The sequence below is a fragment of the Vanessa cardui genome, chromosome 13 (genome assembly GCF_905220365.1).
Source record: "Vanessa cardui chromosome 13, ilVanCard2.1, whole genome shotgun sequence".
NCBI lineage: Eukaryota > Metazoa > Arthropoda > Insecta > Lepidoptera > Nymphalidae > Vanessa > Vanessa cardui.
This window is the reverse complement of record NC_061135.1, coordinates 5,851,269-6,119,747: the sequence shown is the minus strand read 5'-3', so window position 1 is coordinate 6,119,747 and position 268,479 is coordinate 5,851,269. Positions and strand designations below refer to the sequence as shown.

General features: G+C 34.7%; 19 protein-coding genes and 1 long non-coding RNA gene across 33 annotated transcripts; 10 read left to right on the top strand and 10 right to left on the bottom strand.

The window, feature by feature from the left end:
* The first annotated feature begins 6,048 nt into the window (after window positions 1-6,048).
* On the top strand, window positions 6,049-6,823 carry LOC124534781. Its single transcript, XR_006966761.1, has 2 exons — window positions 6,049-6,299; window positions 6,563-6,823. It is a non-coding gene; the product is annotated as an uncharacterized LOC124534781 (long non-coding RNA).
* Window positions 6,824-11,277: 4,454 nt separating this feature from the next.
* Window positions 11,278-12,031, top strand: LOC124534576 (mitochondrial import inner membrane translocase subunit Tim29). The gene has a single exon (XM_047110492.1). The coding sequence runs from the start codon at window positions 11,416-11,418 to the stop codon at window positions 11,980-11,982; it is 567 nt and encodes a 188-aa protein (XP_046966448.1). The 5' UTR covers window positions 11,278-11,415; the 3' UTR covers window positions 11,983-12,031.
* A 1,124-nt stretch (window positions 12,032-13,155) lies between these two features.
* LOC124534574 lies at window positions 13,156-21,593 on the bottom strand. Of its 2 annotated transcripts, XM_047110490.1 has the most exons (14): window positions 21,352-21,593; window positions 21,158-21,270; window positions 20,448-20,593; window positions 19,354-19,523; window positions 19,081-19,148; window positions 18,853-19,009; window positions 18,004-18,194; window positions 17,749-17,835; window positions 17,173-17,677; window positions 16,892-17,097; window positions 16,425-16,559; window positions 14,529-14,588; window positions 14,209-14,371; window positions 13,156-13,908 (listed from the first exon to the last, which is right to left on the bottom strand). In XM_047110490.1, exons 1-14 carry the CDS (start codon window positions 21,419-21,421, stop codon window positions 13,826-13,828), a joined length of 2,154 nt encoding a protein of 717 aa, XP_046966446.1. In that variant the 5' UTR covers window positions 21,422-21,593; the 3' UTR covers window positions 13,156-13,825. The 2 variants fall into 2 exon arrangements, with proteins under 2 accessions (XP_046966446.1, XP_046966447.1); XM_047110491.1 differs by lacking the exon at window positions 14,529-14,588.
* Window positions 21,594-22,128: 535 nt separating this feature from the next.
* On the top strand, window positions 22,129-24,059 carry LOC124534812 (2-oxoglutarate and iron-dependent oxygenase domain-containing protein 3-like). Its single transcript, XM_047110831.1, has 4 exons — window positions 22,129-22,382; window positions 22,461-22,887; window positions 22,962-23,114; window positions 23,258-24,059. The coding sequence occupies exons 1-4, from the start codon at window positions 22,300-22,302 to the stop codon at window positions 23,528-23,530; spliced, it is 936 nt and encodes a 311-aa protein (XP_046966787.1). The 5' UTR covers window positions 22,129-22,299; the 3' UTR covers window positions 23,531-24,059.
* Window positions 24,060-24,610: 551 nt separating this feature from the next.
* On the top strand, window positions 24,611-28,885 carry LOC124534556 (uncharacterized protein MAL13P1.304-like). Of its 2 annotated transcripts, XM_047110460.1 has the most exons (3): window positions 24,611-24,757; window positions 24,836-24,964; window positions 25,776-28,885. In XM_047110460.1, the coding sequence occupies exons 2-3, from the start codon at window positions 24,846-24,848 to the stop codon at window positions 28,273-28,275; spliced, it is 2,619 nt and encodes an 872-aa protein (XP_046966416.1). In that variant the 5' UTR covers window positions 24,611-24,757; window positions 24,836-24,845; the 3' UTR covers window positions 28,276-28,885. The 2 variants fall into 2 exon arrangements, with proteins under 2 accessions (XP_046966416.1, XP_046966415.1); XM_047110459.1 differs by having other exon boundaries at window positions 24,611-24,964.
* Window positions 28,749-33,435, bottom strand: LOC124534557. Its single transcript, XM_047110462.1, has 8 exons — window positions 33,055-33,435; window positions 32,758-32,972; window positions 31,949-32,177; window positions 31,698-31,825; window positions 31,307-31,400; window positions 31,007-31,126; window positions 30,486-30,602; window positions 28,749-28,994 (listed from the first exon to the last, which is right to left on the bottom strand). Exons 1-8 carry the CDS (start codon window positions 33,212-33,214, stop codon window positions 28,939-28,941), a joined length of 1,119 nt encoding a protein of 372 aa, XP_046966418.1. The 5' UTR covers window positions 33,215-33,435; the 3' UTR covers window positions 28,749-28,938.
* A 789-nt stretch (window positions 33,436-34,224) lies between these two features.
* Window positions 34,225-35,523, bottom strand: LOC124534558 (cytochrome c oxidase assembly protein COX16 homolog, mitochondrial). The gene is made up of 2 exons (XM_047110463.1): window positions 35,221-35,523; window positions 34,225-34,529 (listed from the first exon to the last, which is right to left on the bottom strand). Exons 1-2 carry the CDS (start codon window positions 35,373-35,375, stop codon window positions 34,352-34,354), a joined length of 333 nt encoding a protein of 110 aa, XP_046966419.1. The 5' UTR covers window positions 35,376-35,523; the 3' UTR covers window positions 34,225-34,351.
* A 745-nt stretch (window positions 35,524-36,268) lies between these two features.
* LOC124534559 (tyrosine-protein kinase CSK) lies at window positions 36,269-63,145 on the top strand. Of its 4 annotated transcripts, none has more exons than XM_047110466.1 (16): window positions 36,269-36,414; window positions 47,398-47,488; window positions 49,635-49,751; window positions 51,000-51,080; window positions 51,596-51,677; window positions 53,300-53,393; window positions 55,273-55,419; window positions 55,825-55,915; window positions 56,007-56,126; window positions 56,953-57,073; window positions 57,380-57,545; window positions 58,013-58,180; window positions 58,900-59,116; window positions 59,331-59,417; window positions 59,530-59,712; window positions 60,733-63,145. In XM_047110466.1, exons 2-16 carry the CDS (start codon window positions 47,441-47,443, stop codon window positions 60,733-60,735), a joined length of 1,725 nt encoding a protein of 574 aa, XP_046966422.1. In that variant the 5' UTR covers window positions 36,269-36,414; window positions 47,398-47,440; the 3' UTR covers window positions 60,736-63,145. The 4 variants fall into 4 exon arrangements, with proteins under 4 accessions (XP_046966422.1, XP_046966420.1, XP_046966423.1 ...); XM_047110464.1 differs by having other exon boundaries at window positions 56,950-57,073; XM_047110465.1 differs by lacking the exon at window positions 36,269-36,414 and adding an exon at window positions 40,065-40,435 and having other exon boundaries at window positions 56,950-57,073.
* A 13-nt stretch (window positions 63,146-63,158) lies between these two features.
* LOC124534560 lies at window positions 63,159-74,997 on the bottom strand. The gene is made up of 4 exons (XM_047110468.1): window positions 74,496-74,997; window positions 74,182-74,374; window positions 64,240-64,360; window positions 63,159-63,767 (listed from the first exon to the last, which is right to left on the bottom strand). The coding sequence occupies exons 1-4, from the start codon at window positions 74,572-74,574 to the stop codon at window positions 63,159-63,161; spliced, it is 1,002 nt and encodes a 333-aa protein (XP_046966424.1). The 5' UTR covers window positions 74,575-74,997.
* Window positions 74,998-75,160: 163 nt separating this feature from the next.
* Window positions 75,161-78,856, bottom strand: LOC124534766 (DET1 homolog). The gene is made up of 5 exons (XM_047110777.1): window positions 78,328-78,856; window positions 77,852-77,977; window positions 76,530-76,753; window positions 75,540-76,442; window positions 75,161-75,464 (listed from the first exon to the last, which is right to left on the bottom strand). The coding sequence occupies exons 1-5, from the start codon at window positions 78,646-78,648 to the stop codon at window positions 75,272-75,274; spliced, it is 1,767 nt and encodes a 588-aa protein (XP_046966733.1). The 5' UTR covers window positions 78,649-78,856; the 3' UTR covers window positions 75,161-75,271.
* A 1,210-nt stretch (window positions 78,857-80,066) lies between these two features.
* Window positions 80,067-82,203, top strand: LOC124534811 (cyclin-dependent kinase 7). The gene is made up of 7 exons (XM_047110830.1): window positions 80,067-80,334; window positions 80,421-80,589; window positions 80,783-80,917; window positions 81,055-81,220; window positions 81,318-81,495; window positions 81,570-81,742; window positions 81,820-82,203. Exons 1-7 carry the CDS (start codon window positions 80,281-80,283, stop codon window positions 81,959-81,961), a joined length of 1,017 nt encoding a protein of 338 aa, XP_046966786.1. The 5' UTR covers window positions 80,067-80,280; the 3' UTR covers window positions 81,962-82,203.
* A 31-nt stretch (window positions 82,204-82,234) lies between these two features.
* Window positions 82,235-91,579, bottom strand: LOC124534810 (tubulin polyglutamylase TTLL13-like). The gene is made up of 17 exons (XM_047110829.1): window positions 91,322-91,579; window positions 91,153-91,252; window positions 90,493-90,661; window positions 90,099-90,299; window positions 89,933-90,025; window positions 89,702-89,843; window positions 88,542-88,657; window positions 87,945-88,073; window positions 87,280-87,433; window positions 87,091-87,162; window positions 86,629-86,795; window positions 86,437-86,532; window positions 85,317-85,443; window positions 84,659-84,862; window positions 84,141-84,296; window positions 82,597-82,906; window positions 82,235-82,457 (listed from the first exon to the last, which is right to left on the bottom strand). The coding sequence occupies exons 1-16, from the start codon at window positions 91,325-91,327 to the stop codon at window positions 82,760-82,762; spliced, it is 2,079 nt and encodes a 692-aa protein (XP_046966785.1). The 5' UTR covers window positions 91,328-91,579; the 3' UTR covers window positions 82,235-82,457; window positions 82,597-82,759.
* Window positions 91,580-92,206: 627 nt separating this feature from the next.
* LOC124534682 (ubiquilin-1) lies at window positions 92,207-100,502 on the top strand. The gene is made up of 11 exons (XM_047110662.1): window positions 92,207-92,427; window positions 92,548-92,734; window positions 92,920-93,017; window positions 93,134-93,277; window positions 93,771-93,909; window positions 94,006-94,113; window positions 94,461-94,720; window positions 95,208-95,321; window positions 97,900-98,100; window positions 98,695-98,827; window positions 99,332-100,502. Exons 1-11 carry the CDS (start codon window positions 92,326-92,328, stop codon window positions 99,406-99,408), a joined length of 1,563 nt encoding a protein of 520 aa, XP_046966618.1. The 5' UTR covers window positions 92,207-92,325; the 3' UTR covers window positions 99,409-100,502.
* A 662-nt stretch (window positions 100,503-101,164) lies between these two features.
* LOC124534610 (GPI mannosyltransferase 2) lies at window positions 101,165-103,901 on the top strand. Its single transcript, XM_047110543.1, has 2 exons — window positions 101,165-101,352; window positions 101,428-103,901. The coding sequence occupies exon 2, from the start codon at window positions 101,434-101,436 to the stop codon at window positions 103,030-103,032; it is 1,599 nt and encodes a 532-aa protein (XP_046966499.1). The 5' UTR covers window positions 101,165-101,352; window positions 101,428-101,433; the 3' UTR covers window positions 103,033-103,901.
* Window positions 103,902-103,998: 97 nt separating this feature from the next.
* Window positions 103,999-107,762, bottom strand: LOC124534611 (methyl-CpG-binding domain protein 3). Of its 2 annotated transcripts, XM_047110545.1 has the most exons (5): window positions 107,442-107,762; window positions 106,788-106,937; window positions 105,699-105,864; window positions 105,347-105,491; window positions 103,999-104,697 (listed from the first exon to the last, which is right to left on the bottom strand). In XM_047110545.1, the coding sequence occupies exons 1-5, from the start codon at window positions 107,561-107,563 to the stop codon at window positions 104,531-104,533; spliced, it is 750 nt and encodes a 249-aa protein (XP_046966501.1). In that variant the 5' UTR covers window positions 107,564-107,762; the 3' UTR covers window positions 103,999-104,530. The 2 variants fall into 2 exon arrangements, with proteins under 2 accessions (XP_046966501.1, XP_046966502.1); XM_047110546.1 differs by lacking the exon at window positions 106,788-106,937 and having other exon boundaries at window positions 104,000-104,697; window positions 107,442-107,761.
* Window positions 107,763-108,857: 1,095 nt separating this feature from the next.
* Window positions 108,858-164,009, top strand: LOC124534554 (probable phospholipid-transporting ATPase IM). 6 transcript variants are annotated; one of them, XM_047110455.1, is made up of 26 exons: window positions 108,858-109,030; window positions 115,925-115,994; window positions 131,396-131,681; window positions 144,980-145,038; window positions 145,312-145,524; window positions 147,780-147,985; window positions 150,001-150,131; window positions 153,061-153,260; window positions 153,542-153,760; window positions 153,846-153,954; window positions 154,265-154,404; window positions 155,160-155,300; window positions 156,142-156,321; window positions 157,299-157,409; window positions 157,490-157,666; window positions 158,482-158,653; window positions 158,765-158,869; window positions 159,014-159,166; window positions 159,235-159,388; window positions 160,284-160,415; window positions 160,571-160,722; window positions 160,812-161,035; window positions 161,828-162,053; window positions 162,157-162,260; window positions 162,345-162,518; window positions 162,595-164,009. In XM_047110455.1, the coding sequence occupies exons 3-26, from the start codon at window positions 131,624-131,626 to the stop codon at window positions 162,997-162,999; spliced, it is 3,945 nt and encodes a 1,314-aa protein (XP_046966411.1). In that variant the 5' UTR covers window positions 108,858-109,030; window positions 115,925-115,994; window positions 131,396-131,623; the 3' UTR covers window positions 163,000-164,009. The 6 variants fall into 6 exon arrangements, with proteins under 6 accessions (XP_046966411.1, XP_046966412.1, XP_046966413.1 ...); XM_047110456.1 differs by lacking the exon at window positions 115,925-115,994; XM_047110457.1 differs by lacking the exons at window positions 108,858-109,030; window positions 115,925-115,994 and adding an exon at window positions 122,777-122,939.
* A 1,084-nt stretch (window positions 164,010-165,093) lies between these two features.
* LOC124534723 lies at window positions 165,094-167,055 on the top strand. The gene is made up of 2 exons (XM_047110713.1): window positions 165,094-166,251; window positions 166,493-167,055. Exons 1-2 carry the CDS (start codon window positions 165,176-165,178, stop codon window positions 167,034-167,036), a joined length of 1,620 nt encoding a protein of 539 aa, XP_046966669.1. The 5' UTR covers window positions 165,094-165,175; the 3' UTR covers window positions 167,037-167,055.
* A 43-nt stretch (window positions 167,056-167,098) lies between these two features.
* On the bottom strand, window positions 167,099-194,339 carry LOC124534722 (unconventional myosin-IXAa-like). Of its 3 annotated transcripts, none has more exons than XM_047110711.1 (33): window positions 193,476-194,339; window positions 191,905-192,048; window positions 190,863-190,975; window positions 188,145-189,058; window positions 186,412-186,592; window positions 185,705-185,844; window positions 183,891-184,137; window positions 183,066-183,201; window positions 182,728-182,876; window positions 182,135-182,245; window positions 181,822-181,869; window positions 180,701-180,895; window positions 180,378-180,625; window positions 180,129-180,300; window positions 179,599-179,767; window positions 179,403-179,497; window positions 179,224-179,295; window positions 179,006-179,122; window positions 178,514-178,688; window positions 177,174-177,286; window positions 176,840-177,030; window positions 175,837-175,972; window positions 174,671-174,802; window positions 173,763-174,180; window positions 173,391-173,660; window positions 173,015-173,176; window positions 172,225-172,329; window positions 171,739-171,876; window positions 171,119-171,301; window positions 170,809-170,924; window positions 170,430-170,571; window positions 170,127-170,311; window positions 167,099-169,975 (listed from the first exon to the last, which is right to left on the bottom strand). In XM_047110711.1, exons 1-33 carry the CDS (start codon window positions 193,509-193,511, stop codon window positions 169,828-169,830), a joined length of 5,901 nt encoding a protein of 1,966 aa, XP_046966667.1. In that variant the 5' UTR covers window positions 193,512-194,339; the 3' UTR covers window positions 167,099-169,827. The 3 variants fall into 3 exon arrangements, with proteins under 3 accessions (XP_046966667.1, XP_046966666.1, XP_046966668.1); XM_047110710.1 differs by lacking the exon at window positions 181,822-181,869 and adding an exon at window positions 181,496-181,636; XM_047110712.1 differs by lacking the exon at window positions 181,822-181,869.
* A 2,597-nt stretch (window positions 194,340-196,936) lies between these two features.
* Window positions 196,937-199,180, bottom strand: LOC124534905 (Krueppel-like factor 17). Its single transcript, XM_047110948.1, has 2 exons — window positions 199,015-199,180; window positions 196,937-198,948 (listed from the first exon to the last, which is right to left on the bottom strand). Exon 2 carries the CDS (start codon window positions 198,939-198,941, stop codon window positions 198,090-198,092), a length of 852 nt encoding a protein of 283 aa, XP_046966904.1. The 5' UTR covers window positions 198,942-198,948; window positions 199,015-199,180; the 3' UTR covers window positions 196,937-198,089.
* Window positions 199,181-209,613: 10,433 nt separating this feature from the next.
* Window positions 209,614-259,079, bottom strand: LOC124534616 (protein groucho-like). Its single transcript, XM_047110554.1, has 16 exons — window positions 258,814-259,079; window positions 253,524-253,621; window positions 252,329-252,392; window positions 251,332-251,376; window positions 236,540-236,677; window positions 229,214-229,412; window positions 226,244-226,269; window positions 215,383-215,484; window positions 214,924-215,045; window positions 213,631-213,924; window positions 212,952-213,198; window positions 212,619-212,798; window positions 211,899-212,059; window positions 211,696-211,778; window positions 210,647-210,846; window positions 209,614-210,029 (listed from the first exon to the last, which is right to left on the bottom strand). Exons 1-16 carry the CDS (start codon window positions 258,880-258,882, stop codon window positions 209,922-209,924), a joined length of 2,136 nt encoding a protein of 711 aa, XP_046966510.1. The 5' UTR covers window positions 258,883-259,079; the 3' UTR covers window positions 209,614-209,921.
* Between the last annotated feature and the right edge of the window lie 9,400 nt (window positions 259,080-268,479).

The following is a 268,479-nucleotide window of genomic DNA, read 5'->3' as shown; positions in this document are numbered from 1 at the left end:
TTCGAAAAGAAAAGCTCGTATGGTAAAAACCATTTTAGCGGTGGGTTTGGCGTGTACGGTTTTTCAAAAATTCAAAAATGTTAAAAAAAAAACAATTACTTGGGCATTCTCGAGCGCGTCAGATATTCGTACTACGTGTTCCCCAAGTGCCTCTGATATTAACGGTATACTAATGCCAGTTTGCCTGGTGGGGTAGGCATATAAAGTAGTCAAAAATGCAAAAAAAATAATTTAGTCAAGCGCAGATTCAGTTTTTTGCGGATTTAACGATTTCGGCGTGACGATAAGTTACGATGAATTTTTGGAAATGCAAAAAAAACGTTTTTTTTAAATACTCGCGCTCGTCAGATTTTCATAGGGGAGATTTATCTCGGTATCCTGAAAGCTGTTGGTGGCTTCTCTTAATCTGACCAAAAAAGGCTTTTTGGTTTCGTTTTGCTTACGGTACGTCTAAAAAACAATTTGAGGATCAACAGGCTATTGAATAATATATATATATGAAACCGTACATGTTAATAATACTTTTGTATACAGATACGCCGTACGCGTTACTTTTCCCGAGTCCACGAAAATTGTCGAGAAGCTTAAGAAAAAAGAAAAATTTTAAGATATAATAAAAGTCACATAATTGAATCATCGTTATTTCATATCAATTTTTTTAACATTCTCAGTTTTCGAGATATACTCAAAAAACTGGGAGTTTGAGTTGAAACAAAAAACTGAAAAGTACGCTTAAAAATAAAAATATTGTTTTTATAATATTTATTATTGTATTATTTTCTAAATAACGTTCACTTATATATTTTTTTCTTATGGTTCAGTTCCTACCTTTCCCTAACTTGCAAATATATCTCCCGAATATAAGCCAATAGCAATAAAGTCTTGCCGATTTAGTCAAGACTACAAACGATTTACTATTCAAAAAATTAGAAAGCTTTTAGCTGAAGATACCATTGAAGAAAGTTCTCTGCCCTGGCGAGATCAGGTATTAAAAACAAGAAAGGAATATTATAAAAAAAATGATTCATAGAATGCCTATCACTAAATACCCATATTTACTAAAGAAAAATAATATAAATCTTCCGAAGCAGATGGAAATCTCTATCAATTTCAACGTATTCCCCTAGTAGTTATTAATGATGTTTCCGGCTTTCAAAAGAACATTGACTGGGAAGTAAAAGAAGAAAAACATAAAGACACATTGGCCTACTTACATGAAATTATTATCGGTGAGACATTAACCGAACACACTGAAAATTTATATTTTTTTTAGCGGCACCTAGAAAGCATATTTCAAGCAACGATAAATATTTTAAGATATATTTAAGACCGAGTTATAAGACCCGAAGGTGATCGCATTCGACCTCTGAAGTCTTTACCGCCCCCAAAAGATTTGCCATCCCAACATCGGATTGTTGGAAAGTTCGCCCATTAAAGTCTATGAATACCTCATTTTTCTGAAATAATTCATGCTATCTTTCACAATACAATATTTTTATTTTCTGAAGATTTCATTCATTAAAATCAGACACAATTAAGACGGCTGTTTATGCAATACATAACCTAATAGTGACTTGACCTAGCAGGTTTTTCTGCTATCTAAATGTTTTATCGTAGTCGTAGACAATATCTGCAATTGTCACCTCGATAGTCGTCGTCAAATTTAGGTGGATGTTAAACGTATATGTATTCATTGGGATTGCTGCCTTGCTATAAACACTTAATCGAGAAAAGAGCGTAATCCTTCCTTCAATCCCTCTAACATAAAAAATGCGTTTTTCGAATTAAATGGAAGTTGGGTTTGTCAAAGCAGACTCCAGATTCCTCTTTTCAGCTTAAAACCACTTTTATCTAAATTTTGTGTCAGAAGGTCCAGTTAAAAACCGTTTATTTGAAAACTTTGATGAAGTAGATCAACACATTGGCACAAAACATATGTCAGATAAGCATTTTTTCGAAGTATCGATAGTCCCTAGTTTGAAATTTTTACAAAAATGTATCTCATAGGTCGAAAAAAAAGCATAAGTATGAAAGCCAGTGAGGACAAGTATAATCAATGGGCCAGTGACAGACAGGACTGACGTCATACGAAATATAGATCCGTTTTCGCACGAAAATTAAAATTGACATTTTGGAAGAGCATTTTGTGCAATAAATTAGAGTGTTTTGGATTTTTCATATACTTGCGGTCTATCCTATATGGAGTTCTTTAAAATAAATACTAAAATAAAAGTATTGCATCTTCCCTATAGAATCTGATATACTTACCCTACCTTAATAGGCAACATTAATGTTTTATCCACTCGAAAACTCGAAATTCATGAGCACCTTTTTTTGAAATTAACCAACGATATAAGGTATACAACCACTACGTGTAAAATCAAGTTATGTTATAATTTCAGGTATAAGTCATATCTCTTATAAAAATAAATATACCAAAATGGAAAAATACAGTCCATCAAACCACATTTAAGACCATGAAAAAAAATGCGCAATTCCTTTTAATTTTCCGATTATGTTCATTTAGTTATATCACTTTTGCAAGTGGTAGTGCCACACTGCATACCTCTCGGTTGCAGTCGAATGGGCCGGCACGCCCGGGGAAGTACCACTCTCTCACTTAAAATCGGCGTGAAGTGGTAGCTATGCTACCGCGTTTCGTCCGGTAAGTGAGAGTTCCGGAGGCCCGATCCCTCTCCCCCCAAAACATGGTTGTGCAGAATTTGGTGACATTACCCCAGGAGGGTACCATCAGCGACTGCGATGGAGAATCCCTCTCTGGGCATCCATGCTCAGGACGTACACCGCCTGAGCAGGGATGCCCAGGCTGCCCTCCGAATTCTGGGGGGGGCAATTTTGCGCTCGCCACTGTTCGGGGCAAGCGGAGCAGGCATCATAAGGCAACCCCTACCACACTCGCTGTGGACTTCTGCAACATAAGGGGACTCAACTCCAACTTGAATGCCGTTCACTTTCACCTTGAGACGGCGAAGCCGGCCTTGCTCTTTCTTACCGAGACCCAGATATCTTCTCCTGCCGATACGTCTTTTCTCTCTTACCCCGGGTACAAATTGGAGCATACTTTTGTGCCACGAGCTGGGGTGTGCGTTTACGTCAGAGATGATATCTGCTCTCGACGCCTCGGCAGCCTTGAAGGGCAGGACCTATCAATTATCTGGCTGCGCGTAGACTGCGACGACCATCCGCGAATCTACGCGTGCCTTTATAGGTCCCATAGCGGTAATGCCGAAACCGACCGACTGGTTGAGCACGTCCAATTGGCTACAGATTCCGTGCTGCAGCAGACTCCATCCGCAGAGATCATTATTCTGGGCGATTTCAATGCTCATCATACAGAGTGGCTTGGATCACGCACCACTGATCATGCGGGTAGATCTGTTCTCGACTTCGCTTTGGCTTATGATTTGACACAACTGGTCACCTCGCCAACGCGAATACCGGACGTGGAGGATCATACACCTTCCCTGTTGGACCTTCTGCTGACTTCGCATCCGGACGGCTATAAGATTGTCGTCGATCCCCCTCTGGGCTCGTCGGACCACTGTCTCGTCCGGAGTACAGTGCCAGTTACACGATACTCACGACCTCGTTTCGCGGGCTGTCGTCGCGTGTGGCACTACAAGTCAGCAGATTGGGATGGGATGCGGTCCTTCTTTGCATCTTACCCATGGGGGCGAGTTTGTTTCTCGATGGATGATCCGAGCGTTGTTGCTGACTCTGTCGCCGATGTGGTGCTTCAGGGTATGGAACTTTTCATTCCATATTCTGCGGTGCCCATTGGTGGCAAGTCCCAGCCCTGGTTTGGTCGCCTCTGTAAGACGGCTTCACGCCGAAAATGGGAACGCTACCAAGACTGGGCTAACGCATCGGCGTCTCGTGATACAAACACCAGCACATTCAGAAAGGAATATAACTCTGCCTCCAGGTCCTTCAAAAACGTGATAGCTGAGGCGAAGTCGAAGTACATTGGCAGAATTGGCGAGAGACTGGTGCGCTTCCCATCAGGAACACGTGCGTTCTGGTCTCTCGCTAAGGCTGTCCTAGGGAATTTCTGTCAGCCTTCTTTTCCGTCTTTGCACAGGGACGGTGAGTCATTGGCCCATACCGCGAAGGAGAAGGCCGATCTTTTAGGGTCTCTCTTCGCGTCGAACTCGACTCTGGATGACCAAGGAAAGTCACCTCCATCAATCCCGCGATGTGATACGACGATGCCGGAGGTTAAACTTCGGCAAAGTGCAGTTCGGAAAGCACTTCTTTCCTTGGACATTCACAAGTCGAGTGGACCCGATGGCATCCCACCAATCGTGCTACGGACATGTGCTCCCGAGTTGGCACCGGTCTTAACGCGTCTTTTCCGGCAATCCTACGCATTAGGCGTCGTCCCGAACTCCTGGAAGACTGCTTTGGTGCATCCGATCCCTAAAAAAGGCAACCGCTCAGATCCGTCCAATTATAGGCCTATAGCCATCACCTCCTTGCTCTCCAAGATAATGGAGTCCCTTATTAACTGCCAGCTCCTGCGGTACCTAGAGGAGAATCAGCTGATTAGTGACCGCCAGTACGGTTTCCGTCGGGGTCGCTCAGCCGGTGATCTTCTAGTTTACCTTACTCACAGGTGGGCTGAAGCAGTTGAGAGCAAGGGGGAGGCACTAGCAGCCAGCTTGGACATAGCGAAGGCCTTCGATCGCGTATGGCACAAAGCGCTTCTTTCGAAGCTTCCTTCTTATGGGCTTCCCGGGAAATTATGCAATTGGATTACCAGCTTTTTGGCAGATCGGAGCATCAAGGTCGTTGTCGACGGTGCATGCTCTGACTTAAAATTCGTCAATGCTGGTGTTCCACAAGGCTGCGTCCTATCACCCACTCTGTTTCTTCTGCATATCAATGATTTGTTGCAAATCGGGAACATTCATTGCTATGCAGACGACAGTACCGTTGACACCTTATACACCGGCCGCGCTAATATTTCTCGGGAAAACATCGAAGAAAACCGGAACAAACTTGTGTCTGAAATCGAGTCTTCGTTAAACGAAGTCTCGAACTGGGGCCGGCTAAATTTAGTCCATTTCAACCCCAAAAAGACGCAAGTTTGCGCGTTAACCGCTAAAAAAACACCATTTGTCGTATCTCCACGATTTGAGAACATCCCGATAGCCGCTACAGGTAGTATCGGAATACTTGGCGTTGATATTTCGAGCCTCGTTCAGTTCCGCGGTCAATTGGAAGGCAAAGCCAAATTGGCTTCAAAGAAGCTCGGTGTGCTCAGCAAGGCGAGACAGTACTTCACGTCGGCCCATCGCCTTAAACTTTACAAGGCGCAAATTCGGCCTCACATGGAGTACTGCTCTCACCTCTGGGCGGGTGCTCCCCAGTACCAGCTCCTTCCATTTGACCGCATCCAACGTAGAGCGGCTCGAATTATCGACGATCAAGCCCTTTCCGATCTCCTTGATCCTTTGGCTTTGCGTAGAGATGTTGGATCACTCTGCATCTTCTACCGAATTTTTCACGGGGAATGTTCCGAGGAATTGTTCGGATTAATCCCGGCTGCTGAATTTCACCTTCGGACATCTCGTCAAAATTCTAAGTTTCACCCGCACCATCTTGATGTCCGAAAATCCACAACAGCGCGATTTCTTAGACATTTTCTGCCTCGCACAACCACTCTGTGGAACCAGCTGTCGCCGGCGGTTTTTCCGAACCGATACGACATGGGAACCTTCAAGAAAAGAGCCTACTCCTTTCTCAAAGGCCGGCAACGCACCTGCAAACCCCCTGGTGTTGCAGATGTCCATGGGCGGTGGTAGTCACTTTCCATCAGGTGAGCCTCCTGCTCGTTTGCCACCTATTCCATAAAAAAAAAAAAAAAAAAAAAAATTTATACCTAACATTAAAAGTAATCATTTACATTCAATTGAACCTGATAACATCAAGATGAGGCATTGGTTTCGAGCTTTTTAATGACGCAAGCGCTTTTATAAGTAGATCGTAATTAATTTTATCGAGTGTTTGACATTTTGATCTAAGTAATCTTGTCCATCACAGGAAATGAAGCATTGTTTACGAAATGTTTGCGTGCAGTTAAAGTCGCATACGACATATCTCATATAAAGATGGGTATGTTTAAAATTATGTCAATGTAACAGAGACCAGCAAATATGAAATACACGCATTTTTTAATGTTAGTTTTCATTTGCCTAGCTTCATGCTATGGCCAAAAAGTATTCTTTAAAAGTGTTATTGAAGATTCTCATGAAGACTTAAAACCTCTAAAGCGGGTAAGAATTTAGAAAATAATTTCTTGCCTATTTTAAAAACTTTAAGCATTGATGTTGAAATAAAATAACATAATAATATAAATTAGGTACTTATGTTTGTGCCCTATAAATAAAAAAAAATAGGTTTAAATAGGTTAGCTATAGCTACCAAATAAATTTCAAACAATTGATTCATTTATTATTCATAAACATAAATGAAATTTTATATTTTATTTGTTTTATGTGTTCGAAATAACAACTAAAAATGGTATAATTATTTTAAGGTTCCTAGACAAGAGATGCCCCAGTTTCCTGATATGCCTCAACCACCAGAAATGAAACCTCTTAGCGATGTGATGCTACAAATGAAAGACTTAGTCAAAGCACGTAAAAGAAGAGAAGCCAAAGGAGTCGGTGGTTCTTTACCGACACGGAAAGGTTAATCTTTTTAATCATTTTTCTCTTAGCCTGTCAAAAACAAAGACTAACAATTATTATATAACAAGGTACTGGAATTAAAATAAACATAAACTTTTTTTGCAGTATTTTAGCGTTTTATTAACAAATGTATTCAATATATACCTATATATATATACAATTAGTGGTGCAAGGGTGTGAGTTATTTACAATTTGTGTATATTTAAATCACACGAGAAATAGACAGTTAGAAGACAAATAAACAATATTTCTAATTATAATTCACGTAATATCATTGAAAAATATCTTATATTCATTAGGAACTTGCGAAAAAGTAACTGTGATTTTAAACATCGACGCATTTGGTATCGAAAATTTCGAAGTAAAATGAAGGTATATTTAAGTAGTTAAGTGGAATAGTGTAGCATCATAAATAAGGATATCATGATGAAGAAATATTTTTATTATACAATACATCAAAGCGAAATCTAAGGTTTATTTATTTACTCCTTTGTCGATTAAAAAAGGCTATATACATCTTTCTCGGACGATAAATTACCAATTATTCCCTTCCTACTGATATTAAACTTCCAATAGTCTTGAGTTATCTTTTATCAATGAAATTTACCATGTATTCTTACATAAATAAATGTTCCATGTACGTTTGTTGTCTCGCGTATAAGAATAATATATAATATCAATCATGGCCGTATGCAGAGGGGGGTTTTAGGGGTTCAAACCTCCCCGAAATATTTTTACTATGTCAAGAAAAGTTGCGGTTATCGTACTACCAATAAAATATTTTGCGCTAATTAAACAAACCTAAGTATTTATTGGTTTCCTCAAAAAATTTGGCCGTCTAGCCTTTAGTCTAGATACGACAATAAATCTAAACAAAATGACTTATTTTACGCAAGGACTAGAGGCAGTAATAAATAAAAATTTTAACTAAAAGAAAAACCGACTAAGAAAAACACTATTTTAAAACAAATGAATATGCACTAAAAAGTAATAAAAATAATTGCGTTTTCAACACATTTTTTAGAGTTCTCCTAAGTAAAATGAAATGAAAATATTAGACTACTTAAAAGTCGATTTACGATTACGTAATGTAGTTATAGTTATTGTTATACATGTTATTATTCAAACAAAAAAATTAAAAAAAATTATAAAAATCGGTCCACCCACTTAAAAGTTATGAGGTAACAAATATAAAAAAAATTCAGACTAATTGATAACCTCCTCCTTTTAGAAGTCGGGTGATAATCATTTACATTTTATTAAGATTCTATTTTTTGATGTCATAATGTCATGTTAGTAATTTTAGATACTGAAGAGGATAAACCTTTTACAGAGTGCCATTAATAAATACTTACAGATTGTAAATTTTGTGATGCATTCTGTATATATTTCATTGAGGATATATTTAAAGTTAGAAACCCGATAGTCGGCGCTCTTTGCCGAATAGTCGCCGACTATGAAAGCAGCTTCGGAGACTGCTTTGGTGCATCCGTTCCCTAAATGGGGCAAAGACCCCTCAAATTATAGGCCTATAGCTGTCACGTCCTTGTTCTCCAAGTGGAGTCAATTATAAACTAAAAGCTTTCGGTTTCGTCGGGTTTGTTCAGCCGGTGATCTTCTAGCTTACTTTACTCACAGATGGACGGAAGCAGTTGAGAGCAAGGGGCCTCCCCCTCATCCCCTCATCCTCCCCCATTGGCGGCCAGTTTGGAGTTAGCGAAGGCTTTCGATTGCGTATGGCACAAAGAACATATTTCGAAGCTCCCTTTCTACGGGATTCCCGGGAAATTATGCAATTAGATCACCAGCTTTTTGGCAGATCAGAGCATTACAGTCGTAATCTATGGTGCATGCTCTGATATAAAATTCTTCAATGCTGGTGCCTCTATTCTATCACCCACTATGTTTTTTCTGCATATCAATGATTTGTTGCAAATCTGTAAAATTCACTGCTCTGCAGATGAAAGCACCGTAAATACCTCATACACCGGCTGGGCTAATATTTTTCCGGAAAACGTCGAAGAAAACCGGAACAAATTGTGTCTGAAATCATGTCTTCATCATGACACAGACAGTCTCGGACTAAGGCCAGCTAAACTTAGTCCACTTCAACTCCAAAAAGACGCAAATTTGCGCGTTAAACACTAAAACATTACTTACTAATTTGATATTTCGAGCCTCGTTCAGTTCCGCAGTCAATGGAAACGCAAATTCAAATTAGCATAAAAAAGCTTGGTGTGCTCAGCAAGGCAAGACAGTATTTCACGTCGGCCCATCGCCTAAGACTATACAAGGCACAAATTCTGCCCCACATGGAATACTGCTCTCACCCTTGTGTGGGTGCTCCTCGGTACCAGCTTCTTCCATTTGACCCTTCTCATCAAGCCCTTTCCGACCTGCTTGATCCTTTCATTTTGCGTAGAGATGTTGTATCACTCTGCGTCTTCTACAGAATTTTCACGGGGACTGTTCGCATTAATCCCAGCTGCTGAATTTCACCTTCGGACATCTCTTCAAAATTCAAAGTGTCACTTGCACCGGCTTGATGTCCGAAAATCCACAACAGCGTGATTTTTTAAGACATTTTCTACCTCGCACAACCATTCTGACGAACCTTCGAATCTTTTTGCAGTTTTTCCGAACCAATACGACTTCAGAACCTTAAAAAAAGAGTGTTCCTTAAAGACCCGCAACGCACCTGCAAGCCTCCGGTGTTGAAGATGTCTATAGGCATGGTAATCACTTTCCATCAGGTGAGCCTCCTGCTCGTTTGCCCCCTATAAAATAAAAAAAATAAACCTGGTACTCTTTATTTCTGGAGCTAATAATTGTTGTAACAAAATATTAATGTTTTGTGGTACAACAATAGTGGATAGTATTCATATTTAAAATCGGTTTGGGATATAAAAGAGTTTTGTTTTAAGTGAATTACGCACTTCCGATTAGGTTCTTCTTAGGCTAAAACTTGAGAAAAAATATTTCTCCTATTGAGTAACTCAATTCTATATAATGTTGTCTTAAATTTTCGCGATTACACATTGAAATAAAACTAGTTATATCGGATTTGAATCGCGTATATTAATTATGGGATGCCAAAAATAATTAATATATGCGATTCAAAACCGTTATAACTAGTTTTATTTTAACTCAATTCTACTCGTTTTTTACAAAAAAAGTAATATTAAATTTAAATATAATAATAGGTTGGGGAAAAAGTTTCTTCGTATTTTATATGAAAATTCAAAAAGTTTTTTTTTATAGTTTATTTACATTTGACTAAAGTATGTAGGTGCCATTTTGTTCCATAACTTTTTGCCATCTTGTTGGTAGTGACATGATCCCATTGCTGTAAAAATTTTGGGGCTTCTGATCGAAAAACTGCGACAAGTGGTTTTGGCAGTCCTCTCGTGATGTTAACCTGACACTGCCTAAGAAATTCCGCAGAGACCGAAACAGATGAAAATCTGAAGGTGCAAGGTCAGGACTATACGGCGGATGCATTAATACCTTCCAGCCAAACTCTCGTAATTTTTGTTGAGTGGCTAAAGATGTGTGAGGTCTAGAGTTGTCATGGTGAAAAACCACACCCCTTCTGTTGATCAATTCTGGCCGCTTTCTCTCAATTTCTTGCTTCAATCTCATCAATTGTTCGCAATACAGTTCTGAATCGATGGTCCTGCCGGGCGGTAACAGCTCATAATGAATGATGCCCTTCCAATCCCACCATACACACAGCATTACCTTGTTGTTAATCCGGGTTTTGCCACAGTCTGTGAAGCTTGACCGGCCTTTGACCACGATCTTTTTCGCACGTTCTTGTCGTATGTGATCCACTTTTCATCACCAGTTATCAGCTTCTCAAAAATGGTTCGGTTTCATTACGTCGTAATAAAGAATCACAAATGAGTACACGGTTCATTAGGTTTCTTTCAGTGAGTTCATAAGGCACTCATATACAAAGATTCCATATATCGAGCTTTTTTGTGTACCCAGCTTTATTCAAATGAGTCAAAACCGTTTTGTGGTCAATTGCCAGTTCTTCAGCTACATCGTAACTACTAATATGCCGATCTTGCTCCACTTTTTCAAAAATGGCATCAATTTTGTCCGTAACAGGGCGACCAAAACGAGATGCATTTTTGATATCACAATTTCCGGCTTGAAAACGCTTAAACCAAACTTGCGCTACTCTCACAGATACTGCATTAGGTCCATAAACATCACAAATTTTTTTCGCGGCTTGAGTTGCATTTTTACCTTTTTTATAGTAAAATTTTAAAATGTATCGAATTTCTTCTTTAGATTCACTCATTTTAACAACAACAAAAACAAATGAAAATCACACAAATCCCTAATTTGAATTTCGAAGTGCCTTCTTTAAAATTAAAACTTTTTAATGATACTAAAACCATCCAGATACAAATGGTATAGCCAAAGAGATTTTATTACAAGTTCATACATACTATATGCGAAAAGACTTTTTCCCCAACCTAATAGCTATATAGCACTGTAATTTTATTCCTTGAAAAAAAGTATAAAATATATATTGTCAATGTCATATCATGTCATGTCAAGAACAACTGACAGGCGTCAATGTCTCGTGTCTTGAAAAGATATTTTATTTTCTGGTTATTACATTTCTGTAAACAATTTGATTACAATTAATTAATTATATCTTATATATTCACATTCATATAATATGCTGAAAGTCATAAGAAAAACTCCGACCTTCGTTATAAACGTACAATCAAAGATAAAGTTACCAGACAAGTTAAAAGGAACTATAGTTGAAAAATGGGCCAATTATTGGAAAAATCTAGTCATAGATTATCGTCAAATGTTTCAAGACTTACGTACGGATATCCAAGAAGATCCAAGGAAAGCCCTGCTGTGGACTACCGGAATAGCGACACTTTATGCACTAGCTGAAAATAACCCTAGCGAAATAGATTTCAAAGACAACTTGAGGAGGATCACAAACAATGTAATCTTAGTAAGTGAAGATTGTAGAAATCCAAAAGCTGTTGAACACATACATTACATACAAAGATGTTACAATGAAGATGTGATCCACTATGGAACACTTGGAATTGTATCTTTCATGTACACCTCAGAACTGAATGATTCCTGTGACTTGTACAAGGCTCACTGTTCCTACTTAAAACCCTCGTATTTTAGCATTTTTTCAAGGATAGTTGACGTAGGATTCATGGGAAAGTGGTGGAATACATATATAAAGACGACAAACTATGATGTGAATGTGTGAAACCGCATCATCATATAAATTAATTGAATTAAATCAATTTAGTAGTTGACATTATCTCTTTTAAATTAATATTTTGAAGAGAACATTATAACATTAAAATGTTCAAGTTTTATTCAGAAGTTACCATCACAATGTAAACAAATAAAACAAAAGATTTTTTTGTAAAATGTTTGTATTTTGCTCCTTTTTACTAATGATGTTTAAAACAATGAATGTATAAAAACTAAGAAGTCCTCACAAGTCATTCTCATGCATGAGGTCTATCCTAAAATGCAATCTAAAACATTAATCACTAAATGAATCATGAAAATATACTTCTATAAATATTTTACCATACAGCAGAACACTTCACTTTGTTAATTGTAATTTGAAACAAATAGAAATAAATTAAACCCTTCCAGCGGCTTACAAAATAATGAACATATTAACAAAGTAACAGAAAAAGCACAAAGCAAATTTTAACATAGGACTCATTCAAAAATCACAGTAACTTAAGTAACATTTTTAACTTAGGTTTTTGTTTAATATTCCTCATTTTAAATTTAAAAAAGCATTAGTTAATAAGAAAATAAATAAATATATTGAAAATAATAAAAACAAACATAAGCTAATAATTCTTGCTTCATGCTAATTCAAGGTTACGACATAATGCTATGATGAACCTTCAGAACTCACCTCAAAATTAGATGTTTTATTACCTCTATTTAAAACCGTTAAAAAATATAAATAGTTACTGATTTATCGAAAATGTATTGAAATAAAAATTGATACTTTGATAAAAAAATTAAATAAAAACCACTTTGTTGATTACAATGCATTGAGTTCATAAAATTGAAAAAAAATATAATAAAGATACAGTAATGTAATATAAAATTATGAAAAACTTTTAAAAATTGCTAATTTACTCCATGCACGTTATATTGCACCTAGTAAAAAAGAATATAAAAAGATCCATTTCAACAACTGCATAACAAACAACTGTCAGATTTACAAATGTGTGTAATATAATCTATATACATCTTACATAAATATATTGTGTCACAGCATGCTTATTACATGATCTCGAATGGCCTAGCCCTATTGTCATATTTACTATAAAACTAGCATTGCATAGATGTAGTAATTATATTCTCAAGCCAACCAACGGATATGACTCTTGAAGCTAGCAATCACTACAATTGGACCTACAGCTGAAGTAACTATAGCAACACTAAGAGGCAATGAACATCATTAAACAGTCTTTCAACTAAACCAACTTGTGCATCAAAACACATTCTGAACAGGCTATGCAATCTGTCAGTTTTTTGTACCTACAATTTTATTTTTTATTACAATTTATCATACAAAATAATACCAGTTATGAAAAAATAAACCATTAGGTACATGACAAATTTACATTCTATCACAATTTTTCAGACTTTGCTTATACTTATATTTTTATGTATATTAAAGTAACAATAAACACTAAAAAATCAGTTTGTTGTTATAAGTTGCAACACCAACATCACAGATAAATATATATTGAAAATATTACAGATAATCATTGGTTCTATGTAAACTGCTTTTATATCTTCTGGTGTTCCAAACAAATAAACACTTACACATTTAAAACAACTATAACCATAAGGAGAAAGTTCTTCTGTTTCATTGAATTTGAGAGACACTACTTATAAACAAATTAACTAAGATCTATTCCTCTAAAAAAATAATGTATGACATCAACAATCACATGAAACTAAAATATTTTAATTGAATACACAAAACTCAATATACATAATCCACAGTAGCTTTCTATAAAACTATATTAGATAATGGAGTTTTTTAATATAGTTGTTATACAATTTCAAAGCAATACTATATTGGGCCCATGAAATTCAAGAACATGTTCATCGTCTTCTAAACCATCGCCCAGGAACATTTCGTCATCTAAAAAAGAGAGTATTATTAATATTTTAATTATTTAAGTTGGTTGGTGTTTTGTTTATTTATTTATAGACAGGCAAACTGTCACGATTACCAAGTCACGATTGCCCTTAAACATTAAAATTGTAAGAAATATTGACTAGATTAGACATAGAAAGTAAAGTGTGCTTTGTGCCTGTACTTCAAGTATCTGTACTAAGTAAGATGTAAACAGTAGATATAAGTTTACAAAATTTCCTTTATATTGTATAAATTATGTTATTATTATATATCATAGTATTTTTCTCGAATGTTGCATAATACCTGACACAAGGAAATCGTTGAAATCATTGTCGTAGAGTATGTCATCGAAGGATCCCTCGGAATTCTCTTCGAAGATGCGGTCCACAAAGTCAGGCCGCAATTGTGGGTTGCTTCGATCTTCATACAGGTTTATTGTCAGCAGCTTATGACCCTCGTACTCTTGCTGTTTGTATAACAAGCAATACCGTTAAAAAAGTTATTACAATTTGACAATAATTCAAGAGTATTTGGGTATCCGCTTTTCAGTGATCGCTCTTTTTAGGGTAAATGGGATTAAAATGAGAAGAAACTTGTATTATAAATTATCATTAAAGACATACCTGCAAGCTCTTTAAGAAATTCTGAGTCCCACAATCCCTCCAACTCTTTGTGGGGGGTGCCTAGCGGTACGGAATTGGAAATATAGTAATGTTTACATTTCGTAATATTTAAATACAACAAAAATACTACAAAAAATAATTATCAGTTTGAGTAATTCGGCATTTCCAAAAAAATGTTTACCATTTTTGGTAATTCCTTGCACATAAAGTATATTAAATTAAAGCCTGTAAATGTCGACGGGGTTCCTATGCAAAGCATTCAAGGTTTCTCTTGATGAAAAATATTGGAGCTTTTATACTACAATTGAGGTTTTTGCATTACACATAATTCAAATATACTATATTAAAAAATAATTACGTAATTGAATTGATAATACCGGTTGTTGGATCACTGATCAATCTTTGTTATAAGATAAAAATTTAAATTATATGAGATATAGATTCTGGCCTAAAGTTTTTTTAGATTATAAATAGTAGTGTTACATTTCCGCAAACAGGACAGGTCTTGCATACTACATATATATTGGAATGATTGTAACTTTAAGCACTAAGTACGTACACTGGCGGACTAACAAACTGCATGAACATTCAAAACGCCTCTGTACTAAACATTTTAACCAGGTACTTTTAACCTCCTAGACTCTGATCCGTTCCGCATTGATCTGATCAGCGTTATTAAAAGGTTTAAATCATTCGTTGATTTATGTTTTTCGTGACGAAACTTTAGTTGATTTTAAAAGAATTGATTATTACAATACTATTGATAACTATAACTCAAATAGTAAATGAAAACAAAAATTCAAAGAATTAAATTAAAATCTTACTATAATAATACGAATTTGAGACTATGCATACATTTTATTTCTGGCTATAATTTTCTTTCACGGCAGTTCTATTCTGAATTTTTTTTTATGATAAATGGAAAACCTCGACAATTTCATTTAGATTATTATGAAGATTTTGCTTACTTATAAATCGAAATAATACAGAACTTTGATGCAGTTTATGAGTCTGTCAGTATGCGTACAAGAAAAGACGTGATACTATATAATATCATCTAATACACGATGTTGTCATACTCCCATGGCTGGGATTTGATGGCAAAAAAAAGTTTAGAGAAAGAGTTCGTATATATTATATGTATGATTAAGAACAATTATAGTTGTAAGCTTTTTATTTATATTAAGAGATATGCAAATGTTTGGACTCAAACTATCTATTGGAGACCGTTTCAGTATCCTATTGAGGATTTCTTAGCTTTTTAGTGATTTCTAGCAATCTTAAATAAGCCAACCAAAACCCATCACAATTCTTTTTATAAAATTTATTTGTTATATGGACCTGTAGTAAATAATATATGGGCATATATTTATTATGGATATATTACATTTAAGATTTAAATTTAAAGTTTTGCTTGTGGCAGATGCAGTATCAATGACAATAATAATTTGTGACATTAATTTTTGTGGAATGAGAGGGAACATCGATGCTATTTTACAAGAAAATACTCGTAATGTTTTGGAAACCGACTTGAGGTTAATGTTTATAATTAATATTTATCATTTCAAGATCAGTTTCTGCCAAAAAATCCAAGAACGATATACATTCAGAACTAAGTTCGCATTACAGATATTGCAATGTTTTGCAAATTCATATTGCCCCATGAATGGACAGCGAAATCAAATAGATTTAAAATGACAAAATAATAAAAAAAAAAAAAAAAAAAAAATGTTTAGTAATTAGTGTAAATATAAGCGACTTGGTGTAAATACTGTAATGCTTATATTTTCAAATAAAGATTATTATTATTAAAAAAAAAAAAATGTTGACTAAAGTTGCCAAGACGGTGAAAGAGGTGTAATGAGTTTCAGAAACAATCTGTACGAGATAAGGTACCTGAAGTCGATCGAGAATAGCGGCGGCGGTAGCGGCCAGGTGCAACACTAGCGGGCGGGGATTACTCCGCAACACATCCGCAGCCGTCGCTATCACCTCCTCCGACACGCCATTGCACCCACACGCGTCCAGCTCCTTCAACGAGAGCAATCAATCAGTCGCCCGCACAGAGCGCTGAGTAGCGCTGTATATTGACGACCTGCATGTTGACGACCTCCATGGTCGAGTGGTGTGTGCACCGGTTTTCATGGGTACGCCACTCTGAGCTCCCGGGTTCGATTCCCGGCCGAGTCGATGTAGATTACCATGTTTTCTATGTTGTCTTGGGTCTGGGTGTTTGTGGTACCGTCGTTACTTCTGATTGTCCATAACACAAGTGCTTCAGCTACTTACATTGGGATCAGAGTAATGTATGTGATGTTGTCTCATATTTATTATTATTTATTATTTATATGGGCGACACTCGCCTCCAGCAGGGGGCAGGCGCGCAGCACGGCGGACAGCGGCGCGGCGGACAGCGCGGGCATGCCGCGCGCCGTGAGCGAGCTGAGGCGCGGCAGCGACGCGGCCGCCGCCAGCCCCGCGTCGCTCAGCGCCACCAGGTACGACACGTCGAGTCGCGCCAGCGCCGGGCACGCGCCGCACACCGCGCCCACGCCCTCATCACCCACGCCTGCGGACCACAGACGGGTCAATGCGGCTGGCCGACGGGACACGTTAGCCGACTGTGGCCCCGACGGACACTTACCCGGGTAGGGAAAGCCCTTCCTGGAGTTGCAGCTAGATACGTTCAGCGATTCCAATTTAGGACAGGATTGCGCCACAGTTTTCAAAACTGCATCGGTGATGTAAATATTTCTGCTCAAATTCAATATCTTCAAATCGGTCAGGCCAGCTAAAGAATTACAAAATGCATCATTTCCGGGAGGGTTGAGAACCATTTCCACGGACGTGTATTCGCTGAGAGAGAGTTCTTCGAGTCTTGGCAGTTTGCTTATTATTAGAGGTATTATTTTCCACATTGTGACAGGACAGACGTCTAATTTGAGAGACGTTAAGCTCGGTAGGTTTTCTATAGCGGAACTGAGAACGGTGCCTTGAAGGCTATAGCAGTTGTAAAACGCTAAAGAAGATAGTTTCGAAGGATTGGACCCTGTGAGGAAAAAACCAGTCACATGTGTATTGTTGGCAACGGTCAGACTTTCAATGCATGAATCACCTTTGACTAAATTGACCAAACTCGAATCTGTGAGCTGAAAGAAATTGTTTCAATGTTAAATTTGCAACTTAATTTTATTAATTCAATTTTATAATAAGTACGTACCTTATTACACGACACAAAAGAGAGACTTTTAAGTTGTTTGCATCCATAAATTAATGGGTTCCAATTTTTCGTATGCATTCCGACCACCTGAAATTAACGCACATAATCGTTACGCACGGAATAGTTTAACCAACAATGTCTGAAGAATAACTTCAAAAAAAAATTTGTTGACAAGTTTTTGCCTATACAATTTAATTAATTTTGTCCCGCAAAAAAACCGTCAGTGATTTTGCTGACGCTACATGAAGTCGTCACCTTAAGCTCCTCGAGCATCGGACAGAACTTGCCCACGGTGTGCGCGGTGCGGTCGTTGAGCGCGGACCAGTGGTGGTCGATGTGCAAGCGCAGCAGCGACGCGCCCAGGCGCTGCAGCAGGCGCCGCAGCACCGCCGTCGTCAGCGTCACCGGCACGTGCTGCCACCACGACGTCTTGAACGTTCGTGTCCCTGCAATACACAATAGCCTATTTGACAATGCGAAAAATAAATTGTGAATTATTCTAATCACTGTATTATTATGAGTTTAAAAATGGTTATTTACTAACGAAACCTGAAAATAATACTTAATTTATTCAAAAATCAATAAATAAAAATGCATTTTTTTCAAACGTTTGTCACGTGACACAAAACGCTCCTGATTGGCCGGGCTTATTATGAAGTCACTTTCTTGTAAACCTTGCTTTTCTACTATATGTACCACAGATTAAATTACAGCAAAGTGACGTCACCGACCCAATTGCAGCGCCATATTGTCCAAGTAGCGTTTTCGCGCGTTATTTAAATATGGAATTTTTAATATGATATTTTTCGGCAAATATGCACTAGAAATTAAAAATTTAACTTTTGCTGGGTTCCTTAACCTCTACTAAATAATATTAAATGGATTTTAAAAACCAGTCAAATACCCTATTAAGGCTCACAACAACATCTCGACAAGCATATTTTTAAAAACACATTTCTGTTCGTCATTATCTAAAGATGTAGACCACTAACAGTTGCACCACATGGTAAACAAAATAATCTATAAATAAATAATATACAAAAAAGAAATAGTTTCATTTAAATTATGTCCTAGTAATATTTTTTAATATGATAAATTACTGACCTTGGAAATATTCCTGGACCATATTTTGCCATCCTTTACTAACTCTTTCGGATCTGATAAGATCTCTAATAGGAACATAGGATAAAATGTGTGACAAGCAATCTCTATTGAGTATATCCAATATGTTATAGGGTCTGTCATCTTCAGTCTCTTCATTCTGAAACAAAGCAAACTATCAGAAGACTCCTTCACAAAATTACATTTATTTATTTTTGATTCAATACATACAATTTCTTCGTTGCTACTTGTTTCAATATTCTCAGTTTCAATACTAACATTAGGATCAGCAGTATTACCTAAAACAAAAATTTTATAAGTTTACAGATCCTATAGTATCATTCTATCATTTATTTTAATGTCATTTAAAGTATACTGAATAAATATTTAACCCACAGCAGAAGGTGAATTATTATATTATTAAAAATTGTAAATATTAACTCAAAAATCTAAGATACCAACAGTTTCAAACAAGCAAGTATTATGTATTCTAGATATCGCTACCATTCGGTTGATCTCTCCCCCAATTGCTGTTAGGATCTTCCCTGCGGATGTTAGGCTTCCATTGTACTCTGCCATCTGAATCTTCGGATGGCTGATGCCAACTATCAGCTGGAGATATTCTGAGATTACGACCATCTAATGTCTTCTCGTGTACTGGGGCTTGTAGAGCTCTGTTTTTTTGTTCATTTTATATAAAATAGTTATTATATACACAATTGTTTTACATATACAAAGTAATTACGTAAAATACATCATTTTCAGTCTTTCAGCTTCTATAATTATAAAAGATTTTCTGTAAAAGAATTTAATGTGCAGAATGGAAATATGAGATAGTGTATTAAAATTTACAGACCCAAAAACCAGGAGCTTTTCATTTATTTTTGATAATATAAATGAAATACTATCATCTTTTGATGAAAACTGTTTTTTTTTTGGCTACGGAAAGAAATATTTACATATCCAAAAAATATTTTGCAGATCAGAACAATAGGTTGCAGAAAGGAATGGACTCATCAGCGGTGAGTACCATGTGCTCTAATACAGAACTTTCTAAATTGATGCTTTAGATTTATATGCCTTAACTACAATTTTGCCTAAGACGATTGCAAGTAAATTCCTTTTAAAATCAGTCTCCATTAACTATTACTTGCAGTACTGCAGTAACAATCCCTTTCAGGCTTGTGAGAACCGTCATTTTTCATGACTCTCATTGTCAGATGCCAATATGGTAACCCTCACCGTCACTTTCAAGCCTGAAAGCTGCTGGGTTACAAGAACATCATTTTTATTTATGCTAATCCCTTTATAGTATATTTGACACTTGTGTATTTACAAAGGGGGATACTCTTGGCTCTAGCTGTGAACATATTTTTTGATACACATACATAAAATTGATTCCAATTAAAAAAATGGTAAGTACCAATCTAATCAAACTCCTCCTTTGCACTGTCTCAAATTTCCACCTTATATGTTAAGTTCAGAATCAAACTCTCAGCATAACAAAAATCTCACAAATGAGAGTTTAAATTTAAATGTAGACAGAATAACAGACTCGAAAAGCAAATTTAGAATTATTTAACATTTAGTAAAATTACTTGTGGGCATCTGCTGGATTGCTGAAAGTGACAAATGCATAAGTTGGTACAGGTGTCCTGTTGGGCCCTCTGTCACCCATCCTCAACCAGCAGCTCTTAATAAAACCATATTGAGCAAAGACTCCAAATAAATCTGTTCTTGTGGTCTAAAAATAAAGAGAAAAGGGTTATTATTTTTTAAGATTCAAAATTTTATTTAATAAAATATTTGTAACTAAATCCTCAAACAAAACAAAACAATTACAATTTTAAGATAAATTTAATTTAATAAAAATACTCTTTATTATTTTTGATTCCCATTCAAATTCAATTATAAGTAAGACTAGGGAAGATATATAAAGGCAGTTTTTTTTTAAAAAGGGATTTGACAACCTGTGGATATAGGACTAGATTTTTTGATACCAGTTAAGAAGTTTCCATACAAGTACTACATGAAATAAATAATTATAAAATCTCTATGTAAATTTGTACATACATAATTAACTTATATGTAATGTCCACATTGTATACAGTAATAGTCATACATAAGAATTATAAGTTACAAACATACATATATAATTTGACACATTTTGCGAAATTTACATATTACAATAATATTATTGACACTAAAAATTTTGGAAATCTATAACATGTGTTTAAAACCATGTGACAATATTTTTTGTGTTATTGCCTTAACATGAAGAAAACGAAAATTCTTTATTTTTACTTACTGTTGGTGGTAAATTCGAGACATATAACTTCCTAATGGGTATACCATCTTCAGTATGTGTAGGAACACTTCTTAAGCCGTACGGCGTAACATCAAGATTTGATCCTATTTCAACTAAAACCAATATAACAAAAAATATTTTGATTCCATTAAATAATAACTACTTCCATCTATAAATAAAGAAAAACTGCATACATAGTTCTCCATGAACAATGTGAAATAAATCAGGATCGTATATTGCTTCATCTTCGTCGTCAAAAAACATGGCAAAGAGACGGTTTAGTTATGGCAGTGTTTAATTTAAACGATTACTTTACCTAAAATATAAACTTAATAATCTATAAATCACAAGAATTTAGAGTATATACTCAACAAAAAAAATGGTAATCGCTATATAATGCAATCAACATACAACGGTCGTGATTTTTATGTCAATGTTGCCAATGTATAGCTATGGTATAAAATTATCAAAATATTCTTTAGTGTCTATGTCATGACGTTACTTCATATAACATAACTTTAGTAAATAAATTGATACAAAAATAGTAATATTTACAAAATTATGAACACGAAGAGTATATAGCGGTACTTTTTTTTTGACTTAATAAATCATGCAGTCTAACTTAAGAAATGATTTTGCGAGTCATGCATATAGGGGATAAAATTATAGCAAATGATTATGCTTCTTACTTCCTAACAAGAAACATCGAATTGCCTAAAACCATGTATATTAACTCTGTACTAATGCACATTTGATTAAACTAATTAAAATATAATATCGTTACCTGGCCTACTAAAAAACATCTTGAGAAAGTAATACTATAACATAAAATTTAGCTATCGATAGCACTAAATTATTGACACTATCGATAGCTTTTATATTGTCACGTGACAATACTATCGATAGACTATCGATATTATCATCTATCGATGGTAAAGGTGTATGCGACACCTTTACTATCGATAGATTATCAATACGCAACACTATTATTGACACCCATATCCAAACGAGTACTTAACAGATAATATATTTTTCACAAAAACTTTAATCTCTATATAAATAAATTTAATAAAAACGGCTAGAAAATTAATCTTACCTTTTAATTCCTTTGGTTAAAATGATGTAGAAAAATTCTAGACAAAATGAGTGAGATTAAAAAAAGAAACAAAACCAATATCAAAACCGAAAATGTGAAAAAAGCCAATGAAGAATCGGCTGAAAAAGTGTAATTAGCAATTTTCTGTACTATTTATTTACTTGTATTTTTAAGTGTAATTATTAAAGTTCATCTTGTATTTTTCAGATCCCTGAATAAAGGTTTACCTCTTAGAATTCTCTCTCGATCAGTTGTAATTCTTTCCTTGCTTATTGTTGTTTATTATTCATCTAAAAACAATGTTCAGACATTTGCAAAACAAGCTGAATTATTACCAGGAAAAGGTCAAATTATTGAATGTTCCCCCGAATATATAAAAGATATAAACAAGTATGAAGGCTGTGCTCCTAAATACTGCAAAAGATTTGTTACTGATAAAGTAATTTCTGTAAGAGAAACTGAAGAGTTGTTGAAATTAGCCCAAAAAGGTTTGAAGTATGGAGGTTCTTTCGGTGGTGCATCTATATTAGATCTTCATAGTGGAGCATTATCCAAAGGCCAGCATTTTGTTAATATGTACAAAATGGATGAAATGAAAAATCTTTTCACACAAGATGACTTTAACATCTTTAAAGTAGGTTTCAAATCAAATTCAAAGACTTCAAATTCATCAGTCATGTTTTTCATAAATTCTGTTCTTGTTTCCAGGTTGTTAAAGATAAAATAAAGTACACTGTTGCACATCATTTTGGTGTGCAGCCTGACAAATTGTATTTAACCCATCCAACATTCTTCTCAGAAATAACATCTAAAACTGCTTTTACAGTCCATGATGAATACTGGCATCCGCATGTTGACAAAGTAATTATTTATTTTCTCATATTTTTATTTAAAGGGTGTCCTATTTTTGTGTTAACCTTTTTTAGTAAAGTTAATAAAAGATAAAAAGGCATTTAAAACTAAAGTAAACTTTATACCTAACATGATTTACTGTCTTTTTTTAGGAAACATATAAGTCCTTTCACTATACATCATTGCTTTATCTTGGAGATTATAACATTGACTTCAGAGGAGGTAGATTTGTCTTCATTGATGAAAAATTTAACAGTACAATAGAACCACGGAAAGGCAGACTTAGTATGTTTACCAGTGGAGGTGAAAACTTTCATTATGTCGAAAAGGTTACTTCAGGTGTGAGATACGCAATAACAATTTCATTTACATGTGATAAAAAATTTGCTATTAATGACCCTAGTCCAGACAATTACTATAATTAAGTTTTAATTTACATTCCAAAATTTTATGTTAATATTAAAATAAAAGAGATTAATTAACAAATATGCTTTCCCTTCTTATTTTTACTGTAATCACTCACTATGTATAACTCATACATGAATTAGCTTAATTTAATTTAAGTTTTTGCATTTACAAACTCTGCATTATCAATATGAATACCATGAAGTAATTTTACTAATATACTCTGTCTATTTGAGCATTCACTTTTTGACAGATGGAACTATTTTTTTGAGGAGCTCTTTGTTTATCAATTTCATTATGAGCTCTGATAATTGATATTAATTAGGCTTGTGTAGTTTACACATTAATAAATTTTTGATACTGAACTAGAATAAAAAGTTCATTTCATGTATATAAGGGATAAACAGATTATCTATATTTGCTGTATACACATTGTAATAAAACCTAGGGACTTAATTAATTCACTTTCAGTAACTCTTAATTCATATATGTATATATTAAGGCATTTAATGTTTTTAATTCTTATGTTAATAAATTATTTTTATTTTTGTTTGGTTGTTCAATTAACCCAAATGTAAAACCACTAGTTTCTAAGTAAAAAGATTTTTTCATTTAGATATATTATTAATATTTGGGTACATATAAAAGATTTTGATAATGATTTATATAATCTGTTAAAGATTCATTTTTTTATTCGGTTTATAAAATGGCGGAATTCAAATTTAAGAAGCCATCAATAAAAAAGGCACTTTTTATGTCATGCAAATGCAAAACTACTAAAATATTCCACGATATTCTCAGAATAGTTATAAGAAAAAGTTTCGTTATATTGCAACTCTAAAAGAGTCAAATAAATACTTTACAGTTAGAAGTAACAGAAAAACTTCGTAAATATGGTCTTTGGTAAAAAAAATATCAATATATTTGAAATATACAAACATTTTTAAAGCAAATATGATACTGTCACTAAAATTTTTAAATTTGAAATCATTACTTATGTTAAAGATTAGGCTGTATGTTGCTACACCTTTGCTTTTTTCTGCTTGTAATGAAATATTTAAAAAAATAAGACGTCAAATTTAAAAAACAAAAGTCAAAACACTAGAAATCGATTAATTGCGCAAGTGTGGCATATTGTTTACACAAAAAACAAAATACAAAAACATGTCTCACATTTTTAGTTTGGCTCTTTTCAAATTCTAGTGATACTGAAAAATACACCGTTTTAGTTCAAAATTAATCCAGTGGTATATTTACAGTAGTCTTTATATTTGCGTTTTATTTTTTTTGCGTCGTAAACCTATCGTAGATTACAATTTTTTTAGATAATTGAAAATGGACCGATCCGCTACAGAACATAGTGATTCTGACTCTGGAGATAGTTGGACTCTGATTGAGAATAGCTCTACGTACGCTGATGATGCGCTAGAAGTTCCTGATCATCCAACTGAAAGGTATAATAAATAAATGAAAGTTTTCAAAGTAATTAGCGTAATGAATAAATTTATGCGATTATGTTATTATCACTCAAATTTGTAAACGTTTGATTAAACCTTTAGATTATAGGAGTGAAGAATATAGCTTAAATATGACATTAATTGTATTGTTTTATTGCCAAGTAATAATAATAAAACAAAAAAGTAGATTTACGGTTTTAATAATGACTCGCACTTTTGGTAGTTCAAAGTTTGCTTAATAAAGAAAAGTCTCGAATTTATTTGGATGAGAGCCAAGTTAATATTCATTTTGCAACTCAAGGGATCCCATATTTACACTATTATTTGTCCATTAATTTGTTATTTCTGGATTACAATTATGTATGATCATAATTATATATTTTGTTGGCATCTCAAAGTATTTTGACAGAATTTATATAATGCATTTATATATACCAACAAGGTAGACCTTGTTGGTATATTTTTGAAAAATTCTTTGAGTTGAGAATAACCTCCATCCATTATGTTACTCTACTGTTATAGATCAAAAATTCATATTACTGTTGATTAGGGGATGAATGAACTAGTTGACTTACTGGCATTAGAAAGATATCATCTTAGTTTTAATTGTGTACGGTATATTTTGAACAAAGTTTTATAAATTCCCACAATGTCAAATTCAATAATTGAGTCTTTGTTTTTAAATTAAATTTTTAAAATAATATACATTTCATTAGGACCAAATTTTAAAAATATCTTCGAATGTTAGTAACAAATAAGCAGTGACAATTGTTTAGACATCAATTAATCAATATGTTCATTATTGCAGCACCACAGCAGAACACCATGACAGAGACGAAGACACTGATGGAATATCTATTATCACTGATAGTGAACCAGAGTCTTCTTCACCATGTGAAATGAATTATGAACATTACCTTCTAGAAGAAAATTTGGCACCGGAACATCATATTCCACAATTTATGACAGTAAATTCAGACTTGCATGATATTAAAAACCACAATGAATCTAAAAAGGAAGATGATGATTTTCTTGGGGACAGAGGGGAAAAGCATAAGACATATGTACATAGGCGAAATAAAAGATTGAGCACAGTACTTAACATAATAATGCTGGGTAGTGTGATTACAGCTGCAGGCGTGGCTATTGGACACATGTGGGGAGCTAAAACTGACTGTTCCATGCAAACTTCTCCTAATGTGAATAAAATTTTGTCTAATCTTTATAAACTACAAGAAGAAAATGCATATTTATGGAATAAAATAAAGGAGTTGACAGCTTTGAATAATTACCAAATGAATCAGCAAAAAACTACATTGAAACAAAATAAATGTAAGAAAATATTTGAAGAACCATTGATAAATAATGACAGTAAGAAAGTTACAAAATGTGTTGATGGTAAATTTATAAATGATGACAAATTACTGAGTAAAGACATGGATAAAGCTACTCATGAAAATAAATTTTTGTTAGATGGGAAAATTAAAAACACTTACCAGGAAAATAAAAAATGGTTAGATGATGAAATTTTGCAACAACCTAATCAAAAGAATTTAAAAAAATTGAAACCACAGCATATTTCTAAATCATTTAAAAATAAAAATCAAAATAAAGATTTGAATGAAATAATTGATGTTAATGAAAGTGATCAAAATGAAAAGAAAAAAGCTGAAGAATATCTGAATGAAACAGAAGACTTGAGCAATGCAGCAGATGTACTAAATTATAATGTCAATGTTAAAACTTTCAATAATAAAAAGGGTGAAGATTTCAAACCAGAATATAGGTATTTAAATGACAACAATAAGTTATTTAAACAACCATATGCTTTTGAAAAAGATTTTTCCTCCAATAATGAAGATAAAAATGAAAATAAAAAAGACCAGTTTCAAAAATATAAAAGAAATCAAGGAGAATATGGTTATGAGTATGATTTTTCAAACAAAGGAAAAAATATTAGAAATAATTTTAATACTTTAAATGAGGAATATAATTTGTTTAATGACTTCAAGCATCAAAGACATCAAAACATAAAGAAAAGAGAAAGTAATAGAACATTTAAAGTAGAAATGAAAGATATTAATTTAGATCACATATCAGAAGACAAACTTGGTTCTGAAGAGGAATTATTAAGGAACACAAAAGACAAAAAACAAAAGAAGAAAAATCTAAAAAATAAAAACAAAGTTTTAAAAAATATATGCCAAGATTGTGATAGGGCAAAAACAACTGAAGGTAAAGACCTTGTTAGAAATTATAATGAAAAAATCCAAAAAATTGTGAGTACAGATGATAGTAACAATGCATTTAAGACAGAGAATACTATTTTGAAGAAAAATAATACTCCACGCGACGAATACGATACTGAAAAAGACATTATAGGAAGCGCGAAAGATAGCAATATAAAAAAGGATCACAAAAGAGAAGATAACAAAACACTTCATAAGAAAAACAAAGGCAACACCAAATATGAAGTTCCAAAAGGAAAATACGACGCTGCAAAACAAAATATGAAAAGTCAAAATCGCGATGATGACCAAAACGAAGACCAGACATGTGAAATAAATACTAAAAGTTTATACACTGAAAATCTTCAGAGCGAATTGGATACTAAAAAAGAAACTTTAACCAGTATCAATGACAATAATATACAAGAGAACAGCGAGAAAAGTATTACGAAAAGTAAAGATTTTGATTGGAATGAAACACCAAAAAATGAAAATAATAGCAAAAAAAAGACTAAAAATAATGATTTAATTAACAACAAAAACGCAGACGAAGAAAAATATTATCGAGATGACATCAGCGATGAAGATTTTAAAAAGGATAATAGATATATTGGTCAAAAACCGAAAGAAGAAAGAAAAAAGTATGATCGTCAACAATCCCATAAAAGAGTCAAAAGAAGGAATAAGTATGAACAATGGGAAATGAAAGGTGGTTTATTCAAAGATTATGATGATATTTCAATGTCGTCATCCCAAGAAAATTTATATAATGATCCAAATTTAAAAGGCGACAACACCCGTACACGTCAACTGGGAGAAAATACTAATATTAACAATATCGCTAATACAGCAGATAACATAAATCATGACTTTAAAGGTAAGGATGAAAATGATGAAGTAAATTGGTTAGACAAAAGAGCGAAATTCCGTACAGACGCTAGACAGAGGCTTGATCAGGAGTCCCTTGTTAAGAATGGTGTCAACGCTGCTGGTTGGTATTTTCGAAGAATGCGTAAACGTGAGCAAAGTCGTGGAAAAGGCGATAACACCACCTATCGAAAAATATTAAAACGAAATTGAAATTGAAAATTTTAAATGTTATTATATTATAAGAAAATTCGTTGTATTACTAGATCATTAAGGTTCAATTAGATACAATGCTTTTATAAAAGCATTTAAAATGATACAAAATCTTAGTAACTAAAATTACTGTAATTTTTAGATACATATTTTTTTTACAGGGATACTAGGAGAGTGGATGTGATAAAAGATTATTATTTTTTTTAGTTGAGATTTAAAAATGAAATAATTATATGTTTGTTGTAAATTCAATATAAATTTTTCCAGCCTTTTTGGTGGTCAAGACCTAAGGCGTCATTTATGATATAATATATATTTTACTATAACTCATTTTTGAATTTCTTTCAATGCAAATAACATAACATAGATATTTTTATATAATTAAATATTAATGTGATAGAATAGAATTTAATAATTAATTAAAAAAAAGGTCTTCAAAAAAATAATAATTTGTGCTATTTAAAATACACTGCTGAGGTTATAGAAGTTTTATTCACAATGTATAGAAACTGTTAATACTTGCCCTATCGGATTTTAGTATCCAGTGATATTTTTAATTTAAGTTTACAAAATTTGTAAGTATTATTTATCAATAAATATAGTAATCATACACATAAACATTTTATTTATTTTTCTACAAATATTTGATGAAGTACTAAAAATTTAATCATCTTCAATAAGTCCATTGATAATTAAATTGATTGCAGCATTTGCGTCACCTGAAAATAAAAATTATAATAATTTTAATAATTGAATTGATCGACTGACCATAATATTAGGTTGGGGAAAAAGTCTTTTCGCATATAGTATGTATGAACGTGTAATAAAATCTCTTTGGCTGTACCATTTGTCTCTGGCTGGGTTTGGTATCATTAAAAAGTTTTAATTTTAAAGAAGGCACTAACAAATTCAAATCAGGAATTTGTGTGATTTGCATTTGTTTTTGTTGTTGTTGTTAAAATGAGTGAATCTAAAGAAGAAATTCGATACATTTTAAAATTTTACTATAAAAAAGGTAAAAATGCAACTCAAGCCGCGAAAAAAATTTGTGATGTTTATGGACCTAATGCAGTATCTGTGAGAGTAGCACAAGTTTGGTTTAAGCGTTTTCAAGCCGGAAATTTTGATATCAAAGATGCATCTCGCTCTGGTCGCCCTGTTACGGACAAAATTGATGCCATTTTTGAAAAAGTGGAGCAAGATCGGCATATTAGTAGTTACGATGTAGCTGAAGAATTGGCAATTGACCACAAAACAGTTTTGACTCATTTGAATAAAGCTGGGTGCACAAAAAAGCTCGATATATGGGTGCCTCATGAACTCACTGAAAGAAACCTAATGAACCGTGTACTCATTTGTGATTCTTTATTACGACGTAATGAAACCGAACCATTTTTGAAGAAGCTGATAACTGGTGATGAAAAGTGGATCACATACGACAAGAGCGTGCGAAAAAGATCGTGGTCAAAGGCCGGTCAAAGTTCAAAACAACAAGGAACAAAATGGCACCTACATACTTTAGTCAAATGTAAATAAACTTTAAAAAAAACTTTTTGAATTTTCATATAAAATACGAAGAAACTTTTTCCCCAACCTATTAGAATTACTCAAAAGCATTTTTAAGTCATCTAATAAAATTTTGAACATATAATATTTGAATTACTTCTGGATATCAAAATTTTCAAAACTTTTTTAATCAAACCACTAGTTTTTGTTATTGTTTTATTTAAAATAGCCCGCGTCCACAAGCATTGAAATTACATCGATTTCGTATGTCGACATATTTTACATGTATTTTATTTATTTGTGTACCGTACCAGTTGTCCCCCGTGTGTGGCTTTGCTTGTGTTTTAGGTCGGTCATTAGGTGTTAGACCGACATTCATAGTACTAGTTTAAACTATTACAATAAAATAATTGCATTCAACAGTGTAGACGAAAAATAAGTTTGAAATCACTTCTTCAACAATAAATATGGAAACACTTTTGTTTATAGCAAATTGAATATCACAAGTGTTCAAATGCCTTGCTAGGTTTAGTGTAATTATTTCGTGTTGATAATTATTTGTCAAAACGGAATATTCACGTTTCTTTTTTTAATTTCTCATTCATAACTTGTAATCGGTCTTTTTTTCGCAAGAACTAGTTTAGACAAATTAATATCCTTAAATTAATTAGTATACAATAACTTTAACAATAAAATTAAATTACCTTCATTAATGAGTAAGGCTCGAATGTTAAGCGCATCGTTCAGTAAGCCCATCTCGTGCATTCGTTGCAGTTGCGTCGTGAAATCTTCTTGTATGGAAGGGTTGAAGGAAGATGACGCTAAAATGCAAATATTAAAATTTAATTTTAATTAAGTTATTTAAATTCGTTTGTTTTTCTATTATTTTTGTAGAAATGGTATTAGTTAACATTAGGGATAAAATTCTAAGAACGGTGATAAAGAGAAAACTTCGGCTAGCGAAACATAAGATGTAGGTTAACGTTTTTCAAAATCAATGGGTTCGACTCCTAAAGTGAAGCTTGTATTTATCTTTGAAGATTTTATAAAATCAAAATCAACTTATGTAAACAGATCTCACTCGTCCTAATTCTTGCAGATTGGTCTATAAATGACCACTTACAAAATAAACCTGTAGATAACTTGTATAGACATAAAGCCCTATCCTCAAAGTAACTAAATGCTTATATAAAATATATTTGGATCCAAGTAGTCCGAATGTCACCTGGGGAATTAGCGGTCGAAGCTTCAGGCATGGAGCGAGTGAGCGCCTCGGAGATAGCCTCGCTGATCATCTCTGCGGTGATGTTGTTGTGATTCAAGATAGCGCTGCTCGTACCACCCCCTTTAAAATGATTTAATATTAAACTTTATTTTATTAAAATATTAAATAATAGGATACCATGTTAAAAAAAATTAATTGCTTCGTGGAGGTAAATGGACGACAAAATGCCCTTTCAAATACTCTTTTCCCATTATATTAGGACTGTAAATTAAAGTTTAAACATTATATTGATATAATTACCCGTGGTAGAGGGCGTGGCGGCCTGCAACAGGCCAAGTAGTCCGCTCGGTACGGCAGCGCCGCTGGCGGACGACAGCGTGGCCTCCGTCGCCGCCTGATAAAAAAAAAAAACAAAATGCATCCATGCTATTGTACACATTTGAAGCCCTTGAAAAAATAAATCAGATTTATAATATGCTCATTGCTTGTAGCTTAATATAATTATGCTGATGTAGTTATAAATAATAATCAGACACTTGCAAATACACCTGCCAAAACCATAATAGATACGCATTTTGTAGGATTAGGATATGATATGAGAACACAGACAGAAAAATCTGCATTAGCAAATATATGTTTAACAGATATGGCACAGTATATATAAATTTCAAAGTAATATAAATAAATAAACCTGTAATGCTGCAGTTAACTGTTCTTGGGTGATTGCGTTTCTATTCTCTACCTCCTCAGTCTCCTCTTCCTCCACATCTTCATCTTCAGAAAGTGCTTCCAAAGAATAAGCAAAGCCAGATGTTGGAGCTTAGGTAAAGAAATATAGAAAAATTATAAACAATGTAAAAAATCTATTATATATGTATATCATTCATTAGTAACTCCTTTTTTTTTAATCAATGTTAAATACAATTTTTAAAATTAAATTACCAGTGTCAGAAGTAGTTGCATTTGATCGAGAACGCACTAAGCGCATCAAGTGTCGTAATGCATTTGGTAGATCCGGGTGTGCTTCAGCACCACGTCTCATTGTTTGAATGTTTGCACCCAGAGCTGCGAGCAACTCTACCTCATGCAGAATTGATAGTGTCATACAGTCTTCAGCTAATGATGGAGCATGGTCTATTATTTCAGCCATTGCAGATTCGTCGTTCAATAACTGAAATTATATTTATCATATTATATAGCAAAGCAAATAAATAATCTACTCAATATAAACAAATCTACAACTCTTGGGTACAGAAGAAACTCATGAAATGCAAAAATATAGCTAGAATATAATCAGTATAAGTAAGGAAGAGAAATATGAAATATAGTAAAAGTCAAGCAAAGGTATATATTGTATAATTTAAAAAAAAAGTTAAGGTCTATAAGACCTACCTGAAAATAAGTTTTCAGGTAGACCTTGTAGAATTGCCCTATTCACTGTAATTATATCCTGAAGTAATTTTTGTGTGATAGTTTTGAAAGATCTTTCAATTTACTTTATTTATTTAATTACAATGATTTGAAAAATATAGCATGTTCATAGATTTCTCAATATTTTATTGTCTCAACATAACATGCTTATTAGATTATATTTAGTAAGAATATAGTTTATGTTCTTCCTAAATAATACCTAGTTTCTAAGGTAAAATCTTTAGAGCAGCATAAGCTGAGCTTCAGTATAACACTACTGAGATTGTAGTTAACCATAATATTGACGAATGTTTTATAATACATAAATTAATTAAATTAACCTGCATCGCTTTTGTCCAACCAGGAGCATTGGGTGTACACCCAAGTGTGCGTAATGAAGCAATAAGTTGAAGTAACTCTGCATCAGTGTATGTCGGCGGTGACGCTGGAGGTGCCTGGATTTTTTTCTTGAGTACATGAACCATCTCACCATTTTTAACACCACAATTTGATAGGGTTGCATTGTCATTCAATATTTTTCCATGATGAATTAGTTCTATAAAAGTTAGAGGGTTTAAATAATATTCATATTTTGATTGAACAATAAAATTTTAACTTGCAAATATTAAATATGTTACCTATAGAAGCGGAGGGTAAATTAGTCTTCTTTTCTGCCTCGCTTCTCAATCGATCCACAGTATTATCAAGAGTAAAATTTTCTATTTTATGGCGCTCCATTGGCCCAGGTTTAACTTTAATACCCAAAAAGACACATTGCTGATTTTCAATAGTTTCCATTGTAAAATAAAATCCTCTCCCTGGTTTTATTATTTAGATATGTGTTACAAATAAAACTTGTATTCTCAACGAAAAATATTTTATAGTAATAGTACTTAGGAGACCTTTCAGTAAAATCACAATTTCACCGTTCAACCTTTTATACAAAGACGAACTTGAGACGAACAACGCAAAATGCAATGAAATAACAAAAATACGAGTGACAACTGAGCTGACAATATTGTCAAATGTCGTTTTTTTAGTTAAACTAACTAGCATTATTAGAAAGGCAACAGATAGCAGTCATACAGCCATTATGTTCGGACGTATTATCGATTTGAAAGCTGGAGCTAGTAAATGTGTAATAAGTTTTAAATTAAATCGTTTCTCAATTCTGATGTACCATTTCTGTTTTGTGTGATCAGCCAAAAAACGTGGCGTTGACCACGAGACGCGAAATTCAAACTTATCTAAACGTGTAGACGAAAGAACTTATATTTTCCACTGCAAATATGAACCAGTTAATACTGACTCTTTTATATCCCGAAGATAAGATTTATGCGTAAGCAGTCCACCTTTGTAGAAAAGTTAGATTTCATACATTCCTCTCAGACTCTTAAGTGATCGAGAACAATTGTCTGCTCCATTACGGCTTCCGAATTGACTTGATGACCCAGCAACCTATTGTTCAATTTAAGAGTAAGATTTAAATATATAAAAGTGACCTTGGAATCAACAGTGGTTTTATATAAAATAGTACTACTAACCTTAGCATCTGCAATGGTAAAGGTATATTTCAGATGCTCAGAGTCAGAGTAGTTTTTGTTATTTTATCAGGAGCTGATGGATAAACAGCACAGATTTTCTATAATGATATTCCAATTATTATTATTTTGAAGTGAAAGGTTTTTTGCAAGCACTGTTCCAAATCATCATAATTTTAACATTTATTACATTCAATTTTGATTAGGGTCTAATTAAGTTTTGAATGACCAAGAATATTGTTTATGAAGATTTACTGACACTTGAAATAAATTAAATTTTTTATTTGAACTGGTTTTTAATTAGCTCTTATAACATACTAAATTACAAACTATGTGTGTTATTTACACAGAAGTAACAAATTATATAACATTTCATTTATTTATAAAAATCAATTCATTTTTGTGTTTCATTTTGTTCCCAAGGTCGTGGCCCTCTTTTATTTTCCCAATTGTCTATATCTAACTTTTGAATGTCTTCAAAAGCACTTTCCAAAGTAACATTTTTATCCTTATGAAGACCCATTTTTTCTGCTTCTTCTTTACTTATACCTTTAACTTTTGAAAATTGATACCTGCAATATGATTAGTTTACATAGGTATATATATTTTTTCAAAATAAAATTAGTTTTTAGTACATATAGAAAAGATGAACATTTCATAAATTACTAATATATAAAATATTTTCAAATCTAATAGGAGTTTGTCTTAAATGTACCTATTTAAAAATACTATTTAAAATAATTATTGTACAGAAAAATTATGAAGCAATTTAATTAATTTAGCGTTAAGTTAAGGATCAGAGATATATATCTATTGCATATTTAAATATTCTACCTTACTTATCATTTTTACTAGATCACAGTATTATGGTGTAAAATATGGAATTACTATAAATCATAGCTGCCCTTTAAATTCAAATTAGATAATTAGAATTCGTCACAAATATAGGTAAAATTGTAAGACTAATAAATAAATAAAATAAAATTTCATTGCAAACTTATTACTTAACATAACCAAAACATTAAATAAGAGCTGTAAATCAATTTGGTTAGATAATGTAAACAATGGTTGAGATGAAATGGCTTTATTTTAGTCTACCAGAAAGCGCTTTACCATACATGCAAAAGAGCAACTGATACATTATGCATATAAATGGTTTATTCATTTTGGATCTGTATTAATACATTAAAATATAATTGTTGGTGAGAATGCGATGAGTATGTTTATTTTTCATAATAGGACTTTATTATTCAATAGTCTAACCTTATTTGTGTCCATTCCCTTAACCCAAATGATCCTCCTATCATAAATATTATAAAAGGTAATCCGTATCTAAACGATTTCTTTCGACTGTATGTTTTCCAAATATTTCGTAGGTCTTCAAGACCATAACTCCTTTTTTCACCCTCTACGGACATTTTTCTAAAATGTATTAATAGAAAAACAAAAGTCCAACTTTTTTTTAAATGTACATGATTGCTGTATTCTGTTTTATTTTTACATAACTCTATTGTTATCTTCCGAAATTTTAAATACTCTTTAAATCTTATATATAAGCTGTCAAGTGTCAAAGAGTGTCAAAACTCAAATCTCAAATGTGATGTTATTTTTTTTTCACATTCCCATCGGTGTCTTTTAATGTACAGATTATTAACGACTATTCGTTTCAAAGAGTTCTAAAAGTTTAGTCTGTAATTCTAAATCAAAATACACTGATAGGCTTTTTAAGAACCATAAATTTAGAGAATTATTGTAAATGTAAAGCAACTACTGATTCGAAATTTAGATAATACTGAAAATAGTCGGCATGAACTTCTGTAGTTATTCTTTTCTAATATTTGGATATACATAGTTATGGTCAACCTAAATTTGAATTTAAGTATGAACTAATTAGATCAAGAGTTTCAACGTAATATTTTATCTTTATAAAAGGGGCATATTTTTATAAGTGCTATCTATATAATTCTGTAATTTTTCTCGTCGAAAATATGTTTAATAAGTAATAATTTCGCGTCTGCTTATGAAAAATACTTGGGCCTTTGTAGTAAAATAAACGTGAAGACAAATACTTAACTTAAAAGTTAAGAATGACTTCACCTTTTTATGTAATAAAGTCTCAGGCATTCACACGTATTATTCTATATATGTTTGAGTGATGAAAATAATAATGAATATGACTATATAAATACCTTTAAATTCCTTTTTATAGCGATTATTGGAATTCTTTTTTTATTAAGAAAACTACAAATGCAATTTAAAATGTTTTTTTTTTTATCTGTTCTCAAAAAAATATATACAAATACATTGACGTAAAAATAAATTTATAAAATGGCGGACATCTGCGAGTGACGTATAAGTTGTTTATGATTATCAATAATTTTCATCAGTGTTGTGACTAAGGATGAATTAAGAGTTTACAAATATAGTTATATTTAGTGCTATCTTCAAGTAATTTTGGTAAGTTTGCTATTTTTTACTTTCGTGTAACGTCGATTTCTAACTAGTTGACATGCTGCTGAGGCAAGTAGAAGAAATTGTAGGCGGACGACTTCATAACGATATGGGATATGGCAAAAAAGATTGAAATTATGGGTTTATTTAACTATGATCTATTATGCAACAAAGTTTAAAGTTGTAATTGATGGCCTTAAATGTTTTATCAAATACATACCAAAAATCGATCCTATAATAAAAGGAATAATATTTCTGCTTTACTTACATATTTGTAATATAAGTAAGGAATATGAAATTACAGATAAATCATTATAAGACAATGCTTCATTCTTGAGACTCCTGATTATTTTTTCTTCAAACTCCTCATCTTTTTCATTTGTACTTGTATCAAACAACTCAAATCTTCTTTAATGAAGAAATACATTTCAATAATTTTTGAATGAATTAATGTTATTAATTAATTTGCCTACTATGAAACAGTAGAATGCTTCAATTCACTGAGATTAAATAATCTCTTAATAATTAACTTACTATGATCATTTTTTATGTATTGTCTTCTATATTATGTATATATTTGTAAGCCATTAACTACATTATCTATTTGGCTCAAATGTTTTGGTGTCCTATATATGAGGTTTACATTGATCTTTAACTAAGGCTCTTAAGTTAGTATGTTTAAATTTTTTTAAATTTATCTTTGAAAAAAATGACCAGTGAACTAAAATTTTTGAGTAATAATTTTGGTAATTTAACCACAAAAATGAATGCTCACAATATTATTAGTTACGTAGAATTATATTTATGTAACAGTGGAGCTCCTCTCCAATCCAGCTGGATTAGTTAAGTAAGTAATTTGATTATTATTGTTTAAGTTATTTTTCATATAGCGTCATATTTAATGAGTCTTCCAATAATAAAATAAAATATCTGAAACAGTTGTTAAATGTTAATATTAAATATACATAGGTGCATGCATGTTTTAAATTTATAAAATATATTATAAATTGTAACATGTCGATGAACTTTAACGAAGAGCCATTAGCGTAATCCTGAGCTTTTTAGTTTTATGTGTAAAAAGACAAGCAGATGGGCACATTGGGCGCCCAATTGTAAGCAGACACTTCTGCCAATATATGATGGACTTCTGCAAAACTAAATCGACCTCCTATAACATCACCAACCTGTCACCACCATGGGAACTAAATACTTTGTGCATGGTTTTACACCGACTCATTTAACTTTAAAGCAGTACATAAACATGGTGAACTGCTGTTTGCTAGAATATGTTATGAATGGTTTACAAAAAGCCTTAATCATTAGCTGTAATTGAAATAAATATATTATTGTTTTTATTGATATAACTGAGTACTGTGATTTATTTACTATTTTAGATTTTTTCTGTTGTGGATTTGATGACATCATTAAAAAATGAAATTTTTCTCACAGTGCTTGCTAGTTGTATTTAATTTTTACAAAATATGAACACTGCACAATAATATCACAGTAGTAATAAACATCCTCATATTTTGCATACTTTAATATCAGTTTTCATGTTTTGTCTCATGGACTACTTAAATATGAAGTTATTGGACAGGGCTGAGTAAGCATCACAATAAATTTTAAAATCAGAATTATTAATTTCACCCTATAATCTACCTTCCTAGTAGTAGTTACTTATATGAAAAATCAAAATTATTATAATACTATTCTTCTAAATGTGACACAGTCAATTTCTGATCTTGAACTTTATCACATTTTTTTCTTTTATTAAGATGTGTCCTAATACCTCTTTCAAACAAATAAACAACATGGCCTTGAATTGCTGATCATTTCATTTTGAATAATCTATGATATTATTTATTTATTATGTTTGTTTATCCTTAATCATTTATACAATTTGTTTCTGTTTTGGCTAATAAGTATCGGTATGAATAACATGATTTCTTACCTTATATCTATTTTGAAGTTATCAATGCTTAAACGGTTTTGCAGAATTGGTTTTATTTGTTTACCTGCACGAAGTAAATATAATCTGTAGATGCTTGGCTCTAGGCTTCCTCTGCTTTTAAAGAGAAGGTAGTTAGATAATTTTTCAATTGTCATTTTGATCTGATTTTTTCCTGAAATGGTTCTGTTTTTGTTTAGTTGTAGTTGATCTGTTTGTTTTAAGGTATATTGATTTAGATTGTGTTTCTTCTTTGCTTTTTAATGTGGCTCGTAAAATGTTGTACTTCTATCGATCGATATCGATATTTTCATCTTTGAAAATGAAGCTACAATTTATTGCGTAAGATATTAAGAGGTGGTTGTCGCTATGCCCGATAAGACGCAATAATTTGTCATTGCTTGTGTTGTAAAACGGTGGAAAGCTATAAGTATATTTTAACTTATAAGCTGGTTAAATGAATTATTGATAAAATATTGCTACCTATTTTACGTAGATGGTGGTATAATTTTTCACTTGAAACCTTTATAAGACATACCCGTAGTAGCTTCGAAATGAAGTCTCTGCCCATACGTGTTGACGGATGTCGAAAAGACCGACGGCTGCGCGTACGATGACATCACCGTCCTAAGACACCGTGACTGTTTACACTCCTAATTAGATGAGCAGCACATTGGCTAGTAGTATAGTTGGCAGAATGTTGAATGAAATTTCTTATTTTATACCTCACTAGCTGTTCCCCTTTGACTCGATAAGATTTAAGATTAAATTAAATTTTCCTATAAATCGCGTGATTACATATCGAAATATGTATACAACGATATATTATTCCCAAGTTTTATACGAACTATAAAATTAATTACGATCGTTTAGTAATGAGTTAATAGGCAGACAAACTTACACACATTGAACATTTCCTTGAACCTACGACCAGAATCCGACTGGTTAAAAAATGACTTATCGTACTGTTACTTTGAATAAATAATTAACATACATATTTACGTATATTAATTAAAATCATTGATTTTTAAATCTTTAAAGTACTTAATACTCGTTAAATAATGTTATTTCATTAATGTGTATAATTATATGAGTACTTTTATACATAACAACAGTTAGCGAAGAGATTGTCTGCTTGTCTGTATGTTTGAATGGAGGGCATTTGTCAGTCAGCTTCGTGGACTCGGTCACGGGGCATTGTGACTGGAACACTACCGTACACCGGATTCCTCTCACGCTCCAGTTGTCACAAATAACACTAATTGTATTGCGTTTTTTCATCACACAGATGTACATATTGAATTAACACGAGTGCACTTTAAGACATTTCTTAAATCAACTGTAACTATTATTGAAGTTAAGAAAGGAAGAAACCTTTTGATCGACACGATAGTTATATTAATGATAACTAAAGATTGTTATGCATATACTGAAAGAGAAAATATATGAGATTTGTGTAACATATATATATGTAACACCGATAGCCAATGAAGATGGCTTTGAAGTTTGTATATATGAGTGTAATTAGACAATCAAGTTTGAGATTAGGCAAAGTGTGAATTTTAAAATCATTGAGTAAACATTTCTTAGTGATGATAAATAATTACAGAAGGAAATAATGTTTGCGTAACACGTTGACTAATTAGGAAATTTAACTGGACAAGTTGATCGTACGCCGGCTAACCCACAACGGCGACGGTCCCCTCCGAGTTCCGACAGTTTGTGATTGACGATCACCTCGGCCGCACGTTGTTGCGCCGAATCATGTTCGCCTAGCGAATCATTTGTATTTTCATGGTCTTTGCAGAAATTGCAAGACTGGTCTCTTTCCACGCTTTAGTCGCCTCGTTGTTGTAAATAAACAAAGGAGCCACCCGCGCGCGGTTGACTCACTTAGTAACATCGTCAATTGTGTAAACAACACAGAATCATTATTTTTTTTCTATATTAAACTATCGTAATAATTAAATTTATATCTTCTTGTCATGTGTACATTGATTGCGTGTTGTCGTGTTTGTGATATGGTGAAGGTGCCGATGAAGAAAAAGAACTGATTAATTGGATTATTGTAAAACTATGGTAGGTGTTAGGCAATTTTAAAAATAACTACTCGTATGCTTGTATATAATTAATACGTAGGTATCCTTAGCGAATGCGAATATTCTATTCTCGGAAAAAATCAATACTCCCGATTTAAAGTTAAAATGTTGCACGCCTCGTTGCTTAAAATAAACCATATGGCTATCCACCGAATAATGTTCCCTTTCTTGTCTAGCAATAATCTCGATGACAACTCAAAATTAAATATTAATTCCATTAAAACATTTATAGATATTGAACCTAATTGATCATACTGGTTTATTATGGACTTGAGAGAAGAGATAGAGAAGTGTGTGTGTCAAATCCAGACAAGCAAAACTTTAATAATGTATGCTCACTATTCATAATGTGGTTGGTACCCAAGAAAATGTCGATGTATCTGCCACGATGTATGGTACCACCATTGAGGAAACGCCTTGGGTAAACTAGGAATATTTTCATAATATTAATAAAATTATTTTATAAGTTTAGTATACTACCTAATATTTCTTCATAAAACAATATTTACTAGTATCATAAATTACTATAATTTTATACAACTTTTTACAATTTGCAACATTATATGAGGTCAATTCAAAACAGTTATCTTTCAAAAAGTTACAAACATTTTTAAATTTTGCAACAATACATATAACCATATTTTATAATTAATCATTTAATTAAACAGGTTTAAGAACTGTTTCTGAACCATTCATTACGATGTTTTTTAAGTTTTTATATTCTAATAATTAGGCTATTCATTTCATTGAGTGAAAAAAGAAAGAAAGTATAAACAGTTATAGCATAAATTACATAATAAAATATAGATAAATTAAAACTTAATACATATTAAAAGACCGTTTATATTATAACTTGCAAACAATACATAAATTAAATGAATACCAAAAATATCCTACTATTTAACGTGATGAACGAAATATTAAAAAGGTTGTATTATATTAAGTGTGGAATTCTGCTGATCTTGTATGTGTATATGTCGTCGCAATCGTACAAGGCCATGATATGACCGCCTTGTTTGTAAATTGTGATGTACGTAGGTTTTATGAGTCATCGACTCATCCTATTACCATCTCAAATTAGAGTACGAAACGATCAAAAGGGTATCAATGCACTTTAGTTAATAGCTTCAAACTCCACATGTGTTTTTGAATATGTAACTTTATGAACACAGACCCCTTAATGAATACATTTGAGAAATTACGTTGCTACGTTAGATTAGTAACTTAAGTAATCTTACCTTATTGAGACGAACGCATTTTTAAAGTGGCTATGTATTTAAGTAGAATTACTTACAAAGAGATATTCCATGTTTAAATGTACGTAGGAAGTACCGAGACTTGTATTTTCCTTTTATAAATATGACCGTGGATGGAAGGAAGCTGTTTTATTAAGGTCGGCTTAATTTACTTTATAATTTAGCGTTTTAATAAAATTAGTTTCAGCGGAAATTAAACGATTTGCTGATTATTTGCTTCTATTGCAATCGATATATTGTTATTTAATATTTTATCGAATAGATTTTTAATAATGTGGCTTGCAATGTTGAAAATATGGATCGGGAAATCGTTATTACCGTTAATATGCTTACAATAATACCCTATTTCCAACAAAACTATTTACAGTAATATCTACGATGTTTAATATCTTCGTTCATTGAGTTCCCGCCAGTGATCTCTACATCAATAAGTGAGTTTGAAATAATTCGGACATTTCCTTGTTATCGAACAATATCTGTCATGTTTTACTGGTCCATATAAAATAATACATAATCAACTACATTTGTTATTAATTAAAATAATTACAAAACACAAAAAAATAAAACGTTTCGAGAAAATGTCTTTATAAACTTTCCCCGAAATTTACACTAACCAATCGATACTATTTTGGTCACAATATAAGGTGCTGGTGTTAAATCTGTGTAGCTTAAATTTCATTCGTCTCATAAAAACAAATGCCTTATTCAGGAAATAACTGAAATAATTAGGTATTTTTAAGTTAACTTTATTATTATGTTGAACTTTTTTATGTGTTCTGTACGTTGAAAAACTAGTTCCCATACAGACCTTATCAGGAATTTCCTTCCACTATTTAAATACGTACTATCATCCGAAATAATTTCCGTACCAGTCGTTTCTGATACAACATTTTTAATTGTTTTAACATTTAAGGCGGAGCACCGGTTTCATACTGGATAAATATGAAATTCCTTCTGGTTCCGGATTGACTAGTAATAAAAAAGTAGATTATTTATTTTGTAAGGTTAACGCAAATAAACTTTGTATACTTTTATCTAACTAAATGCGTATTTTTAACGCTGACGCAGCCAACCTAAGCCTAGTACGGCTTAAATTCTAGTGTGGTTCAATTTTTTTTATTAGAACCCCGGATCATAAGCAGTGTTATATTCCTTTGCTTCGGATTGTACGTAAATCCGTTGGGCTCTAATTTTACCCTGGTTGTGTCGGGTTGCCGTCTCATCGGAGTACCCAAATGAGTGCTGCAGTTGCGCTTTTGTGCACAGTTTTGCCCCGTTATTAATCCTATGCATTTATTAAATTGGTTTAATATTCGACGAAAACGGGCGCTATGGCCGAAACTAATGAATAAACCTTAAATCTCATTTAATTTTTTTAAATCTTGTCACATTCATAGAATAAATAATAATATTTATATGTATTTGAATACTCGTAGCCGTGATTGCCCAATGGTTAAAACACGCGAATTGGTATTTTTCTATTGATACATGGTAATTTCGATTGCAAACTCAGCCAAAAGTTCCTGAATTTTACTTAATTTCGAAGCTGAGAAAAAATTTCCCGAGGAAAACTTGCATGTGCCGGATGAAAATCCGCCACGTATATCCAACTCGGATTAAACGCAAGTTCCGCTATGCAGCGTCCGTATCAAGCTTTCTCTTCAAAAGAAGAAAAAGTTTAGCCAAAGGGACACATGTTTATATGAATATGTATTTTTGAAATATTAACTGTAATAAAGTTACCTAAGTATAGTGAGTTAACTACGTCATTTTCATCGATTTTATAGAATAAAATGAAAATATTGTTTTAACGGATTTTATTACAATGTGAAACTGGAATTGAAATGACAAATGGAGGAGGAGGAAGTGAAAGAACGAACACATAATCAACTTCCGCTATTTAGAATAAAGGTGTTTTATTTAACGACAGCTTCGTTTCATATAAAAAAATATTTTCGTCATAAATGTTTCATTTTTTTAACATTGCATTATTTTACTTTCAAGGTGACTTGGATTAACCAAATTTATAATGTACTTACAACTACAGTTCCGCATGTGTGAATCAGTGCAAACACAACTCATCAAAGATGCCGTTGCTCGAGTAATCACCTAGTTTTTGTTATCATAGCTGAACTGGGTGTTTACTACTACCATAGCTAAATATTATTGATAAATACCTATTCAATAAAAATGTCTTATGAGTAGCAATATCGACGTATCGTCAAGATCAACACTATAAACAAACATTAGTAAAATTGGCACTCGACACACTAGGAGGCGTTCGTAATACGTATAGTGGATGAAATGAAAGTGAAACGTGCGCGTGGTGGAGTGGTCGTTCAACTCGGCACGCGCCTGCATCCCCGCGCGGTTTCTTTGCTCGTAGTTATGATTTCAATGCAACTTGTCGGTCTACTCTAGGGATGTCCAAAAGAGAAATTGTTTATTTAAATATTAACGTTCCGAATCTACGCGCAGTTGAAAGTATTTTTTTTTTAATTTAATGTCATTAGAAGATTAAATTTGAATAGTAACCAAATATATCAAGCCGATTGTAATCTTGGAGAATTTTCGTCTTTTAAAATTTATTTATTTATGAATAACTTATTGTACATTACCAACGAAAGATTACTTCATAGTTGCATATGACATACAGGTGTATATTATCTTTTCTATGATTTCCATTATTGTGACACGAAAACAATTAAGCGTAACTGATATAAAGATCGCTTTATCACTACAATAATGTCTGCATTTGACCATGAGGTGTCGTTTAATGGCGTGATAAAAACAAGTTATCGTTTTGGTATGTAGAAAACGTTGTATTGGCGTGCAAGCGGCGCCGACGCTAGCAGCCACGCATGCGGCAAAAACTGGCTAATCGCCGGCCCGTCGGCTTACGCAACGTCTTATAAACACACTCGAATTCGGGCTAGCTCATGTGAAAAGTTACATATTACCATATTCGCTCCTTTGTTATTATCTATTTGCATATTTAAACATCAGACGATCTAATTATATTTCTGTCCTTTACCGTAAACCTATTTCTAAAGAACTATTTAAACAGTCAATAAAAAGTTCTTTGCTAAAAGTAGACTTGACACCCCCGTAACATAAGCTCATTTTGCATACAATAAAAGCTTCGTAGATTTATATCACCTCGTTAGGAGTGAAAGTAGACAAAATGTAAATTTTCTACTTTTGTAAAGAAATGAATAAGATAAGATCTATAATATTATATGTGATCGAGGCTTTGTTGAATTAATTGCAGTTGGATTCGATTTTTTAAACTTATGCCGATTATTTAATTAGTGCGAGGTAGGCACCCGCTTATATAAATTCGAACGGGATGAAAGCGTCATGTCTCATTAATTTGACGACAGTATTATAGACACACGTTTTAAATAATCGCAATGTACTTGTTTATTTGCGCATTGCGGTGTGGTGTGGGAAGTTGGCAGTAAACTAATACGCGTTCCCGTCCACTCGACACGGTGTAGCGATATTGCGTTACAAATACGAGCGTATTAGTCTCTTCGTAGATAAACACTTTACCACGTCCACTCCTTAACTTTAATTTATTCAATTTTTGTTATTGTAATGTCTCGAGTCGTATCGCGAACAGCAACGTAAAACATTATCACATATAAATAAATCGCCAATCTTTGACTCTGGCGTTGTTTGTTTACATAAGTAGTAAAAACGATTTTCCTGTTATTGTAAACGTTTAAATAAATTACTTCACAGAAGCGTAATAGAAGTAGAATCACGATACTCGACACGCTCCGCCGGCTATATGTACATTCGCATGTTCTATATATTATCGGCGGGAGAATGAGAGTGATTCAGCGGGCCACTCCTACATAGCCCGTATAAATAATATTCGGCTTTGTTTCATTTGTCGCAGATTATGGTGACGTATGTTTGCAAATTAGACCTTGTCGGAAAAATATTTTAGTTAAATGATTCAGTGTCGTAACACGAGACAAGGGTAAAGTAAGGCGATATTATAAGTTTGTTAATACAACCAATCTACATTATATCGTAACCTTAGTGTTTCTTAAGAATTTTAAAATTGTTGAGTTTATATCAAAACTCGATTGCATAATGCTTAGTTTTAATTATACTTAACAGATTGTGGTTTTATTATATTATTCTACTTGATGATATCGCACATCAAGAGTTGGCTGTGAAATAAATGCCAGATTCAATCCAATTTAGTTATATTGGGATATTTTCATACCACCAAGCGTCCAAAATTAAACGCCTTTTAAGTAATATGTATATTAATTTTATATAAATTTAAAAAAAAGTAGTCAGTCAGTGGAAAATACAAACAATAAATCATATATTCTCGATGTTATTGTTAAAAATCTTATATATTTATGTGGTACTGTTATACAACTAAGTACCCGCTAAATTATGTTCCTAGTGGATGTTTTAAATATTTACCTTTTTATGTACTTGTTACATTACCCAATGAGAAACACATTGGTCTCAGACACTCGAGTTCGTGTACGTAACGCGATATCGTCTGGGTTTCAATATGCTTGCTTTCTATGTACAAAGTAATATTTAATTACAATTTTAGCACACATGTACAATGTATACAAATTTCTGTCAATATTGTTGCATTATTATATTCATCACGTTTTATTTTTGCAATTAATAAATCTTCACAGGAAACATAAAAAAATTGTACGAATCATTTAGTATTTTATTTTTTTATTATTACCATGACCATGGAACATTTTAGGTTTTTCCATATTTGGCGCCCCACTGAAAGAATAACGAATATTTCTTGTCAGTGAGGGTCAACAGTCACCTTACATGAAGTGCTTGTATTTACTGGTCTGCCTTCCAGTTATTAAACAGAAAAAGGCTTCCAGCCGCAACCTATACTTGTTTATTTGAATGTCAACAAAAATGCGTTTTCTTGCAGTACGGCTGATTTATTTCGGGATGATCCCGCCCACAGCATGACATAAGGAAATGAGGAATGAGGTTAAGAAAACTCAAACGATATTAAAACAAAAAATATATGAACCAAATTTGGATTCAAAGGCGTAATTTACGTTTTATTTTGTATTCATTATAAATTTTCTATTCATAATACCATCCGTCTCGGTTTTGGCCATATGGTGTTGACGGGTAGAATAAGTCTACATAAAATGTTTATTAAGCCCGTCTGGATACGTACCACCTAATATTTTACCGCCAAACAGTTACGCTTAGTATTTTTGTGTATCAGTTTGAAGGGTAAGTGAGTCAATGTAAGTACAGACATTAGGGGCATATCTTAGGTCCCAAGGTCGATGTTTAAAAGAATGGCTAATATTTCATACGGCGCCAGTGTCTACGGCGATGGGGATCAATTATTATCAGGTTGCCTATTTAAACGTTCGCCTTTTTTAGTAAAAAAAAAATGAATACAATATAATATATTTCTATATTTTAGGCAGTTTACACAACGACCTTAATTATACATCTAAACCTTTCTCATGAATCACTAATACATTGGTCAATACAGTCGGAAAATCTGTTGGCAGTTTTTCAGTTTATCACGTTCATTATGCTATCTCATTGCTAAAGAGGAAGCAACATTAAGGCTTAAAAATCCACCGGTTCAGAGAAAAATAAATATTATTTTGTTGTTTTATTTAAAGTTAACTGTTTTTGTTAACAGATAATGAGGTGCCCGTGAAGGGAGGTGCTAATCGTCTCCAGATATGAATTCGGACGTGCATCGCCACCAAGCTCATCCGCCGTTGGCGCAGGTACATTCCCTTTTTCGAATATTACTCGAAAGTTATATTTCGCTAATCTACCATTGTAAAAACGAAGTTATAATTTATGCGTATATAATATAATAATAGGTATATTAATCTTACCGTATTGCGTTATCGGAGTTTATAATAAGTTACGTGTTCAATCGGGTCGCTTGTATGGCAAACAAGAGAATGATTGTGTCGCATTCCTTCTCTGGTATCCCACAATGAGGCAATGTTATATATTAATGACGCTTGCCATTAAAAAATAACTCCTAAACATGTTCCTTTAATGGTCAATCTCCATGATTTTTAGGAATTGTTACGTGATGTAGAATCTACTTATATGATATAGATCCACTTAAAATATTGTAAAGGAAATCTTACATAATATTAAATTGTTTTAATAAGTATCTATTTGGCATATCATCTTTAGCATAATAGTTTACAAAATGTGTACACTTTTGGTGTGATGAATGTAAATTCAAATTATAATTGGAACAAAGGAACTGAATAAGATCTGTGAGAATTTAAATAATGAGAAAATGTTTGTAGACAGTAGTCGCCGACCATATTGCTTTGAGTGTTGAGTACTTGCATCGCAATAATCTGGCGTGCGGCCAAGTTCAGTTTTCAATGGATCGTTAACTTTGACGTGTCGTAGTAAACATTAAAAACCACATTAGTCTTTTATTATTGCTGTAATAACTATGAACAAAACATTGCTGTGCATAACTTTTAAAATTAATCCATATTTTTCACTCATTATAGTCAGATGGACGAAGCATATGTATTGCGTTCTCTCATTTTTTTGTACTTGTTGTCTTTTTCTTTTGATTTGAACAAGTGATTCTCACTCGGTGATGACTAAACTCTATAATGTATTGTGACTTTGTTATGATTATTATGTTGTCAAGTATTTTATTTAATAAATATTCAAGGTCTATTCAGTTTAAATATCATTAAAACACATACTTTTACTTTATCAAAATTGGACCTTAGATCCGACGAAGGTATCAAATCAGTGCGTGTTATGGATTGTAAATAACATAATTTTATAAAACAAAACACTTTTTAATATCATTAAAATATCATTGTGCAGTTCAGAATATTAACGTAACAACTATTAAAAAAAAAAAACCTTATTCTTTCCTTCATATTCGTCCGTAATGGTTCACTGTAAATCGTCATTTTTTTAATTTGATGACGAAGTCGTTAGAGGCTAAATTTATACTAAGTTGGTGAATAAGCAGTCGGCATCTGTAATTATATAGAGCTACAATTTCAACTTGACTCTTGTGAACTGGCGCGTTATCTTGCAAAAGCAACACAACTTTTGGACAATTTTCCTCGTCTTTTTCTTTGACGATTTTCAATTTCGTTATTATTAATGGCAGTTCTCTTCGGTAATTGTGGTGCCCTTCAAAAAAATTTCTCAGACGGATATGGAAACGTAACATTCTTATTTCTTTCTTGTATTTAATTGCAGTGACTCAGGCCTAAAGCAATGTCTCCTCTCTTATCGCAAGTCACAATCTGCTTCTAAATCAGTGGGGTAACATCACCACGCATTTCTGAAAGTACTTAGATGTATAAATTCGCTGTCGCTTTTCATGCGTCGTCAGCATTCGCAGTGCTTATATTACACTGACTTTATAATGTCACGATTATCGTGTACGGTCACCAGAATATAATACTATTATATTTCAATTGAATGATAATTTTAGGCAAACTTTGAATGCTCATTGATCCCATATTATATATCTGACTAGGTCAATAAATCGTCAGACAGGACGAGAGGGTAGATTGCAAATGGATAATGATCTATTTTTAAAAATCCATTCATACTCGGCAGTGCTACATTATGGTTTGGCCAAGGATAAGTATAACGACAGCTCGATATTCTATTTTTCCATTGGTGAAGTGTTTTTCTGAATCGACTATTTCGATAAATGATTACCTAAAAATTATTATAAGTATATATTTTTCTTTAATTCCCAATTACGTTGATATTAAGTAAGTAAATTCAACGAAAGTATATACACCATATTCCAAGTAAATGACGTATTTTTAAAATAAATGATGTAAAATTTTGTAATGTTGGGATCGAGTTGAAGCGTTTTCTACAAAATAGTCATTTGTACACGTGTTCCAGCACGGTGTGCACAGCACGCAGAGCGTCGGTCCGTGCGGGTGGTACTCCGCGTCCGCCACCCCGGCGCCCACCGCACCCGCGCGTCTCAAGCGGGCGCAGCCACCCCATCAGCTACCGGTAAATTCGCGTCATATGACGAATTTTATATCACTGACGTATGTATTGGTATGACTTAGACTGTTTATTTTATGTATCTGAAAGATGGTTATCGTTGACGCCATTACAAGACAATTTTCTAAATTTGCACTTATGACTATCCTTATCTTATGCTATATATATTTATAAACATAGTGTAGCAAAGTTTTAGATTTAGTATTTAACAAACTATCCATAATCAATTAATGGATTTAAATATACATGTCACATGCGCACAATGTGCGTCTCTGTTGCAACCTATGAGGTTGAAAATGAAAAATAGTCGTATACATAAATTACATACTACATTTGTTATTGTTACATAAGGAACTATGTCATTCGATCGGATGGTTCGTTTTGTTATGTTTTTAACCGACTCCAAAAATGTGATATTATATTTTTGACGCGTGTGATTATTAGGCTTTCAATTATTTAAGGATTTGTCATCGAGATAGTTTTTATTTCATGAGTACATACATACAGAATATATTTTAATTCACGCCCTACTTAAAGTAATTAAATAAAACAAAATAAGCTTAAATTAATCCTATTACAATATTAATATAATGTTATTCATTAATTGGACGTGAAAATGATGTCGATTTATTAAATATAATTTATCTCTGATCCCTAATTAATAGGTGATTAATAAAATTTGTATTTTTGTTGTTTACATTAGCGCAAGTATATTCCTCCATTATAAATCATATGTTTATCGACACGCGTAAATTCAATTTTCAAAGAAGTGATTACGTATGAAATCTGCAATCACGTTGTACGTAATATAAAACAGTAAACAACATTTGAATATAATAGAACAAATATTGAGTAAACATGTAACTATAATACGTCGTGGGCGGATAATTTTATAAATTTAATATTGCAAGGCAGAAAGCATATGGGCCACCTGTAAGTTACTAAACTATATTGGCAGTCTAATAAATATTAACTATGCCTGTTATTGGCTTACCGCTGAAGAGTAAACAAAGTACCTATGATTGTTTGGCAATGGTATAGCCGATGAGTGAGTTGTTTCTAGCGAACTGGCACAATGCCCTGCCAGTAAGTTTTACTTAGAAACTTAGTTATTATTTTGATTTATACATATTACATAAATATAGCTCTCCTTTGTATTATTGTAGTTAATTAGTACATAATAAAGTAAAATGTTGTTTAATAACACATACCTATTACTAGGTTATGAATCCATATTGTTTTCCTATGTTTAAGTCTGGAGGAGGAGTCAGCGGGAGCAATGGTCCTCACGTGCCGCTCTCGCCCACAGCGTTACAAAATTCAGTTCCACATAACGTAAGTTCATTTTCGATATCGTTTCGAGTTTAACTGAAACGAAATATATTTAAAACATACTTGGGTTAAGATACATCACACTTTAGTTGGCTGAGATGGCCCAGTGGTTAGAACGCGTGCATCTTAACCGATGATTGCGGGTTCAAACCCAGGCAAGCACCACTATATATATGTGCTTAATTTGTGTTTATAATTCATCTCGTGCTCGGCGGTGAAGGAAAACATCGTGAGGAAACCTGAATGTGTCTAATTTCATCGAAATTCTGCCACATGTGCATTCCACCAACCCGCATTGGAACCGCGTGGTGGAATATGTTCCAAACCCTCTCCTTAATGGCAGAGGAGGCCTTATCCCAGCAGTGGGAAATTTACAGGCTGTTACTTTACTTTTTTTACTTTACACTTTAGTTGTGATCATTTTCTGAGTAGTATATAGTATCAAGGTTAAGGAAATGATTACACTGTTGTTGAGTCACGCGACATGAGCCGAGTGTAGCGAGCGCCGTTGTCCGCAGAACGTGATGTCGTCGTCGGTGCGCGCGGCGGCGCCGGGCGCGCCCGCCCCCGCGCCCATGCACGCCTCGCAGACCAGCGCCGGTGAGACACGCGCCTTTTTATTCTGTTATATGTTTACTAACTCACTGTTGACACCAAGGTCTCAAGGTAGAGCAAACTGTTGGAATTCGGCACATAGGGGAAAAGCGCTACGCCCACTTCAGGCTATCTTTCTGTCTCGTTCTCTCTCACTCTGTCTCTTTCTATTATATACAGTATACATTATTAAGCTTTTTTGTTATTGTTTTTATTCTCACGCGATTTTTAATATTAATTGTTTTTGTCGTGGCGTTTTTATTAACGGTTGTTAATTTATTTTATAGTGTATTTGCTTAAAACATAATATGCGAAAGCCATTTTGTTCCAACCGAGTGTTACCCCGACATCTCTCTTTTAACATTAGGCTTAAATATTTACATATTACAATCAGAGCCGCTTTGAAATAGTGGTATGAATCCTAGCAGCATTTAGATTGATATCTAGTAACTAACTAGATATGAAAATAATATCAAAATTAGCATATCAAATAGAGTTACCTCTAAAATGACTATAATTTAAACATATAAGTTTATCCTTACCCTTTGTGAAGGGCTATAATATGATCAAACAATACACTATGATACACTTCACACGAGGTAAAACTCAACTATTTAAAAATTCTATCTCCGACTTGACGAAGGTAACAGAGAACAGCTGCCATAGAATAATGAAAATACTTCACATCTATCCATCTACAGATATTTATCTAGCTCTTTACCCGTGAGGCAACTACACTACAGAAAGGCTGATATGTTCAGATGTTAAACGTCTAGTATTATGCGTTATTCGAATGCATTTTAAATGGATTTTAAATGCATCACAAGCTTTACATAAATAATTCATGATGATCATTATACTGACTCGCTGAACACGTGATTAGCGACACTTCTAGAGCGTGTGTCGTCGCAGGATCACTTTATCTTTAACCTATTTAAAATAGGACGCTCTTTGTGTCCCCCGTATGTTATTATGATCGCGCTTTTCGAAGAAACTACACAACAGTTGCTTAGAATTGTTCAGCTGAATTGTTGAATGTTTGACTATATACAGTATTGAGATATCGTTCTTATGTAAGTAATGAGTATAGATTTATCGACGTGTAATATACTATAATTCTTTATTTTAATTTCAAGTAAAAAATTATAAAAAGAAAACATAAAACAGCCAGTCACGTTTTCTGACGTCTCTAGCTGACCATGCCCACCCAAACAATACGCATTTTTCAAGTTATCCTCAATAATTTAATTAAAACGAATTAACAATGACTATGATTACATAAAAGCCGTATTTAATTTGAATCATGCAAACTATAAGTGTGTCATCACAATGAGTTGTGTAATTCTAACATAAAAACAAACAAATGACTCGTGTTACCCGTGCGTAATTATAATTTCTATGCTCATTCATTACAAGTGTCTGAATGACGACCAAACGTTAACAGGCCTCTCGATATGAAACGGCAGCTAATTAGTGTTTAATGATGTTATCGCATCTCATGCCCCACTTCTATAGAATCGTTTATAAAAATCCTATTTATTTTTGCTATAAATATTAATAGGCATGTGTATTTTTTTTTATTGAATATAAATTGTTAATAATAATTGTGTTTGTTTTTTTATCCGCAGTAGTTCCTAAGGGACCGAGTGATGTGCTCGTAAACTCGTCGGGACAAAATCCTCCGCCCGCCGCCAACAGGCTCGTGAACATGACGCAGTGGCCGTAAGTTGAACATTTATTTTATTCAATTGGCTATTTGACAATGCGAAAAATATATTGTGAATTATTGTAATCAGTGTATATTATGAGTTTAAAAATGGTTATTTACTAACGAAACTTGAAAATAATACTTAATTTATTCAAAAATCAATAAATAAAAATCCATTTTTTCAAACGTTTGTCACGTGACACAAAACGCTCCCGATTGGCCGGGCTCATGATGAAGTCACTTTCTTGTAAACTTTGCTTTTCTACTATATGTACCACAGATTAAAATACAAGAAAGTGACGTCACCGACCCCATTGCAGCGCCATATTGTCCAAGTAGCGTTTTTACGCGCTATTTAAATATGGAATTTTTAATATGATATTAAATATGTACTAGAAATAAAAAACACAACATTTACTGGGTTCCTTAACTTCTACTAAATAATATAAATTGATTTTAAAAACCGGTCAAATAGCCTATTGTTACTGTTTTTTATAAGCAGGCAAACAGGCTAATGGGTTACCTCATGTTAATTGCCTGTTGTTACATTGGCTCACTCGTCCTTCAAATTTAACATAATAATACAAAATATCGATATTAGGCGGTAGTATAAAAACTACCAATACATTTACGACATTAGTAAGATAAATTGTATTAAATACGATTGTTTTGTACAAATAACTCTATTTACTTTTGTATCTGTACTGTTATCTATACAATCAGTTTATCACGATGTAATTATCGTATATCGATAAAAAATGTATGTACATATTTATTCAATTTTCGTTAATCAAAGTACTCGCGCCAAAGATGAGGGACGAAAAGTGTTTTACTCGCGATAAGATACCGCTTATCTCAGCCGTCGTCTCGTTAGCATAGTTCGATTCTGCGAGGCTATGGAGACTGACAGTGGCTGTGCGAAGACTAACTCGGAGTCCGGATCGCCGTTAATCGATTACGATGACTTTAAGTAATTATTACCTTATATTATGTTGTCATTTTCGTTCGCTTGTAACGTTTGTTTGGCAATCGTAGCAACTTTCCAGAGAAGTCGGTTTAGTAACGATAAGATTGTGTTGCGTCGTAACCGACGGTTGCGAAATAATATCATATGTTATAATCGAGTGTTTTCGAAATTTAAATTTTTTTAAACAACGCTTTGTATTTCATATCAACTTTGATAGCGCTTAATTATAAATTATTTCACAAACGAATGCAATTTTAAAATACATAAATAAATATTAATATAATCTGTTCCGGTTGAAACCATGAACTGACCTTGTCTAACTTTTTTTTTTTATGTTTATGTCGTTATTACCTTATTATTAATGGCGCCAAGTAAGATGGATTCTTAGCAATGAGGTTTAATTGACTATTATTATTAATGAATTGTGAAATCTCCTCATTATCATCATTACTTCTCGATTTCCAGTAATAATTCATAATAGACATAGAACAAGGTAATTTGTTTTGTAGTTTAATCATCGATCGAAATGAGAATATATCTTACAACTTCCAAACATGTGATACATTGAACAAGACGAAGTTTTTTAATCGTTACAACACAATAGTAAGTTGTTTCAATTACTGCTATGAGGTTATCCTAAAATCTTAAGATGTTATGTTCCTGATGCCTGTAATTTTATCGGCCTAGGAATCTACTCTTTAACATAACATAGCATACAAATTATGGCTGCTTTGGGATAGAATAATTGTTTAATGGACATGTCTCTGATCGACTGGTTTCGATCGAAGGTAATATGTATATTATTTTACAAGTCACTAGATTTATTTGATTGGGCTGACATAAACGTCGATAAATCAAAGAGATCTGAAGCAAGTGGCATTATAGCGTGAGGATAACACGACAGTAAGTTCCCCGTGTGTCGGCAGCTGGCACCACGGCGCCATATCGCGCGAGCGCGCCGAGGCGCTGCTGTCGGGCTCGCCGGACGGCGTGTTCCTCGTGCGCGAGAGCACCAACTTCCCGGGCGACCACACGCTGTGCGTGCGTTTCCGCGGCCGCGTCGAACACTACCGGTGCGGACGCTTTGCTAACTTATTGAATCTTTGGACTCAAATCTGTCTTGGATTTCTTATATGTGTATGAAATTGGATGCCCATTGGACAAATGGGACATTAGACTGTGGTAAATGGTCGCCGCTGATCATAGACATTGGCGCTATTAAGAATTTTAAGCATGTCATACATCCATGATGGGCCAGCAATTTTGACAGTTATGATGTCCCTTGTGCCTGCAAACGAAATAAAATAGTACAAATTATTGCTCCTTAGTGATAGAGTATATCATAAATGGGTTGTTCCATCCCAGAGGGGCTTGCATAGACCCCTGATGGAACTTAATTATAGAACTTTTTGTAGATAAATTCTATAGACATAAAAATACACTCGCACATAGGTAAATTAATATCCTTATTTTCAAAGAGTTAAATGGGCGACGGCGCCCGACAGTCAAAATCAACGCCTGACGATAGACGACGAAGAGTTCTTCGATAACATGCCAGATTTAATTCAGGTGAGTTGCATACCTATTGATCACTGAATTCGTTGTGTCTGTTATTTTTAAGTAATTTTAACTGAACTATTATATTTGTTAATTTTTACAGCATTATTTAAAAGATGCTGATGGGCTTTGTACAAAATTAGAGAGATGGCTTCCGAAATCATCTCCGAATGGTGCCAATAATAACAATGTTCTTCAGCCACCATTTTCCCCACTGCCACAGGTAAGTTTGTTTTTCATTCACATCTAATAACTGAAGTTTATACTATTTGCGCTGTAGCATGGTGCGGGTGACAGTTTCAGTAACGTTTCGTTTCACTCTTGAAAGTAGCCGCGATTTACAAATTATGATTTAGTATTTTAGCTGTACCACATTCGTAATAAATTAAATCATTAATTACTGAAGTAGTTTAAATTAAACCAAACCAGAATGTTCTAGTGTACAAATATAATCTAATGGAAAGAAAAGTTAAGAAAAGTATTATGCGTTTAACGTAATACCATAGACGTATTTAGTAATGGGATGTACTGCTATAATGGATAGTCGATGTTTTTTTTTATAATAAAAAAATATACATATATTGGCTGTAGTTCAATTATTATTGTAAAAAGTCTATAATTATATTAATGAAACAACAGATCTTATATAAAAATGATTTTATTCGTCTAAACTCATATCAGAATCAGGAACATCTGAATTGTCACTAAATTCATCATCATTCAGTCCATTATATTGTAAAGAATTGAATTGAATTGAGCAAAAATGTTGTTACGAAAAAAAATCATAAACCCGATTTTAATTATTTTATATAAGTACTATATTATTTATACTGCGAGTATCGTTAGTGATAAAAATGAATTACGCAACATCACTAGTCTTATGGTACTGACAGATATCAACGTCATATAGGCAAATGTCACCCGCACCAAGCTACAGCGCAAATAGTATAATTACTTACAAGAAATTGTCGAGTCAATGTTCTCAAAATCATCAAACCAAACTAAGGCGAAATGTTGTTAAATGTTGTGATTGTCGTGGTTCACAGCAGCCGCCGCCGTACCCGCCCACGCCGAGCGTGTCGAGCGCGCTGAGCTCGGGCCACTTCCAGCACGCCTTCGGCCACCTGTCCGCCGACCAACCCGACAGCGCGCAGAAGTTCGTTGACGCGCGTGAGTACCCTCTGATACAGCCATGGTGCCATTCTGACGCTGTGAACACCGTATCTGATATCTAACATATCGCCATGGAAAATCTAAAGTTCTGGTTCCATTTTAACACTTACACTAATTAATTGTAAAACAATGTAAACAAATATTTTTTTATGCGGTCGGTACATGTAAAAATTATAAGAGCATTTTATGTTTCATAAATATTGAAATAAAATAAGCAGTCTTATTAAGTTATTATGCCGTGACAGAAATATCGAAAATGTATTATTGAATTTGGATATTGATTTGTTTATTTCTCTTTTTCAGGTTGGATCATAGCCGAACGAGACTTGGAAATTCGGGAGAACATAGGCAAAGGCGAGTTCGGCGACGTGATGCTCGGTATTCTGAACGGCACACAAAAAGTGGCCGTGAAGATTTTAAAGGATCGAGAGGCAGCCAGCAAATTCCGTGCGGAGGCGAGCGTTATGGCGTAAGTTATTTATTATGTATAATAGTCGAATAGATTTCCATTAGTGCAGTGGCGTGGCTTGGTGAGGAAGGGCCCCGGTGCGGTGCATAGAAAATGTCTCGGGCCCTCTTCCCCATTTTCCCATCCCTCTTTAATTATTTTACCCTTTAAAATCATAGATACCAAATAAGACTTTTTTGCGCAGCGTCGTGATTTTCTATCTTGAAAAGCTTTAAAAGGTTTAGTTTAGAGGCCCCCCCCGAACTCCGGGGCTCTGGTGCACTGCACCACCTAGCCCTACGATAGCTACGCCACTGCATAAGTGTTGCGGTACTTAATATTTTAATGTTAATATTTCAAAATATGCGATAGATAACTTTTTATCAAAGCATCTGCAAAAAAAGTATCAATGTCTTAAATACCGCATTATTTTTTATATAACTCATGGTTACTGGCCAAATGTTTTGTAAGTTACTGCTTTCTTCCAGATCTCTGAAACACGAAAACCTGGTCCGACTGCTGGGCTGCGTGGTGTTCAGTATGAATGGTAGCACGTGCATAGTGACGGAGCACTGCGCGCAGGGCTCGCTGCTCGACTACCTGCGCTCGCGCGGCCGGCACTACGTCACGCAACTCAACCAGATCAACTTCGCCTAGTTAGTGGACATTCCTTATACTTGCAATGTTCCAATTGCCACTGGCGACAAAGATAGCTTCTATACTAATGTCACAGTAACTCCTTTGTGGTGCAAAATCAAAATCAAAATAAACTTTATTCAAGTAGGCTTTTATAAGCACTTTTGAATCGTCATTTTACAATTAAGTGAATCTACCACCGGTTCGGAAAGTAGATTCTACCGAGAAGAACCGGCAAGAAACTCAGTAGTTACTCTTTTTTAACATTTAAAAAATACAGCGTCATGTTAATTTAATACAATTATTTCAATTAATGTATCCTGCTTGGAAGTCAACAGGTTATGGTCAATGTATACGGTTTTACAACAGGATCCCAGAAAGCGTTCAAAATGCCTCTGTTGCCAAATTTAAAAAAATTATTAAGGAACGCTTGTGTGCAAAAGGTTACTATACAATTAATGAGTTTATGGTCGATAGCACACCTTGGGAATGAAACGATCGCATCCTGGCTATTTCATCTCATATTAAATTGTTTAAATAATATATGAGACAAATAAAAAAAAAAAAAAAAAAACCGGCTGAGTTTCTTTCGCCGGTTCTTCTCAGGTCAGGGTCTTTTCCGAACCGGTGGTAGTGTTTCAATTGACCATCAATAAGAATGTGTAGTGCTTCTATATTGAATAAAGTTGTTTGAGTTTGAGTCACAAAGCTGAATGTGAGTGTTCCGGTGTAATTGCAGCGACGCGTGCTGCGGCATGGAGTACCTGGAGCGGCAGCGCGTCGTGCACCGCGACCTGGCGGCGCGCAACGTGCTCATCTCGGCGGAGGGCACGGCCAAGGTGGCCGACTTCGGCCTCGCGCGCACCGACGCCACGCCCGACGACCCCGCCGACGCGCTGCGCGTGCAAGCCAAGCTGCCCATCAAGTGGACCGCGCCCGAGGCGCTCAAGTACAACGTGAGTGAAACCTCCGTCACCCCCTCACCTCACCCCACCTCACCTCCGTCACCACGGTGCGCGTCGATTCTATGCAGTAGATGGCACCACGGTGCGCGTCGATTCTATGTAGTAGATGGCACCACGGTGCGCGTCGATTCTATGTAGTAGATGGCACCACGGTGCGCGTCGATTCTATGTAGTAGATGATAATTATTTGTCCTATTTTTTTCAGAAATTTTCAAATAAGTCTGACATGTGGAGTTTCGGTATACTTCTCTGGGAGATATATTCATTCGGAAGAGTTCCGTATCCGAGAATTGTAAGTGAACGTTTTTTACTTAATAAGTGTCAGTTTTAATTAATATGAATGTGCATCGGTCGGGGCCATGCCGTTTCGATCCGACTTAGTGTAACGCTAACCGTGTGCGCAGCCGCTGGCGGACGTGGTGCGGCACGTGGAGCGCGGCTACCGCATGGAGGCGCCGGAGGGCTGCCCGGCGGGCCCGTACGACGTGATGCGCGCGGCGTGGCACGCCGACCCCGCGCAGCGCCCCACCTTCGCGCACACGCGCCTGCGCCTCGCCGCCATCCGCGACGCCGCGCACGCGCACCAGGTCAGCGCACGCTATTCGATATTTATTGTATTCCTTATCTGTGCTCCTCGCTTTGAGAGGAGAAGATTCTAGCTTAACAGTTTCTTTTAATATGATCAGACTATAGTTTGTTCGCGTTAAGAATGCAGTGAGTTGTTATTGTTTACCGGCCTGACTCCGCCCCCTTTGACCAATCAAATCTTTCCAGATTACAAAGTCAAGTTCACATTTAATTAATTATTAACTGATATTTTTATCATTTAAATTTTTTTTATATATTAATATTTAATTAATTCAAGCTGTACACGTATTAATTAATGTACCCTATAGCTACTACATGACGTTATGTCAAAATATGTAAATTTCTACATCGCGATGGTAAGTTCGCAAACGATTGTATATACCTAGTGTTAAGAATTTTGTTGAATACACACCCCGGTGACGCTGTAGAGGCTAAAAGGGCCAACAGCAGTACACAGTTCGAAAAAAAAAGATTAAATATGACTTTCAGTGGCAGCTATTGGTTTTACTATTAAACAGGAACCTTAGGATCGAGTGATATAAGTTGTACACAAGTAATTAGTTTTTTTAATTGATTATTGATTAAAATTTTTATTACTATTATTAACTGATATTTAAAAAAAAAGGAATACCTCATTAATTTGACCACGTCTTACAAGAAGAAATTGCTATGTGGGATTTAGATAATGTCATGGAACTCGCTGCATAAAATTATTTTATTATAAATACTAACGACAACACTAGTAATAGTAATTAAAATATTAATTACTTAATTTCGATGTTTTACTTTAATGTGTATTTTTTAAATTCATTATATAGTCTTTAAAACAAATATAATTTGTTGGAATTTTAACACAAAAATGCATACACCTTCACCCTGCTGTTAAAAAAGATTTGATTGGTCAGGGGGCGGAGTAAAGCCGGTAAACAATGGCAACTCACTGCATTCTTAACGCGAACAGACTATAGTTTCATTTTAAAAATTGAACTCATTTTTAAAATCGAAATGTTTTGTTTCAGTGATTGCAGTAGTAAAAACGGTGAAACCTTTGAGTTGAACTTTATTACACTAGTGGCCGCTGTGAAAATGCAAGCTGTATTTTTATTATACAAGGTTTTAATCTCTCGTGTAAGTACTAAATTATTTTGATAAAGTATAAAGACTTCTTCCTCGCTTGAGAAGTAACCATTATGCAGGATAGTTGAATTGGTGTGTTATAGAGGAGAATTTTATCTCATGTTGTGTATTTTTTCTCGCGGGGCTTTTAGTGGCCTCTCAATGGCGTGAAACATATTATTTAGTACTAGAATAAATCACTATGTCTCGCTTTCTATTGCAAATGATATTGTTCAAATTATGCACAAATTCTACAAAGCACAATAATCTTGGCCACGGACCATTATTTTAAAACCGACATATAAAATGATAACTTTTTATAATTTTCATATTAATAATAATAATAATTTAGGAAATATTTTCATGATGCATATTATAAACAGAAGGCAAAGTTGATAAAAATATTGTGATAACATTTTTTATTAAATTATTTTTAGTACGTATATTCCGAGTATTTAGTGAATTAACTACAACTTCTACCAATAATAGTCCACGGTAACCTAAATCTTACATTGCGCAATTTGATAAAGAATATAAGTATAATTTTTTATCGAAACTTTTAACTCAAAATTTATTGAATAAAAATTAATTGTTTAACTATTTCTAAAGCTAATGTTCCGATAGTAATGTTTTGAACCTACGAACTGTTTGATTACAGTCGGCACTAAAAGCCCTTTTATAATTTGTAAGGCCTAAGTAATATAATGTAAAATTCCTCAATGAAATAACGTGACCGTATGTCGGTACTATGGTACTGTCTAGTCAAATAACATTTGTAGTTTCCTTTGTATCATATTTTTTCCTCTATTTAAATATAAATATGGTGTCTGATCACACTGTAAACGTGAACATTTATGATGCACATAGAGAAATATATCGATAATTTATGAGTACCTACTGTAAGTTTTGCGCATTTCCTGTCCGCACGCTGGGAACTCGAAATGCTATTTTGTAATAATCTTTACCGATGTAACTTGAACACAAAACAATTCCATTATATTTTTATCGTTATGTGAAGAGACCACGTACATTAGTAATTCATTCCTTTACAATATTAGTGTTAAAGTCTGATATTACGATAACTCTTTGAATTCTTAGCTGAACTTCTTTGAAAGTTGTTTTCTTTAAGATTGGTATTAGCACTGTGTTGTAGAGTAATCATGTGTGCTTAGATAAAATAAGGAATAAAGTTGTTTAACCAACTTCCTGGTTGTGTGCTAAAACTTAGTGATTACCATTGGTAATTTAAAATCGTAATGTACGATTTAATATTGTTGTTAAAATAAAATGAGGTTGTACGGTATAAATATAAAAAATAAATTATCATGACAAATGGAGACAAAATGGAATCTCAGTTGGAGAAGTGTGATTGGTATTTCGATGTAATGTTGGTGGAACTCTTCTATGCTTGTCATTGTGAACTTTAAAATGATTTATAAACGACGAGGACATCGGACGTGTCATTCGAAATGTAAATATTTTTTGATTCTTTTGTTTATTGCAATAACAAGCATATAAAACACTACCCGATTATATTTTGAATAGTGATGATTTATTCAAAGGCTACACGATGGGAAAGTCCACTTATTTTCCTTATGCAATACTAGTTATAAGTGTTACATTGTTTTTTTACGATTAATTTATAAATTTCTTAAAAATTGGTTAGTAATCCGAGCCGAACACGGTCTATTAGCGCGTCGCAATGTATTCATACATTCTATCTCTTGCTACGATTTGTTTTTATCTAAAGTAATAGACGAATGTAGATAGATAAATTTCATGCTTAAAATTCATGTAAAACAATGATATGATATTAATTTGTTCCTTAAAATATAACTTATTTTTAATCGAATATGTAGTAATATTGTAATTTCCGAGCCATATATAGTATGAATGTTTCTTATGAAAAAAATAATAATGAGACTGTGCGTTATATAAATATAAATACATATTTCTTACCTACATAAAATGTCTACTTATACGTGTATACATTTCTGCGATCGCTAATAGATCCTTACGACTCCGCGCAAGAGTCATTTTTTACCAAAGTAATTTCTTCAAGTAGCAACCTTAATATTATTTGCAGTCTTCCTTGTTCGCTGAATTGTAATAACACACAACTTTAATATAAACGAATACTAGTCTAAAGTTTGTTAACTTAGGACGAAGAAGAGCGTATCCGAAGTGAATTTACCCTGTAATGTTTTAAAGGTAAAAAATGAAAATCTCGTTTTTGTTTTTGTTTATTATTGTACTATTTTCAAAATGTAAATACGTGTAACAATAAGGAATAAATGTATTATAAGAAACTATGAACATCGTGTTTTATTCATTGACTGTCAGTTTCCGTCATACTTGAGCACGCGCAGTCGTCCGACATCACAAAGCTATAACGGGGCTCCGGGGCGCTCGACGCCGACGTGGAGCTCGCTCGGGCGCTCCACCTGGCAGGGCTCCACACCTCGGCCGGGACATCGCTCCTCGCCCCCCGCGCCGTCTGCGTGTCGCGACCCTCGAGCGCCACGTGGCCGCTGGCCTGGTCCGCATAAGTCGTCACCAGTTTATCTGACGTTTGTTTAACATCATCGTTACATTTGCAAATATGACTTTGACGTTTGTTTTTTTTACATTTGCCTTTCCGTTTTGTACTTTTATGTATTTCTTTACTCTTAACGCTACGCTGACTCGACGTACTTTTGACGCTGTCGACGGACATGGAACTGACACTTCCTCGACACACACATCTTCGACTGATTTCTTTTTCTACTCTAAAACTTACTTTACATGGACACTTAGTTACTCCGTCGTACGATATTTCGTAGTTAGCTGGGGGTTTACTAGTTTGGACAAACGTACTATTTTGCGTAGGCCTCTTTGGGCGTAAACTGGGGTAAAAGTACATGATATCTGTTGTCGATGTTGCGCTATCGTTGTGGAACTGTAATAAAATATATTTTTTTGTTTAAGATGAAGAAATATTACCCGTTTTGATTAGGTGTTATGATTTATGTTGATTTAACAACGTTGTTGGGGAAAAGGCAATTATTTATGTCATATTAGTGTTGAATTAAATTAAAGCCACGAAAAGCAGATTCTACCGAGAAGAATCGACAAAAAACGGAAAGTTCAATAAAATGCATCATAGAAACCAATAAATACTATGTCCACGCATTTTTTATGTACTTTGCAAAGCCGGAAGCTAGTTCTAGATCTAGATGTTATTAGTTTACCCTTTCTCATCGTGTCTATACAATGATTGTCACTCATGATTGTTTATTTAGAAAAGTTCTATATTATTGTAGGTATACATAATATTACTGTAAACTTATTGTGAATAAGCTGCAAGTATACTCACTTTACTGTAAACATTCCCAAGGAAGTCTCTAGCTAAAAGATTATGTTAAACAAACCTTTTGATAATATTCAGCTTGGCTTATTGGAACGTTTGCACTATAATTAGGAAGAAACGGTTGTGTCGACAGATAATTTCCGTACAGATTTGGCGACTGATTGCTGAAACCTGTTGGTATCCTAAAAAATGTTTCACAACTGTTAATCGTTAAACCATCCTGTGTCTTAAATGATATTGTAGTTATGAATGCTCTTTCCATGTTTGATTATTCATAAAAAAACTCCTTATATTATCATAATGTTATAAAACATCGCCAGTCTGTAAAATTTTAAAATCATCTAAATAGTTAAAACTATTTCTGACACTATGGGCTATGTCGCATGTTTGATGATGTTGATTTTACTTTCATTCATAATCCAATAGGACGACAAAACTCCTACGACCGAAAATAGTGCAGGTGCATGACTAATATCTTTACGTGCATTCCGGGGAAACGGGAAACACGAACTTCTAAGGTCTTGGTGAAGATTGAAAAATTAAAACCTAAAATTATATTGGCTCATTGGATCCGGAATTGAACCCAGGATCTTGAGATATGTACTCCCATAAGTTATGACTGGATGAACCAGATGAATGAAAAAATATAAAGCGCTGTTTGGTAATTAGACGTATTCCCGTTAGGTGGCAATAGGGTAACTACTTGTGATAATTTTAACCCCTATGTGCATAACGCAAATGTCTAAATGCATACTTACACCTATATAATTATAATGCTTACAGTCCACAACAAATGCATAAGCGACTATAGTTATAATAAATACGGCTTTATTATAGTAGGAATACAGTTTAAAATAGATTAAGCGTTTTAAAATATTTAGAAAATATTGTATTAAAAATCTAGTAACCAATTAAACCTTGTTGAGTACACACGTCTATTACCTATAGAAAAATACTGCCATAGAAAAAACGACCTTACCGCTTCAAACACAAACGTGAACCATTTGAGTTATCGGGTTTATTAGTTATTTTTCAAAATACGCGAAAAATGCAACTTCAAAAATTTATTTAAAAATAGCTATAAATTAAAATCAATTCATTTTTTTCTGATTTATAAAAACGATTAAACACTGAAAAATTTTCAATATTTAAACAATAATTACACTTGTCAACAAAAAAACAATTTTTGCATGTAACATGAAAACTTTTGTCTAGTAATGTTTAGGAGAATGATAAGGATACTTGAAATAAAATTAAAATGTGTTAGCGACATCCGGTCACTGCAGTCCCAACATGAAGCATACAGCATAAATATAATTATTCTTGTGTTAAATATTAATTAAATAATTTAAGATACTTAAAGTGGGTAAATGTTTATTAAAATCAATCATAAAACTAATTAATGTTATTATATAGATTTTGTTTATCAAATATTGTGAGGGTAGTAGTAACTTATTCTCTGGGTGGGAGGATTATCAAAAGTTATATAAGTTATTACAAATTAGATGGAGTTGAGTTCAATTTGTTCATGGAGTGCTTACTAAGTAGAAACGCTGTAACTATAATTATAGTGTAATAAAAGTAATAGAAGTTTGTGTGGACTGTTTTATTGGAAAAAGTACTTAAAGTGAACAGTGAGAAGTGCCATTTCTTAACAAATGCTTCAAATACTAAGAGTTTTTTTGTAATACCATTTTATAACATTTTAGAAATTTTGAATTTTTATGAACAAAAAAAGTTATTTCGATTTATTGGTACATTAATATGAATTTAGTTTTATGATTTTCGTCTGTATTTTGCTAAAGGAATGTCGCGTTTTAATGTCCAACAGTAATCCGCTATATCGTTTTTCTATGGTAGAAATGTCTTGATGGGTCTTTCACCGTGTTCATGACTGCGGCGGCGCCCAAATTTGCAGGAAAGAAGTTTAAATGTCAATGTAAAAAATGTATTTTCAATGACATATTACAGCCTAAAGCCTTATACGTAGATAAAAGCTCCGCGATAACACATTTAATGTCACTTGATCGGCGGTTTTCTAGAAAATTGGATGTTACTTTCATGAAAGATTCCCAAGCTGATTTTTCTAAATGACTAAGCTTTTTTTTAAATATATAATCTTTTATTAATTGCCTAATTTGGGGGCTAACAAATATGCCCTCTTTAATTTTTGGTCCACACAGCTTAGGGTTTTTTCTTTAAAATATCAAAAGCTGTCGCCACTCTTAGCCATAGCTTTTACGAAGCTCTTCGTAAGCCCAAGCTTTATGTTGTAAGGGTGGTAAAAATGTAACACATGTAACACAACAGATGTGTGGAACCCACGACTTGTCTTGTCCGATGGCAAAACCAAAATACTGTTCATATAACTTAGTTACTAATGGTGTGAAATTCCTTCGCTGAGTTTTGAAAGTAATGTTACTACAAATGTAACAAAACTTGTCAGGAACATTTTTACACTTTCTTGACATTATTTAAGAATCACTCAACCAAAAAAACAGAAAAACATACTACGCTCTCCAAAGAAACAAATTCTCTGAATGCGAAATTAAAACCAATGGGAATGCTCGGACATACACCAAACGGACGCCCGTTCGGGAAAGGCGTCAGGTTTATCCCAAAGTCGGACCAGGAGTTCCGGTTAATCCAACGGTACTTGACCCAGCTGGAGAATACAGTCGGAATCTCCTGGTTCTGCTACTCGCTCCCGGCAGAGAGGAGCATCAAGGTAGCAATACGCGGCCTACCGGCAAACACCGAGCCAGCACTAGTCGAGGCAGAGCTCCGAGAGCTTGGTTATGTCCCGGAGTATGTGCGGACGATTCCTGCGCGACCTGGCAGACCAGGCTGCCTCCTGTTTGCGCAACTGCAACGGACACCAGACCTCATCCCGGGAATATACGAAGTGAATGAACTTCTATGCATGCCCGGGATCACCATCGAAGCATGGCGTGGCCGTAAGGGGCCCGCGCAATGCCACCGCTGTCAGCAGTTCCGGCATTCATCACATAACTGCCACAGACCTATTGCCTGTGTGCGCTGTGGAGAGAACCATGCGGCCAGGGACTGTCAGCGCCCCTTGGAGGAAACCCCGACATGCGCCAACTGTGGCGGCGCGCACACGGCAAATAACTCCTCCTGCCCAATATTCCATAAGGAAGCGAAGAACCGCCGAGTTGGAACCGTTGTACGTACCACAGCTGCGCGCGCTCCCTCAGCCCCTGTCCCCTCAGCCTCCACTCCTGCAGAGGTCAACGCGCCGGGTTCGCTCATGGCAGCAGCAAACCAGCCACAACAGCAACCGAGCCAAAAGCGCCGTCGTAAGCGCGCTAAGCGCACTCGACAAGATTCACGGCCTGAGGCCGTGCCTCCTCCAGCACCCCCAACCTCAAAAGAAACAGTGACGGCAACATCAGTGTCGCCTAACATACCGTCCAAGCGCACCGTGGTCGCTGCCCCTGTTACGGGGACGAAGGCGAAGCGGGTGGCTCCTATGGACCCAAGACTGACCAATATCATCGGCACCCTTAATCAGGTTCTGGTGGCCATCCAGGAGCAGCGTGATCCGATTCCGCTGATCCTAAAATGCATAATGGAGCTCTGTTATGGATGAGCTCCGTATTGCATTCTGGAATGCCGACGGGCTTTCATCACAAAAAGCCCAGCTCTTTAAAACTCTGCTTGCCCAGCGTCGAGTGGACATCGGCCTGATTAGCGAGAGTCACCTTAGACCAGTAGACAAGTTGAAGGTTTCCGGACACTACGTCTACCGGGAGGACCACGCCTCGCCGACCGGAACTGCTTATCGGGGTTTAGCAGTCTTGGTCCGTCGAAAAATCATTCACCAACTCCTGCCAGTACAACAACTGCAGTCGTCGTACGCCCTGGGCGTGGAGATATGCATCGATCGCCAGCCCTTCCGCGTGTTCGCCTTCTACAAGCCTCCGAATAACCGACTCGCAGTAGCTGACGTCCACACTCTGTTGAACTCGCCGCTGCCCACGGTAATTGCTGGAGACTTCAACGCGAAACACGCGGCGTGGAATTCAAGCACAGTGAGTCCGGATGGCAGACGCCTCCTGGATGATGCAGACCGCCACGGCTATTATGTGTTAGGACCAGAGGTACCGACGCGCTACCCGTACTGCGCAGCCCACATGCCAGACGTCATCGACATTGCGATCACCCGCGGATTGCCCGCCGCACCGTCGATCGATGTAATGGATGACCACCTCATTTCCGACCACCAAACAGTCCTCTTAACATTGAATACCACGCCGATGACAGCAAGACCACCTTCTCCAAAACATCGCCAGGACTGGCGACTCTTCGCCGAATACCTGACTAAGCACTCGCCGTCCTACAGAGTTGAGTCGCCAACGGACGAATCCAGAGTTGATGCTTCAACCTCATGTAGACAACCCCAGCTACCCCTACATCAGAGCGATGTTAGAGGAGAAAAGGAAGCTACGCAGGAACTGGCAAAACCAGCGATGTCCAGCGATGAAGACGCTACTCAATGCTCTGGCTCTCAGGATCTCGGAAGCACTGGAAACTGTTGCAAACGAGTCTTGGCAAATTACCATCGAACAAGCTGGCGAAGACTGGAACGGTATCCACCGCCTTTGCCGACGTCTCTCCAGGAAGCTACCCCCGATTAGGCCCCTAATGGCCAGTGACGGTACCCCTCGTTACCGTGCTGAGGACCGAGCTGAGATTTTTGCAGATTTCCTGGAGACGCAGTTCAAACCGAACCCGACCACAGATGTACAGCATGTTGAAGCCATCGAGCGACACGTAAAAGCATACCTCGAATCATCGATAGCACCAGTCGAAGACCCCGTCGTGTTTTCTCCTGGACAAATCCAACGGATGATTCGGCGAACAAAACTGCGTAAAGCGCCTGGCCCTGATCGAGTCACCAATGAAGCCCTGCGGCACTTACCCCCGCGAACAATAGCAACTCTAACGCGACTTATTAATAGCATCCTTCGCATCGGGCACTTTCCATCATCGTGGAAACTCGGTCGAGTTATCCTGGTTCCCAAGCAGGGGAAGAACATAATGCTTCCCGGGAGCTATCGTCCCATCACGCTGCTGTCATCGACTTCGAAAGTCTTCGAGAAACTACTTCTACTGCACATCACGCCCCACCTCCAACCACGCGACGAACAGTTCGGTTTCCGAGCCGAGCACTCCACCACGCTGCAAGTCTCAAGGGTTCTGCACCATCTCGCTGTCGCCTATAACAAACGAGAGCACTCCGTTGCAGTATTCCTGGATATGGAGAAAGCGTTCGACCGTGTCTGGCACTCCGGACTCATATACAAACTGTCCACATCTGCTACTCCCCGTCGAGTAGTTAAGACTGTGGCCAGCTTCCTCCAAGACAGGCGCTTTCAAGTGGCAGTTGAAGACGTACTGTCTACGGAACGTCCCATCCAAGCCGGAGTGCCCCAGGGAAGCTGCTTGTCACCCATCTGCTACAGCAGATACACGGATGACATTCCAGTTGCGGATGGTGCCATCTTAGCACTGTACGCTGACGACGCCGCATTTGTAACCACGTCGTTGAATGCCTCGCACGCGGCGACCAAAATGCAGCGAGCACTAGATGCACTTCCCCCCTGGATGGAGCGTTGGAGGCTTAAGGTCAACGTTGCAAAGACCCAGGCGCTACATATAGGGCGGTCACTAGCCCCGCGACTAATGGTGTCGCTCCAGGGAGAATCGGTCGAGTGGTCTCCGTCTGCAAAGTATCTAGGAGTGACCACCGACAAGAAGCTCTCAATGCGTCACCATGTTAAGAACGTGGTAACGCAGACGCGAGCGGCTAGAACCCCCTTCTGGCGTCTCACCTGCCGCTCCGTGTGAAGCTGTGCTTATATAAAGCGTACGTCCGCACGCGACTCACCTACGCGGCCCCAGCGTGGTTCGCACTGACCAGCGAAACAAGCCGCAAGTCTTTGCGGGCCCAACAGTTGCTAGCGCTGCGCACCATCACTGGAGCGCCCCGCTACGTGAGAAACGCAGTGATAGCCAGAGATCTGCATGTGGAGAGCCTAGATGACCACGTTCGCCGCCTCAGTTCTTGTATGTTCGCGAGGGCCGACGGAGCGCGATCCCAGCATCTCCAGGGTATTGCGCCATACCATCGGCGACCACCGGACCCAAGAGGATTACCACGCGACCTCACTCGACCATGACCGCTTCGTCGTCGCCGGCTGACGGGCGTTCGCCGGGATCCACCGACGAACTCGACCTCGCTGCGCGACGGGAGAAGCCATCACATGGACATACCACAGTGGGATCCGCCACAGGTTGCCGATTGCCAAGGCTTGATCGCCCTGTGGCGTGACCCCCCCCCGGATCGAACACCATGGATTGCAATCCACCCAGTGACCCGGCTGTAGTTGCAGTCGGCGTTGCCACCACTGTAGGGAGCCATCGCCCCGACCAGTTACCCCGGGGCCTATGCGGGCCTGCGTGGATATCTCACCGTTGAGGACACACATGAAGAGGAACGAGTAACGTCTTTATCTGCTTTATCACATACTGACAGCCAAATAATTTTAGATCAATTTTCTAGTTTAACAAGAATGTTGAGGGTTGTTTCTTATTGTAGAAGATTTCTAAATGTAAACTACCAAAAGGTGAACGTCAAATATATACTAAATTTATTACTAAAAAGGAAATTAATGAAACTTTAGAACAATTTGTGAAGCAAGTTCAAGGGATAGAATTTAAAGACGAGATAAAGCAAATAAAATCGCATGGCTGTGTTCTTAAAAGGAATAAACTTCGCAATCTTTGTCCCATTTTAGATCAAAATGGGATTTTAAGGGTCAGCGGACGTATCCAGTCAAAATTAAATTATGATACCAGACATCCTATAATATTGCCTGCTAAGAGTCATCTTAGCAAGTTAATAATTTTAGACGCTCATTATAAAACTATGCATGGAGGACCTCAAGTAGTGCTAAATTATTTGAGGTCAAAATATTGGATACTGCGAGCAAAAGATCAAGCAAAAAAGCTTTATCGAGAATGTGTCACCTGCATCAGATATTCAAAGAATAATACGACACAATTAATGGGTCAATTACCAAGTGTAAGAGTAAAACCCAGTAAACCTTTTAGATCAACTGGTGTAGACTATGCTGGACCCATTAATATTCGATTTTCACCAGGAAGAGGCTCAAAATCCTATAAGGGATACATCTGCCTGTTCATCTGCATGACAACTCGTGCAATCCATTTGGAAGCTGTCACAGATATGACAACCAAAGGGTTTATCGCCGCCTTTAGAAGATTTACTTCCAGAAGAGGCCATTGTCAAGATATATATAGTGACAATGGCACTAACTTCGTGGGAGCAGACAAACAACTCCGAGACATGTTCAATAGTGCGAAATCGAGCTTTGCAGGTGAGATCGCAGAGTTGCTAACGTTAGAACGTACTACCTGGCATTTCATACCTCCTCATGCACCTAACTTTGGGGGTTTGTGGGAGGCAGGAATCCGTTCTACAAAGAGACATCTTCAGAGGGTGATAAAGGATGTTACATTAACGTATGAAGAGCTAGCTACGGTGTTGACATGACAGTGCTTAGTGACGACCCCAATGATCCTCTCCCTCTGACACCTGGTCACTTCTTGGTTGGAGAACCGTTATTGAACCTAGCTGACGAGAATTACATGCAGGGTAATATTACTAGTCTGGATAGATGGAGGTTAACACAAAAAATGGTCAACGATTTCTGGAACAGATGGTCTAAAGAATATCTTGTAAATCACAATCAATGCTATAAATGGAATACAAAACACGTTGAACCAGAAATCGGTGATATTGTGATTTTGAGAGAAGATAATATTCCTCCTAGTAAATGGATATTAGGTAAAATAATACAAAAACATGTTGGTTCCGATGATATCGCACGTGTTGTATCGGTTAAATGTAAAACTGGCGTATATAAGAGGCCTGTGAGTAAAATTTGTATTTTGACGAAGCAAAATAGTGAGTCTTAATTTAATAATTGTATAAACGTAACATCATGAGAGAATTGTAAAATAAAAATAAATAAAGGATAACTATGTTCTTAAATATTAAGAAGTTACAATTTATTACTTTATTGTATAGAATTTATAAAAAACAAAAAAAATCGTAAAATATTATATAAAATATAGTTAGTTCTGCTCTCTTAGTTTCTTTTTTGTTTTAATTATTTTCTTAATGTTATATTTGATTTGTTTGTTTTTTTAAAAGACTGCGTCCTTTGGCTGGCGGAATGTCTAAATGCATACTTACACCTATATAATTATAATGCTTACAGTCCACAACAAATGCATAAGCGACTATAGTTATAATAAATACGGCTTTATTATAGTAGGAATACAGTTTAAAATAGATTAAGCGTTTTAAAATATTTAGAAAATATTGTATTAAAAATCTAGTAACCAATTAAACCTTGTTGAGTACACACGTCTTTTACTTATAGAAAAATACTGCCATAGAAAAAACGACCTTACCGCTTCAAACACAAACGTGAACCATTTGAGTTATCGGGTTGAAAATTTGAAACATGAAAACTTTTGTCTAGTAATGTTTAGGAGGTTAATGATAAGGATACTTGAAATAAAATTAAAATGCTTCAAATACGAAGAGTTTTTTTGTAATACCATTTTATAACATTTTAGAAATTTTGAATTTTTATGAACAAAAAAAGTTATTTCGATTTATTGGTACATTAATATGAATTTAGTTTTATGATTTTCGTCTGTATTTTGCTAAAGGAATGTCGCGTTTTAATGTCCAACAGTAATCCGCTATATCGTTTTTCTATGGTAGAAATGTCTTGATGGGTCTTTCACCGTGTTCATGACTGCGGCGGCGCCCAAATTTGCAGGAAAGAAGTTTAAATGTCAATGTAAAAAATGTATTTTCAATGACATATTACAGCCTAAAGCCTTATACGTAGATAAAAGCTCCGCGATAACACATTTAATGTCACTTGATCGGCGGTTTTCTAGAAAATTGGATGTTACTTTCATGAAAGATTCCCAAGCTGATTTTTCTAAATGACTAAGCTTTTTTTTAAATATATAATCTTTTATTAATTGCCTAATTTGGGGGCTAACAAATATGCCCTCTTTAATTTTTGGTCCACACAGCTTAGGGTTTTTTCTTTAAAATATCAAAAGCCGTCGCCACTCTTAGCCATAGCTTTTACGAAGCTCTTCGTAAGCCCAAGCTTTATGTGTAAGGGTGGTAAAAATGTAACACATGTAACACAACAGATGTGTGGAACCCACGACTTGTCTTGTCCGATGGCAAAACCAAAATACTGTTCATATAACTTAGTTACTAATGGTGTGAAATTCCTTCGCTGAGTTTTGAAAGTAATGTTCTATATATATAATTACTACAAATGTAACAAAACTTGTCAGGAACATTTTTACACTTTCTTGACATTATTTAAGAATCACTCAACCAAAAAAACAGAAAAACATACTACGCTCTCCAAAGAAACAAATTCTCTGAATGCGAAATTAAAACCAAAGCGGTTAAATTTTTATTTTGTGGATAGTAGCTGTAACACGAAAACTATATGTGATGGAATCAAAATAAATATGGTTATAAAATGAGAGCAAATTTCTTGTTACAAAATTTTTTTGACCAGTGTTATTGGTCAAGATTATAAAATGCGAGACGGAAAATGATATTATTTTAAACAATTTTCGTTCCTCAAAAATGACTCAAAGACAAAAAAAACCTTATGAAACTTGTTTTGCAGATTATTTTAAAACATAACCTATTTTTTATCTTTCCGAAAATGTATAAAAACTAGGAATTTATTTCAACAGAAATAAAATGATCAGAATGGACGCTCGAAGTAGCAATAACGCCAATGACCCTGTATAACTAAAGTCATACATAGATAAGTAAATACTATGGACTCGAATTAAATAAATAATATCGGCATAAGAAACAAATATCACTTACGGGAGAGAGACGCTTTTTACAAACCAATATTCAGGGTTTAAATTTTTGTGAAAATTATCAACATTCGGAATATTATATTGATGTGGTGTCCAACGATCGTATCTGATCGTAGGTATAAAGTACATCTGCGTGCTCCCATCTGGAATGTATATGGAGGTAACTTCACCCTCCCCTATCGCTCGAGATGGAAATGCTAAAAGAAATCACATAACATAAAGTTTTCAAATTTGTAATTTATGGTGACTGTTTGACGAATAGCACATATCTTCAAAGATTTTCTAACTATTTCAGTGAAAACGCACCCTGATACTTACTGGTTTGTTGATAGTAAACATTGTTAGGAATAGGAACGCTTTCAAACGCAACTTGTCCGAACGGCTGATTCCACTGCATTTTATTGTCTCAATTTAATAAGTTACCGTTTTTAGATGTCTGAATCATGATGTTAAATTTATTTATAATTTTTGTAACAATTTAAGTATGTTGATCCCATGATTTGTTTTTGTAACTGATGACAGACGTCAATACTTATATATATTCATTTTTAATTTAATTAAGAAACTTAGTTATGTAAACTCTTTGAACACTGTAGTGTTAAGATTAAAGATTATAACAAAACTAAGCTATGTAACCCGAATCACATTTTACGCTAGTATGATTGGTATATTATTTTAGAATTATATTAGGCGTACAATATTTAATTGTTTCGATACCCGTTGTTTGTTAATATAAGACATCACATAATAAACTTCTAAAATTATCAGTGTTACTTTACTATATTGGCCAAGTATTGTATACAAACCTTCCACTCGAATAACTCTATCTAGTAAAAAAACTGCATCAAAATCCGTTGCATAATTGTAAAGATATAATTATACATAGGGACAGACAGTAGTAAGCGACTTAGTTTTATATCATGTAATGATTAATCCTATCAGATAATGCATCCATAAAATAAAGAATAAATAAATGAGAAAACTTGTATTTATAAAATTGTATAATTTAATATTTATGCATATAAAAATTAACGCTTTCGATTATACATCAGTAGTTTTTTTAGTAGTACAACAGCTTGTAAATATCACGGTAGTCAGCTAAAGACTGCATTTCTGATGTGAAAATTGACAATATATTCAGAATTGGTACGTTGAACGCTTATGGCGAATGGGTCCGTGGGGTGAAAAGTAAACGCTACAAGCCGCCGCGCACTCGCCGGTACCGACTGACCCAAAACTCCTGCGTAAATCTTAAACTTCAAAAGTCCAGAATCTCGAGCATAAAAGCTGAAAAAAAAACACAATTGAGAAACGAATACTTTACTGATATAGTACTGATCACGATGACACTAAAACACGTACCGTATCGGATACTCTCCATAAGCCTTGGGTCTCTCCATAACTGACACCCATTTGTCGTCGTAACTAAAGAGACCCAAGTCTAAATATGGCGATCCGCTATAGGACTGAGCACTAATAGGCAGCTGCGCCAGGATTCGTTTCGTGGCCTCGGTGCGGCCGCCATAGATCGCCCGCACTATTGTCTGCTTGAATCTTTGTTGCGTCAGCCGAGCGTACAAGTTATTGGAGGGAGAACAAGTGAACTGCGAGTCTGCGCATAGTCTAGCATTTCTGAAGCAGTCGCAATAATTTTCAAATAACTGCAGCAATCCCTCTGATGTATTTTCATACACCTCTAATATTTTACTCTCACTTATATTATATATTACGAAAAAAGACGATTGACTATTCGGTTCTGCGACCCTCAATGTCACTACCTCTTCGCTTGCATATTTAATAAAAAGATGATCTTCATCTAACAATTGCATTTTCCACATTCTTAAACTTTTAAACATATCAAAATATTTATAAAACTTTCTCAATTCCAAAGGATCTTTTGTTTCATCACTTATGGACTTTGCCCTTTTAAAAAGAAATACAAGGAGTCTGTGCTTCAAACTATTTATAGTTTCTTCGTAAAATGGCCTTTCATTAGTCATTGGTGCAAATACAGAGCTAACAGTATATGGATCGTCGTCGTAGCAGAAACGTCCTATTTTTCTGATCTCAACAAGCATTCCATCGACGATGTGGAACAGGTGTATTGTCTGGTGCTGAACAGACAATACGGCTAAAACTTCCTTGTATAAATAAATGCCTTGATTGTGTGAGAGATAGATTTTGTCAGTTCTAAAATGTTTCGTATCACAGAGCTTGCCGTGATGTAAGTCAACTAAATGTAGTGAATAATCTTCAAGTGCAGATCTGGGAAGCAACGTTTAAATTTAAAAAAAAAACGAACAAAATAATACAAATTTATAACCAAAAACAATGATATTGATCATTATATACCTAATAGTAGGAGTAACCGCTTCATTATTGCTGTGTATATTATAAAAGTGTGGCCGTAGGTCATCGGGAATGTGCGCTGCGGAGCCAACAATGACATATCTTCCATCTTCAGTAAATAGACTACATTCTCTGTTTAGCTGTTGCTCCATGAAAGGAAGTTGACCGGAATTTCGTTCTGCTCTAGAAACTAGTCTTTGCTGGCAAACATTAACAGTGAATTTTGGCTGAAAGATAATATATACAACATAAAATAAATCAATCACATACTTTTTTTTTTCATCCGAACATTATAATGCTTTATAGGTAACAAATTTAAAATGTCTAACCTATAGACTTTGACAACGTTACTACTTTATGAATTATCATTTCAGGAATAGTAGTCAGACAGACAAGAAATACTTCTAGATTTTAAAAAAGTAAATTAAATTATACTATGTCAGTTTCAATTACGACACATAATAGGTTATTTTTCTCGCTGTAAAAACGATCAACGCGTATCCCCAAAGTGAACGTGTGAGCGTATGTTTCGCCGGTGCGCTCCTGCCAGTGTGGTATACCTACTAATAAACCAGCGGTACCTTCTCCGTCTATCAGGGGGCGCCACAGGATGGGTTTTGCATGTTACTGTGACACCCTGACAAACATACCTGAAGGGTATGTGTTATCAGTACCCCATAAACTAATCAAGAATTAAGTGAGATACTATATCTAACCATATAACCCCATGTCTTTAATCTTAAGACTAAACTTCAATCAACAAAGTGGAAAGTAACTCACAGATAAACTCAAAAAAGTAGGTTTGTGAAAGATTTAAGGTACCTAATTGATATAATAGAGTGCATACAAAAGGCTCTTACTATAAAGGCCAAATTAAGAGATTATGATTTGTACCACTATTTCACTTCCTAGTGAAATAAAGCAGTACTCAGAGTCAGTAATGGCTTCCATCCAAAAAAATTTTTTTTTCATTCATCATTAATTAATCTTTTCTCACCAGAATTGGCTTCCAAACTAAGCAGAACTCAGGAACAAGATATTAGCAAAGACAGTAGCAACATTGCAGTAGCACCAATTAGAGACACAATAGATAGATATTTTTATAAAAGGAATTTCATGTATAACAGTGTAGTAAGTACAAGTGTTAGTGGATAAATTACTTAGTTGTTAGATCCTTACAAAGAAAAAAATAATTAAATAATTAGGGAACAAAAAGAAGCATTATTTATTTTAGAAAGTAAAGTTTTTGTTACGATTATAATCAAAATATATGTAAATATATAAATTAACAATTATAATGCAAAAATATTTGATCCTAAGCATACCTTAAAAAATCTATAGAATATATGAGTTCTTATTCTATGATGAGCATCAGCATCAGCATTTAACAAATCTGATGGGTATCCCGCCACAAGATCTCCAGCAGCTGATGCTCCCCTGTATTCATAAATCTGTAATGGAAGTTGAGTTTGGTGTTTATCATCATTTTAAAAAGTTCAAGAGCTACTTCAGTAATAATCATGTATGAACTAAATAAGATTATCATTCACATTCATCATTCCTTTACATTTTTTTTTTTTGTGTAAACAATATTTTAGTATTGCAATATAATGGATTTGGCTCTTGTCGCCGGCCTGGCAAAACTATGAAAATAAGGCACCATATTTATGCTAAATAAATTCATAAGCTTAAATTGGCAATGTACCTTTGCAGAAACATTTGAATAATCATAAAAAAATTGCTACAACTTCTAAAGTTACTTAAAATGCTTGTATTAGTCAAAAGTTTATGACATATTTACCTCTAGTGATGTTTGATCAGCCGAAAATGCTATGAAATGTTTTCCATCAGGGCTAAACTTTCTCAAAAAACATGGTGGTTTTTCTACGTTCACTATAGTCAAATTAGGAAAAACATTTTGATAAAATTCTCGAACTACATGAAAATGAGATCCAGGTTTGCGAGACCCATAAATTTCTCGATCCATAAGTCTAATAACAATATTCTGCGGTTTAATTTTTCTAGGCACGATCTTTTCAGTACAAAAAAATTCTTCATTGTCGAGAGTGCCCGGGGGTATATCTTCGTAAAAAACATTTTCAACGTTACTGCTTGTGTTCATTTTAAAGTATTTTAGAGCTATATTTAATTTCAATATGTTTAAGACATTACATTCTTAAAATTCGAATCAAGTCACATCAAACAATAATAAGTTACTTGTAAAATAACTTAATAAAGAGGTACTTTTAATACATCCATCGGTATATATATTATTAAATATTATTAAATTACGAAAACAAAAATAAGAATCTCTAGCACTATCATTAAATATCTTCAACTTTGACAAATGACAATAATGACATTGACAACAAGACACTTAAAATTTATAATTAATACAGAATCATAATTTTTCCCACGATAGTATATTAGTAGTATCTAAAGTTCTGTATATATCTTAAGTTTTTAAAGTTAAGGTATTTTTTGTTACTTTATATAGTAAGTAATAGGTACTTTATAAAATAACTACTTTAGTTTTTGCCTCGTCGTTCATCATGAAAAAACAAACTTAAAAATTTAATCATTTCAACCAGATATACTTTGATCAAGAAAATATATAGTGTATTTTCTTATGGTATATTATATCTTTGTTCATATCGTAAATATATAAATAAGTCTTGATTATGTTATAAATACACATATAATAAAAACTAACGTCTCTATATCATCAAATTTATTTGAAACATGTAACTTAGAAGTTAATTTATTTAGTCTTCGATAATTACTATACAGAGTATTTGAATTCTATATAGAGAAAATACTATTAGGATAACATCCTGTACAATTATATCTCAAAACTAGGTATGTTCATGTTAAAAACATCGATATTTTTTCGGTATAATATACAATAGTATAGTATGGATATTTTGCCTTATATCGTACGTAGTTTGATTATATTTAACTAATTTTACAATAATAAATACAATACCTTTAAAAATATCTAAACATGATACAAATGTATGTTTTGTATAAAGTATCTGAAAAATATCTCTAAATGTGTTAAATGTCGGTTAATTACCATACTCAGTGTTTGAGGTATATAATATATACGTCATTCAAAATTTCTAAATATATATTTTTATTAAATCTTCGCTAAGTTCAAATTTGGTAATTTATCTAAAAGTATATTATCACTATATCTCATTTAAATACTGAGAAAGAAGCGACAACCGACAAGTGAACGAACACAGATAGAGATCTTTTTTGTATAACATTAATATTTTGTGTCATAGCGTTCCAAGTTAACAAATGGTGCTTTTTTAATAATTCGGGATTTTACGTTTTATTTTTAGTCAAGTAAATAAACGAATTATTATGAATAAGAAATTAAATGTGCTTTTAATTTCTGACGATACACATCCTTTGGTATATTACGTATTGATGCCAAGATAACTCCATAATATCGTATTGAATATATCGATTTTTATTATGATATTATCGATATTGATATAGAATATCGATTTATATCGTCCTACAAAACTATTCAACAGTCAACAATAACCAATTACGTTAAACGTCAAATTTGAATTTCATGTGGCTGGATAAGGATAACTAACATAGTGGCAATTTTAATAAAGTGAATTATTAATATAATTTATACAATATGCGAGCTGTTTCTGTTAAATTAGTATTAATATGACATGGCATTACTAAAATACAATTAAATATACAAACGAGAATTAATTACAAGGGAGCAATGGAAGAGCAAACAACACGTTATGAGAAGATAGATTTCTTGGGAGAGGGTCAGGTACTTATTGACATTTTTATCTGTTATTAAATATAAATATTGTTAAGTTCTTAAACATGATTCGTTACAATAATCATTTATTTTAGTTTGCTACTGTATACAAAGCAAGAGATGTAAAAACTGACAAAATAGTTGCTGTAAAGAAAATTAAAATTGGCTCAAGACTAGAGGCTCAAGATGGTATTAACAGAACTGCTCTCAGAGAAATCAAATTGTTACAAGAGTTACAACATATTAACCTCATTGGACTTCTAGGTAAAATAAATGAAATTGCTTTTTCAATTTATGGTTCTGATTAAATTTGTAAACAACAAATTTAAAAAATGTATTGATGTATGTATTGATTTCTTGTACTGTAAGTTCAGTTATTTCTTCATAAAAATAAATTGTATATCATTATGGAACAATCCTGACTTGTTATAATAAAACATATTATGTTTATTTGTAGATGTATTTGGACAAAAATCAAATGTTTCATTGGTGTTTGACTTCATGGACACTGATTTAGAAATAATTGTTAAAGATAACAATATTGTACTTACTCCAGCCAATGTAAAAGCCTATATGATTATGACATTAAAAGGTAAGTAATTAAAACATTTGAATATTTTATTGTGACTAGTACATTAATGAGGTTCACTAATTATAAAAAAAAAAAAAAAATTCATTGGAGATCAATATATTTAATTTTTATTGAATACATTTTATTTAATCTTGTAGGTTTAGAATACTTGCATCAAAATTGGATTTTACACAGAGATTTGAAACCTAATAACCTTCTTATTAACAGAGAAGGAATTTTAAAAATAGGTGATTTTGGTCTGGCAAAAGCTTTTGGATCACCCACCAGAATAAATACACATCAGGTGGTCACAAGATGGTATAGGTAAAAGTATATTAATAACAAATATTAATATGATTGATTGTGTGTGTATATTTTTTTTCGTACTCATTATACATCAGGATAACATTTTTCTGTGTAGATCACCAGAACTGTTATTTGGAGCAAGGCAATATGGTACAGGTGTGGACATGTGGGCAGTGGGCTGTATACTAGCTGAATTATTGCTTAGAGTGCCATTCTTACCTGGAGAGTCTGACCTTGATCAGCTGTCTCGTATTTTTCAAGTATTTGGTACACCCACAGAAGAGACATGGCCTGTTAGTACTAATATAATTTGATTTATCTGTTATGATTTTTATACATTTAAACATAAAATTTTATTAATGTGTAGGGCATGAAGACTTTGACTGATTATGTTCAGTACAAACAGTTTCCCGCACAGCAATTGCGCCACATATTTAGTGCTGCATCAGATGATCTTATACAATTGCTGGAAAGCTTACTTGCATTGTATCCACCTCGCCGATGTGACTGTACGCAGGCATTACAAATGTCATACTTTAGGTAAATACTAGATATTAATAAGCCTGCATTAGTATTATTATTTTTGACAGGAAATTAATGTGATTTATTTATTTCAGTAATAAGCCAGCACCATCATTTGGACCAAAACTACCGATGCCTTCAAACATAACAAAGATAGAAACAGAAAAGCCATCACTTAAAAGGAAATTACTTGATAATATTGACGGAGGCTTACTTGCAAAAAAACTTCAATTTTAATATTTATCTTAACTAAATTTGTAATTAATGTAGGTATACCAAAATCATTAATTTCACACTAATAATGTTGGCATAATGACACTGCCAAGAATGCATAAGACAAAAGTGCAATTATAACAGAGTTATTGTTAATGAATTTTATAAATGGGACTGTGTTTTTGTGCATATATTTTAATGGGTGAGTACATAAAGCCGGACTTTGAACATCCAGCTGACTTTCATATGTTAAGATTTATTGTAGGACAAATGATATGGAATTATATATTTGATAATAAAAAAAGCTTTTTTATTTTGGTTTAAAGACTCTATTTATAAAAATAATATATTCTTACAGATTTATTTATCTCTTTACACAAGGATTTAAAATTGACAAAGTTCATAATTTTTAACATCATCATCACCTTGGGACAAATTTTAAGTATTATATGTTAGGATACAAACCCTATAAGTACTTTACTCATTTAAATCTTGCCACATATTTTTCGTCAGTAACTATCTGGAAGTGAGGGTTTTAAAGATTATTTCCTGTAATGGTATATTAAAGTACGAAAATAATAAATTTTAGTTATTTTACTTTTTTATTTATTTCGATTATGTTCTTTTGTGTTAATTTAAATAAATATTGTAAAACTTACCATGCAGATTGTCTATCTCTTATGATTCTTCCTAGAAAGTTCTTTATTTTTACACGAAAATTTTCTTTATTCTTTACGTATCCATGGTCTTTTTTATTACATAATATTAAATTTTCAGTATGACATTATAATTTCTGTAGAACAAAAAGGTTATACATGCAACTTACGGTTGCTTATCCTTTGAAACGAATATAAAAATTTGCGAGAATACCTTTGTTGAATTAGACACAACAGAGAGGCGCCCATAAACTCCATACTTTCTTTCGTCTTCAGGCCTCAAAGTTCCCATTTTCTTCATTACCAAATAAATCTAGGAGGAATAAAAAAAGTGGATGATAGAACTGTCAATGAAGATAGGGTCATTATGCATTCAGATTTTGTACAAGCAAAATATTATGACTTTACTCCATCATGCAATATATGTATGCATTTACGATAGATTCAAGCTATTTAACAGCTTTTGTGCCAATTGATTATCCTCCATGAAGCAAGCCATGAGATTATCCTATCCTGGATTTGTAGGCAGCACAGAGCCACTACAATTTTTGCGCAAATCTTTCAATAAGAGATTTTCAAATTATCTCAATAATTCATACACCGATGTTGCACGCTGGTGATTTTGAAATATTAAATATTTTTTGTTGGAACTGTATTTTCGTATCCGATTAAGATATGATTAGTCATTACTTAAAGAAGTACAGAGTACAATATTGCTGCTTAAATAGATTGAAGTCAGAATCAAGAAAATTTAGAATGTTATATCCTAAACTAGATCGTGCGTTAACTGAAAAAACTATCGATGATTGATGCTCCACATCATCCACATGATCTGTGTGTATCTTGTTTTTGTTGTTCTTGGTACGTGTGTAATACAACTACTAACAAGTCATTATAAATAGTAGTAGTGACCATAGTATTTTGTGCAGATGAACTAGTCCTTATGTATAATTTCGACCCCCGAGAACAATCAGAAATTTATCTAGAAAGATTAATAGAGATTTTTGGTGACGTCTTCACCACTTCTTTGTAGTAGAATGGTATTATTTGCAAGCTATAGCAACTAGGACTGCCAGATGTTTCATTTTTATCTTATTATAATACTATCGAATATAAATCGCTGTATCGTCCTCTTGATTGAGCCGTCTTGAGGTTTCCGTCTTGGTCACCTTTTTTAAATGACAAACAGACCGCCCGAGTAGAACCAGCTATGTTGCAAACAATCCATTACAAAATACTTATCAGTATTGTGTAATCCGCCTTTCTTTTCAATAGATCTAAACGGTTAAGAGACACTTAAACAGTTTAGGCTGTTCATTACTATCCTTTATACCGAATATTATTCGCATCCATATTAAGATAGCGTTAGTTTTTATTAGTACATTATAATGTCCTTGTCTTGTATGTACAATATTTTGTGGGGAGGCTTTAATCGTGTCTTCTAGAATGTACGATTCAAATCTATTTCGCACATTAAAATTGCATATTGCATGAATGCAAAGAAATAATATTTAAATAATTTTTAGTTAATTCGAATAAGTTCGTACCTGTTCCAACATGCCGTAACTCCGGATGAGGAAGTCTCGCTGTGCTAGCAGGTTCACGCGTTCCCGTTCCTCTTTCTCCACAATGGGATCGGGCTCGTATGAACATAGCACGTATGGAGGTTTCAATTCTTTTTCTTTTTCTTCAATTGTGGTTACCTGTGTAGGAGATATATCCTATTCAGCGTCATAGCTATTGTAGGGCCAGGTAGTGCAATGTACCAGGGGCCTGGAGTTCAGGGGGCCCTCTAAATTAAACCTTAAGCTTCTGAAGCTAGAAAATCACGACTGCACACAAGATGGAATCTAGAATTTATTTAATAAAGGTAATTATTATTAGTTTAAGAGGGATGGCAAAGATGGGGTGAGGGCCAATTTTTTTTTTCACCGGGGCCCTTCCTCACCTAGCTACGTTACAGATCATATTAATCTATTTTTTAACATATAAATAAATAAAAAAGACTGAATACATGTATTTTAATTTTAAACTTATTTTAAATATATATTTAGTTATTTGTTACCGATTGTTGCGCTAGAGATGGCTTCGCTACAAGCTTTCCCTTCTCCTCTTTACTGCGTTTGGTATCCTTCGGTCGCGGTTTCATTTTGTCTCCGGTACCGTTACCGCTTACACTGGCGCCCTCCCCCTCCTTCTCTTTCTTCTCAATCTCCTTTGGCTTCGGTTGCGATGGCTTTTTCAAAGCCTCCGCCTTCGCTTTCGTTTGCTAAAATTACTTAACATTTTTACTACATTTTCAGAGTCGAGATGGCCCAGTGGTTAGAACGCGTGCATCTTAACCGATGATTGCGAGTTCAAACCCAGGCAAGCACCGCTGATTCATGTGCTTAATTTGTCTTTATAATTCATCTCGTGCTCAGCGGTGAAGGAAAACATCGCGAGGAAACCTGCATGTGACAAATTTCATGGAAATTCTGCCACATGTGTATTCCACCAACCCGCATTGGAACAGCGTGGTGGAATATGTTCCAAACCTTCTCCTCAAAGGGAGAGGAGGCCTTTAGCCCAGCAGTGGGAATTTACAGGCTGTTGTTGTTGTTGTTGTTGTTTTACTACATCATATATCCAAACACATGCCTAACAATTAAAATCGATTTTTTATAAATCGATGTGAATGTGTAAGAGGCGTCGTTACGCGCTGTACGTCTGTTTACTGGTACCTGGAAGTCGTCGCGCTGCAGGCGCACGCAGTCGCCGCGCGCGCGCGAGGCGGCCGTGCCCGCGTACAGCGAGCCCGCCGGCTGCTGGAACAGCGCCGCGTACTGCGACCCCGACGGGTACACCCGTCTGCGGACATCTCGACGCGCTCATAATCCGACGGGACGGCCAATCCGAAAGAGTTCGTGCTCACAACCAACGGATTTACGTCACACTCAGGTGAACCGATCCGAAAGAATTTGTGGTCGGAACCAACGGATTTACGTCATACTCAGGTGAAACTTTGTAGAGTTTACTAACTATGCCAAACTGATAGAGACTTAACTGTATAACACTATGAAGTAAACAATTCAATAATGATAATTAAACAGTCGATAAGAAAATATTGTCTTATAAGATTATATATTAACTGTTTATATATTTATAATTACTTTAGAGTTTTTCGGAATAGGTCATTTAAAATGGCCTTCTGACCTACTGTCAAATATTATACATACTAAATAATCAAGTACACCCGTCTGCGGACATCACGACGCGCTCATAATCCAATCCGAAAGAGTTCGTGCTTACGTCATACTCAGGTGAAACTTTGTAGAGTTTGCTAACTATGTCAAATTCTGATAGGGACTTAACTGTATAACACTATGAAGTGAAGAACTCAATAATGATAATTTATTAGTTTATAAGAAAATATTGTCTTATAAGATTAACTGTTTATATATTTATAATTATTTCAGAGTTTCTCGGAATCCTTTAAAATGGCCTTCTGACCTACTGTCAAATATTATACACACTAAAATAATCAAGAGAGAACTTGAGGACATTATTATCGTAACGACAACGACGTATAATTTGAACTTAAATAAATAATTTATTGTGTTTAATGGACCTACTAAAATTTTAATTTAAATTTCAAAATCCCCATAATAGTTTTATCGACGTTCAAAACGCCATTTTTTCGCATTTCCATAGTGAATATCATATACTAATCAAGCTCTCAATCAATAATATCACGACAATTTGCGGTCAAATGTTATTTATTTGGCTTCTTTTTCTGTTATGGTTGAAATAGAGCATAATAGGTACAGAATGGCTATGTACGCTGTTTACCATTACACTTACCTAAAATTTCCCAAGTGGGTCTCTTCCCACTGAATTTGCGTTTGCCAGGGACTTCTTTCCGACTCTTTCTCTTCTATTGGCGTGTACTCTGCAAATCTACAAAAAGTATTACCTTTGAACATCTCATGTCTATTTTAGTGACATTATTTACTTTATTATCGTTTCTTCGCATTGCAATCGATGTTCACTAACTTGTTAGTCTGAAGTAATCGATCCCTTATTCTTTTACGATCTTCCTCTAGAACTCGCTTCTTGTCGCACTGCCAGATGTTAAGCATAGTTAACGTGTCAGTTAGCAGGCTTTCCTTCACTTCTCGATCGAGTTGGGTATCCGTGTGGAAACTTGGCGAGTGGTTCACCTGAGGACCGAGAATCATTGGTAGAATTAGTGTCGTAATATCGATTCTTACAATTAATTCATCATTCGAATTCACTGACTTATATTAATATTGTAAATAAAGCCACAGCACAAATGCTAAATAATCGAATGAATATTGTAGATCATGATAATGGTGCCTATCATTATGTATGTTTTGTCAATCTGTTGTGTATTATAAAAAAATCTATGTAGATTTTGCGTATTAGCGTGGTTTAGATAAATAAAATCTCAATTACTGATCTTTGTAAAGCAATATACAGCGTAACGTAACGTACTTCTAAAATATAAGGATGAAGCTTGTGATCCAGAAGTATATCAAAGCCCAGTATTTCGAAACATGCATGAACCTGTTAATTAAATGTTATTAATTTAGTTCATAGAAAATTCATTCACACAAAAAATAGAAAAACCATCATCAAACTCCTTAATACATATTTGTTAAATAATTAAACTGAAGAAATAACCATATCGTGCGAAGGAAAGCACGCGTGGTAGCTGTGTTTGAGAATGGGCCAGGCGGATATTATCGTCTTCACGATCACTTGGTCTATTGAATGCCACAGCCGGTCGAGGTCCACTCCTTGCGACAACAGGACCTTGTTCAACGTCGATATTTTACTGATAATCGAAAACATTTTTCATGTATACATTGTACAACGAGCATTTAGATTTCAATAGAATAAATCGTAGTGACAACTTGCAAACTATCGAACTAGTTAGTAATTAGAGACAAAACACGTTTGAAATTTTATCTTTAATATTAGTAGGATTTTAAAGTTCCAAATCAAAGCAAAATATACTTGAAGTTTTCTTTTATTCCTTCTAATAGTCCTTGGTCTTATATCAAAATTTCCGAACACCAAAGGTTTCGTTAAAATTACAATTATTATCTTAGATCCTCGCTCAGAATAGAACGATATCGAAATAATCGTAAAAAAAATGAATTTGAAAATATAAAAAAGCTTAAAAAATGAGAGATCAGTAAATACATTGCGCGTGACGCTAAACTTACATCATTGCTTCGTAATTGTAAAGATTAATAACAATGAACAAAAGTGACCAAAATTGGGACATTAGTTCTTCTTCTTCCTAATAATTAAATACAAAAGATATAAATATATCAACAGACCGCTTGCTCCCCGCTTCCGAGTCGTAGACATACGTGCGACTGTGCTTGTTCAGCGCGTAGTTGGTAAGGTGCATGAAAACGTTCGTCGTGTTGTTCGCATTCGGGTCCGCGTAACGGCTCGTGGCAAACCTATAAAAATCCCAGCTTCAACTATAAATTAACAGGTATCCAACTATTGATATGTGCGTATGTATAATAAATATGCTAGGATACTATGCTTTTCTATGTAAAATATTTAAAAACGATTGAATCGCAAGCAGCAAAGTCTAACGGAACAGAAACGCCCATAGTAGTACAAGCACCGTTTTAGCGATCTCTCATCTCCAACGAGGAGAATTAATAGGAACATCTTGTGTCTTGCCTATGGTCCAAGAATTGACAATATCGTTGAGGCTACCCAACCCCAAGAAATGCGGGACTCGGTTTTATGCACGCTCCGCAACCCTAATTTTAGTAAAGATGGAAAAATATGGTATGATATTAACAACGCTTTCAAATAATGATATTTATAAATTTTTCAATTTTATAACCTACTAAATCTAAATCAACGTAATAAACATGATTAAATGCTTCGTTTGTCGGGATAGCATCGTTTACCTGACAAGGCCTTCATTATATACAAAAATCCTTAAAGGATCGCATGACGTAATAAGGGTATACACTCTTATATCAAATTTATATCCATCCACGAGATAGGGTTTCGATAAATAAACCTACAACAAGAGAAATTAATTATATTTTAATATTTTTCTCTTTATAATAAATAAGTATGATATGTGGCATAATTGTCTAGGACACCATCAGAATTGCTGAAAAAAAGAAAAATTACACGAAAAACTAATATAAATACGAGGGTAGAAGTAAAAAAATTATATATGTTGAGGTATCCGTAATTTAATAAGAGGCGTCGAAGGCACGTTATCCAGGTTTTTCATAGATAAATACATGCATATAAATATTTTTTTCTTCTTAATATTCTCCTTTCATTCAATCTATTTGGAATAACACATTTTAAACTTTCGTACTCTTTCCGTAAAAGAACTAGTAAAAATTACTTATCGGGGCTAAATTAGAAGAATACGGTGATTGGTTAAGAATATCACTAATCTGGCGAAGTGGATTGCGTTGACCACCATTACTGGTTGATGAGAATTCCTAAGCGTTATCATGAAACGAACTTCCAAATTTAGAGAAAAGATAAACTCGAAATATGGTCGTTTAGTTTTCGTTGTTGCTTTAGTTTCGAGACCGAATCAAGGGCAATACGACAGCAAAAGCAAAAGTACAAACTATGCTAGAATATTAAAAATAACCGACCAAACCGTCCGTTATATTTTGTTAAAATTCTTGAATCGATTAAAATGGATTGAATGCTACTACAACAAATCACATCTTTTTGCTTGTTTTAAAACAGTTTTCTCATTATTTTTTCCCATGTGTGGTAATGAAATTTCTATGTATGCTTAACTCTTAACATAAAATTATTACTTTTATGATTAATATGTTCTTAATGATATATGCGAATTATATAAAAAATTAAATATCAATACGAACTTGACAATATTAGGATAATATAAATCTGTTCCTGCGTAAAACTTTCATGTATTAATAACAAGTACAATCCCAACTTTCGTACTGAGAAAGTGCCACAATCGATGTATTTATAAGCATTAATATTTACAATCGACTTAAAAAATATGAGAACAGTTCAGATACTGTTACTTCTCTACATGTTTAAACAAAAACCATTAGAATACCTGGCAAATAAGTTTGTCTGTAGGCTTGATGTCTTTCAAGGACTTAGTAAGATAAATGCCTCGACCCTGACTCCCACACTCCGGCTTTATTATAAACGTCTTATTCTTGCGCGACTTGCTATAAGTCAAAACTTCCCCAAAACTACAAATAATTATGGTGATATTTGAGAACTAATTGCCTTCATGTGTATAATAATCAATCAGGCAATTGATTTTTCTTTTAAAACTTACTCGGCGGGCAAACACCAAGTTTTTGGGAAGAAATTATATTCCTTCGGATAGATCTTTTGCATTCTATTTAAGTTTCTCGCCAACAAATCTTTTCTGTAAAGGACAAATCAGATATAGGGCGAAAAAATAATAACTTAGCAATATTCTTTATATTTAAGGCATGTACCTGCATATTTCAAGCATTCCTGGAAAGTGGTTGATACGTTGAAATCTCTTCATCTCTTTGGCCCTTTCCACAGACACGCTCATATCGGTCCAGTAGAAATTCCAGGCTTCTTCTTCAGAAACTTCACGCATACCAAACGCACTAGCTACTTTTCGTATAGATTCGTAACGACAGTTGGTAAGACAAATTGATATTTGAGATCTATAATATTAAAAACACTTTTCATCTAAAAATTATTTATGAATATTGAGAAACAAAAAAGGCAAATAGTTCAAAAAGTCTTTCAATAAATAATAAAATTGGTAAGTTATTTTCTACTCATCCGGTATTATTGATATCTCTATCACTATATAATACAATGTTTTGTACTTCAGCTTTTAGGAGGAGCAGTTACCTCTTTCTTTTCTTTTTCTTGCGTGTGGTCTCAATAGGTATTATTGGTGCTGAACAAGAGGTTGGCTGGGACGTATCGTCTTCGTCATACAGCTTGCTGTCATAATTCGGCAAAAGTATTGATGTTATGTTATCTGCTACTTCTTCTTTATCAAGTTGTTCGGCCATTACTATAACAATATTAAACGCTTCACACTTTTCGAAACTCGATCAATATCGCGACCGTTTGCGTAGCAGCCAGTTACAGTGCAGTACATCAATGCGACAAACAGCCTCTTAATTCATGTTTTTATCATTTATAAACAATTTATGAAATAGGGAAATAGGAGCTTCTATTAAAAAAGTAGGGTCAGAGACATAGTAGTTTTCAATAATAATCGATCGAATAGGAACCCATTATTGAATAAAAGTAAGGATTGTATGAAATTTGAAAAAAAAGTATGATCACATTTACTCTATCCATTTAACTTATTAATTCAAGTGATAAAATTTATAATATCGTGTGAATAACAAGAAAATAAAAACCCAATGAAAGTAAAAATATAGTTTGTAGTATTTTTTAAAGTAGGTATATATTTAATATTATTATATCTTAAATAAAATTCTTAATTTAATATTCAATATTGATTCATAAAATTAAATGTAAATGAATGTAGCTAACCTGCAACTTTATCGCTTTTTCGTGTAGGCACATTGTACGTTTTCTTAGAGCTACCCAATGAACGTTGATCCTCTCCGTGTGAAAAAGGTTCAAAGCCCAGCTATAAAATTAACTCTCATAAGATATTCATTTTTAATTTTTATACAACAGAAATAAGTACAAAACTAACCTCCATTTACTATATAGTATATATTTTATATTATAAGCCTACGATTAAATTATAAAAATATTTGCGCAAGGCATTCTCTTCGCTGAAATGACAAAGTTCGAAGTTCCGAAAACAGTAACAAGTCCTAAACAGGATTGAGTTGTGCTAGAAATAAAATGATTTAATAAAACAATTTTATTTTTATATTACAGGATCAATCATAATTAAATAATACCAATAATAGGTACCAAACTTTGTATGGACGATTTCATTAAAATTTTGTTAGTAAAATTGCATTCTGGTACACTGTTTTTTGTTTTGTCAACTGTCGTCCAACGATTATAGAACCACAACGTTCTACGTTTTTCTGCGAATTGTCGTTAGTCATGCTATCGAAACTAATAATTTACCATTACATATTTTGATTTTTTTTGTATGTCTATGTTTATTGAATTATTATATTTATTTGTTTATTTGGTTTATTTTTAAGTACAAAATAATTTGTTTCATAACTTTACAGAGATGTATTCAAAAGATTTTGAATTAAGACATTTAGCGCTCATATTTTCACATTTGTTAATATCAAAGAAATGACATTTAGAATTAAAGTTCAAATTTCAACAAAAACATAAAATGAGCACTGCTAAAAACTAATTATTCATTAAAAATTATAACATAAGTATTGTGTTTTGGTGGATTCATTTTTTTCTAATATTATGTTGTTTGTAGATATAGTAATAACATTTTATCGAAAAGGTTATTCACCCGATTTACACTTTATTTAAATATTACATTAATTGTACTGTTAAAAAAATAAAGAAAATAACAAATAATATATTATAATTATTTACTTAAAATTAATAACAAATAATATTAATAAATAAGCTGTCAAGTAAAAAATCTTTCAGAACATCGGTTTTAGAACGCAATTTTGTGTATTATCTGCTTTTAATCGCATAGTCGTCAAATTCTAGTGCTACTATTTGCTATTCCGCCAAAGTACAGAGTCATCTAGAATTGATAAAATGGCAGAAGGCCAGGACGAACCCAAAAAGATCACAATTACTGTAAAAACCCCAAAAGAAAAGCAGCAAGTAGAAATCGAAGAAGATGCTGATATTAAAAAAGTAAGTACTGAGACGCTATGCTACTTTTTCATGGCGTAATAACATAGATATTGCATACGCAATCAGTGATGACATTTCCCCAATTATTCGGCAAGAAACTAAATTAATTTATTATTTTAGCTCAAAGAAGTACTGTCTCCTAAATTCAACGCTGAACCGGAGCAGCTATGTCTCATCTTCGCTGGAAAAATAATGAATGACTCCGACACTCTTAAACAGCACAACATTAAGGATGGGTTGACAGTTCATCTTGTTATCAAGACGCCTCCTAGACCAGAGCCTGAAGGAGGAACTCGCCGTCCTCCAGGTAAAATCAAGGAAACATGAAATAAATTGTGTGTGATAAAATATTGTGAAAACTAATGGTGTCATCAAAGTGAAAATTTTGTTTTCAAAAGTTTATATGCCTTTTTTAAAATTTGAAAATAATTGCTTCCGATCTATTAATTTAACTATGAAATAAGTGATACAAGTTTAATGTATTACTTTTAGCTGATATTGGTGCAACACCATTTGGACTTAACTCACTTGGAGGGCTCGCTGGACTGGAAAGTTTGGGTCTTGGTCAAAGCACCTTTATGGATTTACAGGTAAATTAATAACTAACAAAGAATTAAAATTTTTTTTCACTAAAGTTACTTTATTATTAAAAATTGCAAACAGCATCATGAGTAAATAATTATTTTTTTAAACTTGTATGTTTAAGGCTCGCATGCAACAAGAACTTTTATCCAACCCAGAAATGTTGCGACAAGTCTTGGATAATCCTTTAGTACAACAGATGATGAATGATCCGGAAAACATGCGTTCCCTCATTACATCTAATCCACAGATGCAGGACTTGATGGCTGTAAGTAAATATTTCATTTATCAAAAAATAATAATGTTGAAATAATTTAAAAGATGATGTTTTCAAACCTATTAAATACTATTTCTAAAAATTATTGATAAACATAAATGTCTATAAAGGTATAATTATAAGTGATTATATGTAATAACTGTTTTGCTATTCTATTAAATTTATATATGTGTATATAAACTATTTTTTATCATTAGTATTGATGTTAGTTTTAAGTGAAGAAAGTGCTTGTAAGCAATAAACATTACAGTAAATTGATTAAACAATTAAATATAAATAAATACATAAATAAATCATTATGTTGACATTGATTATTACTAGATAAGATTTAATTATAACAGTATTAAAACCTTAGGTATGTCAAAGGTAAAAATATAATGGTAAAATAGAATTATTTATAAATAATAATGTTTTACTGTAGAAAATGTATAAATTTATTTGATAAATACTATTAAACTAAATTGTTTTTTTCTTTAAATCATAGAGAAACCCGGAAATAAGCCATATGTTAAATAATCCTGAATTGTTGCGCCAAACAATGGAATTGGCACGTAATCCAGCAATGCTGCAAGAGCTGATGAGGTCTCATGATAGAGCATTGTCCAACTTGGAGAGTATACCTGGTAATGATACAAATAAACATTGCTTAAAAACTGGATATATTTAAATATGTAAATAATGGATGAGTCACATTTACTTTACACATTTATTTTTTTTAGGTGGATACAATGCATTGCAGCGTATGTATCGCGACATCCAAGAGCCTATGCTTAATGTAGCCAGCAGCATGGCAGGAAATCCATTCTCTGGGCTTGTCGATAATTCAGGTGATTATTTTTCATACAATGATTAAGCATATAATAAGAATGACTTAACTAATTAAGATTTAGTTGAAATTGTAAATTAACATTAATTGACAAAAGCCTCTATAACATGGCTCATTTTTAATTTGGTTGTTTCAATTTGTAACTGCAATAAATGACTCTTTATAAACTTGGACTAAGTATATGTACAATGACCACATATTGCATCAGTTGAATCAATAAGTAATAGTAGAGTGATATTTGTACATTAAGTATTTTATGATTAAGTAATGGTCTAACATTCATTAATGGGCTTTTCTGGTGAATAATGAAAAGAGACACTTGTTGAAATCCAAAAATTTTATTTTTAGATGGAACAAATCCACAGCAGGGTGCAGAGAATAGACAGCCATTGCCAAATCCTTGGCAGCGTGGTGGTTCCAACACCGCACCCAGTACTGGTGGTGGAACTGGCCCAGGTCTCATCAACACTCCGGGCATGCAGTCTCTGTTGCAGCAGATGTCAGAAAATCCTCGGCTCGTACAGTCAATGCTTTCTGCTCCATACACCAACAGCATGCTACAGGCACTATCTGCTGACCCTGAAATGGCTTCACAGCTTATTAACCAGGTAATTAAAACAACCAGTATAGTAAATAGTTTGTAGGCTATGAAGTATTTACAAAAAAAAACCAAATATATCTACATAAAAAAGTATAGTATCAGCCTGTAAATTTCCCACTGCTGAGATAAGGCCTCCTCTTCCATTAAGAAGAGGGCTTGGAACATATTCCACCACGCTGTTCCAATGCGGGTTGGTAGAATGCACACGTGGCAGAATTTCGATGAAATTAGACACATGCAGTTTTCCTCATGATGTTTTCCTTCAGCGTCGAACACGAGATGAATTATAACACAAATTAAGCACATATATAAAGTGGTGCCTGTCTGGGTTCTAACTACTGGGCCATCTCAGCTCACATAAAACAGTAATCATGTGAAATTGTATTATAGTACACTGTACACACACTCATACACAGTAATAGTAGAATATTTTAAATTTTATTTTAAATACTTAAACACAGTTAATAATACATATTTATTTAATACCATTTCAGAACCCAATGTTTGCAAACAACCCCCAACTCCAGGAACAGATCCGCACTATGATGCCACAGATGCTTGCTCAGCTACAAAACCCTGAAATGCAACAGATGATGTCAAATCCACAAGTAAGTTTATTTTTAATTATCTCTTAGGAAGTGATTATATAATTACTACTTAGTTGTTGGTGTTGCTAGTACATGTAAATTTTAAACAAAAATTGCTGGTTAAAAGGCAGGCAGGTACCTAGTAAGTTTTCATAGTAGTCATTTGTGTTTTGGCTAATAAAATTGTAATTGTGAGAAAACCTGCACGAGTCAGGAGTATCCTTAGTGGATACTCCTCATATCATATTGCAGCAGCTTGATGATATTATGAGCTCTAAGCCATAAGAGGTGTGCTGGATTTTGGTGTTTATGTGTGTACTGCCCTATTACATTTAGAGCCTGCAATATGATTATATATTATTTTAAAAACCTTTTTCCTCTAATTTAGTTTACTAAAATTTACATAAATAAAACATGATTTGTTTTATTTATTTATAAATGAGAACTTTCTTTACATGTTCTTAAACGGTATTTGACATTTTAAACTAAGCATTGGTTCACGTCAGTTGTAATTTATTATTATTCATTTAAAAAAGTTATTGTAGTTAATGATAAACTATGGAGGTCAAAAAGTTCTCAGGATTGAATTTAATATATATAATGTTATGGATAATATCAATAAAAGTCCTTGGCCTGAATACACAATTAAGTTACATTAATTAGCTTATAATTATAAAAAGTACGAATATAATATTATGTACCTGATCTGATAATATAATGGACCCTATATGAATGTATTACAAGTTTCTGTCACTTATCAGTGTAATGCTGTGATTGTGTCCTGTCTGCGATAATGAATTTATTATCTATTTACATTCATTTAATTTTAAAACTGTTGCTGTTTTACTACCTGTCAATAACGCTTTAGATATCTTTATTGACAGATGTTTCAGCATTTTGAGAGTGTGAACATTTTTTTTTTCATATAAAATTAAATAAATGCGTATATAAGGATAAGAATTTGTTATACAACTTTTTTAAAGTTTTAAATACATAAATTTACTTATTTTAATTTTCATCATGACACATCATGTATTGAAATTTACCATGTGGAAAATTTCGTTGTTTAATAATTTGCAAGCATTTAAAGCCGACGAAGCTGTTATCGGAACTTTTAGAAGTAAAATTTGTAATTTTACTTACTACAACAACAACAACTATATACATTATAAAATATACTTTATTTTAGTAGGCTCTTACAAGAACTTTGAATCATAATGTCACGTGAATCGTCAATGGCGATTGAAACATGTATGTAATAAATAATAATATGAATCACCTGCAGATGAAATGAAACGTCACATGACCCATTTAATCATTACGAAATCCAAACTCAATAACACTTTAGTGTATCAAGTGATATCACTCTTACTTTTGTGATCCAACCAAGGCAGATTGCTTATCCCATTTCATACTATTACCAGTGGCGTAGCTAGGTGAGGAAGGGCCCCGTTGCATAGAAAAATAATCGGGCCCTCACTCCCTCTCTTCCACCCTTCTTTAAATAATAATTACCCTTTAAAATTATAGACTAAATAAGAAATCTTGTGCGCAGGGTCGAGTTTTTCTAGCTTCAGAAGCTTAAGGTTTAGTTTAGAGGGCCCCCTGAACTCCGTGCACTGCACCACCTGGCCCTACGATAGCTACGCCATTGATTATTACACTCACTTTAGACAAAATTAGTTAATAAATTAATATAATGCATAAATAATTTTGCTCGTAGCATACCAAGGCGATAGTAACAGATATCACTTAGAACGCTTATTTTAGTTGCAGCTTCTTATTTTCTGTTATTTTAAGCTTGTGTTAGTGCTACTGCGTTTGTGTAACCTAACTTTAATAGCCTAGCCTAACCCTAAGTTTAACAGTTTACTCTCGACGATGATGAATTAGTTAATCAGGACATGTTATTTTATAAGTATTAAAAGCAATTGTCATTCATAAGAATTCTCTTTAAGAATAAATGTCTACTTCATTATGAGTTCATAAACAAATATGGTACATGTAATGAAAGAACAAGTTTTTTTTTTAAATTCAATGAAGTTAATAATAGACTTATATAACTTCTTCTGAACAAACAATAATAAAAAAAAACGAATGAAACCTCCTTTTTTGAAGTCGGTTAAGTTTGTTTACAGCTTGAAAACTATATAAATTAAAATAAACACTTCAGATCAAAATGTTTTTTAAGAAAAGTTTGTCAAATGGTAGTTTCTAAGTCACAGAAAGCGTTTTTGTTACGTAACGAACGTAACGACAGCCTGTAAATTCCCACTGCTGGGCTAAAGGCCTTTTCCCCCTGGGAGAAGGTTTGGAACATATTCCACTACGCTGTTCCAATGCGGGTTGGTGGAATACACATGTGGCAGAATTTCTATGAAATTTGTCACATGCAGGTTTCCTCACGATGTTTTCCTTCACCGCCGAGTACGAGATGAATTATAAAGACAAATTAAGCACATGAATCAGCGGTGCTTGCCTGGGTTTGAACCCGCAATCATCGGTTAAGATGCACGCGTTCTAACCACTGGGCCATCTCGTTTTTGTTAATATTGTTATAAATATATTATAAATTTTATTTGGGATAATTTATTTTCAGGCATTGAACGCACTACTGCAGATACAGCAGGGCATGGAGCAACTACGGTCAGCCGCACCCAGCCTCGTCAACAACCTGGGCTTCGGGCCCGCCGCCGCCGCCGCGCAGCCGCCTCCCGCCCCCGCCGCGCCCGCCGCGCCCGCCGCGCCCGCCGCCACCCCGCCCGGCCGCCAGGCACAGAACTCCGAGCTCTTCACACAGGTGGCCCCACTGTTACCTCATTTTAAATCACCTATATTACGACACAACTTAGATGTAGCATCGGCAAATGCAATAAAACCTTAAATTACTGCCGAATTATATAACCAATACAAATAGTTCCCTACCGCGTCATTCGACGCTATTCGTCGCTGTAGATTCTCGCATCAGTGACGTGTCAAATTGACGAATATATTGTCATATGACATTACAAGTTATGACGTTTGCGTAAAGATCATATTCACATAAGAAATAAATATTGATTTAATTCGAATGTGATTGGTTTTACAACTTTTGCCAAGGCTATTGCTTGTGTGCTTACAGTCTTATTCCAATCTAAAAAGGATATAATAATAATTAAGATAAAAATAACCAACTTTAATGAATATAATATTAATACCAGATCATTCCAGTGATTGCTTATATATACCCACTTTAATATAACTTTCAAAGTTTTGATAACAACTTCATTGAGATTTAAAACACAATTTTGATAATAATTTTGGGCCATTTTGGCTTTTGCTCTCGTGCTGGCAATTATTGCTTATTGTAAAATATTCACTGAGTTTTTCATGTGATATACAATTTCTATTTCAGTTTATGCAAAGAATGGTATCAGCAATGGCCAACAATCAGACTAACACACAGCAACCGCCGGAACAACGCTATTCTCAGCAACTAGAACAGCTTACCGCCATGGGTTTCCTTAACCGTGATGCTAATTTGCAAGGTACGATCTTTATTGAATATAAATATAATTGATTAACGAGAATAGTTTCCCATCAACAGTGTACTCTGGAATGAGTAAGATCATCTTACAAGTGATTAAGTTTTGTGGAAAACCACTCCCTTATCTATGTACTATCGCAAAGCACATGATCCTATGTAATTAAAAGAGATATAAAATCTAAAATGGTCGGTAGTGTATATAAGTGACAGTATAAAGTGTAATTCATATTTATTATGATGATTATTTTTATGAGCAATTTATAAGATTATTTACTATGAGGTTCGTTGGCTTATAGGCCTTCGTAGATGATTATAATAGCATATTTTATTAACAAACAGCAATATTACGGTTACGAAGAAGTGAGTTGGTATGAATATTGGGTAACCAATGATATTCAAGAAACTTTAACATTTCTTTAGCAGTAGGAAGTATGAGGGTCAGTTTATCTACGATTCACTAATTGTGTTTGCCAGAAATGAATTAATATGAATAATTGCATTTCAGCTCTTATTGCAACATTCGGGGATGTAAATGCAGCGGTGGAAAGGCTACTGGCACTTGGACAATTATCTATGAGCTAACATTCGCGCGGGTGCCCCATCGTAACCTGTAATCACTTGTACCCCTGTACTGCAAACTTGGATTGATCACGGATTTTTAATTCAGTTATATAACTATCAACTTTTTACATGTGGTATTAATTTTATACATTCTGTCTATAATTTTTTTTTGACTAGATTATTAAAAGCGATAATAAAAATATGTTTATTGCGACGTGTGGTGCAAGTGTGTTATAAATAAAACGATAGAAAATCGTCACGGTATAGACTCATTTTCAGTTAAAAATATATCTATCTAAATGTCTATTATTTTTAACAGATTGTTTCTTAAATTAAATAATTTAAATTCATTCCTTCTTATTTTAGGTGTATTAGTTTTATTTCAACTTTGAAATAAAACTAATCTTAAATTTTGGACTAAGATTATATTAAACATTTGATTGACTTGTTTAGTATATTTAAACTAATATATTTTTATTAATTAAACATTTTTCCTGTTTCCACAAGCTATAAAGATACATACATAGTTTTAGTTCTCGTAAAGTTAGATAAATGATGTAGGGTTATGTAAATAGTTTTGCTTTAAAACGAGTGATGAAGGCAGTCCTGGCAAAGCATATAAAATTAATTTGTGCTATTATTATATACAGTATCTTTAAATTGAAATTTGTTAATATTTTTAATTGCTAATTCTTAAAATGTATAATTTGTATAAAATGCAAAAGGGGTTAAAATAAAAAAGAATTAAGTTTTTTGAAGAATAAAAGTATAATTTATTTGCACTGAGTAACTTTAAAATTATAAAACAGGATTGGCATAAATAAATCGCTTTTGTGTGTCTCTTTGTTATATGGGTTAGGAGCATATTAAACTTCTCTGAGTGGGTATTAATTAAATCCATAATGGCGTTGATGATTGTACAGTTATTTTTGTATTTTTTGTGAGGTGGTAAAGTACTGGAATTAAGCTTTTGCTTTCTTCTATTTGATGTGTAGCAAATTTTAATTTGTAAAACATACATGCTCACTTTTGTTGGGATTTTGTTAAATTTCCAAGAATTATATAGAATTATATTAATACAAAAATATGTATCAATAAAGTTTGAAAACGCTAAAGAGCCTTTTTCTACCCATAATTTTGTGTCCTTGTTTGTATATATAAAAAAAAGAAAAGTGTTGCAGTCAAGCTGTCAAAGGCAAATCAGATTTAAACTCAGATTTGAGTGCACAAATAGGTTTTGATTTAGTGTTTTATTATTTAATATTGCATTATTGAAAATGTGACTTTTAATTAGCAACATTAGTAAATCCTTGTTCATTAGTTGCTATTTAGGGGTTGGTCATCAGGCGTCGATATAAATGTCAAATCAAATTTAATTCAGCGGTTTGACTGTAAAAATGAAATAGACAAACTTTCGCATTCATAATGTTAGTATAAATGAGCAGGGCTGCTATATCATACCATATCGTTCAATCTTATATGTCCACTGCCTCCCATAATTTAATAGAAAAGAAAATGAAAATTGAAACAAAAGGTTGAACTGAAGTTTCTAGACTGATTGCTTGAAATATATAACAATTTTCAAATAATATCTAGGTTGAAGTTGGATATCTGAATATAATTATACAATTTCAGAAAAAAGGTCATCAACTCTTTCCGTTTGTATAAATTTAATAAATTGATTCAATACTTATTCAATTTTAGTAACCCAGCGATATAATATAAGTGGGCTGTATGGCAGCCCTGCTATTAAGTCATGTTATGTTATGACATTGACATATCTTGACTTTCATTGATCTAAGTCAAATATTAATAGGTAATTTGTCTTGTAAAATATAAGAAATATTTTGTATAAACTTATAATAAATTATATTTGATACTAGTTCAATGGATACTGTTTCATAATATTTTAATAAATGCCCCATACATGCGGGTTAAATTCGCTAGTTTTATGATTTTACATAGGTTAGTTCAAAATCAATAATTATTGAAGTATAGTTTTAACGAACTATCTTGAACTTTATTTCGAACACATTCCAGAAAATAATGTATACTCCGAGACAGAAAATATTATGGTTCGCATTCAGTACCAGAGTTTTCATAATTTTTCTTCAAGCTGTAGCAAATGTGATAATACCAGACCACGACGCCAATGTATTTAAAAGTCCTGAAGATGCAGCATTGCGTAAAAGCAAAGGGGATATGGTTGTTGATATACTACTAGGCGGCTTTAAAAGGTGGGATGCCCAGTATTTTATTCACATTGCACAATATGGATACACATATGAAAATTGTTTAGCATTTTCTCCATTATTTCCATTAATAACAAGGTATGTCGCCTTCATTCTGAATAGTATATTAGGCTCCTTTCTAAACTTCCATAGTACTTTATTGATTTCAGCTACTCTTGTTAATTTATTAATATTTATCAAATCAGCTGATGTATTACATCGGTTAAGTGTAAGAATATTGAGAAGTGAATGCAGAGCATACAAGTCAGTTATTTTGTACTGTGTAAATCCAGCTAGTATATTTTTTTCAGCACCTTACTCTGAGTCATTATTTGCATTGATGTCTTTTTATACAATGTATAAATGTACAGAAAATGAAACATTAAGGTTTGCCAATATAGATATAACATCTGCATTACCAGCTGGATTCTCTATGATAAGTCGATCAAATGGCATTATAAATTTAGGGTTTATATTATATGCTAGTTTCAAAAATGTAATAGAAAGGACTTTACCAGAAATTCTGTACAAATATAAAACTTTAAGGCACAGATTAATTTTACCATTTTTACTTTTACCATTATTCACATCATGTGTAGCATTATTTTTAACTGTAGTTGTTGCAATAATTCCCTATGTATTGGTACAAATTTACAATTACTTTAAATTTTGTGTTTATAGTGATCATAATTTACCAGAATTCTTGACTAACACAGAATTTATTTTACCAGGGACTGCTGAAAGTCCTTGGTGTAATAGTTCAGTACCTGTTTCTTATACTTACATTCAAAGTCATTATTGGGATGTTGGTTTTTTAAAGTATTATAAAATAAAACAAATTCCTAACTTCATTCTTGCTGCACCCATTATTCTTATAACATTATACCACTGTTTGTCATACATCAAAAATAATTTTAAATTATGTTTACGCCTAGGATTAAAAGAAATTGTATTTAATTTTGGATATTCAAGTAAAATAAATAAACAAAAGCAACATCCCAAAGGTTTTGGGGCCAATGATCCTAATTTCTTTGTATATGTAATACATGTATTATTTTTAAGTATATTTTGCCTCATATATGTACATATTCAAGTTTCAACAAGACTCCTAGCTTCTGCTAGTCCAGTTTTGTATTGGATATGTTCCAATAAAATGAATGTTGGTCCTACACCAACATCGGACCAAAATACAATAAATGAACATTTTCGTCGTATTGGTATAGGTAAGAGAATACCCTCTCACCATTTATCGATAGCTAATTTAGAAGGTGTTGACAATATGTATAGTAAGTGGAAAACATTTATAATATCAAGGAGAATGCCAGATTTTCAGTCTAGACTGATACAGTGTTATTTTCTGGGGTATCTTTTAATGGGTACAATTTTGTTTTGTAATTACTATCCATGGACTTAAATGTCTAATTCACATTCTACATTGATCTCACTACATATCATTATAATTCAATAATTATTCAATTATTGTAAGATTTCTTACATATCATTACACATTTTTATTTAATTTTTAGATTAAGAATTGAGGAGTGATGATTACATACTGTAGTAATTTTAATGATAGTAGTACAATTGTTAAAAATCTCTTTGCTTGGAGTTTAATAATGCATGGGGCCTTTTCAAATGAGTCCATTTTACATTTTGACCTGAGGTTGTTACTTATATAAAAATTGCTTAGTAAAGTTTTATAGATAGATAAAGGGAATATTGGCTTTATTAGCTAATTTTTTATAATAGATTAAGTATAAAATTCTAGTCATATTTTGCTCCAGTAATAGGATGTGTAAAATGAAGTGATAAATCAAAATCATGTTGAAGAAATATTTTAAGCATGTTAATTAAAGCACAAAGCCATAATTATGTAATACTAGTGTAAAATGTAATTTTTCTCTGTAAATCTTCTTTCAAGCATATCTTATTAAATACCTGCCAGTTCTTCAAATATGTTCATCATAATAAGACTTTTTCTTAATTATATTTATTAGACTACTTCATAGCTATGTAAAGTAAGTTGTAATCTTTTCTTATATATTTAATCATTTTAATTATGTATATGAATTACCTGTTTTCTAAATTACGGTTGTGATAACAATTTTAAATCTAATGCACTATTTCACAAATTTAGCTTCAAAAAAATTACTGCATCATTAAAACAATGAATAAAACGCAATTATTTTGATCAAACACATTTTATTTTTATTTCTCACTTGTAATTATGTACACAAAATACATGAATACAAATTCGAGTTTGTATCCTAAGATTAGTACTTTTTTTGTTTACTCACACTTATATATTACAAATTAGTTGAAATATTGAATGAAAACCAATACCTTATATTTGAATGTTCACCAGTCTTATATTCAACTTATTAAATTTTCAAGTTGAGGTAATAATTCAATAACCAAGGCTACACTGTTGTCTCTTACGCCTATTCGTTTTAAGTATAAATCTGTGTTCCAATTCTGAAAATGTAATATCTAATCAAGGTACAAAATGGGAACAATTTAGCCTGGTGACCTGTCTTGGTTTCCTGCAGATGACTTCTGAGCGAATCCTCTTCATATAACTTGCCTCAATATAAAAATGAGCAGAACTTTATAGTGGTCCAAGGTGTACTGTTTATGTGGAAAGTTTGATACTCAAAAAGACGGGTAAATGGTAGTACAATATAAATTACAGCTAAATACTACAGTATTTTTTTATTGCTAAACCTTAATGTTAAACATCTAGCATTTATAAGCTTATAATCTAAAGATGCTTAGCTGGTACTGTCGACGATACAATCGGAATTGGAAGGTTTAGGCGAGTCTGCGGTGGAATCTGGCAGCATCAGTTCGACGGGGTCAGCGTCCTGCGAGTCGGCGGCGGAGGTCAGGGCTACCCCGTCGCCGGCGTGCCCCTATGCAGCCACGAGAGCCTCTTGCAGCCTCAGGCGAGCACGCTTTACCCGTTCTTCTTGACGCCGGAGGTCATCTTTTGTTATTGTAACTGCTGCTATCAAAGGTTGATCAGGGTTTAAAAAAACACCTGGATTCTCCATTATTGTTTGCTTTGAACCAGACTGACCTGTAAAACGTTATAATAGAATATTATTTTATCATATAACTTTGGCAATAAAATAAAAAATAAACCGTAGCAATTCGCCCACTAATTAATAAATACAATTATTTCGTACGTACTAATAGCAGTACAACCAATATAATATACAACTTAGAATTATTTGAATAATATTTTTTAAATTAAATATTTGTTTTATGAATCCATAAATATTTATAATTATAGATATAACGTTATACGCGCTCCGTCTGCATCTTGTTTTATATTCTAAATTGTATATTTTGACATAGAGAAACATTAGATCTGAAATAGCAAAGGTTACTTTTTTTACAAAACAAGGTTTGGAAATGATTTTTATTCTCTTCTATTTATCCTCGAAAAATACAGTTAGGATAAAATAAGGTTTGTAATCGATTAAGATACGACTGATCATTTTAACCAGAAAACGTGTTTTTTGTAGCTATGTTATTTGAAATTTTGATAATATTAAATCTTAGGCTGAAATAAGGGTATTTGTAAAACAAGTCGGAAGAAAAAGAGCCACCAAGCAACTTTATCGGCGGAAGTGGCTAAGTGGTCCGTGACACATAATTATTATGTATTAATAAATTATTCTTGAAATCTAAAAAGAGTTCGCGATTTCTTTATAAATATTTACCTGTAATTGGTTGTGATGAAACATGTAAAGCTGTAGCTAGTGATTGTATGGTTGTAGCATCAGATGTGTATGGCCCCAAGGGCTTTATATACTTAGGCAAGGATGTTGTGCCAATGACTCCATTTGCATCACATGCAGTCAATCCCTAAAAGATATTTTATTTATCAAACAATTTAATTTGACCATTTTTGACTGAGATATATTTGAACAGTTGAACTCCATTTTACAGCTAATCTAATCTGAGCAATTATTTTAATAGTTTTTGATTGCTTGTTAGTTGTGATTTAAGATTGAAGACAAAATTTATATATATTTTGAATACAAATTAATATTTAAAATATAAATATATTACTTCTAAACGCTTTTCCCAAAAAAGTTGTTTTGGTTTTTCCTGTGTACCATGTTTCAGATCAGTTTTGACTTTACTCTCCTGAGTCTTGTAAACAGTCACCGGCTGTTTAAATATAGATGCTGTTTGACGTATAGGAGGCACAAGTGAAGCATCCGATCGAACACCCCTGTGTATAAATTAACAATTGATTACTAAATAGGTTTACATATGAGATCTCATATTGTAGTAAATAAAAAAACAACAAAAATATTACTTCTCTAAATAAAACATTTTACTTTAAAAAAGATGTTTTTTTTTAGTTAATCAAGTATTTACATATAAATTGATATAATTTACTAAAAGTAAAACAAGTCACACAGGGTAATAATACAGACTGTGCCTACTTCACAAATGAATTTATTAATTCACACATGCAGTATTAGTCATGCTAAATGATAACTAGGCACTTGTTATGTACAGTGAGGGATGAAGGTGATCAATTTGGCCAACTGTGATAATGTTTCAAATTAATTAGTACAAAATACCTGAAGCCTTAAGCTAACTTCTATTTCAATGACAATATTATGTTTCTCTATATTTACAAATACTGCCTGAAATAAATATTTTCATTTGTTCTAAAATAGCAAAATTTTAACCATTACTATAGTGATATTTAGAAATATGGGTCTCATTTGTTTTTATAATTTTTTTTATTATAGACATTTTTTGTACATTGAAAATACTCCTATGCTTTTGGAAAAATGGATATTTCGCACATAGTCACAATATTTTTTATAAAAACCAAAAAAGATTCATGAAAAGCTTGCATAAAGGGAAGCAATGTGCAATATAGTTGAAAAGTAACAAAATGGTGGTTATACTTTTAAAAATAAAGCTAGCATTTAAGGGGTGTATCAAAAAACTACAGAACTTCATAACATCAGTGTGAAGCTTAAACCTATAGTATAGTTCACTAGAAATAGGTTTAATCTAATTCTAAGGTACACAGACAAAAGCTATTGGATAAAGAGCATGTACAAATGTAACACAAAGCGGGACTGCACTAATGAACACAACACAAGTGAGAGAAGGTATGACACATATGGGAACCTGTAGTCAAACTGCGCTCGAGCTTTCTTGACCTTGCACAGGAGCATTGTGTTTATTTGACCTTGTTGAAAGTCGAAACACGATAAGTCCACACTATCACCCAGATAACGAACTAGCTCGGGTTTACTGCGAAACTTTTTACCTGTTGGGCTGCAGAAAATTCATTGTCACCACAGACCGGTCAGCTATAACAGCTGTGATACTGTTAGTCATGTTAATTATTAATAGCAATGAATGTTGTGGATGTTCAGGTAAATATTTGGCTAGAATGGAAATTTGTTTATGATTTTTTACATTATATTAATTGCATGAAAACCTTTAAATGAAATCATAATTCATCCTAATTACTAAGTGACATTTGTTATTATAAACTTGACAAAAGTATATGTACTTTTTATCAATGTGCAATAATAATTCGTGCATCACTCAATTGTACATGTATAAAGTTTATAACTTAATTTTTTGTAGCATAAGTAGCAATTATTGAATAAACAGACAAGTTTTAACTTAAATACTTTTCATTCGGTTAAAAAAACTAATTGTATAAAATATAAACTTATATATAACATTTAGCATCACTTAGATTTTTTGTTTATTTTAACTTACAATAATTACGAGACTTGGTGTTTTTTGCTAATAAAAGACACTTATTACCTATAATAGTATACATCGACTTTTCCTGCTGAAAGCCCTGTTTTTCTTATGACTTCTTCTCTTTGCCATCCTTTTGGCAGTGCTGCACAATCGGATCTTTTCTTTTCTATTGAGATATTCATTATAAAAATAAGAAACCTTTATATGTAGAAAATAAATGCTAAACAACGTAAGTTTTTCAAGTTTCACGCTTTAGCATTTTTTTTTCACGACAAATAACCAAATGCTATCCTAAATCACTTCTGCAGAAAATTTAATAGACATCAGCGTCAAGGATTTAGGATAATCAAACTTTGGAAGAACTGTCACTTGTGCACTGTGACAGTAGTTGTAAGACAATTTTATTTTATTGTCTATGCTTAAGAGATCCTTCGTATAGACTAGTTTCGAATCCAGGAAATAGAAAAAAACAACTGTTTTGTTTCTGTTTCGTGGGTGAATCTGTGTTAATTTAGATTTTTTTATTATCGCATATTAATAATCCCAAAGTCAAGGAGAAAATTTTGAAGTCTATATTATTATCCCATTATTAAACCACTCAATTTTCCGAGACATCAGCAACTTGGATTTTGTGCTGGGCAATCATCACACTTGTTTTCTACCTAGATACTACGGAGTTATTAAAGTCTGCTGACTATGGACTTGTTCACGCCAACATGTACTCAAATGAACTAAAATGAAAATAAAAATTTAAAGATCCTTATGCACCGTTACAATGAGACAAAGATCCCCAATAAATATGCAGTCAGCCAGTGGTATCGCTTCGGTTTCCGATTAACAAAACCAAATAAGAGTGTGTAAATATGAGAATAGAGATCTCATATAAAAGTTTATGTTTGACACAAAAATGGAGGTGTCATTTAATAAATAAAAATATATTGAATAACTCCATGAAAATAATTAATAAAGGAATTTTCTTTTGTTTCATCTACAGGTTTTATTTATTAAATAATAGTTTCTTCTAGTTTAGCTGAAATGACTATCGGCACAATAGTTCTGTTGGATGTCCCACATGTCGACAACCTCGTGAGCTAAGTCAAGATACAAAAAAATGAATTTTCTTTTGTTTCATCTACAGATTTTATTTTTTAAATAATAGTCTCTTTGAGATGCAAAATTTGTGATCTCCAAATCCTATCATATTGTTTCTTTTCAGCAGAACGGCGAATATTGATTTTTTTTTATGAAATATTTGCTTTTATTTTACAAAACGGTCTATTTATAATCTAGCTCATGTGACTAGCCACTTCCTTCGAGATATGTATTTTTAAGTAAGTAGTATGGATTTTACATATCAAATCGTTCATGAGTTGTGCTGTAGTCTGTAAGTGGCTGTTATTTTTTTCAGAATTTTCATTGTGTCAGTTAGCAGTAGATAATGCATGTGTAATAACAAATAATCTCTGCAGTCTGATCTCTACTCTCTATGGCTTGCTTACTTCACACTTGTCATTATATGTCAGTCAGTTTGTGCAAATTGTGGATTTGTGATTGTGGATTTGTACGTTTGTTATAAGTGAATATAAGAATATTTTCATACAAGAAAAAAGAACTATCACGAAAGTGTTTATGGCGTGAAAGTCAAAACAGTACGTATCTTTGATTGGAATATAATGTCGCTAAAATTAAATTGTTTTCAATAAACACAGGTGTCAACTTTTGCCTCTACTTTCACTTTTAAAATATACGAAATCACTATACACTATATGTGGTATACGTAATCATATTATTTTGTAAACCTCACATATTAGCTGAAAGTTTACATTTAACTCAATATGACGGTACAATATGTCTATTTTTAGGTCGCCAAAATATAGCAACCAACCTGTTGTAACCGGGTGTTCGCTAGAATTTGCAGCTTATAAACACTCGTTAATTAAAAAAATAAATCTAATTTTTGGCTATAAACATTACCTTTCATTTTGTGTTGTAGTTGCCTTATACAAATATACATGTACAAGTTCACAAGACATGACAATTATAATGAAAAAAAAAAATAAACAAAAACTTTATTATTCCCAAATGATTAACAATTTTTAAATTGTTTGCTTTAAATAATTCAATATTAATTACAATGAATACTCTGAAGTATTAACTATTTTTAGGAACAACTCTAGAATTGAATGTTCACATAATTCGGAATCTACATTAAATTTCCCTATTAGGACCTAACAGGAAGACTGCATATGCACTTATAAAACTTAAACTATTAAATGCGAACAACATTCACAGTGTCATGACTTACAGTATCTTAGTTTGTGGTAATACTACAAATATTGCACTCCATTCTAATTATTATATATACTCTTAGAGCTTACATTTTCTTTCTCAATATTCTTCCTTTGTTAATACATAATACAACTGTAAACAATATGTTTACAGTAATATCATGACTAGCTATGAACACAGACAATTTTGTTATAAGCATTGACGTATAACTTATAATATGAGATAGTAGTCTCTGCAAAATCTATAACACTTTGGCAAGGTAACTAACGACTTTATTGTCAATTGCATTATCAATAGAACTCAATTCCTGAAACTGTGGTAATTATATTCAATTTAAACCTGTAACATGATGATTTGAATTCCTTAATTATTTGTATAAAATGTTGATATTTAAATTAAACAAAAATGCCATTCCTTTGCTCACACCATAAGGAATTTAGCTGCTTAGGAATGACATTACTCTACCAAATTAGAGAAAATTGATCAGAGAAAATTGTCTCAATACAAAAATATAGCTTCTATATATGTATGAAGTTAAATATTGAATATAACATCAAGAGAAGACAAGGCAGAAAAATATAATTTGTTAAGATATGGCAAGAGTTAAGTTTGAAGAAATCTGTCCAAAAAATACTTACCATACAATTACATAAAACACAAACAAAAACAATCTCTATAAAGTGACTTAATGTCTAAATATAACTGTAGTTTATTGTAATATACGGATGTATTGAGAATCTTTATAGAGAAGAGTTCTAGGCCAAGTAAGAGGTTGTTAAGTATTAAAAAATCTAACTTAGGCCAATAAGTATTTCTTGATTAACTCTTATGATAATAATTATTGGTACTTTTTAGTATTTTTTAACATTGTTAATTCCTAAAATGTATTTTTTCTTTATTGGCCTGACATGTATTGTGCCAGAATCAGAGCCTCTTGTTTTGTTCTTCAATCTATTAGTATTGAAGACATATTTACTAAATATGACAAATCAAGGAAGTAGAAGGATTTTGAATAGATTTAATTTTGAAATTAATTAATTTTGAATGTCTATGGACCTTGCAAGCCATTTCTTCATATAATTACAAAAAATATATAAACATGGTTATAAAAATAATGCTGTTGTCAACTTTGGTTCTGGCTGGCATTCAAATTCTAATACACAAAAAAAAAATCCCAAATAGCTCTTTTCTATAGCTTTCGATGTGTGTTAGGCAAACTTATCCTATTAGCCCATTTTCTATAGCTTTCGATGTAAGTGTGTTAGGCAAACCTAACTGTCAATTGTGGTTAATAATTACTATTCTAACACAACTACCATATCCTGCCTTATAAGTGCAATATCCTGCCTTCTTACCAAGGAAAAAGATTTGCACTTTAATACACCATGTTTCATCAGAGAATATTCTGACATTTGCGGTTTTGTCAAAGATGCCTTTTATCACCTCTTTATAGAACAGTCATTGGTTTTATGTCTTCAAATATATTTCTAAAATTGCTTGAATTATATTAGCATAAACTATAAAAAGTTATTTTTCTCGTTTATATTATTAGGTGCGTGTCCTTTGACAAGGTATGATAAGTTAAAGAGAGAGAGAAAGATACTCTATAGATATTTTTAACTTTATGTACAGTTTACTGATGTATAAGTCTGTTTCATTTAAAGACAACAAAGTCTATTATCATAATTTAAGAAAAACAACTGAAATGGTGAAGAATATCCTTAATAAAATAATAAAAAGGTATGATGCCATTTACTCATTTTAACAACATCTTATATTTTAAAGTCTTCGTCGTCTCTGAAAGATTGAAACTAATTTATTTTATTAAAGTTTAACTTTCACTATAAATTAATTCTTATAATTTTTTATTTGCTGTTATCATAGACATCTTTTACCTTTTCGTTCAAAATCTGCGAAGTAGTGTTCTTTATAATGATTGAGTAATTTCTGTTTGCTTAGTATGTAACTTTGAACTTAGACTTGATATAATATCAGCCGCGTTACAGGTGCAAGTACTCTCACGCGTTTAAATCAATTAGATTGTTGAATAATTTAGTGAGATTGTAGAGCCAATGTCATCTACGAACCTTGAACTTTATTTTCGCCGAATGTTGTATTGTTTAATGTCGCAACGAATAATTATTACCACTTATGAATCAATAGGATTACAGATCACATGTATAGAAGACTAAAGAAAATTATGGTGACAAAGAACAATACAAAACGTCTTTGAAATCATTTTAAAAAAAAAGACGCGGCGCGTCCGTCTTGATGTATTACAGCTCACGAACAGTCTTGTTTGAAAAAAATTGATTAAAATTTAAATGATATTATTAAATTTAGAGATCTTGTCGAGTGTAATTAATACTATTTTATCAAAAAATATGTGATCTATCTAGTACATTATACATACATATTTAATCATATATATTTAATGTTAGTTCTCTCAGTTAGTCTGTATAAAAGTCTCTAGGGCTTACACAAGATTAAACTGTTAATATGGTAATATATAAAATAATAAATATTTAAATAGTGATTTCGAAAAATACATCTTTATGGGTAAACAAAATTAACTTATACAAAAATACAATAACGCATACAATAAAAAATGTTATTTAAAATGGATAAAAAACATAATGATATATGATAAAAAATATAAAACCTATTAAAATACAAAATAAAAAATAAAATAAAGTACCTTTACACCCAAAACCGATGATTTCAATCAGAAGATCAACAAGGATTAAAATTTGTCATAATCGGGTTCCTTTTAAAAATGCTATTTCTCCTTTGTTCTTCTTACAATTTTGGTACGAAACATGTATGTATGTGTACGAAAGTGCAGGGTGTTATTAAGTTAAGAAATATTAGAAATGCTGTCTTTTACTTTAGGCGTTTTTGAAAATCCTTGCACTGAGAGCAAGAACTAGGGGACGATAGTTTTTAACACGTGTATTAGCAAATTTAGCAATGTGAATAATCTGTGGTACATTCAGTATTCATGTGTTTATGGAAAATAATTCTCGGCCATGACGTAAAATAAAGGGCAGAGAGGCTTGGTTACGCAAAACCTAACATTTAAGTAATGTCGGATGTTTCCGAACATAACCTCCTTGGAAAAACCTCTGTAAATCATCTAATTAAGATTACATAGTCTAGTTCTGAATCATCTAGAGATCGTGTTATTCCTCCATTGAATATAGGGCAACGAATCACTGTTATCTTCAGCAGTACGTCGTGAGCGTTATCCTCGTTTTCTGTATTACCAATAATTAGAAATGTATGGTAAAGTAGTCTCAATTATCACACGTGTATTTAAAAAAAAAAAACTTTTTAATTCTACTCGCAGCAGTTGTTAAAATACGGAAATAGATTAACGTGAGCTGACAGTCATAACATAAATTTGCAATGTATTTAAATACGCCGTTGCGGCACTGGTTTTTTTTTCCATTTGAATTTATAACTATGATTTTAATACAAATACAAAAAACAAGTGATCAGCAAAAATGCAATATTCTCGTGTATGCTTTTTGGGAGATTGAAATGTTTTCGAAACAAACTTTCTGACGACCTTCCTATGTATGTCGTGAAGTAATTTCTATAAGTATTTCAGGCACTTAAAACGGTAAGAGGGCAGCTTGTAATTAAGTGACTTGTTACAAATACAGTTCATTTCACACGTTATATTGGAAGGTAAATATTTTAGATTTTAAATAATACCGTAATATTCTATAATTTCCTTTTAGAAGATATTGATTAATTAATTTTTTGCTTCCTTAATTAAATCGCTTAAATAATTTTTCCAATTATTATTGTGAAACTACAGTTACAGCATCATAATATTTGTAAGACCACGTTATACGCACAGTTTAAATAGTTCTCTGTTTTAAATGTTTGTTGTATAATGAAATGTTTTTGTAACCTGGATGGGTTACGATAAAAAAATTCTGCGCAATAGCAAAAGGCCCAATATTCTTAAGCTTATTCCTCCAATGCGATTTGGTAAACTGACATGTGGCAGAATTTAATCCGTCACAAGGTTTCCTCACAATGTTTTCCCTCACCTCGCAGTACAAGACGAAATTTAAAAAAAAAATAAAGAACATTAAAACTCAGTATTACTTAAGTGTTGACCCGAGTTTCAATTCATAATCTTCAGATTAGTTATAACATCATTGTTATTGTGTTTAGAAATTTTTCCATCACATGTGTAATTTAAATTTTAAGTTATTATTATTAGCTCAAATTCTTTTTTTATTAAGTATATAGTAATCTTTTTAAAGAGTTTAAATATAAATGTTGTAAATATATAATATTATTCATGGACATCAGTTTAGTCTAAAGTATAAAAGCGCGAGCAGTCTGCGTGTCGTACGTGTCTGAATCCCTATTGCTTACTATATAATATAAACATATTTATGTGACTAAGTAAAACCCTTTCTGTTATATAGCATTACGTAAGTAATATACGCATTGCGTAAGTAGCATTAAAATTATGCAAGTACTAGCTTCCGTCCGCGGCTTAGCCCCCGTCAGAGAGTTCAGATGCAAGACCAACGTTTCCAATATCCTGACTCCGTGCTACCACTGACAATTTTTTGACAGGAAAACCCAATAACCTTTTATCGGTCGCATCTGGAGTTTGAATCCAATCCTACAATCCTTGAGACCTACAAACGAATATTTAAACTACTAGACCAAATAAACGTAAAGTCGATTTGTTTAAACATTTTTCCTGACATCTAAAGTTGTTGAATATTATAGTAAGCATTTCTCATTGATTAAGTTTATTGTTATTAATGATGTAGATTACGATTCACGCAAAAAGATGACATAGAGACGATGTGGAAAGGCAATTTAACATTTATGGTACAACGCGCTAACGTAGTGACCATCGGTCATTAAACCTGATTAAGACGTTTATTACCTACGAAAACTTATCGGCATATGTAAAAATACACTGTGAGTACATTTTTTGTATTCAACGAAATGTTTCGACACAATTTCAGAACTACTAAGGTTTGTAAATGCCAAGGTAAAATAGGACGGCCAAAACGCGATGGTGCGCGGTCGTGTGCAAATAAAGCAAAGAGCCTGAAGTTATTAAGGTTTTTCAGTTATCAGTAGTGAGGGAAGGTAGGGCTGCTTTTGTTGCTTTAGTCGAAATGTCAGGAGTGGCCCGTGACGTCATCGTGCGGTAAAATGGCGCGACATTTCACGGTACCGACACGCCCTAGTCCACCCTAATCTCTGTCATGACAGGGTTGCCCAAATCTACCCCCAAAGCACCCGCTGAGGAACGACCTAATTCTTTTATGTTTGCCATTAATCTGGATTTAACGATTTCACTGCCGCTAAATGGCGCATCCATCGGTGCTCATTGATTTGTCATACATATGTCTTTTGAATTTGTTTCTTTAGCACAATAAGAAAAGTTTTAAGACATCTTAAAGAACAAATTTTATTTACAAATCTATTTACGAGTTATGATGCGTTTGTAGTATGAAACAGGTCGTAATAGTTGGAGTAAAATATAATGTATTAGATATATTTAAAAGTTAAGTTGAATGAATAACATGGTGACGACATTGATAGGAAAATTAGTCTAGGGTTTTAGGCGATTTGATGGCACGATACTGCAACTATTACGTGATTAATTGGAGTTTAATTTATTTGGTACTCTAAGCTCGGCTATAATTAAGCTCGGTGGCATCATTTCCTTCGGCCGGTTTTAAATACTATATTTATATTATATAATGTTTAAGACCAAAATCATAACGTTACTAAAATGATATATATGTTGCTCATAGAATATATCAAATTAGTTCTCTGAGGGTGAAAGAATTATTTAAATGCAGTAGTTTCTTTATCAAAAACTTTATCAGAAAACAAATAAATATCTCCTCTTTATACTGTCCCATAGTTCCGCTCATTTTGCCAGTATAAAAAGCAGCCCCCTGACTAGGAATTCATATAAAAAATCATGTAATCAAGCAGTACAAGATATCGTCTTGTTCTACTTGATTAAATTATATTTTGATTATTCCATTAATATAAAGTTCCCTATTGATATTTTTTGTTGTTATACAAGAAAGTGTGAAATTAAATAGTAAATTATAAATATTGAATTTAACCTTTAAATATCGACGAAGATTTGTTTAAATGTTACTTAGAAAAAACGAAATTGCTGCCTTTAATCGGAATAAGATTAAAAAAATATATGTCAACTTACATTCTTAATATTTTTTTTTAAGATAATCGCAATGGACCCTATTTGCCAGACCACAGACATCGCGGATCATTCATCTCGCATAGCAATGTCAGGTCAGTGTGATGATTTTATCGCATACGATGTTTTAATGATACCGGCTCGTGATTTAAATCTTAAGTTTTAAATAACTTATTTGTTTTAAGTTCTCTTATCATATGCAGTGTGGAATACTCTTAAAGGTTAATTTCATACACGCGTTTCATCATAAGGATTGAAGAATAGTACAAAATTAGTAAACTTGGTTGAATTCGATCCAATAGCAAAACCTTTTTTTAAAAATTGTAGATCTCAAGGAGTAAATATAATAGTAGATTTAGAAACGCTCATTAGGAAGTGACGTTAGCGTGTTCGATTTTTAAAATTTAAAGATTCAAAGGGTTTGTTTAATTCGTGTCAAAAAAAAAAATCGAATGAAAGTATGTGCTTTTGTCTCTATACAAGAATAATTTAACGATAACCTTTTCCAAGCACAAGAGAAGTAAAGACACATAAACAACATCGACATTGCATTGACGCGATATCATTGATCGAGATCTTGAATAATCTATGATACTCATTATGAACTCGCGAAATAATGCAGTTACGATCGTCAGGGAATTTGTGATCGGAACATTGGGAGATAAATTCAAGCAGGAACACGTGAATAGTATTGTGTTGTGAATAAAAATATTTAAATCAATAAATGTTTTCAGTTCGTAATCATCTGCTCTAGGTATTATAAACTGTAGAGACATCAAATGCGATTGCTAACTGCGAAATGCAGGTTACTGAAATTTATTTAACTTTACTCCTTCTTATATTTTTAAATACAAAACAAACTTTAAACAATTTTTATGATCTTATTTATGACTGTTAAGTTTTCATAATATTCCATTGTCATTTTATAATAAAAAAAATGACTTCCTAGTTTCTCTCGCTTTGGCTATCGAATGAAGATGTTTAATCTGAATGATAAGATTCTGCTAGAAAGGTATAATTGTAGAATTAAAAAAAAAATCGTGTACAGATAACACGAAGGGGATATGGTAAATGATCACTTTGTTCTGTGCATAATTGATGAAAATACTTAAAAGCTAATATACTTATATTATATACTTACACGTCGATTGAATACTCATATCGATAAGCGAACACTACGTATATATAACTTATAAAATTAATGGTTTTATCTACGGTATCATCATGAGACCTGTTATTAGTTTATATATTAGGTATGTACATTATAAAACAAGGCAACATGTCATCGCACGGGTAAAATTAGGTTTTTCATTTAGGACTACATGAGTCCTTACTACATGAGTTTTTAATTATTGTGATATTCTTTTGGTTCAGATTGAGCCCACGCAGCGACCATACAATATTACCTATATTGGGTACGTATAATATCATTAACTATAATTGGAAATCATTTTACAAAGTGCTTGAATGAACGAACATACCGTAAGTCCCATCTAGAAATTATAAGCTATCAATGAAAATATTATGTCAAGGCTTAACAGTTTTACGTGAGTCCAAATAAATTATGTATATGATACTTTCTCGTTTATAACATTCGGCGGTAGCTACTAATTTGTTTTTTTTTTATTCAACACTTTAATATTAGGTATCTTTGAGGAATAAAATAGATAATTGTAAAGACAAATTTCAAAATAAAACTAGGTATAAAGGGGAATGGTTATCTTTGAAATATATTTATTTAATCACAATAAGGAAAAAAACAAAATATAATGTTAGACACGTATAATTATGTATAATCTAAATTACAATATGTAATAAGAAAATTATATGTAAGTATATATTAGGTCAGGTATACAGCTTTATAATATATACAAATACGAACGCAAATACTATAAATTACACAATAAAAATTAACGAACAGATATATAGACAGTTTTTTCTTTAAATCAATATTATAAAAAGGGGTTTTAGGCGTTAATGGCACAGAACATTAACATGACAGCACGAATTTACTCGCATCTATTGATCCAAAACAAAGAATACGGGCGGTATTCATAAATAAATTTCACGTCATGTATTGACAGGCAGGAAACCTGATGGGCTGTTAAAGTAGACGACTCTAGCGAGGGCTATTGGTCTATCAGTGTGCCGTATTTCTGATTTTGTTATCGGTATAGCCGCATTATCGTCGAAATGACCGCATCGTCGCAACGGTACCGCGCCTTATACAATCACGTATAGCAGGGAATACGCATCTAATGGCGCTGAAAGTAGAACGAAAATGTGTGTCATACTTTTTCTGATTTCTACCCACGTAATATGCGATTGATTATTTTTAATACAAAATAAACTTTTTGATCAGTTATTATACTGAATAGATTCGTAAAAAAAATTTTAGAAATTATGTGTGAATTTGGCAATTTTAAATATGTTTAATGTAATTATTTTAGGGGTGGATCTCTCTCTTAAGAGGATAATATAACTCTAGATAAAAAGATAGACAGAATCCACAAACCTCATATATGTAAATGAAATAAGAGGACACGAAATACGATTATGGTACCTTTTTAGGTAGTTTCTATTATTAGTTTAAAACTATCAGATTTTCGTAACAACCTAATTTTAACTTTTAATAACGTAAGCACAATTAAAATGGTACATTTTTATTAAACCTTATTTGATATTCAAATCACGTTGAAGGTCGACAATAAAGATAGATCAGAGTGAATTTGTCCTTTAACTGGTGACTATGTTCACCTACATAGATTATGTACTTAATAGTTTATTGCATTCTATTTCGTGATCGTAGTGTTAAGTTTATAATTCGCAATAGAGAACAGTCTTATATCCGTGGGTTTTCACTTACAAAGCAAAAAAGGTATATGTGTTTGTAACTGCTAAAAATTCTGCAGACAGTCACTGATATAATTGTATTTTGTATTAATTATTGTTCTCAGTTTAATGTTATTACGGTTACTTTTGTTATCTATTTATTATTTATTTAGTTACTCTTTATTGTTACTAAATAATGTTCTCTTAATTTCGCGTAGACTTACGATTGAGTGATCGCTATATCTCAGTTTTAAATTGTGGTAAAGCAATCAAATAAAAAACAACTTTAGTGTTTTAGCTTAAATAGTTCTACACGTTTTTAACACTTACGTAGATATATAACTAATAATGAACATGTGAATATGATAGTGAGTCATCCATATGTATAAAAATCGCTTACATTCGCGTCGTGGGTTTTTGGCAAAACGACAAATTTTGTAATGTGAGCTTCAATTGTACGTTGCTACGTATACGATACGCATACATCGTAAAACTGTTAATCATCTAAAAGTGCTCAGATTGTTGTTCGGGGCATACGGTCCGGGAATGAAGTCATGGCCATCGCGTTGTTTATAATATATTATGAGACTTGTGTGAATTTAAAACAGAGTCAGGAAGGCGAGCTAGTGAGATATTTATATTGTCGATTTCCATAAACATTTTTTTACGTGCAGACTTATCACAAAACAGAGTTTTTCAAGAAGTTCATTTAATCAAACAGTAATCGCTTTAAAAATGGCTTTGTTCGTTTACAAACTTAATTATAACGTAGAAGAACTTAGATTTATTGTTTGTGTTATACTTTTATAAAAATAAATGGAATATTATGCAGCGATTAACTAAATAATGAAGATATATTAATAGTTTAAAGCGAAATATATGCATTGGTTTCAAGTACACATTCTAAGCTACACTTGGCACGTATGAGCAGTCGAACCATCTAACTAAGCATTAAACAATGTTAAATATGTTAATGATGCAAGCCTTTCCGTGACAATTATGCATTATCTTATTCATTTTTTTATAGAATATTAATATAATTAAAAATACTCATTAATTTTTGCAATACGTACATAAGTTTTTTAATATTTTTAAACAATAATGAAATTAGGGATGGACTTATTACGTACTCATTATACTGCATATCCGAATAGCGAGCTTTATACAGCAAATATAGTAGTTTGACGATAAATTTATTAATCCATCTAAATTCTTGCCATATAATACGTCACTTTGTGATACTGGTCGATCGTATAGCTTTATTATCCTAGACTTTGTCTAGACTCGCAGTTACATATATTTTTTCCAAAATTACATGTAAATATATGCCAAATTATTTAGAATGAACATAAAACCATAAAACTAAAATACAAGATGTTAAGTTTATCATTAACCACTTGCAATGGCACTGGAACAGATTCATTCGGCTCAGCATGAGTAACTCAACAATTTCCTAGAATGTCGAGTACTGAGTAAAAAAACCGAATACTTGATCCAGCACAAAACAATCAGATCTATTAGATATGGTACTGGACTTTTTTAATTATATTATGTAACAACAACAGCCTGTAAATTTCCCACTGCTGGGCTAAGGCCTCCTCTCCGTCTGTTCCAATGCGGGTTGGTGAAATACACATGTGGCAGAATTTTTATGAAATTATACACATGCAGGTATCCTCACGATGTTTTTCTTCATCGCCGATCACGAGATTAATTATAAACACAAATTAAGTACATGACTATTCGGTGGTGCTTTCCTGGGTTTAAACCTGTAATCATCGGTTAAGATGCACGCGTTCTAATCACGGGACCATCTCGGCGCTATTGAGTAAATTAGAATTAAAATATAAAAATTGTCATTTATGGTTGAGGAACCCTTACTTAACCGTCCGTCTGGTACACGTTATCAACTTCAGAGAACAAAAGACTGGTTCTATGCGGTGTTTGCAGGTGCACATATATTTAAATACTTTTGCTGAATGACCCACATGTATTGTAGTGTATATCGTGTTTAGATACGAAACATTCAGCTAAACATAAAGGTCTAATTCTATAGCGATAGGGCTTTTTTAAGATTTAGGGTTATCATTCTGTTAAACTTGGAGATTTTATTCCAATTATATTATGTGTAGATAACAACAACAACAACAACAGCCTGTAAATTCCCACTGCTGGGCTAAAGGCCTCCTCTCCCTTTAAGGAGAAGGTTTGGAACTTATTCCACCATGCTGTTCCAATGCGGGTTGGTGGAATACACATGTGGCAGAATTTCAAAGAAATTTGTCACATGCAGGTTTCCTCACGATGTTTTCCTTCACCGCTGAGCACGAGATGAATTATAAAGACAAATTAAGCACATGAATTAGCGGTGCTTGCCTGGGCTTGAACCCGCAATCATCGGTTAAGTTGCATGTTCTAACCACTGGGCCATGGGCTCTGCTCAACACTGGGCCATCTCTGCTCACCACTGGGCCATCTCTGCTCACCACTGGGCCATCTCTGCTCATGTGTAGATAAATGTTTCAAAATTTAAACAATTATGTTTGAGTTAATACATTTTAATTGATGAATATGTCCTGATTGTGTGTAAACCTTTTGATGCGGTTTAAATCTGAGTATACGTATCTGTATCGAATGACATCGCTGAATTTGCCAAGTACTCGATACGACGGAAATAAACCAACTATAGATTGATCTGACTAATTAACTAACGATTCGTTTATTTATATTAGGTATATATGTTCCATAATATTGCTATATGTTATATAGAACATTTAAACTTTAAATTCCTTACGTTGCAACAGTTTTAAATTGTTGTAGTAAAATTTAATCATCTGTTTTGCCTGTTGTGAGTTATGACTGTTACTTTGTCGGTGTACAATTTGCGCAAGAGTCAGACATTCCGCGTACTCTTAGTACGAGTGTACGCGACTTGCACTCGGCGTACTGTCATCGTCGATGCGGACGTTGATTCTGAGTTGTAGCTAACTTCACTGCGTCAAGTTGTACGGCGTGTTGTTGTAAGTGGTTTGTTGTTTTACTTGTCATTGGATCGATTTGAAATTGAGGTTTTATATTTTATATTGTTGAGAATATAAAAATCTAACTAAACTTAATTACTCACTAGACGTTAATAAATAATAAACGTTAACGGTAATTAATACGAGGAAGGTCATTTCGTGTTAAATTTCGATTGTATGATTGTATTCATATGTAATTTACTACAATTAAAATATAAGAAATTTAATGAACTAATATTGACTTAAAATATTAGTAACAATTTTCTTTAATATTTACGTACGTAAACCGGTCGTTTAACAGAATAGAATTTTAATAGGAATTATGACCTGTTAGCAAGTCATAATTCTTATTAAAAATTTTCAAAATTTTTCTCTGAGAGAATTTTTCAAGGTTTTTCTCCAACGACACAGGTGATGGAAGTATGTATGGAAATCTGTCATTTTTTATGTTAGATAAATGAAAATATGGTTTAAGGCTTATGCCAATGAGTTAAAGATAGATGTTAAAGTTTTTTGAAAATTATACCCAAAGGGTAAAATTTAGGATGACAGTTTGTTCCATACAAAGTTCGTAGAAACACGAAAATAGGCTGTAGGTGTTTAGGCTTCTTTAACCAACGTCACAGTGTTTTTAATTGTATATCCCATACACGGTGCACGGGTACACAGCATAAGAATGATTTAAAAAATAAATTTACATAATATATGTAAAAATTGTTGACTAGATATTGGGAACAAATTAAAAATGACTGATAATTTAGGCTAATTTATACTATGCAAAAATTTGCAAAATGTACGTAATGTACTTAAATATATATTACTACTACTATTTATTACATTGATAACGGAATTTTAAAATAAATTGCTAGAAAAGAATATAATTGTCTGGCATGAGAATCTATGAAACATAATAATAGAAAAAAGGAAGGAAACTTAAGGAAAAGAGGTATAAGTCTGTATAGAACTCCTACTCACCTTGGGGCTTGCTGTGTTACGTACGCAAAATACATACTATACGCTACGCTATCAAAACAGTTTGTCTGCCGCAGCGTCGCGAGTCGCACGCCCGCAGCCCACGCGCTGCGGACTTTGTTAATTTAAGCGAAAATTCATATCAAACCGAAACGATATTAGTGCCTTTGACGTGATTTTATTTATAACTCCACAGAATATATCTATAATTTAAAGGTAAAAGTGCTAAATGCTACCTCGTTTGAGGTCATAATATCTCTTGATGTGACTTGTCATTTAATTTAGGTTAACCTTAATACTTATTATTTTTTGACGACAATTAAATGGTATGTGGCAAACGCGGTTACCAGTTAATTTATTTTATCACAAGTTTCAAATATGAGTATTCACAATGTTGTCTTCGACAACATAATTTTTGTAAATTGCAATGAACCCAAATTTAGTTTTGAAAGTGTAACTGTTGAGTAAATTTAAATTATCATGTTTTTCACGATATATATTTTTTTCTTAAATAATTGTTCCGTATATATTTGTAGCACAGGCCAAAGGCATGTCAATCTATTCTAAATAAGTACGAAAAACACCTATAAAATATTTCAGAAAAAAAAGTCTTAAATTATTTAACGTATAAAAAATCCTGAAGGATTTTTATGGATACGTTAACGATAGTCATATACAGCTAATAGTTGAATATCTAAAAAATATGGTTGTTTTATATGTGATTCGATTGTTTTGTACTGAACAATATAAACATAACTATAGTATACGTAGTAGGCAAACATTTTTTTCTGTAAATCCTTTTACCGCCGTCATCGTATGTTTAGGTAGAGGTTAGCCTTGACCGACAAACATTAAAATACTTTTTATATTTGCCAATTCTCAACAAAACTAGTAATATAATTATGTATAAATCTATTAATTTTCTGTTTAATCATTAAAAACGAGATTGTATTTACATATTTCTAAATATCTTGTATCTTCATGAGTAACTACCAGTGGCACGCGATTTTGCAGGCGTTTGATTCTAATATCAAATAAAACAATGGCTAAATCTAACAATATAAATTAAAGAGAAACAACGATACCTATTCCTCTTAAAAAGAGGGACTTTCGCAAGAATGCATAAAATAGCGAACTTCAAGATGTTATTACATTTTTAAATATATTTTAATAAATTTATAATAATAAATAACTAAACTGCACGTTTGATTGTTCTCTATAATTAAACATTTGTTTTAAATATTTGTAATTCAACCCGTTTTGAAGTAGTAGTTACAATTTAGCTGTTTTGGTTTTGATAACTTACGTATATACTTTAGAATGGCAGTTATTTTTAAAACACAACATATTATATTTTGTATTGTATTAATATGTATAGATTAAGAAACTCGTTTCGTGTCAGCGCGCATCTCGCAAAACAATTGCTCTATTCAAGATGCCGGTTATAATATTTGCCTTAAGTTAATCCAGTGATAATTATAATCTGTCGTATAAAATGTGTATAAGTATAAACATACAACAACATAAATGTATATTTGTTGTTTATAAGCTAGGTTAGGCGGTTGAGCGTGTTTCTATAATATTGCTAACAAGTAACACGCGGACGAGGTCAAGCCTGCTAACTAGTAAGAAATCAAATTAAATATTTAGTTTACTTATTCCCAAATCATCAAATAGTAGACTAGAAGTAAGTGTGAGTAATACTTTATGTAAATAGGCAAAACTAAGCACATGTTTACAGTCTAGACGCAACTTATTACGTTTCATTTAATTGTTTATTTCATATCATGTTTTCATTTACGGCTAATATTTTGATAGGATTATTTACTAACATTGTTTAGTACTTTGAAGAAATCATTTTACATATTATACCCAAAGATCTTCATCATTTAAGATTCCGTCTTTAACTTATCCTAATAAAAGACAAAATAAGAATTAACGGATTATTCGTTAGATAAGAGTTTACAAATTTGTAAGTTACATTAGTGGTGAGTTATTGCTATCTATTGGTGGAGGTCTAAATGTTGACAAATGTTATTGGTGTGTTATTGTTTATTCTGAAATTTTCAACATTTATTGACATTAAATCAGCTATATCCGCCGCGTAGCGACATAGCGCAATGAGGAGCATGTTAAGGTTTCATTAAGTTCAAGTCGCCTTACTTTCTATAAAAAAAAACACAAAAGTAGATGAATATCGTCTTTAATATCTAAACATAAATAGGAAGTTAATAGTTGGGGTCGATCGATTGGTAACCAACATGACGAGCAAAAGAGTCACCCCCTTTTCGTGGGCACTTCTGCCTATACATATATCATTTATTTTTGACATCGTCAATGCCACCCATAGAAATCGTGCTGTTTTCTCCCTTTTGCCATTGCAATCTTAAAGTAGACACGTTCAAGTTCAAAGCATTCAATATATCTGTTTCCTCAAGGTAATTCGATGGGGCGGGAAATTGTTCAGACGCAGCATGTGCGTTTTGAGTATGTTGGGACTACTAAATTCCGAACATGGGGCTTCTTCTGGGAATTTTCGTAGGAACATCAAAATAACTTTTACTAGACCTCGAGTTGTTCAGCATTAAGCTAGTCGATATATCAACGAGACCCGTTACCCCGTAACCGTATGACGGTAATCTTATTACATTTTGGGGAACTACAGTGGATCTATCCTAACCGTGTCGACTCAATCCTTACAACTAGCTTTGTGTTACAGATGCTATTTAAATAAAACTTCTAATATTGTTTCAACTACTTTTAGGCTCAAGTTCATGTATATTATTATATATGTACATAATTAATTTAGCCAATCTTGCAAAGCAACTGCAAAAGTAATTGGACGAAGAGTAATAAATTGATTAGATATTACTATTTATCAAATTTTCTACAAGCGCCGAAGCAGCTCCAGTCAATAAACAAGCCAACACGATTAAGACTTGCATAATGTAATATTTTCAACGTTGGAAATTGGAACTCGTAATCAAGTTTGAATGAAAAGCTCGTTCAAAAATGTATGGTCACATCGAAACTAGGGGTTCAAATTAAAGCTTTTCAAATTTCCCGGTGCCTGGATCAGATAAGAACTCTTTTGATCAAGAAAATGTTAACATTATATATTTATATTATATAAGGAAAATAATGATATAGTAATCTCGATAGACTAATTATTGTTGTTGCAATGATATTACGAAGAAGATAAAGATTGCAGTTAATCTTTACATTTCTATTGTATTACTACAAACCGTACCACTCGATAGATAAAATAGGTATAACGTTGATATGTCATCGTATTGGCGTGTAAATATTTATGTTTTTAATTTATTAATTTTAAAACTTACTTGTCCATGGAGTTATTGTAAATTATAATAAATTTAAATTATAGTAGATTATATACGTAATCTAATCGCGGTTGTAAAAAACGATAAAATCTATAAGAACCATTCTTAAAATTCTTGTCGTTTCATTTGATAACTATATGTAGCTTGTAATTACACTAAAATCGAACAATGAATGAACATATTTTTCAAGTAAAATTATTTCAATTTGTTTTACGTATTTGTTTTAACACTGTCTGGGTATTTACAGGAACAAGGGACATAACTTGGTTCCCAAGGTTGGTGACGCATAGGCAATGTAAAATATGGTGAACATTTCTTACGGCGCCAATGTCTATTGGGGTTGGCGATCAGGATTTCCATTTGCAATTTCGCTGTTTAAAAATAATAATAGCAAAAATAGTGGTTGGGTTATCTTACATTGACAATCATTGTATAAATACAATGCATATTATGAGTTATTGAAGAGTTATTGGACACTTACCTCATTATCCCTAAAAGCAAAAAAATGCCGGTATATCATTATCAAGGTTGGACTACGTCGGATGTTAATACATGACGTCATGTTAGTTAACTAGGATTCAAAAAAATTCTGTATGTTCCGAATAAATTTGACAAACGAGGATCGTATCGATGGTATAATTAAAAAAAAATCCTCAATTTAAATTTAATACATTTTTATTATGATAGTCAAACATGCAAACATTTAACAAACGAATCGATGTACGCTCCTATCGATTGTATTAATATTTAATTTTACCGTTTTATAATTTATCCTCAAATAATTATTGTACAATACGGTAAATAATTTTATTTACTTACCTTTTTTGTTTTATTATTTTATCTCTATTATTCTTTTATCGATGTTACAGAGTTTTTATGGATTTTTTGTTATGTAGGTATATAGCCCGTTCGTTGAGAAATAGGGCTATATAGCTTTACGCGCAGCAGTAACCATTAATATAAAACATTTTGGCAGACTGTAGGCAAGTACTTATCAGTCCTCATCTGTATGAAACGGGCTTGTATAATATGAATTTGAAGCTGGTGCAACAGCGGGCACGGCTGCGCCAGTTGAAATATAAAATTCTAGTTGTAACGATCATCTTTCAGCAATGAACATTCGTATGACATCGACTCGTTATTGAAAATATGTCATGCGAATGTATTCAATTCTGTTTAAGTATTGAGAATCGGTTCATTCTATGTATATTAAATGAGTTGTTATCAACGGAACATTTAATAATTAATTTACATGTAAATGTATTTTATAAGTGGGTCTCGATATACATCTTATCTATGCATGAACAGGCAAAGACAGAACATCAGTTCATTACCTTTTTCTACTACACGTTTCTCTACTTATTGTCAACTGTTTTTATTTTTTATAGTTTCATTTCATGGATGAGCTTAAACAGGCTTCAACAAGACTAGCTCAATCAAAAAAATGTAGCGTTAGATATATTGTTCAAATTTGTATGTTTTCTTTAAATTTTCATTAATGATTATTGCCAAATTTCAACTACGGAACGGACACTACTAAAATAAATGTTTGTTTGTCATTTGAGCTCCTTAAGCATTCATTCGATTACGTTAAAGCTTTGTTTATCTGATCTTCATAGATGTGATGGTTTCTGGTAGGTTTTTGAAAACTTAGCAAAATAAATTAATAGTAATTGTAACGCATGCCGTTCTAATCCTAGTACTAAATATATACCATGACAGTTTAATTACGTTAGTATAATTTAATTTTGCTCTAATCTCATTTATGGTTTTAAAGTTATCACAACAATTGCACGGTAATGGTAAGCCATCGGCTAGAACCAGGATGATAGGTTTATAATTTTAATTGTTTATGTTGGGTTGCGGTTTACAATGATAAATCCAATGGCGTGTTTACTTATTGAGTTGGTGGTTCTGCAATGATTATTTCATACAATAGACACAATAAACAAGGACTCGTATGTTGCAAGGTCAAGCCGCTACTCGTTAACACATGTCGATAAAATATCTTCTGAAGAACTTACTAATAATATTGAAATTACACGTTCCCCACGTAAATATCTTATGTCATTAAAATACCATAAAAATAATTTATGACTGCAGACTCTTTTGACACTTGAGGAATAATGAAGTAGATCACATTTTAACTAATAAAACTTGTCAAAAACTTTCATTGAAGTTTTTAATAGCATCGCGAACTAGAAACAGATTGCAGTTCAAGGTTCGAGCCTCGATATATGATGTCACTGTGAAATATAGAGGATCCTTGTTCCGCATCAATTAGGCTAATTTGTGATACTGAAGTACGTTATGATATAAATGAGATCAATTATTTTAATGATGCAAAATATTCTTATTTGTTGATTGATTAAATATCTCGACATTTAAATGAATAATCAATATATTGTATGCGCTTAGTTTCACTAGCCTTCTAACTAATTAATTAATTTATGCACCACAACCATCAATCTTTGACAATCAATAATAATCTAAAAATACATAAAGTTATTTAGATGGATCGTATGAATGCTTTGTCTATTTAATATAATAATTATTATATTAATATTTCATTTTGGTTACATATTTTGGGTTACATTGAGGATGTCAAATTTTTACGAGAAATACCTTTCACTTTACAAGAAATATTAGACGTTTTTTTTTCAAATATGAAAGAATATTCTTACTTGAATGTTGTATTAATATTAAAAGAGTAAAGTAAAGCCGAAGGTATGTGTTTCTGAAATATATTTATACGTACTTTAATGAGAACTTTTGAAGAACTCACAATGTGTGACACACAAAACAAATGTTTCACATAAATTTATAATAATTTGTATTGATTTTTATATTTTTAATCTGATATCGTTTATCTCGATCGGTGTAAAGTCTTATAAGTCTGTTTGATGTATCCCGTGATTCGACGTTATATGAGCTAGTTAAATCACGATGGATTAAACCCTCTGATTACATTGAAGCTGTAAAGACACGCATAAAAGACGTCACCTGTGTGCACATACATAAAACCTAACCAGGCGTTAAGTGTTATCACTAATGTAATAGATTTAATTATGTTTCCATATTTAGGAAATGTTTATTACGGTTTAAAATATATTTTAGAATGCTTTTGAATTTATTTATGTAAATCTATTCTATAATTAAAAATAAAAAATTGAAAGTTATTCATCATTTAAATGTAATGTTAAATCTTTAGTCTTTCCCTATTCAAACCCATGGTTTAAATTAAGGCATTTGTAGTGCTGCTTGTCATTAAAACATTTTTATGTAATAGTTTAAACAGCCATGCAACACTAATTCAAGGACAAGTTCAAGTTTATTGTGATCTGTCCAGTCAGATCTTAGAGTCGCTATTACGGATTCTCTACCATGACATAATCAATGTCAAATAAAAACTCCATGATTGTTCTACCTTCTAATTTACCTTGACGCCTACTTTAGGCCTAATAATATATAAAAAAAAAAAAACATTCAGTTGTAGTTGCTTCTGTCTCAATAGACTTAACGACACTTTAAATAATAATTCAATAATCGTATCTCGAGTAATTCTAGATAATTAAAAAATATAGTTCGTTTGTTTGAACGCGCTTATCACAGTTTCTAGCTGTCCAATTTTCTTCAAAACCTCGCGATTTCCACCCCATCGATGCTTAACACAGGTGAAACCACATACTTCAGATAGTATTCTTACGTCCTTCAATCATCACAAAGCTATGGGAGCGTCTACGTCGTAATTTTATGAAGAGCACTTATAGGACGTGCGATTGTGACAATATCGAGCAGCGCATCTCAATTCTCTCAATCAAGTTTAATTGTCTCATTAGGAACTGGTTGACGTTCTCTGTCGCTAGGCCTCGACCACATTACCGCCTATTTACCTACGTCGAATTCATTTTATTTTCCTTATATATTGTTCAATTGGGTTGTACGGGTCTTCGTTTAATTTCCAGTACTGGATAAAACATCAGTCCTGTTTCAACTTTTAAGCCATTTTCGTCAAATACATTTCTCATTTAAATTATTATTATTATTAGTTTTCGTCCGTGACTTGGATTGCGTGTTAGGTGTTGGGCGTAAGGGGTAGTAGATTTAGGGGACAAAAAGGTAGCATATCCTTCCTGGGGATTCAACATTGTTTCATAAATTTCATCCAATTTCACCCAATTCGATATTGAGGTTTTAGCCGTTAAAATGTAACAGCTGGTTCACTTTCGCATCTATAACATTAGTATAGGTAATTATCCGTGTATGATAACAGGTTCCGAATTAATAAGGTATTTGTGTGAAATGAATATTTAACGTCAATTAATTAATTCATATATAAAGTAACTAGACAATTAGAAGATCTGAATGGAATAAGCACATCTTCTCTTTCCTTTTATGTGCTTTTTTTTACAAATTTCGAAAGAGATTTATTTAGTAACGAAGGCGCGTCATTCCATATTAAATCGTTATCGGCTCGCCTTTATATTGAGTGAGTGAGCCTCGTGTTTTCAAGATGTCTTAGTGAGTAGATTTAAAACAGCAAAACATAAATATAAATAAATATTGGTTAAGTTTATTCAATTATGAACTAGTCGTCCACTTGTGTTTAAAAGGTGGCAATAGGTGGCCCAAACAGACTATGTTCGTCCTTAGTGCTCGAACGAGTTTCGTCAAATTTGGTTCAGTAATTGGCCATGCAAAAATTACAAACAGACAGATAGACAGGGAGACTAAGTAGTATTTATAATATCATCATAGATATAAGTGTAGATTAATTAATTTGCTGTGGAGACGCACGCCTTATTAAGTTAAAAGATATACTGTACACTTAAGTTCCAATTGATTTAAATAATTTGTTGTTATTAAGGTAGGAGTTCTTCTTGTATATATAAATAGAGAAATAGTTCAGTACCTTTTTTACTTTTCTCTGTGTCCAACGATTTTGTTTTCTTTTGTTGCTATCACTTGAAAAAAACATTTACGGCAAAAATAGGGTTGGAAATGGAAAATCTATTTTCGAACATTAAAAATCAAATAATTTTCTTAAATTTTTAATAAGAGCTCTGTAATTAATATGCGCTATCACTAATATTAATAAATGAATGCGAAGAAAAATTAAGTTTTATCAATAAGTTTTATTACTTAAAGTCAAAAACAATGGTTAATATTTATGTATTACCAAGTCATTTAAAATGTAGAGTTATTGAGCGTCAAACGAACAAAAGCGTTTTTTTTTGTTTTTGCAAATAATAATTTTCAAAAAATTATTGTCAATCATCTATTGTATATTTCATTACATGTTTTAAATGTTTATTATTTCTTTGATTGCAGGAAATTGAAGTGCAAGATTGGTTCGCAGGATGCCGATCGCACCGCGTGGCCCTCCGCACGTATTGATACCACCCTACCGCCTGCGACTCCATAGGAGACCTATCTCAACCCTCAAGTGGCCTTAGATTATATAAAGTGTAACTTTTGTACGCCTCTTTTACACCGACCTAATAAGTTTAAGTAGATACACAGTGTTTAGTGTTAAGTGTCGCGTGAGTGTAAGTTTATATGTGTGTCGATGGTGCGGCCGACATGGGAAAGTCCTCGGCGAGAACACATGGCCAAGGTGAGTGTGTTGCCCAATACCTATTCCTAACTGTACACCTGGCCTGTCTGAGGTCGTTATTATAAGTAGCTAATATAATAGCTATGATGGCCTAGAGGTTAAACAAGTGAAACTGAAACGAAAATTACGGATTCAAATCAAGTATCACTGTTTTTCTCCCAATTTTTATGTGCTTAATTTGTGTTCACTGTTGCGTTATGGGGGATGTCATTGTGAGAAAACCTACATCAAATTATTTTTGCTACGTGCTTCTATAGCTTATATCAATGGAAGAAAGAAAGAAAGGATATTTAGAAATCAAATGCGAAATACACTAAAAACAGCTCTTGATTAATGTTTATACACATTTATAATACACCACTATTACTATTAATTATAAATTAATGATGCTTCCAAGTAGGCCTCCTCTCCCATTAAGAAGAGCATTCCACGACGCTGTTCCAATGTGGGTTGTTGGACTACACATGTGGCAGAATTTCAGTAAAATTTGACACATATACCATAAAACTAAAATACAAGATGTTAAGTTTGCCATTAACCACTGGCAATGGCACTAGAACCGATTCATTCGGCTCAGCATGACTAACTCAACAATTTTCTAGAATGTCGAATACTCGAAAAAATAAATAAACCGAATACTTGATCCGGCACAAAACAATCAGATCTATTAGATACGGTACTGGACTTTTTTAATTATATTATGTAACAACAACAGCCTGTAAATTTCCCACTGCTGGGCTAAGGCCTCCTCTCCGTCTGTTCCACTGCGGGTTAGTGAAATATACATGTAACAGAATTTCTATGAAATTATACACATGCAGGTTTCCTCACGATGTTTTCCTTCACCGCCAGGCACGAGATGAATTATAAATACAAATTAAGCACATATATATATTGGTGCTTTCCTGGGTTTGAACCTGAAATCATCGGTTAAGATGCACGCGATCTTACCACCATCTCAGCTCAATGCTTCCAAAATTACAACTGCGAATTTGCTAATATTCCCAAAGTACCTAACGTTTATGGTACTGAGTTGTTTTTAAGCGACTTCAAAAAAAAGAGTGTTCTCAATTCGACCGGTATATATTTTATTATTATTATTTTAATTATTTTTATTAAATTTTAAATATTTATTATTTTTACTTTTTAAATGTTAAAAAAGAGTAACTACTGAGTTTCTTGCCGGTTCTTCTCGGTAGAATCTACTTTCCGAACCGGTGGTAGCTTCACTTAATTGTAAAATGACGATTCAAAAGTACTTGAATAAAGTTTATTTTGATTTTTGATTAGTCGGACGATTTTGAGTGAAAAACAAAATGTAGAAGTATTTTACATACGATCGGCCGATTTCAATAATACGTGTCTAAATTAAATTATTTTATTACTTTTTTAGTGATCACTTTGAAGTCGGTGTTATTTTTAAAAAAAATATTTTATATAAATCAACATTCACAGAAAATAAATCTGGTTTGTCAGTTGTGTTTATGACAGGTTTACATGATAAATACTACAATCTCGTAAACGAGTTCTTATTCATCTTGCTCTCTTAACATCCCGTCGCAGTTTACAGTAATCAGAAAACATTATCTAGCATAATATATGCAATAAGCAAAACCTGACAAACGTAGTTCTGTGTATCTGTAGTATGTGCGGTGTATCTCAATCTACATAGCGGTCGGCTTAACTGTAAGAAGAAAAATGGATCACGTGCTGCTCTGTCATATGTTGTTTATTCCAATTGAAGAAGAAATAATGATAAACAAACCTTAGGGTGTTGTATTCCACACCATTATCAATGTGTATATTTATTTTATACTGAAATTTCAAGTAAAATTCTTAAATAGAGGTAGTCTAAGTTACTCTTTATTACATCAGCTATCAGCCAATGAAAACCCTGTCGAAATCGGCCCAGGCGTACCAGATATAATCTGGAATAAACAGACAGACATAAATTTCAATTCCATTTAACCACTTATATTAACTTCAATTTTACTTCCAAAATTCCGATAATAGTTTTGTCGATTTTTAAAACGCCATTTTGTAATCATTATGTCATGGATTATTTAAGCTCTCCACCAATGATATTGCGTCAATTCGCTGTCAAATGTTGTTTATTTAGCTTTTGTGCTTTTAGGGTTGAAATAAAATATGGTAAAATATGGGCGTGTCACAAATTGTATTGTGTAAAACCTACACAGAACCTTCTCTATAAAAATGCATAATCTCTACATACATTGCGTTAACTTTCATGAAAATTATTAAAAAAATATCAAAGTGCATTTCTGAACCTTATTTACCTTAGATTAATATGGCAAAATATACGAAATTTATGAATTATTGACATTTTCTGCTTAGCAAAATTCCAAAATTCCTAACAGCGCATAAGCCAGTGGGTCTAACAAGATGAAATTTTGCATCAAAATTAGTTATGGAACGTAAAGTGTACACTGAAATTCATCTCATAAGGAGGTTAAACAGGGGATGAAAGTCGGTAATATGAAATCGTTAACAGGACTCTCATTAAAAGAAGCCTTGTGAGTTGACGACAGTGTTCAAACTTCATATTTACTTCTCATCTAGGATCGTAAAATTTTGCATAAAAGTTTCTATGGCAGCTAATTTTCTTTATAGTTAAATCTCAAGTGTCTGTCTGTTTGAGCTTCTGATTTTGAGTAAAAGACATATGTTATAGTGATTTTTAATCGTCTAAAAAGGTAGAATTGAATATGTAAGCTTGTATGGAAGTGTATTGGTATTTGAAGTAAGAAATATGAAAACATTGCGTCTGTCTATGAAAATAAGTTAAAGTTTTTTAAAATTTACAAAATTTATCCCCTGGGGAAAATACTCTTATAGATTGCATTTTCATCATTCATCTGCCAAAAGATTATTTTACGCAAGATGTGAGCACATGATTTAATACCGTTTTTTTTAAAACTTTCAAGTGCAGTCGAAATAAAAAGCAGCAATTTTCAAACATTGGAGCCTCATCCTTAATGCTATCGATATGAAAATGAAGCAAACCGAACACTCAGATCCCTAATTATAATGCCGCTGCGCTCGCGAAGCTTTAGAGAGATATGTACACGTTTACTTGAAAATGTTTATTTTTTCCAGAGATACATTGTGACAAAGATAAATTATTGAGATGTTCGACGTAAGTGCGTAATCACGTTCGTGCTAGTAAGGATCATGTGTATATGCGTGTTTGTTCGGTAGCAGCTTAGGATTTCATTTTTAAATTCCGTTAATTGTTCCTTAAAAAAGCCTAAACTGCTGTTTACTGCTAGTGTAGGTGACATTATCTGAGCCTCAGATACATGAGGTACATAGGAAAATAAAGCGTTTGTTTTATCCTACTGTCATGCCTCGTAAAGAACGTATTGATTACGAGATCCTGCACCATCATTCATGCAGTTTATCGTCCCATCGACCTATGAGAGTAAGATTTTAGCTGTGATTTACACTTTATATTTTCATATCTCGTTCGCAGTTGCAGTGTATTTCATTTAAGGTTAGAAAGCGTCCGTCTTAACTTGTGACTGCAAACTGACCCTGACAAGTAGGTACTGCTGAATTTACATATGCTTATTTCAGTCAGGCTTCAGTCGTATTATATAAATGGGATTGATGTAAAAAATTAGTATATTAAAACACGTTTGAAAATATTCGTAAATTATAATAATATCAAAATATTATAAGTTAGTAAATTACCGAAATGAATTTAAAATAATTATTTTTCGTTAGTTATTCGTTTAAATTATATATTAGAAATTTAGCTTTAAATTTTCGTAGGATATTTTCTTCTTTTGCTGTTAACACTGTATTACTGAAGGCAACACCACTTGGAATTGTGCATGCGCGCGCCGCCGCGAGGGCGCTAGTGTATTTCGAAGAGGAGTATTGGTTCCGCGGCGAGTCGAAGCGCGCGTGTAAAGTCCGTCACGACTCGTGTGGCGCGTGGCGCGTCCGTGTATCTCGCTCGGTGAGCCGGCGGGGTGGCCGCGCGGAGTGGAGCGCGGCATGGCGCGGCGGTAGCGGCGCGGATGTGCGCGCGCTCGGAGGCGGTCGAGCTGGAGGTGCTGGGCGCGGAGGGTGGCGAGGCTCGTGTGCCACCGCGCCCACTGCGCCTCTCACTCCTCGAACTGCTCGGCAAGTTGGTACGCCGTGACCAGCCCACCGCGCCGCGCCGCCGCACCAGGCACAACCATCGTTTTCGCACCTTCGTATCCTGTGGTCCGTATTTATAGTTTCAATGCTCTTTCGATTCGTAGCATCAAACAAAGAATCAATTTACCGCATAACATTTGATTTAGTATCATTATACTTTCGACTAGGTCAATGCGGCAAAGGAACATGTATTGGTTTTGCACTCCTTTGAGATACCGTAGCAATGTATAAATGTAGTGGTGAACTTGTTATGGAAGTAAAAAGATAATTTCCTGCAAAAGATTGCACAATGAGCAAGGTCGGAGTCGGCGCGCCCCCGCGCACGGTCAACGGCCGAGGCGGCGGCGCCGTAGCACTTCGCGTATGACCTAGCGTGCTCTCTTGTTATTGATTAACTGTCAATATTTAGCTTTTTAACCGAAAATATTGTTTTAATTATGATAATATCCACACAAGAATAACATGCAGTCGTTGAGTAAAATTATCAAAAAAACTAAGTAAAGTTAGAATAATTAACTTGGTCTAATGTGGATTGTCAGTTTTGTATCCCTTAAAACTGACGGTTTCAACAAAATGGATGTGGATATGAGGTTATTTTCCTCGTTGGCTAACTAGTCGAGTGCAGTTTTATCCGGAATGGATAACGATAAAGATTAACGTTCAAAGAAGCCCTATAAAGTACGTAATATGTCTGCGAGTATATGCTTTTTGTGGGAATACTTTGTAGATATATGCCTATATTCGAACTCTGTGTTTAACTCTAAAAAAACTAAAATATGGCAGGTCTCAAGGAATAGTTTTATTAAATTTGTACAAAGAGCAAACATTGCAGCTAAGACATTTTACATTTACAATTATTAAAAAAAATATATATAGTAAACTCAGACGTAAAGCACTTACATTTACTTACACATTGGTTTTAATTGAATTATTTTATAGAAAAATATATTTAATTATATTGAATCAATGGTAAGCAATAAAAGCTTATCGTGGCAGTCGATATTCGGATCACGGAGTTATTTATATTACGTAATGTTAAAAATGAATGAAATCCGCATAACATTTCTGCATAGTAGCATTCAATGAATGAACCATAGGCGTGGGAGCGCCGAGTGTATTTCGTTCCACCAATCATTTTGCACGGCGCTGCTAAATTTAACAAACAGTTGACGTTTATTATCACCGTCTGCTATATTCGATTAGCGAGATGTTCCTGATCGATGGGATGAAGATTGAGCGAAAAATTTTATGCGTAACCTATATCTTTATTTTAAGAATTCTATTTCCGTTTGTCGTGATTAAGTATGAAACGTGTCTTGTACGCATACTTCACGTATGAAGAATGTGTATTAGACATATTTCAGCATAGACATGTTTTAGTATAAAGTTCACACTGATTAGAAGAAAAATTTACTTTTTTGAATCGTCATTTAGATGAAATTTTATATAAAGAAAAAAACTATATAAAGTATATATAGATTCTGCTTAGAACTAAATAGTAACAATTTTTTGAACAATTAACCATATATTTTTTTATTATATTAATAATGTATTTATATAGAAAGAATGAGTTATTGTAAATGGTCATTGTATATTTATAAGAAGGCGTTTATGTCATATGATTATAGCATATTGGATACTTCATTTAATTATATAAATAAAAAGCTGTAAACTGCTAGTTATAGAGTTACAACTCGTTTCAGTTCTATGACCGGTTCCGCCGTTAACATAATCACATCAAAACGAATAAACACAATTAAATGCTGTCGGAACAGGTGATCAATAAAAAAAAAACTGCAACAAAACACGCGAAATAAAACATTTAAAATTAAACCATTTTTTATTGAAGTAGTAACCGTTACGTTTAACACAAGCCGCAGGTTATTATCCCTTGAACTTTTAAGTTTGACCCAAAAGCTTAAAAATAATACAAGGCCGTAATTTACACGTAAAAATACGATATGTGGCGTGAGATTTAGCGTTTTTTCACTAACTGTCGACGTTAGGACCACTTGGCGCCCGATAACTTTGAACGATTAGAGTATTTTGATAATTAAAAAAATATACGTATTTTAAAATATCTAATTAGGCTGAATAATGCATAATTGGGTCGTTAACATCATTTAATAAATGTAACAGTTAATTTAGATGGTTTTTTATTATTAATACGTTAAAATTCTCTCGTTTATTTTATTACTTCTGAAAAAACGTTGTCTCAAAGGTATCTTTAATATCGTATTGATGTAGAAAATTTAAATAATATGAACGTTGTCATTTGATGAACCAAGCAACGTTGTTTGGCTTGTTTAATTACATAGGATACAAGATAAAAATGTATATTGTATACGGTAATTAAATAATAAAAAACGTAATTAGTCCAATTGTATGTAAAGGCGACGTGCGACTGTGTCACACATTCTGTTTATTTTCGAGAGATAATAAGTTACTTTTAGTTTTGCTCCGCGTTTGACGTAATTCTTTACGCAGTATGAGTTTGCATAGACTCTGATTATAATGGCCTTCGTAGTTATGCCATATCCGTTCTTAATGACGTGTCTTTACACCAGTTTTGTTTCATGTATAATATGAAATCATGTTGCTGTAACAGTCAATTAAATTTCTGTAACGGTCTGTAAATGTTTTTGTACCAAGCTAAGGCACTCTTTTCTATTGCTTCATTAAACAATAGGAGAAGTCTTAGAAGACGAGGAAATTTAGAGTTTGTAAAGTAAGATTCTGTATATGTCTCAAAATAAGGCCCTCTCCTATTGTTTCACTAAATAGAAGAGGATGCATTAAAGTAGGAGATGGTGAGAGCTAGTTCCATGATATTGATCGAATCTGAATTGGGTTTTTTGATTTTATCCGACTCATGTAGTCGAGAATTTTTTTACAAAGTCAGATCACATCTTTGATCAAAAATTAAAATTCACGGGTTGTAACTACTTGGCTATCTCGGCTCAGTGCAGTAAAGTAAAGCAGGATTATTATGGAAAGTGAAATGTCCCTGAGAGTGTCATTAACCATAAACGAGAGCAGATCGATCGTCGTCTCCTCGGCGCCCGCCCCGCCTAGACACTCTAATAGCTTCCATCATAATAGTAAACACTTAAAATCGACCCTTAAATACCCTTTCTGTTCTAACTACTGAAGTGGAAGTTCAAGTAGTAACTTTAGCATATCGTTTGTATCAAACAACTCATAGAACTACTTCAAAAATAACATTCAGGAGCCGATAGTTCGGCTCTGGTTTTATGGAACGAAAGAGTGGTTCTCTAAGGCGGTACGACCTGCCTACATGAGCTCAAATCTTACGTAAGGCGCTTGTGTCTAGACTACTATGAGTTGCAAGTTTTTCTACTTTAGAAGATATATTTGCATGTACTGACACAAAATGGAACATAATCATAAATCGACCAATTCTATTTTCAACTAATAAAGTAATAACTCATGGTGCACTTATAATTTAATTATGAACTTTTCATAAATGTAAATAATTTTGAAACATTACATCCAACATCACAACCTTTCTTTGAAAACAATTTGCTAAGAAAGGGTTATTTTTTTTATATAAAGCACAAAAATGATAAATGAAAACAAAAGTCAAAACCGGGATTAAACATTAAGACGTGTGTAGGTGAACAATATATAATCCTCCTCATGACAGGATTGAAATGGAGAGTCCCTGGTCTCGAGGAAATTGAAAAATTAGAGCGTTATTACTGTATTTGCATAAATAAAATGCTTTTGTGTGCCTTTATTAAGATAATGGACAGCTGTTTAGTGTATCCGTCTTACGCTTAAGGAGTAATGTCTTCGTTAATCTCGTCCATTCACTGATGGACACGTTTGATCGTTATTTTTATTATTTTAAAACTCTTATGCTATCCGGTTTGAATGCGTTCAACGTGTAAGAAACTGCATGAATGCGCTTATAATGTTGAATATACATATATGAATTACTCTATTTATATATTACTTTTGAACGTCTTTTTATAGGTTGAATAAGTGCAATATATAGTGGACAAAAGTGTAAGGAGTTTTGATAACAATATATGCATATTAAGAGATTAATATACCTAACTCTGAGAATTCGAAATATGTATACTAAAAACACAATAATGTTAGCCAGAAAAGCAATAAATTATTAAAGTTAGCTGATTCATACCGACTCTGTATCAGACAGTAAAGAATCGCCAAATATATTTTCTACTAGCTTAGTTTAAAATGCGTCACTTCTTCTTTCTTCTGGGATTTTGCCGTTTTCCTAATTTGCTTACTATTTAATTCATTTATTTTACGTCACTTTATAACAACAATTTAACGTTTCCTAACGTAAAGTGTAACGGACCAAAATTAGCTTATATTTGATACACATTGTAATAATTTAATGTTCAATGTAGCCGTGACAGCTCTACTTTGTAAAAGAACAAGATTAAATATTTAATAGTTACCTAAAGAAATATGCCAAAATACATAATAGTATGTGATAAAAATAACCAAAATAAACTAGATGAGCTGAATCAATATCAGTTAGTTGTTTAATTTTTCAAAACGCGTAAGTTGCGGAGCCGAGTTTTTAAGAACGATTAATGAGATTCAATCTGTATCAATCGCGTACTCTTGTGGCAGAAATGAATGCGTTACAGCTTCAGGGTTTCTGGTTTTATTGCACCCTGGATTGAAATATTCGATCATTGAAATCGTGATCGTGTGCTATCCACAGTGATGTGATTATGATTACACGCCACGCGATCGTTACGTGTCGATTTATATATATACTACCTGAACAATAAATAGCACACAACCGTCACCCCCATTTTACACCCTGAGGAGTGAATTAAAAAAGTAACCTATAACCTTTTCACGGTACTCAGCGTATCTGCATATCAAATTTCATTTAAATCGGTTCAGTGGTTTAAGCGTGGAGGGGTAACAGAATTACTTTCGCATTTAGAATATTTATGTATATCTAACCATAATGTGTAGTTCAGACTTGATAATTTTGGTTACTAATGATGAGTCAATCGGTATGTCTCCTTGTTGCGTCATCAAGTATAATATTTAAGAGTGTCTTTACACATGTCCTGTAGTGTAAAGACATGTAAATTGTGTAAGTATAATTCTTATGACGTGTTTATTAACACGGATTTTATACATTGCTTACTCGTTATGAGATAAGCGTTACTAAAAGCCTGGAATGTTAAATTATTAAAGTGTTAAAAATTAATGATCACGCAGACAACAAAATTAAGCATTTCACGATGAATCTCAAAAAAGACGTATTTTAGTGTTATTAGGAAAGTTAAATTACCGACTTAGTGAGAATATCATGAGCCGAGATGGCCCAGTGGTTAGAACGCATCTTAAGCGATGAATGTGGGTTCAAATCCAGGCAAGCACCACTGAATATTCATGTCCTTCATTTGTGTTTATAATTCACCTCGTGCTCGGCTGTGAAGGAAAACATCATGAGAAAACCTGCATGTGTCTAATTTCATTGAAATTCTGCCACTTGTGTATTTCACCAACCCGCATTGAAAGGTTCCGACGCAAAGATTTCGCAGCGTGGTGGAATATCCTCCAAACCTTCTCCTCAAAGACCTCCTGGCTTTAGTCCAGCAATGGGAAATTTACAGGCTGTTGTTGTTGAGAAAATCATATAATAATTCTTTTACCTTTACTGTAAATAGTATAGTTATAAATTTGCGCTAATCATCACTTTTTTTAGATCCATGATAATGTCGAAACCTTGATTAGTGAATAGTCTTAAAAACTAACTGTGTTGACAAACCTCTGACCTAACTAACCTCCTGAAATGAAATCAAATATACATAATACTTGTATTAAATAAACTTTAAAGAATAAAAATAAATAGTACTTAAAATATATAGACTTGTTATTTTATTAAAAGAAAATATACCCAATCAAATTCATGTGCGCTCCTGCACTTTTAGTTGATTCTGAACTTTTGTTACTTTATTACATTTAGTTAATAGTTTCAATTCTTTATTTTATTAATTCTAACCGTAATGTTAAAAGTCAAGTTCTCAGGAATAATATCAAGACAGTAGTTGTCACGGTGTTATTGAATGAATTCAAGGAAGTAAATAAGTGTTCTTTTAGACAAATGTTGTCGTACATAAAAATATCTTCTTTGTTGATGCTGATATGCTGATAGTGGGAGGTACTATAGTTATAAAATAGTTTGGGTTCGCCTTTACTAACTTCTGGCGGTGATTCGGTCCTTATTGGTACAATTATAGACTACGCACCTCCTCGAGCTCTTGAATGAAGCTGTTTCGTAACTGTTGTCAGTTTTCTGACAGTAAAACCTAGGTGAACTAATTTTGCCAAGAGAACACCTGTTTATTGTTACTTTTCTGGTTCTAGCCACATAATGTGAAGGCTACCTCCTTTTTTCACGGTTTTTCAAGGATCACTCAATTTTTTTTATATTGGATTATTGTTGCTATAACTAAGTAAATTCCCGCGTCTTGGAACATTACAGGTGATGATAGAATTATGATCTCGATGCGAGCTTGTGCTATTATGAAACATTCTGAATTTAAAAATGAATAATCAGTAATTACGCTTAAATAGACATCGTTGCTTTAATGCATATATAACACCAGTCGAAATAATACCTATAAGGAAATATTTTAATTGGTAGGTAGGCTACCACAATAAAACAATATCACCACTTTTAATGAACCACTTTATTTTTATTCGTTACATTTAACATTTAATTAAAGTCAGTACACAAAGAATATTTCCTTAACAAAAGAATAAACAGTTTTAAAGTAACTATCAAGCCAATTATAGATAAACATATGTACATGACTATATCGTTACTTAATGTATGTCATTCCTATTCTTTTATTTAAAGAAGTTTTTATACTTAATTTTAACAATTTAATATTATACTTGATTCGAAATTCTTAATTCCAAAATAATTTCTAAGTTTGTCGGAGGTATCTGTAACACTGTTAATAAGGCTTACTATTCGTAACATATAAATATCATAAGGGATTAATTTTAAAATAGAAATTATGACTAAAAATGAGTCATTCTTTTTATTGCAAAGGCGTCTATGAGAGCTCAATATATCTGTCTGAAGCCAGTTAACCTTTTTTTGTGTACAATTTCATTACGCAACTGTGGCAAGACATCTCACTGCATTAAAAAACATGTATTATATACTTAATTATAATTATGTTAAATGTAAAGTATATTTTAAAGCATTCATCCAATTCAATTATGCCACTTTTAACACGTGTATCGGCGAAATTACGAAGTTTAAAAATAAATTATATTTTAAGAAATCGTTAAATTGAATATGTAACTAATGTTAATAATAATAAATTTTCTGTGTCAAATAATTTGAACTGTGGGAGAGTGGGCGCACGTCAGTAAATGAAAGATAATGTAAGTGTCTGGACTATGTAGCAAAGAAGTTACTGAATGGACTTCGAATTAAAAATCGTTGATTTTGCCTACTGGACAAAAGCCTTCTCTCCTTTTTAATAAAATGGTTTGAAGCTAATTCCAAGAAGCTTGAAGTATCGGATTTTAGGAGAATTTCATCGGACACATAAATTGATTCACGAAGTTTCCTTCGCCGAGCACAAGATGAATTATAAACTCAAATTTAAGCATATAATAATTCAGAGAAGTTCGCGTGCGGGCTTGAAGCCCATTCTCGTTTAAAATTCAAATATTTCATCCATTGGCCCAATTTAAATAATCTGAATTAGATATCAAATATTGGTTAGCCAATGAAAAACAATAAAAGTACACACATTTATGTGAGTCTTAATAAACGTGGTCTATCCCGATTTTATAAATATAGGTACACCTTTTACGTATAGAGCTATATCATATCGGTTACTAGAACGTATATTATATAATACCTTTTTTCAAGTCAGTTGCAAATACGTTGTTTCTTATATTTATAGTGTTTTATATAAGCCCCGTGTCGGAAGCCTTTAGATCGTGAGATAAACTTATTCTATAATTATAATAATATAACTGCCGCTAAGCTACTTAGTTATAGCCTATTCCAACAGCAGAAGTAGGTACTAACCATATTTAAACTGCTTATACATACTTACGAGTAAGTATACCTTTAATTGACATGACATCTTAAGTCGAGCTCTGAAATAAACTATGCATGCCATTTAGGAATTTCGGCGAAGGTTTTTATGGATCAAAGTCAAATAAAAATTTAAAGTATTGTAATATAACATTATAATTACTATATATTAATTAATAATTATTTGTAATGCATAATATATCTATTACAAAATCGCAAGGAACAGGCTAAATTTAAATTAAATACCTCATATATATATATAAATAATAAATATACCTAGACTATCTGACAATTTATGAATGCTTTAAACAAATTCGAATTTTCAAAATTGGCTTGTTTTAATAAAATTATCCATAGCTTTATTTTTGAATGCCGTTATTTCATACATCGCAATCGGTCCAGTGAAGTAGAACATAATGCATGTTATGTCTCGCTGTCAAGTGTGGAACTTGAGGAAGCCGTGTAACTACGTTTACGTTGTGAGCACGCTTCAATTGAATGCATTGTATTTTAATGTGCCTCACTTCTAAATGAATTATATTTTATTTACGTGACTCGAGCGAGCTTTGTATTAACATTCTGACTGTGACTTATTTTAAAGTTAGGTCCGCGAATGTTATACAATCGATTTGCTTGCAGTGCAATATACATTCAGTGATATTTATAGTACTATACCTACACATAAGTAAATTGATTTAAAGGGTATGTTATTGTGCTAATGTATTGAACTTTATATTATTTACATTTCTAATTTGCTATACGTAATTGTAGAACTGTAGACTTATGACTAGGTCATGTGCACTTCGTCACGATTTTCCGAGTTCAAATTTAAATAGAAATATTATATGTATACAGTAAACAATTAGATAAGTCAATAAAATTATATACAGATTTCTGGTTTTCGTTGATGTTTATAAATTTTAATGCATTTTACCGAACCCATTACGTAAAACGGTTTCTTTGGTCTGAATTTATTAAAGTACTATTTGTATAAAGTAACAATCGCTTGAATCGCTCGCGTTCTTTGTTGCAGAGAATGAACGGAGAATCAAAGCCAACAACCGAGAGTACAACGCGCAGTTCCGCTACGCTGTAAGTTAATGATTTTTGTATTGCTATTAAATTTTAGTGTCGTTTTTATATTAAACGCCAAAAAGAGGTTTTAGTGCTAAATGTTGTCAATATAAGTTATCGTTATGTCCCCGCAGAGTATATTATATGCAGTAGCTTGGCAAAAACTCTGTTTATACATAAATCGTATTGGGGTTTACTCAATGAAGTAATGAAATGTAATTTGAAATAAGTTTTCGTTAAAATACAATAATATGTTAAAGTTTACATTATTTATATACTGTTTTATTTCAGAATAACTATATCAAGACCTCGAAGTATTCGATTATCACGTTCCTGCCATTGAATTTGTTGGAGCAATTCCAGCGACTGGCCAATTTCTACTTCCTTTGTCTGCTAGTGCTGCAGCTCATACCGGCTATATCCTCGCTGACACCCATCACTACTGCAATACCCCTCATCGGTGTGCTCGCTCTAACTGCCGTTAAAGACGCGTACGACGATTTCGTAAGTAAATTGAATTCCTTTGTTTCATTATTTTAAAATATTTAATTCATAAAAATGTATAATATTTAATCACTTATATTATTCATTAGAAAATACCAACGTATAAAGATTTAAAATGGGCCGAAATGACACATCGCGTGAGTCCGTCAGGCAGTACGTCCGTGTGTCACAGTTGATTACCTCAGCTATTGTTATAAATATTACTTGTGGAATTATTTCGTTCGAAAAAAATTAGATATCTCTGAAGTTTAATGGCCACCGAATCCGAATAAATAACCGATGACATAATTATGTATGATTTGTCATTGTGATCACGATATAGAATTTGAGTGTCTGGCGGCGAGGTAACACACAGTGAATAGTATAAAATACTCCATTCATAAATACATAATACATATGTTTGCCAATTTTCATAATTACCAGTCAACAAAGTCGTAGACTATTTCTCTCAAACAGTTACACCAATACACATTATACGTATAATATATAAATCTAAACTGAATATATTTTAATAAAAGAGGCTTATCGTGCAATTTTCAATACCACATGTAATCTCAATATTGTATGAACACCACGCCGCGTGAGGCTGACTCATTCGCTTATCTAAGAGATCATGGATTTCGCAGCTTTCGAAGGCAATTTCAAATAAGCGTTACAAGAAGAAGATGTTTATTTTACTCATCCGTTTAATTATCGAAATATAACCGTTCAAAAGTAAAACAATCTACATATGTATCGATCAATCCGTCATATCAATAACATACTAATGAGTGACGTGTGACTCACGTTCGTATCATCCATGTGTACCGACATTGAACTTATCAAGGCCTCTTAATAAACTAATGGTAATATTCTGTTAGTTGTACGAAGAAAGCAAACACTCTGTTATTACTATGAATTATTAAAAAGTTGTTCTGTGCTTACAAATACTGTGGCTTGACTTAGCAGAAGTGATTTATTTTTTATATTAGCTTGTTTCTTTATATAAGGATTACGTTTTTAACTGTCATCTAAATAATATATGGCAAAGATCTTAATAATGCACTTCTTAAGACCGCAAGAAAATATCTTCAGTAGTTTAAGAGCTAGCTAGTGTACACGTAGAAATAAAATATTAAAAAAAAACTATTACTCTTTTTTGTATCTCCTACACTCATCTCTTTTATAAATTTATAACAAATATCGTCACACGGTCTGTCTCTACAGAAAAGAATGCCATTTTTATAAATAATAAAATAAATGAAAATATTTAGTTGATGCCTTGTTTCTCCTACAAGTTACTTTCAAACTTAAAAAAAAACAGATAAAGTAAATATTTGTGTTGTTACTTAAATCACGATAGAACGTATCTTCAGAAATATTTTAAATTGCTCACTACAAGGACCAAGTGCTGCGAACAGCACAAAGATATCACATGTAATTAGAGATGAATATTAGCGCCGCTATTTCGCTTCAGCATATTTCGCCGTAGCTTGTCTCAAATAATATCAAATATAAGGAGTGTCTCCTTTTCCTGGGAACCAGCTATGTCTGGTTATGTAACGGTTTATTCCATTGGGCACAATAAAAGCAGAAAGATATAGCCTATATTATTGTTATCTTTAAAGATACATTCTTACAGAGTTTTTGGACAAAAAAGATCGTGAAATCAAAAAGAGTCCACCTCCTTTCGACATGGATATCTGCGTTCGAAGCAGAGCATTGTTCCGGCGAGAGGCCTATTGTTGCGTGAAAATATTCATGGTCTCGAAAGTGTCCCAAGAATTTTAGAGTATATTGCATCTAACCAGTGACCTGACTCTTTATGTATATTAAAAATATTCTATTGTTGGCTTGCGTAAGAAATCTCCGAATAGTATATTTACTATTCTATTCATTCCGTCATAGTGGTACATATTTGTACGGATACGAGTAACGTAAGATAACGGATGATATTACACGTTTAGTGAGAAAAAATAGTACCACATACTTGCATAGTATTACGACGTTAGTCTCCTAGTTAGCCAAACTGTATAACAAAATATCATATGTGTTGTATGCTATGATTTATGAAAATCATATACAGGTGTAGTTATCTGTGCAACAATATATTTTCTGCTACTTAAGTGCTAATATCAGAAATTGTTTTTTAAGTATCATAAATACACAATAACAATATCTGAAATCAAAACGTTGCAATAAAATGTCTGCCTCATTAAGAGTAAGGTATTCTTGAGACATTTAGTTCGTATTTTAACGAGACGTGTTAATTACAGCAACGTCATCAGAACGACTCTCAAGTGAATCACAGGCGGGCGAAGACATTGCGTAATGGCAAGCTTGTGGAGGAGAAGTGGGCGTCTGTTCAGGTGGGAGACGTCATCCGGCTGGAGAACGACCAGTTCGTCGCGGCTGATATTCTACTGCTCAGCAGTTCGGAGCCTAACGGGCTCTGCTACATAGAGACTGCAGAACTGGACGGGTATGTTAATCAACATTCATTAATTGCTTCTCGTCTTTGTTATGATCAATCATTTTTACCTTAATCGTTCTGTGTATTTATATATTATGTCACAACCTTAAATATTTACAAGTAATAATAATAAATGTGGTGTCACTTATTTCTTGGAAAATCCTTGTTGTTATAAATTAATGTCGTTTCATATCACTACAAATATAAAAATGCTCATGGTTCGAATGCAAATAGGTTTTTAGTATTTCAAATATACTTCCATTAAGAAAATATTGTGTTTACTGGTAAGAGATCTGAGTTTATTATTTTATGCAGTTAGCAGTTACCTATTTTGATATTAGTATTTACGATTGAATCAAACACATCACGGCAGATGGCGTAAAGTAAATGTTGCGGTTGCCAAAGACGTCGTCATCAGAAGGGATATAAATAACTTAATTTTTTTGCGCGGAATTCGAACGTTAATGTCGCTGGCGTCATAGGCCGTCGTATTGGCAACCTTTATCTACGACGAAATTTTCGTCATTTCGTCACACCTCTTGATATAGACATTCAATTAAATGTCACACCTTCGCAATTTATTATAGTATCTGATCATACAGTGCCCCTTATCGGATTAATCTAGCTTATGGCTGTTTGTTCGCATAGCACGGTTATTTTCGGTTTTCCTTAAGCTAATTGGGAAAAAAAACGCCCAGCTCGTACTAAATAATCCAATCACTGGCGTTAAACAAGCCCATATCTGATTTTGAAGAATTATTTTAGGGGTTAACTTAGCTAATAGCTTAGGAGAGAAATATTTTCGATTGGATGGATCGTAGTTTCACTTTTTTCGTCGTATATTCATGACGGAAAAAGTGTCTTTAAAACAATCTTCAACGTTTGTATAAACCGGGGTAAGATATAAATACGAGGTCGATTAAAAGACGCACCTGAACTGCGATCAATTAAGATAATCATTAATATACTTTTTATGAACTTTTGACTTATGATTTCATATCATATCATTAGTAGCTTTGCTTATCATTGGGTCAAATTATACGTAATTTCCCACCTCGATTAATTCAATCAACATTTTAGTTATAAATTAAAGTCATCCGTTCAAGCATAACGTATAGTCCAGGTAATATAGCACTGAATGTGGGCTCAATAAGAACTACCATAAGTTAGTCCAAGGCCGCATTGCGAAATTACACCTCGCGATTTATGGTTTGCGCCTTAAAGCTGCACCTCACATTGTCAAATTCGTAGCGGCCTAGCCCATAGCTATAATCCGCATTGCGAAAAAAACGTATGGCACTTTTTCCTATTCTCTATTACTTGTTTCCACATGAACTTACATGTAGTCGCATGTAATTAGAAGTGAGATACGATTAATTTACAATTTAAAAAAAAATATATACATACATGGCAACGTTATTAACAAAGTAAACATTACTTAATCTAAACTAAAAACAAGGTCTGCAATCATATTATAATATCTAAGTGCAGTGCAGTGCGGTGCTGTACTTTCCATTATTTATATATTATGTTTCTCAACCGAGAACAGAAAAGAATGGACAACAATTACGTACACTAAATTTAAACCGCAAAAACAAAAATGGCTCGTTTGAATTCGCAGTGCGACTCCAGTCAATAATCGATTTATCAATTACAATAATATCTTAGAATACATAGCTCCATACAAATCGCAGATTTCGTATTCAGAGTGTTCTGATTGAGGAATCATTGAAAAATTAGTCCGATTTATTTCTATATATATGTAGGTCCGTAGATTTTTCTATTGTGGCGTTAACACTTTTAAAACAAAGAACAGCCATGAATTTGTTACTTCTGTTAGTCGATTACACAGGGCTTTAATTTCAATAGTTATGTGTTTCAGTGATAACAGTATTCAAAAAACAATTTACCTATTGTCAACAATAATACAATCCCACTTTCGTCGATTATTCATAGGACCTTAGTCCTAAAGATCTTAATAAATAATTATTTTCAAATTAATCATGGAAATTATCGGTTTTTAGGGAGACAAATTTAAAATGTCGTCAGTGCCTTCTGGAGACGGCCGCGATGGGCCAGGACGACGCACAACTCGGCGCCTTCGACGGCGAGATCGTCTGTGAAACGCCAAACAATCTACTTAATAAGTTCGACGGTATGTTTAACAATCTTTATTAATATTTTGATTTTTTAGATACATTTTATTATTACTATGTAAAGTACAAAGTAAAGAGAAATAGTACACATTCATATAAAGAATTAAAAAATATATATTCACATGGCTTTGTGCAAGCCCGTCTGGATAGGTACCACCCACTCGTCAGATGATCTACCACCATTTTTATGTTCCGGTTTGAAGGGTCAGTGAGCCACTGTAACTATTGGCACTAGGGACATACCATCTAAGGTTGGTGGCGCATTGATGATGTAAGGATTTTTTAATATAACTGCGCCATTGTCTATGGGCGGTGGTGACCACTTACCATCAGGTGGCTCATATGCTAGTCCGCAAATCTGTAAAATATATATAAAAAATATATGAATTTAAAATCTGTCCTTCATACATGGCAGATCATAAAGACTGATTATTTCCTAATGTTCTTTTAATATATTCATACTTTATGTGCTTTTCTATAGAAACTAATAATATAACGTAACGCTTGAAACAATATCGACCTTATTTATAAACGTTTAGCGAGTGTTTGCTTAAACACTCAATTCACTCTTTCCGTCATCATTGATTTTTCATTTGTTATTGTAAAGAAAAGATAACAACAAGGTAATAAGTGAGTTAAATATTAAATAAAGTAAAATACAGTAAAAGTTGATTTTTGAAGTGACAACTTCTTATAGGAGAATAAAATGCTTCGTTACGTAACGCGTTACGGCGCCCGTCTGTTTGGCTCCCTATCTCTTTTGCATACGGTAGCTACTGCTACCGTATGCGAAAGTGAGAAAGTGAGAAAGGAATAGTCTAGAACACTCTAACCCACAGCGCTAGACGTATTCCAGACAGCTTCAGTGGGCGTGTTGGGCGTCCCGAGACATACTTTTTTTCAAATTGGAACTTATCTTGTACATATGACCTTTTACATTATCAGAAAAATCTAGTAAATAAATAATGTTTGATATCTATAACTGATATGAAAACAATTTATTAGCATTAATCGTAAATGCCGCTAGAGAGTCTTCGTGTTATGTTATAGATAGGTACACACAATCCAGGGCCGTATTTAGGGGAGGGCAACCGGGGCAACTGCCCTGGGGCCTCCACATGAGAGGGGCCACAGTTTTTAGCAAGTTAACAAATACTGAGATATAGTCAAATTATAATAATGTTAGTATTTAATATTTTTAAAGTTACCGATACAAATACGAAACAAATCGTAGCTTACTGATTGAAATAAAAAAAAAACTAATTAATTCATAATAATATAATTATTAGGGTGTTCACACTTCTGTTTGTCTAGGGCCCTCACTTCTTTGTGGCCCCGGGGCCTCCAGACCTTTAAATCCGACTCTGACACAATCATGTTACAGAACACCGCGCGCTGCAATCTGTGGTTTCGTAACTAAACGATGATTTTGCTGCAAAATTAGATAGTAATTGACGGATGAAATTGCTTTTTCCCTTGTTGACTGAAATTGCCTTCCTCTGTTTGTATGCTAACACTACATTGTTTACACAAATTTATGTTATATTTCACGTTTATTATTTTAATACAGGTTTGTATACAAAATAGTTCCCCTAAATACAAATGTATTGTATGTCTAGTTTATAAAATATGTATATAATATATAGATAGAAATGAAAAGATCGCTGTCAAGGCATGTTAAATATAAATAGGCAAAAATAAAAGAAGGAAAAGTCCTGCTGAGTTTCTATCGCCGATTCTTCTCAGATCTGAGGTTCCAAACCTTTGTAACTTTTCTATCTTGATAATAAACAAGTGTGTAATGCTTCCGATTGAATATTTTTTAGTTTGAATATGTTTTGTCATATTTCTATTGATATAAACGTTTGAATGGTAACGACCATTTGTCTGTCCGCTTATTTATACCATTAAAAACCCTTAGTACACGTGTAAGCATTATTTTTCTTCCATTTTATGATGGAGATAATTCTGGTTACCAGCCTAAAATAAAAATATTATTAGCTATTGAATGTCTTTGGCTTTGGTTAGTTGTAAACGTGAACAACCATCGAATGGTTTTAATCGTTAGTTTACGACTGCCGCTGTAAAATTACTTTAATCTTATCAAAGTTTTATTTCAAGTGCTAAAATTGATATTTCTAAATAGAAATGTGCAACAATGATACAAGTGTATCCACAATGTAAACTCTATTAAGAGTCCGAGTCGCTATTATCTTACAAAGTTGAAACATCCTTAAAATGTCTCTTGCAGAATAATTAATCTAGTATTCATTTTGTTTTTTTTTTTCGCTTAGTTGTCAATCGCCCGTAATAGTAAAAGTAAATATTTGATCAAAACATATTTTATGAATTTTCATGTATCGGAAAATGTTTTCTATTTTTGTAACATGTAATAAATAAATATAATATCACCAACCAAAGGTAAAAAAACCTCGATAAAGTTGCCAATTGTATAAGGTATTACTTCTATTTGCTTCTTCAATTAAATTAAAAGTGGGAATGACAATAGCCTAAGGGGACAATCATGTCCCCAGGTTCCATCAGGAACCTACCACATTTTATATCACCAGACGGTTCGTATTGCGCAACTGTTGTTCCTCTTACTAGTAGAAAAAAAACTAAATAACAAAATACAATTAGGTTTAGATTAGTTGTCCTAATTTTCAAAATACAATGGGTTGATGAATCAGACGCCGAGTGCCGCGTAACCAAAAACGAGATAAACTAATACGTCGCACCGACGTCTTGTTGCTAGATTTCCAGATCATACAGGTTTTAATGTAGAACTGAATTAATACAAATTATTGAGAATTTTCGTTGGGAAAATCTCAACAAACAACTGATTTCCGTCGACGACAACAGTCACTCCGTTTATAATTTTATATATTTACGTGAACGCCTTGACAAAAATAAAATAATGTATTGTAGGTACGCTGAGCTGGCGCGACCAGCACTTCTCGCTGGATAACGATAAGATACTGCTGCGCGGCTGCGTGCTGCGGAACACGTCGTGGTGCTACGGCGTGGTGGTGTTCGCCGGGAAGGACACCAAACTCATGCAGAACTCCGGCAAGACTAAGTTCAAGCGCACCAGCATAGATAGATTACTTAATTTTCTTATTATAGGGGTAAGTGTCGCTTGCTTTGTAATTGTGTTCTAGATTAGTTTTCTGCGAATCTTGTAATGCTTATTGTCCTCCGAGTATTAAGAGTATTCTTGTAATGAAATACTTTACTATTTACTTTTACTGTACTGAATATAGTTTCATTCAGTTACAATCAAACAACAAAGACAAAAAATAAATAAATAAAGAGTTGCAAATAGTTCAAGTTATTGATATTCCGAATTTGGAACCTGAATTCGCTGAACGAAAGCGTCGGTGCGATGAGACGTGCGCTGGCCCCCCAGATAGTGCTGTTCTTGCTGTCGATGTGCGTGTTCTGCACGGTGGCGTGCGGCGTGTGGGAGTGGCTGGTGGGGCGCTACTTCCAGGCCTACCTGCCGTGGGACACGCTGGTGCCGGCCGAGCCCGCGTCGGGCGCCATCGTGATCGCGCTACTCGTCTTCTTTTCCTACGCGATCGTCATGAACACCGTCGTGCCCATCTCACTTTACGTCTCCGTCGAGGTATGGTTTTTATGATTCGTCAGATCTCCTACGGATCGTAGCTTGTAAATAAATTGATTACTTTGAAACGTTTGTATTTTTGTAGGTCATAAGATTTGCGCAGAGTTTTTTAATAAATTGGGATGAAAAAATGTATTACGAAAAGACTGGAACTGCGGCTAAGGCGCGAACAACAACGTTGAACGAGGAGCTGGGTAAATAAATATTGAAGTATAAAAATGAATGATTAAATAAATAAAAATGAAATTTAAAAACGTCCGCCGAGGCCTCTTCTTTCTCAGGAGAAAGTTCGGTGTTTATCCCACCACGTTTCAATGAGTTTCCTCGCCATGTTTTTCTTCACGGTATAAATAAATTGTAAAAAAAAGCACATGAAAATTCTGTGCCTGGATTGAACATTTAAATGTCGACTACGATTTTCGTATTCTAGCCATTAGACCATCTTATCTAGACCCAGTTTATTATTAAAATTTTTCGTACAGACTTGGCATCTTTTTTTTTCAGGACAAATCCAATACGTATTCTCAGATAAGACCGGCACCCTTACCCAAAACATAATGACATTCAACAAGTGCTCGATAGGCGGCCTGTGCTACGGCGACATCGTCGACGAGAACACGGGCGAGACGATCGAGCTCACCGACGTAAGTTGCGCGACTTCTGAGACGACAGTTCAACTCATACTTTTCACGAGTAGCCAGGCACTGAGTTATTTAGAAGACACGGCGTAATTGCATGTAGGCTGTTCCTAACATGATCAGCACTATGAGTTGAACATGCGAATAGTTTTCTACAGATTGAAAATAGCACGTAACAGATTGGATTTATTTGCATGTTTTCAATTTTTTGCGGTTTTCATTGAATTTTAAGTGGTGACAAGAATATGTCCCCGTCAAATCAGCTTGTATCGGACATGTTATTTTTGGTCCGTCTAATGTGATTCACTGACAGACGTATTTGTTTGTTTGTTTTGTCATCTCGCTCTTAACTAAAATATAAACACGTGTTTGTACCTGTTTTTCATGCATTTACCATCACTCGACCAGTCGGACCTCGTTTTCGACCCATTGACATCAAACGTCTGTAAAAACCGATATGTGCGTCACTGTGTTTTATAAATTTTCTCGCAAGAATTTATCTCACACGGGACTACCACCCATTTAAATCGATTTGTTAGCATATAGAGATTTTTTGCGCAATAGCTTGCATGCACAATATCGCAACGCAAACGATTCAAGGTAAAACTTGGCGTAAGTTTTAGAGCAAAGTAACAAGTAAGACAATGGACACTAACTCACCCCATTGATCGTAACGAGTAACGACCGACCCGTGAGCGATGAGTAGAGCGGTAGGGCGCGGTAGGGCGCGGTAGGGCCGACAGTGACGCGAGTGTGCGCAGCGCGGGCGGCGGCGCGCGGGCGGCGCGGGCGGCGCGGGGGGCGCGGCGGCGGGCGCGGGCGGCGCGCGCGCGCGGCTGCTGGAGCTGGAGCACGAGCAGGGCCGCAGCACGCCCGGCGCCGGCCCGCACGCGCACGCGCACGTACGCCCAGCCCTCTACGCAGCGCCACGACTCGTGCGAACCGTACTCGCGTGCGCACGTGCACTCTTTGTAAATTGCGATCGAAACGGTTCGTACGAGTCGAGGTTATATGCAATCTAGCTTGGTCTCTTCGTAGTACGATGTGTCGGAGCCGCAATATGAAATTTCTTTTGCTAACGCTAATAACATTTATTGAATTAGTTTAACCTTTCGATGAATTAGCTATATATGTTAAAAAAATTTAAAAAAATAATTTCCTTCTGTAATAGACTAATAATAATTAAACACTGTAAAACATGCTATCTTGTAAAACTTTATATTCCTCGTGGTATTTAGCGGTTAAGTAAATGATGAGTCGATTATACCTCTATAAAATACACACAAACTAACCTTCCAATTTAAAATATACTTTCAATTAACTTAGTGCTAACAATTGATGTGACTGATTCTGCACATATTCGTTTTCTTTGTACACAAATAATTAATCATTAACATACTTCACAGAGCTGCATGGTGTTTGTGACTCGCATATTGTTGTATTGCATGATTTTGCATGAGAATATATTGTGTCTAGTTGTGGTCTTGTTTTAAATCAATTGTATTCTGTGTAAGTAATGATCGTTCTTTGTAAGATGATAAATTGTTCACAATATTTGCCAATATGATAAAAATAACAGTCTTCATTTAAATTTCGAGTAATTTGGGAATAATGGCATGTAATTATTATTAACAAAAAAAGATGTGAATCGTCAAAATGTTAGACCAAAAATATATTTCACCGAGTTTTCACAAAAGAAATCGAAGGACGTACCGATGACATAAAAATATAAATCTCGCGCAGAGCACGGAACCGCTCGACTTCTCCGACAACCCTGAGTATGAGCCGGAGTTCAAGTTCTTCGATGCGAAGCTGCAGAAGGCGGTCCGTCGCGGCGACCGGAACGTGTACGACTTCTTCCGGTTGCTGGCTCTCTGCCACACCGTCATGCCCGAGCAGAAGAATGGCCGCCTGGAGTACCAGGTATAGGACTTGCATCTCTTTAATTTACAAGGGTTCTACTTTTTTATAAAGCTTTGTGTGTGTGTTGATTCAGAAAAAAATTTCTTCCAAAATTGTACCCAATAATTTCTAAGAAATTTAATTAAACTCTGTCAAAAATATTAATTACACGACGACGACGACAATGATGATAAAGTCATTAATCTGTACCCCGAGCCATACTCGTTACATCAATGTCGCACATGTATTCCTTCACACAGTCTTTTTTCGGTCTTATTGCTACCAAGTTAAGTTTTACCATAGCTAAAGGAAGGCTAAATATTATATAAATTAATAAATTTTACATAGGTAAAATTACCCCTAAGCGAGTGTATGACAGCTTAGGTTCGCTACAATCGTTACGTTCGTCCATGATTGACTTTTTTAAACGTCTACTTAATACGCTATCGTATTATAGTCGACCAAATGCCAACCAACGTTATTTCATTCAATTTTAATATCTAAGTAATTTACTATTTATCCCTACCATCATTCAAAGAGGGAGAACAGTAAGGGTACTGTTCTCCCTCTTTCATACTTATTCCATATTTATCCGATCGCGCTAGTCCACACTTCACACTGATAGATTAATGTGGAAAAGCAAACAAAATGTAACGATGTCAAAGGATTTTATTGTCGTACTAACTTATTCGAGACTATTCTAGAATACAAGTAAACTCGTTTACGTTTAAACACAAACGAAAAAGAACAAAAAACTATATAGCCAGTAAACATTATTAAAGACCTATTTATCGATAAGTCACTTTGTAAGACCCAATGCCTTATGACATCGTTTATATTAGACAGCTCTAATACACACAATCATCTCAAAATGTTGTATCTTATACTTATTAATCTTATACCTTCTACGTCTGAAGCCGGACTGGGTAGCTAGTATTCTATAAGACTAGACAAATTTGTTAAGATCATAGATAATATGTAGGTGTACCCCATTGCAGGCGCAATCGCCGGACGAATCGGCGCTCGTGTCGGCGGCGAGAAACTTTGGTTTCGTGTTCCGAGAGCGCTCGCCCAACACCATCACTATAGAGGTTATGGGTAAAACAGAGGTGAGATACTACCCTTACCTATTATCATTAATATTCGTATGAATTAAACTTTTCTATAACAGATGTGAATTTTGTTTCAGGTGTATGAGTTGTTATGTATATTAGATTTTAATAATGTTAGAAAAAGAATGTCCGTGATATTGAAGAAGGATGGTGAAATTAGGTTATATACTAAAGGTGCTGATAATGTTATATACGACAGATTAAAACGTAGCCATCAAGAGGAAGTGAGGTCAAAGACACAGGAGCATTTAAACGTGAGTTATAACAACATATTTTATAGTTATCATTATATAACTTAATTGAGTTCACAATAGCACTTTTGCGATACAATACTTAGATATGAATTAGTTACTGTAGTTAAATATAAATTATTAGAACGTTATTATTATCATATAAATCAAAATAAACTTTTTTCAAGTGGGCTTTTTTTACAAGCACTTTTGTCTCGTCATTTAACAATTAAGTGAAGCTACCACCGGTTCGGAAAGTAGATTCTACCGAGAAGATTTTTAAGATTTTTTATGTTTACTCTTTTTCAACATTTAAAAAATACATGCCTGGAAGTCAACAGGTATTAATTCCAAGCTTTTTTATCATCTACAAAATCTTGTATCGAATAATATGCCTTTTCTAACAATGTATTTTGTATAAACGATTTGAATTTACGAAACGGCAAAGTTAAAAATGTCTGCGGAATTTTATTATAGAAACGGGTTATCTTAGAAAAATTCAAAGTTTCCAAACACGATCGATATTCTGCTAGTCAGTGAGGTGATCCATCCATCGACTACCTTATCATCATATTAGTTCGATGTTATTCTTGTCAGACACTATGTTTCGTGTTTGATAAGAAATTAATTACCAAATTTTGATATATCAGAGTGTAATTAGAGTATATATGGGCAGAGAACTAATACACTCAGTTGATAGTTTAGGTGACTTTTACTTATATGGTGTATTTGTTACCTTTGCGTAGAAATTCGCGGGTGAAGGGCTGCGACATAGCACACTCAGCTCATAGTTTTGGTGACTTTTTTACTTATATGGTGTATTTGTCACCTTTGCGCAGAAATTCGCGGGTGAAGGTCTGCGCACGCTGGCGCTGGCGTGGCGGCCGCTGGAGGAGCGCGGCTTCGCGGAGTGGAAGCGCCGCCACCAGGCCGCCGCGCTGGCGCTGCGCGACCGCGACGAGCGCCTCGACGCCATCTACGAGGAGATCGAGACCGACCTCATCCTCATTGGTCAGCACCTTATTCTCACTCGTTGTTCTGAGATTTGATAAAAGTGTCTACTTATATTATATACCTAGGGGCGGCATATATTGGTACTTAATGTCTCCATTTTTGTTGCAGGCGTTACGGCGATCGAGGACAAATTACAAGATGGAGTACCAGAAACGATAGCGAATCTTAGCATGGCGGGTATCAAAATATGGGTTCTGACGGGAGATAAACAAGGTAACGACAATGTTTAGTTTGTCAAACCACCAGCGAACAATAATTAAATAATCACTGTTGTTTATATTTCAGTAGCTATACGACGACAACGTTGCGAGAAATCGGTGCAATGGCGATGACTTAAGCTCTCGTTTGCGTTCGCAGAGACTGCGATAAACATCGGCTACTCGTGCCAGCTGCTGACGGACGACATGGCGGAGGTGTTCGTCATCAACGGCGTCGCCCACGACGACGTGGACCGCCAGCTCGCCAAGTGCAGGGACTCCATCCGCGTCGTCAACACGTTCCTGCCGCACGGTAGGCGCGCCCCGTGCCGCGCGGACGGTGAGTGGGCCGAGGCGAGCACTAACGCGGCGACTGCGCAGGCGCGGCGGAGGCGAAGGGCTCGCGCTCGGAGACGGCCAACGGCGGCGCGGCGGCGCGGCCGTCGCCGGGCCGGGCCGCCAACGTCAAGCTCAACGCGCCCGCCGTCTCCGTCGTCACATTTAGGTGGGAACATAACACACTCGCACACGACAGGTAGACACCGACCACTTACTCGCTGCCTGCGCCTCGCCCGCTGCCCGCCCGCTACCCGCCCGCTGTCCGCCCGCTACCCGCCCGCTCGCCTCCTGTCCGTACTGTTCGTAGCTGTGTGTTAGTGACGTTGCTGACCTCGAACTCGTTTCCGTGCCCTTGCTTTGATCAAATTTTCGCCTAATTATCCTTGTGATACGTACGTAAGTACGTAGGCCTTATAACAGAATTTGATCTGTTTTGTAACGCCATCCAAAATTTGTAGATGGGCGGCTTATTTATAAGATTATTTAAATCAGTCCTAATCAGACGAGATGATTATTGAGGCCAAAAAGCCGCCTTAAATGTTTCAATAAATAAGTTATATTATTTTCATCCTCAAGCTTATACCTAAGAAAAATATTTTCTAATCAAATATCCATATTTTGTAACAGATCATTATTCTACTCCTAACATTGACTGCGTTTCTTACCTACTTGCACTGAACCTTAAGTTTTCTTTTATCAGTAATTTTCCAATAAAACCAGACGACACGACCTATCACACTATTTAATAAAACCTCACATTACACAGATATTATTAATACCCTCTGTAGTTTAGTTACTTCACGGTTTGCTCGCAAACGGGAAAAAGTCATTAAAAACATTATACGATTTTTTTTTACTCTGTGGACTTGCTACTGCTGTATTGCCATAAATGTTTGTGTGCGAGTTTTATGGGATTTTTTTTTAAGTTGAAAGAAATGTCAAATTTAATTGATAATTATGTTTACTGGCAACAATTGAATATTCTAAAATATATTTCTTCTTAACGTAATCATGAAATACACGACAATTGCATTGCCCTGTAATGCGCCCGCGAGGCCGCGGCGCGCGTGCTCACGCGAGGTGTGTTGCAGCAACGAGTACGCGTCGGGCGGCGCCGCGCACGCTCCGGACTCGCACGAGCACGGCGACGACTCCAACGGGTTCGCCATCGTCGTCAACGGCCACTCGCTCGTGCACTGCTTGCACCCCAAGCTGGAAGAGAAGTTCGTTCATTTGTCGGCACTTTTGTAGTTTCAGGTTAAATTTAAACTTGGAACTGACAATTTCAAATCATTAATCGATTTTGCGTACTAGGCTGTTCACTTGTAATTTTTAATTATTTTGTTGAAGTTGCAATATTGTTTGTTACTGTTTTCAGATTTCTCGATGTAGTTCTTCATTGTCGATCTGTGATATGCTGTAGGGTGACGCCATTACAGAAGGCAATGGTCGTTGAGCTCATTAAAAAAAGTAGAAAAGCGGTCACGCTTGCTATTGGCGATGGAGCCAACGATGTTTCGATGATAAAAGGTACGCCAAATATTTAAAAAAAAAACAACTGTATTTATTGCTGCTTAAGTTTCCTCTTTTTACTGTATTAACTATTATATATATTCCAGCGGCTCACATAGGCGTCGGCATATCGGGCCAAGAGGGCATGCAGGCGGTGCTGGCTTCCGACTACTCGATAGCGCAATTCCGGTTCCTGCAGCGCTTGTTGCTCGTGCACGGCCGGTGGTCGTACTATCGAATGTGCAAGTTTCTACGATACTTCTTCTACAAAAACTTCGCATTCACCGTTTGCCACTTTTGGTTCGCGTTTTTCTGTGGATTCAGTGCACAGGTAAGTCTATTAAATATTCTTCTTCGTACAAACGGCGCTCGAATTCTTCTTTTAATAATTTCTAAGTAACCCGTAGCTAGGAGCTTGGCCTCGAAAATCGATAACGTGACATATTCGGTTTGCACTCTCCGCTCGTGGCGGCGCATGACATTGAGAATAAGAGTTCGCACTTATATCTGCGCTTGTATACATGTGATGCAATATCATATATCCTGAGCAGTTAATTGCCGTTAAGATGGCCGCCCTGGCAAGAATCGGAGGACATCATAATTTTTAACATTGTTATTTTTTTAAAGTTATTTCTGTACCAAGATATATGGGAAATAAACCATACAAATTTCCTTAAATTAAAAACCTCTTACGTGGCACATTAGTAGTCAGCAATAGTATCGTTTCGTCGTGTTCGACACGCATCCAATATAAGCCACCTACACTACGGGATTACATTCAGTAAAACGACCGTTGCAAGGTGAACCGACTTTATTCACACTTGATAGAAAAGAAAAAGTACTTATATGTAAACAGGGCGACCCTTATGTACTTTCCCGCGAACACAACGCTTGCGCGATTCAGAAATGAGCTGCCGTTGGTTACCGCCTATGACATATATGAAGATTCAGTTGACAACTTCACTAGCGCGATTCAGGATGAATCGTGACATGTTTTAGTGACATACTATTTTATTGCATACATTTTATATTCTTATTTTATATTATATTTTATTTTAAACTTATTTATTATTTTATTAATACTTACATAAAAATGTGAGGCTTTAACACGTCGTTTCCGCAGACCGTGTTCGACGAGATGTTCATCTCGGTGTACAACCTGTTCTACACGTCGCTGCCGGTGCTGGCGCTGGGCGTGTTCGAGCAGGACGTGTCGGACGCCACGTCGCTGCAGTTCCCCAAGCTGTACGCGCCCGGACACACCAGCCAGCTCTTCAACAAGACCGAGTTCATCAAGTCCACGCTGCACGGCTGCTTCACTTCGCTCGTCTTGTTCCTCATTCCATACGGTGAGCTATACCACATAACACTCAAGATATTTTGATTTTGCTTCTCTAAATGTATAATATTTAACTGCATTATAACGATTGTGGCACTTTTAAATCTGCTCAGGTACTTACAAAGATGGACTGGCGCCCGATGGCAAGATATTATCAGATCATATGCTTTTAGGGAGCGTAGTCGCGACAATATTGATCATTGACAATACGACGCAAGTGAGTATCGTTCTACCGGCTAATCTAATCACTACACATATTCTTCATTTAATGCAAAATTTCTAATCGCACCAAACGTTTTAGATCGCATTAGACACGACATACTGGACAGTGTTTAACCATATCACTATTTGGGGTTCGCTGGTGTCGTACTTCGTGCTGGATTACTTCTACAACTACGTCATCCGCGGCCCCTACGTGGGGTCGCTGACGGTCGCGCTCACGCAGGCCACCTTCTGGTTCACGGCCGTGCTCACGGTGAGTCCCTCGTAGCGGTCAGTCCTCGCGCCGGCTCCCGGCCCGTGCGACCCGTGCCAATCGCCACTCTGCGCAGATGATGATCCTGATGGTGCCGGTGGTGTCGTGGCGGCTGGCGTGGTCGCGGCGCCGGCCCACGCTGGCCGAGCGGCTGCGCGCGCGCACGCGCTGGCGCCGCGCCGCCGCCGCGCCCGCGCCGCGCACGCCGTCCGCCCGCCGCGCGCGCCGCTCCGTGCGCTCGGGGTACGCCTTCGCGCACCAGGAGGGCTTCGGCCGCCTCATCACGTCCGGCAAGATCATGCGCCGCATCCCGCACGCGGACGCCGCGCTGTCGGCGCTGGCGTCGCTGCCGGGCAAGTTCCACCCGCGCGCCTCGACGCCGCCGCCGTCGCCGCCCTCCGCCTCGCCCTCCGCCTCGCACTCCGCCTCGCCGCCCTCGCCGCGCGCCCCGAAGCAGGATCTCGATTCCGTCGATTTATGAGCTCCCGTGTGGCGCGGCTCGAGCGAGCGCGGTCGGACTGAGTGAGAGTGCGGGACTCGTGGGTCGCCGCGTCGGGCCCACCGGCGCCGGCCCGGCGCCCGTCCGGCGGCAACCCGGCGCCCGGCCCGGCGGCCGTCGCCTTCCTCGTTGCAGGTGTTCATGTCAGAAAAGACGAGACGTGTACGATATAAGAATGAGAGTAATGTTTGTAAATAATAAAGTGGTTACAAACGAACCATAATTTTTTATTAGACGGCATAATGTCGTCGCAACTCGTATTGTGATAATGTTAATAGATTTAAAAATTCGTATTATATATATTATTGCCTATATTAAATTATATTTGTTGATCGAGAGTATATATTGATAGATATTTATTATCGTACGTAATAAGATTACTCTTTTATATCGGAAAAGCGTAGTTTTCTCCTAATGTTCCTTTGTATGTGTAAATTATATAGTTCCGGTTACTGCGAGCACGACCCATCGATTGTATTCTTTAGCTCATTGTCGCCGTAAACGTAAACTTGGCAAAATTAAATCAAAAGAACTTGTTACCGAGATTTGTATTTTTTGTTCTTATGACATAGAATTGTATTAGAAATTTCCTCCTTTCCAACTAGTATTTTATTTGTTACTTTATTTATGAAAGAAATGTTTTTTTATATGCTTTTTAATGTCGTCAGTGTCGGAGACCTTAGTAAAATTTGCATTTAAATTTATGTCAATATGGTAAGCAGTTAAAATAGACACGAATTGAAATAGATAAGTTGCATACAAATTATTAATATAATGTCTTAAGTCTTGACATTGTTTATATCATGATAATTTAAAAAATAGTTTAAATCATCCCTTTACTATTGTGTAAATCTTTTGATAGTTATTAAAAAATATGTTGAAATATTTAATAGAAGGATACTAAAACAAACAAAACTGATATTCGGTGTTTTAACTGCATACAATATACATTTGCTTTGGTATCAGATTTTTAATAAAAAAATACTCTCTTATATCTATTTTTATTTTATGCCTTTACTAGTAGAAACAGTAGCCACTGTTTCTAATACTTAAATTAACTTCATTTTAGCTTTTATATACACAAGTTTGAAACAGTATGTTGTATAAAAGGTATTGTATATTTAATTAAACGTACAAGATATTGCAAATCAATTTTACCCTGTACAGTCTACATGTAATAAATATATAAGCTTAAAAATATCGTTCTCTTTTCACTCATTATCTGTGGGATATTAATGCATGGGAGTAGGACGCCGCATACAATGCGAAGTGCATAAGACCGTTTAAATATCCAATATATTTAAACGTTTGAGTAGTTACGTTTGTCTGGTCTCTTTGTATCGAACCATGCGAAATTTATTACAGGTGCACTATATTTAGAACAACACAGAAATTTTAAGAAAAATGTTATTTACACAATACTTAATCGATAAAATTATTAGACGCGAAACTTGAAGAAACGTCCCAACTGAGGAAAAATAGGTTTCATATAGCTTTAGGATACATTGATGAAAGGCGAATCGCATATGCGATAAGGAACCTTAGCTCGTAAAGGTTGTTTTGTTACCCTGTGGGCTTACATATCGAATAGTAGTAAAATATAATATGTTATCCTTCTATCTGCGCTAAAGGTTGCAATACAGTTCCAATTTAAAAATTGGAGAATTTATATAAACAGTAAACCATGTAAACAATAGAGATAAAAATATGATTATATTCCTTGCCGTAGAATACACATTTTACATAGGTACCACAGGTTTTTAATAAATTAACTATTCAAATATTGATTTAATACTTTCTATAGAAACAATACAGGACGAATATATTGAGAGAAGATAGTATGATGATAATGTCGTTTATTAATTTGGAAATTATTTAAGGAAGTAACTTTTAAAAAACAGCTATCCTAAGAATTACATGTAGGTATTTCCCGTTTTCATGTATAGATAGTTATCGTTTGCCAAATACTAAATTGCTACAGATTGAAGCTTGGTGTATTAGTGCTTGGGTAGTAGTAGTCTAATATATTTTTCTTATGGCAACAAAAACCGTTATTGTCAAATCTATATAGGGATGTCAATAACATGCCTTTGAGAAACTGTGACAGTTTATTTTTATTGTAACTGACTCTTGACGGAATAGGTTATAAAAATCGAAAATGATTCCTGGGTTTCAGGTAGTTCCATGGTATAATATTCAAGAGTGGCAGGAAGTTTATGAAAAAATATACGCACTAACGTCGACGCTTTCTTCAAAACAGAAAGCACTAGATCATTTATTAATTTGGAAAGCCAGATGTCCTTCTTTACCTTCTGGCATTGAATCAACACTGACTTTGCTTGAAGTTCACGTCCAAGATTTAAATAAAAGCAATGAAATATGTAGTGACCATCTAATACGCTTAGCATATTCATCAGCGTTAATGCGGTTTGTAAACCATATGCTTGATAAAGAAACAGCGAAAGGTCTCACTTTATATCAAGCAGCCAAAAATTCAAGCATCCCAGATTGGATTATAGAATTACGGCACGACACTGCACACAGTGATAGACTTCCTCCTCTGGATTTGTTAAGAGAGGCGACTCTTACAAGTATACAGTGGCTGCAACACAATTATTGGGATAAGCATAAGCAATGTATTGATAATTTGGTAATTGGGAAATTACAGGATGGTGGTTACTTACAGGATAAAATATCTGTTCTTATAAATTTTTGTATTTCTTTAAGCATATGTTCTCATTCAAAATGCGACATAAAATTCATATCTGAAATTAAAGATGCTACAATCCGAGAGTCATTAATAAATGATGCTAAAGATTTGTTTGATGAAAGTATAGATTTTACCAATTTAAAGTTCATTTCTATACAATTTCTTGTTGAAACTATGAATTCAAAAACTAAAAAACTCCTAAATAATGATTTAGTTTCAAATTATGTCAACAGAATACTGATGGCTGATGATTCTTTGTTTTTATCTTTGGAACTTCACAGTTTATTAGATAATTACAATCTTGACTGTTCAAAACCACTCTGTAAACAATATGTGCAATGTTTTGAAGGATTGCTAAATTTTCTTCACACAAATGATTTAATACAAGACTTTGTATTAGAGTTAATTAAATATACAAACTCAGATGAAACCAATAATCGAAGACGCAAACTCGCATCACAATGGGTATCAGTTATATTAAAAGCTTTGAAGAAAAATCAACTATTTATAGAAAAAATATATGAGTAAGTAGACTGTATATATAGTAAAGTTTTACATTAATATAAAAAAATCTGCATAAATTTTGAAAATTACAAATATATAGTGTATACACAATAAATAAAACAAACTACATACACCATTTTGATACTTATGTTTATTTGTGTTTTGCAATATGCTTCCGAAAATTAAATATATCACATACTTCCTCTATACTTAGTATTATTCTGTGTATAACTGTTTAATAAAAAGTATCTTCTATTTCAGGACAGAAACTAAACATGTGGCCTTAAAGGATAAGAAGGAAATAAATTCATTATTCTATCACTGGTTTCCAAATAAAAAAAAATCTTTACTTTTGGATTTGCGCAAACCCGTACCTAAAAACTTAATGAACATTACTTTTATTCAGCCAATAATTTCAACATATAATCCTAATCTTACATATTTCATTAGAGACTTGCTCTATTTAGTACAACCCAGTCTACCTGTTTCTATCATACGCAAAATATGCAAACTGGCTGAGGTAGTTGCTATGCCAGACAATTTCTCAGCAGTGCCTCCAAAGATCTACACAGCAGAAGATATTAAGGTTACAGATGATGCAGATGTATCAACTATTATTATTAATGACGATGAAATGTTAGATGTAAATACTACAAATGAAAATTGCTTAGAAGAAGAATGTTGTCAGAAATATGGCATTTGGCAAACTGCTTCTAAAAATTATTCATGGTCTACATGCGCTATAGGACAGTTGCCATGGCAAGTAAATCAGCCAGAAGAGGTATTAGAAATTGCTAGTAAATAAAATTATTAAATTATCCACAGCAATTGTTTATTTTTTTTATCATATTTTGTATACACTTTAATATTTTGGTTACATTTTATTAAAATCATGATATTGACATATTACAGGACCCTTAAAACAAATTGATTAATATACATATTATTAATATATTACAAATTATTACCATATTAGATTCAAGGAAATATCTTTGCAGTCTATAGAGATGTAAAAAAAAACATAGGAAAGCATATTGGTCCTTAAAAGACAAAAGTTAATATATAATTTACTATATTCAATCACTGCCACATTTAATTATTTTAAACAAATTATAAAATATCAAATTAATATCTTATCAAAATTTTGTTTCATGTGAGTGTGATCTCAGACTCCTAAAAACTTCAAGACAAAAAATTTACTGTAATTAGTTGTCGTATATTTTAAAATTCACCTATAAATTGTCAATTTAAAAAGTGTTTGTTTAACAAATCAATTTAGGCACCAATTCCAATTTTAAAACACCATGAATCATAAAATACTCTAAGTGTTAATCAACTTAAAATAAATTTGTATAATATGTATAATAATATAGTAATAACTAAATTGTTAGGCTAATAATTATTTACAAAAACTTTACAAGGATTTTTTTTTATCTACATGGACTTGTAATTTAATTATTCTAAAATGGAGCCATAATGCACAATTATCAAAAATCTACAACATACCACATAAGCAATAAGTTTTTATGGATCCAGAGTAAAATATTTCAAAGGTATATTATATATAAAATATTGTTGTAGATATTTAAGCAGTAAGTGGTTAACCAATACTTAAATCTAAAATTCTGTAATATACATAATATGATAGGATAGTTAACATTTAGTAAATACAACATTATCTAAACGCTTATAGACATGAACTGCTGCTTGCTGAAAGCAAAGAAGTTGAAGGCACAGAAAGTACAGTAAAGTACTGTGACACAACCTCCAATAAAAAATTTATATATATACTTTTAAAGATTAAAGAAAATTGTTCGGCACCTTTGCAACATAATTCAAATTAAGTAGCATTATTGATGATTTGTTTGTTTACCGGATAAAATGTACAAAGGTTTAATTGTGAGATTCAAATAATACAAGTATAAAAATGACTAATACGATAACCTATATGTTTTGTTGTGAGTTTTTAAATTACACAATATCTTGATATAAACTTAATGCTACAAGTATGCTTTAGTAGATAAAGTTACATTTCACAGAGATATTCGTTGTTTGAATAGTAAATATAAATATAGTAACTAATTAAAAGCAGATAAAACTTTTGTGACTTAACAATAAATTCAATAGCTTAACAATAGACAGTCTTTTAGATTATGAAACAAATAAAATATAAGCAAGGTACAATCGATAACACTAACAGATATACCATGCATAAAATTAATATTAAATGTTCCTAACATTTAATTTTATAGAAAAAACTGTACATACACTAGTTTTTATGGAATACTTTTTGATGTCTTTCAAAAAATAGTATTTTCTTTATCATAGCTTGTGATCTTATTTTAATTGCAACTTTAAAGTTGGTAGACATTCTCTTAAGCCTCTACTAGTAAATTATGTGTGTAAAATATGTTAAGTAAGTAATCTAAGCTGTTCTTTTTTATTATTAATTTCTAAAAAAATCATTTTGTTTATCACAATACCTTTACCTTGATATAATCTGATTGAACGTGTCATCATGAAAACAACCAGAAAGTTTTAAAATATTTAAAATGCACCATAGAGAATTTATTTAGTTATTTTATAAATATTTTTTTTGTAAAACTCTACAAACATGCTTGCAATACATCTGCACGAACAAAGCCCGCCTTAATAAGTGGTCTATAACATGTCCAGAAATTTTGAAGTTAACAACAACACATACCAAGTGATGACATTTAATATGAACATTATTTAACATTCAATAACAATAAATGTATGATTTATCTATAATTAATTGTATAGGTAATTTTTAAATACAATACAATTTTGAAGTAAGATATTTTTGTAACCATTTTTTCCATTTTTTTTGTACATGAAATCATATTTGAATCAAAAATTCAAATTTTACATAGTAATTGAAAATTTTATTTTAAACTCAACTCACTCTCAACAGGCTTTAAAACTTAACTTCAATATTTGACTAAAAATTCTTGAATTGTTATCATTAAAATTAAATGCTTAAAAGTGTTTTTAGAAGTAAAATTTTTGTTGGTTGATAAAATAGGAATATTAAATATTCATTTATTAAAATATAATACTATACACAAAATAAACGCTGAACGAGGAATGATTATTGTTTGAATGCATGTTTCGTTTCTCCCTTTAGATTATTTTCGTGTTTCTCATAAATGATATCGAAAATGTATTTTCGTCATTATATGAAATGTAAAGCGATTAGGTACTAATTATTATTCATTTATCTAGTTTTAATGTTGCTACGAATCTAATATATTGAGTAACAAATGTAACATTATTAGGTTTACAAAAAGGTATTTTATCTACGTATTTGATATTTTTCCAAACTATTTTTGTAACATTTTAAAAAATACACAGTAATTTATTTACGAGTTATATATAGTAAATTCTGTTAACATTATGTATCATGGCAAGATATAAATACTATAAATTTAAAAGTGTCGTTTTTGGTTTGCACACGAAGGCCTGACTGTAGTTACTGGTTATTGATCACGGCTAGTAAAACACACCAACAACAATCTTTAAAAGTTTAACGATTAATGAGTTGTAAGTATCTTTTGGTGTTTAGGGAATATCGTCTACACCATGATGGGGTCGTCTGAAGAGAGCTGACGATGCAGGAGTCTTTGTGAGCGCAACGAGGAGGCGCCCGTGCTGACGTCATCGGTGCTGCCGAACTCGCCGTCGTGGTCTGTGGTTGATAGCAAATCGTCGTCTGATGTCGCCCTGAATTGGTTAAATATCGAACAGTGTAGAGCCTCATTGTGGTATTTTTATTTACACCAAATCACTTAAAGAAACTTTAATATAAATTACATATTGCTTGTGTTATTTACTTAAAATTACTATAATATAATAAATGAATGTCGCCTCTTACCTAATAAGTGTAGGCAGGTTGAAGGTAAGGTTCCTCTTCTCCTTTTCGATTTCGTGTATGTGTCCCTCGAGGATTTGCTCCTCCTGTCGCGGAGCGAGACTTCGCGCGCGGATTATGGTCAGTCGATTAGACGCCGTCTCACATGCTTTGTCCAAAGTCGCTATATCCTCCAGCGTGCCGCGCGTCTTGAGCAAAAGTATATAATTGTTAATATTTAAATATAAAAAAAGTTAACATAAATAGTCCAATTTATTTTTCTTTGTCAAAAAGAAAGCTTTATTAATTAAATGAAGTTGAATTTACATTGCTTATTTTGTCGATGAGAATGGCTTCGAGGCAGGCGGTCTGTCGGGCGATGTCGTGTAGCGAGTCCTGCGCGGGTTGTACTTTATGCGTGCGCAGGATGCACGGGGCGAATACGATAGCTAGAGCGTTGGGACCCATTCTGCAATTACACGCAACGTTTAACTTATATGGCTTTCAAATTGTACCGTCGTTACTACTTATTTCCATAACACAAGTGCTTCAGCTACTTACACACTACATTGGGATCAGAGTAATGTATGTGATGTTGTCTCATATTTATTATTTATTTATTTATGGCTTTCAAATAATTTAAATTTATTTTTTTTAATTATTTTTATTGGAATAATAATTTATGCCCAAGTATAATATTACTTACCTATTGTGATTTTCTCCTAATGCTACCCTTGCCAGATGAAATATTAATCTTTCAACTAAATCATAATTTGGCTTAGGTAGCTTTTTTAATATTGTAAAAATACTGGACACTCGTTCCTGGAAATAAATTTAGTTATATAAATGGCATGCTTTAAAGATTAAGTGATTAGATTGAAATTACCCACACAAAGATTTTTGCATCTGTATTTCATGTTTGTTAAACTTTTTATTATTATTTTAGAGTTTGGAGTTTTTTAAAGAAATATGAATACTAGAGTCTTACTATGTAGAAATATACATTTTTAAAGTACCTGCGGGTCAGATATTTCTGCGGCAAGAATAAAATCGTCGTAGAGGTCGAATGTGAGCAAGGGTTCTGGCAATTCGCGGAAGAATGTTTTCAGCACGGAGGCACGCACGTGTACGGCGTATGCGTCTAGTCGTTCCACGCCCTCTTCCGGCCGCTCGTCAAGCAGGCGTCGCAGTTCACGCACCTGAATACACGAAACCAAACAATCCATTATATTTCTTCAACACCATGCTAACAAAGATATAAAAATATCTTCGAGTCGAGATGGCCCAGTGGTTAGAACGCGTGCATTTTAACCGATGATTGCGGGTTCAAACCCAGGCAAGCACCGCTGATTCATGTGCTTAATTTATCTTTATAATTCATCTCGTGCTCGGCGGTGAAGGAAAACATCGTGAGGAAACCTGCATGTGACAAATTTCATAGAAATTCTGCCACATGTGTATTCCACCAACCCGCATTGGAACAGCGTGGTGGAATGTGTTCCGAACCTTCTCCTCAAAGGGAGAGGAGGCCTTTAGCCCAGCAGTGGGAATTTACAGGCTGTTGTTGTCTGTATAGTTATAATTATTTTACTCATAATTATTTCTCATAAGTTAGTAGGATACGTATTTGATGTACCTTAGAACTAAGCCCACTCTTTCTGTAGAGACCTTCAGTGTACAATCCAGTCATTTCAATAGTAGTAATGAGTCTGTCAACAACGATGGGTATGTTTCCTTCCCCAGTAGGCAGCTCGCTTAAAGGAATGCCGAAGACCTGAAATATATTGAATATAGCTAATAAATAATGTAATTGCAGGTCATTAATTATTAATCTTTGACGACCTCCATGGTCGAGTGGTGTGTAAACCGGTTTTCATGGGTACGTCACTCCGAGGTCCAGGGTTCGATTCGATTAGTTTTCTATGTTGTCTTGGGTCTGGGTGTTTGTGGTACCGTCGTCACTTCTGATTTCCATAACACAAGTACTTCAGCTACTTACATTGAGGTCAGAGTAATGTATGTGATGTTGTCTCATATTTATTTATTTATTATTTAAACTGTCTGTAAGAAGAAGCTGGTAGAAAGCAGTAACAGAATGAGTGAACCGTTGAACAATTTTCACCTTTCCACGTTTGAGCACGCCGAACTGTTCGCGGCCGCCCGCGTCGACGGCGCCGACGATGGAGGCCGACGGCGCGCCAGAATCCTTGCGGCATTGCGTCGACACCTGCGTCACATGTACCCTCCATTTTGATTTCTCGATGATAAATTATTAAGTAACAAAGGTTTTATATGTTATATATTGCTTTCTTCTCACTACTAATTCTTTGCGTTGGTGGGCTACTCAATATTTAAAAAAAAAGTTGGTAATGTCGGTACTGACTTTAAATACTTGAAAATTAACTACTTTATTTTTCAACCGACTTCAAAAAGGAGGAGGTTATCAATAGGCTATTTGACTGGATTTTAAAAACATTTCATATTATTTAGTAGAAGTTAAGGAACCCAGTACAAGTTGTATTTTTTATTTCTAGTACATATTTGTCAAAAAATATCACATTAAAAATTCCATATTTAAATAGCGCGCAAAAACGCTACTCGGACAATATGGCGCTGCAATGGAGTCGGTGACGTCACTTTCCTGTATTTTGATCTGTGGTACATATGGTAGAAAAGCAAAGTTTACAAGAAAGTGACTTCATCATAAGCTCGGCCAATCAGGAGCGTTTTGTGTCACGTGACAAACGTTTGAAAAAATGCATTTTTATTGATGGATTTTTGAATAAATTAAGTATTATTTTCAACTTTCGTTAGTAAATAACCATTTATAAACTCATAATATACAATGATTACAATAATTCACAATTTTTTTTTCGCAATGTCTAATAGCCTATTCGTCTGTATTTTTTTACCTTCATATAGCACTTTTTATGTGAAGCGAGTTTGCAGGTCTGGCAAATCAGGGAGCGCTCTATGGGCCACATGAAGAACGTTTTACAGATCTCGCATTCCGTGGGAATGTTAATCATCGATAAGATGAATGTGTGCCCCTTGTACTGTATCGGATCGTCCACCTGAAACCGAAGAGACAACTAACCAAACGAATAAGTTTTGCATGCACTAATTTACTAGTATTAGTTTTAACCTACATTAAACACTACTTTTTATTAATAGTTAAGTTTCATTATTGACATCGATAGGATTCGGGTCTTATGAAAGGTGTCTAGGAGATTAACAAAAAATTGTTAATAAAAAAAATAATATTGATAGATTACAAAGCTAACTTACCTTTCTTTTCTTATCCTTTTTTCTCTTCGTCCTAGCCTTATCTGTTTCGTGTTGGCTCATAAACTCGTCCATGAAACCCCTAAAGGCGTTCACTCCCATCGTTATGGACAGCGTGGAACCTTCTCTAGCACAAACCGTTTCCATCACGTGAAGGAAATTACCTATTAAATCTTTGTACTTCAGTGCTGAGCCTCTTGTTTCTACAACGCTGTAAGTTGCCACTAAATTGTCTTTGAACTCCCTTAAGGCATGTTTAAATACCCTGTCCACCTATTGTAAAAAAAAAAAAAACCAAGAAAAGTATCGTTTAATAACATATAACCATTATTATATACAGTGAAGAATAAATTGTATGAGAATAGTTTTACTTACTTCCGACTGTTTTTCATTTTCTGATGACTCCATAAGATATATCTTCTTTGTGATGAAATTTTGCATTGCCTGTAATTCCGTGGCGTCTGATATGATTTTATCTGTTCTATCCATAAACTCGGATGTTCCGGTCAAATTGAAATTCGAGCTAACGGGACCCTTGGAGTGGTCCGTCGTTAAGCTGTATGGGGAGTCTTTGTTTAGCATGATCCTCTTTCTGTTTTTATGTCGTCCTCTGGACGCTACGGTAACGGGGCTGGGGCAGGGCATTGTGATCACTCCCTTATTCTGAATACACTTTGTGTGATAAAGCTGTTTGCAGTCGATACATCGTTGTCCTTGAGTAATGAACGCATCGATCGCTTGATGACAGTACACACATTTATCGCCCTTAGCGAATCTCGTACCTTTACGAAACCTGGAAAAATATATTTAACATTTTTTTTGTATTGAGTTCTATTTAAGACCACATTTTTTTGAACAGTGGTTTTCTCGCTCACTGTGACACTAGATGTTATGATCGAGTTATAAGTAACAGCCTGTAAATTCCCACTGCTGGGTTTAGCCCAGCCTCTCCCTTAGAGGAGAAGGCTTGGAACATATTCCACCACGCTGTTCCAATGCGGGTTGGTGGAATACACATGTGGCAGAATTTCTATGAAATTTGTCACATGCAGGTTTCCTCACGATGTTTTCCTTCACCGCCGAGCACGAGATGAATTACAAAGACAAATTAAGCACATGAATCAGCGGTGCTCGCCTGGGTTTGAACCCGCAATCATCGGTTAAGATGCACGCGTTCTAACCACTGGGCCATCTCGACTCGCATATAAAACATTTCATCGAAATTATATTTAAAAACGTGTTCACGAGAACATGTGTTTTTATATGGAAATCAATTTAGTAACCTGTGGCCGGCGATGCCGAAGAGCCCGTTGCCGGTGTGGCCGATGTAGTCGGGCGCCGGCGCGCGCGGCTCGGGCGCCGGGTCGGAGTTCCGGCGCCGCAGCGCCTCGCCGCCCGCCGCCTCCGACGCGCAGCTGCAAGGGACACGCCAAACGTTAGCCTACCCTATAGTCCTCCGAGACATATTTACAATTTACGTTTGCTTCGTATCTTAGTTATTCTAACAATGTAGTTAATTACCATAAATTTTTTTTTTTCTTTATTATATTATTATATCATATTTAAAATTTTTTTTATTAACATAAGAATTAACAACATTAAATGCTTAAATATATATATATACAAATATGAACTAAAACTAGTTACTGTATAAATCTTGACCGCGTGGAATGGTGGCAAGAATGCTAGCAGCATTTCCCCGTTGAATCGCAATTCCGATCCTCTGGGCAAAAAACGAACCAGCCCTCCTGTCACCAGTGGAGGCAATGAGGCGAGGTGTTATACTTTTGATGAAGCTTTTTGCACCACTACTCCAAGGGCCAAGCATTTCGATTTCCATAAAAATTAAATATCATCATTGACACTTCCTTGGTTGTAATGATTTCATTATTTTATAATCGTAACACAGTTCATACCGAAGATGCTTATTTATTTATTTAAATACTTTATTGTACACCACAAATTAAACAGATTAGCTTTATAGTAGGTATACAGAAAAAAAAGATGGTACAACCGGAGGTCTTATCGCTTTAAAGCGATTTTTTCCAGACAACCGAGGTGATATGGAGTAGTAGCCAACAGAGAGATGGTAAGTGGTGTAAAATAGACTACATATATAGATACAAATAATATAATACATACATAAACTACTACATACATATAGCTAGGTACATAAATACATTTATACATACATATATACATAAAGCCATACATATTTAAATAAAACTAATTATAACGGATGAATCGCGTATATTAATTATTTTTAAAAATCCCGACGTTTCGAGCACTTTGCAGTGTTCGTGGTCACGAATAATTAGTTTTATTTAAATGTGTAATAATCGCGAAAATTTAAGACAACATTGAGCCATACATAAATACATACAAATGTACAGATATATACAAATAACAAATATCTGCTCAGTGATCGAGTAAGAGTGGAGATGTATACCGCTTAATGTCCAAGTGGTCGGCGGGCAGCGCGGGCAGCGCGGCGCGCGGCGCGGCGTCGGGCGGCAGGCGGCGCGGCGAGCGGCGGGCGGCGCGCGCGGGCGGCGCGGGCGGGCCCTCGGCGCGCACAGGGCTCGCTGCGGGCACACGCACTGTGTTACAAGCTAGGACGGTAGACCGGCGTTGTTTAAAAAAAAAAAAAAGTAACAGCCTGTAAATTCCCACTGCTGGGCTAAAGGCCTCCTCTCCCTTTAAGGAGAAGGTTTGGAACATATTCCACCACGCTGTTCCAATGCGGGTTGGTGGAATACACATGTGGCAGAATTTGTATGAAATTTGTCACATGCAGGTTTCCTCACGATGTTTTCACGCACACATGCACGCGTTCTAACCACTGGGCCATCTCTGCTCTTTTGCGTTGTTTGTTCTTTTCTATTACATTTTCTTTTAACTCACCAAAGTAATACAACGCTAGTGGTAGTAGCACATTGTGGTAGCTCCACACTAAAAACCACACCGTTGAACCTAGGCAGCTTAAAATATTCTCAAATTTCTCCTCCAACTCATAGTTATGGCTACTTATTTCAGCGAATATTACTGAAAACGAGCACATCCTTTCGGTACCAGTTGCTATTAACAAATGGCAGTCACGAGTATTGAGACATGTACGACCTTTGCGTGTAATAGTAATTAACGCGATATAAACAACACCGTTTACGAATATACACCATATTATTAGCGAAAAAAATATTGATTCAAGTGTCACGGAGACTGAGGCATCAATGACATTAATACTTGTATACCATAATTACTCCTAACGATCGTTAATTCCATATTTAGACAAACATAACAATCATTAGTTAATTAATAAATGTCAATAACAATGTGATGTTAGCCATATTCAAAATAAAAAACAATAATCATAAACATCAAAATAAAGACCAATTAGTATAGTTAAAGTATTGATGTCCTTGGACGTCAACGCTGATCGATAAGACACATACCCGGTTCGGTGCTATTTTCGGTTCGAATAGCGGGAACTGAGTCCCGGTGGTCCCGCGAGTCCCGGTGGTCCCGCGAGTCCCGCGGGTCGCGCGGGTCCCGGCGCACGGGTGGCAGGCTGTGCAGCGTGCGCACGGGCGGCTCCAGCGTCGTGCTCGACAAGCTGCGCTGATACACTTGTGGTGATGTTCGTCTGACCATGCAATATGATACAGTACGACAAAATTATTACAAAGATTATATACAAAATGTGTTTGTTATATTATAAGTGTACTTTTGTGTATGTCTATTGTGATATATAATGTGTAAAGCCAGTGATGATGTTTATTAACGAACCTCGATCCGCTCTTGGTAGTGTCAGAACTTTCAGCTGGACTCCAGTCGCCAACCTGCCGAAGGTACTCCTCACTACTGCTAGCTATCGACTCGGCCAACTCACGTTCACGTATCTGCGAACGTAAATGATATTCATTTTATTTCATTTTTATTTTTTTTATTTTTTATTTATTTTATTTATTTATTTAAGGACCACTAGTAGCTTCTACATGTTTTAATGACAAATGTAAAACAACTATGCGAAAACAGCCAACATGTGAAGCTTTTTAAAGTAGCCACAACAATTACAATATCTGTTTCAAAAATAAATTAACACACAATTACAACAACATGAGTAGAAAGATTAAGAAAAAAAAAAAATAATGTCAATATTGATAAAAATTAAAGAGCATAAAAAATAAACAAACACTTAATAAAATTAAAATTAAAAAAACACAAATAATTTGAATTGATATAGGCACAAACTAAAATTAAATAATTCATTAAATTCATGCAAAGTTTACGTTACAAAAATCACTAAAAATATAATAATTAATACAAAATAAAATTAAGATAACATTATTTATTTATTTATTATTTGCATCTCTCAACAATTCTAGCGCCCGTTTACGATAAATCATGGCAGAGTCATTAAAAATATCTAGATCTTGACTAAAACCATTGTACAACCGAGATTATCTAGGTATTGGTGCATTACATCCTAATTTCGTTTTTGATATTCTGACATCAAAAGTACTCAGAAAACTACGAGCATTGCGCCTTGGAATACGATAGTGTATATTTTCAAGTAAGTAAGTACAGTCGATCTCGTTACGAATTATCTTAAATAGGAAAGAGAGATCTAATAATTGTCTGCGTACAGAGAGACTATCCATATGAAAATCTTTCAAGAGATTGCTGTAATTTTCATTAAGTGGAAATACTTCTATAAGTTAAACAACATTGCAGGTCCATTGAAGTGAGAGTCGAGATGGCCCAGTGGTTAGAACGCGTGCATCTTAACCGATGATTGCGAGTTCAAACCCAGGCAAGCACCGCTGATTCGTGTGCTTAATTTGTCTTTATAATTCATCTCGTGCTCAGCGGTGAAGGAAAACATCGTGAGGAAACCTGCATGTGACAAATTTCATAGAAATTCTGCCACATGTGAATTCCACCAACCCGCATTGGAACAGCGTGATGGAATATGTTCCAAACCTTCTCTTCAAAGGGAGAGGAGGCCTTTGGCCCAGCAGTGGGAATTTACAGGCCGTTGTTGTTGTTTGAAGTGTTGCTTAACCAGGTTTTATAACCACTGTATTATAAAATGAGGATAAAATATTTTGACAAGTGTTACATACCTTGTTCTTTTCAGCCATTAGATAGTTCTGATCTATCCTGAGCCAGAGCAGCTCGTTGGCGAGGTCTTCTGCTGTAATCTTGTTTGGCCAGGCGACTATGCCTTGTGGATACTTGTTGGAGTTTACATTCCAGCTGTCATCTGGTGACGACTCGTTTGTTTCTTGACTAATTAAACTGAAATCATTATACTTAAATAAGATCGTTTTCACCTCAAATTGTGGTCATTGTTTTTATAGATTTATTTAAAAAAAATTATCATCAACTTTGTGTAATATAAAATGGTAACAGTTGTGTTTACTCCCAAAATAAAAACATGAATGTTATCACTGATCTAAATAAGATCAGTTTTGTTAGATATTACCTACTATTCATATTTACTTTTACGAGGTTCATTATTATTCATTTCATCAGTTAAAAACTAAGTATAGATGAACTAGGTATTTTAACTAGGAAGGTATTTTCAAATATATTAGTTTAATTTGACTTCAAACCTCGGATTAGATTGTTTAAGCGGCAGTTCTGTTATATTCTGTGTTTTGGAAACTCTTCTTTTGTTGTACGTCTGCGCGCTGGAGCTCTCCAATATATTATCTCGTTTTTTCTCTAAACTGTAAATGACAATAATTTACGGTTAATTGTGAAATGCAATAAAATATATATTGTATGAAAACATATACTTTTAACACACAACATTGTTAATTAACTCTACCTCGCTAATGGCAGTGACTGGGTAGCTCGCAGCTGTCTCGTTTTTTCCGCTTCCTCCTGTATAAGCATGTTCCTGTAAAAATATTCACTAACGTTACACAGCGTGCCGGTATGTCATATGAACAGATGCGTACTACATTCTATTTACACGAGGACAAGCACAACATAAGGGGCACTCACAACTGTATGTCAATAATATTCTTCAATTGCTCAATACTGGGCGGCCGCTTCTTGAAGACGCCAGTTTCCGGCACGAGCGCCGCTTTAGTCTCATGCTGTCAACACAAATAGCAACCACGACTCGTAAATACAGATGTGCTCCACAACACTTTGCCTGCGCACACACACACACGTTAGTGGGGGGGGGGGGGGGTACCGTGGGCAGCCGGCGGGCGGGCAGCGAGCGGCGCAGCAGCCAGCCGCGCGCCGCCGCCTGGAACAGCACGGCCGCGGCGCGCAGGCGCACGAACCAGCGCCGCACGCGCCGCCCGCGCAGCCACGCCTGCACGCGCAGCGCCGCCTCCTGGCGCTGCTGCAGCCACTGCCTGCAACACGCACTGCCTTTTACTTGGTGGTAGGGCTTTGTGCAAGCCCGCCTGGGTAGGTACCACCCACTCATCAGTTATTCTACTACCAACTAACTAAATTTTGTGTTCCGGTTTGAACGGTGAGTGAGCCAGTGTACAGTATACAGGCACAAGGGACGTAACATCTTAGTTCCCAAGGTTGGTGGCACATTGACGATGTATAGTTAATATTTCTTACAGCGTCATTGTCTATGGGTGATGGTGACCACTTACCACCAGGTGACCCATATGCTCGTCTGCCAACCTATACCATAAAAAAAAAAACGCGGCGCGTTGGTGGGCGCCGGGCGGGCCGGCGGCGCGGCGCCCCGGGCCGTACCTGCAGTATCCCTGGATCACGACGGAGGCGCGCCGCAGCGCGAGGAAGCGCCGCCGCTCAAGCACGGCCCGGAACCAGCGCTGGATCGTGATGATCGAGGCCATAATCTGCTGATGTAGCCGGTACTCCAGCTTTGTCTGCTCGCTCTCGCGCATGAAGATCTTCGTCGCGCCTGAAACGTCCACATTTTTGCATGTATTTCGATGTTTTGCTCTATAAATGAGTAAACAATAAAAAACAACAGTTTACCTAGTTGATAATTATCCCTATCCAAATTTAACGTAGCCAGGAAGTGTCGGACGTCCGTCTGCGAGCTCAGCAGCCCCTTGGGCAAAAGTATCCTGTACAGCTGAATGAACTCCTCGTACGTGAGCCGCACATTGTAGCCCGCCTGCCTGATCCGAACCGTCTCCAGCATGCCGGTGTACCGCAGCTGGCGCTGGACCGTCTCCTCGTCGAATACATTTGGCACTTTGTCGCTGTTCGATTTTATACACCTACATCATAAAAACAGGACTTAGAATTCGTTAGTTCGCCGGGACGCATTCAGTGCGGGGCGTGTCTCGAGTTACCTGATGAAGAAGGGGTTGGCTTGGTTGAGCGTCTCCATGAGCGCGGCGAGCGAGTGCTGGAACTGCGCGGCCACGGTGAGCGGCTGCTTGCGCTTGCCGGCGGGCGCGGCCGTGCGGCCGGCCAGCGTCTTCACGCTCTGCAGGTTCTTGAGGCCCTTCTTGGCGCGCTCCCGCGGCCGAAACGATTTGTTCTTCCTGTCGATCGACAGACTTTCAGAATTTTTAACGATACGGCGGCGGACTCCCTTTACCGAAAATAAAACATTCATGCGGCTATAACCCTGCTTAATAATAAAAGCTATTAGTCGGATAATAAAAAATTGCTCATACATAATTACGTATATACATCTTACAAAAAATATAAATATTAAATCGTCCCCTGTAAAACCAATCATTAAAAAGGTGCAAAGAAAGTTACAAACAAAAAGACCATCACCGTACCTGATCAACCCAACATTTTTTCCAAAATTCATCAAACATAATCATTTAATAATTAAAAAAAAAACCAAAAGTATTATTTCTTACGATAGGACTAAGATAAGCTACTCGAATACACTAAGTAACTATTAAACATGCACCACATATGAATGAATGATTTAATGTGCTCAATGAAAAAAAGAAAACAAATCCACGCAAAAGTTAAAAACGTTTTCTTTCTTCGAACAACTCCGTCCCATCTCCGAGATTTGTTTGATGAACGTAAGAGCGAGCGGGAAAGGGAGAGAGAGCGGAGAGAGCGGAGAGAGAGAGCGGAGAGTAGGTCGGCGCGGGCAAGCGGCAAGCGTGCGCACGTACATGACGATGAGGCTGGCGCGCTGCAGCACGTCGGCGTCGTCGAAGCGCTCGTCGCGCTCGAGGCGGCGCGCGCGCGTCTCGGCCAGCCTGTAAGGTTTGCCCGCGCCGCGCTGCTTGCTATCGGCCCGCGCCCGGCCCGCCCTGACGCGGGGACAGAACAGTCAGGCCGTGCCTAGATGCCGCCCGCCCCCGCTGGGGCACATCTAGGCACGGCCTCGCGCGCGTGACGTTGACGATGATACGAGTCGACAGAAAATAAACATAACATCAATATCCATGCGTAAAGTGCACATAGAACTGAAAGCATGCCATAAACGGTGACTTACGCAATGCGGTTGATTGCAAGATTGATTGACGATACTGTCACCAGTTGGCTGAGCAACAAGACATTTCATTACGTCACATTACAGTATTAGCAAAGCTTATATGTAACATAGTAGTATGTAATTCGAGGTACAATTAAACGATTTGGGAGTATCGATATATAGAACATTTTCATGCCTCGTTCATGTTAATGGAACATATTTTTGCACTTAATTCTGTTAACTGGAGACAAGCAATTTCATTTTACTATTGATGCAAGTTTGAAACGATCACGTAAGACATAGACTTTAGTTTGACATGGACTGCGCGTCTTACCTGATAATGCTGTCATTCGGGGCATGTATCGACGCTCGCTGCACCCTAGACGCCCCTTCGACCCTGTTTACCCGATGTCGTCTACCAGCTTCTAAGAAGGCAAAGTACCCCCTGCAATAAATAGAACGCAATCAATTAGTAAAGTAAAGTAAAGTAGTAAAGTAACAGCCTGTAAATTTCCCACTGCTGAGATAAGGCCTCCTCTTCCATTAAGGAGAGGGTTTGGAACATATTCCACCACGCTGTTCCAATGCGGGTTGGTGGAATGCACATGTGGCAGAATTTCGATGAAATTAGACACATGCAGGTTTCCTCACGATGTTTTCCTTCACCGCCGAGCACGAGATGAATTATAAACACAATTAAGCACATATATATAGTGGTGCTTGCCTGGATTTGAACCCACAATCATCGGTTAAGATGTACGCGTTCTAACCACTGGGCCATCTCAGCTCGCAATCAATTACATTTTTTTTTTTTTTTTAATTAAGAATTAGTACAATGCAATCAATTACATTGTACTAATTCTTAATTAAAAAATAAAGTAACAAAGAAAATTTGTGTAAGTACCATTTGACAAAATATTGATTTACCTAAAGAAAGCTCGTACAATAGCCCATCGGAAGACAGCGACTGGATCTACACCCACTAATTCCCTCACAAATGCCAGAGAAGAATTCTTTAGAACGCTCACTATGTCTTGCCGCATTAAGTCCAAGTTCTTCTCGCGCATCGCTGTCACCTGAAAAATTTAAATATATATATTTATAAATGAGTTACTCTAATCACAAAAGGCGTTTTAGTTTTAAACCGAATAAGTACTAAAATTTCTCAAGAGAAGTTGCATTACTTCGTTCCACTGTGGAAGATTTACTGATATTTTAGGAATGAGTATAAGATATAATGTGTAAGGGTTTCAGACGAAGTCTACCTGATATTTAACCCTCCCTGCGTAATGTCGCACTACGAATGCGGGCTCTCGTCGCTGTGGTTTCTCATAGAAGGGATTGTCTTCGTGGACAGAATTGAATTTTTGCAGGAGCGTCTCGTTTGTCGCCCACGGGAAACTGTAATAAAGAAACATATTCAACTTTAGCACTCGCATTTAATCCAATTTTGTTTATTTATTTTGCGACCTCTTTGGTCGAGTAGTGCGTACACCGGTTTTCATGGGTACGCCACTTCGAAGTCCATGGTTCGATTCATGGCCGAGTCGATGTAGAAAAAGTTAATTCGTTTTCTGTTGTCTTGGGTCTAGGTTTTTTGGTACCGTTATTACTTCTGAATTTCCGTAACACAAGTGCTTTAACTACTCACATTGTTATTATATAGGTCAAAGTAATGTCCAATATTTAAAAAATATATATATTTATTTTCTATTAGATAATAAGGAGATTCGAGATGGCCCAGTGGTTAGAACGCGTGCATCTTAACCGATGATTGCGGGTTCAAACCCAGGCAAGCACCGCTGATTCATGTGCTTAATTTGTCTTTAAAATTCATCTCGTGCTCGGCGGTGAAGGAAAACATCGTGAGGAAACCTGCATGTGACAAATTTTATAGAAATTCTGCCATATGTGTATTCCACCAACCCGCATTGGAACAGCGTGGTGTTATGTTCTAAACCTTCTCCTCAAAGGGAGAGGAGGCCTTTAGCCCAGCAGTGGGAATTTACAGGCTGTTGTTGTTGTTGTAGGTAATAATATTCGGCCACTTCAGTCAATCTTGAAGGGCATCAAAGCGCAGATGATCTCACTTGCACTGGTCGTCCAGCAGACACAGCAGGCCGCCCGGCTTGCCTTCGATGAGCTGCAGGCAGCCAGTGTTGTCGGAGAAACCGATGTCGGTCCAGCGGATGCCCTCGCGCCGGTACTCCTCTTGCTCGTACTTGAACACGTGCTGGTTGAAGTAGTACTGCAGGTGCTCGTTCGCGTAGTTGATGCACAGCTGCTCGAAGCTGTTGCTGGGACCGAAGTCCTCGAAGCCGAATATGTCGAGGACGCCTGGAATGTTACCATTTCGAAATTCATTATATAATATGAATGACCTCCGTGGTCGAGTGGTGTGTACACCGGTTTTCATGGTACGCCACTTTGAGGTCCCGGGTTCGATTCCCGGCCGAGTCGATGTAGATTACCATTAGTTTTCTATGTTGTCTTGGGTCTGGATGTTTGTGGTACCGTCGTTACTTCTGATTTCCATAACACAAGTGCTTCAGCTACTTACATTGGGATCAGAGTAATGTATGTGATGTTGTCTCATATAATATACTAGCGGTCGCCCGCGTAGATAACGGTTCATAATCAGTCTTCTAATATCCCTACTGCTGAGGCACGGTCACATTTGAAGAATTACTGCAACCGGCGCTTGGATCTATTGTGATAAACCTCAAATTCGTGATCACAACACTTCAGCCAGACCAACATCAGCCACGAATCTGATGAGGTTCTTAGGGTCGGAGGCCATTATGCCCTCTAAGGACCGGAGTTAGAACATTTTATAGTTCTATCATTTATAGTTTAGGCATCATACGCAAAAAATCAACTTTTTTGGTAGATTTTTTCCTTTTTTGTCCGAAAAACCCAAAATATCTTACGGAACCCTATTTTTTTTTTCAAAATAAAATTTAGCCTATGTTATGCGGGATTAATTTAGCTTTCGAATGGTGAAATTTTTAAAATCGGTCCAGTAGTTTTTGAGCCTATTCATTACAACCAAACAAACAAAGTTTTCCTCTTTATAATATTAGTGTAGATTATGGACAGTGTCGAGCATCAAAGACTACTAAAGTTTCGTCTACAGCGCCTCAATGAAAGATTATCCTGCCCTTTTATACTTGTTAACTATTATTATATTATATTATCCGTGTGGTCCCGGATTAGAATAGGACCTCCCCAACTCTTCCCGTGGGTGTCGTAAGAGGCGACTAAGGGTACATAGTAGGGCCCAGTGCATATCACCTGCACTTTGGGCTACCCGCAAAAAAACTTCATGGCGGGTACAACACCACGAATATTCCCAAGGAGGGTTAAAAATAAAAATCAAGCCACAACCTTTAGCCTTGAGCATGGATGTGGACGGATATAGAAGTAGAAGACGACCATGGAAACGATGGATGGATTGTGTGAAAGACGATATGGTTAGAAAGAATGTTACTTGTGAGATGACGTCTGACAGAGAAGTATGGAAGGAGAAGACATGCTGCGCCGACCCCAAATAATATTGGGATAAGGGCAGGAGTATGATTATAATCTTAATTTATTATTTAAATTCAACTATACATTTTACCATCGGTATGCCCATGATTGCGGGTTCAAACCTTTCGAAACCACAGAATTTTCATGTGCTTGCAGCTCGCAAATGAAGGATATCGTCATCAGGAACATGTGATTAATTTCAATGCAAATTCTGCTTCAGATGTAACAACCGAACTGCATTAGATCAGCGGGGTGTAATGAACTCCAAAACTTATCCTCGGAGGAGAGGGAACTCATCATCAGTGGGAAGTTAAAAGCTGTTACATTATTTTGTCTTTTCTTTTAAATTTTGAATAGAGTACTGAAATATTACCTATACTATGTCCTTGGTGTTCTCTGAGCGTATCTTTTTTTGAGAGCAGCGCATGATTGACCTGCATCACTATCCAGTCGAACAGAGCTCCGTACAGACATTTCGCCATCGCATCTCTCGTCGCTATCGCTTCGGGCAACCTGGAACGTTATTAATAATTTGTCAATATTTGTATTTTGCTGTTGCTTATACATAAATTACAAATTATTGAGATCATCAGGCAAGCATGTTGTATTACTTCAAAAATATTTGAAGTTAAAATCTCAAGGTTTAACATGTATCTTACAGCTGTTAAGGTTTGAGAACTGAGCCATAAGTTAGAGGTACAAGCTACGACGGTATTAGTTATAGTTTCTGACCCAAGGGCGATCCATACCGTTGTTCTGTCGAGTTCTCAACAAAAACATCTACATAGTTTTATTAATAATAACGACAAACATCATCATTCATCAATAAGAACAACCGCGGTAAAGTCATACAGTCAATCAGAAGCCTTTAAACGTAGACAGATATCATGGTACTGCTGTTATATTGTTGCTTATACATATAAGCTAGAGAGTATCACTTCGCCATGGACACTAAAAAAGCAACTATATTCATATTTTATGACCTAAACTAAACATTGAACCAGGTTACAGCAGCTTGATAGAATAACAGGACAATAAATCTTTTGTCAGAAGTAAGACGTTTACAGGCTCCGTACTTACCTATAATTAATGACAAGTGTCTCCCCAGACGCTCTGGCTCGTTTGGATGTGAGCGCCGCCAGTAAAGTCTCCTGTTTAACTCGCAATAGTGATGATATAAGTGATACCACTTCCGGGTTCCGCACACCCACTGCTTCGTCGTGATGGTAGGACTTCCTTTGTGGTTGAAACTCCACATTGCCTGTTTAATAAAAGAAAATTATTAGAATATTGTGTTCCCATTTCTTTGAATTCAGTTACACAGGGCGTCAATGGCTATTAAGTATTGAAAAAGCAATCTCTATATTACCTGATTTTAAATTTATATTGCCCAGTATAATTTAGTAATACAACCATAAAAAATATTTTACATTACTTCTATAAATATTGTCAATCAGGAAAGTTTTCAATTACATTAATTATAAATAAATTTAATGAAACTAAAAACAATACATTACTTTAATTCATAATATTTTTATTAAATATTAAGAAGACAAAAACATACCCAAAGCACTAACTTATCCTAATTAGCCATTTTTACTAATGTTTCCCAAAAAATTGCATATAGAGTTATTTTTGCACAAAATATATGTGAAAAAACAACACTGCAAGGATAAATACAATGAATAAACAACAAATAGAAGCAACGAGAAACAAAAAAACCAATGCATGCATATATTACCTAACACTGTAATTAAATTTATTGAGAAAAATTGTATGAAATGAAAAATATCTCGAAAGTATTTCGATTTTTGAAAAAGTTCAGCAGTATATAGATTGGTATTACATTTACAAATTGTTAATTGTATTAAAATATTATAAAATATTTTTGTTTTTAAGCTTCTCACATAATTATTACAAAAATAAGTTATTGAATTGTTTATGTGAGTATAATTACATAATATTTACATTGTCTATAGTCCTTGACTTGACCGTACCTGTTATATATGATACACTATTTTAAATAAGAAAATTAGTTTTGGTGCTTCATACTTAGTTTGAATGGGCAGGACCCTTCTTGTTTCTTTCTCTTATAAGTTTGGACAAATTATGGCATTTTAAGATGAATCTGCTTTCATTTCCAATACATAAAATCAAACTACTCAATATTTTCTTAATTTATAATAGTATGAATGGTAAAGAAGTATAATTTTCTGCAAATTGTTTTAAAACATTTTTTATTTCTTTCTTTAGTCTAATGGAAAATAATATTAACATGACAGTTAATCTAAAAATAGCTGTATTTATCAAAAAATGAAATTGTTTTGCTAGTTAAAACTCTTACTACATATTTGTAGCAATTATTTGAATATATCGGTGATTTCATTGACATTATTATTTTATAACCTTTTTTTATAGACATAAAATTATCAGTAAGGGGTCAATTAACTGTCTGATAATACAGTTTATATCTTATCATAATGTTATAATAACTTTGGATTAGCAATTCGAAAACTTTCACAAGAACTTATCATGCATTTGATGATAAAATTATATCATTTATTTGATAATAATTTACATAAATAAAATTGAAATTATATTTTTATATATTATATTTCACAATACAATATTGTTAATATGAACATATAATTACAATAATCAAAGTATACTAGATATAATTGATAGATTTTTAATTTTACCCATGTATCGATTCTTAATCATTATTTTTCAAATATCATAGTGAGAAATCAGTTTTGAAATAATCATTCCATAGACAAGTGATATAAGTAAGGCCAATAAGGTTTAACACTTACCTAAAAGGAGTACCGCAGAGAGGACGGCAAACAACCGCCGCTGCTTATCCAGAGTGAAACCGACCATGTCCATGGATTGTTTCAGACGTGAGAACTCATACTGTTCATCGACACCGGGCACTACACTACAACCAGTTTTTGATAAATAATTGTATTTGTCCACACTGAGGAGGTGCAACTGTTCCTTCTCTTGTTCAGAAGCCCCCGCCAAGAGATAGTAAAACACATGATAGTTCCTCTCGTTTCGACCTTGACTACATATTCGGGATTTCTCCAGGAGATATTTCTGTACAACAGCACCGTGAACCATACCATTTTCCTTATAATTCACTTGTATAAATTTACCGAACCGACTGGAGTTATTGTTGTGGGCGGTTTTCGCGTTACCGAAAGCCTCTAGCACTGGTCCTGCACTTAATATAGTTTGTTCCACGCCGCTGCCGTGAGATCCTTTCTGACTGAGCGCGGTGAGGTGGTGGAGAAGAAAATTTGTACTCTCTGTTTTCCCTGAACCGCTTTCGCCACTTATCACAATACACTGATTGGTTCGCTCTCGCAGCATACAGTGGTACGCCGCGTCGGCCACTGCGAAGATGTGAGGGGGAAGGCTCGACCCTATTCTCTTATTTTGATACAGCTTAACATATTTTGGGTTGTAAATAGGATAGAACTTGAAGGGGTTGAGGGCTATTAATATAGAGCCCACGTATGTGTAGATATATCCTGCGGCGAATCGAGCCCTCAAGTTATCCAGGAGCGTCTGTTCGTTTAACTCTGGTAGCTGGCAGAGGTCGGGGTACTCCCGATCCTTCGGCTGATAAAGAAACCGCTGGAAGTAGTCCTTTATGAGTTGCGGGTCCACTGAGAAGTTTTCCATCCATGGTTCGTCAGGAATCTTTTCTCGCAGATAGAACCTGCACAAACAACATTGACATGAACTATTCACACACATACAGAAACAAAATACAGACGTGAGTTTTCACATTTGTGTTATTTCAAAAAGTCGAATATTATAAATTTACCAAAAGGCACTTTCAGAGTTCATGTTTACTGCGAGAGGCAAAAATTTCAGTTTAAATTTGATTGGCAGGATGGCTGTTATCACGCCGCGGCGGCGGCAGGAAGAGTGACTCACGCGCACCAACAATATCCCTAACCACTGTCGTAATACGGCCCTTCATTAAATCAAGTTTATTTCAAATACGATATTTAGTAAACGCACTAGTTTTTAGTAGCTGATACTACGGAATAATGAAAATAACCACTATCAAACAGAATTGCTATGCATACACATTTTAAATGAATATTGAGGATAAGGGAACAAAATTACAATAATTAAAATAGACGCAAATAATTATATATGAATCACTGTATGTACAATTATTATAAAGAGCATTGTAGTCTACAAATAGCTTCTCAGTGACAGGATAATTTAATGAAGCAGAAAATATTATGGCAAGATTATATACAGCGTTTGAGTGAACATCGAAAATTGTCGTGTATTTAGTCATTATCGTACTGGAAGTAGTTTTATGCCGGAGATTTGAAAGCTGTTTTTTAATTTGACCAAAAAATGCCGGTCTTAAGGACTAGTGACTGTAAATGTGATAAGTACGATACAGATTTATGGTACTGGCACCCTATATTTTTTGTAAAAACAACTTCATTTTAGTACAATAGTGAATATGTTGTCGTTTATGAGATATAAAATATTAATAAATTAAGAATATTTGTGTTGGAAACCTTATATAACTATTATGATAATATAATGAAAGAAGCCGGAAGGCGAGTGATACATAAGCGAGATATGTGTGATGATAAAAGAAAAAGACTTCAGAAATGTCTGGAATTTATGAAAACATTTGTAAATTGTATACGTATATATTCAAAAATAACATGATTAATACGACGCGATAGCGCGCTAACATAAATAAATAATACGGTAAAAAAGACGTTTAATTTAAAAATAATCATTGAATTTTTCCTTTTAACGACAATTCCTACTCGCGATGATATAATTATTCAACGCCAGATACATGTACAAACAAAGCGAATGAGAAAACCTAAGTCCATATCGCGTTCGAGTCTATTATAGGTAAAGATACCATTCACATATTGAATGTAAATAAATATGTTAGCAAGGTTATACCTGTAACGCTGTACTTCGATAATTACACAGCGGACCGGCTACTATGCATTGTTGCTAATTAAGTCGTAGAGGAAAATATTTATGATAGGATACATTTATTGCATTCCGAACGTTTGTAATTTTATTTTGCAATATTTTAACAGCAACATTATACGTCTTCTACGTTCGATGACTAACGTTTTTTTCGGAAGGAAGTATGAAAGGCGAACTGATAAAGTATCGACTAGCAGTCTACCGTATTCGATGCGTGCTGATCCAGAGGACACGTAATCGAAAATTCCAAATAAATAGAATATAACAAACGTGAATAATCTTTCCTTTGACATTTTCGCGATTAAAAATATTAGTCAGTTCTCTGTGAGGTATGTCAGTCATCGTCGCTGGGGCGATGTTTGTTTTCAAAGCATTACTGGAAATAAATGCCAACGTGCCGGCAGATGCTCTAGTTATAGAACGTGGAATATTTTCACGCCAACAATATTTATATAAAACTTCATGAAAGACGTCTTTATAAATATTTCTAATTTTCTAAAGCTTCTAGAATATGGGTGGGATGGCATTATGTGTACCTGTAGTATTGGCCGGAGTTGTTGTTGGGCCATAACATCATGACTGCGACCGGCGACTCGTTGGGTCCCAGTCGCCTTTCCTTACATTCTCCGCTGACCATGTCTCCCACCACCTAATTTATTGGACAATAATTTATATAAAAAAGATCGTATAATACATGTAAGATAATATCATAAGAATTTTTAAATAAAAATGCTACATAATTATTACCATTGATTCTTAAAAAATGGATGCTAAAATAATTTGGTATTAAAAATTAACTGGTATAAAAAATTAAAATAATAAAATGCTCATGAAATAAAGATAATAATATATTATTATTTCAGCATATAGTTGCAGACAGAAATATGTGCAATTATTGAAAAATAATGCGGTTTCTTAACACCAATAACTTAATTTAATTTAGAAATCCATTACTTGTTAAATATTTACAGTGAAATAAAACACTTTATCACAACATCTGTTAGGAAGTTATGTTAGTGTGGAATTCACACAAGTAGCTTCCAGTAATGCAGCAAAAAATTAATTGATGGTATTTATCATCAGTGACTAATCTTGTCTTAGGCAGAGATTGGATTACTATTGTTTCTAGTAAAACATTAATAGTCTTGTTTGGGTATGACGAAGGTCACATTTCGAATTAAATTATATATGTTGCATTGTTCTTTCTGCTTTTGATAAGAGAAGAATATTATTTTGAGAAACATTTTCAGAAGACTTTAATAAATAAATTTGTTATTAAGTAAAATTTCTGAATAAACTTACAGGAAAATTACTTCTGCCTTTTCAAAAACACATTGATTAGTTTCTTCATCAGCAGTCTTACCATACATATTCTACATAAATCCAAAATACCCATAATTTTGGATAACAAATAATCTGAATATTAAAGAAAAGTTTGCGAAATAATACCTATATGGTCATAAGTCCTTTTTGTGTAAAATTTAAGAAAAGCTTCTTTTTAAGAGTTGGATGGAATAGTCTGAAATAATCACCATAGGTACCTCATCACGGTAAACTAAAAAAGGAATGTGTACATACCTCTGCCAACTCATAAGGACCTCCCGACCCATCATTTAAGCTGAGTTTATCAGCAATGCAGCAAACTATCTCCTCAGAGCTGGTTTGCTTTGAGGCTTCTACCGACAAGGCTTCATATTGTGCAGAAAGTGCTCCTACAAATACCTAGAACAATATATATTGAACTATAAAACGATATAGAGCATTGACCTTTGCATGCTTTCAATTTTTATTGTATTTGTAATTGGTTTTGTGTGTATACATTTGGTAAAATTATGTCTGAAGAATGCTTTCCTTACATGCTATATTCCAAACAAGATAAATTACTACTGCACTGTCTAACTGCAGTCTATCACATGAGGCGAATTACTGTATAATTCGCCTCAACACATTTTAATGCACAAGCTCTCTATTTTCCCTTACTCTTGGATGTAAGTCACTTAGATTGACTGATCATTAGATCAGTATCAGATCAGATCTATTTGTATTAACAAATAGAAAGAATTCAGGCAAAGGACCATTGGCTTATATGCATTCTGAGCATACATGTAAGCCATTTGTCCATGTTGTCCAATTGGATGAAAAAAATTTCATCATCCAGACTCACGGTAGTTACTAAAAAATTATGCTATTATTTAACAGTCACTTGAATAACTAGGCAATCAACATATACAAACATAAATTAAACACAACATTTAACCATACATTATGGGTTCTGAACCACATTACCTATACTCTACATAATGGGCTAGGCCATTGTTTTATATGTTTCATTATTAAAAGAAAAATAATAAAGCACTACTTTTTCTAATTGGTTGATTAAAATTGACCTACTACATAATAACAATTATATTTAAAATTTGGAGTATGCTGTATTTTATTCTAGAAACTTAGTATTTTTATGAATTGTTTTTAGTGTATCAATGTATAAAATAAGCTAATAATGATTATTATTAAAAAACATATATGGTTAACATTTAGTGTTTGATAATATTGGGACAAAATATAAGTACATACATAATTCAGCTTTCAGTGAGAAGAGCCATCTATTTACCTTAATATTATGTACTTTACTTAATTAAAAAAATCTATATTTAATTTGCAAAAACAATTATGTTTCATTTGTAATGTGTTTTTTGATATCTAGTTTTAGTTTAATATTGTTTTTAAACATTTACTATATATTTTTCAATACATTACATCACAACTTCACTTTTTTCTATATATTTTATTATTCTGTGTAGTGATTACAATATTATGTGTTGAGTAATAGTGATTTGACTTTTATATAAAATAAAAAGCACTTTATTATATTCCATTGTTTATATGTTAACTCATTTCAAAGTAGTGATAAAAATATGAACAAAGGTCAATTTAAAAGTGTACTATCAGTAAAAGTCAGCCAAATAGGACACCAATTCACAATAATATTATAATGTTACTTAATTAAATTATTTTTAAAAAGTGGCTGCAGGAAAGATTTTTATAAATGTATAGTACTATTTATAATATTTACAACGAAATCCAAATGTATGCCAGACATAAGACTGCTAGGTAAATAGTAATTTAAAAAAAAAGTATATTAAACTGACCTGCACAATGTATCTATGATTTTCAGCATGAGCCATCCTGCTTCATTCTACACACTCTTGATACATTAGTAAATAATTTAATTTCATTTTGATACACCACACACTTCTTTGAATGTTTTTTAAACTTCACTTAGTTTTATTAATAACATTTGTGGATAATTTATTTAATATTTTATAATAATCCGATGTTTTAAGATAACACGAGTAATCGTCGTCGAGTTGAACGATGTTTTCAAAAATCCTGGTTTGTGAAAACGACCCCCCGAGAGCTGCACAGGTTGTAGTCAACCGTGACAAGATCACAAAATGTCATGACTGATATTCATGTATTTTCTTCTGTACGACTTTATGGTGAATTCTTGACTTTAGCCGGTCTGATGTGGTTTTAAATGAATTGATAATTTAGTTTGAAAACAATATACAAGGAAGAGAAATCTCAGATGTGGGTCACATGCTGATTAAATTGAAGTTGCCCAGCTTGTTGCTCTTTTAACATATTGACATTTTCACTCAACTCGATGAATATATAAAAATGTAGCTTTCTTCACTTCCTTTTGTAAGTCTTTAGTAGTAGTTGAAACGAACAATGTAACTATACAAAATCGCAACGAAGTCGGTGTATTCAACAACCTGTTATTTGTCATACACAACTCTCGCTTACGCACCACGTAATCGCACCAGATGCACAATTACTATATAACTATCTTCAAAATCATGTACAACTTATGTTAGGCTCTTTAAGGTTTTATAACTTAATTCAATTTACTAAATATTCTATAGAAATTGAACCACCATTTTTATTTGTATGTAGAGTTGAATTGAATCGTGTATCTATTACCAACTTAGCCATGGCAAGAATTTGTATTTTTCATAGTAAATGCATGCAAACTGCTTACCACTTCTTTTGGTCGCATTATATACAACCATAGACTAATCTATTACTTTATCGTAGACATTATTTTTTTTATAATTTCTAAAATGACAATGATACTCATTTATACAGCCACGAATTGTTTTTTTTTATAAGATATTATATATTTTCTAATTTATTATTTATATTAGAATGTTAATTACTCCTAAAATATAAATATAAATTAAAGTTCTATTTTGCTTATATTATTTTTCATCTAACAAACAACAGTATAATGATGTATCATGATTAAGTTGATATATATTTTTTTACAATTATACATGTATTAAATTTGACCTTGGGAAAGGAGAAAGGAAAAAAATAACTTTTATGAACCATTTTTAATAAAACAAATTATCGTCAATAATTGTCAATAGAATAATTTCAACAAATAAATCGGTAAGATTAAATTACATACTAACATCCTACGTTTTATTTAGACTTAAGGTAGTGTTACAAATGTTATAGAATTATTTTACCTATAATTTTATATGTATTAATAGATAATGAAACTGCCACTATAAAAGAAACTTAATAAAATAAATTGAGTCGTAATGCAAAACATAGCTGCTTTTTATGATAAAATTATTCAAGTTTTTTGAATTATTTAACCGCTCTTTTATAACATATACTTCATTTTAAAGACTCTTCTTTTGCCCAGTGGTCGAAATTCAAACAAAAGAATAAAATAGATATGGAATTCCGTTTTTACATGTAAATTATCAACATTTATTTATGTAATTTATGTTTAAACACATATTAATATTTTTATCAATACTCAACTTATCGAAATAAAATGATTCTAAGTTTAATCAATATGTAAAAAAAAAATTGTAACCTGTAAGGTATAAGGTATTATGTCTGCAAAAGCAAGTAAGTGCAAAAGTTCTCACCTCAAACATTAAACCAAAATTAATAAAATTTGGTATGAAGCAAGGTTAAAAGCCTAAAAAATGGAATATACTTTTCTATAAAAGCTTCTACTGCATTGTGAAATGTCATATAAACCGCAGGCGAAAACTTAATTTATAGTTTCAGAAAAGACATAGACTATTGTATATACTATAATGATATATTGCATACTTTAACGAGAGCCGAGATTAACATAATTTATAATGTCGTTTAATTAATTTTAATGGGTAATTCAACTATCGGAAAAAAATAACTACTTTTTTAGTTTATTTTCTTTTCTTCACCGTTCCAATCCGGCGTCATATGTAAATTAACCTTATAATTAATGATTAGAATCTGCTTCAAAGAGTTTACTTGAATAAATTACCCTTTGACGTACCATTTTGTTCTAGTCGGAGACAAATAAATCGGCTTGAGCCGCTTCCAGAAGCAAAATATTTTTTCAGCATCATATATGACTCTTTGCTTATTTATTGTGATTTAGTTGACTAAACTTGCCTTTGCAAATCACTGCTTTCAAATTGAATCCCTGTCAGTTTAAAAGGCTATTTAAAATCAGCCTTCAGTTTTAACTGTTATGGATAAATCCAATGATGTTGTAGTAAACAGATATGTTATTAACGCGTAAAAAGTGAAGACTAGAAAACGTCCTAATTGGGACGTTTGCCTTTAGTTGTTTTACGTGGTAATACGTCATAATACATCATAATTACGTAGTAATACGTTTTGCGTAATTAAAACATCTAGTTATCCCTTTTACTTATTGTTTTTATCAAGCTATCCTTCTTACTTTTAACGAAATGTAAAACTAAACTAATGTAAACGGTCCCCGGCCCGGTACACTTTTTTCTGTTGTTTAGTATGGATATAACATATCTGTTTATTAGAATATCATTGGATAAATCAAATAATTAAAAAGTATGTTAATTGTCTATGTCTAAATATAGTTGTTTTTGATTAGTTGTTGAATACTATAATTACTTATATTGTGAATAAGTAGTAAAACGAGACTAAACTGTTATAATAATACAGACCCCACAGAAAGTGAGGGCAGAACCCTGATTTGGCAGAACAACACCCGGGGCCCTCATCCACCCGGTTAAGTCAATGGTGACAGTATTATTTATCTAATATCTTTTATAAAGATGTCCATTGTCCAGCAGTTTTATGCGGTGAGAAACGCAAATACACATTAATAGATGCTTAGAAAACGAAGAAAAAGTTGTGCCATTCAAAATGACGGGCTAAAACGTTGCGTAGTGCAATAGCTACTGATTACATTATAGTAATTTAGTTTATATTAAAATATGTGTTAACATAGTTATATATTTATAATCATACGAAGTTAGGTAGGTGTCTAGATTCTTTTAATTTAGCTTGATTTTAATACAAACGATTGACTATTAACAAAACTTTTTTTCAATATACTTTAACTAACGACCCGCCCCGACTTCGCACAGGTGCAATACTGATTACTGATACTAAATATATTACAGAGTTTGTTTATTTACGACATCATATTAGGAACTTCTAAAATAATCAGTGTTTCATTATTATATTGTTCATGTATTATATACAAAAATTTCGCACTTGACTATACTTATCTACCCAAATTTTGAAGGAGTTAAGGAAAATAAACTTTAAATTTATTTCTAAGATTTATTAATAACCCATTCTATATTATACAAACAGTACGAACAGCTATTGATTAATATGTCTTTTTTTTTGATAAAACACTACCCCGTCAACTACTTATATGCACTCTAAATTTACTTCCAAAGTTTCGATAACAACTACATCAAAATTCAAAGCATTTTTTTCGCGAACCTTTTATACTGATACCATTCTACCATTGATTATTCAGATTTCGATGTCGCGTCAATTAATTCGATGTCAACGTTGCTTAAATGTCTATTTGTACTTTTTTTAGAATAGGTTGTAGGTACTTTATTTAATTATCAAAAAGATATTATCTAGCATATTTTTTACAATATTACTGCAGTCTATAATTAAATAAGTACATTTCAAACTGAACTAGATATGAACCCTTTCGAAGACGTTTGGAGCTTACTGCAACACGCTACTCTAACTGGTGAATCATTAAATTTTCCAATCAATATGTGATAAGAATACTAAAAGTCTTTAAATATAACTTATGTTTTAATTTAAAGTTCGTGTGGTTTGTGACAACAAATATGTCGTTTATAAAGACCTCTTAAAAAGTAGCCACATTGTAGAGTAGGTAAATTATTATTTTATTATTCTAGCTTATCTTAAGACTAAGTAACACAACAGTAAATTCTTGTTATTATATTCATGTATACATAGTACAAGATATTACGCCGAGAATAAAGTTAAAAAGTACATCTAACTAGCTTGTCTACTACTCATGCGAGATTTCATAAATTATGCTTAGCGCAGGTCGAGATTCATACGGTCAACGTATATTAAGAGTGGCTTCATTATTTTAAATATAAATTACCTTAGTAAAAATTCATTCAACGATTACTTCACTATTATAATCTAGCTTAAATAAAAACTTTCCATTTAGTTAAACAAATTCGTAACAATAACACAAAATACATATAAATGTTATAAAAATATATTAGAGTTAATATTACTCAGTATCAAATAAAATATCGGTTTTTAACTACAACAATTTTTAAGTTTTTATTTCCACATATTTTTTTGTATATTGTATGTATCCTTATTTGTACTTAATCAATAAACCCAAACGCGCCAGCGCGATTACAGTCTCATCACACACTTCCATAGATTACATAAATCACATTTCACATCAGTCTTCTGGTTTTATAAGAGTGGTTCGAAGCTCGTTTGGCGGCCGCGGCGGCTGCGGCGGCGCGGCGAGCGTGGACACGGCCATGTTTGGCAAGATGGTCCGAACGTGCAAATCTCTTGCCGCACTCGCTGCACCGATAGGGCTTATCGCCTGAATGGCTTCGACGGTGGCGCGCCAGCTCATCTGACCGCGCGAAACGCCAACTGCAGCTACCCCATGTGCATCGGTAGGGCTTCTCACCACTGTGACGACGCAAATGCGCGCGAACATGTGACGCTTTTGCGTATAGTTTACCACAGTCGTCCACCGGGCATCGGAACGCTCCGAGTTCCGGGCAGAACGTCGGCTCTCCCCATGTTTGTATTTTAGTTTCTGGTATAAAATTTCGCACTCTATCACTATTTTTATTTATATCGTTAGACGGGTACTGAATGTCTTGCACATAGGTTGATTCCAGATCTATTCCGAGGACAGAGAGTCTACCGAGCGCTGTGTCACTGTCAACGTCTGTAGAATTTGGACTTGATTGTAGCACATCGTTGGATTTATCACTTGTTAACGCTTCTAGGAGATAATCGTCTAAATCTATGTTTTTATCCAAATCGTCGAAATCAAAAAGTATATTTGAACCATCTTCGAAGATAGAGTTTTCTCTGTTAGAGTCATTCAATCCGTGAACAAATGCATCACAATGAAAATCTAAATCATTCAGTTGCCAATCGTTGAATTCAGAATTCAAGCTTGAAGGTAACTCGAAATTGATGAGGCTCTCTGCCGGTGAATACTCGAACATGAGCTGGTCGCTTAGAGCTTCATTTAGCAATCCGCAATTTTCGCGGTACATTTTGAATCTATAAGGTAAAAAAAATTAGATAAATTCTTAAAAAAAAAGTATTTACAAAAAAATAAGTACTTACATGTATTCTAAATAAGCCACGAGCTTTATTTATCACATAAATATAGTATCGAATTTTGGAAGTAGTGATAGAACAATATTGAGAATGCACGTACAGGCGCATTCGGCGCGTCCTGTGACTAGAGTGAGTGATCGCAGCCACTCCGGACAGCGCCGCGGACGCGCGATAACAGCGATCGGCGATTATCGGCCGGTCTGCCAGCGGGAGGACTATTGCTGGTGGTTACTGCACATAACACGCGCTAAACTTTTCACTCTATGATAGCAATGTTAATCTCTATTATATTAATAAACCACAATGTTGCATATTTGTTTGCGCATCGAGTTATATTTGTTACATATAAACGTTGTTGTAGTGAAATCATGCATATTATTGAAATTAAAAAGTTGTTTATTGAACATGATGATATGCGGATCATTCACTTTTATTCTTATCTTTTGTTTACCCGACCTACCCGACAGTTCTTTTACCTATGATAATAATTAATAGATATACATATACATATGTAACTGAAAATGTTTTTAAACTCAATTTAAATAATATGTCATGTGATTTTTTCTGTTTTAGATTTTAGTAATTAAATATTTTAATAATTTCAATGATGCATACTTCGTACACCCTTTAAAATTTACGCTTAATTTTCCTCTTTAAATGAATAAAAATGTTTCTTGAAGAATTTATAACTAAAAATTTATTTTTAAGTAATTAATTCTTAAAGTGCGCGGCTTAAGTTTGAACTCATCAAATAAAATCACAACGGAAATTCCGATTGGAGCGGAATAGATAGTATTTTTGCAATGCTTACATCCCCTGATAACTAGTGATAACATTCCTCGGAAGTGATGCTGAACAATCGACAACAACAACTAACCCAGCCGTAATAAATAACGGAAACAATCGCATGATTTTAAGGACAAGGCTGAAATTATTGTCAATGATTTTGTAGGTATTCATTAAATATATGACATTTTTCGCAGAAGTCATTGTAACATGATTAAGCTCTTACGGTTTTGGGGGTTTGAATGTAAGGTCAGTTAGTACCTACTTACAAACAGCGAAGGACATTTTCATTTATACTTCCCTGGTGTTATGTTTATGGGATGTATTTTGATGTAGGATTTATTTGTGAGCGTTGTTAAATGTGATGATGTGTAGCATGCAAAAAAAAAAAACATTTTTTTGGTTAAAATGTCGAAACCAAAACTATATGATAACCTTGACGGTTCGTTTATATGACATTGTTGTTCTTATATATTAACTTTTATAATACGTTATTAAATTAATTCTTAGCGTCATTTACAAAAAATATATGTTCTTACATTTTAAAGTTGAACGTGATATTTGTAAAACATTATTTTAAATATGATTACAAACAATTAGTTTGGATGTAGGTCAAACTGTTTGGTTTATCCCAATTAACCAAATAGTCCTGCGTGTCTGGCCTGAGCGCGTGGAGTTGTCGACGGGCGCGGCGCGGCTCCGCTATCACGTCGGTGGCTGGTACCGCCGGCATCTGGTGCGTGCGCGCCTCTACTCGTGTTACAAGGCAGACGTTGACAACTACGCACGTATATACCAGTACGCTTTATCTAAAAAAAAAACTTCAAATTACGTATTCGAGTTTTTCATCAAACCGTTACTTTAACGACAGTTAAAGTCGGAGTCGAGATGGCCCAGTGGTTAGAACGCGTGCATCTTAACCGATGATTGCGGGTTCAAATCCAGGCAAGCACCGCTGATTCATGTGCTTAATTTGTCTTTATAATTCATCTCGTGCTCAACGGTGAAGGAAAACATCATGAGGAAACCTGCATGTGACAAATTTCATCGAAATTCTGCCACATATGTATTCCACCAACCCGCATTGGAACAGCGTGCTGGAATATGTTCCAAACCTTCTCCTCAAAGTGAGAGGAGGCCTTTAACCCAGCAGTGGGAATTTACAGCCTGTTATAAGAAGATTAATATTTTTTATTGACAAAATACTTTTTTGATAGTTTAGGATTTAATAGAACGACAACTACAATATTAATATAAGTATTCATTGATGCGTCATTTTAACGCATAAGGTATTATTATTTATTATTCATTCGTGAGAAATCAGCACGTAGAACACGTGTCCGCATAAGGCGCAGGTAAATTGATAACTTTAACGTCACGATCCTTAGATGCAAGTTGCATAATTAAATTAATGATCTTACATGTGTTACGATTCACAAAGGTGTTGTATGTAAATCGTTACACATACATATGACGATTGCGATTAGTGGCGACCTATGATTGTATGAAGGCGATAACGTCCGGTGGCTGGCAGTGCCAGCGTCTGCTCATTGGATCCGTTACGTATTGGCATTCATATTGTTGTTTTCCTACAACAATGATGGAAAATACCTTAACAGTAAACAAATGGAACAATTAAAGTAGATAGATCGTAATTTCTTGTGATTTCATGTACCAACCGCTTACGAGTACTTGCAACAGCTCTGCTTAGTTTATGTTTGGATTAATATTTAATGGAGTAATTAAAAATAAATTGGTTTTTAATCTTCGATATATTATGAAAATTATCAACACAACACAATTTTTCATCTATTAAAAATACGTCAGTACACTATTAAGGCATAGAATTCACATCAGGTAATATTGGTGTTTTCTTTTATATTTTTATCTTATATTCAACTATATGGATAAAGGTGAAAGTAAAACAGTTCACCTCATTTCTCCTCTTTTTTTATTTTTCGGCAATTAACGACCATGTGGTCGACCATACATTTATGTACGGTTTTCATCAATAGATAGAGTTATTCAAGAGAAAGGTTCATATAATCGCAAGGAAAGAACGTAAGTATGGTCAAAAAATCTAACAACCCATCCTTAAAACGAAATACCTTTACACTTTTCAAATTTAGAAGACATAATATTTTCAGAAAGGTATATTTCATATATTTCATATAGGTATATTTCCAGATTTATTATCATACTTTTTAGATTTCATCGATTGTCACAGTTGCATGAAGTTATTTCCTTAAGCGCTAAGTTGTTTTATTAGCTTTTGCGTCGGTGGAGAAATAGAATTTTAAACTGATTACTATTTCATTTGCATCGTCAGGAAGTTAAAACGCAAATCTACATATTGCTCACAACGTCATAAATTAACGTTGAGAATGTTGAGAGTTAGGTTGGTCAATAACAAGTTCAGGTTATTTTCGCTAGTTTTTTTACTAGGTACTGACTAAAATAAATAATAAAAGAATTAGGGCTACATTCATATAAAATACAAGGTAATTTTATATTAGGTACATTATTATTTATTATTTGTGAAATAGATAAATAAACCAAAATATTAAGCTGTTTATCAACGGTGTGGCGATAATATTCTCATTAACTAAGCACATGTGTTTTGAAAATTTTTTACAAAAATACTTTATCAATACAAATCCATTGTGTCAAATTACAAATGTTGGAATTTGGCGTCGATTGTATTGACACGAAAAAAATACCTTTTTATGTAAGTTTTTTTACTACTTCCAAAATTAGTGAAAGTCACCCAGTTATGATCATCTGGATTAAGAACAGATGTATTCGACAAAGAAGAATCAATTAGCAACGACATAGAACCTATTTTAACGTGTTTGTATTAAAAATAATTTATTTATATACATTTAGGAGATTTCTTTATCCATACAACTGTCTAGAACAAATAATAAAAATGAAAACTAAGCGCCCGGAACTGAATTAAGCCGCCTTTAATTTTTTTGTTTGTAATTTGTCAAAAATTATTATTTGTGTTTTATTTGGATTTGTAAGCTCAACTGACTGTGATTTATTTATGTTGAGATAAATTCGAAGACTATTTTTGGTTTATTAGTAAATTTTTTAAAATAATTTATGTTATTGTCGCTAAATATACATAAATGTAACCTTCTAGAAAACACCAGGATAATAGTATAAACATTTATTTCACACTGCAATGACTTATTTTAAAGACACATTAACTGTCTTATGCAGGCCCGTAGGCAGCGGGGGTTTTTGGAGGTTCAAAAAAATTTTTTTTTCGCTAAGTCAAGAAAAGTCGCGGTTATCGTATATATAACTGCCTTTTAGGGACCTCTTCGTGAGGATAATAGTAAGGATAGAATCCTGTATTATTCACTGTAGACAATGCTGTGTGTGCTTTGCTTTGTTACAGGGTTTCTCGAATTCGCTTATTAATAATTTATTTAGGCTACAGAGGCGTAGCTACCGCCGTATGTGCCGTATCAATTATACGAGGCCCCCGGACCACGGGGCCCCCAACTAGCATAAGCAAAAATCAATAAAATCTTCCCAACTTTTTTTTTTATTTCACAAATGACAAAAGTAAAAAAAAAAACAATTTCTCTTATTCCCGCGTAATGGCCTCTGCACACTGTGCGCGCGCGACGGGCGACGAAGCGATATCTAATGAGAGCTCTGCTTTTAAGAACGGTTCCGGGGGAAGCAAAGTTCTCATTGGACTCATTTTCCATAGAAGCAGAAACTTTAGAAAAACTAAAGTCGTCATCAGCTATAAATAAATGGGAACATTCACTGCTATGCAAACGAACTGTCATCATGGGTGTACTGACCCATGGCCGTCGGCAGAGGTTTTTGGGGGTTGAGAGCAAGGAGGAGGCATTAGCGCACAATTTCACGGGTTTCCGGGAAATTAAGCATTTTGGCAGACCGGAGCATTAAATTCGTTATAAGTACATGGTGAATACTCTGATTTAAAATTCGTTAATGATGGTGTTCCACAAGGTTGCGGTCTATCACCCACTCTGATTCTTCTACATATCAATGACTACTGTAACATTCATTCCTATGAAGATGCCAGTGCCGTAGACACCTCATACACCGGCCACCGGCTGGAGAAAACCGGAACAAACTTGTGTGTGAAATCGAGTCTTCATTATACAAATTCTCGGACTGGCTAAACTTAGTTCATATATGATTGCTTTATTACTATTACTATTAACATATCTGATGGTGGGAAGTAGACCGGCTCCCTGCCTTCACGTTCACCGGTTCACTTAGTAGCTACGGACTTTCGGCTAAACTTCCACTACAACCCCAAAAAGACGAAAGTTTGCGCGTTAACCGCTAAAATACACCATTTGTAGTATCTCCACGATTTGAGAACACACCGATTGCCGCTACAGAAGGTAAAGCCAGATTGGCTTCAAAAAAGCTCGGTGTGCTCAGCAAGGCGAGTCAGTATTTCACATCGGCCCATCGCCTAAAACTTTACAATTCGGCCTCACATGGAGTACTGCTCTCACCTCTAGGCGGGTGCTCTCCAGTATCAGCTCCTTCTATTTGACCGCATCAAAGGTAGAGCGGCTCGAGTTTTCGACGATCATGCACTTTCTGATCGTCTTGATCCTTTGGCTTTACGTAGAGATGTTGGATCACTCTGCATCTCCTACCGAATTTTTCACGGGGAATGTTCCGAGGAATTGATCGAATTAATGCTGTTGACTTTCACCTTCGGACATCTCGTTAAAGTTTCACCCGCACTACCTTGATGTCCGAAAATCCACAACAGCGTGATTTCTTAGACATTTTCTGCCTCGCACAACACTTTGTGTTTACATGGGAACCATAAGATGGAAAAGAGAATACTCCTTCCTCAAAGGCCGGCAACGCACCTGCAAGTCCTCTGGTGTTGCAGATGTCAATGGGCGGCTGTCTATGTCATAAACAAAATATTTAATTTAAAATTTTATTTGCCGAAAAAAAGCAAGGAGTGTAATAATAAACATTTAAATTGTTTGTAAAAATTTTGGAAAAAGTTACAGACAGATAATTATGATGAATAAATATTTCTATTAATTTTATGCATTTTTTTTGTGAGAGGCCCCCAAACAATTTTTTATACGGGGCTCCGCTAAGGCACGCTGCGCTTCTGTTAGGCTATATTATAAAATGTCTTACTTATAACTTAGCTTAACGTTTATGTTTTTTAGTTTTTTGTTTTTAAGACATTTTTGAGGGAAACAGTAAAAAAAAATTATTGTTTACATTTTGAAATTTTTCAGTGTTTAATTGTTTTTATAAATCGGAGGAATGAAGTAGATTTTAATTGATACTTTTTTAAAATAAATATTTGAAGTTGCATTTTTGACAAATTTTGAAAAAACCTAAAAGACGTGATAACTCAAAAACGGTTCACTTTTGCATGATGCATATAGGAGTTAAAAATATTGCAAACAGTCACCCCTATCACCACCTAACGAGAATACGTCGAATTACCAATAACACGGTATACTTTATTGAGTAACTCCTGGAAAACTGCTTTGGTGCATCCGATTCCTAAGAAGGGCAACCGCCCAGACCCGTCCAATTAATTATAGGCCTATAGCCATCACCTCTTTGTTCTCGTTTTTGTCGGAGGCGTTCAGCCGATGATCTTCTAGATTACCTTGGTCATAGATGGGCGGAAGCAGTTGAGAGCAAGGAGGAGGCATTAGCACATAATTTCTACAGGTTTGGGAAGGAAGGAAGGAAAGGAAAGAACAGGAAATTGAGCTTTTTGGCTGATCGGAGCATTAAACTTGATATACATGGTGAATACACTGATTTTAAATTCGTTACTGCTGGTGTTGCTCAAGGTTGCGGTCTATCACCCACTCTGATTCTTCTACATATCAATGACTTGCTGCAAATCTGTAACATTTACTGCTATGCAGACGACAGTGCTGTAGACACTTCATACACCGGCCACCGGCCGGAGAAAACCTCAACATGAGTCTGAAATCGAGTCTTCATTATACAAATTCTCGGACTGGGGCCGGCTAAACTTAGTCCATATATGATTGCTTTATTACTCTATTAACATATGTGATGACGGGGAAGTAGACCGGCTCCCTGCATTCACCGGCTCACTTAGTAGCTACGGACCCCCGGCTAAACTTCCACTTTAACCCCAAAAAGACGCAAGTTTACGCGTTTACTGCTAAAAATTTTGCGAGGGTTGGTGGCTTGACGATGTAAGGAATAGTTAATATTTCTTACAGCGTCAATGTCTATGGGTGATGGTGACCACTTACCATCAGGTGGCCTATATGCTCGTCCGCCAACCTATACCATAAAAAAAACAAAAGAAGTTTAACAGTAGATAAATATAAAAAACATGTTGCTCTACAACTCTACTCGTTGCCAAATTTAAATGTAAAACGTCATGCAAAAATAATAGAACTTTTCAAAAAAAGTAGTATAAGAATATAGTAACATAACAAGTCTTTTCATCTTGTGCTTCTATGAATGTTAATCAACTATTCAAATAACAAAATAAAGTATATTGACTCTATTAAGCTATATATGCCACGGTGTACAGAACTAACAAGAGACAGTAATAATAAAAAATTGTCGAAAACAGTGGGAAAAAAGGGTTAGATCGTAAAGCACAATCTCTAAATTGATACTTTGCTCATGAGTCCTGCAATTTTATAAAAAGAAAATAATACTTAAGATACTTTTAGAATTTGTTGTTGTTCGATTACTAAATCCTGCTTTGTCCAAATGTTATCTATTAATTTTTTTTTGTGTTTATTGACATAATATTTTCTACTGTACATATTATATTAGCTGCATATGAACCGTAGCTAATAATTTTCTGATATTTGTTTCGAAAGTTTTTGTTCGACTGCCATACCTACTTAATGAAAGTTCCAGTTGTGTTGGATAATATCACTATTATGTTTATTCAATTATGTGATATACATCAATTTTGGCCAAATGTATTCCTTTTGTTTCTACAAAAGCTTTAGAAGAATCATGAAAAGACTGTAGTGAAGTCATGTTGACAGTTACGAAAAAAACTTGGTAAACATTTAGCACATCATTAGACGTTGAGGTCAATATATATTTTATTACTTATACGTATATTAAATGCTTCACCTGATAGTGTATCTACATATTGATGGATAGTGTATATTCTTTACAAGATGTTACCTGCGGCTTCCCTCGATTTTTAGGGATTGGTTGTCAAAAAAGTAGAGTATGGTCCTTCCTTGGAGTACATTTTTGCTTCATAACAAATTTTATCAAATTCGGTTCACTGGTTTGGTAGTGAAAGAGCGACAGACAGAGTTACTTTCACATTTTTGTATATGTAAAAGGCAGGTTTAACGCTGCTGCATTCTCTACCAACTCACTGCAAAAGATTGAAGAAAAAAGATAAAAGAAAAAAAATGACCCCAGAATTGGGAGAAGATGGTTAACTCACTTGAACAAATGAAATTTTTATTTTTATTTTTCTGGCATAGGTGGCAATCGAGCAGGAGACTCACCTGATGGAAAGTGACCACCACCGCTCATGGACATCTGCCACACCAGGGGGCTTGCAGGTGCGTTGCCGGCCTTTAAGAAAGGAGTACGCTCTTTTCTTGAAGGTTCCCATGTCGTATCGGTTCGGAAAAACTGGATAATGAATGAATCGTTCCATAAATTTTATATAAATTGCAGATAACGTACATATTCAGATTTTTTGGGAACAACATTTTTAGTCTTAAATAAAAATTGGTTCGCAAGTTCTGATTTGAATAGTCGTTATTGGCAAATAACTCGAATAAGGTTTATTTATTTATTGCTTAAAATCGCTTCGTAAATAAGCCAGTATTTATCGTAAAAAGTGCATGCATGAAACATGTTTATTGTAGGTTATCCTTTAAAGAAAGATATATCGCATCGAAGACTTTTTTGAAGACATTTTTAATGTGTACAATACTGGGTAAATTATTTTGATTGATCTCGTAAGATTTAGCGTAAGGGTCAGCGTTTGCAATGCAAGCGCAAAAAATGCCTTTATTTACGAAATCACATTAGAAACCCCTAATCTTTCGGGGAGAGTACTGATTATTCTTTAGGTTATTTAATTAGCCTAGCTAGTATAGTAATTGATCTGTGTTTCGTTTGATGACTATGTTATTATACATTGAGACTCTCCTAGCTAATTCTTCTTAAAGATTGTTTTTTGTGCAATAAATTTATTGTAAAAAACTTAGCTATATTGTTGACTAGTAAAAGTTGTTCATTAATTCTCTTTATTTGTGATACAACATTATTAAACCATATTACTCACATCTATTTCCTACTTCCCAAGTTCCGATAACAGTTTCGTTGTCGTCCAAAAGCTCTCTACAAATGACAGCGTCAATTCGCCGTCAAATGTTGTTAATTTAGCTCTTGACCTCTAGTTGGTAGAATAGGCTATAGATTATTTTAGAATATGATACAAATTTATCTATAACGGCACTTGCCGCCGCCAGCATCAATTATGCCTTACCTGGTATATTTCTCAAAATATCACGTCAGAAGATATTTTAACGATGACACAACAGTTCAAGCTTAGCTATTAGTGATCCTATCGACATTCTCAATTTAGATATTTTAAATAATTTATCACTTTTCACCGCACGATAGACATTTAAAAGCTACAAATTAAATTAAATAAACGTGCTCCATTTCACATTTAAATAAATAAGTAGTTTTTAATATGCAAATTATTCAGAATAATGACAAGTGATAAGTACCTATTTGTGTTGACTGCAGTCATATAAATTTTAATTACAGCTAGAAACATGTAGTTTAGTGAATAAATGTCCACTTTTACCTCTTAAAAAGGTGTCGCTTTAAAGCGAATACGGTATCTGCTGGGCCTATATTTTTACATGTTTATAGATAGTCTTAAATAGACATCTAAAATTCAAATTGAGAAATTATACGCCAAGAAACAAGCTTCTTTTATTCGGTTAAATTATATAAGCCATGGGCATCCCCAAATCTTGTAAAATTAATGTGAATAATAAAATAACTGATTAAGTAATCCGTTACAATATTTCCTGTAAATGAAATGGTCGAAAGTTGTATCTTTTGCCGTCAAAGACTTGTATCTAATGCAGACGTGTTTGGACTTATGATCTTGATCCCTGGTCTAGACATATTATCTTAATTAGACTTCCGAAAATTATATTGTTTTTCGAGTATTTTTACATTTATTACATAGGCATACATCCAAATCATGATTTTTTTTAAATACGACTTGGAGAAAACAAGTGGCGTAAGACAAAAAATTAGAAAATCTTTTACAATGGCGGGACTCAGAAGGCATAATATGCCATAAGTAGAGAAGGTGCTTCTAACTTTTCTTCAAGATCCCAAACCACCAATACAGTAATGACATGGAACTTTTGTTAATTTAAAACATTATGCATTAACAGTGTTCACCAATTTATGAAAAAATGTTATTTTGGTATGTGTACCGTGTATAAAATAGTATAAATACATATACATTTAGTAAAAAAGGCCTATTTTAATATTACAGACACTCCAATTTTATTATATGTATAAATTATGAAATTATGTAGTTAGGGCTTTTAATAAAAACATTTTTTTTTAAATTAATTAACACATAGAGGAGTCATGCACTTCCTAAAAATAAATATGTATATTTTTGTATTTCAGTTTTTTATTTTCTTGGAACAATCTTCGCACGGTACATTTTTATTATTATATTTGATTTATATTATATCTATCTGTATTGTTTATTACATTGGGGTGAAAATAAAACGAGACATGTATAATTTGCGCATATCTTTTCTTTAATATGAGCATTTTACAACAATATTGAAACGAAATCATCATTTTGAGATCTGCTGCCAACATACACTACGGGCGCTCAACAAATAAACATAAACCGCGCTCACTAATCTATATAAACAAGTCGCATAAGTACATACAGGCTTCCCATATATTCTATACATACACTAAAGCTATATCACCACTTGCCACGCTACGTTCGCAGAGCGTCCGCAATCACTAGTCACACGTCACTTTGATCTGTTTTGTTCGCTTGTCCGCTTGTCCGAGGGTCCGACATTCGTGCACTAGTAGATCACTTCGTACACTGTGGCCTTCTTGTCGCCCGAGCCCGTCACTATGTATTTGTCGTCCGATGAGATGTCGCAACTGAGCACCGATGATGATTCTTTCGACTGTAAACGTAATCATTGTTATTAATATCGAGTTGGTATCATTTTCAGCATGGTACAATATTGTATACATGTACTAAATTCGGAGTCGAGATGGCCCAGTGGTTAAAACGCGTGCATCTTAACCGATGATTGCGGGTTCAAACCCAGGCAAGCACCGCTGATTCATGTGCTTAATTTGTCTTTACATCAAAAACATCGAAAACATCGTAAGGAAACCTGCATGTGACAAATTTCATAGAAATTCTGCCACATGTGTATTCCACCAACCCGCATTGGAACAGCGTGGTGGAATATGTTTCAAACCTTCTCCTCTAAGGGAATGGAGGCCTTTAGCCCAGCAGTGGGAATTTACAGGCTGTTGTTTGTTTCTTGTTTTTTGTTTGTACTAAATTAGAATTATGAGTACAGACACGGCGAGCATTTTTAAAATTCGTGTTATTACTTTTATATGACAGGCGGGCAAATAGGCTACCATATTACCATAGTAGTGACCACTTGGTAACTGCCCAAACCAAACGGTCGAAGTGCTTTAAACGAACTTCAATAAAAAATAATGTTACTAGTAAAAATATAATTTGACCATAAAATATGTTTTTAATAATGAGAGTATGACTCACCTGGAATATACTGGCGCCGTAGGGCGTGCGCCAGGCGTTGAGCAGGTTGTCCTTGCCGGTGGACACGAACCACTTCCCGCACGACGCGAAGCGCAGCGACAGCACGCACGACTCGTGCAGGTGTAACTGGTACTTGTCGGGCTTCACGGCGTGTAGTACCTCCACGTTACTGTTCTCCATTCCGACCGCCAGCCACTCGCCTGGAATACAACAAACATATTCATTTAAATAAAACTAGTTATACCGGATTTGAATCGCGTATATTAATTATTTTTTAAATAAATATAAATATGAGACAACATCACATACATTACTCTGATCCCAATGTAAGTAGCTGAAGCACTCGTGTTATGGACAATCAGAAGTAACGACGGTACCACAAACACCCAGACCCAAGACAACGTAGAAAACTAATGGTAATCTACATCGACTCGGCCAGGAATCGAACCCGGGACCTCAGAGTGGCGTACCCATGAAAACAGGTGTACACACCACTCGACCATGGAGGTCGTCTCATTTTTTTTTTTTGGCATCCCGACGTTTCGAGCACTTTACAGCGTTCGTGGTCACGGGTAGACTACACGGGTAAAAACGTATTCATTATCAGAATTTCCTTTCATGTTTTGGATTCGACGATTCGAACTTTATATTAATTAGTTATTATAGTTTATTATTATTATTTTTTTGAAATGTTGAAAAAGAGTAACTACTGAGTTTCTTCTAGGTAGAATCTACTTTCCGAACCGGTGGTAGTTTCACTTAATTGTTATATGACGATTCAAAAGTGCTTGAAAAATCCCACTTGAATAAAGTATGTTTTGATTTTGATTGATTGATTGAGTTTTATTTCTTTCGTATACGTATGGTATACTAAGTTTTTTCAGCATTGTTCTTTGGGTAAAGGATTCAATATGATGACAAGATCACGGTTCTCATTGATTCAATATGATGACATGATTACGGTTTTCTTAACTTTTTTCTATCATTTGTAAGATTTATTATACAGTTTATATCTACATATCTATTTATCGTATTGTAAGATAGTCTACCTGTGGGACAGTATCCTAATGAGAATATCTGTGAACTGAAATCGTGTTGCTGTAATTGTCTTCCTTCTCTTAAGTCCCAGGATCTGAAAATAAATCGGAGAATTAGTATTCCAATTCAAATATTGTTATGTCTAATTCTTCACAATTACTTTAAATATTTATGTCAAATTATATCAAAGATGCAAAATTGGTTGGTCGTATACCTGACAGTGTTGTCGAGACCGCCGGTCCAGAGCTTGGTTCCGTCGGCGGAGATGTCGATGCAGGAAGCACCGTCTGTGTGTCCTTGGAACTGCCGTACCAGCGTCTGGTTGTGAAGGTCCCAAACCGCGATGTTGCCGTCTGAGCAACAGCTGAAGCACACCTGCAATCAAAATTAATAAAATGTTATTATTCAAATTAATAACATACATAATTATTGTTGTTTTAATTTTCTACTGCGTGGGGTTTTCATACATTACCAATTTAGGATTTATTTATGGTAAGGATGCAAGCCATAATTGGAAGAACAAAGTACACATGTATACTTTATTCCAACGAAAAAAGCCAAATAAACACAAACAGTAATTTGATTAGTCTACGATATTTATTTCGCGAATAAAAAGAATTTTGAAAGTCAACGAAATCATCAGAATTTTGGAAGTAAAATTAAGTGGTTCAGTGCAATAGTGTTGCATTATAAGTCAAGATATATTAATCATTAACGCTTACGTTGCTTGCACTACGCACAACATAGTTGTGATAACCAATTCGCATGAAATGCGTAAATCTAAAGTTTGTTTCATTGTTTATCTCATTTATTTAGGGAGTCCATGACTCTCCATCTATCAATGTCCACAATAAGATGGTGGGGATAACTAGTTCAAACGATAGATAACTTAGAAGGATTAAAGCAGTTCGTGGGCAAGTGTCCGTAGCGTTACCTTGGAGTCGGGGCTGATGGCCAGCGCGTAGCAGGCGGGCGCGGACGACGTGAGCTCGGCCTTGATGCGCGGCGTGGGCGACGCCAGGTCCCAGATCGACAGGTTGGACGCCTCGCCGCCCACGATCAGCGTGCGCCCGTCCGGCAGCAGCTTCACTGATCTTATGTAGTTGTCTCTTTGCTGCAATACAAACAAATCAAAACATAAAACTTGATTCTATACCAATTCTTCGGGGGCTTTCAAGATCGAACAAAATATATTGGTATTGGCTTGGAAATTTGAATTATCAAGGGGCTCGTAATAAATGAGAGTCGCCGACAGTTACCCACTCACCAAGCAATCCAGCTGGCTGACGGGCGCCTTGCTGGGCTGGCTGATGTCCCACACCTTGACGCAGCCCTTGCCGCCGGTGTACACGTACTTGGTGGGCGACGAGACGGTGACGGCGCAGACCACCTCGCCGTGCGCCAGCGCCGACACCTGGCGCGCGTGCCGCGGGATGCCGGGGCCCATCAGCGCGTCCGGCGGGAACGGCACCGGCTGCATCTGCCCCTCCGCCGACACGTGGAATGAGTACGCTCTGAAAGGACAAACGGATTCGTAACAATACTAATGAAAATTGCGACTGCATCAAAATGACATCATTGCATAAATATTCATATCGATTATGTGAATAGTAAAGTAAAGTAAAGTAACAGCCTGTAAATTCCCACTGCTGGGCTAAAGGCCTCCTCTCCCTTTAAGGGGAAGGTTTGAAACATATTCCACCACGCTGTTCCAATGCGGGTTGGTGGAATACACATGTGGCAGAATTTGTATGAAATTTGTCACATGCAGGTTTCCTCACGATGTTTTCCTTCACCGCTGAGCACGAGATGAATTATAAAGACAAATTAAGCACATGAATCAGTGGTGCTTGCCTGGGTTTGAACCCGCAATCATCGGTTAAGATGCACGCGTTCTAACCACTGGGCCATCTCTGCTCATGTGAATAGAGTGAAGTCAAACTTACGGTTTGCCACCGGGTATCGGAGCGAGCGCCGCCGGCCCGATGGGCGGACGCAGCGGCTCATACGCTAGCGCGGCTCTCGCGGAGTACCCTGCGAGACCGTACGCGTCGTGGGCCCCATTGCCGAGGTAAGGGTACTGGAGCGCCGGAGGCTTCACTGCGGCCTTTAGTGGCGCGCCTGCGGATCCCACCCCGCTAGCGCCTGACGTTGGCGTTACTGGCTTAGATATAGGTGTACTTGGCTTTTCGTCCAGTTTTTTTGCTGAGGGCGTTGATGCGTTACTCGATGTTCCTGATCTGTAAATTAAGCGCAAAAGTTTAATTTAAGTAGTTCAATAGTATTCACTAAGAGAAGTATTGTTAAGATTACATATTGATGTTACTATTATGTAAATTAAAATGTAAAAACCTAGCACGCTCTTTATTGTTAGCGAATTTAATTGTACCCGCCCATTAAAATGTATTGAGGCTATTTACATATTCAATACTTTTTGCTAAAGAAAGACATGAATGTATTTTGTATCGTTTAATGGCAATGTCATATAAATGATGTATTTAGGTCGTGGACTTGTGATACTATGGTGTAACATTACATTTTACAATTGAAATATAAATTAAATACATTAAAATTGGCAATTATAAAACATAAGATTATTTGAAACATAAGTTAGGTGCTTGAGTACATTATGCTTGAATATTCGTAGATACAACATTAGAACTAAATCATCAAATAAGTTTATTAAACTGTTAACATAATCCGTTTTAATTAGGGTACACTTTAGTTAGCCCCTGCAAGGTTAGACTGGAAGGCGTAAGGCGGCGTAACCATAAGTTTTCGTGAAGATTATTATCGTTGGTTATCCATCAGGCGTGTCTAATCTCATCGCCGTAACAGGACTAACGCGCCGCTTCGTAATTGATTCAGAGAAGGAGATTAACTTTTGACTGTTCAATCGTCGCTGGCACATTGACCTTCCGCAAGAATTGTAACGGATAGTTTACAAACTATGGCTTCCCTTAAATGGATGGAGCGATTATCATGAATTTATCGTGCACAACATCGGACTAAGGCGCGACTGGCCCCGATACATGTTTGTTATACAGATTATCGAGCGCTATAAATGTTTTACGACTCTTTGTAATGATTCTTTTGGAATGTTAAACTTTATGGGTAATTGAACAGTGATCACGTTTTGTTTTCATCTGTTTTATATCACAACTTTCAGTGTGACTTTTAACGATCCAAGTAATCAATTCGTTTCTTTGAAACAATACGCGAGATGACGTGACCGTTACCTGGGACTGTGAGGTGGGTGTTCTTTCTTAGGTTGTAATTTGTCCAGTCCGTTTTCTCGTGGAGAAGGTGCGCCGTTGTGAGGAGACGTCGGTTCTTCACTTGCGTCGTCTACTACCAGTTCCTGAATAAATATAATTTTGAAATTTAATCTTATTTCAGTTACAATATTAAAAAAATAAATTCAACACGATAGCTTTTATTAGATTTTATCTAAACGACTATTTCAACAAATTACATTATTTAGTAAATATGACAGCGTGTGCAACGAAACAATACAGGTCATCGATTGGGTGAAAAGGGGTTAAAATTAAATTTCAATATTTGACCCACAAATTAACAGGTGAAGTTCAATAAGCGCTTTTAAAAATAATTGCTTCACGATACTTCAGAATGTCAACATTTTGTAATTTCAAAAGCAAAACACTATAATATATTCATAAAAATACTATTTAACTTACATGGCCCATGTCCTTTTCTTCCTTTTTAAGTTTCTTGTGATCAGGTTCTGCTGGACTTCTTGTTCTGTACTTTTCTCTTTCACCGGGAGATATTGAATTTCTCTACGACAAGAAAAATAAACCAGTTAATACATCGCAGAATGTTTCAATATATATGCATGCGGTATCTGGCTCTGTTGATATAGCAAATAAGAGTAGGTAAACATAATCAAAACGTTTACGGGCGAGCTTACGTACGTATAGCAATCAATCGATCATTGTTCGCAAATAAATCGGCGCGCAGCGATGCGAACGCTACAGTCAATATCAATATCAAAACACGCTGAGGCAGAACAAACTGACCGCATGATTAGCTCCGGGAGTGGTCATCGCCCCCCTCACGACGCGCCGGGGGACGTGGGCAGGGCGGATGCTATATTCGAATGAGTGCGCAAATACGAACTAATGAAATAATCATATACGTGTCGAACGACCGTCGCGCTTACTGATTCAGCCCGTGTTGACATTGCGATACGAAATATATTCGCGGATGTGCACGGGCACACTTCAGTCTCGGTATGGATTCACGCATCAATTAAACGGTTTATCAACATTTACTTGAGTGTTCACGGCGACTTGGTTTTATGTCGCTGTAAAAAAATATTTGTAGAAGAACTCTTATCTGGACTTTACTACTTTATGGTGAATTATTTGATTGCAATATAAGTTAAATAACTAATTATATTAATATTGTTAAGTGATTTAAAGTTTGTTATTAATCTAACTAAATATAAGTGCTTGGGATTAATCCGTAATTCTGCACGATGTATAATACAACTATACAACAAGGTCCGTAGGCCTGGAGGGGTCTAGCGGGCCTAATTTTACGAGGTACTAAGTTAGAGGATAGTGGCAAGCTGTTAATTTGCTCGCCACGCCGTCAACCTGTCGCCGCCCGCTGTGACTTACAACCCTCTCGTACACAAGCAATATCGCTTTATGTTCAGATTCAAGTTTATTTGTGCTCAGAGCTCAGCATTACGAATCGCGCCAGCAATTGAGCTCGTTTTATTGTACGTTTTATATTTCATTGGACAAGTAGCCGTTTCAGTAAGATAAACATTCAGTTTACATCTAAACATTTTTTATAGATTAATCAATAAAACGAAACGAAACGAAAATAAATGAGTGCGAGATTGTTATTAATTCGTACACGCTGCTATATTTTATGAGTAACTAAACTCCACGCCATTTGATATCCAATTTCAAGTAGGTAATGCTATTTCGAGAGACCCACGGTGCGCGCCATAAAGCGACGTGTCGGATTCGATTCAATGTATATTATGTTGCCCCTACGAGTCATTCACTCTGGGGTAAAGCTCTTGTGGCTAATCGTTAATTTAATAGTCTTTGCGGTCAGCTGCTATTATAACATGAATGTGTAATATCTCTGGCCATTTGGCTGATACTATTATAGTAACATTTAATTTGTAAAATTAATTAATTTTTTAGGCAAGCGAAAACAGTCGAAGAAAATCTTTAATGAGAAAAAAAGACTAGAATATTTTACATTATAGAATTAAAATAATATGTTGTATTTTAAGTTGAATTTCTGTGATAGTAATTGTTTAATATCTAGAAGTACGTTACTGCAATCCAAGTTTTATTTTCGTCAATAAAGCGAATAGAACTAATCTGTACGTACTTTATCCCATTACTTGGGTCGACCTCAAGAAAAAGGCAATCGAGCCGGGCACAATAGTCGGCGGGGCCGGGCAGCAACATCGCCGCTAAACAAGGCGCTACAAGCTCCGATAACACGACTTATCGGCTCCTGTTCGCTTCGAGGAGGATGGAGGTCACGTCCTCCTGTCGCATGAGACACATGTGTCGAGAAGAGGAGTGCGAGAAGCGGGTGGCGAGTCGGGCGCGGGGATCGGGTCGCTCTGACGTAACATATAAAGTGGCAACACACAAGCGCGCTGTTAACGCCGCCCGGGCTTATTGTCTGCGGTCACGCGACGAGCCGTTTAGCCGCGCACGCCGCGCCGCCCGGTTAACCGGAAGGGGGGCGGTTAACCGGACGCTTGGGGGCGGAAGCGGGGGAAATAGATAAATAGACCGCCCACCGCTCGGAAATGTACGGATTGAGTTCGGACTATATTTCAGGCATAATAGTTTTGAAAAGTTACTCGATTTTCTACAGTTATCGCGTCAGCCATATCACAGATGTCTTAACCTTTTTATTTAACCTAAGATGTTTTTAGTACCGTTTTGTTTATTTTGTTACTATTAGTTAGCTTTTTGCAAAGAAGTTTTTATCGAACTTTGTAAGGCAATAATTTGCGTGGCATTAGTTAGTCGGAAGCGAATTACAAAAAATTAATCGCCAGCGATCGTGCATACTGCGGTGCGCAGCGCGACTTTAAAATTAACTTCACCGGTTCATTCGTATACATAAATAATGAAGGAATTTCTGAATACACATTAAACTCCTATAAAGAATACATTAGCATAAATTTATGGTAGCCAGTCGGCATTTCGAGCGTGTTTTTACGTGACTCGTAAAGTTTATAGTCGCGAGTGGTGGATTGCGTTTACTGCGCTCGCTATCGGTTTATGGCCGACCCCAAATAACCAAATTGTCTGATGATCGTTGGCAAGCTGACGTGTTTCGCCACCCACTCAGCGCTCATCGTTACCACTGCGCCATCGCCCTAACGCCGACCTGAACGGCTAAAAACAGATCGCGCTCATTATTTAACAACTACCCAGGTCAGGTTTATTAAGTTGTACTTTTACCATCGTAGTAACATAAGTACTTTTAGTATAACAAGTAGATTTAAGTTTCATTAATTGTGTAAATGAACAAATTACCGACGATATATTTGACGGTGTCTGGGAAATGTAAATAATAAATCTTTGGCGTGCCAAGTTATTTATATGCCTGAACAGTTTATTCAACGAAGTTGTTAGTTGTGTTAAATTAATACTCTGCCTAAAATACTCGCAAATATAACATAAATTCAGTGGAAGCCGTCGATAAGTAATCTCGTTCTACCCTACACCATTTCAAAAGTAATTAGCGCAATTAACAGGAGGGGCCGGGCGAGAGCCGCGGGGAGCGATCGCTTTCACGCACGCAAACAAATGTCACGTGGCATGGCAGCGCCTTAATTAAAACGATAATTGAGTTGACTTGCGAAACTCATCCGCCATTTCGGAATTCTGAGAGAAATTTCACGGAACTCCCCTCGAAACTACGAAGCCCTTAAGTGTCGACGACTTTAATTTTGTGTTAGCGTCTACTTTGTGGTCGCGACTCAAATTTTAATACGATGTGCGCGGCCTCGCTTTGTTAAAATTGCTTAAATAAATTACCTCGAATCGAGTTACGTCGCCGTGTTGCAAGTTAACTCGTTCGGGAAATTGGCACTGAAGAAGTAAATCATCAAGTCTGTGTTACAGCGATTTTTATTCAATCCTGTTCTTCAAAGTTGTAATCATTGTATTATTATTGTAAAAAATAATAAACATATTAGTTTGTCCATAAATTTGTGATATGAATGCATAAGAAAAAAGTTAAACAGTACTGTTGAGTACAAACAACCATTCCTCAATTTATTCACCCTTTAGGTATTTTACAATTCACACATGATAATAATTTTCATATATATTTCCTCTTTCCAAATAAAGTCGGTATTCTAATCAATTGGCTGTTATCGATATTTTTGAAATTAAATCGTTTATATTTAGTTCATTTTCAAATAAAGAAAGACTAAACTATAAATAAAAAGAAGTACTGATTGTGATTAGGTACACTACAATGATTATTCTAATAAATAAAAATATTAATTTTTAAATTAGAAATTTCAAATTGAAATAAACTTGTTTTATTGGACGGTCTCTTTCTGTGTAGTTTGTTTACATTATAGTTGTAGGAAGATTCTAATACATATATCATATTGACGTAAGAAGTAAGTTATATAATATTCTAAAAATGATTGTAACTTTTTTTGTGGTTTGTCTATTCGAGCGTCAAACCGTAATTTCACTAGGGTGAGCTCAAAAGTTTATATTTAATATATAATAAGCTGTCAGCATATCACGACCGTGTGTTGACAAATGCCAGCTCATTTAACCGTGATCCCTCGAAGGGAGGGCGCGTCAATCCCTCGGAGATTCCTTCGTCTGCAATATGTGCGTCGACACTCCCGCTACGACTTAATACCGGGGATAAACAATTCGTTCCACCTCTAACGATTCGCCTCCACGGAATAATAGATCGAAAAATTAATTTGTCAGGGTGAACGACCGTTTTAAATACGAGTTTATCAAAAGTTAATCGCAATTGTTGACGTATTTTTATTTTATGCTGGTGCTACAAGTAGTACTGGTTTCATGTTTTTGTATACGAATGTTTTTATTGACCAAAAAATGAGTGTTATTTTTATTAAATTGTGTTTAGTGAAATTATCATACACACATCAATAAATAAGTCGTTGAATACCTTACAAAAGTATATTTGAGATTAATTAAGATTTGAGTAGGGATTCATTAATTTATACATGACATTTTTGTCGCTTCTCATAGTTTGAATCTATATTTACGAACGAAAAATATGGTTAACTTTATTTGTAACAAAATTACAAAATGACCGATGAATTATGTGCTAACAGTGATTTTTGGTGTGTGTCTCTAAACACAAGAAAATTTAAAAAGTCAAGCAAAAATAGTAAAACTTCTATTACAATGGTGAAAATTTGGAAACGAAACAACAGAGTAATTAAGTATGTAATGACTACATAACCTATTAGATTGTATTAAAGCGAAGGATACAGGCGGTCAAACCACTAGGTCATTGTTAAAAGGACGCGGATTATTCCTCTGTTATTTAAATGAGAGCTCTCTTGCCACCCGTCAATAAAACATTAAACACGTAACAAGTTTATGCGCAGCGACAACCCTAGCGGATTCCGCCACTTCGTTAATCCGGGGCGGGGGCAGCCCTAAATTAGGGTCGAGACAAGCCTTAATCCCCCGCTCGGCGCGACGGGGGATTTATATTGTTATTGCTCCGCGTCCGGAATTATACGAGGGTTGAGGGACTAATGAAAGGGGAAATTTAATTCCTAATGATTCTCGTCTTAGCCCGTAACGAGGAAACTTGAAAAAGGGCTGCGAGTCGCACTCTTTTTATGACAAATCGTTTTAGACGCACCGGAGATTGTTCGTTTCAATTCTTCATCGCCGCTGCCTTACGTTTAAGTCTGTTTTCATTAGCAATGACCGATGTTAGCGTTCGTGTCGATCGAATAAAAAGTTAAGCTTGGAATTGGATTACAAATTTATTCATGAAACATTTTCAATGCTCGAACACGGCTGCGAGCACCCGAAGCATATGTAAATGTGTGATAAGCACGAAGGGAACGACGCGGCGTGCATAGGAGGCGAGCGGCGGTGCGGCAGAGCGGCGGCGGTGCGGCGGCGCGGCGGCGCGGCTGTGCGAGCGTGTTCCAAGTACACGAACAAGTCGTGTCGAGGCAATATGGGACATACCGCACGCCGCCCGCCGCACGCCTGCCGCATTGTTAAACACGCCGACGACTACCGCAGAGCGGCACACTCGCATATTCTCCACTACACGGCGGCCGCCTCCGCCTCTCGCCTTTGTCGTTTTGAACTAATATCATCGAATGCAGCAAGTGCTACGGGCGAAACCACAAACCGAAACTCAATATGTTCCTACACTCACAGCTGGATGAAAGGCTTAAGAAGAACAATGCGACCTACTCGTAATAATAATGCATCACTCGGCTCAAATATACAACTTTAATCAAAATTGAAATGTAAATAATACTGTTCGTAGAGTTATATTGTAGTTATCTAATTAACTGCTACTTGAATTCGTTCAGTTGATTTTTCTCTTTTAAACGCATAAGTAGATTAACTGTTTACAAATTACGGCTTATGAGTAGGTATTTAACGACATGATTGATTGAGTTTGCGAGATTTCATGTTAAGTCAAGTCTTAAATAAAAAACAAAATATATACAAATGTAGTTAGGTCGTGGACTCGTGGTGTACTACATGAACTGCAAGTACGAAGTGAGCGCGTTCGCCGCCCTTCCGCCCATTACGCTGCCAACTAATTGAGATAAATTATGAAGACGTGAGCCGAGTCGAGAGCTATCGCGCCCGCCTAACTGCTAATTACTTGCAGCGATTTCAATTATTCGAATGTTCTTTTTTTGTTTATTTGTTTATAAAATACTGGTTATTGGAAATGTACGTAATTAGTGGAGTAGTACAAACAATAATTAATTGTAGCATGAGTATGCATGCTTGCGTTGCATTATCTTAATGGCATGGTGGTCGCCACAGTGCAGGACCTCACACGTTGCGTCGATGTAGTGCAAGCCGCAACCGCAAGTCCGCAACATGGGAGAGTACGGCGCGAGCGTCTGTGCTCGATGCACGCTCATTACACTTGTGGTCTAATGCTATCCACGCTGTTCTAGACATGGCTTTATGTCTGGACTGCGTTGGTAGGCATCAACGATCAACGAAGTAAGATCTCATATAAGAGAGAACAAAGAAATTACACCAGTAGCTAGTTGTAAAGAATAAATATGACAAAATTGTGAGGTAGATAAAAAGAGTCAAATTTTAACCTAACTTAATCATTTATGTGATATATTATTATTGCGATGCATATTTAGTTAAACATTGAACATACGTCTTCTAAAAGCTTCACTCACTAGTTTGTGCGTAAGTTTTTTGTGTTTTAATAAAATATTGCTCTTTTTACGTCAGTGAAACCAATAGGTATCTGCATATTCGATATTTCAGTGGGAATATTGAATCGATGGGTGTGTGGGAGCGCGCTGTTACGGCTACGGTCGGCCGGCTATCCGTGCAACAATGAATTGATAAGCCATGATTGCATTTACAAATGGAATTTTAGCGCGAAAGGTCGGACTTACCGTTGCGTGTTTCCAATTACAAGTGTTTCATTTAAACGAAATTGCGTTGATTTTAATTTTTAACTGCAAGCTTTCTGGGTTATTAATTGTATGTCTTATTAAAATAGCGATTTCGAAATGAATTTATAACTTTCATATCACGTTTATACCTACTTTGTTTTTACTAATTGGTTGAGTTTTCAACGTAATCAATTTTCTTTGTAATAATATACCTATACAGATTTAAAGAGATACATAAAATGTATCAAAATAATACTGAGTTAAGATATAAATTGAAAATATAATTAAGAAAATATTGCAATGGCATTACATTACTATTATCCAAGACTTTGAAAGACGAAAAATGTACGAAACGAAATCGAAATATATAATCGTGTAAGAAGCGAAGGTGTAGAGGAATGCAATATTCAATTTTGTCACGTGAGCAGAGTGGAGGCAGCAGGCAGTAGGCAGGTATTGTTATAAGAGTGGCCGTGGGCGCGATTCGATCAAGCCTGCATAAATCGATGCGATACGCCGGATCAGAACAAAGCCGCACAGCTGAGACGAGCACTATCCTAACACTGCGATGTAACTATATGTACGACAGCTCTTATGAAAGCTTTACAATTTAAATTGGGGTTTCATCGCAACCGTGTCTACAGAAGGGCGATCGTTCTATAAATATTCTATTGTTTGTGTGTGTGTAATAAAAATTGTGTATACGTTTTTAGACTCTGCTTTCATATGGTAAATAAAATGGATTATACGTAACTTTGTTGCCCCTCAACTATTTTTTTGGCCTTTTGTCGTACGATTTTTAAAATCAAATCATTTGTAAAAATACATAAATAGAAATAGCATAATATTCAATATTTTATTATATAATATACAGATGATAAGAAGCGTGGGGCTAATACTTGTTGACTTTCAGACAGGATAAACCTACTAAATAAATAATTGTATTTAAATAACATAAATTTGTATTTAAACTATTACTGAGTTTCTTTGCGTTTCTTTTTGGTAGAATCTAAATTCGAATTCTTTCTCTCACTTCTTACTCACATTCTTTTACTATTAATTACATAACGCATTTTTTTACAATTTGAGTCAGTTAAAAATCTCTCAGGACCTTTCTACTCAAATCTTTAAAATGAAACATTTTATTAAAATTAAGTACCTACTACTCAAAAATTTCACACTTGAGTCAATATCTTAAAAGTACTTATAAGATATGAAGAGTCGGTAGAATAACAAATGAATCATGTTGTGTTAAAGAAAATTAATTGTGCAAAAAACCCTTATATCATTTACTAAATGAAACCGCAACTTAAAACAATTTATATTTATCAAGACATTTAAAGGCCTCTTACACTTTATTTTTAGTCTCGAGAGAAAAAGCAAAACACAACGGAGACTACTATCGCGCAATCTGTTTCACTTTAGGGCGTCTTAATAATTACAAGTGGCCATTCTTTCCAATTAAGGGAAGTCTCGAGCGATAAATTGCTAGGGTTGTCACTGCGGAGCGGGAGGCACGACTCGACTATGAGAACGAGTGCCGACCGCGCGTAAACATCTCTGTCACCGTAGCACCAGTGTGAAAACATTTTATAAATTATGCTTTAATGATTTAACGGAGACCTCACCCCTACCTTAATAAAAAAAACATCATGCGATCATTATTCAATCATTAACTTCATTTAAATTGAATATGCAAAATAATTTTAAAAAATAACCTTAATGAAATAACTTTAATTTCGAAGTACATGTTATTATGTAGTCGGTAGGTTTCAAATTTATAACATAAATATGACATAATACAATATAAATAATATGACAATTAGTACAGGTAAAATCGACCTTCTATGGTATCGTGTTGTTTACATACGGACTTGCTAGTTACACGGTAAAAGTAAAGCTAATATAAAGCCTGTAAAAACGAACGAAACGATGTACATCGAAATAAATTGCAAATTTAAAGTGATCGAATTTTTTTGGGCGTCTATTAAGCAAAGAAGTTGAAGAGAATGCTAAACAAGGCAGGGTCCTCGCTCTGTGAGTTTTCCACTTGAAGTGGTGAGCGAGAACCGGGCGGTTTGGGGGTTATGGGGGCGTTATTCAGAGTAGCTTAGATAAGGTAAGGAGGATGAAGAGGCGAGATGTGCGGCGTAATGAACCGGCTTCGAGCAGTTTTTGTGTGGTTTGGGCGCTAAATTGAATATTAGGAGTAATTCAACAGCGAATAAACGGGCGGCGAAATAAATCCGTGGTTATTATATTAGCAAAATGAGATCGTGAGAAGGACGGTTCGAGAGGCCCGTTCAATTTCGTGTTGCTGTAAATTGGCAGTATTAATCCCAGTTTCATAGTGAAAATGGGAGTAGCTTTCGCCATTGTGTGTACCTACATAAATATCGTCGTCTCAATATTCAAATAATTTAACATTCAGTTTGTTAAAAAATGTTAGATGTTTATAACTTATTTTTAAATAAAAATGTAAGAAAACAATAAGTTATATTAAGTATTTCAGTATTTTTAAAACATCACGGTGTTATGCATAAAACGGTCTGCGCGGTATGCGGTGTTGTCAATAAACACACGACTCGCTTGCAACAGTGTAGCGCCTTCGTGATTTGCAGTGAAAACATTCGCCGGACAAACTAGTGAGGTACGAACAAGGAGTGTAACCTGACACCCCCTCGGCTTGCACGAAGCCGAAGCCAAGACGGTTTATGTAAACTTTATTAAGGCGTGCATTCTCCCTACGCCCCCTGGACCCCCTTCGCTTCGAATTGTAAGACGCGTCGGTGCATTACTCAGCTCGCCGCGTGTTTGCACAGATCGACGGCTCCGTGAACAGACTGCTAACATCGCCTTCGCTACTACGTATCGGTTTCACACAACACCGCTTCGTATAGCCGAAGCCAATTCTCCGGAATAACTAATAAGAATAACTCACTTTTTTTTGTTTGTTTTTAAATAGGTAAGGTTTCATTCTTGCAGAATTCTACTTTTTGACTTCATTTAACTTAATTTATTCGGTGTTGTTTTGCATTAAATCTTTTAAGACGCTTTTACGCTAGATGTTTTAGATTTTATAAATTGAAATATCAAATAATTCATGAAACAGAAAAGAACAGAACAGGTAGTGGGATAAGCAAGACATTTTGAAGCGAGGTCTGGCATGGATCCGTATGCATTTGGCTTGCAGATATCGCGCGAGTTTTGTTGGCGTAGCGGCAGCGGTGGAATCGCCGGTGAGTGGCACAACTGTGTGGTGCGCCGCTGCTGCGTGCAGCGAGCATAACAGGGTGTCGCCACCCACCGCCCGCGCTACCGCCACCACCGCGCTAGCACGATAGCCGACATTCGCAACACCTCGCGAACGACGCACTCGGTCGCGAGCTCACTTTAATATAGGGATGGAAATGATATTATCCCAAAGATTAGAACTTTTTTTTTATTATTACTGTGCCTTTAAGATTCATAAATTTAATTTATTTAAATTTAACATTCGTAGCTAAGGGTAGGTATATAATATGGCAATTTTAAATATGCCTAGCTAATAAAAAGTAATAAGCTTAGTCTAACTTGAATTCGAGAAAGAATAATATAAATGTACTTAATTAGAACGTGCAAAAAGTCAAAGTTCATAATAGAGCAATAAGTAAAGTTGGTTTTGTTGCGAGGGGCAACCCTACGCGGGGTGTGCCACTTGCACCACCCACTTGTTTCAGTCAGGGCCGTGTTATGAAATCAACGCGTTCGAGCACAACACTCCTCTCTACGTTCGCATTCCCAAATGGAAAAAGCAGAACGTGGAGTACACCTCTACGAGAATTTTTCAAAGCGAAATTTTGTTTGAAATTTTAACAACTTCAACTTTGTGAAATTGGAATTCTGTTGGTACTCACATGCCGTTCCTCTGCTGAACTGATACCTGCGAACAAGGAGCGCGATGTTAGAACGTATTCATCTTTTGTTGTTTAGATTCTATTAAAGCATTATATGAGAAGTGCTTTCACTTTTACTTCAAATACATAATTAAAACTTATATGCACATACTTAATTTAAAATACAATTATACAATAATAATAAAATAACGAGAAAAATAATCATTTATGAATTGAGGATGTTAAAATTGTGAGAATTAATTGAAATAACGAATGAAATACTTTTATAATTTCGGAAAGAAAGCTTATAAATGTAGTGTGAAGTGATTATAAAATAAGGACGTTTATTCGTTTGTGTAAATGCTCTGATCGGCAGGTGGGGCGGGAAATAAATATTGCAAGCGCTGTCGGCGCGTCACGCAACTCTACGAGGTGTAATTTAATTTGCGCTACTAGCATTTGAAAGGTTTAAAGCATTGAATATATGTAGCAGAGCGAATGTTTACTTTTTCGGAATTTGCTCAATAAACATATTTTGATAGCAAAAGGTTTGTTTACGACTTTAAAGTAATTTGTTAAGCCATGATACGTATCTATATTTGATGACGTATGTAGAATGTTGTTTATATTATGTGCTTTTCGAATAGTTCAATAAATTTTGTTATAAAACACATGTCTATCAAATGCATTTCAAAGATAATTAATTAGGTAGGTGTAATATTAATATGTAAATAATTTTATGAAATGTCAACACTTCGGAATGTAAGGTAATATTTTCGAGAATTTGTCTTAGTCATGTAACACTTATTTATTTTCTTATAATACATAAGTACTAAGTATGTCATGAATCCTGACAATATATTTCATTATCTTGGGTAAGCTAGATGCATATGGAAATAGGTAGCGAGGCAATTGCAATATCAAATGATAACACTGCTATTCCTCTAACGTACGCCGAGATTATGCAGCACACACGTCACAATAATTCAGCACTAACACAAGCGAGGCCGTGCCGCCCGTGCCTACTGCGACAAATTAGTCTTAGATTCTACTATTGTAATTTATTGCATATTGCCATGAACGAATCCAAGTCAATTTCGGATATAACGTGAGTGAATAATATTACCCGTTTCGTCGGCGACTGAATACGAATGATATTATAAAACACATGCATGCAGTCGAGCGTTTTATATCGCATAAATATTCATAAGATAAACCAACCGATCTACAAGAAGGAAAAAATCTTAAGATGCGAATTAAAATCGTAATTGAATAAGTTGAGCGCGTTTACGAAACAATAAGCGTTAATTCGAGCGACCACACGTCCATACTCACATCTACTCGTATGTTAATATTGAACATCAAAGGCATTATCTTCTATCGGTTAATTCGTCTAAGTTTGTGAGCAATAACCGAGGCAATATGTTTGTGATTATGTGCATATATTGCATACATATTAGGTTGTTAATACATAGCATAGGGCGCGGCAGTGCATGAATTGCTTCAATTAATTTAAATGCAATAGCCTCAATTATTGGCCGTATACTCGCTATCTATGGATACACGCAAATTCGGAATGCGCGCATGAAACATACCACAACAATAGGCAAGCGATACTGAATGTGAAATTAATCAAATGATTATGGATATCTATACAGATTAAAATTTAATACAATTTGCTAAAATTGACAATATTGATAACCAATCGCTAATGGCATTTACTACAAAACGTATTAAAATTTTAGCCATGTATTTAGAAACTAAGCAGATTACGTTTCAAGTAATATGTCGTTCAGAGTCAATAGTGTTAGTTTAATATAATGTTGTATGCAGTATGTATAATCAGAATATACGAATGTACATGTAGGTAACATGTATTTAATTCAGTGAACGTTAAAACGTAGCGCTCGAGTCAGTCCGCGGTGAGGCAGCGCGACGCGGGTGTACACTCAAGTCACCCGCAAAATTACGTTACTAATTGACTAAAACACGCGACGCTCACACCAGCAAGGAATAATTAATTGGGCGCGGGCAAGGTGCGGGGCGACGGGCGGGGAACGGAGGGGCCATCTGTACGGTAACTCTTACATCAGTACACCGATAATGGCACAAATTAGCCAGGGAAGTGGCAGGCGGAGGAGCGGCTGGGGTGGCTGGGGGGGCACTAAGCCGGAACATCCCGGAGCGCAGATTACCGCTTGCTTTTGTAATTAACCGGAGCGACGGGCGGCTTCCAAATCCATTTCTGTGTTACATTTTCATTTGCGGCGCCCTCTTGTTCCCAGTTCGTGCGGAGTATTCGTTTAATGTTCGAACCTACTTTTATGTTTGCGAAGCTAAAAATGTTTAGTTAACTATTTAAATATCGAGTTCAAAGTGACGACGACAACGTAAAACAAGCGTTTTATATGCCATGTCAATTTAGTCGCCTATTTACATGCCCTATCCAAACATTACGATAGGTAGACATCGATTCTCAGAAGTGACTTATTCATACTCGGAAAGTAATATCGGAGAGCCATAGCCGTCAGCGATCCGAAAACACGCAAACAGCGGGTTCAAAAAGCCTCTCGTAGGTGGTAAATATTGAAACAGAAGTGGGATCGGAGACGTCTGCCGTGGTAGCGGGGCGTGGGGGAGGGGGTAGGGGGACTCTAATAGTCTCCAGTGAGTGGCGCATGGCAAACAAGACGAGCATCACAAACACACGACAGCTCTTAAAATATTCATCTTATGTATTGATCCGTTATGATATTACACTTCAACAGGTTTTTTTAGATGTGTTTAGAATTATGCCTACTGTGAGGTATAAAGCTAAGAACGACATATTAAACTACTCTTTTCTCAAACGAATACCGAGAAATGGACGAACGGACAGGTGGTAAGTTTTGTATAATTGAAACCAAAAGCTCGGGTATATATATATAACTTATTAGTAAATATAGTTTTTTTTTGTATAAATAATTTGAAATTGATTAGAAGTTTTCTTACCGTTGCCTTTATCATCTGGTCGGTGTATATCTGGTGGTTTTGCTAATACGGATAGGGGGTGATGAGGTACGCCAAGGCCTAGGAGACCCGCAGGAGGTAGGGCACCTTGCCCTAGTAGAGGTAGAGGTGGCGCGCCGTGGGCGGGCAGATGTGCTGCATGCATCTGCTGCAGGAGTCGAGGCAAGTCTGGCCTTTGTTGCTGGGGACAAAATGATATATTTAAAAAGTGTTTTGTTACCTCTAAGCATTTCAATGTGATTGTTCAGTATTCTTACCGGTGTTTACATTAGTCATTATAAGGCACATCATTCCTTTCAAATAGCATTCAGGGTCTAGTCTTTTTAAAATTCAAATCAAGCGGCACATATAAAGTAGGTATGGCATGTACAAATATATTCTAGTTAATATTTAAATTAATAGTCTAAAGTATATCTAAAGTAGAAATGTTTAATCTAAAAGATTTTTATTGTAGTCAATAAAATCAATAAATAACATTTTGTTGACAGAAAAGTTGTTTTTATCGAGGCAATTTGAAACATTAATATGTCTTAACAAGATAAATTCGTTCGAAAATAAATTATTTCCATTTTAACAGACCAAAATAGAGTATTTTTAAATACATTGTTTAAGATCAAATCTTGTAAATAAAGTTTGAACTGGAGGTAGTTCTATCCTATGAATTCGAAATTTAACATGTTGGTTCAGTTCCGGTGACAATGCATTTTTATGGTAGCCGTGACCCGATACGATCAGTCAATAGCATAGACATGAAATTTTGTATATAAAATATTGTTGAAGAATTAACATAAATATAGACATGAACAAAGTGCGACACATTTTAGCCTTAACTGTCGACGGTCAAAGTGAATTGATGTGTCACCGCAGAACGGCGTGCATTTTTAAAACAGAGCCGAGGCAAATTAAAAAGTCCTCCACGGACCCGGCACCGCGGTGTTTTAAAATTTAAATGAGAGCTTCGCCGCCGCCGGCGACGACTGTGCGAAATTGATTACTCCTTCTCCATTATTCCCCTTTTTCCACTTCCCTCGTTTTCCCGCGCTTCCCGTTTCTATCTCGTCACGTTTAACTTTATTATTATACGGGATGGTTTCGCCTGAGCTTCGAATAATCGCCTCCGCGAACCGCTTCCGCTTTCCCGCTCGCTCGTCTCTGTTCACTACGGAAATTTTTCCCGCTTGGCCGGTCACGATCTTTTATTTAGCCACCGAAAATTAATTGGTTTTTCGCTGAGGGCGGAACATATTTTTTATTGGCCGCTCATGGTTCTGATTTATTGTGTGTCAAAAGGTGGCGAGCGGCACTTAACCGTGCCACGTTTATCCTAGGAATATTATTATTTAGAGAGGTTTTTATTTTGCTATTCAATTTAGAAGTTAAGAAATCTTTAGCGTCTAATATGCTACAATTCTCTTTCATTTGCCTAATTTCAATAATTACTCTTAATCACAATCACGCACTCGATAAAATGTAAAATATTTCTTGTTTATTGTACAAATTAAAATCAAGCTAGCCGCAACTTAAAATTTATGTAATCAGTGAATATAAAGAAGTTTAAGAGTATCTACTTTTTGTGTGAAGGTGTTGTTTCTGAAAGTCGGGTGGGAAACCAGAGATATCTAAACAAAGCTGAGGCGCGTCGAAACGGCTGGCATGACACGACCCAGCTATTGAGACTCACGCCTCGCGCCTCGCGCCTCGCGCTCAAAGCCTCGCCTCCCTTCCACCCTGCGCCCTCTCCACTTCACTCGCTTGTTATTATGAATGACAATAATGTGCCGTTCATATCTCACCGCCATATTTTTTTCGAAGTGCATTTTACTTTAGAAGTGATTAAATACCAGCGGCTCTCGGGGGATCGAAACTCGTTACCCCTAACGACTACGCCATCCGTTTACTTATCTCGCCGCCAACTTTCGGTGTTTATATTAACTACAAATTAAAGTTTGCTCAAGTTTCGGTTATGAAAACGAGGGGAAAAGATTATTTTTCAATATAATTTAGGGTGAGTACTTAAAATTGCGATAAGATAGAAGTTTTAATGGATGATATCTTTATAAATATACGATTTATACTTTGTCGTATTATAATAACAGGATAAATATAAAATATTTAAATTTAAGAATTATTAGATTACTTCTTTATGATTAGATTAAGTTATCTAGTTCATAGTAAAAATAATAGTCCACAGCAACATCTTTAATAAAAAAATCATAATCATAATGAAAATAGTGCAGCAAACGGTTTGCGTGGAACGCTTTGTCATGAAAAAAAATGCTTCTACGCGTTTGGGTTTCACGGCACATTTACTCTGTCTATACACCCGCGAATAATTCTCCATTTATAAATGGATGATGTTCGCCGAGCGTAGATTTTTACGCTAAATATTTCCCTTCGCATCAAATCTCGCTGGAAATATTTTACGGTAAACATTAACAAAACGTTAGGTAAAATGCTACTGTTCGAACCAGAGCATTGCCGCGTTTTAGGATTTATTTAAACGTTTTGTTAAACTTGTTTCATTGATATCCTGTTCAAATATTTGTCCAATGTTAGGTGTTGAATATTCCGTTAAAATTACGGTCACTTTCACGGCCAGCAATCATACACTGTTGATTTTAATTTACGTAACTTGATAAATAAATTTAATATTGTTTTGTTTTCTTTACAAATACATTCATTTTATCTGAGCGTGATTACATTTATGCTTAAAACAAGATGAATTTACCCAGTCATTTTTGAACTAACGTTTACTAAAAACCGAGATGGCCCAGTGTTTAGAACGCGTGCATCTTGACCGATGATTGTGGGTTCAAACCCAGGTACGCACCATTGAATTTTCATGTGCTTAATTTGAGTTTATAATTCATCTCGATCTCGGCGGTGCAGGAAAACATCTTGAGGAAGCCTGCATGTGTCTAATTTCATAGAAATTCTGCCACGTGTATTCCTCCAACCCGCATTGGAATAGCGTGATGGAATATGTTCTAAACCTTCTCCTCAAAGGGAAATGAGACCTTAGCCCAGCAAGAGGAAATTTACAGGCTGTTGTTGTTGTTTATTAAAAAAATACAAAGGATAAATCGATTCATGTATAACGACGCTTGAAACGATACAAAACAGTTTAACACTAAAAAAAGAATGTCATGTGTCTAGACGGCGGAGATAGTATGTGATTAATCTTAATTTCTTCAGTAATTACCCAGCTGTTACCGTCGAACAACTTCGTTCGTAATAATCTATAATATTAACCCACAATCAGTTAACTCTAATAGCAACGAGAGGAAAGTTTCTTAGCGCATTTAAATAAATTAAGGCCAGTTATTTTAGAGTTACCGGCGCATTAGAGCTATTTAAAGATTCATTTATAAGAGATCATTTGAGTTTATCGTCTTATAATTCAATTGAGTATTTCATTTCTAATTATATTACTAGTGTTAATTTTATTATTAAATAAAAAACTATAACAGTTGTCATAATTTTTCACTACTTTTTTTCGATGTTTAATAGCAGCAATAAAAAAATATATCATTTTCTTAATCCGTAGGTAAACGGTATTTTTATCACGCTCGGTAAAAGAAAATCAAGTCTAAAATGAGATTATTTTAACAAACCGAATTAAAGTAGTCGTAAGTTAGCGGTCTGAGCGTACGAGTTGATCAAATTATAGACGTTTGTAGTCGTTTATATGACGGTGTAAGCTACGAGGGTAGAGGGTGTGGGGCGGAGGTCTGAACACGCACCATTAGACGCGGAGTTCGAGCCCGAGGCGCAGGCACGCGACGCCAACACTTGTTACAACATCAGCTTTCAACATAATTGCGTCTAATCACATACAAATACGAATCAGAGTGCGGGATCCTATAAATCCGAGAAGGCATTGTGTTTCACATCGATGGGTTTATTTTGTAATCTCGTTTGTAATAATCATTCTTAATGTTTTAAATAAAATATGTAGATAATTAAGGAATTTTGTTAAAATATTAACACAATATCTTTTAAGTAAGCCCAAACATCATTATATTTATTTACTTTGGTTGATGTTGGCTATTAAATAGTTAGTATTATATTTCAGAAACCTTAAACATTGAATGTATTATTTACTGTAAATAAAAAGATTTACAAAAGATTCAGCAACGGAGTTTATTCCAAAGCGCTCGATAGCGCAAAGTTAATGGGCACAAGAAACGCCGAACGGCTGCAATGCAATATTTATCAGCCGGCCGCGAACGTGCCTAGGAAAAAATGACAAATTCATGTTTCCCACCCGCTGCGGCCGCCCCGCGCCCTGATTTATGCCCGTCGTAATTTTTATCAGAGTGCGGGACCCGGCGCGACGTAAACTAGATAGAAATGTTTTCACGAGTCGCTTGTTTATAAAGCCATCGACGGGGAAACAGATACGGTCTATTTACACTACGAGCACTCGTGTTTGTTCACATATCTCTTCAGATAATATTGCATAAACTACGCATAATACACTCGCTTATTCTATAAACTCATATCAACGATACAGCTTATCAATTACTATCGAAATAATTAATGCGGATTACTTACTTATATACCTATTAATAATGAAATTCCTTATCGGATTCGATACGCGTATCTGTGACACGAGGTCGCACGTCTTGCCTATCTGTTGGAGTTACGTGAATATTTTTTCAATGTGAACAATTGTGTCATAGGTGAGCATGAGAAGGAGATTGCATCGAAAGCTATTACATCGTCGGAGGGCGACAGCCACCCCTTGGATTCGACGACGCGGAATAAAATCAGAACGAGAATTGATGAGCTCCCAAAATGTATCGACAAAGACGCTACAGGCTTTATCTATTGTAACAGAATTTACGGACGTTAAAGCTGTTCAGAGACAACATTACATTCGATATGCTTTAGGTATCCAAAGATATGGGAAAGGGCGACAATACGAAAATGCTCGATGTTTATATGCTGAAGTTTTTGAAATGATTTAAGCAATACAAAATGACAAAAACAAAACAAGTCGTTTCATCGAGACACTCAAAGCGGTAAGTGATTTTAATAGACGAGCAAACAGTCCCCAATTTGAGAAGTATTCCCTCTTCACAAATCGGCGCTCGACGGAATGGTCGCAAATCAGACGAGGAGGGCGAGGGCGCTCTCAAGGGAGAGCCCCTTTGATCCCTAGCTGACCCGAAAATAAAAAAGGTTCGTAATAAAAAAGGACCGACATACGGAAGGTGGCGCCGCTTTTTTATTTAAATTAGAGTGTTTTATAGGGGGAGAGCGATATTGCGTTTTGCCGGTTTCTCGGGGACCGTTCAGTAATCTGTATAAAAAGGTATAGATAGGTAAATTCTAAAGTCCCGAGGACGATGAACCCGCACTTAAACCACTCCACTAGAATTTAAATCATATGATGATTATACTTTTTTATATCTATACTTTGCGTCATGTAATTGGTTTTTATTTACTAGGCATTAGCTCTTGAGAGCGTGTTAAATAATTCATGAGATTGTTGATTCACGGCCAAAACTACAAATCACATTCAGGTGCTAATATAAGTAATCTTCTAAAACAATATTATCGCCAACTATTTGCCTAACAATAATATGGCAGTACTTAATGAGTGCGTTAATTTTTAAAATAGCTTTAAATATAAATCAGTGTCTGGCAAAGGTGGAAACATTGTCGTCAGTATGCGAGCTCTAAGAGTACTAATCGAGTTGGCTCGGCGCCCAGGACTCGAGATTAACAAGAGTCTATCGGCCGCACTCCGATGAGAGACGAGTGAGTTTCACCGCTTTATTTTCGAACTCATTATCTTTGAAGTGATTTATTTTGGAAGCCGTGGCTGTAAGCCTTGTGCTCGTCGCTCTCACTTTACACATCACGAGATTAGGTCGCTCTAATGACTTGGCATCCGACTGCGAAATTAACGATTGAAATAATAGACGGCAATGAAGTCTGCACAGATACAAAACATCAAGAACGCTATTAGACTATTGTTCGTTTAAGAAATACTATTGAGAATTGATTTACCGCCCCACTCGAAACTTATTTGTTACCAGTCAACGGATTCGTTTTTAGTAGTAATATGTTATCTTTTACACATTTTTGAGTGTGAAACATGTTAATATTTCAAATATATAAACGCCAGAAGCGTGTTAAAAATCAACGACCATCGACTTTATAAATTGAATTGTATTATACAGTGAGCATAGAATAATTCTACTCGGTGGCAATTTTATTAATTCGACGTTGTTGGCTGGCAGCCAAGTCGAGTAGCGCGGCTTAGATCGTTTAATTAACGACCGTCGAACTTTCGACCTGTTGAAAGCCGCGTGCCTTTACAAAATGAACTTACTTTACACATTCTTACAGCTTTAACAAATAAAGTTTTATATTGCATATTTTAGAACTTGTTGGGTAACGTTCGCTCGCTGCGAATATACTATGTGTTCAGATTACCTTTACTCGCTTATCAGTTATTATACTTTCAGGAAATGGTGTAGAAATAATCACACCTTGCCACATTGTTGATCATTTTAATTTTTAATGAAATAGTTGTAATGTTGATCGGATTGATATCCGTTCGTAAAATCAGTACAATAAACTGAATGTTAACGAGTAGTTGAGACGATGGCGACAGGAGGCGTGAACTGTTTGGACAGTTGCCACAATCAGCGGGCTGAGCGCAATGTGGCGATAGCATTGCTAAACATTCCACGGCATATTTACAACACACCGATGTAGTACTTCAGAACTGTACAAACAAGACACGTGTTATTTAAATCGAATTTAAGCGAAATGTTGCTGACTATTAGTATAAAATATACGACATTATAACACGAACATAAATAAAACAAGGTAACATCATACGAACTCGAATAAATACAAGGTTAGACGTTTGGTTTTATTATCTAGGTATATGGAATTTTTTGCAGATAAAATATTACAGCTAAATTCTGTTTGTATATACGTGTGTCGCTTGAGTAAACGTTCTTAAAGTGTCGAATTTACTGAGCGGTTAGTTACGTAGATAAAAAATATATATAGAACTGATGTTTGCTCGTTTAACTCAAGACAGTTTTAATGCTTAAATACTGATATAATACGTTGCATCATTTTTATGAACATTTATAACATACAGTATACTAATTCATTTAAATTGCTTCAACATTTATGATATTATTTTAATAACATAATTATAACATATCTACTTCTAACGTTAAAACCTACAAATAAGCATTAACGTCGAAGGTAATTGAATCTAAATCGCTTGTTTGTATATTAATAATGAATATGAAATGTGATTATAATGCTCACCCCAATGATAGCATTGAGTTCAGTCATGGTGACCTGCTTCGCCCGCTCCACCGCCGACGCCACTTGCTGCTGGTGTTCTTGTGAGAGAAAGGGCAATATTTGCGCAATTATAGCATTTAACCTCTTCGCGATCTCCGTCTGCAAGAAAATACCTGGATTGATTTCTAAATAAACACTTCTTAAACCTTTAAGTTAATAGTTTACTTTCGAATGTAAAACTGCCAGTGAGATGAATAGTCTTACATTTACTTAAATATTACACTATGTACTCCGTTTAAATTTAAAGAGTTAAAAAACTTGTAAAATAAATTAAGTTTCATTGAAGACAAACACCGAAGACGCAGCTAGTACACAATTAAAACAAATGACAAAAGTAATTATCTATATCTATGAATGAATTGGACATTAACATTCAATAAAGATGGGGTAATCAATTATTAACAGACCGCTAACAGCGGAACGCGTTTTACATACAAATAGATATTCGAAAATGTTTCCACATTCCACCGCGGACCGGCGACGACTCGATTCAATAATAGCGTATTATAATTGTAGCCGATAAGTTGGCCGGCTCCGGCTAACAAATAAAATTAACACTATAAACAATATGCATGCGGTCAAATGAAATGATAAATCGCCGTGTTACCCGAGCCACTCGCGTTTATTGGCTTTGTTCGTATTTTCCGTTTAAATGCACATTAATTTTATTCACAGATTCGCAGTGAATCGAGAACGAATTAACATAATGAGCCTTTTGAAAGTGGTTTTACAACATGACACCTTATATTAACATCACCTTGTGAATATTTTTATTAATTGTTTTGTTAATCGGTATTGTTCTGCTCGTATAGGTACATTTCATAATTCGTGTTTACCGACGTAAGAACGTTTTAAATAAATATTTTTATTCATATTTACATACTGTAATGAAGGTAAATTTGCATAACATACATACGTGCTACATACATACATACTGTTATAGAGATCAATCTTAAAATAAATTTTAAACCTGTCAAATAGATCGCAGATCAAACGTTGAACACAGTAATGTAATTGATATTATATCGAAATTTATAAGTTCTTCATAAATGGACGATAAAAAACTGAAACGAAAAAATTTATTTCATTTATAATAACGTAGCGTTTGGCTTGAAATACTTTCCAAGCTTAATAGTTAATCAACATTCAGGATACAGTAGTTAATGGAAATAGAAATGCTTGGTTTTAGTTATTTCTATACGATTTTAATTCTTGTTTGCATTTAATAGTTATGTACATTGTACACGGCGAGCAGACCGCAGCGAGCCGCGCCGCCACAAATTGTACTTTCATTCCACGCTAAATGGACTGTTTGTCGCGACCCGTGCTTCTGGTAATTTATACCTCGCTTTGCTTTACTTTACTGTTGCAGCGGTGCATTCGTTTCATTATGTTACATTTTACCTTGATTAATTCTTTGCGTTTTTTTTTTCAAATTATAATTACAATGACATTTATATAATTACAAATCAAATAAAAAAAACAATCATATTATTTTCAAGTCAATATTAAATAAACCTATTAATTTTCAATATGTTTAGAATTAAAATGTTGGTCGATTTGTAAGAAATTAAAAATGCAATGTTCGTAGAGTGATATTAGTCAAAAATATAATATTCAAATCATAGGATTTCAACATGGGAACGAGTACGAAAATATTTGTTCGAATTGTAAATAAATGTATTGTCGGTTGTATAACACGGGCAAGTGACGCGAACAAGCCGCGACGCGCCCGAATTACCGCAAATTACATTACATCCGCCGCGCCGCGCCGCATCGCGCCACCCGACACCGCGCGATATCAGCGCGCGAAACATCTGCTCGCTTAAATGTTTTTATTTTTATCCTGTCTCTATTCTGCTATCATAATTGCACGTGCTTTATAGTTTACGCTACGTGAATATTAAATACGGACTGTACGGTAGTCCTATTGTTAATCAATTGCAAATATTATTGTAATGAGCTTCTTCTGGGATTCTGCTTATTAACGAATTCTTAAAACAGAATTGATAAAAAAAGGCTTTATTTAATGCTTAGTATTCTCATCATTCTGATAAGTGAAATTGACATTAATAATTATTATAAATTATTAATTCTATACTTCATTTCAAACACAAAAACAAGATGATCATAGGTTAATATTGTTTTAAAATTTATTTCATTTCATCGATAATATAACTTCCTTTTAAAAAAAAATATTTTTTTAAATAAGTTATAAAGCTCTTAGATTTACAAATTGTTTCCCTTAGAGTCCGTAGTTACATAGCAAGATAGGTAGGTAGACGGTATAACTCCCGAACAACAGCTGCGCACAGCGCGGGAATAAAAAAGATCGTACAAAAGGGCCGCAAAATACGTACTTTTGCGGGCTCTTCACAAAAGATATAGTAAGGTTTGTCATTAAGGAGTTCATCCCCGCGCGAGAAATAAAAGAGGTACGTGAGGAGGTAGGGAGGACGGGGTGAAAGAGACATGGGAGGAGGGCGCACTAATGGCTCCGACACTCATCCGCTAATGCCGCGGGTGACTTCTCTTTTTGCACGATTTTCACGTGGTTTAGTCGGTCGAGCTTTTAATCTGGAGTTGCATCTTGCGGTGACGCTCCATTTGTTCACAAATCTATATCTATGCTTACATATATTATTACGTATAATGTGTATGTAGTTTTAAAATTTTATATATGTTATGATAAAATACATTAATATATTAATAAAGATCATTTTACTGATAAATTATTAAATGCTTGTTTTTTTAGAATACTATAAATTAATTTAATGATAAGAAAGGCTTTTCGTAGACTGTTAAATTGTATGGTATTGCATGTATATTTGACAAATATGAAGATTCATAGCGCAAATTGGTCTGAGTGACTCCAGTGGCTGCAGTGACTATGCAGACGGCGTTACGGTGTGGTTTGGTTGTGCTGAGCGCGACGCAGAGTGCATGCATAAGGCGAGGGCGCGGAGTGGCGCGGTGGTGACCTAAATGCAGGTCTCGCTCGCGGTTGCACGCCGCAATTTATTGTCTCTTAGCTCTCTCGGAATATTCACGTCTGACCCGACAGTATCATGGAGAAGAGACAGTGGATTAAAATATATATACATATATTGTTATTCTGTACGAAACAAGTAAATATCCACCTAGTAAGAGACATGACACATTCAAATGAATTACGCGACCCTTTTAATTCTTTTTAGTACTAAGAAATTCGATTACTACTTATAATTTAAATGCTTATCACAAAAGTAAGTAAAAAGCAATAACATTTTATATTTTCCATTCGTACTCCAATAAAGCGAGCTTCCATTACAATCAATCGTGGATGCAAATTATATTTTCGTTAATTACAAGCGACGACCGTTTAAGCTGGACATTTGGACCTTTCAATTAGGTCTAATAAATTATCGAACGTTGCTATTAGGTTTTATATGAATATAAGGTAGCTCATTAAAATGTAACTCAAGTGATGGTATAATAGATCGCAGCTTGTGCTTCTCTCTTTAGTCAAGTAGCGATATAGAATCAAAACAAACATTGATAATGGCAGACAGATTTAAGTAGGTAGTCGACAGTTGGCAGTCGGTAATTCAGTAAGTTACCGGACTCCCTCGAGGCGAGCACTCCGCGCGATGAACTTTTACCGCGATTGTATTCGCGAAACGAACCAAACGGACGCAGAGGCAGCCGCGGTCGCTTCCACTGAGATTTCGACCTTCATTAATGGATGCCAGCTCTTTTATGAATTATTTATGCATGCCGCGTTCAGCTTATCTTACCCGCATCGCTCTTGCTAAGTTTCCACTTTATTAAACAAAACAGTCGCGCATAGAGAAGGCTCTATTGTATTATAAGCGACATAGCTCTTATGGCAAGGTAATAAATAATTCTCAAGCGAAATGGCATTCGAGTCGATAAATGGGCTATTATTGCAGTAGACAGAGGCCAACATTATCATCGATTCGTATCGCATTCGCAGAGTAATAATTGTTTAAACATAGCCTGCCGCGGGACATTATTGTCTGGCACATCGATAATGCAATCCCATGGCCACGTCGCCAACTCCTGTCGTTTCTCGCTGAGGTTGAGGTTGTATTGCAAACATAAAATAATATATCGTAATCTATTCCGTTTAATATCAGTTCTATGTATTTGTTATTCGATATTAATAATCGACACGATGTCTGAGCGAGGGTCGAGGCGTGCCATTAATATTCATTAAAAACAAATGGATAATATAATTATGCGGCAAAAACAAGTCGATTCGAGAGATGTCGAGAGGGTGACTGGTGCGGTGCGAGAGACATCGTTATCTTGATATCGAGAGTAGTGACTGTATCGAGTACGTACTCTCAATCGCGACTTGTAACAGCCCGGCAGCGTCGCGTCGCCTCGTAATCAGATCGTAATTGCGCGACCAACGAAAGATGGAATTACAAAAGAGTACCGCCTGTCAATTAATGACTTGAGAAATAACTTGACGTTGCTCTATAAATTTAAAATCGAATGTATTTTTTCATTAATAACAATTAAATACACGCGTTGTATAAATTAAAGAAATAAGTTCGAGAAACATGTTACACCAATTACATTTAATCGTTTGTGAAGCACCATAAAATTAAGAAAATTAAAGGGAACATCGACCCGTCATTAACATCAATTTAAAAGCCATTTAGTTAGAAATATGTCATTAAAATGTATTAAGACGTAATTTCCATAATGTTTGACTAATGGGGTCACAAAGATGTTTGTAATTGACATATCGATTCGAGAGTCGGTAGTACGGCGGCGGCCGGTACCTATTCACAATTGGACGGCTCTGTGTTTAGTGTGTTGACTCTCATGTTTCTCGCCAAACAAAGAGCCAGCTTCCTAGCTACCCTTGTTTGTTTAGGCCCATACCGAACGTTTACTGCCCTTTGTGTATCCTGCGTCTCCTGCCTCTCGCTAAAGCGTGAAGCCTTTTTGACTCGGCACTTTTTTCAAGAGCGCTTATAATTGCGTGTGAACCAAGGACTTAGGGAATTGTTTGCGACCGTGTCTAATCTAAAGTGTAAAGAAAAAATCAAATATTTGATAATATCATTTAATGTTATCGAATGCGATAATCGATGAAAACATTTTATCTTAGAATAAATGTATATCAACTATCGCAATTAGTCATAGGATTCTCATAAATACCTCATATTTGATATTCGTGATCGAGATGTTTTTAGTTGTTTTGCTACCTTTGATGTATTTTTTTAAAGTAGATCTAGAAGCTACGGGATACATTATACATACGGTTTTAAATCTTTTTTTGTTTAACAATGCATGGGTACGTGACGTAAACTTGGGAGTGAGTTTTTTACAAGTTTTCATTTTAAGCTTCCGCTTTGAATATATATTACTTTAAAGTTCTTTACAATGCATTCCATTGTATTGTTAATAAATCAGCCAAAATATTAAAGTCCTTTTAAAATTAGGCAATAAATATATTCGGTTACACTTCGCAATTATTATCTTATGCAATGTAAAATACTAAATGATTGCTCAAAATACCTTTTGTGACGTGTTACGTGTATTATTATTTTTTACCAAAGCCTTACCAAATGTATTGCCTAATACGACGTAAAATAACAATTTAATGACTCGTATCAACCACATACATAATGATAAGATTTATAATAAGAATATCACAAGAATTGACCAATATGCTAATATAAGGTAAGGACAGGTTTCGTAGACAAATCAATCAGTGGAGCATACGCGTTTTTGTCGGCATTAACGAGCCGCCTCAGCTAATGACTGCGCGTTTCTGCTGCCTTGTGAGTTGTGAGAACATTGTGTACCGGCACAATGGGGCGCCGACACAATACAGCTACAAGTCTATTTTAGTAGTGCTATACCGGCAATTAGTGTAGTTAATTCAAAGTCTAAGTTATACAATCATTCGACGCTCCGCCACTTTCTATGCAAATGAGACTATACATAACAGTATCATATTATAACTAAAAGTCATATGAAAGCTTTAGAAAGTACATCGTTTAAGAATATAAATTGAGGATGATCTAGAATATTTTTTGTGAAGAACATGGTAGCTAACACATTAACATTATAAGATAGCGCCGAGTTAATCGCTATCTTACGATTTCCTTGCACTGTCCGCTTGTCATGATATCGTCGGTATCATGGATTTGCTACAAAATTGATTGGATTGATTACAACAAATCGTAACAATTTTACGTGATAAATAAATATGATACACAATGTATTATACGATCAGCATATAAATGATAAAGTACCTGATAAAGGCGTGTTAACTTGAGATAAACCTGATATATAAACACTTATATAAAACCTGCCATAATCTCCTGTTAATAAAAGAAACGTAGTAAACGTCGTCTGACACGTCATAACTCTTAGATTTAAGATAATGATACCTTAAAAAATCTACCTACGAACAATTTAAATAACATAATTTTGCTTGTCAAGTTCTAATTTGACATGTTCATTTAAAAGCTATGCCATAACCAGTTATTAAGAATCGTGAAATTAAACAGTATTAGCAAATGTGTTATTCATTGATGGTAGGCGAGTTCATAGCTTTCTCGTTCATAACTGCGAAGTTTGTCCGGCGATAGCGCGATGCGAGGAGATTGAGGCGTGTTTGTTTACATTTGCAGCGCTGTTTGCCAGCTCGTACTGCAGCGAACAAATATTGCTACCCGGCCTCTCGCTACGTAACGAATGCGAATAGTTAATTTAAGATACTATATACATCTGCAGCTTTTAACCTTTATGAATATGGATAGCTTGTCGTTTGCAATACGTATGGATTTATTTTTAATTTAATTTATGTTAAATTTTGTATGTATTCATTCAGACTATTGATCGTTTCGATTAGCATTTAATAAATTATATCTAATGTAACTTATTTGAACTATTAACCACGTTTGAATTAATTAGAACCTTAATTAGCTGAATATGATACGTAGAAAATTATAAGATGTTTCAAAATAATGACTTAAATATATGACTTATACATATATGATTGCAACACTGTCATCTAGAGTGTAAATTAAACAAATATTTGATTTTATGTATATGAAGCATAACGGTCGCAGCGCGAGCGGCGCGGGCAGGGCGGAGGGGGAGGCCGGGGTGAGTTGGTGTGTTTACTCTGTGTGTTTGCGCAGGCTGTTTGGACGCCCAGCGATGCTTATTGTACGCGTTGCTTCGACCTGCGCTCAATATTATTTATTTTATCTGACAGCTTTGTAGGAAATGGAATAGACGTCAGGGTTTCAATAACTTCTTATCCGGTTTAGTAACGGTTACTGACTTTTAAACACATATCAATGTTACGAAATGATTTTGTTAATTAAAAATTTAATTTGAAGTGTTTAAATAAGCGGTCAAACATTTCTTCATATTTAATAAGGTTTCACAATTTAAATGTTTAACATTTTAAATTTGCCAATTATCCCGCCAACGCATCTGTTAAATAAATAAATATTATGTTAATTTTAAATGTCAATATGTTCACGCGTATTAATGATTGTATTATATGACTAGATTTTACGAGATATCGTGATTTGCATACAAATTTTGAACACGGTAAAGATTATTTTACATAACATTATGAAATATCAAATTAATTAAGTTATACACACTATTTACTAATATTGCATAGCAGTACTCTTACATCTTTTCGATTTAGATAAACGTATCAAAATTAAAATACTTACATATACTTACTTGATTACGCTTTTCTAAGACTTTTGTATGTAGTGTATAGTATTACAATAATCTGACTCATATATTACATTTCTTAAAAATAAAAATGTAAACATTGAGATCTCGAATATTGAAATATATCAAAATATTTATAAATAATTATACTTAATATGACTTAACACAACATTTTAAATACGACTTATTTAAATAAAATAAAAACAGCTTTTACCGTATTTAAATTCACGATTTACAAAAACAGAATACAAAGTGTATATTCGAAGCGGCGGCGGCGCGGATTGGGCGACCGCGACCGCAACCACAGCGCTGCGGACAGCCACGTCCGACCCACCCTAGCCTCCCCCGCTAAGCTCCACTTGTCTTTACATACACGCTGCGATAAAGACAGGGCTATGTTAAATTGTTACTACAAATTACTGTATTTAAAGACTCTATTAGTTACATTATTGTGCTCAATTATTTATCGATTCAAAACTAGCTAAATGTTTTTTTTTTTTTTTAATAATATCCTAATTTATTAAATTAAGTATGTACGTGATTAAAAAATGGAAAATACAAAGTGTATTTTGGGAGCTGCAGCGCACATTGGTCGGCCGCGACCACAACCGCAACGCTGCGGACAGCTACGTCCAACCTACCTCAGGCTCCCCAGTTAAGCTCAACTTGTCCTTACATAAACTAGCAAAAACAAAATTATGCTTAATTTTAAAAACTACGCATTTTCATTTATTTATTTTAGTAATTATATATTGAAAGTATGTAAGTTGATTTATAAAACAAACGAATTCACTTGATTTATATTTAGACACAATTCAAACATATTTTTATGCTATTTGCATATAAATAAACTAACAAAAGTGAATAAATGGTTATAGATTTCATGAAAAATCAACATAATACGTAAGCAAAGCAACAAAAAACTTCTAGTTATTCATATCGTAGACCTATTGTAGGTATCTGCATGCCTTGGTAAACATAATCCCATCCACTATTAACACGTCACAAACAAAACCGGTGTTTTAACGTTAATGAATCATTATTAAACAAACTATGTTGTACTACATGTGGTGACTCTGTGTGGTCTTGGTGACACGGTGGCATGTACCTACCTATTGCCATGTTTTCGACACGTGGCGCCGCACGCACCACCATAATTACTGCACCTCTAATACATAAATGTAACTCGACTTTGATTCAATAAATAATATGTCTTATAAAAATAATAAATATGGTAAAATATTTATATTTCCATCGATTGACCAAGGTTACTTAGCTTTCTGATATTATAACATATATTATATATACATTGATATTACTTGTATATTCAATAATGACAAAAAAACTTTTCGTGTTCATATGACTTACAAGACAATATAAACAAAATAGAGTAATTTAAATCACAACTATTCGAGTTTTAAATAAAGAATGATTTATTTATCTCAATAATTACTCATAAAATCTTATCAATTCGCATGAATAACAAGTGACATCAAAATTTGTGCACTTCACGATAAAAATCTCGCTGATAGCCATAAGTAGGAAAAATAAGTATTGACGTAGAAAATACCCAATAGGTAGGTGTCTCGTTCATTTCATACTTAACTTGACATCCACTTATACGAATCAATGACACCTACTAACACCTACGATATTATCACAAAAAAAACCTATGCCGAACATTTAACATTAATAATATGTAGATATGGCAAATTATTACTGTTGCCGTCTGAGAGTTATGAGAATAAATAAAGGTAGCGGATATTTAAATATCAAATAAAGATCCATGTTATACGATAAAAAAAACACATTTCTATGTCACTGTTTTAAAACGTCGCGATAAAATCACTCGTTATGAATATATAAATAAAATAACACAATGTCTTTTTAAACCGGAATTCGTCGCTTGTAGTTTCAATTCAACTTAACTCGAGAACCGTTATTACACCAACAGCATTTTTAATTGTATAATTATCGTAAGCCACATCGGCTGCCTATTAATAATTCAACACGCCTCGCACGCAATTACTGTTAAATAAACATATCCTTTTTTAATTACCTTGTAAATAGATACCTTTTTACAAAAGGTGGAATAAAAAACTGTTTTTCGTTTATTAATTGTAACCTGATTCACTAGGACTGCCATTACGTAATTACTTGCTGCTCTCAAGCGTTTCACCCTCGTCGATGAGATGTGAAGGAGCAGAAAAGCAAGTCATCGTTATTCGTTGTATCGAATTTAAAACTTTGTTTTCATCGTAATTACACTTCGCCCCAACCCCGTTTAAAAGTGTGTTGTAGTACAACGCTCAGATTGTGTGGGATTCAGCCGTCAATAGCACCGCAGGCTGCCACCCTCTTTATTTGTACGTGTCCCTTCCCCCGTTGGAATTGTTTCACTATTTGCAAAGACTACCCGGACCCATCACCGCACAACTGTTATACTGCTTTCATGATATGTAAATGATGTTTAATGACACCGGCGGCGGAGCCCACTAGAACATCGGTGTACCGTTCGGCATCTTACACATAAATTAAGCATGCAGAGCTCTCGAAATTCTCACAAAGCCCGGGCTGCATTTTTACGAAGTATCACGGTGAATGGTAAATGAGTGAGTCATGGGCGTGTGGTTTACGAGTGGAATAGAAATCGTCTGTTTTAAATGAAGAGTCAAGGAGCGAACAAGGCGTCCATTATTCATGAGTGCCGTTTCACGCCCGACCATCGACAGACCCCGGCTGCGGCCCTCCGAGTGAGGCGGCATCAACGCAAACTGTTTCGAAATCAATATCCGTGTCTCAATCAGTGCAATTAAGGCGGCCCCGAAGCGAGGCCGTATTTGGTGTAATTAGTTTCGCGCCATGTGCGTCGCTGCCGGCGAGGGGCGTAAATAAATAAGAATAAATGCTAGATTAACGTTAACGTGTTCATCGCCCGCCGCCCGGACACTGCACTGGCTTCCACGTAACGCCCATACACGCTATTTGTCACGAACAACATTATTTGTTGATAACATAATAAGATTAGTTCTTACAAAACGTTTACTGTATAATCTTTCGAACTACCTTCGGAAACCTTCAAACGAATTACTTAAATTATTCTTATTATTATGACAATATTTTTCTTCTACGATAATCAATTAAACTCAGTGCAGATAATATTTTGGAATTTAATAAATCCCGAGGGACACGTACGCCCCATTTTTTTCACATGGCGCACAAAGCATCGCCGGTGTCATTATAGGGTCCGAATTTGAAAACACAATTAGACTTAATACAGAGGTGATTGTTGTCGACTAAGGGTCGCAGGCGAGGGGTTACGGTAAATCCTTTAATTTGGCTCCCCTATCAAATAATAAAGCGAAGGGGCAGCGAGCTCCGAGCGAACGATATCGCGTTTAGTGGTTTTATTGCAAGCGCCATCTGCCGCGCGCGACGTACTCTGTAGATGGAGAGATAATTTCGCTTTTACAGTGAGGGGCGACGGAGCGTTCATTGTGAGTTGTTGCGTTCATTTAGACAATTCACAGCGCGGTACCCGCTTGTAGATATAGCGAGATAGCGCACCCATTATTATACGGGACCCTTAACGACTATCTTTATGTGGATATGAACACACAGTTATAATTTGATTCGGAAAGCGGTACGCTACACTGCACACGAAATCGAAATCATCTTTGATATACAGAACAAAACATAATGATGTTGTTTTATCGGGCTTTCATTGTTTCTTGTTTTGTGTGAAATATATCTTCCAATCGTATAATTTAAAGTATTTAAAAAAGTTAAATCAAACATTTTGCATAGATTATTACTTAATTAATTATTATATGCGTAATTAACGCATTACGTCCTACAATCTACAATCTTTACGAGGATTAAAACAGAATGAAAATTATCTCTGCCAATCGTATAAAAATCTTTACGAAAAATCTAAAATAGTTGGGGATTTACGTTTCAAAATAATGGGCATATAGAGAAACGTTATAATACAAAATAAGATAATATGAATACAATTTAGTAGCAACGAACGCTGCAGTATTGTAAAACAAACAGGATTAGGGACATCTCGAGCGTCCCCGAGCCCCTGTTGTTTCATTATAAATAGTAGCTAAGCGGATCGGGCACGTGCAATGTTTTTATCAACGAGAGCTGGCGCAGCGCGGACGCCCCTAATGCAAGGGTAAACAATCCTCCGCCCCGCATATGAATAATTTCGCATTAAGGGTGAGGGAACATTGGCGTGGAGTCGCAATAAACCGTAAATTATTAAATTATGCCGACGAGCTCAATTTTTGCTTCTTGTTTTCGTCCACTTTGTATGTCGGTCAGCAGTTCGCGACTTATAAATTAATCTCGTAAAATGACAAAAGCTTGCGATCGGTTTTTTTTGTCTATATGTAGACACAGGTATCCTTTTTGAGAACAATATTGAAATAATCGTAACGAAAATTATGTTTATTTTAAACATTGTACTGTAAAGCTCACGAACAAATATTTTACAACAAACGAGTACCAGATATAGGGGAAATATGTGCACTGGAGCGTATAGTGTAGGGGTGTCAACGCTCGTAAAACACGTCGAAGTATTTTATCGATATCCCGTGGAGCGTTGAGAACATTGCACATTGCACAACCCTATTGTTTCGCTGTCGCCACTCGTGACACTTCATGAAATCACTCCAGCGTTATGAATTTATTGCTCTTCAACTATTGACTTCCATTCGAAGCGCTCTATCAGCTCGGCACATGATAATTTAGTAGAAGGCGTGTTCGGCCCAACATTACATACATTATTTCTAATATGATTTGTTTGTTTAATGTTCTACTCAAGTTTTATGTAATGATACAATGAAAGTTAATATCTGCAAACCTTTTTACGCCATAACGAATAGTTAATTGTGTGCGACAAAATGTTAATAAAATACATGTCCTATATGCTTGCTTGATTGAATATATACGGAAATAATTATAATAATTGAGAACGTAAAGCCGGTTCGGGCGTAAATAATGGGTAGAGGAGCAGAACAATACGACTCCGTGTCGATACAGCCACACAAAGACGAAACAATCAATTCACGACGTAAGTAGGTGTAATTCGGCACGGTCTGACTGCGGTCCGGCCCCACGACTAACAAAAGAAAATCTAAGCAATTAGTCGTCGCCAGAAAGAGCGGAAAACGCGCGTTAGACGCGGTCACGCCGACCGACACGATGCGGTCACGACGCAATCCGTCCAAACGAAACAAATTCAACCTTATTGACTTTCCTATTTATTTTTATATTACTCGACGGAAATAAATGTGACGACCTTGAATATTCAGTGTAATTAAATTACACGTAGGTATGGCATTAAAAGAACGCATTTGAGTGATTCGAAATGGATATTCCGAACTCAATATCTTGCTTATTGAGCGGTTAAGCGTCACGCAACGTTGCTGATAAAAATAAGCATGAAGTTGGACAGAAAAAATATTTGTTTTTGTTCTAATAATATCGTGCGATATCTATACATGGTTAAAGGGGTGCATTTCTGGTTGCCGTTCGACTGAGCGTGTTAAGTGCTAATGTAATAATCCATTACAATGAAGCGCAGCACTGTACTGTACCGTGTACGCTAAATAGCGCATTCAAGCATTGAGCCAGCGAGCCATCTGTCCGCCGCAGCGCAAACAATACGACCCTTCTAAATCACCCTCGTTGCTTGTTTGCCAGAACCTAAACAAACATAGTTTCATGCCGTTCCAACTTTGAATCATTTATGAAGAAACTTGTAATTTCATTATCTGTTCTGTTTGTTTCATCCGATTTTAAGTAAAAGTAAGTATATGACGACACGGAATAAACACCGCATGTTTATCCATCATAAAATATTTACGTGGGAATATTTCTTAAATACCAGATGGACTGGTTTATATTAGGCTGGTGTGGGTACATTGTAAATTGTTTTTTCCGCTCTAAGACGTGTTAAGGTAGAGCTATTATTAATAAAATAGGGGATCGAGTATGGCAACTGACGGTTCTTTGAGCGTAAAATCAACAGATTACTACAGAACCCCATCGATTGCCCCTACAGCGCAAGGAACCCCTGTCGCACAAAAGTAATAACTATTCGTTACCAAAGCTATTGATGCCCTGCGGTAAGGGTTGTCAAGTACACTATTGAAGAATTAAATTTATGAATTGGAGTTTACTTCGTTTATTAGGGTTCGTTTTTTTGTAAATAAATAAAAGTAAAAAATATTATTAAATATATAATAAAAATTTTAAAGTTAAATCGAGTAATTCTTTATTGATTGATTAATTTAAGAGAGTTATAAAGAAGCTTTTAAATAAAATCAAATATTAGGGTGAAAGCCCTAAAATAATACGACAGTCAAGTTTTGTACGCGTCACTAACATAAAGATATATCGCTAACCGTATTACGAGTTTCAAACGCACACTTTAGGGGAGCGGTTTTAATAATCGGTCCCCAATCACAGTTTCAATATACTTTACGGCATCGAAATAGGATCATAACAAAGTTATTACACAGGCAAGGTTTTTTTCTCAAGCAATATTAGTGAGAGGAAAGAAACGCAAATCTTGATTGCCCGGTAAACAAAGAAGGCTATAAATTAAAAAGGAAAATGTAAACAAAATGGTTTGACCATACTTTGCCAAGCGGCCCCGAGTCCCCAGCCTCCCCAACATTGCCTCCTGGACCCCCGGGCTGCGGGCTGCTGTCAAACAACGTTTATCCAACAAGCGGGCGCAGCAATAACACTTTTTTTTTCAATTTTACAACATTCATTTTCCCCGTGCGCCACTTTGCTCGGCTACTAATAAAATATCGCTAGTTTTCACCTTCATCATACCGTTTTAAACATCACACAATATATCGGAATGTGGAAACATTTTTTACTCTTTGTTTGCTTTAATAGATTATGGTAACTGACAGTTTTACTATTCGGCTTAAAGGATTTTCTGTTTCGCAAATGTAACGTATTCGTATAATAATATAACAAATGTTTTAACATACCTGTTTGTGCATTTCCACATTGAGTCCATACGACATTTCATAGTACTGAAACATAAACGGCACAGATTAAGGAGATCAATTACATTAGTCCGCTGAAACAATGTTTATGTGACACAGAAAGCTTTTGGCAGGGATTAGCTTCCTCGAATCATTTGAGGCGAGTGACTAAACATCCGCAATGGCACATTCTGGAGCGCCGCCAGAAGTGTTTCCGACACATAAAAACGCTCGCGAAAATTTCCTCTAGAGCGTATTAAAATAAATTGCAAGCGATTTGGCAACACTTAATCGTGATTCATATCAAACCGGAACGACCACGCGGGGATTAAGCACTGCCAAATAATATCTATTCGCTTTTACTGAAAAATGTTGCCACTTATAATTTTTACATCATTCTGGGAAATTGATCTTAATAGCAAAACCATATGGTTTCGTTCTATTCTCGATTTATTTAACGATATGTCTGAGCTTGAAAATTTTTGGGATTTTTAATGGTGAATGTAGTTTAAAACTTTAAAGTTCTCACATGCACAGTTAACGGTGATGTATGAACGGTAACATAAAAAAAATCTCAGATGAATAATATTTAAAAAGAGATTTAAACAAATTTGTTACATACGATGTAACATTACGAATTCCTGTTACTTGTTAATATGTTAACAATTTATGCGTAATAATAGATATACAAGCGTAATTTATCAAAACAGCCGGTCTTGACAAGTGAGCGTACACGCTACACATATTATTCACGTCGACGATTATCTCTAAATAACAGGGGGGCACTAAATGTACTGTCGGTTCCAATAGCCTCGTTGTCGACGTGATACGTCGTACGCGCCATGCGGGCGTCGAACAAAAGATACATTTTATTGATTGTGCGTACACACACGAACATAATACGATAATCATCTAACAGCTCGTTAAAAACAAACATCGATTATGATTTAATACATCTCTATTAAGGAGCGAACAAATAAATTTATTTCTTAATACTCACCATAACGTAATGCCTTTGTATTTCAATTTTTTCACTAGCCAGTTTCTCGCATTCTAATTTTAAACTGAAACAATATACAATAGAAGTGAAATTTCGTCAATTATTCTTTTAATTTAAAATTCATACACAATTATTCAAGTCCAGAATTTACAATCGCAAATAAAACCTTGCGTTTTTAAATTATAATTTTACATCGTTGTAAATGTTTTGTAATTGAAATAGCTTGAAAGTAGAGGCTCAATAAATCAAAATTCACATTATGTTTAAAGAGCACTCCATATTATACAACGAGATAAGCGGTTTTATAACAAATAGCTTGTTTTATAGCTGTTATCGTCAGTAATAGGTCAAACTTGTAAAGAGCTTTATCAATGCTCGACTGTTCTACTTCACGATTCTAAAGTTTAAGAACATTCTTAAGTGACTTCAAATTATAAAATACACAGTCCATTAGTATTGGAATTATTTGTTATGCTTCATGAGTTTTATTGAACTATTGTTGGTATTTTAATTTCTTTGGAGGAAAATGTACAGAATATATCGTGATTTTTTTTTTATTTCTACCTGTAACAGATTTTTTAAGTTAACAGCAAAGGGTCATAAAGGGTCTGCTTGTAAAAGGGACTACTTAGCTCACAAAGGGGCTGATAGGGGATGATTCACTGATACTCAGCGACAGGAGAAATCCCGGATGAGCCCTTTTTAGCTGATTTACTTTTATATCCTTTTCGAGATGTATGTCTAATGTTCTTCAATTTCGTGTACCTTTGTAATATTTTTAGTTCGTATCTTTGTTTTATCTCGTAGCCAAAAATACATTAAATAAATAATAAATAAATTCAGTCTAAAAGTAGTTCCTTTATTAATTATACTAAGTTCAGTATATAAATCATTGACATATATTTATTTGTTAAAATCTTAAATATAAAAAGAACTTCTGTTTTGTATAACCATCGTCAAATTTTATTTTTACATACAATAGAGTATTAATTAACTTTTCCGATTTTGATTCTTATTTTTATTATTCAAACTTGTATAAAATATGTTTTACAATACGAACATCAAGGTAACTATGAAGTTAATTAAAAAGTATGAAGTATAACGTAATTGATTTAACATTTATTGAATCATCTCGGTGCCGACATACAGTACGATGAGATAACAAAAAATATGTATTGCTTCCAAGTATACTCACTTGTGATATTGAGCTTGAAGAAAGTTGAACTCCTCTTTAATTCGGTCACAAGATTCACCCACGGTGAATTTGATAGGTTGCCCGGGTTGCGGTGGACCCTGTAAGAATGACGCTTTTATTTATTTGCACACAATAAAACAGTTGGCGTCCACTTTTTTCTAAACCGAAGAACTATACAAAGAATTGAATCGTACAAATACTTTTTTTAAATAGGTACTTTTCTGTGAAGTTAAAACATGTTACGGCTTTAAGTATTTTAATATAAATATTCCGTCTAATTTGCTTAAAGAAAAGCTAACAATTTACGTGGCTTAATAATTACGGCTGCGATACTTTGTTATGATATCATGAAGCGATGTTTAAATGAAACATTTATACAACCAAAGCAAATTTTTAATTAAAATCTGAACAATAATTTAAAACACCAATAAAGGCATTTGAATGGTTGAGTAGATTGGCAAACATATGACGGAGAGAATAATAACATAACTCATCAATCTGAACAGCGAACAAAAACGTTCCTATCACGAAACAAAAATTACACGCATCCCAAATTACCATAATACAAATTATCCTATAATGACCATAATTCGGTGTGAGGCTCGATTAATGAAAAAAACAACAACGCCGACTGCTCGCCTCTTAACACAAAAATAAAATACGAACACGCAAGCACCTAATAATAAAGTAAAAAAATAAATAAAAAACCAACTCCATAATAAGAAGCAGGAAAATAAAAATAAAGCGAGGGACACAACAACACACGGTCGCCGGGAGGCCGGGCGGCAAAAAATAAATAACCGTCGCTCGCCGGCGCGCGAGGAACAAACGGACTTTAAAAATAATAAAAGGAGCGTAAATAAAAGCGTAAAAGGAACTGGCGCGGCGTGTAGACGTTGTAAATGGAGCTGCGGACAATCGGGCTCGGGAAAAATGTGGCCGGGAATTTAGTGAATGTAACCGAGGAGATAGCTCTGCGGTCGCACCGACCTCGGCCCGCGACTCCTCGCCGCGATGGGTGATCACACTTAATAACGTAATACCCAACCACAACCGCAAGTGAGTCCACTGAGTGCATAGTTTATTGTGTCTCGGAATTCACAAACATAAATTACAAGCTTTACAACATTGCTCAAGTTTTTGAAACGTTCCACTTAACCAGAATGTACTTAAGAAAAAACTTAAATGCAAACCATTACGCTTAAGCTGTATTATCTATTGATAATAATATAAATTTAACTTAAGAGTCGCAATCTTAATGCAATAAAAGTAAAATGTTCGTTTCGGTAGCTGTTCAGAGGCACGCCGATTGTCCAAACGGTATGCATGATACATGGCCTGTGGTGCCCTTCGTTTTGTACTCTTATACATGCTAAAAATACTTGAGTATACTTTGTATCACTTTTTACTCTTTAAAACGTTTTTTTTTTATTATTATAAATACAGTAATTATATAACGTTGACTATCTTTAGAAATGTCTTACTTTTAAAGTGAGGTCAACCATTTTTTTTATTCTATTATTCAACTTATTCAGTAGTGTACCGATAATAAATAAATTAGCAGTTGATAATATATATTAACATGTTAAAAAAAAAACCTCTGTAAACAGTTTTCTTTATGACAGATGAAATTATATACAGATAAAATATATTATAGCAACGTTTAATAGATACCGGTTAGCCGCAATTATATCCTTTAATATGTCAATTTATGATATACAATATCAAATTAATTGACGATTTTATGGAATTAACATTTGATTAATTATTTTTATAATTAGATTCAATAAATTACTCTTATACCACATTATATTGAAATCAAATTCATAATAAATATATTTGCGAGACAGCACATATTCTGTTCAACATTTATCAAAGCAGCAAGAAATTATACATCCCTCGAATCACTTACAATATTTAATAGTCCCTAAATTCGATCGCCCCATCTTTAAATCGATCACAAAAAATTCTGACAATAATAGACTGAGTAAACGTTCCCCTCAAGAAAAAAGATTCTCATAAATTATCGCCGAAAAGGTCAAATTAAAATACAATGAAGAGTTTTTGAGTGGCAGTATTGTGCGGAGGGCCGGCCGCCCGGATGAAAGGCCCGCATCCAGCGACGCTCACAAAAACAAAACTAAACAGAATGCGTTTAAACGGATATAAAAAGAAATACGTGTTCTTATTTCAAATTATTGAATACGTCTGTCTGCCCACGTCTACCTGTTCACTCGGCGAGAGGACTTCTTTTGTTGGAATTTAAAATTCGAATGAACTGAATGAATTCAAGCGAAATTTTATCCGTAAAAATTTGTTGAGACGCATTTTGTTTTTTTTTTCTTAATCGTTTAGAATATAATAAATAGACAAAAAATGTTGATGATTTATATGTTGATGTCATTACATTAGAACATTTTAAATAGTCATTGATAAAAATCTGATGTTGTTCCTAGATTTTTGTTTTAAGCTGTATAAGATAAAATGTATGTTTTTTTTAAATATTTCCTTATTATTGCTGTATCTTTATTTATTGAATCGAAATACGGTTCTTTTTTTAAGGAGATAAAGCATAATACATGTTCGTTTCCTCCAATTATTATATATTTAAAGGTAAATGTTGAATTTGCATAATTTTCCATAATTGAAAGAGTCACGCGACATACGGTGCTACACGCAGATTCGTTGTTTCTGTCACGAACTTATTATCATCTCCGTCTTCTCAGAAACAGGAAAATAGATCGATGTCAAGTGTTTATTAGTGATATTAGATGGCAACTCCGAAAAGCATTCATAGGTTCAGCAGCACTGTAAACAACTAAGCACTATTCACACTTACAGAGCAAACAAGCGTAGACAAATATTTAAACTCAGAGATTGGTTTTGAAACGTTATGGTCGAATATCATAATGCAGGCTATTTTGAACCTTATATTCATTACATTAGGGTGTATATGTATAGTTGGATTTATGAATGCAAGTCTAATATGGTAGCGCAGGGATCAGAAATCAGATTTTACTTTCCGAGAAACAGCGCTTGCACTTACCGACGAGTTCGGTTAGAAAGGTGATACCTGCCTCATTGTATATCGATTTGAATACCATGAAACGTTAGGCTTTTTGAACGATATACCTAAAAAGTTTTAAAATATTAGCCACCATTTAAGTACTAACTGCATTATTCAAAGAAATATTTCAATCTAAATCAATTTTGAAATTATAATTTGGGTACTTATAGAAGATTAACAGAGATTTCCTTTTGAAATAAAATAACTATCATTATAAAAGTATTTAAGGCTTTTTTTTATTTGAGCAATAATCCAATACATGGAAAATGGATCTACAAACACACGTAAAGACTGTATAAATTGATGGTGCGTTGATTACGGCGGACACTGTTAGCATACTCTAAATGCCGTGTTTGTGCGAACTGATAACGACGTTATCAGCACGAATGTGGGGAATTATTTCAGAGCATTGACTCAAGAGTGCCCTATCGTCAGCCCTGATACGTAATCCTAACAAGATATGTTTCCGTCGATAAACGTGAAAGCATATCACGGGAAGTATTACTAAGGTTACATTGACGAAATGAAAATTTACCTTCTTTATAAAAAATGTCTATTATTGAAGTTGTTTTATATTTTTGAGTATATCATGATACCTATTATAACGAATGTAATAACAAGATCGTACGGGTGACTTGCTTCTATAAAGCGATTCAACAAAAAACAAGTAAATAAAGCGGTTATTTGTGAAGACGTGAAAACGCGAGACGCCATCATTTGTTCGTAGCGGTAATTCCGTAAGTCAAATATTGACCGAGTGAGAGAGAGTACCTAGGACGCGACACGGATTTCAAGCAAACATACAAATAGGCATTTACATTACCACCCGCCCCCCTCTACCCCTCTACCTCTATACGAGCCATAAAAGTGAAGTCGTAAAAGAGTACAACCTACTGTCATACGTAATACAGTTCACGCCTTTTTAGTTGTGGGGACCTGTAAGTATCCCATATAAAACTGAATATTGACTTATTGTGAGATTCGAACTTTAAATGTCATCTACACCAATAATGACACTAGACTTTCAAAGACTTTATTTACATGATGAAACAACAAAAATGTTTAATATTTCTTTAATTTAATTCAATCTGTTTTTGGAATTGTGAAAGTATTACATTGTTAAATTAGCATTTTACATTCAAGCAATATTAAATTAAATAATTTATTCATAAATTTAAAAAAAATACCGCAATTTGAAATAAAATACACGGCTCACGTGATGGCAATAAATAGGAATGCATGAATATTAAATTTAAATTATATTCGACTAGTAAAAGGATCACAATACGTAATTGTTTATGGTTTAACATAGTTTAATGATTTGTAATGTTTAACAATGCTTATAAACCAATGTGTAATAACGATAATGCATTTAAGCCACTCAACCACAAATAAAAGGTTATATTTTAGTATTTGATTTAAATGTTTAATAGAGCTTAGTTAAATTTATAAACATCCTTCGTTAATAAAATAAAAGGATATTTTTAATTACTACAAATTAATATTTAAACACATGATATGATGATAGGTCTGACATTGATTCAATTAAAATATAATTCGTACAAGAACATTCGACAGATGACATTTGTAGACTTTTAAAATAATAGGTATACAAAATTATATGGATTGGTTTTTAAGTTGTATGATCGCCGTCGGCGGCACCAAGGTATATGTAGTAGTCATATGAAATTTTATCTTAAATTAAGAAGTTAACTTTAAATGAACAAATAATATTCAACATTACTTAAACACGTCATTTAAAAAAAATCTAATTTACTTTGGTTGAAATATATATATTTGTGATTATTTTTTTCTAGAAAAAGTAGCTAGTCAGATGTTAAGTATAAAAGTTAACAGACAATTACACGGGTAATTGAGTGTGTCCGACAACGCTCCGACAGCGAGCCGACCTCAGCGGGGGGCGCATTTGTTTGTACCCCTGCTTTCTTTATTATTACTATTTTCGAACGGCCATATCAGAAACAAAAACTTTTCATTGTATTCCGTTTTTCTTATGAAAGGAAATAACGCTCGAGTGAATGACTAAGTATTTACATTTCCCATGCAAATAATAGAAACCGTTAAACATGAACGCTACATTTAAATATGATAGACTTTCCTCGAGCTTTCACACCGAAGACGATTTATCATAACAATGCAACTTGATAATGGAAGGCAAGTTGATTATCTCCACAATGATTTATGTAAGTATGTTCGGCTCACCGGATGCCTAGCGGCCGCCACGGCAGCGGCGGCTGCGGCGGCGTTCATTGCGCCCGCGCTAGGATACATCCCCACGTCAAACACACGCGGTCATCGTCTGAAGCACACAAAAAAACAGGACACAACACTCACTTCACTTAGCCACTAGATCAACACAAATACGCGCGCAAATCCGTGCAATAAGTAACACGCGACTAGTAACCGTAGTAGACACGACACACAACCGTCATACACAAGAGTCGCAAGTGAACTAAAGCGAACGGCAGCGGGGGGACCGCTACAACTCCCCCGGTACCCCACCTCCTCGACCACCCTTTGCATGCCGCTGCCATACATATTTTCTCCACTCGAATTTTTCGTCGACTATCTTTATGTTTGAGGAATACTTAGGCGAATCGGAGATATGTGCTTTAATAGATACGTATTATTTGGGAATTCTCTAGTAGCTTTGAGGGAATACGGCTGTGTAAATCTAGAAATGTTTCGCGAGTTACATTAGTTGTTCGATTTGTATAAACCTTGTTATTAAAAGGATGATGCATAGAGCAACTTTTAATGCGAAAGCAGACAACTTCTTTTGTTTCAAGTCACGCAGTAAACTTGCAACAGAATAGATGAGTCGGCACTCGGCAACGCCTAGAATAGGACAAAGTTTGACAGATATCTACTTTAGCGAAAGTTTAGAGTAGATAGGTACCCGAGAAACAAGGACAGATGTACACCCACTTAGCTTTATTGTTTTCAGCAAAGTTAAATAATAGGGCAATTTATGTCAGGTCTGGCAAGAAAAGAAAGCCAAGATAGGTGGAGTTACTGGGACACTTTGAGATTACGGACACACCTTAAGTGTGTCACTGGGCTTAAGGGTGTGCGGAGGCGTGTAAGAAATATTATAAGCTTGTTTTCTGTTACATGGACCTCGCTCGGTTATCCAATTGCCGCGGATATTGTAAAGGATTTACTATGATTTTATTATTAAATAACGTAAGCTCATTATTTTTAATTCTTATCCGTATTCTTGGAAAATAACTATTGCGCATATATTTAATCATTGTTTAAGTACGTAGGTATTTATTAGTGAATTTAAATAAAGTTATCTTTTAAGAATAACAAATTATCTCATTTGATAGTCCTCGTACATAAGCAAAACAATTATTTAAGTATAATAATTACTCTTGTAAGTTTTAATCAAGTTAATGGAAACAATATGTAGTAATGCTAATAAAAACAATTAGACGTTATTATCAATTGAAGATAATCGGCGGTCTCTGAACGAAAAACCAATGTAACGATATTACAATAGACTCAAACGGATTTGCAAACAAACCGCAATGAATAATATCCAATGTGTAGGAATGTTTAATGAAATAATCAACTCAGAGACACTTGAACATAAATCTATAGAGTAATATCATTACTTACTTGACAGCAACCGCAACTCCTGTGATTTTAAGGTTTAAACACAAGTTTTTCTTTTTTATTTAAACTTATACATAACATAAACATGTACATAAAGCATTAATATATATTTATAAATAGAAAATCTATTAATACAATGTAAACTAAATCTTTTAAAATGCTAAATATATAATTGTAATTTAAAGAAAATTACTGAATGAATAGATAAGACAGATATTTCAGAATTGAATTTAGAGTAAATTAAAAAAGACACTCAATTGATATTGTTTTTTTTTTGGAAAACGTTTGCATAATGGCGTACAGCAAATACACACTTCGAATATTTCTGATATCTCCTTAGGACCTTAATGTGAATCATTTACGGGAATTATAAAAGTATTCGTACGTCTCGTAATTTACGAAGCGCTTACAAAGTGGGAAGTAACGAGCCTTGACAAAAACCTTAACTCCTTAATTCTTGTCTCGAATTTCTTCGTTTTTTTTCGTCGTTTTCTTAATTCTTCAATCCTTTTTGTTCAACGAAGATATGTCGCGCCCACAGAAGTGTGGGACACGACTCCTTGACAATGGACGCAGTGTATTTTATAGCTTTTATCGTCTGTTTGTACGCTTCTATTTTTACGTTTTCTTTTCGTTTTTATTTCGCCCCACTAAGCTTCTCGATTACAGCGCGATATAAAAAAAAATAATCGTTCGTTCGGGTTTAAAGCGTACATTCACAATGTGGTCTCCTAAAATAAAGTTTATAGTGTTTTCCCGCGGAATGGGTCCCTCGGCGAACGCGATGGCGGTGCGCCGTCGTCACGATAACAAATAAACAGCAATCAAGCGATATCGCGGAGACGTCACCAAGTCGCACCCTAAGCACTATTTTATCGCCACTGTCCAACAACGAGCAATTCCTTTCCTTATCTATATGTCTATAGCTATATGTGTCTGACGAGCGTCGATCTAAAACGTCATACTAGCATTCGTCTATATCAATATATACACGAATGTGATGTTAATATTGATACAGAACGAATTAAAAATGTCAATTGATACTACTCATTATTTCATTTACTCTCTTCAAAAGCCTTTTCTCCGTTACGTGTTAGAGGTTATGGAAAATGAATGCAATCCCACCTACCATGATATCATAGAATTGCTTTTGAGAAGTGTAAGGTATAACATATATTTTCTTCCATAAACCTTATAATCAATTTAGCACAAGAAGAACACAATAACACAACAATACGTTCATCATGTTTTCATTTTAAAGTAGTAAAAATAAGTTTTATTAGTCTTAGTATTACCAACAATGATTATGATTACCTATAGGCAGACTAATACTGTAATACATAAAGCATAAACTAACGATAACTTAAAGTCAAAGGTGAATCAGAAGTAAAATAATATTGTCCATGTATATATATTTATCAGCACAGTATTCCTTATAGTAGCGATCAAAGATCAGTTGGTTCATTACGACAATGTAAACAGGCGATTAATTGGCAAGTCAGCGGTCGCCGGTCGCCGGTCAGCGGGCAGCGACAAACGTCGGACAGCCGCGCGACTCGCGATATCGCGCCCGAAGCGTCGCCGACTCGCCGACTCGCCGACTGCCGCACACGTAGGGCTGCTCGGACATTTTTAATTACTTAGACTTTTTTTTTTTTAAACTGATATTAAATACAGCAAATAACATAAATAACTCTGCTCTTAAAAATACCACAAATAATAATGTAAGTCAGAGTAACACTAAAAAAGGCAATACAAAATCTTCAGCGTGTTACTTTATCAGCAGGTGGTCGAATAAATTACCGATTTTATAGTCGATTTTATCTTCTGAGAAATGTTTATGTGTAAAAACTTAGGTACCTATTCATATTAAAATATTGAAATCGTAAAGAGACGTTTAATTTTATCAATTAAAGGAGAGGAACGAACGTCTCGCAGTTGTGAGATTTCATCGCGATATTTAGGTGGCGGGCTTACACCGGCGCACACTCGCAAACAAAACGAGCTGCATTATTAACCGGCGCGAACAATTAGTTGTATAACCCGGCCATTGTGCCAACGCCAGCCTTTGAAACCGTCCCGCGATTCCCAGAAGGCACAGATTCCATTCCATTCTTCTTAAAGCTTTTTTGTTTGCGAATTAATGCTTAATGGCTGTTGAGATTATTTGACATAGAAAACTAACTTTAAAGATGATTTCTTTGATCTCAATCGTGCCAGTTATAAAATGATTAAATGATCTTTAAACACGATTTAGCAGTCATTGATTTGTTACAAATGTTCATCACCATTCGAGTTATCGAGCAATAGGTTATGTTCTTGAGAAATTACTCGGATATTATCTCTACGATTTCGTAATTACAATTGCTTGATTAGTGCGTTTGTAAATCAGAGCTAGATCGGAGCGAACGGTGTTTTTGATTAGCGTTCTATTTAAACGGCCGTAGCGATTAGTCGAACGTTTTACTAAGAATTATACAATCGAATACCGAATTTATGGGCAATTTGTCGTTAAAATAATTGAAAATTTTCTAGATAATACAGGTAATTTTACTTATAAATCTGATGAGCAAATAGTTTATTTCTTAGGTGTTTTACCTACTTCGTTTTGTTTTTTTATACATAAAACAAAACAAATCAATAACTAGGAACAATCAAAATAGCAACATTGCTTAGAAAGTTTTTCCACACATTGCAATAGTATTGAATGTGCAAATAGTTGTACCTATTTTTTAAAATGACGTAACAAACTGTATACCTACCAAATACGAACAATACATATTTAAATAACCTAAAACAACTAATAGCATTACGTGCCAGTTAAAACAAGAAAGAAAAAAAAAAAAAACTTGAATTCTATGCAAAGTATACAGCGTGATTAAACAACATTAATTTATAAATCAACACATTCTCCGTTCAAATAATTGTGATGGGGCAGCGAGTGTAATATCGCACTTATAGCGTGATTGACACTCGGCCGCAGCTCGCCCGCTCGCCTGCTCGCCCGCATTAAACGCTGTGTGAACGTGTACCTATTACGTATACATCATGTACACTTGGCACGAAATAGTATAATTAGTTAAATAATTATTGCCCGCTAAAAGGTCTTGAGACAATAGTCATTATAGCGATTTCACGTGTCAGATTGATACATCATGTTTAATTGCCGTTTGTTTACTTGCATAGTAAGGTATTCGATTGGAATTTTTTGATACGATCGCAGCTCAAAGTCGAGATGGTATAGACATGGAAATTTTAACCGATGTTTGCGAGTTCAAACCCAAACAAGCATCGTTGAACGTTCTTGTGCCAAAAACTAGCAATAGAGCAGAATAAACCTTTTCTTTGAGGACAGTCTTTGCTTTATTAAAGTAAAGCAATTACAAAATCAAATTATAGAAATATCTAAACGTAAATGAAGTTTTATGTTGTATAGCGGGAAATTCAGCTTACTTATAAATACACGATAATAACAAGTACACAAGTAGCAACTAAATTGTACCTAAGTAGGTAGATATAATCTAATTAGGTGTTTGATACAAAAATTATCAAAAAAAATATTCTTATCTAAGATAAATTTACGAACAATTTTATTTAACGATAATTACTCTTGTCTCCAAATATATTAATTGCGAACGAGGTATTATCAAGGTGTCGAAGTCGTAAAGCGTGTTGCTTATTTCTTGGCGCGGAACCTATTTATTAATTTAACATTATAATTAATATGTCCGACATTTGTGATCTGCCGTGGGCGGGGATTTAAAAATTACTAACTTCGACTGTTGATATATGATAATATTATACTTACTTATAATTACTTTTATAGCATGTTCTTAATTTAAAATTTAGTTTTTTGGACGTTGTGTAAAATATTTACACTATTTATAGAAGTTGTTATGACTTACCTATGTTAATTACTTATTTATAATCATGAAAATAAAGTCATATATTTCTTTACGAATGAACATGTTTCTAGCTTGTTTTATTACAATACTTTGGCGTTTCGTCTGCCACAGCTACTATCCAAATGAAGATAGTGAAGTGGCGGGCTGGTGCTAGTGTTGTATAAATCATAGCGATGCCGACTGCCGACTGCCGACTGCCGACTGCCGACTACACTGTTTAATGTGGAGTGTACACTGCACAGTGAGTATAATAATGTTCGTGAAGGAATGCCATTTTAATGACCGCGGCATTGTTCGGGCGGCGTGCGTCATCGTAGTTTAAGAGCTGCCCAAGTATTTCACTTGATTCTCTCCTCTCGGTTCGGCCTAACTAGGCGATTGTTCAATTTCGTTCACTCACTCGATCGCAGCCTGCTCAGTAAATTTGTGCAGAGATTGATTTATGATTTGCTTTGTTGTGACACCCCCGTACCGGACCGACTCTTACCTGTTATTAATACACCGTTAAATGGCCTTTCAGGTAATACGATTTGCAACAGATTGTGACACTGGTTATAAACCTTACTTTGTACTACGTACATTAATATTTTTACTACTTATTTTAATATATTACAACATGCTTATAATGTGTTCCAAATACCTACTCCTTGTCAATCAATTCAAAACAAAAGTAAGTACAATGCGCGTGCACACATGTTGCAATTTTTGCCCGCAGAGGTGTAGTGTGTGTCCGCCGAGACGAGGCGAGCGCTGGACACTGTGTAGCGAGTACTAGCGGTAGGTATCATTAATTTTTTAGACAAGACGCTTGTGTGTTGAATAGCGATTGCGGCTACCGGACAAGCATACTTTATCGGATGGCGGTCGACACAATACGCCTACGTCGATAGCTATCTTGCGTTCCACCGGCACCGCTTGCTTTTATTTCCTTTTAGACAGGTTTTTACCACAGCCGTTTTCTTCAACGAATATAAGCGTTGCTTTAGATTATTAGAAATCTTACGGTTTTTATTACTGGTCTTCAGATTTATTTCGGTGTTCTTAACAAGTTTTTTTAAACAACAATCGTACCAAGTTAAGAGTACAATAATAGAGTTATGTTTATAATAGTACGGTAAAGGTGAGCCGGCAAAGGAACGGTGCCCGTTGTCGGAGGAGCAGGAAGTGTGTGATCGGCGAGCGCGAGTCGTGAGCGCGACCCGCGACCCGCGACGTGCCATTAGCGCCGCGCATTCAATAATAATGAACGAGCCGCACCAAAATATCCCCTGTTTACACCCACTCGTTCGCTCGATCCGCCGCCGCACCGACCGACCGCATTTTATTTTTTCGCTGTCGCACATTTCGCCGTCATAGCTATTTCCACTCGAGGCATTATACTCACGTACGTGTGTGTGTCAGTCCACGTGGACTGCTTCGTCGTCGTCGAGCGGAATCCGTCGAATACGACCCTCCGATTGGTTGAAACGGCCGGATCGCTTATTAAGGGCGGAGTTACACGCGATTCGGCGTCTCTATTGGTGCGAGTGCTACGTGGAGTCGTTCCGATTGGAGGAGGTGATTTTTATAAGCGCGGCAGTCCACGTGGACTCGTTTATCTATTCAGACGCCGGCGGCGCGGTCGCGGGGGGAGGCCGGGGGGTATACGGGCAATCAGTAAAGGCGGGAGGAATACGGCCATATTTATAAGAGCTGCGGGGATGCAATCACGAAGCGGCGCGGGGGTCGGCGGGCGTCCGGGGGGGAGGCGGCGGCCATTTTGAGGGCAGCTCTTTTTATTCGTTTTTCGCGCGGGGTGCGTCGGCGACGGGAGCGCGGCGTGCGCTAATTGCGGGGGTAATGAGGGCGCTCCACTCGGCTCGCTCACTCTATTAAACTCGCTCGCTATCGACTGCCTTATTGATTTGTCCTTAATCGAACCGCGGTGGAGCGATGAGACACGGCTCGGCGTAATGTAAACAAAGCGCCTCGACCGCCTCGGCCGCGGCACCGCTACATCCGCGCAAATTGAATTGCAATGATTGGGAGCAGCGGCCACCGCAATCACTATCGGGTATCGACACCGCGCGGCGCAACACTACACGAGAACACGCCCGCGCTGCCCACATTCTGTCCTGAAACCATGTTAGAACGCAATTTTAACGCTCCTCCTAGACATCGCACTTACTCTGCATACCGATTTAGGAAGGAAACGTGAACGTCGTCTAGTTTTATTCGAACGTCAACTAGGTACTATTTCTCGGAATGATCTGTTAAATCATCCGTATATTTATTAAGAAATGAATTTCTAAAATTACGAAGCCGCTTAGCTGTTTTGTTTGACCATCACAATTGTGTTGGATTACATGTTTACAACTAATAATAACAGTATTTACTGACCCGCTGTAATTAGGTATAAGTAGGTAATAGAATTTAATGGCTTTGAACTTTTTTATCGGATGGATTGAAATTTTTATGTTTTCAAAGAAGTTAAAATATACCTACTATTATTATGTTTACGTGTTTTACCTGCCTGATATATACTTCGATAAAATACTTTAACAATGATAGAATTTATGATGGATCATTATGGGTAATAGGAATAGGTATCATATTACATACATGTATAAGTACAAAATATTTTTAATATTTTTTTTCGAGCTTTGAATTAATTTCTTGCTACGTTGCCTATGCTTAATTGAGTACTATAAAATTGTTCTAATTGAAATATATACGAATCACACAAGTAGTCTTCTAACGAGGTTCTCCTAATCACGAATAGCTTGTAGATAATTAAGTACTCACCTAAGTTCTAAAACATGAAACAAATTGTTTGTAAGTAATTTCATTTACTTGCTTGTCACGAACGTTTTAATAATATTTATAACGTGTTCTATTCGGTCTTTGCTCTCGTACGCAGAGTTTGTAATTAATTATTTTTTTCAGCTCAGACAACGGCCTTGACACAGACATGCGAGTGCCGTATCTGATTGAAGATCAGATAAACGAGAGCACTGTGACATTAAGATCGGTTTGACTCGACTACCTGTAGAATAGACGGCCATACTTTTATTTTTTTACACTTTACTATACATATAACTTTTATTTTGTTTATTTTTCGAACGTATAAAATATTTATCTATAATAAGATTAGGAGCGACAATTAAAATAAATCAATGAATCGTATAATAAATACAAACTACGTAGGACGGTACCTCTATTCTTTAAAGTCGATTAAATTACTGAACAACGTGTACGAGTTATAGAGAAGCGTGAAAGGCGCAATACGAGCCCGCATATTAAGCGGGCGAATGCATGCGAATGGGTAAAGGGCGGCTCTCGGCATGCGGTACACATGCGGTCCAACGCATGCGAATAATAAATGCATGCCAGTGAGCTCCGAATACAAGTGGCTGGATATAAAGCGGCCGTACGTGAATAACAAGATACATGTGAAATGAGGACGAATTGAAAAATTCAGAATGTTGCCATTACTTGCTTTCCTTCTTTTGTTTTTCTTAAGATATCTCTAAAAAAGTTAAATAAAGAATTATAGCTGAGCCTTAATTTGTATTAAATAATTACTATAATGCTCGTTCAGTACAATGGATAGATATTAAGCCTGACTAAGTAGTTGTTAGGGGAAGTGTGGCATTAAAGAACCATGTTTTATAATGAAACATTTGTTTGTTCGTAACTGACTGTTATCCGCTCGGCTGGGTTTGGCGAAAATTAAATTTTAGTAATAACTTTTTTATGAATCATTAAAACGGTTCCCTCTGTCTATTCCCCAGCATTATTGACTCTCAAGTATTTCGTTAGAATTCGTCAAACGATTCGATAAGTAGATATTAAGCTTAATACGAGTTATGTTTTATGATTTCTTATATTGCCAAATGCTTGTTACCTGCGAGCTGATAGTAATAAAATTTACCTTCTTACCTAAAAATCATTACATCTTGTCTAAATTATGTTTATAATTATTTGTTTGTATTAAGAAAATAAAGGTTTATTTTATATGTAAAATAAGTAAGCAAATGATCCATATAGTACCTAGTACCTAAGTGGTCTCTACCGTCCACAGTTATTTGCGCTTTAAGAAATATTAAACATTCTTTACATCGCCAATGCGCCACTAACCTCGGGGACTGATATGTTATGCCCTTTTGCCTGTATTTACACTGGCTCACTCACCCTTCAAACCGGAGCATAATAATATTTACTAAATTTTGCTGTTTAGCGGTAGAATTTGGGATGAATGGTACGAAATGAGACGGATTTGTTCTGCCTTACCACCTTCTTCCTTGTATACTTATAAGTAAAAAAAACGTAACAAAACTCTAGGTCTATGTTTTTTTAGGCT

Excerpts from the sequence above, each read along its gene's own strand:
- LOC124534812 (XM_047110831.1), top strand. The coding sequence starts at position 22,300 with ATGAGTGAGATTAAAAAAAGAAACAAAACCAATATCAAAACCGAAAAT. Across the intron at positions 22,888-22,961 it reads ATGACTTTAACATCTTTAAA|GTTGTTAAAGATAAAATAAA; the intron begins GTAGGTTTCAAA and ends TCTTGTTTCCAG. Across the intron at positions 23,115-23,257 it reads GGCATCCGCATGTTGACAAA|GAAACATATAAGTCCTTTCA; the intron begins GTAATTATTTAT and ends GTCTTTTTTTAG.
- LOC124534811 (XM_047110830.1), top strand. The coding sequence starts at position 80,281 with ATGGAAGAGCAAACAACACGTTATGAGAAGATAGATTTCTTGGGAGAG. Across the intron at positions 80,335-80,420 it reads ATTTCTTGGGAGAGGGTCAG|TTTGCTACTGTATACAAAGC; the intron begins GTACTTATTGAC and ends CATTTATTTTAG. Across the intron at positions 80,590-80,782 it reads TAACCTCATTGGACTTCTAG|ATGTATTTGGACAAAAATCA; the intron begins GTAAAATAAATG and ends GTTTATTTGTAG.
- LOC124534723 (XM_047110713.1), top strand. The coding sequence starts at position 165,176 with ATGATTCCTGGGTTTCAGGTAGTTCCATGGTATAATATTCAAGAGTGG. Across the intron at positions 166,252-166,492 it reads TTTATAGAAAAAATATATGA|GACAGAAACTAAACATGTGG; the intron begins GTAAGTAGACTG and ends CTTCTATTTCAG.
- LOC124534810 (XM_047110829.1), bottom strand. Across the intron at positions 90,026-90,098 it reads GGAATGCTTGAAATATGCAG|AAAAGATTTGTTGGCGAGAA; the intron begins GTACATGCCTTA and ends TGTCCTTTACAG. Across the intron at positions 84,297-84,658 it reads CATCTCTAGCGCAACAATCG|GTAACCACAATTGAAGAAAA; the intron begins GTAACAAATAAC and ends TCTCCTACACAG.
- LOC124534611 (XM_047110545.1), bottom strand. The coding sequence starts at position 107,563 with ATGAATATCTCAATAGAAAAGAAAAGATCCGATTGTGCAGCACTGCCA. Across the intron at positions 106,938-107,441 it reads GTCGATGTATACTATTATAG|CCCAACAGGTAAAAAGTTTC; the intron begins GTAATAAGTGTC and ends AATTTTCTGCAG. Across the intron at positions 105,865-106,787 it reads CGAGCGCAGTTTGACTACAG|GGGTGTTCGATCGGATGCTT; the intron begins GTTCCCATATGT and ends ATTTATACACAG.
- LOC124534722 (XM_047110710.1), bottom strand. The coding sequence starts at position 193,511 with ATGGCTCATGCTGAAAATCATAGATACATTGTGCAG. Across the intron at positions 184,138-185,704 it reads ACACCAAGGACATAGTATAG|GCGTCCTCGACATATTCGGC; the intron begins GTAATATTTCAG and ends GTAACATTCCAG. Across the intron at positions 182,877-183,065 it reads CAGGGAGGGTTAAATATCAG|GTGACAGCGATGCGCGAGAA; the intron begins GTAGACTTCGTC and ends TAAATTTTTCAG.
- LOC124534560 (XM_047110468.1), bottom strand. The coding sequence starts at position 74,574 with ATGCAGTGGAATCAGCCGTTCGGACAAGTTGCGTTTGAAAGCGTTCCT. Across the intron at positions 64,361-74,181 it reads GTAAAAAGCGTCTCTCTCCC|GATACCAACAGGTTTCAGCA; the intron begins GTAAGTGATATT and ends AACATTTTTTAG. Across the intron at positions 63,768-64,239 it reads AAGCTGAATATTATCAAAAG|TTCCACAACGATAGCGCAAC; the intron begins GTTTGTTTAACA and ends ATTTTATTACAG.
- LOC124534557 (XM_047110462.1), bottom strand. The coding sequence starts at position 33,214 with ATGGAAACTATTGAAAATCAGCAATGTGTCTTTTTGGGTATTAAAGTT. Across the intron at positions 32,178-32,757 it reads GTTGGACAAAAGCGATGCAG|TTATTGAACGACGAATCTGC; the intron begins GTTAATTTAATT and ends ATATAATTTCAG. Across the intron at positions 31,127-31,306 it reads CGCCACGCCCTCTACCACGG|GGGGTGGTACGAGCAGCGCT; the intron begins GTAATTATATCA and ends ATCATTTTAAAG.
- LOC124534905 (XM_047110948.1), bottom strand. The coding sequence starts at position 198,941 with ATGTACCGCGAAAATTGCGGATTGCTAAATGAAGCTCTAAGCGACCAG.
- LOC124534616 (XM_047110554.1), bottom strand. The coding sequence starts at position 258,882 with ATGTATCCTAGCGCGGGCGCAATGAACGCCGCCGCAGCCGCCGCTGCC. Across the intron at positions 253,622-258,813 it reads TGGCGGCCGCTAGGCATCCG|GGTCCACCGCAACCCGGGCA; the intron begins GTGAGCCGAACA and ends TCATTCTTACAG. Across the intron at positions 210,030-210,646 it reads ACGGCGCCAGTATATTCCAG|TCGAAAGAATCATCATCGGT; the intron begins GTGAGTCATACT and ends TTACGTTTACAG.
- LOC124534556 (XM_047110460.1), top strand. The coding sequence starts at position 24,846 with ATGGACCGATCCGCTACAGAACATAGTGATTCTGACTCTGGAGATAGT. Across the intron at positions 24,965-25,775 it reads CCTGATCATCCAACTGAAAG|CACCACAGCAGAACACCATG; the intron begins GTATAATAAATA and ends TCATTATTGCAG.
- LOC124534558 (XM_047110463.1), bottom strand. The coding sequence starts at position 35,375 with ATGTCCGTAGAGGGTGAAAAAAGGAGTTATGGTCTTGAAGACCTACGA. Across the intron at positions 34,530-35,220 it reads AGGGAATGGACACAAATAAG|GTATCAATTTTCAAAAGTTA; the intron begins GTTAGACTATTG and ends ATCATATTGCAG.
- LOC124534610 (XM_047110543.1), top strand. The coding sequence starts at position 101,434 with ATGTATACTCCGAGACAGAAAATATTATGGTTCGCATTCAGTACCAGA.
- LOC124534682 (XM_047110662.1), top strand. The coding sequence starts at position 92,326 with ATGGCAGAAGGCCAGGACGAACCCAAAAAGATCACAATTACTGTAAAA. Across the intron at positions 95,322-97,899 it reads AGATGATGTCAAATCCACAA|GCATTGAACGCACTACTGCA; the intron begins GTAAGTTTATTT and ends ATTTATTTTCAG. Across the intron at positions 98,828-99,331 it reads CCGTGATGCTAATTTGCAAG|CTCTTATTGCAACATTCGGG; the intron begins GTACGATCTTTA and ends ATTGCATTTCAG.
- LOC124534766 (XM_047110777.1), bottom strand. The coding sequence starts at position 78,648 with ATGAACACAAGCAGTAACGTTGAAAATGTTTTTTACGAAGATATACCC. Across the intron at positions 76,443-76,529 it reads GCGGTTACTCCTACTATTAG|ATCTGCACTTGAAGATTATT; the intron begins GTATATAATGAT and ends GTTGCTTCCCAG. Across the intron at positions 75,465-75,539 it reads TATGGAGAGTATCCGATACG|CTTTTATGCTCGAGATTCTG; the intron begins GTACGTGTTTTA and ends TTTTTTTTTCAG.
- LOC124534576 (XM_047110492.1), top strand. The coding sequence starts at position 11,416 with ATGCTGAAAGTCATAAGAAAAACTCCGACCTTCGTTATAAACGTACAA.
- LOC124534574 (XM_047110490.1), bottom strand. The coding sequence starts at position 21,421 with ATGTTTTTTGACGACGAAGATGAAGCAATATACGATCCTGATTTATTT. Across the intron at positions 20,594-21,157 it reads TCTCGAATTTACCACCAACA|ACCACAAGAACAGATTTATT; the intron begins GTAAGTAAAAAT and ends CTTTATTTTTAG. Across the intron at positions 19,010-19,080 it reads CAAGTAGCAACGAAGAAATT|AATGAAGAGACTGAAGATGA; the intron begins GTATGTATTGAA and ends GCTTTGTTTCAG.
- LOC124534559 (XM_047110464.1), top strand. The coding sequence starts at position 47,441 with ATGAATTCGGACGTGCATCGCCACCAAGCTCATCCGCCGTTGGCGCAG. Across the intron at positions 57,074-57,379 it reads GCAGAAGTTCGTTGACGCGC|GTTGGATCATAGCCGAACGA; the intron begins GTGAGTACCCTC and ends TCTCTTTTTCAG. Across the intron at positions 59,117-59,330 it reads CCGAGGCGCTCAAGTACAAC|AAATTTTCAAATAAGTCTGA; the intron begins GTGAGTGAAACC and ends TATTTTTTTCAG.
- LOC124534554 (XM_047110453.1), top strand. The coding sequence starts at position 135,728 with ATGTGCGCGCGCTCGGAGGCGGTCGAGCTGGAGGTGCTGGGCGCGGAG. Across the intron at positions 155,301-156,141 it reads GCCCGCACGCGCACGCGCAC|AGCACGGAACCGCTCGACTT; the intron begins GTACGCCCAGCC and ends AATCTCGCGCAG. Across the intron at positions 159,167-159,234 it reads CAACACGTTCCTGCCGCACG|GCGCGGCGGAGGCGAAGGGC; the intron begins GTAGGCGCGCCC and ends GCGACTGCGCAG.